The 284,199-nt window shown below is 44.8% G+C and overlaps 1 long non-coding RNA gene and 2 pseudogenes across 3 annotated transcripts; all 3 read left to right on the forward strand.

Annotated features, from left to right (window-relative positions):
- Positions 1–102,945: 102,945 nt before the first annotated feature.
- Positions 102,946–201,730, forward strand: LOC147985624 (uncharacterized; annotated as a pseudogene).
- Positions 201,731–231,754: 30,024 nt separating this feature from the next.
- On the forward strand, positions 231,755–234,822 carry LOC125541723 (uncharacterized). 3 transcript variants are annotated; one of them, XR_007297631.2, is made up of 4 exons: positions 231,755–232,348; positions 232,574–232,681; positions 233,295–233,634; positions 234,424–234,822. It is a non-coding gene; the product is annotated as an uncharacterized LOC125541723 (long non-coding RNA). The 3 variants fall into 3 exon arrangements; XR_007297630.2 differs by having other exon boundaries at positions 231,755–232,329; positions 232,577–232,681; XR_007297632.2 differs by having other exon boundaries at positions 231,755–232,329; positions 234,424–234,821.
- An 11,093-nt stretch (positions 234,823–245,915) lies between these two features.
- Positions 245,916–276,902, forward strand: LOC147985625 (uncharacterized; annotated as a pseudogene).
- The last annotated feature ends 7,297 nt before the right edge of the window (positions 276,903–284,199 follow it).

A 284,199-nucleotide genomic window follows, 5' to 3' on the forward strand; every position in this document is an offset into this window, starting at 1 on the left:
CAGAGCATATTTTTAGACCCAATGCGCCGCCCAGGCGGTAGCAGCAACTAGTGTAAGCAAGCTAGATCAGTGATGGATTGGCATGAATTGCGAGAGAGTAAGCAGGGTAAGTCAATAGCACATCAATTATCGGGATGGTGTCCGTACCTTGGTGACACTGCCTGTAGCTCAGCATCATCTGTCTCTAGCTAAGCCCAGCCCTACGGCTCCGCTCAGCATCTCTCCATTCCATAACTGGTCAAAGCGTTTGCTCAAAAGCAACCTTATTAGTTCATCCCTAGCTAGATTTTCCTAGACTGCTATTAGCTAATCGGTGCTTTGTTCCGAGATAACTTAGTTAATCAGCTCGCATATAGAGTACTATTTCTAGAAACAAGGTGAGTTTGTTATTTTGTGCGTCTAATGGCAATTACAGACAGGCAGGTAACGTTTTTGACATTATTAATATTTTGTATGCCGACCAATTGCGACACCGATTCAAGTGTCCAGTGTTTCCGGTGGCAGCATCGTTAAAGACGAGGACAGTTGGCATCTCGATTTCTAGGTTAGAACAATTGCTCCCTGTTTTTCTGCGAGCATGGTGGAAGCAACAAGACAACCGTCTCAGCCTTTCAGGTGCGCATGTACATACTCAGGTGCGCCTGTCATTCGTGGGCACCATCGTCCGTGTTCCGTTCTTCGGAACCGTGTCCATGTGTTTCATATTCCATGCAAAATGTGGAGATGACAGTCAGAAGGTGAAAGTAGATAGTTCAAATTAATTTAGCAAGTGTTGGAAATGCAATGTTTGGTGTAAATGTTAATGTTAGGGCATCATCAATGCGGACCATCAAACCTCCCTCATCCTTCCGTGGACCCGTTCGGACTTCCGTTTTCTCGCAAACCGGAACAAAACAAGGGGGCTTTGTGTAAGTCCAAGTGCCAGCCATGTAGGACTCCGACACACCCACCCCACCCAAAACTGAGGCGGAACCCATGCATTTGGAGCTGGTCGCACTGTTTTCATCGGAAAATCATTATTTCTCAAGCGTCTCCTCTTCCATTCGCCGCTCCCCACCCCAATGCCCGCCCTTTTTCGCCGCCACAACCGCCGCATGGAGGACCCTTACGAAAAGTTGCCGGAGTCAGTGGTGGAGGATCCAGCGAAGGCGGTCGCCCGCAAGATCAGCTCAACGACATGGCAAGATCGTTGGCTTAGACAGAAGGCAGGCAGAGCAATTCGAGAAGCAGAAGGGCAGCGGAGGTGTTGGTCGTCCAGGGGCGGTCATATGGCACCGACGGCGGTTGGGGTGCAGGGCGGGGCCAGGGACTCGGGGCGCCGCCGCCATGGCCGTCCGTGAAGACACCGCCCTGGCCAGAGCAATATAAGGCTCGCTCCTTCTACACCGCCTAGCAGCACATGCCTTTCTGCATCGACGTCAACGCGACACAGCTTTTCTTGGAGTCTACATCGCCGTAGCTTGTCCGAACGTGGACGTCAGGCGTGGAGCAACTCGGTGCTCGCACGCTGTTCGCCGGTATGACTCAAGTGGGCGAGCCGGCGTACGACAATGTAGACACGCAATTGTTTGAGATGATCCATGACAGAGACATAGGCATAGGCTGCTATGAGGATGGGCAAGTGGATGACTCGGAGTCCCCGCAACCAGGCATGTACAGCCAGTCCGACACGTACACCTAGCCGGACACGTACACCCAGGGCGCACAACCGAACACATACACCCAACAGGGCACGCAACCGGGCGCACAACCGGGCACGCATCAGGATTGAGCCACTGGTCAATAAGACCAGGAGGTGGACGACGACGACCAACCTGATCCGGATGAATTTACAACCGATCCAATGAAAAGGGGCAGAGGATAAAGCTTGAACATTGTCGGCGTTCTGGGAACGGGGGTCCCCAGACTTGCCTGCCTGCGGCCTGCGGCGTGGCTCAAGTGGGGGTCTAGCATGGCCCATCTTCATCAGCTCAAGCTCAAGACCCTCGCGAGGGGCCAAGCCTCGCGGGGCGGACAACATAAAGCTTCCTCTGAGGCAGCCTCATCAGGCAGGCTCGCGAGGAGGCGGAGAGATCAAGGCGGGGATACCTCGCGAGGAGCCCGTGACGCAAGCCATGACGATCGAGACCAGGCGGGCGCCGGCCTGCGCAGTGTCCTTGTTTCCCCTTTGGTGCAAAGGGGGCAAGCGCAGGCCAAGGCATCGGGCAAAGGTTGCCATTCCGGTGCAACGAGACCAAGACCAGCAGAGCGGCAGGACGGAGGTCACCGTGGAGCCCAAGACGGCGTCATCACCAGTACTTTTGGCAGTTGAAGACCACCTTTGGTCAGGATAACTTGTACTAGATGTTCCCCTTTAAAATGGCCAATTGTTGGCGCCCTTCCCGCTCATTATTTGGGGAGAGGCCCAGGGCCTCTATAAGTAGAACTAGCCACACAGAGTAGAGAGACATCTAGAAATCTAGTAGAGCCCTAGCAGAGAGAGAGAGATGCGACTGAACTCACCCTAGCAGTTCATCGCACCAGCTCAAGAACACCTCTCGCGAGGCTGTTCTTCCTTTGTACTGTTCATCATCAGCCCCCGAGGCAATCCACCACACCACACACTGGAGTAGGGTATTACACCACAACGGTGGCCCGAACCAGTATAAACCTTGTGTCCCTTGTGTTGTTCGTTGTTTCCAGCCTAGATCACGCGAGGAGATTGGACGCATATCGGTAGGGGAGAGATCTCCGTGCGCACCCCAGTGTTCGAACCTCAAGGGTCTGCGGGAACCCAAAATCCGACAAACATGAGGGAGGACGAGTTGTTGTGCGACGTGTGGTTAGCTACTAGCATCAATCCGATCCATGGCATGAAGCAAAATGGCTAAACATTTTGGGCCAACATTCACACTTGGTTCCATGAGCACAAGCATTTCAAGCCCGACACCGATGAACTCATCCGCAATCGTTCGGTGAAGTCTCTCAACCATCGATGGTACATCATTCAAGAGTTTGTGTCCAAGTATTGCGGCCACTTGAAGCAACTCATCACATGGTGGCCAAGTGGTGCCCAAATATCCAAGCAAGTAAGTGTGTTGGTCATTGGGCCTGAGATGCAACTTAATGGCCGGATATGCTCTATGTTTTAGTAATTTGGCCGGATTGGATCTGCAAATTTTTGACAATGTTTTATATTTTGTAGCATCCCCGTGCGTGTAATTTGTTCTTGAAGTTGGACAAGAAGAACATCGTCCTCATGAATTGTTGGTTGAAGTTGAATGGACAACACAAGTGGAGTGTATTGATTGCCAACTCTGCCAAGATCGCTGACTTTGGCACTAAGGAAGAAATGAGAGATCCAATCGACCCAACAAAAGAACCGGTGGAGAGGGTTGGGATAGGGTTCCAGGAAATAAGTGGGAGGAGGAGAAGGCGAGGCGAGCAGGTTGGCCAAGATGAAGGAGAGGTTCGAGGACATCTTGGCGAAGAAGGATGAGGCATATGTCAAGTACTCCAACATGAAGGAGGCACGTAAGGCCGAGTGGTTCAACATGTTAATGGCGGTGACCAAGAAGAAGCTCAAGCTTGAAGAGAAGAAGGACATGCTCGAAGAGAAGAAGGTTCGTATCCCAGCCACTTTGGTGGAGGCAAAGATGTTGACCTTGCAGGTGGTTGAGTTGGATGACGATGCAAGGATGGTCGTGCAAGCCATTAATTTCGGGATGTCGAAGCGGCAGAACCATCATCTGGATGCGGAGGTGGAGAAGGAGGCGGCTGAGGCACCGACAATGGCAGAGTTAGCAATCAAGGCTTGTACGACAGGGCAAATTTTTGCATGGACTACTAGACTGATATTCTTTTGAGATCGGGAATGTTAAACTATGAATAATTGCCTCTTTTTGGGTTGTGACCGGGTGCTATGTGATAGGGCACACGAGTTTGGCTGGTGCATTTGAATGAAAAATTTACCAAACTTGGGCGGACATTTAGGGAGAGCTTTGGATGGCCGGCTCCCATATCAGTGTCCACATGTAAGTGCATCTAGTGCTACCCCTTGTTGGTTTTGGAGTATTGACGACAAACCTGGTTAAGGGACTAATGTGTGTATGAGGTTCACAGGTAAACATAGATAGAAGTCCCTGGAGATTGGGTTTACCATCAAAGATGAGCCCTAAAAATGTATGAAGACATTGAAGACAATGGTGGTACGTGAAGACTTTCGCTTGAAGACAATGGAGTGTGAAGACATGCTCTTTTCGTAGTTGATTTTCCTTTTTCTTGAGTCATAGGAACTACCACACTGTTAAATGGGGTCGAGGTAAACAAAGTCAGAAACTGATGTGATGCTCAACCTAACATCCTATGTATTCTAGTGAAGACAATGAGAGAAAACCTCTTCGAGAGTTAGTTGAGTCAGCTTTCCTTGTAGGTCAAGCGAAGCTTCCACGTGTGTCTCAAGTCCAACCGTTAGGACACATGTCGGATGGCCACTGACCCAGGGTCAGTTCGGTGATATCATGTCAGGTTGCCTCCTGGCTATAAATAGCCACCTGATACGTCTCCATCGTATCTACTTTTCCAAACACATTTGACCTTGTTTTGGACTCTAACTTGCATGATTTGAATGGAACTAACCCGGACTGACGTTGTTTTTAGCAGAATTGCCATGGTGTTATTTTTGTGCAGAAATAAAAGTTCTCAGAATGACCTGAAATTTCACGGAGAATATTTTTGGAATTTATAAAAATACTGGCAAAAGAATCAACACCGGGGGCCCCACACCATGTCCATGAGGGTGGGGGGCGCGCCCCCTGTCTCGTGGGCCCCTTGAGGCTCCACCGACCTCAACTCCAACTCTATATATTCACGTTCGGGGAGAAAAAAAATCAGAGAGAAGGATTCATCGCGTTTTACAATACAGAGCCGCCGCCAAGCCCTAATCTCTCTCGGGAGGGCTGATCTGTAGTCCGTTCGGGGCTCCGGGGAATCCGTCGCCATGGTCATCATCAACCTTCCTCCATCACCAATTTCATGATGCACACCGCCGTGCGTGAGTAATTCCATCGTAGGATTGCTGGACGGTGATGGGTTGGATGAGATTTATCATGTAATCGAGTTAGTTTTGTTAGGGTTTGATCCCTAGTATCCATTATGTTCTAAGATTGATGTTGCTATGACTTTGCTATGCTTAATGCTTGTCACCAGGGACTGAGTGCCATGATTTTAGATCTCAACCTATTATCTTTTCATGAATATATGTGAGTTCTTGATCCTATCTTGCAAGTCAATAGTCACCTACTATGTGTTATGATCCGGTAACCCCGAAGTGACAATAATCGGGACCACTCCTGGTGATGACTATAGTTTGAGGAGTTCAAGTATTCACTAAGTGTTAATGCTTTGTTCCGGTACTCTATTAAAAGGAGGCCTTAATATCCCTTAGTTTTCAATAGGACCATGTGATACGTTTCCGTCGTATCTACTTTTCCAAACACTTTTGCCCTTATTTTGGACACTAACTTGCATGATTTGAATGGAACTAACCCAGACTGACGCTGTTTTCAGCAGAATTGCCATGGTGTTATTTTTGTGCAGAAATAAAAGTTCTCGGAATGACGTGAAAATCAACGGAGAATTATTTTGGAATATATAAAAAATATTGGAAGAAAGATCCACGTTAGGGGGGCCACCACCTGTCCACAAGGGTGGGGGGTGCGCCCTACCCCCCTGGGCGCGCGCCCCTGCCTCGTGGGGCCCCTGACGCTCCACCGACCTCAACCCTGACTCCATATATTCACTTTCAGGGAGAAAAAAATCAAAGAGAAGGATTCATCGCGTTTTATGATACGGAACCGCCGCCAAGCCCTAAACTCTCTCGGGAGGGCTGATCTGGAGTCCGTTTAGGGCTCCGGAGAGTGGAATCCGTCGCCATCGTCATCATCAACCTTCCTCCATCACCAATTTCATGATGCTCACCACCGTGCGTGAGTAATTCCATCGTAGGCTTGCTGGACGGTGATGGGTTGGATGAGATTTATCATGTAATCGAGTTAGTTTTGTTAGGGTTTGATCCCTAGTGTCCACTATGTTCTGAGATTAATGTTGCTATGACTTTGCTATGCTTAATGCTTGTCACTAGGGCCCGAGTGCCATGGTTTCAGATCTGAACCTATTATGTTTTCATCAATATATGAGAGTTCTTGATCCTATCTTGCAAATCTATAGTCACCTACTATGTGTTATGATCCGGCAACCCCGAAGTGACAATAATCGGGACCACTCCCGGTGATGACCGTAGTTTGAGGAGTTCATGTATTCACTATGTGTTAATGCTTTGGTCCGGTACTCTATTAAAAGGAGGCCTTAATATCCCTTAGTTTCCAATAGGACCCCGCTGCCACGGGAGGGCAGGACAAAAGATGTCATGCAAGTTCTTTTCCATAAGCACGTATGACTATATTCAGAATACATGCCTACATTACATTGATGAACTGGAGCTTGTTCCATGTCATCCTAGGTTATGACTGTTACATGATGGATCGTATCCGGCATAACTCTCCATCACCGATCCAATGCCTACGAGCTTTCCATATATGCTTATTTACTTTTCCTTGCTATTGTTACAATCACCATAAAACACCAAAAATATTACTTTTGCTACCGTTACCTTTTGCCACCGTTACCACTACTATCATATTACTTTGCTACTAAACACTTTGCTGCAGATATTAAGTTTCCAGGTGTGGTTGATTTGACAACTCAGCTGCTAATACTTGAGAATATTCTTTGGCTCCCCTTGTGTAGAATCAATAAATTTGGGTTGAATACTCTACCCTCGAAAATTGTTGCGATCCCCTATACTTGTGGGTTATCAAGAACATTTTATGGCGCCGTTGCCGGGGAGCATAGCTCTATTCTTTGAGTCACTTGGGATTTATATCTGCTTATCATTATGAAGAATTTGAAAGATCAAAGAACCAAGATTTTTCCTCAACTACGAGGTGAGGTAAGGATCTGCCATCTAGCTCTGCACTTGATTCACCTTCTATTTTGAGTAAGCTTGCGACACCTAAACCTGCTTCTGCTATTAATTTTGATATGTCGCATGTTATTGATGATGCCACTTCTACTTTGCATGATACTTATGATGAAACTACTTTTATGCTTGATACTACTGTGCCACTTGGTGAATTTCTTGATGAACAACTTGCTAGGGCTAGAGAGAATGAAATTATTGAAACTGATAATATTGATGAAAGTGATGATGAAGATTCTCCCCCTAGATATGAATTACCTGTTGTTCCTGAGGGTTATGTTATGGATGAAGAAACTGCTAGAGATTTTCTTGCTTGAAATGATAGGAGTGATCTTAAGAAACTTTTAGCTAAGCTGAAACAAAAAACTTTGAATGCTAAAATAAAATATGATCCTGCTTATGCTACTTCACATATCTTTGTTACTAATAAGGATTATGATTTCTCTGTCGATCTTGAGTTAATTACTTTGGTTGAATCCGATCCTTTCTATGGCTATGAATCTGAAACTGTTGTGGCACATGTTACTAAATTAAATGATATGGCCACCCTGTTCACTAATGATGAGAAAACTCGCTACTATTATATCCTTAAATTATTTCGGTTCTCATTAAAGGGGGATGCTAAGATATAGTTTAATTCTCTTGATCCTGGTTGTGTGCGTAGTCCCCAGGATATGATTTACTACTTCTCTGCTAAATATTTCCCTGCTCATAAGAAGCAAGCTGCTTTAAGGGAAATATATAATTTTGTGCAAATTGAAGAAGAGAGTCTCCCACAAGCTTGGGGGAGGCTTCTCCGATTACTTAATGCTTTGCCCGATCATCCTCTCAAGAAGAATGAAATACTTGATATCTTTTATAATGGACTAACTGATGCTTCCAGAGATTACCTAAATAGTTGTGCTGGTTGTGTTTTCAGGAAAAGAACTGTTGATCAAGTTGAAATTCTATTGAATAATAAGTTGACCAATGAAAATAATTGGACACTTCCTGAACCAACTCCTAAGCCAACTCCAAAGAAAAGGGGTATTCTATTTCTCAGTCCTGAAGATATGCAAGAGGCAAAGAAATCTATGAAAGAAAAGGTATTAAAGTTGAAGATGTTAAGAATTTACCCCCTATTGAAGAAATACATGGTCTTAATTTGCCGCCTGAAGAAACACATGGTCTCGATAACCCGACACATGTAGTAAAGGTAAATTCTCTCTATAGATATGATAAAGTTGAAATCCCTCCTACTAAGTTTGCTAGCCAATGTTTGGATGAATTTGACAACTTTATGGTTAAGCAAGAAGATTTTAATGCTTATGTTGGTAGAAAATTGAAACATAATGCTTACATGATTGAACACTTGAGTGATTATATGGCTAATGTTAAAGGTGAACTTAAAATTATTAGTAAACATGCTTCTATGGTTACCACTCAAGTAGAACAAGTACTTAAACGTCAGAATGATTTGCTTAATGAATTAAATAATAAGAATGATAATGCTGTTAGGGTTATGACTAGAGGTGGTAAAATGACTCAGGAACCTTTGTATCCCGAGGGCCACCCTAAGAGAATTGAGCAAGATTCTCAGAGAACTAATGTTGATGCACCTAGTTCTTCTAAGAAGAAGAAAAACAAGAATGATAGGACTTTGCATGCTTCTAGTGAACCTTTTGTTGACACACCTGAGAATCCCAATGATATTTCTATTTCTGATGCTGAAACACAATATGGTAATGAACATGAACCTAGTGATAATGTTAATGATGATGTTCATGTTGATGCTCAACTTAGCAATGACAATGATGTAGATATGGAACCTGATGTTGATCTTGATAACCCATAATCAAAGAATCAACATTGTGATAAGAGAGACTTTGTTGCTAGGAAGCACGGTAAAGAAAGAGAACCATGGGTTCAGAAACCCTTGCCTTTTCCTCCTAAACCATCCAAGAAAAAGGATGATGAGGATTTTGAGCGCTTTGCTGAAATGATTAGACCTACCTTTTTGCATATGCGTTTGACTGATCTGCTTAAAATGAATCCTTATGCTAAATATATGAAGGAAATAGTTACTAATAAAAGAAAGATACCGGAAGCTGAAATTTCCACCATGCTTGATAATTATACTTTTAAGGGTGGAATACCAAAGAAACTTGGAGATCCAGGAGTACCAACTATACCATGCTCCATTAAAAGAAACTATGTTAAAACTGTTTTATGTGATCTTGGAGCCGGTGTTAGTGTTATGCCTCTCTCTTTATATCGTAGACTTGATTTGAATAAGTTGACACCTACTGAAATATCTTTGCAAATGCCTGATAAATCAACTGCTATACCTGTCGGTATTTGTGAGGATATGCCTGTTGTGGTTGCAAACGCTACTATTTTAACGGACTTTGTTATTCTTGATATTCCCGAGGACGATGGTATGTCTATTATTCTTGGAAGACCCTTTTTGAATACCGCAGGGGTTGTTATTGATTGCACCAAAGGTAATGTCACTTTTCATGTTAATGGTAATGAGAATACAGTACACTTTCCGAGGAAACAACCTCAAGTCCACAATATCAATTCTATTGGACAAATTTCAACAATTACTATTGGAGGTTTTGAATTTCCTCTTCCTACTGTCAAAAAGAAATATGATATTCTTATTGTTGGGGATGTGCATATCCCCATTGAGGTAACCTAGTGTTATTTGAAAATTCTCTGGTTTCATGTTATTCGAAATGAGTTTGTTAACAAGACCTGATCAACCTTGTTAGCGGATTCCTTTTGATGAGCATGAGATGGATGAATTTAGAAAACACAAATCTCTGTACCCTCTTTTTACTTTCTGATATTTATATTAAATAAAGCAAAAATAGTAATTTCTGTCTGTTTTCTGAATTATCAATGCAATAAAAATACCCCGAAATAAAAGTTCTCCAAATGCCCTGAAATTTAAATATGATTTTTTTCTAGAATATTTGAGAATATCTGGCATTGAGAACACAACAGGGGGAGCAAGCACCTGGCCACGAGGGTGGAGGGCGCGCCCTACCCCCTGGGTGCGCCCCCTGCCTCGTGGGCCCACGGTGGCTCCCCTCCACTTATTCCAGCTACCACACACTCCTTCTTCCTCCCAAAAACATCACTAACCAGCTCAAACCCGAGTCCAAGCTCATCCTGTTGCCATTTTCGATCTCCTTGCTCAAAGTTCCATTCACAAAACTGCTTTGGGGGATTGTTCTTTGAAAAAGATGAAGAGATTTTTGAGGGTCTCATCGAGCCGAAGCTCGAAGGATAAACAAAGTGAAAAGAACAAGAAGCCCAAGTATAATCTCCCTCGCACCGCGGAGGTCCGACCGTGTGAATGGCCTTGTGATGATTTCTTCAGAGCAGCCGGGACTTATGATGATTTCTATGAATTGGCTGCGAATGCAGGCCTCACCGCCTTCCTCCACGACCAACGCGAACAGTATCTCTTACTCACCAATATCTTTGTGCAAAACTTTCATTTCCATGCTAGGAGCTCACCACCTACGGTGGAATTTTATTTATATGATGAGCATAAGGAGATGTCACTTCGTGATTTTTGTCGGGTTTGCTTGATCCCTTTTGAGGGCAGTGTAGAGGAACCACATCGTGATGATGTGGAAGGGTTTATTGATACAATTGCTGTAGGGGAAACGAGGAAAGTTTTCGATGCAAGAATTACTAGCATACATTTTCCTGTTTTACGTTACTTCGCAATATTTGCTAGTAGATGCTTAATTGGTCGCGGAAACTGTGGAAACCTTAGTGCCCCTGATATTGTTATTTTGTGCCATGCCTTGTTCCGTGATGACACATTTAGTATGGGCGCTATTGTTGGAAAGCGGTTAAATCTTAACCGTACTAAGGGCCCCATCTTGGGAGGTATCTTCGCCTCGCGCCTCGCTGCACATTTTAACATACCTATTAGACATTATGAGAAGGAAGAGAAGTTGCTACCTCCCATTTTTCTAGACTATAAGAGTATGGTAGAACATGATTTTATCGTTAAGAATAAGGAAAAGATGGTTAAGTACAAGCTGATATTTGATAAAAATCACCTTGAGACTATCACTTTGCCTGCTCCTTCTTTGTTTGACTTATCTGCAGGCAAGTACCTTGTTCCGCTGGAGGCCATTCACGCCTACTGAAACCCCACACCAGCTACAGAGCCAGAGCCGGAATCACAATTTGATCCTCACCGGCAGTCTGTTTATCAGTGGAATCCGGAAGAGATCGCCAACCAGTGGCACCAGGGGGATTCATCTCAGTACGATCCCAACTATTACTTTGGATATCCGCCAGGCCAGCCCTGGCCATGGACCAACTTAGGCCAAAAGCCTAAGCTTGGGGGAGTACGTATCTCTCACCGACATTACATTCATGTTCACACACTCATGCTAGTTGTCGGTGCTCATACTTTTTCATTGTAATATCCATGCTAGTTTATTTTCCTTTTTTATGCTTTCTTCTTGTGTGTTTGAAAAACCTTAAGAAAAAACAAAAAAATAGTTGTAGCTTTTAGCTAGTTTACTTTCCATGCCTGTAGTAGTAATAATTAAAAACAAAACCCAAAAAGATTTCTCGTTCTTCTTTTGCTTGTTGGGAGCTTTCCCGTGTAAATAGTTTTATTTCTTTTATTTTTCTTTGGGGGTCGAGAGGAGAAGACCATGATTAAAATGTTAAGTGGCTCTCATATGCATTGTTGTTGATCTAACAAAGAGCCCATATTACCTTGTCTTCTCTCTTGAATTGAATGCTTGCAGATTCCAGCTTAGTCCAATGCACGTGCACTATTATTATTATCCACACTATTCGGTCGTGCAAGTGAAAGGCAATAATGATGGTTATATGATATACTTATTGAGATGAGAAAAGCTGGTATGAACTTGACCTCTCTTGTTTTTGTAAATATGATTAGTTCATCATTCCTGATTCAACCTATTATGAATAAACATGTTTGCAATGACAATTAGAGATTATAGTTGCTTATGCCATGCTTAATTAGCTAGGAGCTTATAATGGTTTACCTTGCGTGCCAACATGCTATTAAAATGGTTGTGATGTGGTATGATAGGGTGGTATCCTCTTTTGAACGATTCGAGTGGCTTGACTTGGCACATGTTCATGCATGTAGTTGAAACAAAATCAACATAGCCTCTACGATATTTATGTTCATGGTGCATTATATCCTACTCATGCTTGCATTCGGTGTTGATTAATTTTAATGCATGTTCATGACTGTTGTCGCTCTCTAGCTGGTCGCTTCCCAGTCTTTTTCTAGCCTTCACCTGTACTAAGCGGGAATACTGCTTGTGCATCCAATTCCATAAACCCCAAAGTTATTCCATATGAGTCCACCATACCTACCTATATACGGTATCTACCTGCCGTTCCAAGTAAATTTGTATGTGCCAAACTCTAAACCTTCAAATAAACATTCTGTTTTGTATGCTCGAATAGCTCATGTATCAACTAGGGTTGTCTGTATCTTCCATGCTAGGTGGGTTATTCTCAAGAGGAGTGGACTCCGCTCCTCACTCACAGAAAGTGGCTGGTCACCGGGATGCCCAGTCCCATGCTTTATGCAAATCAAATCAAAATAACTGCAAACAAAACTCCCCCGGGACTCTTGTTAGTTGGAGGCACTCATTGTTTCGAGCAAGCCATGGATTGATGCTTGTTGGTGGAGGGGGAGTATAAACTTTACCATTCTATTTGGGAACCACCTATAATGTGTGTAGCATGGAAGATATCGAGATCTCTCGGTTGTTATGTTGACAATGAAAGTATACCGCTCAAAATATTATTCATATCTATTTCAAAACTGAGCTCTGGCACCTCTACAAATCCCTGCTTCCCTCTGTGAAGGGCCTATCCATTTACTTTTATGTTGAGTCATCATCCTCTTATTAAAAAGCACCAGTTGGAGAGCACTGCTGTCATTTGCATTCATTACTATTAGTTTACATTGAGTATGACTTGATTGGATCTCTTTTACCATGAATTACAATGTCTAGTCAGTCCTTGATCTTTAAAGGTGCTCTGCATTTATGTTTTGCGGTCTCAGAAAGGGCTAGCGAGATACCATCTTGTCATATCATATCATTGATATGAGTAAACATGAGACCTAAATGTTATTGTGAATATGGTTAGTTCATAATCTTTGCTGAAAACTTGAATGTTAGCTTTACATATTTACAACAACAAGAGCAAACAGAGTTTGTAAAAGGTTTTCTTTATCACTTTCAGTTTATCAACTGAATTGCTTGAGGACAAGCAAAGATTTAAGCTTGGAGGAGTTGATACGTCTCCGTCGTATCTACTTTTCCAAACACTTTTGCCCTTGTTTTGGAATCTAACTTGCATGATTTGAATGGAACTAACCCGTACTGACGCTGTTTTCAGCAGAATTGCCATGGTGTTATTTTTGTGCAGAAATAAAAGTTCTCGGAATGACCTGAAAATCAACGGAGAATTATTTTGGAATATATAAAAAATACTGGAAGAAAGATCCACGTCGTGGGGCCCACCACTTGTCCACGAGGGTGGGGGCGCGCCCCCCTGCCTCATGGGCCCCCTGACGCTCCACCGACCTCAACTCCAACTCTATATATTCACGTTCGGGGAGAAAAAAATTAGAGAGAAGGATTCATTGCGTTTTACGATACAGAGCCACCGCCAAGCCCTAATCTCTCTCGGGAGGGCTGATCTGGAGTCCGTTCGGGGCTCCGGAGAGGGGAATCCGTCGCCATCGTCATCATCAACCTTCCTCCATCACCAATTTCATGATGCTCACTATCGGTGTCAAAACCGGCGGATCTCGGGTAGGGGGTCCCGAACTGTGCGTCAAGGCCGGATGGTAATAGGAGACAAGGGACACGATGTTTTTACCCAGGTTCAGGCCCTCTCGATGGAGGTAAAATCCTACGTCCTGCTTGATTAATATTGATGATATGGGTATTACAAGAGTAGATCTACCACGAGATCAAGGAGGCTAAACCCTAGAAGCTAGCCTATGGTATGATTGTTGTATATGGAGTTGATGTCCTACGGACTACAACCCTCCGGTTTATATAGACACCGGATACGGTTAGGGTTACACAGAGTTGGTTACAATGGTAGGAGATCTTGAATATCCGCATCGCCAAGCTTGCCTTCCACGCCAAGGAAAGTCCCATCCGGACACGGGACGAAGTCTTCAATCTTGTATCTTCATAGTCCTGGAGTCCGGCTGAAGGTATAGTCCGGCTACCCGAACACCCCCTAATCCAGGACTCCCTCAGTAGCCCCTGAACCAGGCTTCAATGACGACGAGTCCGGCGCGCAGATTGTCTTCGGCATTGCAAGGCGGGTTCCTCCTCCAAGTCCTTCATAGAAGATTGTAAACACCAAGAGTAGTGTCCGGCTCTGCAAAATAAGTTTCCACATATTGCCATAGAGAGAATAATATTAAAACAAATCAAATCTGCCGACGTATTCCACAGTGCGTCATCACACTACGGCCAAGTCCTTTACTCGAATCGTTTTTACTTTTCCACCTCAGCACGTTTTGCGAGGCGGTTTCCTTGGCACGTCTTGTCAAAGCAGAGATCATGTACCCCTTTTACGGGATTCTCATCAATACGGACGTGGGTAACCCAACCGCGCCCGTTAGCACGTTTCCTCGATTAAAGACAAGTCCCGAACGGTTACGGGGAGGGCTCTTGGTATTCAACCTCTTATAAAGAGATCAAGGCCTTAGTCCTTTTTTCAATCTCAAGCGAGTTCGCCCGTCGCCTCGAGTTCCAACACCCTAGGCTCCAGATTCCAGGTGCTTCGGACCTTCAACAATGTCCGGTTCTGACCTTCAAGGCCGATGGACGCCCTCCTCCGTCACGGAGGAGGACGTACTAAAGTTGAGGGAGGCTAAGTTCCCGACCGGCGAAATTTCGCATAGGTTGCCTGCTCAAGGGCAGGTCATTCCCAGTCCCCAGCCCGGTGAGAGCATGGTGTTCATGTCTCACTTCCTTCGGGGGTTGGGCTTCCCAATGGATCCCTTTGTGAGGGGACTGCTGTTTTATTACGGGCTGGAATTCCACGACTTAGCTCCGGAGTCCATCCTCCATATCTCCTCGTTTATTGTCGTGTGTGAAGCGTTCCTCCGTGTTACCCCTCACTTCGGATTATGGCTCAAGACCTTCAAAGTGGAGCCGAAGATGATCAAGGGACAACACGCAGAGTGCGGAGGCGCTGCTATAAGCAAAGATGCTGATGCTCCATGGCCCGAGGGCTCTTTTCAAGAGGAGCTAGGCTTGTGGCAATGAGAGTGGTTTTATATCACCTCTCCCTGGAGCACCAAGTGGGTGGCGCCTCCTGCCTTTCGCTCGGGTCCCCCACCACGGCTAGCGTCATGGGTCAACAGAGGGTTAGATTGGGGTTTGCCCAAAGACGTGCCCTTGTTACAGGGCTGCATTAAGGATCTCTTGGAGGGAGACCTCAGCCTGGTCAAGGTGACGCGGGTCATGCTGATTCGCCGAATATTGCCCGGCAAACGTCGCCCCCTTCGCCTGTGGGAGTTCAATCCAGAGGGACCGCGAGCTCTCCAGAATTTCATGGGCGCAACGCCCGCGGAGATGTATAAACTGTTCTTCGGATCACAAGAGATGTGTCCGGATTTAACCGAGGACGCAGGCCTAAGCTGCAATCGCCCGGATACTCAAGTAAGCAACCTTGTGCCCGGACCTTCTATCGGTATAATTGTCATAAACTTGCCCCTAAAAGAGACGTCCTTTTAAACAGGAGTGGATAGCGAAGGCAAAGCTGATCAGGTGTCCGGCTCCCCTTCCCGAAACCAGGCCGGATCCCGTGCTGGTCAGTATGCTGGAGATAATGCCTTTGGAGGGAAGCAAGGGGGAGGACAAGGAAACTATGGCCTCCTCGAAGGAGGCTGCTCCGAAGGGGGGAACCGACAATTCCTCTCCTAAGGGGAAGAAGAGAGCCGCCTCTGACGACCCGGAAACCATGGCCTCGAAGCGGGGGGAAAATCCTCGTCAGAGGGTCTGACGCCGGGGAGTTCCTCGGCCGGACTACGCCCTCAAGGGGATCAGCCCTCCAGCGAGCCGTAAGTAGAGAAAGATTTTCCTTTTGAGGGATGAGGGAAATCCTTGATTTATATCTGAGAAGATTAACCGAATTTTTACCTTGTAGCTCGGACCTTAGCCCTTCTAAGCAGAGCTCGTCTTCGGGGGATCTTCTTCCGGAGATGATGGAGAGCGGGACGCCTCCCCCTGCCGTGCCGCCTAGCGAGGCGGGCGACCTTGAGGTGTCGTCGCAGAGGGTTTCTCCGAATCCGGCAGGGGCGGAAGATAGCTATGTGGCCCCCCGAGGTTCTTCGCGTCCGGCCTTCGAAAGAGGTCATGGGACAAGTCCAGCACTGTCTGGTGCTCGGCCGGAGGAGCTAAAGATTCTGCTGGGGCGAGCTTCTATCTCGGAGGAGCACCGTGCGTTGATGGGCACGGTGATTGAAAGGATCTCATCCGCAGAGAGCGGATTGCATGAGGCCGTCAAAAGTTTACTGATGGGTTTTGAGGTACATTAGATAATGTACACTTTTGTCAATTGCGCATGAATAAGATGCGCCCTGTGTAGATAGTAGCCCCAGAGACTCTGCGCATCGTCAAGAAATGACGGCACGCGGAGGATCATAATCCTAGGTCTAAGATGTCGCCTTTGAATGTAGGCGGCAGGGTGTCCGAAATCGAGCCGAACTGATGATTTTGCCGAACTAAAGCGGCAACTGGACATGGCAGATGCCGACATCGCGCTTGTCAACAAGCGGCTTGATGAGGCTCAAGGTATGTAATTCCTCGGGCGGCATCAGGTAAGAAGAGTTTTATGCCAGTGTCTTACGATGTGTGTGCTTGACGCAGATGGTGCGGCCGCCATGGAGAGTCTTAGGGCAGAACTTGCCCGAGCTAAAGAACAAGCCAGAAAAAGTGATGCGGCTACCAAGAAAGCCCTTGAAGAGCTGAGAGCCGAACAGGCTGCTCATTGCCGAAGCAAGGAAGAGATGGCCGAAAAGTTAAAGAGCGCTGCAGACCGTTGCAGACTTCTTGAGAAAGAAGACCAGGCGAAACAGACGGACTTAGAGAAGGCCGTTGCCAATGCCAAGGACGCGCGCTCTGCGATGAGAGCTGCGAAGGAGGAGCTGCGTCAGGCCGAACAGATTGCGGCTGGAAAGCCCTTTATGCTGCGAAGGAAATTTTGTGATTCGAAGTTTGCTCCGTTGGACCGGATGTGGAGTGTGGAGGATACCTATCTGGATTTGGCAGCGAGTGCTACTGATGCGACCGAACACTTTCGAGATCAGAAAGATCGCGAAGTGGAAAAGCTTTTCTGGTCGCAGTTTCACAATCCAGAGCGTCCACTGGCAGTGGACGATCGTTTGGCTCAATGGGCCGAACTGAATAGGTTATCCGGACTCGCCATGAAGTACGTCATGGGTCATCTATGGCCGGGGAGATCGGAGCCGAAGAGTTATTTCAGCTTGGTGCAGCAATTCCTTGACGCGGTGCCGCGTATTAATGCAATGAAGAGGTCAGCATGCATAGAGGGCGCAAGGATGGCTCTTGCCCGTGTCAAGACATACTGGGCAGAGATGGAGACCACCGTTGTTGCGTCCCGAGATTCGGACAAAAGCCGAGTACCCTCCGAGCACTATTTTCAGGAAGTCCTTGAAGGCGCTCGTGTAATAGAGACGCAGTGCTCGAAAGATGCTATGTTATGATAGCATATGTAATTGTAAAGTAATATTTTGATAAACTATAGTGGCCTTTTTATACTTGTGCCTTCAAGTATTGGGAACACCTCCTGTGCGGCCGTTTTAAGATATATATATATATATATATATACAAAATCTGAAAGATGGCAGTCGTTGGCTTCAGCCCCCACGCACATAGTGCGGGGGTGCTCGCAGAAGACGCATTTTCACACTTAACCCAACGTCTTGGTCCTACAAAGGAGGTGATAGCGCAGCGGGCCAGGCAACCGGACTATAATGCTTTAACACTTTCACTTAGCCATAGGAGCTTGACAGTGAGACTATTTAGGTAGCCCCTTGGTGGGGACTGCGCTCGCCCGAGTTCGGGGCGCGTATGTGCCTGACCGGGAAGCGGCCCTTCGTTAAAGCGGAGGAATCCGATAGATTCTGATAGGTCATCGAGTGGCTGACCAGTCTCACGCTACATCATGACAGTCAGTTTTCGGCTTTCTCTACTAAGGTGCTCGCCTGGCCGAACCGGGGCACAATCGCAGTAGTTCTCCTGGTGCTACCTTAGCCGATAGAGCGGAACGTAAGGTAGCCGAACTCAGGAGCTGGGCAACCCAACATTTGACCAAAGACATGATTCGGAGCTGATGCATATAATGCCAAAACTCGCGACGCTGAACACTCCCTAAGGTGTTCGGTCTTTATGAGTGCGGGCGAAACAACACTCTTTATTAAAAAAGCCCCTAGTGTCCAGGTACGCGCAAAAATTCTGACGTGGCCACATGCCAAGACGCCAGCCTCCTCCTTGGTTATATCAGAAAAAACCAGGGGATGTGTAGCAACAAGAGACAGTAAAAAAGGTTTACGCAGGGTCTTAATCTAAAAAGAATCCTTTAGGACGGGTCCTTACTGCACGTCTGCGCCTGTGTCTCCGTTGTGCCGTATCCTGGACGGGCGCCGCACGACGTTCGTCTGTAAAAGAGAGGAACTGAGTTGAAAACGGGTCGTGCGGAACAAAAGTTTAAAATAAACAAAGTATAAAGTAAAAAATATATAAAATTGAGCTTTATTGTCTCTTATTGTATATGCATGGTGCCCCTAGTGCGGGGGTATATGGCCACTAAGCCTGCATTAATGATGATTTTGTACCGAACTCGTCTATCCGCGTTCGTGGTCTTTAATGACCTATTTTGAAGTTTTTTGGCTGGTGAGGCCATTTTACTGTGGGGCTGTCAAAGCGGCCGCACAGTCCTCCGCTTGGGGAGGCGCACTTTAGTGCTTCCCCTTCAAAGAGATGATGCCTCGTGGACCGGGCATCTTAAGCATGAGAGATGCATAATGCGATATTGCATTAAAGCGAGCGAAAGCTTCGCGTCCCAGTAGTGCTTGATAGCGACTTGAGAACGGGATGATATGGAAGGTCAGCTTTTCGCGGTGGAAGTTATCGGCAGAGCCAAATATAACTTCGAGCCGGCGAAAACCCATACAATGGGTGTCCGGACCAGGTGTTACCCCTTGAAAGGAGGTTTTGCTACGGCGGATTCTTGCTGGATTTATCCCCATGTGATGGATTGTATCCTGATATATCAGGTTTAGTCCACTACCGCTGTCCATAAGGACATTTGAAAACTGGAGTCCGCCAATTATTGGATCGAGTATCAAGGCAGTCCAGCCTGCATTCTTGATACTTCTAGAATAATCTAGCTGATCGAAGATGATTGGTTTTGACAACCAGTGGCGGGACCCTTTGGGGATAGGTCGTGTGGTGCGTACCTTTATGGGCGCCGCACATTTTGTTATGTGAAGTAAGTTCACTGTTTTTACTTCTTGTGGGAAGTTCTTTTGTTTCCTGGTGCTCTGCTTTTGGGGTTCGTCCTCGTCTTCGCTTGGTGTGTCGAGCCCCTTGTGTTCGGCATTGAGTCTGCCGGATTGTTTGAAAACCCAACAATCTCTGTGGGTATGGTTAGCAGGCTTCCCGGGAGTACTGTGTATCTGACATATCCTGTCCAGGATTTTATTTAAGTTGGATGGATCGTCCCTGTTATCCTGGAGGGGCGGTTTTGTCTGATTTTGTCGTGAGCCTTTGAATCCGGCATTGACTGCCGTGCTCTTCGGACTTTTTTCCTTAGTCCGGCGACGGTCCTTGTTGCGTCGCGGTTTTCCGTTTCCATCCCTAGTTTCGGATGTACTTGGGTCGCTGGGGCTGCACCTTGCCAACCAGCTGTCCTCTCCTGCACAAAAGCGGGTCATGAGGCTTGTTAGTGCGGCCATTGTTCTTGGCTTTTCTTGGCCGAGGTGTCTGGCGAGCCATTCATCTCGGACGTTATGACTGAAAGCTACTAAGGCTTCGGCGTCCGGACAGTCGACTATCTGATTCTTTTTAGTGAGGAATCTATTCCAGAACTGCCGAGCTGATTCTTCGGGCTGTTGAGTTATGTGACTAAGATCGTCTGCATCCGGAGGGCGGACATAGGTCCCTTGAAAATTTGCTCGGAAAGCATCCTCGAGCTCTTCCCAACTTCCAATTGTGTTTTCAGGAAGGCTTTTAAGCCAATGCCGGGCTGGCCCTTTAAGCTTAAGGGGTAAATATTTTATGGCGTGGAGATCATCTCCTCTAGCCATGTGTATGTGGAGGATATAATCCTCGATCCAGACTCCAGGGTCTGTTGTTCCATCATATGCCTCTATGTTTATGGGTTTGAATCCCTCTGGAAATTCATAGTCCAGGACCTCATCGGTGAAACATAGGGGGTGTGCGGCGCCCCTGTATTTGGGTGTGCCGGCTTCTGATGATGGCTTTATTGCATTGCTTACGAGAGCTTGCTTTCTTGGCCCATAAATGGACCTAACTGGGCCATGATGCGAATCCTTAGGTGGGTCGCATGCCGATTTAAGTGCGGCGCCACTTGCCGCTTTATGGGGTCGTCTATCCGACCGTGTGGCTTTCTTATTTTTTGAGTGCGAGGGCTCTAGGGCCTCTTCGTCGAATTCAGGCAGTAGCTTTCTTTTCGGATAGCTTTTAGTGCGGCGACCGTCGCCGTATTTATCTGCGGTATTGATTACTTTACTCCATCTAATCCGGAGTGCATCTTCCGCTGTTTTTGCCTTCCGCTTCTGCTTTTTCAGGCTGCGTGCAGTTGCAACGAGCCTCTCGTGGAGATTCTTCTGCTCCATGGGTTTATCCGGCATGAGGTCGTCCGGAATGCCGTTTTCACCGGAGGAGGGATGTTCGGTTTCTCTATCCGTGTTGCCCTGTTCGGACGGTTTCTCTAAGGCCTGCTCGTCATCTACCGGCTCGTCCTACTCTATGGCTGGGTTTTTATCAAGGCGGGGCTTGGGTCGGCGTTTACGCCGACGCTTTGATTGCTTTTAGGGGGGTCGATCTCCCGTTCCATTCCCTTTTTCCTCGTTGTCGCTTCCTTTAGGGGTATCCACCATGTACATATCATGAGATGAGGTGGCTGTCCAATGCCCTATGGGCGTTGGTTCATCGGTATCTCCTGCATCGTCATCCATGCTGTCGATGTCTCCGGAGTCGAAGTTGAGCACGTCGTTTAAATTGTCGACAGTGGCTACCAAGTGGGTGGTGGGTGGGCTTTGAATTTCTTCATCGTCCATATCCCATCCTCGCTGACCGCAGTTCGGCCAAGGCTCTCCTGATAAAGAGAGAGACTTGAGAGAATTCAGGATATTGCCAAAAGGCGAGTGCTGAAAGATGTCTGCGGCGGTGAACTCCATTATTGGCGCCCAATCGGATTCGATCGGCAGGGGCGCGGGGGGTTCGGAGTCCGGAGAGGAGTCCGGATCCTCGGAGTCATGAGTCTCGTGGAGTGTGGGGCCGGCGTTCGGCTCGATCTCCTTTGAGATCGCAGCCCCCGAGGTGACGTGCCTCGATTGACAAAACTGGCTCCGAATTAAGGGTCAGAGCTGGTGCGTTTGCAGCCTCCGGGATACTGTTCGGTGACAGAGCTAGATCATGCCCCGCGAGACAGTGCGGCGCGCTTGGTGGTGGATCGAATCCGTCGAAGATCAAATCTCCGCGGATGTCAGCCGTATAGTTTAAGCTTCCAAACCTGACTTGATGGCCAGGGGCGTAGCTTTCGATCTGCTCCAGATGGCCAAGCGAATTGGCCCGCAGTGCAAAGCCGCCGAAGACGAAGATCTGTCCGGGGAGAAAAGTCTCACCCTGGACCTCATCGTTGTTGATGATCAAGGGAGCCATCGGGCCTAAAGACGACGACACAGAGGAACTCTCAATGAAAGCACCAATGTCGGTGTCAAAAACGGCGGATCTCGGGTAGGGGGTCCCGAACTGTGCTTCAAGGCCGGATGGTAACAGGAGACAAGGGACACGATGTTTTTACCCAGGTTCAGGCCCTCTCGATGGAGGTAAAACCCTACGTCCTACTTGATTAATATTGATGATATGGGTATTACAAGAGTAGATCTACCACGAGATCAAGGAGGCTAAACCCTAGAAGCTAGCCTATGGTATGATTGTCGTATATGGAGATGATGTCCTATGGACTACAACCCTCCGGTTTATATAGACACCGGATAGGGTTAGGGTTACACAGAGTTGGTTACAATGGTAGGAGATCTTGAATATCCGCATCGCCAAGCTTGCCTTCCACGCCAAGGAAAGTCCCATCCGGACACGGGACGAAGTCTTCAATCTTGTATCTTCATAGTCCTGGAGTCCGGCTGAAGGTATAGTCCGGCTACCCGAACACCCCCTAATCCAGGACTCCCTCACTCACCACCGTCCGTGAGTAATTCCATCATAGGCTTGCTGGACGGTGATAGGTTGGATGAGATTTATCATGTAATCGAGTTAGTTTTGTTAGGGTTTGATCCCTAGTATCCGTTATGTTCTGAGATTGATGTTGCTATGACTTTGCTATGCTTAATGCTTGTCACTAGGGACTGAGTGCCATGATTTCAGATCTCAACCTATTATGTTTTCATGAATATATGTGAGTTCTTGATCCTATCTTGCAAGTCAATAGTCACCTACTATGTGTTATGATCCGGTAACCCCGAAGTGATAATAATCGGGACCACTCCCAGTGATGACTATAGTTTGAGGAGTTCATGTATTCACTAAGTGTTAATGCTTTGTTCCGGTACTCTATTTAAAGGAGGCCTTAATATCCCTTAATTTCCAATAGGACCCCGCTGCCACGGGAGGGTAGGACAAAAGATGTCATGCAAGTTCTTTTCCATAAGCACGTATGACTATATTCGGAATACATGCCTACATTACATTGATGAACTGGAGCTAGTTCTGTGTCACCCTAGGTTATGACTGTTACATGATCGATCGCATCCGGCATAATTCTCCATCACCGATCCAATGCCTACGAGCTTTCCATATATTGTTCTTCGCTTATTTATTTTTCCGTTGCTACTGTTACAATCACCATAAAACACCAAAAATATTACTTTTGCTACCGTTACCTTTTACCACCGTTACCACTACTATCATATTACTTTGCTACTAAACACTTTGCTGCAGATATTAAGTTTCCATGGGTGGTTGAATTGACAACTCAGCTGCTAATACTTGAGAATATTCTTTGGATCCCCTTGTGTCGAATCAATAAATTTGGGTTGAATACTCTACCCTTGAAAACTGTTGCGATCCCCTATACTTGTGGGTTATCACCCTGCTGCCACGGGAGGGTAGGGCAAAAGATGTCATGCAAGTTCTTTTCCATAAGCACATATGACTATATTCGGAATACATGCCTACATTACATTGATGAACTGGAGCTAGTTCTGTGTCACCCTATGTTATTACTGTTGCATGCGGAATCGCATCCGATATAATTATCCATCACTGATCCATTGCCTACGAGCTTTTCACATACTGATCTTTGCTTAGTTACTTTTCTTTTGCCACTGTTACAATCACTACAAAACTGCTACTGTTACTTTTCCCACCATTACCGTTACTTCCATATTACTTTGCTACTAAATACTTTGCTGCAGATATTAAGTCTTTCAGGTGCGGTTGAATTGACAACTCAACTGTTAATACTTGAGAATATTCTTTGGCTCCCCTTGTGTCGAATCAATAAATTTGGTTTGAATACTCTACCCTCGAAAATTGCTGCGATCCCCTATACTTGTGGGTTATCAAGACTATTTTCTGGCGCCGTTGCCGGGGAGCATAGCTCTACTCTTTGAGTCACTTGGGATTTATATCTGTTCTCACTATGAGGAACTTGAAAGATGAAAGAACCAAGATTTTTCCCTCAGGCCTCCTTTGGTTTGGAGGAATCTTGTAGGATTTCTAGAGGATAAGATTTTTGTAAGAAAAATTCCTATGGAGCCCTTTGGTTTGTAGTAATGGATTCCTATTCCTATATAGGATAGGAATCAATCCATCACATTTCAAAGGGAAAAACATTATCCTAGACTCAATGGGAAAAATCCCATCCTATGAATCAAGTGACATCTCTTTTCCTATAGGAAGTGAGATGCATGCCACCTCACTTCCTATGAATTTCCTATTCCTATGATATACCTACCCTATGAACCAAAGGAGGCCTCAACTACGAGGGGAGGTAAGGAACTGTCATCTAGCTCTGCACTTGATTCACCTTATGTTTTGAGTAAACTTGCGACACCTACACCTACTGTTTATTCTGATATGTCACATGTTATTGATGATGCCACTTCTGCTATGCATGATGCTTATGATGAAACTACTTCTATGCTTGATAATACTATGCCATTAGGTGAATTTCTTAATGAACAACTTGCTAGGGTTAGAGAGAATGAAATTATTGAAACTGATAATATTGATGAAAGTGATGATGAAGATTCTCCCCCTAGATATGAATTGCTTGTTGTGTCTGAGGGTTATGTTATGGATGAAGAAACTGCTAGAGACTTGTTAGCTTGCAATGATATATATGATCTTAAGAAACTGTTAGCTAATCTGAAAGAAAAGTCTTTAAATGCTAGAATGAAAGATGACCCTCTTTTGCTACTTCACCTATCTGTATCTCTGATAAGGATTATGATTTCTCTGTCGACCCTGAGTTAATTACTTTGGTTGAATCTGATTTTATGGCTATGAATATGAAACTGTTGTGGCAGATCTTACTAAATTGAATGATATGGCCATCCTATTCACTAATGAGGAGAAAATTTGTTACTACTATATCCCCAAGTTATTTCCGTTCTCATTAAAGGGTGATGCTAAAACATGGTTTAATTCTCTTGATCCTGGTTATGTGCGTAGTCCCCAGGATATGATTTATTACTTCTCTACTAAATATTTCCTCGCTCATCAAAAACAAGCTGCCTTAAGGGAAATATATAATTTTGTGCAAATTGAAGAAGAGAGTCTCCCACAAGCTTGGGGGAGGCTTCTCCGATTACTTAATGCTTTGCATGATCATCCTCTCAAGAAAAATGAAATACTTGATATCTTTTATAATGGACTAACCGATGCTTCCAGAGACCACCTAGATAGTTGTGCTGGTTGTGTTTTCAGGGAAAGAATTGTTGATCAAGCTGCATTGCTATTGAATAATATGTTGAGTAATGAAAATGATTGGACACTTCCTGAACTAACTCCTAAGCCAACTCCAAAGAAAAGGGGTATTCTATTTCTCAGTCTCGAAGATATGCAAGAGGCAAAGAAATCTATGAAAGAAAAAGGTATTAAAGCTGAAAATGTTAAGAATTTACCACCTATCGAAGAAATACATGGTTTTGATAACCCTACATAGGTAGTAAAGGTAAATTCTCTCTATAGATTTGATAAGGGTGAAATCCCATCTACTAAATTTGCGAGCCAATGCTTGGATGAGTTTGATAATTTTATGGTTAAACAAGAAAACTTCAATGCCTATGTTGGTAGACAATTGAAACGTAATGCTTATATGATTGAACACTTGAGTGATTATATGTCTAGAGTTAAAGGTGAACTTAAACTTATTTGTAAACATGCTTCTATGGTTACCACTCAAGTAGAACAAGTACTTAAAGCTTAGAATGATTTGCTCAATGAATTAAATAACAAGAAAATGATAATGTTGTTAGAGTTGTGACTAGAGGGGGTAAAATGACTCAAGAACCTTTGTATCCTGAGGGCCACCCTAAGAGAATTGAGCAAGATTCTCAGAGAACTAATGTTGATGCACCTAGTTCTTCTAAGAAGAAGAAAAACAAGAATGATAGGACTTTGCATGCTTCTAGTGAACCTTTTGTTGACACACCTGAGAATCCCAATGATATTTCTATTTCTGATGCTGAAACACAATATGGTAATGAACATGAACCTAGTGATAATGTTAATGATGATGTTCATGTTGATGCTCAACTTAGCAATGACAATGATGTAGATATGGAACCTGATGTTGATCTTGATAACCCATAATCAAAGAATCAACATTGTGATAAGAGAGACTTTGTTGCTAGGAAGCACAGTAAAGAAAGAGAACCATGGGTTCAGAAACCCATGCCTTTTCCTCCTAAACCATCCAAGAAAAAGGATGATGAGGATTTTGAGCGCCTTGCTGAAATGATTAGACCTATCTTTTTGCGTATGCGTTTGACTGATATGCTTAAAATGAATCCTTATGCTAAGTATATGAAAGATATTGTCACAAATAAAAGAAAGATACCGGAAGCTGAAATTTCCACCATCCTTGATAATTGTACTTTTAAGGGTGGAATACCAAAGAAACTAGGAGATCCCGGAGTACCAACTATACCATGCTCCATTAAAAGAAACTATGTTAAAACTGCTTTATGTGATCTTGGAGCCGGTGTTAGTGTTATGCCTCTCTCTTTATGTCATAGACTTGATTTGAATAAGTTGACACCTACTGAAATATCTTTGCAAATGGCTAATAAATCAACTGCTATACCTGTCGGTATTTGTGAGGATGTGCCTGTTGTGGTTGCAAACATTACTATTTTAACGGACTTTGTTATTCTTGATATTCCTGAGGACGATAGTATGTCTATTATTCTTGCTGGACCCTTTTTGAATACTGTAGGGGCTGTTATTGAATGCAACAAAAGCAATGTCACTTTTCATGTTAATGGTAATGAGCATATGATACACTTTCCGAGGAAACAACCTCAAGTCCACAGTATTAATTCTATTGGAAAAATTCCAACGATTACTATTGGAGGTTTTGAATTCCCTCTTCCTACTGTCAAGAAGAAATATGATATTCTTATTGTTGGGGATGTTCATATTCCCGTTGAGGTAACTTAGTGTTATTCGAAAATTCTCCGGTTTCATGCACCTCGGAAAGAGTTTGTTAACAAGACTTGATCAACCTTGTTGGTGGATTCCTTTTGAGGAGCATGAGATGGATGAAGTTAGAAAGCACAACTCTATATACCTTCTTTTTACTTTATGTTATTTAGATTAAATAAAGCAAAATAGTATTTTCTGTCTGTTTTCTGAATTATCCTTGCAATAAATAATACCCCAAAAATAAAAGTTCTCCAAATATCTTGAAAATTTTAGATGATTTTTTGTAGAATATGTAAGAATTATTGGCACTCAGAATACACCTCGGGGCCACACCACCTGGCCACGAGGATCCAGGGCGCACCCCCTACCTCATGGACCCCACGTGGCCCCCTCCACTTATTCTTGCACCCACACACTTCGTCTTCCTCCAGAAAAAATCATCCACTAGCTCAAACCCGAGTTCTAGCTCATCTTGCTGCCATTTTCGATCTCCTAGATCAAAACTCCATTCACAAAACTGCGGGGGGATTATTCTTCGGTATGTGACTCCTCCAATGGTCCAATTAGTTTTTGTTCTAGTGCTTTATTTATTGCAAACTTTTGCTGCTTAGGTGACCCTGTTCTTGAGCTTGCATGTCAAATTTATGTGGTCAAAAGTAGTTTTAATGCATGATATGGTCTCTAGGCACTTGTGGGAGTAGTTGCTATCAATCTTGTTGAGTTTGATTCACTTTTATTTTGAGTCACTAAAAGTTTCAGAAATTTTCCAGAGAAAGAAAATGATGAAAAGATTGTTGAGGGGCTCTTTGAGCCGAAGCTCGAAGGATAAGCAAAGTGAAGAGAATAAGAAGCCCAAATATAATCTCTCTCGCACTGCAGAGGTTCGGCCGTGCGAATGGCCTTGTGATGAGTTCTTGAGAGCAGCCGGTATTTATGATGACTTTTATTATTTGGCTGAGAATGCAGGCCTCATCGACTTCCTCCGCAACCAGCGCGAACATTATCTCCTCCTCGCTAATATTTTCGTGCAATTTTTTTACTTTCATGCTAAGAAATCACCACCTTCAATGGAATTTCACTTATATGATGAGGTTAAGGAGATGTCACTATATGATTTTTGTCGGGTCTGTAAGATCCCCTTTGCGGGCAGCATAAAGGAACCACATCGTAATGATGTGGAGGGGTTTATTAATACAATTGCTGTAGGGAAAACGAGGAAAGTTTCCGATGCAAGAATTACTAGCATACATTTTCCTGTTCTATGTTACTTTGCCATATTTGCTAGTAGATGCTTAATTGGTCGTGGGAATAGTGGAAATCTTAGTGCCTCTGATATTGTTATTTTGTGCCATGCTTTGTTTCGTGATACCACTTTCAGTTTAGGCGCTATTGTTGCTAAATGGTTAAATCTGAACCGAACAAAGGGCCCCATCTTTGGAGGCATCTTTGCTTCACGCCTTGCTGCACACTTTAGGATACCTATTAGGCATTATGAGAAAGAGGAAAAGTTGTTGCCCCCTATTTTTCTAGATTATATGAGTATGGTAGCACATGATTTTATTGTTAAAGATAAGAAGAAGATGCTTAAGTATCAATTGATATTTGATAAAAACTACTATGAGATTATTACCTTTCCTGCACCCTCTTTGTTTAACATATTTTCAGGCACGTACCTCGTTTTGCCAGAGACCGTTCATGCATACTGGAGCTGGACACCAGCTCCAGAGCCTGAGCCGGAGCCACCTCTTGACCCTTATCGACAGTCTATTTATCAGTGGGATCCGGAGGAGATCGCCAACCAGTGGCACCCAGAGGACACCCCTCCATACACCGGAGAGGGCAGCTTTGAGCCATGGCCCTAGGCCAACTTAGGCCAAAAGCATAAGCTTGGGGGAGTATGTATTTCTCACCGACATGACATTCATGTTCACACACTCATTCAAGTTGTCAGTGCTCATACTTTTTCATTGTACTATCCATGCTAGTTTATTTTCTTTTCCAGCATTCTTCTTGTGTGTTTGAGAAACCTTAATAAAAACCAAAAAAATATTAATTGTAGCTTTTAGCTAGTTTACTTTCCATGCCTGTAGTAGTAGTAATTAAAAGAAAACCCAAAAAGATTTCTCGTTCTTCTTTTGCTTGTTGGGAGCTTTCCCGTGTAAATAGTTTTGTTTCTTTTCTTTTCTTTGGGGGTCGAGAGGAGAAGGCCATGATGAAAATGTTGAGTGGCTCTCATATGCATTATTATCGATCTAACAAAGAGCCCATATAACCTTGTCTTCTCCCTTGTATTGAATGCTTACAGATTCCAGCTTAGTCCAATGCACATGCACTATTATTATTGTCCACACCGTTCGGTCGTGCAAGTGAAAGGCAATAATGACGATATATGATGAACTGATTGAGATGAGAAAAGCGGGTATGAACTCGACCTATCTTGTTTTTGTAAATATGATTAGTTCATCATTCCTGATTCAGCCTATTATGAATGAAACATGTTTGCAATGACAATTAGAGATTATAGTTGCTCATGCCATGCTTAATTAGCTAGAAGTTTATAATGGTTTACCTTGCGTGCCAACATGCTATTAAAATGGTTGTGATGTGGTATGATAGGGTGGTATCCTCCTTTGAACAATTCGAGTGGCTTGACTTGGCACATGTTCACGCATGTAGTTGAAACAAAATCAACATAGCCTCCACGATATTTATGTTCATGGTGAATTATATCCTACTCATACTTGCATTTAGTGTTGATTAATTTTAATGCATGTTCATGACTGTTATCGCTCTCTAGCTGGTCACTTCCCAGTCTCTTTCTAGCCTTCACTTGTACTAAGCGGGAATACTGCTTGTGCATCCACTTCCATAAACCCCAAAAGTTATTCCATATGAGTCCACCATACCTTCCTATATGCGGTATCTACCTGCCGTTCCAAGTAAATTTGTATGTGCCAAACTCTAAACCTTCAAATGAAATTCTGTTTTGTATGCTCGAATAGCTCATGTATCTAGGGCTGTCCATATATTCCATGCTAGGTGGGTTATTCTCACGAGGAGTGGACTCCGCTCCTCATCCACGAGAAAATGGTTGGTAACCGGGATGCCTAGTCCCATGCTTAAATTAAAATAATTGTGAACCCCCAAGATTGTTTTTAGTTGGAGGCACCCGTTGTTTCGGACAAGCCATTGATTGATGTTTGTTGGTGGTGGGGGAGTATAAAATTTACCATTCTGTTTGGGAACCGCCTATAAAGTGTGTAGCATGGAAGATATTGAGATCTCTCGGTTGTTATGTTGACAATGAAAGTATGCCACTCAAAGTATTATTTATCTCTATTTCAAAAATTGAGCTCTGGCAGCTCTACAAATCCCCGCTTCCCTCTGAGAAGGGCCTATCTATTTACTTTTATGTTGAGTCATCATCCACTTATTAAAAAGCACCGGTTGGAGAGTACCGCTGTCATTTGCATGTATTACTATTAGTTTACATTGAGTATGAATGTGACTGGATCTCTTTTACCATGAATTGTAATGTTTAGTCAGTCCTTGAACTTCAAAGGTGCTCTGCATTTATGTTTTGCGGTCTCAGAAAGGGCTAGCGAGATACCATCTTGTTATATCATATTATGATTGTTTTGAGAAAGTGTTGTCATTCGAGATTTACTATTATCACTCGCTAGTTGATTATGCCATTGATATGAGTAAACATGAGACCCAAATGTCATTGTGAATATGGTTAGTTCATAATCTTTGCTGAAAACTTGAATGCTGGCTTTACATATTTACAACAACAAGATCAAACAGAGTTTGTAAATGTTTTTTCTTTATCACTTTCAGTTTGTCAACTGAATTTCTTGAGAAGAAGCAAATGTTTAAGCTTGGGGGAGTTGATACGCCTCCATCGTATCTACTTTTCCAAACACTTTTGACCTTGTTTTGGACTCTAACTTGCATGATTTGAATGGAACTAACCCGGACTAATGCTGTTTTCAGCAGAATTGCCATGGTGTTATTTTTGTGCACAAATAAAAGTTCTCGGAATGACCTGGAACTTCACAGAGAATATTTTTGGAATTTATAAAAAATACTGGCAAAAGAATCAACACCAGGGGGGCCACACCCTGTCCATGAGGGTGGGGGCGCTCCCCCTATCTCGTGGCCCCCCTAAGGCTCCACCGACCTCAACTCCAACTCTATATATTCACGTTCGGGGAGAAAAAAAACAGAGAGAAGGATTCGTCGCGTTTTATGATACAGAGCCGCCGCCAAGCCCTAATCTCTCTCGGGAGGGCTGATCTGGAGTCCGTTCAGGGCTCCGGAGAGGGGAATCCGTCGCCATCGTCATCATCAACCTTCCTCCATCACCAATTTCATGATGCTCACCACCGTGCATGAGTAATTCCATCGTAGGCTTGCTGGACGGTGATGGGTTGGATGAGATTTATCATGTAATCGAGTTAGTTTTGTTAGGGTTTGATCCCTAGTATCCATTATGTTTTGAGATTGATGTTGCTATGACTTTGCTATGCTTAATGCTTGTCACTAGGGACTAAGTGCCATGATTTTAGATCTGAACCTATTTTGTTTTCATGAATATATGTGAGTTCTTGATCCTATCTTGCAAGTCAATAGTCACCTACTATGTGTTATGATCCGGTAACCCCGAAGTGATAATAATTAGGACCACTCCCGGTGATGACTATAGTTTGAGGAGTTCATGTATTCACTAAGTGTTAATGCTTTGTTCCAGCACTCTATTAAAAGTAGGCCTTAATATCCCTTAGTTTCCAATAGGATCCCGCTGCCACGGGAGGGTAGGACAAAAGATGTCATGCAAGTTCTTTTCCATAAGCATGTATGACTATATTCGGAATACATGCCTACATTACATTGATGAACTGGAGCTAGTTCTGTGTCACCATATGTTATAACTGTTGCATGCGGAATCGCATCCGATATAATTATCCATCACTGATCCATTGTCTACAAGCTTTTCACATATTGATCTTTGCTTAGTTACTTTTCCGTTTCCACTGTTACAATCACTACAAAACTGTACTGTTACTTTTCCCACCATTACCGTTACTTCCATATTACTTTGCTACTAAATACTTTGCTGCAGATATTAAGTCGTTCAGGTGCGGTTGAATTGATAACTCAATTGTTAATACTTGAGAATATTCTTTGGCTCCCCTTGTGTCGAATCAATAAATTTGGGTTGAATACTCTACCCTCGAAAACTGTTGCGATCCCCTATACTTGTGGGTTATCACCACCTCCCCCACCATAAGTTGACGGTTATCCTAGTTATTGCATGGCTTTTATCGTTTGAGAGCAACCCACCTCCGAAGCCTTTGAGAGAATTTTCCTGCGAGGAAAAACCCAAACACCCACAACCCAAAATGATTGAGCATCACTGAAGACATTCTGTTCTAAGTGAGCCGAAGACTTGTTACACATGAAGACTTTGAACTTCTAGCCTGTTAGGCGTTGCGTTCCAAGCACCCAAGAGTTTATGGATTGTCGGTGAACGGAGTCTATGAAGGTTTGGAAGTCTACCTTAAAGACTTACCTGAGTGATTGGGTGAGGTCTATAGTGACCTTAGCTCAAGGGGAATAAAGTGAAGACTAGGTCTTATGAGTTCAATCTCAGCCTCCCTAACCAGACATATAGCTGTAACAACAGCTGGAACTGGGCAAACAAATCACTTGTCTTCTCTAAGCAACGGGTTCTATCGTCATTTCACCCCTTTAGTTATAGTTTTTTTGTCATGAAGTCATGGTGTCCTGGACTAGGGGGTACCAACCTAGCTGTCCCACCGTTCTCATAAGGAAGGACTCCGGCAGCCACGCACTTCGGTGTGATCAAGATGGACTATGCCGAAGACTTGGCGTGTACTCCAAGGACATCATTGCCCGCCGACATGTTTATCCCTAGATTGGCGACAGACCATGTGTAACCCTAGATAACCCCCATCGTCTATATAAGATGAGGGGTTTAGTCCATGGGGGGCGGTCACAAGTATAACCATCTAGCCCTGTGGTTAGAATACAACTTACGATCTCGAGGTAGATCAAGCCTGTACTCGATACACAATCATCAATGCGATCAAAGCAGGATGTAGGGTATTACCTCTCCGAGAGGGCCCGGACCTGGGTAAATATTGTCTCCTTCGTCCCCTATTACCCACAGACCCGAGATCCATAGCTCGAGACCCCTACCCTCAGGTCTGCCAATTTTAGTATAGACATTGGTGCTTTCATTGGGAGTACCGCTTGTGCGATCGACAAAGGATTAATGGTTCATCTGCAGAGCAACTGCAACACCTGCTACAGTGACATCTTCATCCCCGGCCAACTGTTTGCATTCGGCGGCATTGTTATGTGAATTTCGCTCCGGGCCGGGTTGTTACATTTGGGAGTTTGGAATACACCGCAGATTCATGCGGCGATCTCGTCATCTTTGGTTGGATGCCGGGCCGGATCGATAGCCCACCGGCCCTCGGGCTTGACCCCTGAGCCAACCTCCGACCCAAACTACAGATCGGATCCCAAAGTGAGTCCAACCTCGGGCACAGAGTCGTTTGTCATCACGCCAGGCTCAGACTCGGGTGTGGACCTTGTCCCCCCCTCAGGCCTTGACCTCAGAGCAAGCCAGAGCTTGGCTCCGGCACTAACCTCAGATCTAACCCCCCTTGTTGGCCATGAGTCAGCCATGGACAAACAACACGTTGAGGTTGCGTCAAGCGACCCACAACTTACACTTCAGATCAGCCCGGCCTACGGCCAGGCCATGGACCTCGAGGAACTGTCTCACCTTAATGAGATGCTGGATCGTATTTAGAAACTATCAATCTCAAATGACCAAACATTGGTCTAACACAAGATCGGGCTTAGAGCCAATGACAAGGAAATTTATGTCCCACCCACCACCCACCTAGTTGGCATCAATATTATGAATATGTGTATCACTATGATCGAGATGCAATAAACCATTCACCTTGGGTGTATGACCGCGGAAGGTTTTATTCATGTAAATAGAACAACAATTTTTCTCTAACTTAAATGAATAACCATATTGCAATAAACATGATCTAATCATATTCATGCTTAACGCAAACACCAGATAACATTTATTTTAGGTTCTACACTAAACCCGAAGGTAGAGGGAGTGTGTGATGGTGATCGTATCAACCTTGGAATCAGTTCCAACAGACATCGTCACTTCGCTCTTAATTAGTCTCTGTTCATTTTGCAACTCCTGTTTCGAGTTACTAATCTTAGCAACTGAACCGGTATCAAATACTGCAACCTCCTGAGCACTGCGTTAGATTTCCCCGAAGAGGAGAGGATGATGCAGCAAAGTAGCGTAAGTATTTCCCTCAGTTTTTGAGAACCAAGGTATCAATCCAGTAGGAGGCTATGCGCGTGTCCCTCGTACCTACACAAAAACAATAGCTCAATGCAACCAACACGCTTAGGGGTTGTCAATCCCTTCACGGTCACTTACGAAAGTGAGATCTGATAGAGATGATAAATAATATTTTTGGTATTTTTGGCATAGAGATGCAAAGTAAAAAAGTAGAAGCAAAGTAAAAAGCAAAGCAATAATAAAGTGATGGAGATTAATATGATGAGAAAGAGACCCGGGGGCCATAGGTTTCACTAGTGGCTTCTCTCAAGAGCATAAGTATTCTACGGTGGGTGAACAAATTACTGTTGAGCAATTGACAGAATTGAGCATGGTTATGAGAATATCTAGGTATGATCATGTATATAGGCATCACATCCGAGACAAGTAGACCGACTCCTGCCTGCATCTACTACTATTACTCCACTCATCGACCGCTATCCAGCATGCATCTAGAGTATTAAGTTAAAAACAGAGTAACGCCTTAAGCAAGATGACATGATGTAGAGTGATAGTTTCATGCAATATGATAAAAACCCCATCTTGTTATCCTCGATGGCAACGATACAATACGTGCCTTGCTGCCCCTTCTGTCACTGGGAAAGGACACCGCAAGATCGAACCCAAAGCTAAGCACTTCTCCCATGGCAAGAACAACCAATCTAGTAGGCCAAACCAAACTGATAATTCGAAGAGACTTGCAAAGATAAACAATCATACATAAAAGAATTCAGAGAAGATTCAAATATTATTCATAGATAGACTTGATCATAAACTCACAATTCATCGGTCTCAACAAACACACCGCAAAAAGAAGATTACATCGAATAGATCTCCATGACAGAGGGGGAGAACATTGTATTGAGATCCAAAAAGAGAGAAGAAGCCATCTAGATACTAACTATGGACCCATAGGTCTGAACTAAACTACTCACACTTCATCAGAGGGGCTTGGATGATGATGTAGAACCCCTCCGTGACCGATGCCCCCTCCGGCGGAGCTCCGGAACAGGCCCCAAGATGGGATCTCGTGGATACAGAAAGTTGCGGCGGTGGAATTAGGGTTTTGGCTCCTTATCTGATCGTTTGGGGGTACGTGGATATATATAGGAGGAAGAAGTACGTCGGTGGAGCTTCGAGGGGCCCACGAGGCAGGGGGCGCGCCCTGGGGGGGGGGCGCCCTCCACCCTCGTGACCGCCTCGTGGCTTTCTTGACGGAGGGTCCAAGTCTCCTGGATCTTATCTGATGAGAAAATCACGTTTCCGAAGGTTTCATTCCGTTTGGACTCCGTTTGATATTCGTTTTCTTCGAAACCCTAAAACAGGCAAAAACACAACAATTCTGGGCTGGGCCTCTGGTTAATAGGTTAGTCCCAAAAATAATATAAAAGTGTATAATAAAGCCCAATAATGTCCAAAAAAGTAGATAATATAGCATGGAGCAATCAAAAATTATAGATACATTGGAGACGTATCAAGCATCCCCAAGCTTAATTCCTGCTCGTCCTCGAGTAGGTAAATGATAAAAACAGAATTTTTGATGCGGAGTGCTACTTGGCATAATTTCAATGTAAATCTTCTTAATTGTGGTATGAATATTCAGATTCAAAAGATTCAAGACAAAAGTTCATGTTGACATAAAAATAATAATACTTCAAGCATACTAACAAAGCAATTATGTCTTCTCAAAATAACATGGCCAAAGAAAGCTATCCCTACAAAATCATATAGTCTGACTATGCTCTATCTTCACCACACAAAGTATTTAAATCATGCACAACCCCGATGACAAGCCAAGCAATTGTTTCATACTTTTGACATTTTCAAAACTTTTTCGATCTTCACGCAATACATGAGCGTGAGCCATGGATATAGTACTATATGTGGAATAGAATGGTGGTTGTGGAGAAGACAAAAAGGGAGAAGATAGTCTCACATCATCTAGGCGTATCAATGGGCTATGGAGATGCCCATCAATAGATATCAATTTGAGTGAGTAGGGATTGCCATGCAACGGATGCACCAGAGCTATAAGTATATGAAAGCTCAATAAAAAAAAACTAAGTGGGTGTGCATCCAACTCGCTTGCTCACGAAGACCTAGGGCATTTTGAGGAAGCCCATCATTGGAATATACAAGCCAAGTTCTATAATGAAAAATTCCCACTAGTATATGAAAGTGACAGAATGAGAGACTCTCTATCATGAAGATCATGGTGCTACTTTGAAGCACAAGTGTGGTAAAAGGATAGTAACATTGTCCCTTCTCTCTTTTTCTCTCAATTTTTTGGGCCTTCTCTTTTTTATGGCCTCTTTTTTTTCGTCCGGAGTCTCATCCCGACTTGTGGGGGAATCATAGTCTCCATCATCCTTTCCTCACTTGGGACAATGCTCTAAAAATGATGATCATCACACTTTTTATTTTTCTTACAACTCAACAATTACAACTCAATACTTAGAACAAAATATGACTCTATATGAATGCCTCCGGCAGTGTACCGGGATATGCAATGAATCAAGAGTGACATGTATGAAAGAATTATGAACGGTGGCTTTGCCACAAATACGATGTCAACTACATGATCATGCTAGCAATATGACAATGATGGAGCGTGTCATAATGAACGGAACGGTGGAAAGTTGCATGGCAATATATCTCGGAATGGCTATGGAAATGACATGATAGGTAGGTATGGTGGCTGTTTTGAGGAAGGTATTTGGTGGGAGTATGATACCGACTAAAAGTGCGCGATATGGGAGAGGCTAGCAATGGTGGAAGGAAGGAAAGTGCGTATAATCAATGGACTCAACATTAGTCATAAAGAACTCATATACTTATTGCAAAAATCTACAAGTTATCAAAGCAAAGTATTACGCGCATGCTCCTAGGGGGATATATTGGTAGGAAAAGACCATCGCTCGTCCCCGACCGCCACTCATAAGGAAGACAATCAATAAATAAATCATGCTCCGACTTCATCACATAACGGTTCACCATACGTGCATGCTACGAGAATCACAAACTTTAACACAAGCATTTCTCAAATTCACAACTACTCAACTAGCATGACTCTAATATCACCATCCTCATATCTCAAAACAATTATCAAGCATCAATTTTTTCTTAGTATTCACCGCACTCAAAAGAAAGTTTTACAAATCTTGAATACCAAGCATATTATTATTAAGCAAATTACCATGCTATTAAGACTCTCAAAATAATCTAAGTGAACCATGAGAGATCAATAGTTTCTATAAAACAAATCCACCACCATGCTCTAAAAGATATAAGTGAAGCACAAGAGCAAAATTATATAGCTCAAAAGATATAAGTGAAGCATATAGAGTATTCTATCAAATTACAAATTATGTATGGCTCTCTCAAAAGGTGTGTACAGCAAGGATGATTGTGGTAAACTAATAAGCAAAGACTCAAATCATAAAAGACGCTCCAAGCAAAACACATATCATGTGGTGAATAAAAATATAGCTCCAAGTAAAGTTACTGATAGAAGTAGACGAAAGAGGGGATGCCTTCCGGGGCATCCCCAAGCTTTGGCTTTTGGGTGTCCTTAGATTATCTTGGGGGTTCCATGGGCATCCCCAAGCTTAGGCTCTTGCCACTCCTTGTTCCATAATCCATCAAATCTTTTACCCAAAACTTGAAAACTTCACAACACAAAACTTAAAGTAGAAAATCTCGTGAGCTCCGTTAGCGAAAGAAAACAAAAGACCACTTCAAGGTACTGTAATGAACTCATTATTTATTTATATTGGTTTTAAACCTACTGTATTCCAACTTCTCTATGGATTATAAACTATTTTACTATCCATATATTCATCAAAATAAGCAAACAACACACGAAAAACAGAATCTGTTAAAAACAGAACAATCTGTAGTAATGTGTAGATAGCGCAAGATCTGGAACCCCAAAAATTCTAAAATAAATAGCTGGACGTGAGGAATTTATCTATTAATCATCTGCAAAAAGAATTAACTAAATATCACTCTCCAAATAAAAATGACAGCAGTTCTCATGAGCGCTAAAGTTTCTGTTTTTTACAGCAAGTTCAACAAGACTTTCCCCAAGTCTTCCCAATGGTTCTACTTGGCACAAACAATAATTAAACACAAAAAACACAACCAAAACAGAGGATAAATAATTTATTTATTACTAAACAGGATAAAAAAGCAAGGAATAAAAATAAAATTGGGTTGCCTCCCAACAAGCGCTATCGTTTAACGCCCCTAGCTAGGCATAACAAGCAAGAATAGATCTAGGTATTGCCATCTTTGGTAGGCAATCCATAAGTGGCTCTCATCATAGATTCATATGGTAATTTTATTTTCTTTCTAGGGAAGTGTTCCATGCCCTTTTTTAATGGAAATTGGAATCTAATATTTCCTTCCTTCATATCAATAATTGCACCAACCGTTCTAAGGAAAGGTCTATCGAGAATAATAGGGCAAGAAGAATTGCAATCTATATCAAGAACGATAAAATCTACGGGAACATAATTCCTATTTGCAACAATAAGAAAATCATTAATTCTTACCATAGGTTTCTTAATAGTGGAATCTGCAAGATGCAAGTTTAGAGAGCAATCATCAAAATTACGGAAATCTAGCAAATCACACAAAGTTTTGGGAATAGTAGAGACACTAGCCCCCAAATCACACAAAGCATAAAACTCATGCTCTTTAATTTTAATTTTAATAGTAGGTTCCCACTCATCATAAAGTTTTCTAGGGATAGAAACTTCCAATTTAAGTTTTTCTTCATAAGATTGCATCAAGGCATCAATGATATGTTTAGTAAACGCTTTATTTTGACTATAAGAGTGAGGAGAATTTAGCACGGATTGCAACAAGGAAATACAATCAATCAAAGAGCAATTTTCATAGTTAAATTCCTTGAAATCCATAATAGTGAGTTTAGCAACATCTAGGGTTTTAATATCTACAATCCCACTTTTATCAAATTTAGCATCAAGATCAACAAATTCTGAATTCTTAGAATGCCTTCTAGGTAAAGGTGGATCATATTAAGTCCCATCATTATCAAGATTCATATTGCAAAACAAAGATTTAATAGGGGACACATCAATAACTTTTAGATCTTCATCATTATTTTCATAGGAACTAGAAGAACACGCTTTTATAAAGGCATCTTTCTTAGCACGCATCCTAGCGGTTCTTTCTTTGCACTCATCAATGGAAATTCTCATGACTTTGAGAGACTCATTGATATCATGCTTAGGTGGAATAGAGCTAAGTTTCAAAGAATCAACATCAAGAGCAATTCTATCAACGTTCCAAGCCAAATCATCAATCTTAAGCAATTTTTCTTCAATCATGGCATTAAAATTCTTTTGCGAAGAAATAAATTCTTTAATATTACTTTCAAAATCAGAGGGCATCTTATTATAATTTCCATAAGAATTCTTGTAGGAATTACCATAATTAATAGAGGGATAACTAGGATAAGGCCTAGGATTGAAATTTCCTCTATACGCGTTGTTACCAAAATTGTCCCTACCAACAAAATTCACACCCATAGATTCATTATTATTCTCAATCAAAGTAGATAAGGGCACATCATTAGGATCAGAAGAAACACTCTTATTAGCAAATAATTTCATAATTTCATCCATCTTTCCACTCAAAACATTAATTTCTTCTATGGCATGCACCTTTTTATTAATAGATCTTTCAGTATGCCATTGAGAATAATTAACCATAATATTATCTAGGAGTTTAGTAGCATCTCCTAAAGTGATTTCCATAAAAGTGCCTCCCGCGGCCGAATCTAAAAGATTTCTAGAAGAAAAATTCAATCCGGCATAAAAAATTTGTATAATCATCCACAAATTCAAACCATGAGTAGGGCAATTACATATCATTAATTTCATTCTCTCCCAAGCTTGTGCAACATGTTCATGATCAAGTTGCTTAAAATTCATAATATTGTTTCTAAGAGAGATGATCTTAGCGGGAGGAAAATACTTAGAGATAAAAGCATTTTTGCACTTGTTCCATGAATCAATACTATTTTTAGGCAAAGATGAAAACCAAGCTTTAGCACGATCTCTAAGAGAAAGAGGAAATATCTTCAATTTAACAATAGCATTATCCACATCTTTCTTCTTTTGCATGTCACACAAATCAACGAAGCTATTACGATGGGTAGCGGTATCTTCACTAGGAAGGCCGGAGAACGGATCTTTCATGACAAGATTCAGCAAAGCAGTATTAATTTCACAAGATTCAGCATTGGTAAGAGGAGCAATCGGGGTGCTAAGGAAATCATTGTTGTTGGTATTGGTGAAGTCACACAATTTAGTATTATCTTGAGCCATCGTGACGAACAAGCAAATTAACACACAAGCGAACAAAAGGCAAACGGGCAAAAAGAGGCAAATAGAGAGGGAGAGGGAGGATAGAGAGAGAGGGCGAATAAAACGGTAAGGGTGAATTGGGGGGAGAGAAAAACGAGAGGCAAATGGCAGATAATGTAATGCGGGAGATAGGGATTGTGATGGGTACTTGGTATGTTGACTTTTGCGCAGACTCCCCGGCAACGGCGCCAGAAATGGCTCATTGTCGGGAGTCAAATCTTGACTTGCGCGAACCTCCCCGGCAACGGCGCCATAAATTCTTCTTGCTACCTCTTGAGCACTGCGTTGGATTTCCCCGAAGAGGAGAGGATGATCCAGCAAAGTTGCGTAAGTATTTCCCTCAGTTTTTGAGAACCAAGGTATCAATCCAGTAGGAGGCTACGCGCGAGTCCCTCATACCTACACAAAAACAATAGCTCAACGCAACCAACACGCTTAGGGGTTGTCAATCCCTTCACGGTCACTTACGAAAGTGAGATCTGATAGAGATGATAAATAATATTTTTGGTATTTTTGGTATAGAGATGCAAAGTAAAAAGTAAAAGCAAAGTAAAAAAACAAAGCAATAATGAAGTGATGGAGATTAATATGATGAGAAAGAGACCCGGGGGCCATAGGTTTCACTAGTGGCTTCTTTCAAGAGCATAAGTATTCTACGGTGGGTGAACAAATTACTGTTGAGCAATTGACAGAATTGAGCATAGTTATGAGAATATGTAGGTATGATCATGTATATAGGCATCACGTCCGAGACAAGTAGACCGACTCCTGCCCGCATCTACTACTATTACTCCACTCATCGACCGCTATCCAGCATGCATCTAGAGTATTAAGTTAAAAACAGAGTAAGGCCTTAAGCAAGATGACATGATGTTGAGGGATACTTTCATGCAATATGATAAAAAAACCCATCTTGTTATCCTCGATGGCAACGATACAATACGTGCCTTGCTGCCCCTTCTGTCACTGGGAAAGGACACCGCAAGATCGAACCCAAAGCTAAGCACTTCTCCCATGGCAAGAACAACCAATCTAGTAGGCCAAACCAAACTGATAATTCGAAGAGACTTGCAAAGATAACCAATCATACATATAAGAATTCAGAGAAGATTCAAATATTATTCATAGATAGACTTGATCATAAACCCACAATTCATCATCTCAACAAGCACACCGCAAAAAGAAGATTACATCGAATAGATCTCCACGAGAGAGGGGGAGAACATTGTATTGAGATCCAAAAAGAGAGAAGAAGCCATCTAGATACTAACTATGGACCCGTAGGTCTGAATTAAACTACTCACACTTCATCGAAGGGGCTTGGATGATGATGTAGAAGCCCTCCGTGATCGATGCCCCCTCCGGCGGAGCTCCGGAACAGGCCCCAAGATGGGATCTCGTGGATACAGAAAGTTGCAGTGGTGAAATTAGGTTTTTGGCTCCGTATATGATCGTTTGGGGGTACATGGATATATATAGGAGGAAGAAGTACGTCGGTGGAGCTTCGAGGGGCCCACGAGGCTGGGGGGCGCGCCCTGGGGGGGCGCCCTCCACCCTCGTGACCGCCTCGTGGCTTTCTTGATGGAGGGTCCAAGTCTCCTGGATCTTATCTGATGAGAAAATCACGTTTCCGAAGGTTTCATTCCGTTTGGACTCGGTTTGATATTCCTTTTCTTCGAAACCCTAAAACAGACAAAAAACATCAATTCTGGGCTGGGCCTCCAGTTAATAGGTTAGTCCCAAAAATAATATAGAAGTGGATAATAAAGCCCAATAATGTCCAAAACAGTAGATAATATAGCATGGAGCAATCAAAAATTATAGATACGTTGGAGACGTATCAAATACCCTAAGGTTACTATGAACACTAGTAAAGTACACATCAATAACATGTATATCAAATATACCTTTGTTCACTCTGCCATCGTTCTTATCCGCCAAGTATTTGGGGTAGTTCCGCTTCCACTGACCATTCCCTTTGAAGTAGAAGCACTTAGTTTCAGGCTTAGGTCTATCTTTGGGCTTCTTCATGGGAGTGGCAACTTGCTTGTCATTCTTCTTGAAGTTCCCTTTTCTTTTCCTTTGCCCTTTTTCTTGAAACTAGTGGTCTTGTTAGCAATCAACACTTGATGATCTTTCTTGATTTCTACCTTCGCCGATTTCAGCATCGCGAAGAGCTCAGGAATCTTTTCCATTATCCCTTACACATTATAGTTCATCACGAAGTTCTAGTAGCTTGGTGATAGTGACTAGAGAATTCTGTCAATCACTATCTTATATGGAAGATTAACTCCCACTTGATTCAAGCAATTTGTAGTGCCCAGACATTCTGAGCACATGCTCACTAGCTGAGCTATTCTCCTCCATCTTATAGGCAAAGTACTTGTCAGCGGTCTCATACCTCTCGACACGGGCATGAGTCTGAAATAGCAATTTCAGCTCTTGGAACATCTCATATGCTCTATGGAATTCAAAACATTTTCGAAGTCCTGTTTCTAAGCCTTAAAGCATGGCGCACTAAAGTATTAAGTAGTCATCATATCTAGCTTGCCAAACGTTCATAACGTCTGCATCTACTCCTGCAATAGGTCTGTCACCCAGCGGTGCATCAAGGACATAATTCTTTTGTGCATCAATGAGGATAATCCTCATATCACATACCCAGTCCGCATCGTTGCTACTATCTTCTTTCAACTTTGTTTTCTCTAGGAACATATCAAAAACATAAGGGAGCTACAACGCGAGCTATTGATCTACAATATAATTTGTAAATACTATTAGGACTAAGTTCATGATAAATTAAAGTTCAATTAATCAAATTACTAATGAACTCCCAGTTAAAACAACATCCCTCTAGTTGTCTAAGTGATACATGATCCAAATCAACTAACCCATGTCCGATCATCACGTGAGATGGGGTAATCATCAATGGTGAACATCTCCATATTGATCATATCTACTATATGACTCATGTTCGACCTTTCGGTCTCCAGTGTTCTGAGGCCATGTCTGTACATGCCAGGCTCATCATGTTTAACCCAAGTATTCCGCATGTGCAAAACTGTTTTACACCCGTTGTATGTGAACGTAGAGTCTATCACACCCGATCATCATGAGGTGTCTCGAAATGAAGAACTGTAGCAACGGTGCATACTCACGGAGAACACTTTTGTTGGGGAACACAGTATTTCAAAAAAATCCTACGATCATGCAAGATCTATCTAGGAGATGCATTGCAACAAGAGGGGAGAATGTGTCTACGTACCCTCGTAGACCGAAAGCGGAAGAGTTTACTAACGCGGTTGATGTAGTCGAACGTCTTCACGATCCAACCAATCAAGTACCTAACGCACGACACCTCCGTGATCTACACACATTCAGCTCGATGACGTCCCTCGTACTCTTGATCCAGCTAAGGCCGAGGGTGAGTTCCATCAGCACGACGGCGTGTTGATGGTGATGATGAAGTTACCGGTGCAGGGCTTCGCCTCAGCACTACGACAATATGACCGAGGTGTAAAACTGTGGAGGGGGGCACCGCACATGGCTAAAGATCAACTTGTGTGTCTATGGGCCCCCTCCCCTGTATATAAAGGAGGAGAGGAGGAGGCTGGCCGGCCACAAGGGGCGCCCAAGGGGGGGAATCCTACTCCTAGTAGGAATAGGTTCCCCCTTTCCTAGTCCAAGTAGGAGAAGAATGAAGGAGAGGGAGAAGAGAAGGAAAGGGGGCGCCCCCTAGCCCTAGTCCAATTCAGTTTGGGCACGGGGCGCACGCCACACCTTGGCCTGCCTCCTCTCTTCCACCACTAGGCACATGAGGCCCAATAACCTCCGGGGGGGGGGGTTCGGTAACCCTCCGGCACTCCGGTTTTATCTGAAACTACCCAGAACACTTCCGGTGTCCGAATAACATGGTCCATTATATCAATCTTTATGTCTCAACCATTTCAAAACTCCTCGTCATGTCCGTTGTCACATCCGGGGCCCCTAAAAACTTTCGGTACATCAAAACACATAACTCATAATACAAATCGTCATCGAACGTTAAGCGTGCGGACCCTACGGGTTCAAGAACTATGTAGACATGACCGAGATACATCTCCGATCAATAACAAATAGCGGAACCGGGATGCTCATATTGGCTCCTACATATTCTACGAAGATCTTTATTGGTCAAACTACATAACAACATACGTTGTTCCCTTTGTCATCGGTATGTTACTTGCCCGAGATTTGATTGTCGGTATCATCATACCTAGTTCAATCTCATTACCGGCAAGTCTCTTTACTCGTTCCGTAATGCATCATCCTACAACTAACTCGTTAGTCACATTGCTTGCAAGGCTTATAGTGATGTGCATTACCGAGAGGGCCCAGAGATACCTCTCCCACAATCGGAGTGACAAATCCTAATCTCGATCTATGCCAACTCAACAGACACCATCAGAGACACCTGTAGAGCATCTTTATAATCACCTAGTTCTGTTGTGACGTTTGATAGCACACTAAGTGTTCCTCCGGTATTCAGAAGTTGCATAATCGCATAGTTATTGGAACATGTATAAGTCATGAAGAAAGCAATAGAAATAAACTAAACGATCATAGTGCTAAGCTAGCGGATGGGTCTTATCCATCACATCATTCTCTAATGATGTGATCTCGTTCATCAAATGACAACACATGTCTATGGCTAGGAAACTTAACCATCTTTGATTAACGAGCTAGTCTAGTAGAGGCATACTAGGGACACTCTGTTTGTCTATGTATTCACACATGTATCAAGTTTTCGGTTAATACAATTCTAGCATGAATAATAAACATTTATCATGATATAAGGAAATATAAATAAAAACTTTATTATTGCCTCTAGGGCATATTTCCTTCAGTCTCCCACTTGCACTAGAGTCAATAATCTAGATTACACAGTAATGATTCTAACACCCATGGAGTCTTGGTGCTGATCATGTTTTGCTCGTGAGAGAGGCTTAGTCAACGGGTCTGCAACATTCAGATCCATATGTATCCTGCAAATCTCTATATCTCCCTCCTTGACTTGATTGCGGATGGAATTGAAGCATCTCTTGATGGGCTTGGTTCTCTTGTGAAATCTGGATTCCTTTGCCAAGGCAATTGCAGCAGTATTGTTACAAAATATTTTCATTGGACCCGATGCACTAGGTATTACACCTAGATCAGATATGAACACCTTCACCCAGACTCCTTCATTTGTTGCTTCCGAAGCAGATATGTATTCCGCTTCACACGTAGATCCCGCCACGACACTCTGCTTAGAACTGCACCAACTGACAGCTCCACCATTCAATAAAAATTCATATCAGGTTTTTGACTTAGAGTCATTCGGATCAGTGTCAAAGCTTGCATCGACGTAACCGTTTACGACAAGCTCTTTGTAACCTCCATAAATGAGAAACATATCCTTAGTCCTTTTTAGGTATTTCAGGATGTTCTTGACCACTGTCTAGTGATCCACTCCTGGATTACTTTGGTACCTCCCTGCTAAACTAATAGAAAGGCACACATCAGGTCTGGTACACAACATTGCATACATGATAGAACCTATGGCTGAGGCATAGGGAATGACTTTCATTTTCTCTCTATCTTCTGTAGTGGTCGGGCATTGAGTCTGACTCAACTTCACACCTTGTAACAGAAGCAAGAACCCTTTCTTTGCTTGATCCATTTTGAACCTTTTCAAAACTTTATCAAGGCACGTGCTTTGTGAAAGTCCAATTAAGCGTCTTGATCTATCTCTATAGATCTTGATGCCCAATATGTTGGGGAGCGTAGTATTTCAAAAAATTTACCTACGATCACGCAAGATCTATCTAGGAGATGCATAGCAATGAGAGGGGAGAGTGTGTCTACGTACCCTCGTAGACCGAAAGCGGAAGCGTTTAGTAACGCGGTTGATGTAGTCGAACGTCTTCACGATCCAACCGATCCAAGTATCGAACGCACGGCACCTCTGCGATCTGCACACCTTCAGCTCAGCGACGTCCCTCGAACTCTTGATCCAGTTGAGGTTGAGGGAGAGTTTTTTCAGCACGACGACATGGTGACGGTGATGATGAAGTTACCGACGCAGGGCTTCGCCTAAGCACTACGATGATATGACCGAGGTGTGTAACTGTGGAGGGGGGCACCGCACACGACTAAGACAAATCTTGGAGTGCCTTTGGTGTGCCCCCTGCCCACGTATATAAAGGAGGGAGGAGGAGGAGGCTGGCCTAGGAGGGGCGCGCCTATTGGGGGAGTCCAACTAGGATTCCCAATCCCTGTTGGAGTCCCCTTCCTTTTCCAAGAGGGGAGAGAGGGAAGGAGTAGGAGAGGGAGAAGGAAAGAGAGGGGGGCGCCACTCCCTCCATAGTCCAATTCGGACTTGCCATGGGGGTGCGCGCGGCCAACCCTTGAGGCCCTTCTCTCCTTTCCCGTATGGCCCATTAAGGCCCACTACTTCCCCCGACGAATTCCCGTAACTCTCCGGTACTCCGAATACCCGAATCACTCGGAATCTTTCCGATGTCCGAATATAGCCTTACAATATATTGATCTTTATGTCTCGACCACTTAGAGACTCCTCGTCATGTCCGTGATCTCATCCGGGAATCCGAACAACTTTCTGTACATTAAATCACATAACTCATAATATAAATCGTCATCGAACGTTAAGCGTGCGGACCCTACGGGTTCGAGAACTATGTAGACATGACCGAGACACATCTTCGGTCAATAACCAATAGCGGAACCTGGATGCTCATATTGGCTCCTACATATTCTATGAAGTTCTTTATCGGTCAAACCGCATAACAACATACGTTGTTCCCTTTGTCATTGGTATGTTACTTGTCGGAGATTCGATCATCGGTATCATCATACCTAGTTCAATCTCATTACCTGCAAGTGTCTTTACTTGTTCCGTAATGCAACATCCTGCAACTAACTCATTAGTCACATTACTTGCAAGGCTTATAGTGATGTGCATTACCGAGAGGGCCCAGAGATGCCTCTCCGACAATCGGAGTGACAAATCCTAATCTCGATCTACGCCAACTGAACAAACACCATTGGAGACACCTGTAGAGCATCTTTATAATCATCCAGTTACGTTGTGATGTTTGATAGCACACAAGGTATTCCTCCAGTATTCGAGAGTTGCATAATCTCATAGTCAGAGGAACATGTATATGTCATGATGAAAGCAATAGAAATAAAACTATACGATCATTTATGCTAAGCTGACGTATGGGTCTTGTCCATCACATCATTCTGTAATGATGTGATCCCATTCATCAAATGACAAAACATGTCTATGGTCAGGAAACTTAACCATCTTTGATTAACGAGCTAGTCAAGTAGAGGCATACTAGGGACACTTCGTTTTGTCTATGTATTCACACATGTACTAAGTTTCCGGTTAATACAATTCTAGCATGAATAATAAACATTTATCATGATATAAGGAAATATAAACAACAACTTTATTATTGCCTCTAGGGCACATTTCCTTCACAATATATAAGCAGCTTCACCGAGGTCTTTCATTGAAAAATTCTTATTCAAGTATCCTTTTATGCTATTCAGAAATTCATTATCATTTCCGATCAACAATATTTCATCCACATATAATATCAGAAATGCTACAGAGCTCCCACCCACTTTCTTGTAAATACAGGCTTCTCTAAAAGTCTGTACAAAACCATATGCTTTGCTCACACTATCAAAGCATATATTGCAACTCCGAGATGCTTGCACCAGTCCATAAATGGATCTCTGGAGCTTGCACACTTTGTTAGCACCTTTTGGATCGACAAAACCTTCCGGTTGCATCATATACAACTCTTCTTTAAGATATCCATTAAGGAATGCAGTTTTGACATCCATTTGCCAAATTTCATAATCATAAAATGCGGCAATTGCTTACATGATTCGGACGGACTTAAGCATCGCTACGGGTGAGAATGTCTCATCGTAGTCAACTCCTTGAACTTGTCGAAAACCTTTCGCAACAAGTCGAGATTTGTAGACAGTAACATTACCGTCACTGCCAGTCTTCTTCTTGAAGATTCATTTATTCTCTATGGCTTGCCGATCATCGGGCAAGTCAACCAAAGTCCATACTTTGTTCTCATACATGGATCCCATCTCAGATTTCATGGCCTCAAGCCATTTTGTGGAATCTGGGCTCATCATCGCTTCCTCATAGTTCGTAGGTTCGTCATGGTCAAGTAACATGACCTCCGGAACAGGATTACCGTACCATTCTGGTGTGGATCTTACTCTGGTTGACCTGCGAGGTTCGGTAGTAACTTGATCAGAAGTTTCATGATCATCATCATTAGCTTCCTCACTAATTGGTGTAGGAATCACTGGAACTGATTTCTGTGATGAACTACTTTCCAATAAGGGAGCAGGTACAGTTACCTCATCAAGTTCTACTTTCCTCCCACTCACTTCTTTCGAGAGAAACTCATTCTCTAGAAAGGATCCATTCTTAGCAACGAATATCTTGCCTTCGGATCTGTGATAGAAGGTGTACCCAAAAGTTTCCTTTGGGTATCCTATGAAGACACATTTGTCCGATTTGGGTTCGAGCTTATCAGGTTGAAGCTTTTTCACATAAGCATCGCAGCCCCAAACTTTAAGAAACGACAACTTGGGTTTCTTGCCAAACCATAATTCATATGGTGTCTTCTCAACGGATTTAGATGGTGCCCTATTTAATGTGAATGCAGCTGTCTCTAAAGCATAACCCCAAAACGATAGCGGTAAATTAATAAGAGACATCATAGATCGCACCATATCTAATAAAGTACGGTTACGATGTTCTGACACACCATTATGCTGTAGTGTTCCGGGTGGCGTGAGTTGCGGAACTATTCCACATTGTTTCAAATGGAGACCAAACTCGTAACTCAAATATTCACCTCCACGATCAGATCGTAGAAACTTTATTTTCTTGTTACGATGATTCTCCACTTCACTCTGAAATTCTTTGAACTTTTCAAATGTTTCAGACTTATGTTTCATCAGGTAGATACACCCATATCTGCTCAAATCATCTATGAAGGTCAGAAAATAATGATACCCTCCGCGAGCATCAACACTCATCGGACCACCTACATCAGTATGTATTATTTCCAATAAGTCTGTTGCTCGCTCCATTGTTCCGGAGAACAAAGTTTTAGTCATCTTGCCCATGAGGCATGGTTCGCAAGCATCAAGTGATTCATAATCAAGTGATTCCATAAGCCCATCAGCATGGAGTTTCTTCATGCGCTTTACACCAATATGACCTAAATAGCAGTGCCACAAATAAGTTGCACTATCATTATTAAACTTATATCTTTTGGCTTCAATAAAATGAATATGCGTATCACTACTATCGAGATTCAATAAAAATAGACAACTCATCAAGGGTGCATGACCATAAAAGATATTACTCATATAAATAGAACAACCATTATTCTCCGATTTAAATGAATAACCGTCTCACATCAAACAAGATCTAGATATAATGTTCATGCTTAACGCTGGCAACAAATAACAATTATTCAGGTCTAAAACTAATCCCGAAGGTAGATGTAGAGGTAGTGTGCCGACGGCGATCACATCGACTTTGGAACCATTTCCCACGCGCATCGTCACCTCGTCCTTAGTCAATCTTCGCTTAATCTGCAACCCCTATTTCGAGTTGCAAATATGAGCAACAAAACCAGTATCAAATACCCAGGAGCTAGTACGAGCATTAGTAAGGTACACATCAATAACATATATATCAAATATACCTTTCACTTTGCCATCCTTCTTATCCGCCAAATACTTGGGGCAGTTCCGCTTCCAGTGACTAGTCCCTTTGCAGTAAAAGCACATAGTCTCAGGCTTAGGTCCAGACTTGGGCTTCTTCACTTGAGCAGCAACTTATTTGCCGTTCTTCTTGAAGTTCCCCTGCTTCCCTTTGCCCTTCTTCTTGAAACTAGTGGTCTTGTTGACCATCAACACTTGATGCTTGATAACCCACAAGTATAGGGGATCAATTGTAGCCTCTTTCGATAAGTTAGAGTGTCGAACCCAACGAGGAGCTAAAGGTAGAACAAATATTCCCTCAAGTTCTATCGACCACCGATACAACTCTACGCACGCTTAACGTTCGCTTTACCTAGAACAAGTATTAAACTAGAAGTATTTTGTAGGTGTTGTTGGATAGGTTTGCAACATAATAAAGAGCGCGTAAATAAAAAGTAGGGGTTGTTTAGATGAAGACATAACTAAGTTAGTTTTAGTAAAGAGCTTGTTGTCACACAAGAAAGTTATTTGACCCTGGGCAATCGATAACTAGTCCGGTAAACATTATTGCAATTTTATTTGAGGGAGAGGCATAAGCTAACATACTTTCTCTTCTTGGATCATATGCACTTATGATTGGAACTCTGGCAAGCATCCACAACTACTAAAGATCATTAAGGTAAAACCCAACCATAGCATTATAAGGCATCAAGTCCTCTTTATTCCCATACGCAAACAACTTACTTACTCGGGTATGTGTTTCTATCACTCACACCACCCACCATAAGCAAATCATGACCATATTGCAAACCCTACAACGGGGAACCCTCATGCTTGCATGGCACGGAGAGCACCATAGGACAACACCAATAATAAAACATGCAACTCAAACCAATCACGATCATCAATTAGCCCATAGGACAAAACGGATCTACTCAAACATCATAGGATAGCCATACATCATTGGGAAATAATATATAGCGTTGAGCACCATGTTTAAGTAGAGATTATAGCGGGTAAAAGAGGGGTTACACCTCTGCATAGAGGGGGAAGAGTTGGTGATGATGGCAGTGAAGTTGTTGGTCTAGATTGCGGTGATGATGATGGCCCCGGCGGCGTTCCGGCGCCACCGGAAGAGAGGGGGAGAGAGCCCCCCTTCTTATTCTTCTTACTTGACCTTCTCCATAGATAGAAGAAGGGTTTCCTCTCTGGTACATGGCCTCCATGGCATGGGAGGGGCGAGAGCCCTCCGATATTGAATCTGTCTCTCTGTCTCTCTCTGTTTCTCCGTTCCTGATTCTGCCCTTTCACCGTTTCATAAATTCCCAGAGATCCGTAACTCCGATTGGGCTGAATTTTGGACACGATTTTTATCCAAATATTAGCTTTCTTACAGAGAAAGAAGGGCACCAACCGCATTACGGGATGGCCACGAGGGCCCAGGGCGCGCCTGACCCCCTGGGGCGCCCCCCTGCCTCATGGCCCCCTCGGGCATCGTCTCGCATTGATTCTTCTTCCCAAAAATCACATATATTCCAAACAAATCTCCGTCAGTTTTTATCCCGTTTGGACTCCGTTTGATATGGATTTTCTGCGAAAAAAACATGCAACAAACGGGAACTGGCACTGGGCACTGGATCAATATGTTAGTCCCAAAAATAGTATAAAAAGTTGCCAAAAGTATATGAAAGTTGTAGAATATTAGCATGGAACAATCAAAAATTATAGATATGATGGAGACGTATCAATGCTCCTTCTTGATTTCTACCTCCGCAGCTTTTAGCATTGCGAAGAGCTTGGGAATTGTCTTATCCATCCCCTGCATATTATAGTTCATCACGAAGCTTTTGTAGCTTGGTGGCAGTGATTGAAGAACTCTGTCAATGACACTAGCATCGGGTAGATTAACTCCCAGTTGAGTCAAGTGGTTGTGGTACCCAGACATTCTGAGTATATGTTCACTGACAGAACTATTCTCCTCCAGCTTGCAGCTATAGAACTTATTGGAGACTTCATATCTCTCAATTCGGGCATTTGCTTGAAATATTAACTTCAACTCCTGGAACATCTCATATGCTCCATGACGTTCAAAACATCGTTGAAGTCCCGATTCTAAGCCGTAAAGCAAGGCACGCTGAACTATCGAGTAGTCATCAACTTTGCTCTGCCAGACGTTCATAACATCTGGTGTTGCTCCTGCAGCGGGCTTTGCACCTAGCGGTGCTTCCAAGACGTAATTCTTCTGTGCAGCAATGAGGATAATCCTCAAGTTACGGACCTAGTCCGTGTAGTTGCTATCATCATCTTTCAACTTGGCTTTCTATAGGAACGCATTAAACTTCAAAGGAACAGTAGGAATAGGTTCCCCCCTTTCCTAGTCTAAGTAGGAGAAGAAGGAAGGAGAGGGAGAAGATAAGGAAAGGGTGCCCAACCCCCTAGCCCTAGTCCAATTCGGTTTGGGCTAGGGGGCGCGCGCCATACCTTGGCCTGCCTCCTCTCTTCCACCACTAGGCCCATGAGGCCCAATAACTTCCCGGGGGGGGGGGGGCGGTAACCCTCCACCACTCCGTTTTCTCTGAAACTTTTCGGAACACTTCTGGTGTTCGAATAACATGGTCCAATATATCGATCTTTATGTCTCAACCATTTTGAGACTCCTCGTCATGTCCGTGATCATATCCGGGACTCCGAACAACTTTCGGTACATCAAAACACATAACTCACAATACAAATCGTCATCGAACGTTAAGCGTGCGGACCCTAGGGGTTTGAGAACTATGTAGACATGACCGAGACACATCTCCGGTCAATAACCAATATCGGAACCTGGATGCTCATATTGGCTCCTACATATTCTACGAAGATCTTTATCGATCAAACCACATAACAACATACGTTGTTCCCTTTGTCATCGGTATGTTACTTGCCCGATATTCGATCATCGGTATCATCATACCTAGTTCAATCTCGTTACCGACAAGTCTCTTTACTCGTTCCTAGTGCATCATCATGCAACTAACTCATTAGTCACATTGCTTGCAAGTCTTATAGTGATGTGCATTATCGAGAGGGCCCAGAGATACCTCTCCGACAATCGGAGTGACAAATCCTAATCTCGATCTATGCCAATGTAACATCCCAAAATTTCAATTTGGAATGTTATACATAGATCATTCCTGCATATCATATTTTTGCTGCATTTCGTTTTGCGATCCTCGAAATCCTAAGCAACTCAAGGACCCTCGGAGAGAGTTGGGGATTTCCCTGTTTTCATATTTGAGTTTTATCAAATATTGAAACGAGGATTTTTGGTTTTAATTATTTTTCTCGCCGAAAATATTTCATATTAAAATATATGAGGGGAGATAATATGACTTCTCCAAAATAAATGAAATATTGGAGGAAAAATATTAAAATCAAATATTTGATTTTATTCGGAGTTTATTGCTATTTTATTTGAATTAGAAAAATTGCACATTTTTCAAAATTGCATTTTAGGGCCAAGAAAATGTTCGTCTTGTTCTAAATATTTTATTGAGACGGTGAATTTTTTTGGCATTTTTAAATTTTTATTTTATTTTCTAGGATTTATTTAAGTTTCGGCAAAATTACTTAAAAAAATCTCCAGCGCCCGACTCGGCCGGAGCGCAGCCGAGCCGGCCCACCTCCCCGCACCTCGTCTCCCTCCAGGAGACCGGGAGGCCGCCGCCGCCTGAAGCCGAGTCCGTCCGGGACTCTCCCGCGCCGCCTTGCCCCTCCCCCAAGCAAGCCCCCTCCTTTAAATAGCGCCGCCCCGCACCCCCACCCCGCCACCACCCGCCAACCCCGCCGCCGCACGCCGCAAGCCGCACCGCTCCCGCGCCTCGCCCACCGCGCCACACCTCCCCGCCGCCGCGCCGCACCGCCCGCCGCCCCGTCAAGGTAGTCGCCTCGCCGTCGCCGGTTTTGAGAGAAAAACCGATCCGGTTTTTTTAGAAAACCCTAGGTTCATTTTTTAGATCGGTTCGCCGGTTTTTCTCGGTTTAGTTTATTTAGCGGACGTTCATCCATACATTCGTTTTAACGAACGGTGTTCACTCGTTAGCCGCAGACAACGAACGTTCGTTCGTTAGCCTGTTCGTCAGTTTTTCTTTTTCTCGAATTTTCCGCGATTATTTTCGATCGCGATTTTTGATCCGATTTTCGTTTTAGTTTATCTTTTTGCTCGTTTATCGGAATCAGGCAATTCAAGCGCCTAGATCTCCGTCTCGAAACCCTCTTTCTGTTTAATCAACTTTAACAAGATTTTGGTACTGTAAAATTTGACTTAGGTTCATATTAGTAAATGAATCTTGTTTCCCTCGCAGTTTGAGTTTCGTTGCTCCGTTTGATTTGATTCTTTTTGCAAACCGGAGTTCTTAAGTTGAACTTTCTGGTTAGATCTTCTTATTTGATTTTTACCCGTGCTTCTTTGCTTGATTGCTTATGCATGCTATTGTTTGTTTGCGATAGAACACCCGGAGTGTGAGGCGTGCTACTACGAGTCTCTAGGTTTTGCGGATCATCAGCAAGGCAAGTAACACTTTGATCATACTCCTTTCATACCCAGTTTTTATGCATTAGCTCCAATCCTCAAATATTGCATGATTAGGATTTGTTTAACATGTGGGATGGGAAGTAGTTGATGAGGTAGAACCTATTGCCCTGTTATTATCAAACCCTTGGGAGTTACTTCTACGTAGTCCTTATATTGCTATGCTATACTCGTAGACGTGGTTTGGGCGAGTGAATCCATGACAGATGTGAGATTATTAATTAATGGTTCAACTTAAGGTGGCAACTTAAATACACATCTGGGTGGATTGTTTGTTGGGCACCTGGAGAATCCAGTGTTGTCCTAGGATATCCCGGAGTACCCGTGTGATAATCCTAAGGTCCGCCACCCAGGCTCAAAGCGAACTGAGATATTTCATGCTAGAAACTTCCGTGTGCAGCCACATGCTATTATGGGCTCTAGCACAATTGAGTAAGTTGCGTGAAGCTCTTGAAGAGATAGACTAGCAGGTAGTGGGTTGTAGGTGGTATAGTCTATCCGGAGTAGAGAGTTAATGCTTCTGAAAGATTGTGTCTCGGTCATCCGTTTCTCAAACATCATGTAGTGCGAAAATCCAACGGAGGAGATCGAGTCTTGTGGGAAAAGTGCGCAAACCTCTGCAGAGTGTATAAACTAATCATGGTTAGCCGTGTCCCCAGTTATGGACAAATCTTGAGTATCTAGTACTTGGATTATCATATATATCTCATCACTCTAAATTAATATTGTTGGGTTGATAATTACTTTTAATTGGGATTGAGTTGGAGAAACCTTCTCAATGATGTTTCAACTACCATGATAGTTAAATAAAATATATTCCTTTGTTGTAGGGAAAAATTGGCTTTTCGCAAAACTATAACCATAGAGCTTTCCACCAGCCAAATATGCATGTAGTGATAGCATTATTCTGTTCTTGCTCTACTGTGTTACATTGCCAGCATATTCCATGTGCTGACCCGTTTTCGGGCTGCAACGTATTATGTTGCAGACTTTTCAGACGAGGAGTAAGGTTCGTTAGGTCGTTGCCGTGCAGCTCAGCTATGCCATTGGAGTTGATGGACTCACTTTATCTTCCAAGCCTTCCGCTGTTATCGTATTAGATGGCCTTAAGCCATATTTATTGTAATAAGTTCTCTTTTCAGACATTCGATGTAATAAGTGTGTGATTGCCACTCTGTTATAAATCCTCGAGTACTGTGTGTGTCAGCATTACCGATCTAGGGATGACATTGAAGCATAGAGACTTGACCGTTTGAGGTCGGGTCGCTACAAGATGGTATCAGAGCACACGCTGAGTGTAGGACACGACCACTAAGCTAAAAGCCATAGATCACTATTCTCTTCTCATTTCTGACTCCTCTCCATTTTCTATTCTTTAGGATGGCGAGCGCAAGGAACAAGTTTGCACAACCGGATGAAGGCACACCCTTTGGACGACACTTGAAGGAAGTCACTAGGTACCTAAACATTGGAATACCAAGCTTCACCGGGACTTACAACGCCACTTTACTAGAAGAGGAGCGATGGATGATTCAAGTTCAAGTTCCAGGAAGGACATTCGCGCCAGTCACTAAGTCCATAGAGTTTTCCTTCGATGCAACAACCTAGAGTCTAGGAAAGAGTATGGCAGCTCACATCACCATGGGACGCATTGGAGAAGTTTACCATAAGGAGCTTAAGGATACTATCTACCAGATTTGTGGGCGCCGAGACGAGCAATGGGAGATGATCAGCACCAGGAAGGATAGATCAATTGCAGCTTTCATCCAGGAGTTAACCTAGCACATTCATCACCAGGAGAACCAGATGTGCGCATGAATGATAGATCTGAAGAAGGCGATGACTAGGATCACGGAACTGGAGGAAGAACTCAAGGCTACACTGAAGATTATGAGGAGGAAATCGTTGTACCAGTGGAGAAGAATGACGATCTGGAAAGGAAGCTAGGAGTATTCATGGGAGACCCCGCACCAGGAGGAGAAGACAAAGAATCCAAGGAGATTCGTACGGAGGACTACATCATCATCGACGACACCGACTCGGACCCCGACGATAGCGATGATGACTATGAAGATGAAGCTGGAGCAGACAGCATGGAGTCTTCGGTAGATCAATATTTTTAGTAGACCACCACATCAGTAGTAGTATTCCACCATGTATATAGTATAGTCCGAGCACTTTTGTAATGATATTTAGATCAATTGTATGCCCTTGCTTGATTGATTGAGTGAAATGATTGTGTTTGTCTCATGTGCATATGGGTAGTGTTTTTCTCATCAGACCTCATTCTATTCTATTCTCTTCCCTCTAAACCCATCATATGCCTCTAAGACGTGACCCCGGATTTACTTTCCCACCGGAGCTCACTCAGTTGATCCAGTAGCAGAATACCCTGATGCAGTTGTTAGTTTAGAACCAAGGCAACAACAACAACAACCCACTGCCACTACCACCAGTGGACAACTTAGCCCGCTTCCTGAGGTTGCAGCCGCCACTGTTTTCCAGTAGCACCGAGCCGATAGTGGCATATGATTGGCTCTGCGGGATTGGAAGGGAGTTAACCACTGCAGGATGTACAAATGCTGAGAGGTGTGTTTTGCCGCACATCAGTTGGATGGACTAGCAGCCTCATGATGGGAGAATTACACTGTCACCTGCCCTATAACCACTGTTACATGGGACCAGTTTCAGCAAGCTTTCCATACAGCCCATGTCTCAACTGGAGCTATGAGTATGAAGAAGCGTGAGTTTCGCAACTTACGCCAGGGGAACCATACTGTGGCTCAGTACGCGGATGAGTTTAACAAGTTATCTCGCTATGCCCCTAATGATGTGGCCATAGATGCCGCAAAGCAGGAGAAGTTTATGGAAGGGTTGAATGATGAGATGAGCATGCAGTTGATGGTGGCAACATTCAACAACTACCAGGAGTTGGTAGATAAGGCTCTTATGATTGAAGGGAGGCAGCAGCAGATTGAGAGCCGCAAGAGGAAGTATGGACAAGGAAGGTATAATTTAGGAGCTCAGCAGAAGCCTCGCCTAACCCCGAACTCGGGAGGACTTGTTCATAACCATGGAGGCCACACCCACAATGGAGGAAGTACACATAATCATACTGGCCCAAGGAATGGGAATGGGAATGGAGCAAGCAACAATCAGAACCGTTCCAATCCAGCCACACCCACCAAGAGAGACCTAAGCCATGTTACTTGTTTCAAGTGTGGGAAGACTGGACACTATGCCATGGAGTGCCCTGAAGCGAAGAATGGAAACGGTAATGGGAGCGCTGGAAAGAAGCCCAATCCATTCAACAAAGGACAAGTGAACCACGTTAACGCAGAGGAGGTTGAAGAGCAGCCAGACGCGGTTATTGGTAAGTTTTTGGTTAAGTCTTTTACCGCCCTTGTTCTTTTTGATACTGGTGCATCGCATTCATACATATCAAGGGGATTCGTGGATAAGTTTAAACTGCCAACCCAAACCCTTAGGACCCCTCTGTTAGTAAGTTCACCTGGAGCAGAGTATATGGCTAGTCGATGGTGCGACCAGATACCCTTAACCATTGGTAGCCATGTTTTCCCATCCGACCTAATAATGTTGGAGTCACAAGGATTGGATGTGATATTAGGCATGGACTGGATGTCAAAGTATGGAGGAAGCATTGACTGTGTTAGTAAGTAAATTTGTCTCACTACCCCTGAGGGAAAAAGGATTAAGTATGTATCTAGGCTTGCGCCTAGGTGTAGCCAAGTGAATACCCTCATGGGAATTGTTCTGGGGGAAGTGCCTATAGTGAAAGATTACCCGGATGTTTTTCCAGAAGAGTTACCAGGCATGCCACCGGATCGAGACATCGAGTTTCTGATAGAACTGTTGCCAGGCACCGGGCCTATATCAAAGAGACCCTACCGGATGCCCGCGAATGATCTGGAGGAGATCAAAAAGCAGATGAAGGAGTTATTGGAGAAAGGTTACATTCGACGGAGTTCATCACCATGGGGAGCCCCAGTGCTTTTGGTTGAGAAGAAGGATAAGTCCCTAAGAATGGTTGTTGATTATCGCGCGTTAAATGAGGTTACGATCAAGAACAAATACCCACTACCGATGATCAATGATTTGTTTGACCAGCTGCAAGGAGCTAAGGTGTTTTCAAAGATCGATCTGTGATTTGGATATCACCAGCTAAAGATTCGAGAGAAGGATATACCAAAGACAACATTTACCACAAGGTACGGGTTGTATGAGTATACGGTCATGTCATTTGGACTGACTAACGCCCCTGCCTATTTCATGAGAATGATGAACAAGGTGTTCATGGAATATTTGGATAAGTTTTTTGTGGTGTTCATTGATGATATAATGGTATACTCAAAGAATGAGGAGGAGCACGAAGAGCATTTGCATTTAGTTCTCGAGAAACTCAGGGAACACCAGTTGTATGCCAAGTTTAGCAAATGTGAGTTTTGGTTGAAGGAAGTCAGATTCCTTGGACACGTTATATCAGGAGAAGGTGTAGCAGTAGATCCCACCAAGGTTCAGTCAGTCACTGAATGGTTGGCACCCACTTCGGTTAGCGAGATCCGCAATTTTCTTGGACTCGCAGGATACCATCGGAGATTCATTGAGAATTTTTCCAAGATTGCAAAACCAATGATGGAGTTATTAAAGAAGGATACCAAATTTAAATGGACGGAAGAATGTGAGGCGAGTTTTCAGGAGTTAAAGAAACGTTTAACTATAGCCCCAGTGTTGATTCTACCGGACATACGCAAGGAGTTTCAAGTGTATTGCGATGCCTCCCGCCTAGGACTTGGAAGTGTGCTTATGTAGGACGGGAGAGTTGTTTCGTATGCCTCACGAAAACTAAAACCGCACGAATTGAATTATGCCACACATGATTTGGAGTTAGCATCAGTAGTACATGCGTTGAAGACTTGGAGACATTACCTTATTGGAAACCGTTGTGATGTGTACACGGATCATAAGAGTTTGAAGTACATTTTCACACAGAAGGAGTTGAACCTTAGGCAGAGGAGATGGTTGGAGCTCATAAAGGATTATGACATGAAGCTTCACTATCATCCAGGCAAGGCCAATGTCATAGCAGACGCTTTGAGCCGGAAGAGTTATGCTAATACCCTAGTGCTACCTCTTGAGCTTGCGTTGGTTTTCCCCGAAGAGGAGAGGTTGATGCAGCAGAGTAGCGTAAGTATTTCCCTCAGTTTTTGAGAACCAAGGTATCAATCCAGTGGGAGGCCACGCTCAAGTCCCTCGTACCTGCACAAAACAATAGCTACTCGCAACCAACGCGATTAGGGGTTGTCAATCCCTTCACGGTCACTTACGAGAGTGAGATCTGATAGATAGTATTTTTGGTATTTTTGGTATAGAGATGCAAAGTGAAAAGTAAAAGGCAAAGTAAAAAAGCAAAGCAAGATTAAAGTGATGGAGATTGATATGATGAGAATAGACCCGGGGGCCATAGGTTTCACTAGTGGATTCTCTCAAGAGCATAAGTATTCTACGTTGGGTGAACAAATTACTATTGAGCAATTGACAGAATTGAGCATAGTTATGAGAATATCTGGGCATGATCATGTATATAGGCATCACATCTGTGACAAGTAGACCGAAATGATTCTGCATCTACTACTATTACTCCACTCATCGACCGCTATCCAGCATGCATCTAGAGTATTAAGTTAAAAACAGAGTAACGCTTTAAGCAAGATGACATGATGTAGAGAGATAAATTCATGCAATATGAAATAAACCCCATCTTGTTATCCTCGATGGCAACGATACAATACGTGCCTTGCTTCCCCTTCTGTCACTGGGAAAGGACACCGCAAGATCGAACCCAAAGCTAAGCACTTCTCCCATGGCAAGAAAAACCAATCTAGTAGGCCAAACCAAACTGATAATTCGAAAAGACTTGCAAAGATAACCAATCATACATAAAAGAATTCAGAGAAGATTCAAATATTATTCAAAGATAGACTTGATCATAAACCCACAATTCATCGGTCTGAACAAACACACCGCAAAAAAGAAGAAGATTACATCGAATAGATCTCCACGAGAGAGGGGGAGAACTTTGTATTGAGATCCAAAAAGAGAGAAGAAGCCATCTAGCTACTAACTATGGACCCGAAGGTCTGAGGTAAACTACTCACACTTCATCGGAGAGGCTATGATGATGTGGAAGCCCTCCGTGATGACGACCCTCTCCGGCGGAGCTCCAGAACAGGCCCCAAGATGGGATCTCGTGGATATAGAAAGTTGCGGCGGTGGAATTAGGTTTTTGGCTCCGTCTCTGTTCGTTTGGGGGTACGTAGGTATATATAGGAGGAAGAAGTACGTCGGTGGAGCTTCGGTGGGCCCACGAGGGTGGGGGGCGCGCCCCCTACCTCGTGCCCACCTCGAAGCTTCCTTGGCGTAGGGTCCAAGTCTCCTGGGTCATATTCGGTGAGAAAATCACGTTCCCGAAGGTTTCATTCCGTTTGGACTCCGTTTGATATTCCGTTTCTTCGAAACCCTAAAACAGGCAAAAAACAGCAATTCTGGGCTGGGCCTCCGGTTAATAGGTTAGTCCCAAAAATAATATAAAAGTGGAAAATAAAGCCCAATATAGTCCAAAACAGTAGATAATATAGCATGGAGCAATCAAAAATTATAGATACGTTGGAGACGTATCAGGCATCCCCAAGCTTAATTCCTGCTCGTCCTCGAGTAGGTAAATGATAAAAAGAGAATTTTTGATGCAGAGTGCTACTTGGCTTAATTTCAATGCAAATCTTCTTAATTGTGGTATGAATATTCAGATTAGAAAGATTCAAGACAAAAGTGCATATTGACATATAGAATAATAATACTTCAAGCAAACCAACAAGGCAATTATGTTTTCTCAAAGTAACATGCCAAAGAAAGTTCATCCCTACAAAATCATATAGTTTAGTCATGCTCCATTTTCGTCACACAAGAATGCTCTCATCATGCACAACCCCGATGACAAGCCAAGCAATTGTTTCATACCTTAATAATTTCAAACTCATAAACTTTCACGCAATACATGAGCGTGAGCCATGGATATAGCACTATGGGTGGAATAGAATATAATGATGGGGTTATGTGGAGAAGACAAAAAGGAGAAAGTCTCACATCAACGAGGCTAATCAATGGGCTATGGATATGCCCATCGATTGATGTTAATGCAAGGAGTAGGGATTGCCATGCTACAGATGCACTAGAGCTATAAATGTATGAAAGCTCAACAAAAGAAACTAAGTGGGTGTGCATCCAACTTGCTTGCTCACGAAGACCTAGGGCACTTGAGGAGGCCCATTGTTGGAATATACAAGCCAAGTTCTATAATGAAAAATTCCCACTAGTATATGAAAGTGACAAAACACGAGACTCTCTATCATGAAGATTCTGAAGCACAAGTGTGGAAAAAAGGATAGTAGCGTTGCCCCTTTTTATTTATTTTCTTTTTTCGGGGCCTTCTTTTTTTCTTTGGCCTTTCTCTTTTTTTGGGGGGACAATGCTCTATTGAATGATGATCATCACACTTCTATTTATTTACAACTCAATGATTACAACTCGATACTAGAACAAAGTATGACTCTATATGGATGCCTCCGGCGGTGTACTGGGATATGCAATGAATCAAGAGTGACAAGTATGAAAGAATTATGAACGGTGGCTTTGCCACAAATACTATGTCAACTACATGATCATGCTAGCAATATGGCAATGATGAATGTGTCATGCTAAACTGGATGGTGGAAAGTTGCATGGCAATATATCTCGGAATGGCTATGGAAATGCCATAATACGTAGGTATGGTGGCTGTTTTGAGGAAGATATAAGGAGGTTTATGTGTGAAAGAGCGTATCATATCACGGGGTTTGGATGCACCGGCGAAGTTTGCACCAACTCTCGATGTGAGAAAGGGCAATGCACGGTACCGTAGAGGCTAGCAATGATGGAAGGGTGAGAATGCGTATAATCCATGGACTCAACATTAGTCATAAAGAACTCATATACTTATTGCAAAAATCTACAAGCCATCAAAAACCAAAGCATTACGCGCATGCTCCTAGGGGGATAGATTGGTAGGAAAAGACCACCGCTCGTCCCCGACCGCCACTCATAAGGAGGACAATCAAATAACACCTCATGTTTCAAATTTGTTGCATAACGTTTACCATACGTGCATGCTACGGGACTTGCAAACTTTAACTCAAGCACTTCTCAAATTCACAATTACTCTACTAGCATGACTTTGATATTACTACCTCCATATCTCAGAACAATTATCAAGCATCCAACTTTTCTTAGTATTCAACACACTCAAAAGAAAGTTTAACAAATCTTGAATACCAAGCATGTTATTATTAAGCAAATTACCATGCTATTAAGACTCTCAAAATAATTTAAGTGAAGCATGAGAGATCAATAGTTTCTTTAAAACAAATCCACCACCGTGCTCTAAAAGATCTAAGTGAAGCACATAGAGCAAAATTATAACGCTCAAAAGATATAAGTGAAGCACATAGAGCAAAACTACATAGCTCAAAAGATATAAGTGAAGCACATAGAGTATTCTATCAAATTCTAATTCATGTATGGCTCTCTCAAAAGGTGTGCACAACAAGGATGATTGTTGCACACTAGCAAACAAAGGCACAACTAATACAAGACGCTCCAAGCAAAACACATATCATGTTGGTGAATAAAAATATAGCTCCAAGCAAGTTTGGAAAAAGCGGTAGGCGTAAGCGAGGCGGTTGGCCTTCGCCTAGTGCCTAGGCGGTGCCTAAGCACCCTAGGCGTGGCCTAGGCAGTAATATTGGTTTTACTCGTAGTGTATTTGTGATTATTATATGGGTGTTGATATTATTTTAGGGCATATAAATAAGTTAATTACCGTCTACTGCATTGGAATATAACACGTTTGACATATCAGTGCAATATGATGCATGATTTCTTGCTTGGGTAGGCAATTCCTTGCTTGCCCTGCCTAGACCTCCATTTATGCCCTAGGCGAGGCGTTTGGCCATTGCCTAGCGCCTAAGCGTGCCTAAGCGCCTCCTAGGCACTGCCTTTTCCAACAGAGGCTCCAAGTAAATTACCGATGGAAGTAGACGAAAGAGGGGATGCCTTCCGGGGCATCCCCAAGCTTTGAATTTTTGGTGTCCTTGGATTATCTTGGGAGTGCCATGGGCATCCCCAAGCTTAGGCTCTTGCCACTCCTTGTTCCATAATCCATCAAAATAATTCACCCAAAACTTGAAAACTTCACAACACAAAACTCAATAGAAATCTCGTGAGCTCCATTAGAGAAAGAAAACAAAAGACCACTTCAAGGTACTGTAATGAACTCATTCTTTATTTATATTGGTGTTAAACCTACTGTATTCCAACTTCTCTATGGATTATAAACTATTTTACTAGCCATAGATTCATCAAAATAAGCAAACAACACACGAAAAACAGAATCTGTCAAAAACAGAACAGTCTGTAGTAATCTGTAACTAACGCAAACTTCTGGAACTCCAAAAAATCTACCAAAATTGGACAACCTAGACAATTTGTTTATTGATCAGCAGAAATTTGAATCAGTATTTTATGCCATTCTGATGATTTTTAATAATTCGGGCACTGAACACAAAGTTTCTGAAATTACAGCAAGATCAAATAACTATCATCCAAGAAGATCCAATAGGTCTAACTTGGCACAAACACTAATTAAAACACAAAACCACATCCAAACATAAGGTAGATGTGTTATTTATTCCCTAACATAAGAAAAACATAAAAAAAACTAAAAATAAAATTGGGTTGCCTCCCAACAAGCGCTATCGTTTAACGCCCCTAGCTAGGCATAAAAGCGAGGATAGATCTAGGTATTGCCATCTTTGGTAGGCAATCCATAAGTGGCTCTCATGATAGTTTCATATGGAAATTTTATTTTCTTTCTAGGAAAGTGTTGCATGCCCTTTTTTAATGGAAATTGAAATCTAATATTCCCTTCCTTCATATCAATAATCACACCAACCGTTCTAAGGAAAGGTCTATCAAGAATAATAGGGCAAGAAGGATTGCAATCTATATAAAGAACAATGAAATCTACGGGCACATAATTTATATTTGCAACAATAAGAACATCATTAATTCTTCCCATAGGTTTCTTAATAGTGGAATCCGCAAGATGCAAGTTTAGAGAGCAATCATCAAAATCGCGGAAATCTAGCAAATCACACAAAGTTTTGGGGATAGTGGAAACACCAGCACCCAAATCACACAAAGCATAAAACTCATGATTTTTAATTTTAATTTTAATAGTTGGTTCCCACTCATCATAGAGTTTTCTAGGGATAGAAAATTTTAACTCAAGCTTTTCTTCATAAAATTGCATCAAGGCATCAACAATATGTTCGGTAAAGGCTTTCTTTTGGCTATAAGCATGTGGAGAATTTAGCACGGATTGCAACAAGGAAATACAATCAATTAAAGAGAAACTTTCATAATTAAATTCCTTGAAATCCGATATAGTGGGTTTAGCAACATCTAGATTTTTATTTCTTTCAATCCCTCTTTCATCAATTTCATCATAAAGATCAAAATACTCCGAATTTTTAGAACGCCTTCTAGGTAAAGGAAGATCATATTCAGTTTCATCAAGATTCATATTGCAAAACAAAGATTTGATAGGGGACACATCAATAACTTTTAGATCTTCATCTTGATTTTCATAGGAATTGGAAGAACACGCTTTAATAAAGGCATCTTTGGATGCACGCATCCTAGCGGTTCTTTGTTTGCACTCGTCAATGGAAATTCTCATGGCTTTGAGAGACTCATTGATATCATGCTTGGGAGGAATAGATCTAAGCTTTAAAGAATCAATCTCAAGAGAAATTCTATCAACGTTCCTAGCCAAATCATCAACTTTAAGTAATTTCTCTTCAAGCAAAGCATTAAAATTCTTTTGTGAATTCAAAAACTCTTTAACACTATTCTCAAATTCAGAGGGCATCTTATTATAATTTCCATAAGAGTTGCTGTAGGAATTTCCATAATTATTAGAAGGGTTACTAGGATAAGGCCTAGGATTAAAATTCCCTCTATACGCGTTGTTACCAAAATTATTCCTACCAACAAAATTCACATATGTAGATTCATTGTTATTCTCAATCAAAGTAGACAAAGGAATATCATTAGGATCAGAAGAAACACTCTTAGTAGCAAATAATTTCATAAGATCATCCATCTTTCCACTCAAAACATTGATTTCTTCTATCGCATGCACTTTTTTATTAGAAGATCTTTTAGTATGTCATTGAGAATAATTAACCATAATATTATCTAGGAGTTTAGTAGCATCTCCTAAAGTGATTTCCATGAAAGTGCCTCCCGCGGCCGAATCTAAAAGATTTCTAGAAGCAAAATTCAATCCGACATAAAAAATTTGTACAATCATCCACAAATTTAAACCATGAGTAGGGCAATTACGTATCATTAATTTCATTCTCTCCCAAGCTTGTGCAACATGTTCATGATCAAGTTGCTTAAAATTCATAATATCGTTTCTAAGAGAGATGATCTTAGCGGGAGGAAAATACTTAGAGATAAAAGCATCTTTGCACTTGTTCCAAGAATCAATACTATTTTTAGGGAAAGACGAAAACCAAGATTTAGCACAATCTCTGAGCGAAAAAGGAAATAGCTTCAATTTAATGACATCATTATCGACATCTTTTTTCTTTTGCATATCACATAAATCAATGAAGCTATTCAGATGAGTAGCAGCATCTTCACTAGGAAGGCCGGCAAATTGATCTTTCATAACAAGATTCAACAAGGCAGTATTGATTTCACAAGATTCAGTATTGGCAAGAGGAGCAATCGTAGTGCTAAGAAAATCATTATTATTGGTATTGGTGAAGTCACACAATTTGGTAGTATCTTGAGCCATCATGACAAACAAGCAATCCAACACATGAGCAAACAAAAGGCAAGCGAGGAAAAGGCAAACAGAGAAAGGAGGAGGACAAGGAGAAGGAGAAAGAGAGGGCGAATAAAACGGCAAGGGTGAAGTGGGGGAGAGGAAAACGAGAGGCAAATGGCAACTAATATAATGCGAGAGATAGGGATTGTGATGGGTACTTGGTATGTTGACTTTTTGCGTAGACTCCCCGACAACGGCGCCAGAAATTCTTCTTGCTACCTCTTGAGCTTGCGTTGGTTTTCCCCGAAGAGGAGAGGATGATGCAGGAGAGTAGCGTAAGTATTTCCCCCAGATTTTGAGAACCAAGGTATCAATCCCGTAGGAGGCCACGCTCAAGTCCCTCGTACCTGCACAAAACGATAGCTACTCGCAACCAACGCGATTAGGGGTTGTCAATCCCTTCACGGTCACTTACGAGAGTGAGATCTGATAGATAGTATTTTTGGTATTTTTGGTATAGAGATGCAAAGTGAAAAGTAAAAGGCAAAGTAAAAAAGCAAGGCAAGATTAAAGTGATGGAGATTGATATGATGAGAATAGACCCGGGGGCCATAGGTTTCACTAGTGGATTCTCTCAAGAGCATAAGTATTCTACGGTGGGTGAACAAATTACTGTTGAGCAATTGACATAATTGAGCATAGTTATGAGAATATCTAGGCATGATCATGTATATAGGCATCACGTCTGTGACAAGTACACCGAAACGATTCTGCATCTACTACTATTACTCCACTCATCGACCGCTATCCAGCATGCATCTAGAGTATAGTTAGAAATAGAGTAACACTTTAAGCAAGATGACATGACGTAGAGAGATAAATTCATGCAATATGAAATAAACCCCATCTTGTTATCCTAGATGGCAACGATACAATATGTGCCTTGCTGCCCCTTCTGTCACTGGGAAAGGACACCGCAAGATCGAACCCAAAGCTAAGAACTTCTCCCATGGCAAGAAAAACCAATCTAGTAGGCCAAACCAAACTGATAATTCGAAGAGACTTGCAAAGATAACCGATCATACATAAAAGAATTCAGAGAAGATTCAAATATTATTCATAGATAGACTTGATCATAAACCCACAATTCATCGGTCTCAACAAACACACCGCAAAAAAGAAGAAGATTACATCGAATAGATCTCCACGAGAGAGGGGAAGAACTTTGTATTGAGATCCAAAAAGAGAGAAGAAGCCATCTAGCTACTAACTATGGACCCGAAGGTCTGAGGTAAACTACTCACACTTCATCGGAGAGGCTATGATGATGTAGAAGCCCTCCGTGATGACGGCCCTCTCCGGCGGAGCTCCGGAACAGGCCCCAAGATGGGATCTCGTGGATACAGAAAGTTGCAGCGGTGGAATTAGGTTTTTGGATCCGTCTCTGTTCGTTTGGGGGTACGTAGGTATATATAGGAGGAAGAAGTACGTCGGTGGAACTTCGGTGGGCCCACAAGGGTGGGGGCGCGCCTGGGTGTATAGGGCGCGCCCCCCTACCTCGTGCCCACCTCGAAGCTTCCTTGGCGTAGGGTCCAAGTCTCCTGGGTCATATTCGGTGAGAAAATCACGTTCCCGAAGGTTTCATTCCGTTTGGACTCCGTTTGATATTCCGTTTCTTCGAAACATCGAAATAGGCAAAAAAACAGCAATTCTGGGCTGGGCCTCCGGTTAATAGGTTAGTCCCAAAAATAATATAAAAGTGGAAAATAAAGCCCAATATAGTCCAAAACAGTAGATAATATAGCATGGAGCAATCAAAAATTATAGATACGTTGGAGACGTATCACCTAGTGAGCACGGGATTGCCAAAGGAGTTAGCAGATGATCTCAGGGAAGTTCGATTGGAGATTGTTCCTAGAGGTTTTATTGCAACAATGGAAGTTCAGTCGACATTGTTAGGAAAGATTCGAGAAGCTCAGAAGGATGACAAAGAGATTGTTGAGATAAAGGAGAGAATGGGCAAAGGAAAGGCCAAAGGTTTTCGTGAGGATGAGCACGACACCTTATGGTTTGAGGACCGTATTTATGTGCCCAATAACACAGAGATCAGGAAATTAATACTTCAGGAGGCTCATGACTCACCATACTCGATACACCCGGAAACACCAAGATGTATTTGGATTTGAAGCAACGTTTCTGGTGGACTGGTATGAAGAAGGATATTGCCGAGTATGTAGCCGTATGTGATGTATGTCAGAGAGTGAAGCCTGAGCATTAAAAGCCAGCAGGATTGTTACAGCCTATGCCGATATCCGAATGGAAGTGGGATAAACTTGGCATGGATTTTATCACCGGATTACCCAGGACCAAATCAGGATATGATTCTATATGGGTAGTAGTTGATCGCTTGGCCAAAGTGGCTCACTTTATCCAAGTGAAAACCATCTATACAAGTGCGAAGTTGGCCAAGATATACATGACCAGGATCGTATGCCTGCATGGAGTTCTGAGGACAATTGTATCAGATAGAGGAACACAGTTTACCTCAAAGTTTTGGCATCAACTACACCAGACTTTGGGAACAAGATTGGAGTTCAGTACAGCATTCCACCTGTAGACGGATGGACAGACCGTGAGAGTCTACCAGATTCTGGAGGATATGTTGAGAGCCTGTGCGCTAGATTTTGGATCTAGTTGGGATGACAATTTGCCCTATGCGGAGTTCTCATACAACAATAGCTATCAAGCCAGTTTGAAGATGGCACCGTTCGAAGCCCTGTATGGACGGAGGTGTAGAACACCGTTGATGTGGGATGAAGTTGGAGGCCGGCAGTTGTTTGGACCATATTTGATCAAGGTGTCGGAAGAAAAGGTTAAGTTGATCCGAGATAGATTGAAGGTAGCTCAGTCCAGACAGAAGAGTTATGCAGATTCGAAACGCAAGGAAATAACCTATGAAATTGGAGATAGAGCATATCTGCGAGTGTCACCCCTGCGAGGATTGAAACGTTTTGGAGTTAAGGGAAAGTTAGCCCCGAGATTTGTAGGACCAATCGAATTTTGGAGCGTATGGGAGAAGTTGCCTACAAGTTGGATTTACCAGAAGGACTGTCAGGAGTTCACGATGTGTTTCATGTTTCACAGCTGAAGAAGTGTCATGCTGAGATGGCCGTTATACCGCTAAGAGATACAGTGCCCTTGGAGGCGATTCAGTTGGACAGTGATCTGACCTATGAGGAGAAGCCAGTCAGGATTCTTGAATTTGCCAGCCGAGTCACCCGCAGCAAGGTTATCAAGTTTTGCAAAGTTCAGTGGAGCCATCATACCGAGGATGAAGCCACCTGGGAACGAGAGGATGATCTTCGCAAAGACCACCCACACCTATTTTCTAGCCAACCCAAATCTCGGGGGCGAGATTCATCTTAAGGGGGGTAGGTTTGTGACATCCCAAATTTTCAATTTGGAATGTTATACATAGATCATTCCCGCATATCATATTTTTGCTGCATTTCGTTTCACGATCCTCGAAATCCTAAGCAACTCAAGGACCCTCGGAGAGAGTTGGGGATTTCCCTGTTTTCATATTTGAGTTTTATCAAATATTGAAATGAGGATTTTTGGTTTTAATTATTTTTCTCTCCGAAAATATTTCATATTAAAATATATGAGAGGAGATAATATGACTTCTCCAAAATAAATGAAATATTGGAGGAAAAATATTAAAATCAAATATTATATTTTATTCGGAGTTTATTGCTATTTTATTTGAATTAGAAAAATTGCACGTTTTTCAAAATTGCATTTTAGGGACAAGAAAATGTTCACCTTGTTCTAAATATTTTATTTAGTTGGTGAAAATTTGTTTTGACATTTTTAGATTTTTATTTTATTTTCTAGGATTTATTTAAGTTTCGGCTAAATTATTTTAAAAAAATCTCTAGCGCCCGATTGGGCCGGAGCCCAGCCGAGCCGGCCCACCTCCCCGCGCCTCGTCTCCCTCCAGGAGATCGGGAGGCCACAGCCGCCCGAAGCCGAGTCCGGCCGGGACTCTCCCGCGCCACCTTGCCCCTCCCCCAAGCAAGCCCCCTCCTTTAAATAGCGCTGCCCCGCACCCCCACCCCGCCACCACCCGTCAACCCCGCCGCCTGCCGCGCCCCGCCGCCGCCAACCCCATCGTGCAGGGCTTTCGCCTAAGCACCGTGAGAATATGACCAGGGGTGTAAACTGTGGAGGGTGGCGTCGCACACGGCTAACAATTGATGTTCGTCGTGCTAGGTGCCCCCGTCCTCATATACATAGGTGGGAGGGAGAGGGAAGAGGCCAAGGGGCACCCCAAGTGGGACCGAATCCCACTTGGGCTCCTGCCCTGGTTCGGCCCCCCTTCCTTGTATAGGAGCCAGGGGAAGGAAGGGGCAGGTGGCGCCCCCTTCCTTTCTCCCTTGAGGAGGGGAAGGAAGGAGGGACTTGCCCTTCCCCCTTTCCTTTCCCTAGGGCTGGCCAACCTGGTGGAGGGGCACACCAGCCCCTTGTGGGCTGGTCAGTCCCTCCCCTGGCCCATTAAGCCCATATCTTTACCGGGGGTGCTCGGAACCCCTTCTGGTGACCCTATATGTACCCGGTACCGTCCAAAACACTTCCGGTGTCCGAATACGATCGTCCTATATATCAACCTTTACCTCTCGGCCATTTCGAGACTCCTTGTCATGTCCGTGATCTCATCTGGGACTCCAAACAACATTCGCTCACCAAATCACATAACTCATATAATACTATATCGTCATCGAACGTTAAGCGTGCGGACCCTACGGGTTCGAGAACTATGTAGACATGACCGAGACACCTCTCCGGTCAGTAACCAATAGTGGAACCTGGATGCTCATATTGGCTCCTACATATTCTACTAAGATATTTATCGGTCGAATCGTTATGACAACATACACAATTCCCTTTGTCCATCGGTATGTTACTTGCCCGAGATTCGATCATCGGTATCTTCATACCTAGTTCAATATCGTTACTGGCAATTCTGTTTACTCATTCCGTAATACATCATCGTGCAAGTCACTCATTAGTCAATTTGCTTGCAAGGCTTCTTATGATGTGCATTACCGAGAGGGCCCAGAGATACCTCTCCGATACTCGGAGTGACAAATCCTATTCTCGATCTATGCCAACCCAACAAACATCTTCAGAGATACCTGTAGAGAATCTTTATAATCACCGAGTTACATTGTGATGTTTGATAGCACATAAGGTATTCCTCCGGTATCCGTGAGTTGCATAACCTCATAGTCAAAGGAATATGTATTTGACATGAAGAAAGCAATAGCAATAAAACTGAACGATCAATATGCTAACACTACAAAAAAATACACTTCTGTGATGATACATGTTTGTCACAGTAGGTCACATTATCTGTCATGCATGTACATCCATGACGATTTTATGACATAATCAAGATAGTCATACCTGTGCTGTCGTAGAACCATTCCATGACATTATCAAAATTATCATCATAGAAGTGTCCACTTCCATGACGATAAATCACGCGTCATAGAAGTGCTTTCGTCAAGGGTTACCGACACGTGGCATCCACCATAACAGGTCGCTGTTAAGCTATCGGGTTCTGGTTTGGATCCGATAACCCGTTAATAGCCCGGACCAATGGGGATTTTCCATGTGTAAAATTCTCATTCGCCGGCAGATGCACGTGTCGGCTCAGCGTTCCGACAGATGTCAACCGTCCATTTGACAAGAATCGCCAATGAAACATCGACACGTGGCACAACCCATATAGGTCTAAAAGCCGACCCAAGAACATGCCCACAAGATTTCGTTAGATCTAATGGGTCGGCCCAATAACAGCCTAACATTTTCTTGAGCAAATTATAGACCACATCAGATATGGGCCGGTAAATGACTGTAACATTCTGGGCCAGTTTACGGCCATATCAGATCCGGCCTGTTAACAGTCTGCAATAGTTTGGGCCAAATTACGGTCCAAACATGATCCGGCCCGTTAACTGACTTTCATTTCTTGGGACAAATTACGGCCCATAACACATACGACCCTTTTAACAGCTACTGTGACATTGGGCCCATTGGTGGCCAGATTTGCTGGCCTCTTAATGGCCCGTTTAACAGTTTCGCCCGATATTAGTTTCGGCCTGTCAGCGGCCCTATCTACATATGGGCCTCTTTCGTCCCGGTTTCACTTTCGGCCATTTAAAGGCCCAAGTTGCACCTAGGCCTAATTATGGTTTGTAGTTACTTTCGACCTCTTAACGGCCCATAGTCTTCGTGGATACATTCTAGCCCAAATTGCCTATCGGCCCGTTAAAGGCCCTTGAGAGTGTTGGGCCTAATTTAGGCCCTTTATACATCTGGCCTGTTTCCTGCCCGTCATGTAATTGGGTCAGCCAAGGCCCAAAAACATTTCACCTTGTTAATGGCCCATCACCCGAATGGGCCAATAATGGGTTGTTTTATATTACGGCTCGCCGTCGGCCCATGATTTGTTCACCATAATTAAGGCTGAATCTAGTTTTCGATCTGTTAAAAGCCTATTTAATTTTCGGGCCCAATTAAGGCAAGCAGTTTACTCGGCCTTTTAATGGCCCAAAACTAATAGTGGGCTAGATTAAGACTAGACCTAACTAATGGCCCAAGATGATTGTAGACCCACGGTTCAGCCCGTACTAGCGATTGGCGACCGACCAGTTTTAATATAGAAATTATTATTTTATAAACCTAACCTATTGGCTCATTGTGCACCAATCGAAGATTACAACCTTTTCTCAGAGCGACGATAGCAGAAACAACAAATAAATTACAAAATCATGATGAAGAATAAACCTAGACTATACAACAAACAAATTACAACATATTACATCCCCTGGGCATTAAAGTTCACCGCAAGTGATAATAAAGGGCAACCAGACAGCAGATTACATAAACTGGGCAGGTCGCCACCAGCGGAAGTTAACAGGCCGACAAAATAATAGACATAACCGACAATACTTCAAGACAGTTCAAGAAAGGTTTGCCTGGCACAGGAGCTGCAGCTCAAGCAGCTTAGCAACCTGATGAGACTGTGCTTCTTTGGTGCTTATATCCACCAACTTAAGTTGCATAGTGATGACCCACAAGTATAGGGGATCTATCGTAGTCCTTTCGATAAGTAAGAGTTTCAAACCCAACGAGGAGCAGAAGGAAATGATAAGCAGTTTTCAGCAAGGTATTCTCTACAAGTACTGAAATAAGTGGTCACAGATAGTTTTGTGATAAGATAAATTGTAACGGGCAACAAGTAACAAAAGTAAATAAAGTGCAGCGAGGTGGCCCAATCCTTTTTGTAGCAAAGGACAAGCTGGAACAAACTCTTATAATAGGAAAAGCGCTCCCGAGGACACATGGGAATATCGTCAAGCTAGTTTTCATCACGTTCATAAGATTCGCGTTTGATACTTTGATAATTTGATATGTGGGTGGACCGGTGCTTGGGTGCTATTCTTACTTGGACAAGCATCCCACTTATGATTAACCTCTATTGCAAGCATTTGCAACTACAACAAAATTATTAAGGTAAACCTAACCATAGCATGAAAGATATGGATCCAAATCAGCCCCTTACGAAGCAACGCATAAAGTAGGGTTTAAGCTTCTGTCACTCTAGCAACCCATCATCTACTTATTACTTCCCAATGCCTTCCTCTAGGCCCAAATAATGGTGAAGTGTTATCTAGTCGACGTTCACATAACACCACTAGAGGCTAGACAACATACATCTTATGAAAATATCTAACGAATACCAAATTCACATGACTACTAATAGCAAGACTTCTCCCTTGTCCTCAGGAACAAACGTAATTACTCACAAAGCATATTCATGTTCATAATCAGAGGGGTAATAATATGCATATAGGATCTGAACATATGATCTTCCACCAAATAAACCAATTAGCATCAACTACAAGGAGTAATCAACACTACTAGCAACCTACTAGCACCAATCCCAGACTTTGAGACAAGAATTGGATACAAGAGATGAACTAGGGGTTGGAGATGAGATGGTGCTGGTGAAGATGTTGATGGAGATTGCCCTCTCCCGATGAGAGGAGTGTTGGTGATGACGATGGTGATGATTTCCCCCTCCCGGAGGGAAGTATCCCCGGTAGAACAGCTCTATCGGAGCTCTAGATTGGTTCCGCCAAGGTTCCGCCTCGTGGCGGCGGAGTCTCGTCTCGAAAGGTTCCTTCTGGTTTTTTCTCATCGAAAGACTTCATATAGGAGAAGATGGACGTCGGAGAGCCACCATGGGGGCCCACGAGGTAGGGGCGCGCCTTAGGGGGGCACCCCCCACCCTCGTGAGCAGGGTGTGGGCCCCCTGGCCTTCATCTTTGGCGAGGATTTTTCTTTATTTATTTTAAGATGTTCTATGGAGTTTCAGGACTTTTGGAGTTGGGCAGAATAGGTCTCAAATATTTGCTCCTTTTCCAGCCCAGAATTCCAGCTGCCGGCATTCTCCTTCCTTATGTACACCTTGTAAAATAAGAGAGAGTAGCCATAAGTATTGTGACATAAAGTGAAATAACAATCCATAATGCAATAAATATCGATATAAAAGCATGATGCGGAATGGACGTATCAACTCCCCCAAGCTTAGACCTCGCTTGTCCTCAAGCGAAAAGCCGATAACAATAAATATGTCCTCATGTTTAGAGGTAGAGGCGTCGATAAAAATAAAATACGGACATGAAGGCATCATGATTATTCTCATAACAGCAACATATATAGATTTTGTCATATGATTACTTATGTTCAAGTGATGATCTATTCACAATGCAAAAGTATAAATCATAAACCTTATTGGGCTCCAACAAACTATAATCTCAGTCATTGAAGCAATTGCAATTTATCATAACATCGGAAAGAGTCTATGTCAGAGCTAAAAAGCAAGTCCACATACTCAATTATCATTTAGTCCTCCATAATTGCTAACACTCACGCAATACTTGTGGTTATGAAGTTTTAATCGGACATAGAGAAAGATAGGGGCTTATAGTTTTGCCCCACAACCTTTTACCTCAAGGCAATGTCAACAATAATGGTTCATGCTCCCCTACATCCAATTAGATATACATATATCATGTTCTTTCCAACATGCTGAGCTTGCCAAAGGATAAAATGAAAAAGAAAAGGTGAAGATCACCATGACTCTTGCATAAGGTAGAAGATAATAATAAAGGATAGGCCCTTCACAGAGGGAAGCAGAGGTTGCCATGCGCTTTTATGGTTGGATGCATAAATCTCAATGCGAAAGAACGTCACTTCATATTGCCCCTTGTGATATGAACCTTTATTATGCAGTCCGTCGCTTTTATTACTTCCACATCACAAGCTCGTATAAAGCTTATTTCTCCCACACCAATCAATCATACATATTTAGCGCAATTTTATTGCTTTGCACCGATGACAACTTACTTGAAGGATCTTACTCAATCCATAGGTAGATATGGTGGACTCTCATGGCAAAACTGGTTTAAGGGTATTTGGAAGCACAAGTAGTATTTCTACTTGGTGCTGAGAATTTGGCTAGCATGAGGGGGAAAGGCAAGCTCAACAAGTTAGTGGATCCATGACAATATACTTTATCTCAGATATAAGAAAGACATAACTCATTACGTTGTCTTCCTTGTCCAACATCAACCCTTTAGCATGTCATATTTTAATGAGTGCTCCCAATCATAAAAGATGTCAATGATAATATATCTATATGTGAAAACCTCTCTTTCCTTATTACTTCCTATTAATTGTAACAATGACCAAAGCTATGTCTGCTAACTCCCAACAACTTTTAATCATCATACTCTTCTATGTGAAGTCATTACTCTCAATAAGATCAATATGAACTTTTTGTTTCTTTTTATTCTTTTCTCTTTTCTTTTACTCACCCAAGATCATGGAAAAATAATCAAGCCCTTGACTCAACACTAATCTTTATTATATATAGCTCATAGACTCGATTACAAAGAGAGATCATAAAGCAAACTCAAAACTAGATCATGCCATAAACTTTATTCTACTAGATCAAGATTCTACTAATAAGATCGAACTAAGAAAAATGGTAAAGATAGGAGTTGTGATTATGATACGATACCGGGGCACCTCCCCCAAGCTTGGCAGTTGCCAAGGGGAGTGCCCATACCCATGTGATTATATCTCCTTTGTCGGTGAGGAAGGTGGAGGTGTTGTAGATGATGCGGGCCTTGCGTCCATCTTCCAAGTCATAGGTTCTCCATCATAGAAACATGATTGAGTCTCCGGGATCCTCAAATGTGCAGCCAAACTCATCCTTTTGAATCTATATTCATACTCACAGTTTTGGTTTTGCAGGTCATAGATTTGGGCTTGGAGGTGCTCGATCTTCTCATGAAGCTTGAAGATAGTCTCCCCGATGTTGTCAGCATCCAACTTCTGTTTGCTAGTAAACTCCGCGATCATCATGTGGTTAGAGTTGAGTCCATGTTCCACCATCCCTTGGCACTTGAAAACTTGTTGCTCCACTGCTTCGAGCCTCGTCTCCATGCTTCCGGTCCCCTTTGGTCCCTCTTCATCGCGGATGTGCAGCAATCCATCATGCAACTCAATGGTTTGAGGGTGTCGTAGCACCTCCGCGAGGTAAGGGTTGATGACCTTCTCGAAGAACTTGTCCTTGGAGGTGCTTGGGGCCGTCATGATAACCTAGATCTGTCAGAAAAACGGCTCGAAACAAGAACATAGGAGGTTTGCATGATACGGGAGTCAAAACCTTCGGGAGGTTATATAATGAATTTTTACCGACCAAAATATGTATCGTGCAAGAAAACGGAGTCCGGAAGGCACACTAGGTGCTCACGAGGTAGGGGGCGCGCCTAGAGGGGTAGGGCGCGCCCACCACCCTCGTGGGGCCCTCGTGTCCTTCCCGGACTGCTACTTATTTTTCTATTTTTCTAAAAATTCCAAAACAGAGAAATATTGCCTTAAAAATTGTTTTGGAGTCGGTTTACTTACCGTACCACATACCTATTCCTTTTCGGAGTCTGAAACGTTCCAAAAAGTGTCCCTTATGTATTCCTCTGGGGTTATGGTTTCAATAATATTGGTTTCAACATTTATGGGATTACTTGAGATATAATGTTTGATTCTTTGACCGTTTACCACCTTCGGATTTGTGCCCTCGAAGTTGTTGATTTTTATGGCATCGGAATGATAGACCCCTTCGATAACATAGGGGCCTTCCCATTTAGAGAGAAGTTTCCCTGCAAAAAATCTTAAACGAGAGTTGTATAGCAATACATAATCACCTACATTAAACTCACGCTTTTGTATCCTTTTGTCATGCCATCTTTTAACTTTTTCTTTAAACAACTTGGCATTTTCATAAGCTTGGGTTCTCCATTCATCGAGTGAGCTAATATCAAATAACGTATTTTCACCGGCAAGTTTGAAATCATAGTTGAGCTCTTTAATATCCCAATATGCCTTATGTTCTAGTTTGAGAGGTAAGTGACATGCTTTTCCATAAACCATTTTCTACGGAGACATACCCATAGGATTTTTGTATGCAGTTCTATAAGCCCATAATGCATCATCAAGTTTCTTGGACCAATTCTTTCTAGACCTATTAACAGTCTTTTGCAAAACTAATTTGAGCTCTCTATTTCTCAACTCTACTTGACCACTAGACTGAGGGTGATAAGGAGATGCAATTCTATGATTAACATCATATTTAGCAAGCATTTTAGAGAAAGCACCATGAATAAAGTGTGAACCACCATCAGTCATTAAATATCTAGGGACTCCAAACCTCGGGAAAATAACTTCCTTAAGCATTTTAATAGAAGTGTTATGATCAGCACTACTAGTTGGAATAGCTTCTACCCAGTTAGTAACGTAATCAACAACAACTAAAATATGTGTGTATCCATTAGAGGCAGGAAAAGGTCCCATATAATCAAAGCCCCAAACATCAAACGGTTCAATAACAAGAGAATAATTCATAGGCATTTCTTGACGTCTACTAATATTACCAATTCTTTGGCATTCATCACAAGACAAGACAAACTTACGGGCATCCTTGAAGAGAGTAGGCCAATAAAAACCAGATTGCAATACCTTATGTGCAGTTCTATCTCCAGCGTGGTGTCCTCCATAAGCCTCGGAATGACACTTGCGTAGGATCTGTTCCTGTTCATGCTCAGGTACACAACGTCTAATAACACCATCTACTCCTTTATAAAGATGTGGGTCATCCCAAAAGTAATGTCTCAAGTCATAGCAAAACTTTTTCTTTTGCTGGTATGTGAAGCTAGGTGGTATAAACTTAGCAACAATATAATTAGCATAATCAGCATACCATGGAGTACTACGAGAAGTACTTATAACATTTAATTGTTCATCAGGAAAGCTATCATTAATAGGTAGTGGGTCATCAAGAATATTCTCTAACCTAGACAAGTTGTCTGCAACGGGGTTCTCAGCTCCCTTTCTATCAACAATATGCAAATCAAATTGTTGTAGCAAGAGAACCCATCTAATAAGTCTAGGTTTAGCATCTTTCTTTTCCATAAGGTATTTAATACCAGCATGATCAGTGTGAATAGTTACTTTAGAATCAACAATATAAGGTCTGAACTTATCACAAGCAAATACAACTGCTAAAAGCTCTTTTTCAGTAGTAGCATAATTTCTTTGAGCGTTGTCTAGAGTCTTACTAGCATAATGAATAACATTTAATTTCTTATCAACTCTTTGCCCTAGAACAACACCTACAGCATAATCACTAGCATCACACATAATTTCAAAGGGTAAATTCCAATCAGGTGGCTGAACAACAGGTGCAGAGACTAATGCTTTCTTAAGTGTTTCAAAGGCTTCTACACAATCATCATCAAAGACAAATGGTATATCTTTTTGCAATAAATTAGTCAGGGGCCGAGAAATTTTTGAGAAGTCCGTAATGAACCTCCTATAAAATTCGGCATGACCAAGGAAACTTCTTATACCTTTATTAACCATAAAGTGGCACTTTTCCCAATTCAAGACAAGATTAGTTTCTTCACATCTCTGCAAAACTCGATCAAGATTGCTCAAGCAATCATCAAAAGAGGAACCATAGACGGAAAAATCGTCCATGAAAACCTCACAAATCTTTTCACAAAAGTTAGAGAATATAGCCATCATGCATGTTTGAAAGGTAGCAGGTGCATTACATAGACCAAAAGGCATACGTCTATAAGCAAAAGTACCAAAAGGGCATGTAAAAGTAGTCTTTGATTGATCTCTAGCCAACACAGGTATTTGAGAGAAACCAGAATAACCATCTAGAAAGCAATAGTGTGTATGTTTGCATAGTCTTTCTAGCATTTGATCAATAAAAGGTAAGGGGTAATGATCTTTCTTAGTAACTTTATTTAATTTGCGGAAATCAATTACCATCCTATAACCTGTGATAATTCTTTGTGGAATCAATTCATCTTTATCATTAGGAACAACAGTAATACCTCCCTTCTTAGGGACACAATAGACAGGACTTACCCACTGACTATCAGCAACAGGATAGATTATACCTGCCTCCAGAAGCTTGAGTATTTCTTTTCTTACCACTTCTTTCATTTTAGGATCCAAACGTCGTTGAGGATCACGAACTGGTTTGGCATCTGCTTCCAAATTTATTTTATGTTGACATAGAGTGGGACTAATGCCCTTAAGATCATCAAGAGTATATCCAATAGCAGCACGGTGCTTCTTCAGAGTTTTCAATAATCTTTCTTCTTCATGCTCTGAAAGGTTAGCACTAATAATAACATGATATATCTTCTTTTCATCAAGATAAGCATATTTAAGATTATCAGGCAAAGGTTTAAGCTCAAACACGGGATCACCCTTGGGTGGAGGAGGATCTCCTAAAATTTCAACAGGCAAATTGTGTTGCAGAATAGGTTCCTGTTTAAAGAATACTTCATCTATTTCCCTTCTTTCATTCATGAACATATCATTTTCATGGTCTAGAAAATAGTGTTCTAAAGGATCACTAGGAGGTACGGCAATAGAAGCAAGACCAATAATTTCATCCTTACTAGGTAATTCTTCCTCACGATGTTGTTTACTAAATTTAGAGAAATTAAACTCATGAACCATATCATCAAAGCCAACAGTAACAACATTGTTTGTGCAATCTATGGTAGCATTAACAGTATTTAAGAAGGGTCTACCAAATATAATGGGACAAAAGCTATCTTGTGGGGAACCAAGAACAAGAAAATCAGCAGGATCTTTAGTTTTCCCACACAAGACTTCAACATCTCTAACAATTCCCATTGGTGAAATAGTATCTCTATTAGCAAGTTTAATAGTAACATCAATTTCTTCTAACTCAACAGGTGCAATGTCATGCATAATTTCTTTGTATAAGTCAATAGGTATTGCACTAGCACTAGCACCCATATCACATAAGCCATGATAACAATGATCTCCTATTTTAACGGAAACAACAGGCATGCCTACCACAGGTCTATGTTTATCTTTATCACAAGGTTTAGCAATTCTAGCAGTTTCACCTTTGAACTGAATAACATGCCCATCAATATTATCAGACAAGAGATCTTTAACAATAGCAATATTAGCTTATACTTTAACTTGCTCAGGAGGTGTATAAGTTCTAATATTGCTTTTACGAACAAAAGTTGAAGCTTTAGCATGATCCCTTATTCTAACAGGGAAAGGTGGTTTCTCAACATAAGAAGTAGGAACAATAGGATCATTATAAGTCACAGTCTTTTCTTCAACTTTAATAGGTGCAGCTACTTTTACTTCTATGGGAGGATGATATTTAAACCACTTCTCCTTAGGGAGATCAACATAAGTAGCAAAAGATTCACAGAAAGAAGCTACTATCTCAGAGTTAAGTCCATATTTAGTGCTAAACTTACGGAAAATATCGGTATCCATAAAAGATTTAACACAATCAAACTTAGATGTCATACCTGACTCCTTACCTTCTCGAGGTCCCAATCTTCAGAGTTGCGTTTAATTCTATCCAATAAATTCCATCTGATTCCAATAGTCTTCATCATAAAAGAGCCAGCACAAGAAGTATCGAGCATGGTGCGATTGTTTTCAGAAAGCCGAGCACAAAAACTTTGCATAATTATTTATCTCGAGAGCTCATGATTGGGGCATGAATATAACTTTGATTTAAGCCTCCCCCAAGCTTGAGCGATGCTTTCTCCTTCGCAAGGCCAGAAATTCTATATATAATTGCGATCACGATGAACAAGATGCATAGGGTAATACTTTTGATGAAATTCCAATTTCAATCTTTTATAGTTCCATGATTTCATATCATCACATAGCCTATACCATATCAATGCGTCTCCCTTCAAAGATAAAGGGAAGACCTTCTTCTTAGCAACATCATCGGGTATACCTGCAAGCTTAAATAATCCACAAACATCATCCACATATATTAAGTGCTCATCAAGATGCTTCGTTCCATCCCCTCTAAAAGGGTTAGCTAGCAGTTTTTCCATCATACTCGAAGGAAATTAAAAAGGAGTTTCATTTTCAATAGGTTCAGTTGGTTGAGGAGCAACTCTTTGCTCTACTGGACAGGGTGAAGATACCCCGAACAAGCCCCTCAGAGAATTACTTTCCATAGTAACAAGTGACAGTAAATTTCAATACACTATATAAATTTTCCTTACCAAATTCCACCTACCAAAGGTGCTACACTCCCCGGCAACGGCGCCAGAAAAGAGTCTTGATGACCCACAAGTATAGGGGATCTATCGTAGTCCTTTCGATAAATAAGAGTGTCGAACCCAACGAGGAGCAGAAGGAAATGATAAGCGGTTTTCAGCAAGGTATTCTCTGCAAGTACTGAAATAAGTGGTAACAGATAGTTTTGTGATAAGATAAATTGTAACGGGCAACAGGTAACAAAAGTAAATAAAGTGCAGCAAGGTGGCCCAATCCTTTTTGTAGAAAAGGACAAGCCGGAACAAACTCTTATAATAGGAAAAGCGCTCCCGAGGACACATGGGAATATCGTCAAGCTAGTTTTCATCACGTTCATATGATTCGCGTTCGATACTTTGATAATTTGATATGTGGGTGGACCGGTGCTTGGGTGCTGTTCTTACTTGAACAAGCATCCCACTTATTATTAACCTCTATTGCAAGCATCCGCAACTACAACAAAAGTATTAAGGTAAACCTAACCATAGCATGAAACATATGGATCCAAATCAGCCCCTTACGAAGCAACACATAAAGTAGGGTTTAAGCTTCTGTCACTCTAGCAACCCATCATCTACTTATTACTTCCCAATGTCTTCCTCTAGGCCCAAATAATGGTGAAGTGTTATGTAGTCGACGTTCACATAACACCACTAGAGGCTAGACGACATACATCTTATCAAAATATCAAACGAATACCAAATTCACATGACTACTAATAGCAAGACTTCTCCCTTGTCCTCAGGAACAAAATTAATTACTCACAAAGCATATTCATGTTCATAATCAGAGGGGTAATAATATGCATATAGGATCTGAACATATGATCTTCCACCAAATAAACCAATTAGCATCAACTACAAGGAGTAATCAACACTACTAGCAACCTACTAGCACCAATCCCAGACTTTGAGACAAGAATTGGATACAAGAGATGAACTAGGGTTTGGAGATGAGATGGTGCTGGTGAAGATGTTGATGGAGATTGCCCTCTCCCGATGAGAGGAGCGTTGGTGATGACGATGGTGATGATTTCCCCCTCCCGGAGGGAAGTATCCCCGGCAGAACAGCTCTGCCGGAGCTCTAGATTGGTTCCGCCAAGGTTCCGCCTCGTGGCGGCGGAGTCTCGTCTCAAAAGGTTCCTTCTGGTTTTTTTCTCATCGAAAGACTTCATATAGGAGAAGATGGACGTCGGAGAGCCACCATGGGGCCCACGAGGTAGGGGGCGCGCCCTAGGGGGGGCGCCCCCCCACCCTCATGAGCAGGGTGTGGGTCCCCTGGCCTTCATCTTTGGCGAGGATTTTTCTTTATTTATTTTAAGATGTTCCGTGGAGTTTCAAGACTTTTGGAGTTGCGCATAATAGGTCTCTAATATTTGCTCATTTTCCAGCCCAGAATTCCAACTGCCGGCATTCTCCTTCCTTATGTAAACCTTGTAAAATAAGAGAGAATAGCCATAAGTATTGTGACATAAAGTGAAATAACAGTCCATAATGCAATAAATATCGATATAAAAGCATGATGCAGAATGGACGTATCACATAGCATCAATAAACATCATGTACTTATGTTTAATCTTGCATAGAGATTGGATTTCCAGTCAGATTTGAGCGTAAGCATGTCTTTCTGCTTTAATTTTAGACTGAAAAAGTCGAACAAATTCAGGCGGCGACTTCATCGAGCTTGTGTCACTGAGTAAGCTTGACACTACATCAAGATATGACTTCGTGGTTGTATCCCTACCCTCAAGATATGTTGCCTTCTTCTCTGGAATATGTGTTAGAGGGACAAACAATGGGTTCGTCTCACTATCGTTGTGGCAGTTCTTCCTAGCAGCAGTGTTGTCACCCAGTAAGAGAAACAAGTAGGTAGATAATAGGTTTTGCACGTATAAGCATCGGCGCTGTCAATTCATCTCATTTATTTATCATAAATAAAGAGATGCAGTTTAAAATAGCATTAACATAATAGGCATTGTTCATAGTTAAGACAACTGGAAATGGCATTGTGCAGGAGCGGCCAGCTTCACTAGACCACTGGGTTACAGATCAAGAACACAAGCGTACATGTAGTTCTATACAACGTATAAGCATGAATGGTGAGTCTACTGTCAATTTATACCATTTCAGATTGGAAATAAAGAGACACGATTTAAATAACATTAATATAATATGACATTGTTCATAGTTGAGACATAGCAGGATATGACATTGTGCTGTTGTTGGTAGTATCACCACACCACTGGATTACAGATCAAGAACACAAGCATGCACATAGTTTTAAAGAAGATAACTTGCTATGTTTAGTTTAATTTACATGGTATGAATAAGGAACTAGGTTGTACAACTAAAGACTGAAATTGAGAAGGACAAACTTACGTTTATGTACTTCTACTTTATAAACTTTGAACAAGCAATTTGATGCAGATGACAAAAATAAACAACATTTGCACTCATAGCTATCCAAATATACACAAAAAAGTTCGAAGGCTCGAGGAGGACAAACTTACATTAGTAGTGAAGACAGGCTCTATAAAGCCCTTGTCCATATTGATGGGGGGCAATTCAAGAAGTTTACCGCACACTCTTCTTCAAGAGCATTGGCTTTATTCTACATTTTGTTAAGAGTAAATAAAGATGTGAAAATATAGGAACAAATGGCGATTATTTAACTTAAGATGCAGAGTACAAATGTAAATACAACATACATGCAAAGGACACTGATAAGAGTAATGCGGAGCTAAACTTCTTCAGTAACATTGGTTTTATTTAATATTTTGGTAAGAGTAAATGTAGATCTAATGTTTAGAAAATGGAGGACAAGGGAAAATAAGATGCAAAGTGTACATGAAGAACTAGCTGACAAATATAAGTACAGTTATGAAGGACAACATATACTTACAAGAACAATGCAGAACTAAATTTCTTCATAAGCATTGGGTTTATTCTATATCAATTTAAGCATTAATATAGATCTGATAATTTGGAGTTAACAGTGGATAAGTGAGCTATAATGCACAATGATGTCACATAATCCACCAGGTATGAATGTAAGGACATCGATAGGAAAATAGGTACTCACAAGAGCAAAGCAGCGACCAGCGTAGTTGCGACATCCTAGGTTTTGCGGCGTTAGTTCTATCGCCAATATACGTCGGGTGTTATGTGATTTCTCCGGTAGCACCACCTTTTCAAGGATTTTGCTTGTACTCCTTCAGGTTCTGCAATCACCCTCTTCCTTTTGGTTGTCTGAAACACAAGAACAACATTTGAATAGAAAAACATGGTATGACAACAAATGGAATAGGTGTTGATAATGGATGAGCATGGCATCTTCACATATATCATGAGTAAACTAAGTAGATGGCGGTGCAACGAAGCAAAAGAAATGCAAGACACCTTATGCAAGATATGTGCAACCAATAAAACCTTGCCAAATTAGAAGAGGCACCTTATTAGGTGAATAGGATAGGCCATCGGCCTTTGACTCCTTGAGCTCAGAATAGTCATTAGGATCATATTCTGAATACGAATCTATAGGTCGGGAGCATGTGGGCTTCATTGCATCCACAATGGACCTCAATCCCTTGATGCCAAGTTTGTTACCCATTGAACTGTTCCGCAAGATTCTTCCGATGTGTGCATTCTTATATTCATTGTGATTACGTACAATATCTGTAAAGCATGAAAACACAAATAGTAGTGAGATTATCTTTGTAATGCAGAGGATATTGTAATATAATAGAGGCTCCCTGTAAACCCTTGTGTGCTATCACTGGATTCTGATGAGAGAGCCCATGTGTACTGTAATATGGTGAGTAGATTAATATAATATGGCACAACTACACACAAAATAGGCTCCCTGTTGGGGGTCCCAGATGTAAGGATAGTTGGCAGATGATAGGTTCATAATATATCATATAGAAAGTTTATTGCCAAACCATGATAACGAGGGCGCAGAGCCAGTAGGCAGATTGTAGTGTAGATAATAGGGGTACACCATAACCACCATAAATAAATAGGGAAAGCAAAACTGGCTGGAAAATATAGGGTTTTGCCGCTACTAATATGCAGCCTATCGATCACCTACAGGCTAGCTCTATTCATCTGAAGGCGTATAACTGTTACTATCAGTTTAGTCTATCAAAGACCGCATGGCTCCCACCATTTCCAGGATATTATGGCAGACCAACTCGAAGTGCGAAATCATGTAGCAGAACCGGCCCAATAGAGCTATCGACTGCAGATGTCCCTGCTCCCCTTCCTGACAAGGAACATACTGTACTTACTAAAGAAGAACATAAGAGGAACATGTTAAAGAATAGAATGGGAAGCATATTATTGAGATTCCCCTTCTTTCTATACAATGTTGGTTGCCCACCCATGATGAATCAGAGCGCCCAAAGAAATGCAATTCCATGATGTCTCTCTATATGTGGCCACATGCATTTGGAAACTCAAGTGGGAGCATTAGCTAACCAATTAAATGTGTGTCTGTTAGCTAATGTCAGTATCATATCACATTCGTATTTGAAGAACCTTAGGACGTATGATTGGTGTGTTATTTAGCTTTAAAGGGTGGACGGTTGCTAGTAGGACACAAAGCACCTACGCAGATCGTAGTGTAGATATAATGGGAAAACCCTAAGCATCAGGAGAAAAATCAGGAAAGTGGAACTTGCTGGAATATATGTGCCAATATTGCCGGTATGGCTAAAAGGCTTCGCATACCAGCTCTCTACAACTGAAGGCGCAATACTGTTACTACCAGTCTAACTCTCAAAGGCGACACATACGATTGAATACGAAGAGTTGAAAGCGTCCATGCCAATTGACATGAAGACCAACACAAAAAGTTGAAAGCGTCCATGACAAGCGGCTGAATAGACCTGTACACTTCAAATGTCCCGACTCCTCTTCACTACAAAGAACAAACTGTACAACTATTATACTCCCTTTGTTCCTAAATACAATTCTTTGTAGAGATTCCACTATGGATCACATACGGATGTATATAGATACATTTTCGAGTGTAGATTCCCTCATTTTGCTCTGTATATAGTCCATGGAGGAATCTCTACAAAGACTTATATTTAGGTACGGAGAGTGTACTTACAAAGGAAGAACAGAAGAGGAGCATGCTAAAGAAGAGAAAGCAGATTTTGGATAATAAAATGTTGGTTGGCCACACATGATCAACCAGAGCGCATAAAGAACGCAACTCCATGCTGTCCCTCGGTATGTGGCGCATGTGCTTTTTGGAAGTAAAGTAGAAACATTAACTGACCAATTAAACATTCTCTGTTTTAGTACATGTCACCATCATATCAGATTCATATTTGAGCAACTAAGTTTGGAATTATGAGTGGCATGTTGTTTAGGTTGATGGGTTGAGGAGCACTGCTTGCACGTATGTCTCGAGTTTTGCCTCTGGCGAGGCCCCTGTTGGGTAACGTAGCAGAAATTCAAAATTTTCCTACGTGTCACCAAGATCTATCTATGGAGAAACCAGCAACGAGGGGAAGGAGAGTGCATCTACATACCCTTGTAGATCGCTAAGCGGAAGCGTTCAAGAGAACGGGGTTGAAGGAGTCGTACCCGTCGTGATCCAAATCACCGGAGATCCTAGTGCCGAACGGACGGCACCTCCGCGTTCAACACACGTACAGCCCGGTGACGTCTCCCATGCCTTGATCCAGCAAGGAGAGAGGGAGAGGTTGAGGAAGACTCCATCCAGCAGCAGCACAACGGCGTGGTGGTGGAGGAGGAGCATGGTGATCCAGCAGGGCTTCGCCAAGCACCGCGAGATATGAGGAGAAAGAGAGGTAGAGCTGCGCCAGGGAGAGGTCAGAAACTCATGTGTTGGCAGCCCCAAAGACCTCAACTATATATAGGGGAGAGGAAGGGGGCTGCACCCCACCTAGGGTTCCACCCTAGGGGCGGCGGCCAGCCCAGATCCCATCTGGTGGGGCGGCCAGGGGAGGGGGAGAGGGAGGCGCACCAGGCATGGGCCCTAAGGCCCATCTGCCCTTAGGGTTTGCCCCCCCTCCTCCCCTTAGGCGCCTTGGGCCCTTGTGGGGGGGCGCACCAGCCCACCTGGGGCTGGTCCCCTCCCACACTTGGCCCATGCAGCCCTCCCGGGCTTGTGGCCCCACTTGGTGGACCCCCGGGACCCTCCCGGTGGTCCCGGTACGTTACCGATAAACCCTGAAACTTTTTCGGTGACCAAAACTGGACTTCCCATATATAAATCTTTACCTCCGGACCATTCCGGAACTCCTCGTGACGTCCGGGATCTCATCTGGGACTCCGAACAACATTCGGTAACCAAATACAAACTTCCTTTATAACCCTAGCGTCATCGAACCTTAAGTGTGTAGACCCTACGGGTTCAGGAACCATGCAGACATGACCGAGACGTTCTCCGGTCAATAACCAACAGCGGGATCTGGATACCCATGTTGGTTCCCACATGTTCCACGATGATCTCATCGGATGAACCACGATGTCGAGGATTCGATCAATCCCGTATACAATTCCCTTTGTCTAGCGGTAGGATACTTGCCCGAGATTCGATCGTCGGTATCCCGATACCTTGTTCAATCTCGTTACCGGCAAGTCTCTTTACTCGTTCCGTAACACATCATCCCGTGATCAACTCCTTGATCACATTGTGCACATTATGATGATGTCCTACCGAGTGGGCCCAGAGATACCTCTCCGTTTACACGGAGTGAAAAATCCCAGTCTCGATTCGTGCCAACCCAACAGACACTTTCGGAGATACCTGTAGTGTACCTTTATAGCCACCCAGTTACGTTGTGATGTTTGGCACACCCAAAGCACTCCTACGGTATCCGGGAGTTGCACAATCTCATGGTCTATGGAAATGATACTTGACATTAGAAAAGCTTTAGCATACAAACTACATGATCTTGTGCTAGGCTTAGGATTGGGTCTTGTCCATCACATCATTCTCCTAATGATGTGATCCCGTTATCAACGACATCCAATGTCCATGGTCAGGAAACCGTAACCATCTATTGATCAACGAGCTAGAGGCTTACTAGGGACATGGTGTTGTCTATGTATCCACACATGTATCTGAGTTTCCTATCAATACAATTCTAGCATGGATAATAAACGATTATCATGAACAAGGAAATATAATAATAACCAATTTATTATTGCCTCTAGGGCTTATTTCCAACAGCCCCACCATAGCCCAACGAAAGCCCCCCACAACCACTGTCCCCACCCGAAACCCTAAGATAGATAATGGGGCAGCCCTCCGGTGAGCCCCTTCCTTCCCACCAGCGAACTCCGGCGAGCTCTCAAAAATCGACTGACCCAATTTTGAAATTTAGTCTGCTGTCATTTAACTAGTGTGGTATATAAAAGGGGAAAACCATAAGCATTAGTGTTGAGCGTGCCATGGCGGATCTGAAGGTGAAAACCGGACAAAGGCAAATTCGCACTTTCAACTAACAAGTAAGTGATGGACAAGAAATCACAGTAAAGCAGTGGCGATCTATTTTTTTGTTGCGATAAATAATTTGAGCAGATACGAAAGAGTACCGCCTCTGGTGCGTCCCTGTGTATGCATCTGTGAGAATTTGAAAGTGTTGCGATAGTGATGGCTGTCGGCAGTGTGGATGCAGATCTAGGAGGGTAGATGGTGGCGGCGGGGGAAATGTCCTGGCGCGATGGACGAGACAGTCGTAGGAGCAGCGCCGACAAGGTGGACGACAACGGGGATGAAGTGAGAGGACGGGATGCAAGGATCCCGGTCTGAAGCCATGGATGAGAGAGTTCGATCTCTTGTAATGGACGACGGTGTCAGGGTATCAGCTCCAGCATGGTGGAGGAGGACAACGGTGGATGGGGTGGCGGACGGAGGAGGCTGGGGTGGAGAGGGTGTTTTGGCGCCCACGGAGTACGAATGGGGAAATGGAGGGAGAGAGGAAGAGGGAACCATGTCTTCAGGACGCGCTTGTCTCAAATGCGAGGAAATTTACAAACTTAGCCCCCGTTTAAAATTTCCTGCATCACAACAATATTAGTCAGTTGGGGATTGATGCGGCTTGAAGCTACGTCGTTATTTCCCCAAAGAGGAAGGGATGATGCAGCACAGCGGCGGTAGGTATTTCCCTCGGTGATGAACCCAAGGTTATCGAAGCAGTAGGAGAACCAAGCAACACTACATAAACAGCACCTGCACACAAATAACAAATACTTGCAACCCGGCGTGTAAAAGGGGTTGTCAATCCCTTTCAGGTAGCGGCGCCAGAAATTGGCAAACGAACGTGAGAGAGGAGTAAATATTGATAGATCGAGCGCCAAATAAAATAAAGTGCAGCAAGGTATTTTTGTATTTTTGGTTTAATAGATCTCAAAATAAAAGCAAAGGAAAATAGATCGCAAAGTCAAATAATATGAGAAAGAGACCCGGGGGCCGTAGATTTCACTAGTGGCTTCTCTTGAGAAAAACAGCAAACCTTTGGTAAACAAATTACTATTGAACAATTGATAGAACTTCAAATAATCATGACGATGTCCAGGAAATGATCATTATATAGGCATCACGTCCAAGATTAGTAGACCGACTCCTGCCTGCATTTACTACTATTACTCCACACATTGACCGCTATCCGGCTTGCATCTAGTGTATTAAGTTCATGGAGAAACGGAGTAATGCAATAAGAATGATGAAATGATGTAGACAAGATCTATTTATGTAGAAACAGACCCCATCGTTTTGTCCTTAGTAGCAACGATACATACGTCTCGGTTCCCGTTCTGCCACTGGCATCAAGCACTATAAGAGCGAACCCACTACAAAGCACCTCTTCCCATTGCAAGATAAATAGATCAAGTTGGCCAAACAAAACCCAAATATCGGAGAAGAAATACGAGGCTATAAGCAATCATGCATATAAGAGATCGAAGAAACTCAAATAACTTTCATGCATAAAAAGATAGATCTGATCATAAACTCAAAGTTCATCCGATCCCAACAAACACACCGCAAAAAGAGTTACATCACATGGATCTCCAAGAGACCATTGTATTGAGAATCAAATGAGAGGGAGGAAGCCATCTAGCTACTAACTACGGACCCTAAGGTCTACAAAGAACTACTCACACATCATCGGAGAGGCACCAATGGAAGTGGTGAACCCCTCCGTGATGGTGTCTAGATTGGATCTGGTGGTTCTGGACTCTGCGGCGGCTGGAATTGATTTTCGTCAACTCCCCTAGGGTTTCTAGAATATTGGGGTATTTATAGAGCAAAGAGGCAGCCGGGGGGCACCCGAGGTGGGCACAACCTACCAGGGCGCGACTGGGCCTCCAGGCGCACCCTGGTGGGTTGTGCTCCCCTCGGAGTAGCCCCCAAGTGCTTCTTCGGCCCACTGGATGTCTTCTGGTCCAAAAAAATCCTCAAAAAGGTTCGTTGCGTTTGGACTCCGTTTTGTATTGATTTCCTGCAATGTAAAAAACATGCAGAAAACAACAACCGACACTTGGCACTATGTCAATAGGTTAGTTCCAAAAAATGACATAAAATGATTATAAAACATCCAAGAATGATAATATAACAGCATGGAACAATAAAAAATTATAGATACATTGGACACGTATCAGGGATAGGACGGTAATCTCGCATACACCGAATATTTGCTGACGAAGATTTTGGCCGATGAGAGTTTGTTTTGGCACCCACCATGTTTGAATCGGGGAGGGAGGCGATTTCGACCGAGGAGCCCCACTGTGTTTTGGCGCCCACCGTGTATGAATCTAGGTGACAGGCGGTTATGTCACGTTTGAGTGAAATTACAAGCCTACCCCTATCGAAACCTATAGAAATCGAGTCAGTAAGCTTTGGGTGTCAGGGATAGGCAATAATTTGCATCTCACAAATTTTGGTTTCGGGCGGTTACTGCAACTTTCCTCGCTTCATTCAAATTTTTGCAGAGAAAGAGTGCGCGTTCACCATGCCAACTCAATTCGAATCTAGTGTGTATTCTATTTTTGTTCGGGTAGGATCCATTTTTGATTGGAATAAAATTCTATATACATCTTTTTTATATATACTTTCAAAAGCACAACACCCTTTATACATAAATATGGTTTACAAATGGCATGATCTCAGATTCATAAGGCTGTATCCACCCTAATTTGGATTTTCAAATATTTGAAACCACTTTTATGTTGAAATCCAATGTATGCATTCCTCGCTATCTGTCTCCAATTAATGTGTGTTTCATGCAGTTTTTTTACTTCTCAAATATGTATAATGTGTTTCACACATGGAACATATAGTGTAATCCCGTTTAGACATTAATTACATATAAACCATGCATTGTCTCTAATTAAAGAATCTATGGATCACTAATATTGATAAACTATATAGCATTACACGTGTCCCCAAATTCAAATGAATATGCATGTTTGATACACCAATTTTCGTTATGGTATTATCGATGTCGTGGTCTCTTTTGAATCCCCTTTAATCCAGATATTCGCCTCATATAGCTATCATTCATGCTTATATATCTCTCTAGACCTATAAGCCTTCATCATCTCTCGGGTATTTCGCGTGCTACATGTATGTCGACAATGATCTTTTATTTTTGTAACACACTGATGGTACTCTCTCCCTCAACCTTCACTCTATCTCTCTCTAAGTATATTTCGCTCCCTGCTATGTGTCTCTAACTCTGATTCTCCCTGTGAAATCTCTTTCTCTCACACGAACACAAACTTCGTCTCCCGGGGTCTCATTTCTCTCTACTATTCCTTTGTGTGCCACTCGCACACCCCCTCTCACACAGAGATGTCTTGGGCTCCTTAGGTATGAGAAGCTACAACTCTTCCTCTTAAATATCTCTTTCTCACACACAAACACAAACTCTGTCTCCCAGGGTCTCATATCTCTCCACCACTCTCTTGTATGTCTCTCCCACACACTCTCTCTCCCTAGAGATATCTCGCGTTCCCTAATATGTCTCTCTAGCTACCACTCTCGTTGTGAAATATATTTCTCTTTTATAAACACAAAACTCTGTCTCCCGGGATCTCATTTCTCTCTGATATTTGTTTGTATGTGACTCACATGCACCCTCTCTCTATCTCTCTCACACCCACACACATAACTCAGCCTTCTGGTCCACTCGACTCTTATCTCTAACACACACACACTAGCTAGCATCTTTATATTTCTATTTATCAGTTTCTCCATCAACCTTATTTCTCGCCCTCACTCTTGCTTCCTATCACATATACTATATATGATTCTCTCTACATGCAGTCATGCGCCCTCTTTTTATCTTTCTCTCTCTCACACACACACATAACTTCACCCTCTGAACCACTCGGCGGTCATCTTCAACACTCAAACTAGCCGATGTCCCTCTAGCTAGCATCTCTATCTCTCTATCTGTAGTTTCTCCATCAACATTTCTTTCTCGCACGCACTCTTGCTTCCTATCACGCACACTATACCTGTCTCTCCATACATGCATATATAGGTTGATCGCTTTTGCACAATCGTCGTGTCTCGCCCCCTCTGCTCGCCATAGATGCATGTGAAGGAAATATGCCCTAGAGGCAATAATAAAGTTGTTATTTATATTTTCTTATATCATGATAAATGTTTATTATTCATGCTAGAATTGTATTAACCAGAAACTTGATACATGTGTGAATACATAGACAAAACAGAGTGTTCCTAGTATTCCTTTACTTGACTAGCTCGTTAATCAAAGATGGTTAAGATTCCTGACCATAGACATTTGTTGTCATTTGATAAACGGGATCACATCATTAGGAGAATGATGTGATGGACAAGACCCATCCGTTAGCTTAGCATAATGACTGATAAGTTTTTACTTTCTTCATGACTTATACATATTCCTTTGACTATGACATTATGCAACTCCAGAATACCGGAGGAACACCTTGTGTGCTTTCAAACTTCACAACGTGACTTGGTGATTATAAAGATGCTCCACAGGTGTCTCCGAAGGTGTTTGTTGGGTTCACATAGATCGAGATTAGGATTTGTCACTCCGAGTATCGGAGAGGTATCTCTGGGCCCTTTCGGTAATGCACATCACAATAAGCCTTGCAAGCAATGTGACTAATGAGTTAGTTGCGGGATGATGCATTACGGAATGAGTAAAGATACTTGCCGGTAATGAGATTGAACTAGGTATGAAGATACTGGCGCTCAAATCTCGAGCAAGTAACATACCGATGACAAAGGGAATAACGTATGTTGTCACTGCGGTTTGACCGATAAAGATCTTCATAGAATATGTAGGAACCAATATGAGCATACAGGTTCCGCTGTTGGTTATTGATAGGAGATGTGTCTCGGTCATGTCTACATAGTTCTCGAACCCGTAGGATCCGCACGCTTAACGTTCGATGACGATTTGTATTATGAGTTATGTGTTTTGGTGACCGAAGTTTGTTCGAAGTTCGGAGGAGATCATGGACATGATGAGGAGTCTCGAAATGGTTGAGAGGTAAAGATTGATATATTGGACGATGGTATTTGGACACCGGAATGGTTCCAGATCGTTTCGGGTATTTTTCGGAGTACCGAGAGGTTACTCGAACCCTGCGGGGAAGTAATGGGCCTTCATGGGACATATGGGAGAGAGTGGGGAGCCCGCAAGGGGTGGAGCCCCCCTTTCCTTCCCCCTCTCCCTCTCCTTCCCTCTTTAATCATCCGAAAGAAGGAAGGGGGCGACTTGGACTAGGAGTCATAGTCGGTTTCCCCCTTATGGCGCGCCCCTTGGCCGGCCTCCCCCCTCTCCTCCTTTATATACGGGGGCAGGGGCACCCCAAAGCACAACAGCTGTTTCTTAGCTCTATGCGGTGCCCCCCTTCACATCACCATCACCGTCACCACACCGTCGTGCTGACGAAACTCTCCCTCGACACTTTGCTGGATCAAGAGTTCGAGGGACATCATCGAGCTGAATGTGTGCTAAACTCGTGCCGTATGTTTGGTACTTGATCGGTTGGATCGCAAAGACGTTCGACAACAACAACCGCGTTAACCTAACGCTTCCGCTTTTGATCTACGAGGGTACATGGACACACTATCCCCCTCTCGTTGCTATGCATCTCCTAGATATATCTTGCGTGATCGTAGGAAAATTCTTGAAATTGCATGCTACGTTCCCTAACGGTGGTATGAGAGCCAGGTCTATGCATAGATGATATGCACGAGTAGAATAGAAAGAGTTGTGGGCGATCATAGTCATACTGCTTACCACCAACGTCTTATTTTGATTCGGTGGTATTGTTGGATGAAGCGGCCCGGACCAACCTTACATGACCACGTTTATGAGACCGGTTCCTCCGACAGACATGCAACTAGTTTTGCATAAAGGTGTCTGGCGGATGTCTGTTTCTCCAACTTTAGTTGAATCGAATCTGACTACGGCCGGTCATTGTTGAAGGTTAAAACAACACACTTGACGAAAAATCGTTGTGGTTTTGATGCGTAGGTAAGAACGGTTCTTACTAGAAGCCTGTAGCCGCCACGTAAAACTTGCAACAACAAAGTAGAGGATGGCTAACTTGTTTTTGCAGGTCATGTTGTGATGTGATATGGTCAAGACATGATGTTATATACGTTATTGTATGAGATGATCATCTTTTGTAGAAGTTATCGGCAACTAGCAGGAGCCTTATGGTTGTCGCTTTATTGTATGAAATGCAATCGCCATGTAATTGCTTTACTTTATCACTATGCGTTAGCGATAGTCGTAGAAGCAATACTTGGCAATATGACAATGACGCTACGATGGAGATCAAGGTGTCAAGCCGGTCACAATGGAGATCATGATGGTGCTTTGGAGATGGAGATCAAAGGGACAAGATGATATGGCCATATCATGTCACATATTTTGATTGCATGTGATGTTTATCTTTTATGCATCTTATTTTGCTTAGTATGGTGGTAGCATTATAAGATGATCCCTTTACTAAAATTTGAAGGTATAAGTGTTCTCCCTGTGTATGCACCATTGCTACAGTTCGTCGTGCCGAGACACCACATGATGATCGGGTGTTATAAGCTCTACGTTCACATACAACGGGTGCAAGATAGTTTTGCACGTGCAGAATACTCGGGTTAAACTTGACGAGCCTAGCATGTACAAACATGGCCTCGGAACACTGAGACCGAAAGGTCGAACGTGAATCATATAGTAGATATGATCAAAATAGAGATGTTCACCATTGAAAACTACCCCCTCTCACGTGATGACCGGACATGATTTAGTTGATATGGATCACGTGATCATTTAGATGACTCGAGGGATGTCTATCTAAGTGGGAGTTCTTAAGTAGTATGATTAATTGAACTTACATTTATCATGAACTTAGTCCTGATAGTTTTTGCATATCTATGTTGTAGATCAATGGCCCGTGCTACCATTCCCTGAATTTTAATGCATTCCTAGAGAAAGCTAAGTTGAAAGATGATGGTAGCAACTACACAGATTATCCTCATTGCTGCATAGAAGAATTACGTCCTTGATGCACCGCTAGGTGCGAGGCCTGCTGCATGAGCAACCCTGGACGTTATGAACATCTGGCAAGCTAAATCTGATGACTACTCGGTAGTTCAGTGTGCCATGCTTTACGGCTTAGAATCGAGACTTCAAATACGTTTTGAACATCATGGAACATATGAGATGTTCCAGGAGTTGAAGTTAATATTTCAAGAAAATGCCCGAGTTGAGAGATATGAAGTCTCCAACAAATTCTATAGCTGCAAGATGGAGGAGAGCAGTTTTGTCAGTGAACACATACTCAGAATGTGTGGGTACCATAACCACTTGACTCAGTTGGGAGTTAATCTTCCGGATGATAGTGTCATTGACAGAGTTCTTCAATCACTGCCACCAAGCTATAAAGGCTTCGTGATGAACTATAATATGCAAGGGATGGAAAAGACTATTCCCGAGCTCTTCGCAATGCTCAAAGCTGCGGAGGTAGAAATCAAGAAGGAGCATCAAGTGTTGATGATTAACAAGACCACTAGTTTCATGAAAAAGGGCAAATGAAAGAAGGGGAACCTTAACAAGAATAGCAAGCAAGTTGCTGCTCCCGGGAAGAAGCCCAAGTCTGGACCTAAGCCTGAAACTGAGTGCTTCTACTGCAAAGGAACTGGTCACTGGAAGCGGAACTGCCCCAAGTATTTGGCGGATAAGAAGGATGGCAAAGTGAAAGGTATATTTGATATACATGTTATTGATGTGTACCTTACTAATGCTCGTAGTAGCACCTGGGTATTTGATATTGGTTCTGTTTGTCATATTTGCAACTCGAAACAGGGGCTACAGATTAAACGAAGATTGGCTAAGGACGAGGTGACGATGCACGTCGGAAATGGTTCCAAGGTCGTTGTGATTGCCGTCGGCATGCTACCTCTACATCTACCTTCGCTATTAGTTTTTGACCTGAATAATTGTTATTTGGTGCTAGTGTTGAGCATGAACATTATATCTGGGTCTTGTTTGATGCGAGACAGTTATTCATTTAAATTAGAGAATAATGGTTGTTCTATTTATATGAGTAATATCTTTTATGGTCATGCACCCTTGATGAGTGGTCTATTCTTGTTGAATCGCGATCGTGGTGATACACATATTCATAATATTGATGCCAAAAGATGCAAAGTTAATAATGATAGTGCAACTTATTTGTGGCACTGCCGTTTAGGTCATATTGGTGTAAAGCGCATGAAGAAACTCCATGCTGATGGACTTTTGGAATCACTTGATTATGAATCACTTGATGCTTGCAAACCATGCCTCATGGGCAAGATGACTAAGACTCCGTTCTCCGGAACAATGGAGATGAGTATTGAGGCTCGTGGCAGGTATCGTTATTTTCTGACCTTCACAGATGATTTGAGCAGATATGGGTACATCTACTTAATGAAACATAAGTCTGAAATATTTGAAAAGTTCAAAGAATTTCAGAGTGAAGCAGAAAATCATCGTAATAAGAAAATAAAGTTTCCACGATCTGATCGCGGAGGCGAATATTTGAGTTACGAGTTTGGTCTTCATTTAAAACAATGTGGAATAGTTTCACAACTCACGCCACCTAGAACACCACAGCGTAATGGTGTGTCGGAACGTCGTAACCGTTATTTATTACATATGGTGCGATCTATGATGTCTCTTACCAATTTACCACTATCATTTTGGGGTTATGCATTAGAGACAGCTGCATTCACATTAAATAGGGCACCATCTAAATCCGTTGAGACGACCGTCGATGTCAAAACCGGCCGATCTCGGGTAGGGGTCCCAAACTGTGCGTCTGAGGATCGAAGGTAACAGCAGACAAGGGAGACACGATGTTTACCCAGGTTCGGGCCCTCTTAATGGAGGTAAAACCCTATGTCCTGATTGATTGTATTTGATGAGTATAGGGGTTACAAGAGTTGATCTACCTCGGTTTATATAGACACCGGAGGGGCCTAGGGTTGTATAGGGTCGGTTTACAGAGAAAGGAAACTACACACCCGAACGTTAAGCTTGCCATGCACGCATAAGAGAGTCCTACCCGGACACGGGGGAAGGTCTTCTACCTTGTATCTTCATGGCCCATCAGTCCGGCCCATATCAGAAAGCCTGGAAACCCAAGGACCCCTTAGTCCAGGACTCCCTCAGTAGCCCCTGAACCAGTATTCAATGATGATGTGTTCGGCTTGTAGATTGTCTTAGGCATTGCAAGGCGGGTTTCTTGTCCGCATACAAAGCAGTCTTCTGAGCAAGAGAACAGTATCTTGCTCTGTATAATTGTTTCAACCCTCCACCACAAGGGTACAATACTTAATAAGATATGTCCACTGACAACCTTTTTGGCGAAACGTCGCGTCTGGCCTTTTTTAATATTTCAAACTGTTTTTCGGCCTCCCCCTTCATGTTTCGAAGTGCGGCCTCCATTGACACGTCTTGTCAAAGCAGAGATCATTTCCCCTTATTGTGGGATTTTCATCAATACGGGTTTGGGTAATCCAACCGTGCCATTCGCGCGACCCCTTGGGAGTAGACGAGTTTTAAGGCTGGTGGGGGAGTTTGATATTCACTGCCTATATAAGCGGATAAAGATCCATCCTTTTACCGCACGCCTTCTTCCTTCCTCAGCCTTCCCGTCCTCGAGCTCCAGCGCCCAAGCTTCAATCTTTCTCACCACCCAACCTTTCCAGCCGTGGCCGGATCCAGCTCGTAGTGCAAGTGGATGACTTCCTCCGTGACGGAGAGGAACGTCAAGGAACTCTGGGAAGTGGGGTACCTGGCCGTGAATATCGCGTACCGGCTCCCTGCCAAAAAACAGACTAGGGTTTATCCCCCACTTCCTCCACTTCCTCCACGGACTAGGGTTTCCTCTCCACCCTATCGTCCGAGGCCTCATGTTTTACTACGGGCTAGATTTCCATGATCTAGCCCTAAATTCCTTCCTCCACATTTCAGCGCTCATCGTCATGCGCGAGGCACTCCTCCGCATCCCCCCACTTCGGCCTATGGCTTAAGGTCTTCAACAGAAGCCGAAAGTGGTCGACGGGTAACATGCGGAATGCAGCGGCGCCATGGTGAGCAAGCTCCCCAACGTCACCTGGCCCAAAGGGGCCTTTGTGGAGACCGTGAAGGGGTGGCAACAGGAGTGGTTCTACTTCACCGAACCCCGCGGCGCCACATGGGCAGCCACTCCTGAGTTTAAATCCGGACCCCCAATGTGGCTCACGTCGTGGATTAACAAGAGCCTGGATTGGGCATCGTCTGATGAGGTGATGATGCTGCCAAAGCGCATAAAAAATATGATGGATAAGAAAACCAGTCTCGCTGATGAGATTCTGGTGATGCTTTTCCGCCGGATTCTCCCCTGCTAGTGTCGTCCTCTCCACATGTGGGAGTTCAATCCGGATGGTCAGCCGACCCTGCAATGATTCTTCGGCACGACACACGAAGAGATCTGGAAGCTGCTTTTCAAGGCCCAGAAGTCATGGCCGGAGACGACCGAAGACATCGACCTCGACTGCGCTCATCCGGCCACCCCAGTAAGTTTTCTAATTTTTGAACACAACTTCAGTTCGTAAATCAAAGGGTATGATGATCCTTCCATCCTTCCATCAGGGCTAGACGAAGAAGGTGGAGGGGATCTAGTGTCCGGCTCCGCTACCCGAAGACCCAACATTCCTCTGCTAACGAGGATGCTGGTCTCAGCGCCGTACTAGGCGCCAAAGAGGAATTCCATGAAGAAGGGCAAGGAGGCCAAAAATGGCCTTCGTCGTAAAGGTACTTCAGACGCTGCATCCGGAGATACTGAAGCTCCCTCCTCCCATGAGGGAGATGAAGACAAAGAGGAGGAGGAGGAGAGCAATTCTTCCGTTAGGGGGGGGGGGAGAAGAAAAGGGGGGCCTCCGTGGACCTAGAGGTGGAGGCATCCAAGAGGGGTGAAGATTTCCCTTTCGGACGACTCGGACTCGGATGCCGAAGCCATCCTCGAGTGGCACCCCGGGTCGAAGCCCCTGGCCGCATGATAAGTGCCCAAGGATACTGTGTATATATATATATGGTTTCATGATTGTGGTTTTAACACATTTAAATTGTGAGCTGTAGTCTAGCCCACGATCTCCCCCAACTATCACCATCTTCTGGGAACTCGCTGGGGCCGGAGATGGTGGAGAGAGAGATGCCTCCGCGAGCCTTCCCGCCAATTGCCATATATAACGCCGAAGTATTGTCCTGAAGAGCCTCTCCGAGCCATGGAGAGGTGCGGAAGGCCGCCCAGACGGCGGCAGAGGGTGACACCTCGGTTGCCGAGAACATGGGCGAACCAACCCCCATGGAGACTGGTAACAGGGGACATGACCAATCTGGCCCCCAGCCGATCATTATTCGGGAGACCCGTACGGCTCCGGAATCGAGCAAGCAACCTCCTTTGAAGGAGGGGGGAGCATTGACTCCACCGGCGACCTCTATCAATCCAGAGGCTCCAGACACTCTGGTGGAAGTGCTTCGACGTGCTTCCATTTTGGAGGAGCATCGTACCCTCATGGGTATGGTGGTTGAGAAGGTTAAGTCTGCCAAAAGCGGGCTGAACGAAGCCTTCACCAGCCTATTAACAGGCTTTGAGGTACGTGATGTAATATCCTTAGCTGCTTTGCATATGTAAAGAATATGCATGTGTATAGATAGTAACCCCTGAGACTTTGTTCGGCTTTTGAAAATAAGGGCTGAACTAAGGATCAAGTAATATTCACAGGAGATAACATACTTGTCTATTTTGATAAATAGGCTTCACTATTAGCGGCAACCGCCCATGCCGCTGAAGTATCCGACCTCAAGCAGAAGCTGGAGCGGCCCGATGAGGACCTCATCCGCATCAATAAGCGGTTTGATGAGGAGCGGGTGAACGAAGTGGAGCAGGAGCTCCAGGATGCCGCTAGAAAGTGCGAGGCCTTGGAGGAGAAGAATAAGGCCCAAGCGATCGATCTCACGAAGGCTCTTCAGGAGGCCAAGGAGGCGCGAACCGAGTCCCGGGCGGCTCGCGAGGAGAGCAATCAAGCCGAACAGATAGCGGCTAGTAAGCCCTTTCTTTTATAGAGTATATTTGGCGGTCGGAGATATGCCTTGCTTAATCGACTATGGAGTTCTCCGGACGCCTTTGCGGATCTCCCAAGGAATGCGGCTGACGCCGCGCAATTCTTCCGGTCTCAAGAGGGAAACACCATGGAGAAGCTCTTCTGGTCCCATTACCTGGCACCAGAAAGGCCAGTGCTGCTGAACAACTAGATGATGCAGTTGGCAGAGTTGCATAGGATGTCTGGTTTGGCCATGAAGGACATCATAGTCCGGCTATGGCCAGCCGAACCCATTTTGAGCAGCTACTCCGGCTTGGACAAGCGACTCAGCGACGCCCTGCCCTGAGTTGAAGCTGTGAAGCGCTCAGCGTGCATAGAGGGAGCGCAGATGGCCTTTGCCTGCATCAAGATGCATTGGGCAAAGATGAAGGCCGCCGCCGTGGTAGTTGAGGGTCCACCCGAGGGCAAGGACTACTGCAAGCCAGAGCAATACTTCGAGGATGTCCTGGAGGGTGCCCGTTTAATAGAGGGTCAATGCTTGAAGGATATTATGTTTGAATGAATGTGTCCGGGCTGCCCAGTCTTTGTGTTATGAAAAAGGCCTTTGAAATATACTTGTGCTTTTATTATTTTCCTCCTGTGCGGTGTATTTATTTTTGAAAGTTTGCCAGTCGTTGGTTCAGCACCCACGTAGATACTACGAGGGTGTTCGGAGTAGCACATGAGCACACTTGACCCAACGTCTTGGTCCGTAAAGGAGGTGTCAGTGCAGCGAACCAGGCAATCAGACTATGTGGCTTTATTACTTTCACTTGACCATAGGAATTTGACAATGGGACTATAGGCTAGCCCCTGGTGCTTGTTCGGCTATCCGAACATGGCTGCCTTAGGCGCGTGACTGGGTGGAGGCCAGTCCTTCATATAATACGGAAGAAATCGCAAAATATTTAGTAAGTCGCCGAACCGTTGACCAGCTCTCGCTATATCATGATAGTCGGTTTTCGGCTTTCTCTACTGAGGTGTTGGACCGGGCGAACCAGAAACACAATCGCAGTAGTTCTCCCTTTACTACCTTAGCCAAACAAGCGGAACGTAAGGTGGTAACCACAGGAGCCGGGCAACCCAACTATTGACCAAAGACATGATTCGGAGCCGATGCATATAATGCAGTATTTGTGACACCGAAGTATACTATAAAAGTGTTTGGACTTTTGTTTTTGAAAAATATATGTGGCTGAATAGAGCCCCTGGCAATTTATGCTGAGGTGTATATGTCAATCTGTCGTAAAGACGGAATACAGATTATGAAATAAGCAATACCGAATAAGGTTGGACAAAACTGTTTCGGCCATAGTTTGATTGATACGTCAAACGTGTTCTTACAGAGAATGCCATAATAATCAAGGCTATTTTACATGCCAAGGATTTGAGAACAAGGGAAATCTGTATAGATGTCCTAAAAAGGTGGTGTTGAAGATCCTTTGCACACCCTGCCGCACGTCTGCGCCGCTTTTCACCTTGGTGTAGGATCCTTTGAGAGGATCAATGATCGAGTATACAGAAGGGGCCTGGGAAAGGGCCCTTTGTACCACCGAAAATTGATTTGGGTTTTAGAGAACATGAAAAATAAAACAGAGAAAAAGAGAGAAAAAGGGAAGAATATGAAGGTCCGAATAGGGTCGAGCCGTATTGTGGACTTTGTCCTTAGTGTGCCTCCGTCCTTGCCAATGGTATTTTTAGTGCGTAGTTAGGTACACGTGGTACATATGCCGCGATTAGGTGGGGTTTTTGACGGAGGCCGAATTGCTAATCAAGTTCTGGATGAACCAAACTGTCGTTCTGCAGGGTAGAGCGGACTCGTTTGACAGCGTGTTGGGGCTTGATGGCCGATGAAGTATTCGTCTTGATAAGGCCACCCTGTACCTTCGATGCGAGGGCCACGGTATGCTCCTCAATATGGAGGGAGCGCTCCATGCTTCCATTGACTGTTATAACACCGCGTAGTCCGGGCATCTTAAGCTTTAGATAGGCATAGTGCGGGACTGCATTGAAACAGGCAAAAGCGGTTCGTTCGAGCAGTGCATGATAACCGCTGCGGAAGGGGATGATGTCGAAGATCAAATCTTCGCTTCGGAAGTTATACGGTGAGCTGAAGACTACCTCCAGCATTATTGATCCTGTGCAGCAGGCCTCTACGCCGGGTATTACTCCTTTAAAGGTGGTTTTAGTGGGCTTGATCCTTGATGGATCAATACCCATTTTACGGACAATGTCCTGATAAAGCAGGTTAAGACTCCTGCTGTCCTCCATGAGGACTCACGTGAGATGGAATTCGTCGATGATTGGATCGAGGACCAATGCTGTTGAACCTCCATGACGGATACTGGTCGGATGGTCCTTGCGGTCAAATGTGATCGGACAGGCCGACCATGGGTTGAATTTTGGGGGGACTGGCTCTATGGCGTAAATGTCCCTTACGGCGCGCTTGCGCTCCCTCTTAGGGATATGAGTGACGTAGATCATATTCATTGTTTTTACCTCAGTGGGGAATTTATTTTGCCCCCCTATGTTTTTTGGGCGAGGCTCATCGTCCTCCTCGCTAGGTGGCCCTTTCCCCTTATGTTCGGTGTTTAGCTTACTGGCCTGTTTAAAGACCCAACAATTCTGTTGGTATGAATGGCAGGCTTGTCAGGGGTGCCATTGATCTAGCAACGCCGATCGAGTATTCTGTCCAAACTGGATGGACCATCTTTGTTTGCTTTGAATGGCTTCTTCCGCTGACCGGGTTTAGAGCCACTGAATACGGTGTTAACCGCCGTGTCTTCGGTATCTTCATTGTTGCTTCGATGCTTGTGTTTGTTGCGTCATGGCCTACCGTTGCCATCTCTGGCTTCGGAGGTGCCAGGGTCGTTGGTGTTGTTGCTTCTACAAGCTAGCCAGCTATCTTCTCCCGTGCAAAAGCGGGTCATGAGTGCGGTAAGAGCTACCATGGACTTAGGTTTTTTCTTGGCTGAGCTGTCGGGCGAGCCATTCGTCACGGACACTATGTTTAAAGGCCGCCAGGGCTTCGGTGTTCGGACAATCGACAATTTGGTTCTTCTTAATTAAGAACCTGATCCAGAGTTTTCGGGCTGACTCTCCGAGCTGCTGGACTATATGACTGAGGTTCTCCATGGTCCAGAGTATTATTGTCTCCGGGTCTACTTGGCACAAACACTAATTAAAACATAAAACCTCAATCATAATAGAGGCTAGATAAATTATTTATTGCTAAACAGGAGCAAAAATCAAGGAATAAAAATAAAGTTGGGTTGTGTCGGTGTTAAAACCGGCGGATCTCGGGTAGGGGGTCCCGAACTGTGCGTCTAGGCCGGATGGTAACAGGAGGCAGGGGACACGATGTTTTACCCAGGTTCGGGCCCTCTTGATGGAGGTAAAACCCTACGTCCTGCTTGATTAATATTGATGATATGGGTAGTACAACAGTAGATCTACCACGAGATCAGAGAGGCTAAACCCTATAAGCTAGCCTATGGTACGATTGTATGTTATGGTTGTTGTCCTACAGACTAGAACCCTTCGGTTTATATAGACACCGGAGAGGGTTAGGGTTACACAAGGTCGGTTACAAAGGAGGAGATATCCATATCCGTATTGCCTATCTTGCCTTCCACGCCAAGTAGAGTCCCATCCGGACACGAGACAAAGTCTTCAATCTTGTATCTTCATAGTCTAACAGTCCGGCCAATGGAGATAGTCCGGCTGTCCAGAGACCCCCTAATCCAGGACTCCCTCAGTAGCCCCTGAACCAGGCTTCAATGACGATGAGTCCGGCGTGCAGTATTGTCTTCGGCATTGCAAGGCGGGTTCCTTCTCCGAATACATTACAGAGGAATTTGAATACGAGGATAGTGTACGGCCCTGCAAAATAAGTTCCACATTCCACCGTAGAGAGAATAATATTTTCACAGATCTAATTTGTTGGCTTGTTTTGGCAGCATGACGTTATGTCATGGTCCGGTGATTATTTGAACCGTTTCTTTTAACCAGCCCCGCGCATAATGCGAGGCAGTTTTTCGACACGTCTTGTTAAAGCAGAGATCGTGTCCCCTTATTACGGGATTCTCATTAATGCGGTCGTGGGTAACCCAACCGTGTCTAGGACTCCTAGATTATAGGCAAGTCCTAAACGGCTACGGAGAGGACGCTTGATATTCACCCTCTTTATAAAGGGACGAGGTTTTCGGTTTTTCTCTCTCGTGCTCAATCGAACTCTTCTCCCGCCTCGAGTTCTAACACCCAAAGCCCAGGTTAGGTGCTCTGGATCTTCAATCATGTCCGGATCCAGCCTTAAAGGCCGATGGATGCCCTCCTCCATTACGGAAGAGGACATTAAGACGTTGAGGGAGGCCAGATACCTGACGGCCGAGGTTTCGCATCGGCTGCCCGCTCGAGGGCAGATCGTCCCTACTCCTGAACCCAATGAGAACGTTGTGTTCGTCTCCCACTTCCTTCGAGGTCTAGGCCTCACTCTGGATCCTTTTGTCAGAGGTTTGATGTTCTATTACGGGCTAGATTTCCACGATCTAGCTCCGGACTCCTTTCTCCACGTCTCGACATTTATTGTCGTGTGTGAGGCCTTCCTTCGCGTTACCCCTCACTTCGGCCTGTGGCTCAAGACCTTTGAAGTAAAGCCGAAGATGATCGAGGGGCAGCATGCAGCGTGCGGAGGTGCATCAATAGGCAAGATGGCGGGAGCTCCATGGCCGAAAGGTTCCTTTCCAGAGGTGTCTGAATTATGGCAACAGGAGTGGTTTTATGTCACGGCTCCCAGAAGTGCCAAGTGGGCAGCTGCCCCCGCTTTCCGCTCGGGCCCCCCACTACAACTGATGTCATGGATTAGGAGAGGTCTGAGTTGGGTCCAGCCAAGGACGTGCCTATACTGCAAAGCCGCATCCGAGATCTCTTCAAGGGAGATTTTAATTTGGTTGTGTTAATAGAAGTTATGCTGGTTCGTCAAGTCCAGCCTTGCAGACGCCGCCCCCTTCGCTTGTGGGAGTTCAACCCAGAGGGACCGCGTGCCATTCAAAGTTTCCTCGGCCTGACGCACGAGGAGATGTACAAGTCATTCTTCGGACCTCAAGTAGAGTGTCCGGATATTACCGAGGACGTGGTCCTGAGCAGTAACCGCGCCGCCAAACAAGTAAGAAACCCTCTGGCCGAACACACTGTCTTTTATTCGTCACGAAGTTATTTCTGAGAGTTTGCTTTTTGACCAGGACTGGCTAACAAAGGCGAAGATGATTCGGTGTTTGGCCCCCCTCCCTGAGGGTTTGGAAAATCCGGTATTGGAAAAGATGCTCGAGGTCGCACCTTGCCCGGAGCCCTCGAAGGAAAGATACCGGGGGGGGGGGAAATATGGGCGGACGCGGGCCCCCATCACTGCCCATTCCAACCGAGGGAATGATCGTATCCACGAAGGAGGACAACCGGGGGAGGAAAAGGACCGCTTCCGAGGATCCGGAAGCCGAAGCCTCCAAACGGGAGAAGAAGTCTCCCATAGAGGGCCTACCTCGGGGGGTGCTTTTGCCGCACAAAGTCCATGGGGGGATCAGCCCTCCAATGAGTCATAAGTGATCCTAAATACTTCAATATTAAAGGTATGCTATCTTTTTTCTGAGAAAATAACCACCGCATATATCTTGCAGTTCAGGCCTTAGCCCCTCTCAGATGAGCTCGTCTTCGGGGGATCTTCTTCCAGAGATGATGGAGAGCAAAATGCCTCCTCCGGACTCCTCCGCTCAAGAAGCGGGTGACCCCGAAGTGTCGTCACGGAGGGCCTCTCCAGATCCGATGAGGCCAGAAGATAATCTCATAGATCCCCGAAGTCCCCAGCGTCCGGCTCCCGAAGAGAGCAGACAAAAGAGTCCGGCACCGTCTGGTGTGTGGTCGGACGTTCTGAGGGAGTTGGTGGGGCGAGCAGCCATCTCAGAAGAACACCGTATGATGATGGGTACGGTGATGGATAGAATCTCGTCTGCCGAAAGCGGATTACGTGAAGCCTTTATGAGTCTACTGACAGGCTTTGAGGTACGTGAGATAATATGTGATAGTACTGCACATGTTAGGTGTGCCCTGTGTAGATAGTAGCCCCTGAGACTCTGGTTGTCGTCGAGAATGGCGGCGAACAGAGGATCATATTCCCAGGCAATAACCAGACTGCCCTTATGTGCAGGTGGTGGAAGCTCCGGTGGCTAGCCGGACTAGTGAGTTTGCCAAATTAAAATGGCAACTGGATGCGGCAGACGCCGACCTCGAGCTTGTTAACAAGAGGCTTGACGAGGCACGGGGTAAGTGTTATTATATGGTGAACGTCACATAGTAAGAGCAGCATGATGCCAGTATCTTTAATATGTTGTGACTGCAGATGGAGCTGCCACCGTGGAAACCTTGCGGGCAGAACTTGCCCGAGCCAAGGAACAAGTAAGGATTAGTAATGCCGCTGCTTTGAAGGCGGCCGAAGAATTGAAAGCCGAGAAGGCCACACATTGCGAGAGCCAAGAGAAGATGGCCAAGATGGCCGTAGAATTAAAAGACACTGCCGACCATTGCCGGGTCCTTGAAAAAGAAAACCGAGCGAAGGCAACAGACCTTGAGAAGGCCACGGCGGCGGACAAAGACACCCGTTCTGCTATGAGACCGAAGAAGGAGGAGCTGTGGGAAGCCGGGGATATTGCGGCTGGGAAACCCTTCATGTTACGGAGGAAGTTCGGAGATCCACGGTATGCCCCTCTGGATCGGCTGTGGAGTTCGGCAGATGCGTATATGGATTTGGCGGCGAGCGCTGCCGATGCGGCCATGTACTTCCAGGGTCAAACAGATCGTGAAGTGGACAAGCTGTTCTGGTCGCAATTCCACGTTCCAGAGCGTCCGCTTTCATTAACTGACTAGCTTGTCGAATGGGCCGAACTGAATAGGTTGTCCGGACTTGCCATGAGGTATGTTGTGGATCAGCTATGGCCGGAAAAGCCAAAGCCGAACAGCTATTTCAGCTTAGTGCAGTAGTTCCTTGGTGCGGTGCCGCGCATTAATGCGATGAAGAGGTCGGCGTGCATAGAAGGCTCGCGGATGGCCCTTGCCCGTGTTAAAGCATACTGGGCGGAGATGGACGCTACCACTGTTGCGGCGCAGGGTTCGGCCATAGGTCGGGTGGCTGCCGAGCACTATTTCAAGGAGGTTCTCAAGGGTGCTCGTTTGATAGAGGCCAAGTGCTCGAAGAACATTATGTTTGAGTGATATGTATTCTCATTGTAAGCATAATGCTTTTATGAAGTTTTTATAAGGCTATGTTTATACTTTTGCCCGAAAGTAGTATGATGCCTCCTGTGCGGCCGTTTATGTGTACATGTGTATAACCTGAAAGATTGCAGCCGTCGGCTTCAACCCCCACGCATATAATGCGGAGGTGCTCGCAAAAAACGCGTGTTCACACTTAACCCAACATCTTGGTCCTATTAAGGAGGTGGTAGCGTAGCGAGCGAGGGAACCGGACTATAATGCTTTAACACTTTCACTTAGCCATAGGAGTTTGACAGTGGGGCTACTAGATAGCCCCTGGTGGTTCCGCACTCTCCCGATCGCGGGGTGCGTACATGGCTGGCCGGAAAATGGCCCTTCGTTAAGGCGGAGGAATTCTAACATTCCGATAGGTCATCGAGTGGTTGACCAGTCTCACGCTATATCATGACAGTCAGTTTTCAGCTTTCTCTACTGAGGTGCTCGTCCGGATGAACCAGGGCACAATCGCAGTAGTTCTCCTGGTGCTACCTTAGCCGGTAAAGCGGAACGTAAGGCACCAAAACACAGGAGCCGGGCAAACCCAACATTTGACCAAAGACAATGATTCGGAGTTGATGCATATAAGGCCAAACTCGCGACGCCGAACACTCCCTATGGTATTCGGTCTTTATGGTATAAACCGGGCCTAAATAGTGCCCTTCGTAAGAAGCCCCTTGTGTCCAGGTACGTGCATTGTTCTGACGTGGCCACATGCCAAGACGTCAGCATCCTTCTCAATTGTGCTGAGAATTCGGTGGATATGTATCAACAAGAGACAGTAAAAAAGGTTTACGCAGGGTCTTAATCTAAAAAGAATCCTTGGAGCGGGTCCCTGCTACACGTCTGCGCCTGTGTCTCCGTTGTGCCGTATCCTGGACGGGTGTAGCACGATGATCATCTGTAAAAGAGAGGAACTTAGGTGAAAAAGTTGTCGTGCGAAAAGATAGTTTTTAAAGAAACCATATATAATTGAAGATGAGTAAAAATTGCCACTTGTCTGCGCGCGTTGAGCCCCATGTATTTGTAATAGGGGTGTGACCATTGATCCGGTATAAATTATATATAGCGGCGCCGGACTCGACTAACTGTGTTCGAGGTCTTGACGACCTGTTAAATGCTTTAGTTGGTGAGGCCGTTTTTAGTGTGCGGCTGCCAAGGCAGCCGCACTCTCTTTGGCGCGCAAAGATCGCTTAATACTTCCGTTTACGGTATGATGTCGCGTGGACTGGGCATCTTGAGTGTGAGGGAAGCATAGTGCGGTATTGCATTAAAGCGAGCGAAAGCTTCGCGTCCGAGTAGTGCTTGATAGCCACTTTGGAACGGAGCGATGTGGAAGGTTAAATGTTCGCTACGGAAGTTATCGGGGAAGCCGAATATAACTTTTAGTAGCAGGGAGCCTGTGCAATGAGCCACTGGGCCTGGCGTTACTCCTTTAAAGGTAGTATTGCTATGGCAAATTTTTGTTGGGTCTATCCCCATTTCGCGGATTGTATCCTGATATATCAGGTTTAGACTGCTGCCACCGTCCATCAGGACTCGTGTGAAGTAGCATCCGTCAATTATTGGGTCTAATACCAGGGCAGCCCATCCTGCACGCCGGATGCTTGCTGAGTAATCACGATGGTCGAAAGTGATCGGTTGAGACGACCAGTGGCAGGACTCCGCGGTGATAGGCCCTTGGGCATACTTTTCTAGGACTGCCGTTTTGTTTCTTCCCTTGATCACGTGTAACACGTTTACTGTTTTGACTTCTGGGGGAAATTTCTTTTGTTCCCTAGTGTCTTTCTTGAGAGGCTCATCCTCATCTTCGCTTGGTGTACGGCGTTGAGCTTGCCGGACTGCTTGAAGACCCAACATTCTCTGTGGGTATGATTAGCAGGTTTACCAGGGGTGCTATGGATCAGACATATTTGGTCTAGAATTTTGTTTCGGTTGGACAGTTCGTCTCTGGCGCCTTTAGAGGGCGGCTTTTGCTGACCTGGCCGAGAGCTTTTGAATCCGGCGTTTACTGCCGTGCTCTTCGTGCTGTCTTCTTTATTCCGGCATTTGTTATTGCTGTTGCGCCGTGATTTCCCGTTTCCATCTCTAACTTCAGATGTACTGGGGTCGCTGGTGCTGCATCTGGCTAGCCAGCTGTCCTCACCCACACAAAAGCGGGTCATGAGGCTTGTTAATGCTGCCATTGTTCTCGGTTTTTCTTGGCTGAGGTGTCTGGCAAGCCATTCGTCACGGACGCTATGCTTAAAAGCTGCCAAGGCTTCGGCGTCCGGACAGTCGACAATTTGGTTCTTTTTAGTAAGGAACATGTTCCAAAGTTTTCCGGCTGACTCTCCGGGCTGTTGAATTATATGACTCAAATCGTCCGCGTCGGGAGGTCGGACATAAGTCCCTTGAAAATTTGCCCGAAAAGCATCTTCGAGCTCTTCCCAGCTTCCAATGGAGTTTTCGGGGAGGCCTTTAAGCCAGTGAAGAGCTGGCCCTTTGAGCTTGAGGGGTAAGTACTTGATGGCGTGGAGATCATCTCCTCGAGCTATATGGATATGGAGGATATAGTCCTCAATCCAGACCCCAGGGTCGGTTGTTCCGTCATATGCCTCTATGTTTACGGGTTTGAATCCCTCTGGAAATTCGTGGTCCAGCACCTCATCGGTGAAACATAGGGGGTGTGCGGCACCCCTGTATCTGGGTGTACCGCATTGTTCGGATGCTTGTTGTGTTACATTGTATGCCGGGGCGCGCTTGCGTGGTCCATAGATGGATCTGGTTGCGCCGTCCTTTTGGTGCAAGCCCTCGCGTGAATCGCGTATTGTCTTGTGAGTGGCATTGTTTGCCGCTCTATGATGGCCGTGAGGTTGTCAATCCGGCCAGGTGGCTGTTTTGATTTTTGGTTGTGGGGGTCTGAGGCCTCCTCATCGAATTCAGGTAGCAACTTCCGCTTTGGGTAGCTCTTGGTGGGGCGATTGTCGTCGTACTTCGCTGCTGTGTTGAGTACTTTACTCCATTTGATTTGGAGGGTGTCCTGCGCATCCTTGAGCCTTTGCTTCTACTTTTTCAGACTCCTCGTGGTGGCAACAAGCCTTTGACGGGCATTCTGCTGCTCCGGGTGCCTGTCCGGCGTTATGTCGTCCGTACTATTATCTTTGACAGAATTGGTTTGTTCGGTTTGATTCTTCGTATTGCCGTGGTCCGGCAGTGGTTTGCCCTGCTCCAACGCTGGGTCTGTATGATCGTTATTTCTGCCGAGGCGGGATTTGGGGTGGCGCTTACGCCGCCGCTTTGACTGCTTCTCGAGGGAACAAGCCTTCGGTGCGTCCTTTCGTTCCTCGTCCTCGTCTTCTATTGGTGTGTCCACCATGTATACTTCATATGATGAAGTGGACGTCCAGCGCCCTATGGGCAGTGGTTCCTATTCGCCTCCCGCATCGTCGTCCATAGCGTCGATGTCTTCGGAGTCGAAGTCGAGCATGTTGGTTGAGTCCTCGACAGTGGCTATTAAGTTGGTGGTGGGTGGGCGTCGAATTTCTTCGTCGTCCGCATCCCAATCCCGTTGGCCATAATTCGGCCAGGGCTCTCCTGACAAAGAGAGAGACCTTAGTGAATTCAGAATGTCGCCGAAGGGCGGTGAATTCCATGATCGACGCCCAATCGGATTCGATTGGCAGGGGCGCGGGCGGTTCGGAGTCAGAAAAAGAGTCCGGCACCTTGGAGTCACGGGCTTCGCAGAGGGTTAGGCTGGTGTTTGGCTCGATCGCCGTTGAGACTGCAGCCCCTGAGGCGGTGTCTAACCACCCGTCCTCGTTTGGCACAGTTGGCTCCGAGCTAAAAGTCGGAGCTGATGTGGGCGCGGCCTCTGAGGTACTGTTCGGCGGCAGAGCTAGGTCATACCGATCGCGACAGTGCGGCGCGCCCGGCTGTGGATCGAATCCGTCAAAGATCAAGTCTCCGCGGATGCCGGCCGTGTAGTTCAAAGTTCCAAATCTGACCTGACGGCCAGGGGCGTAGCTTTCAATCTGCTCCAGATGGCCAAGCGAGTTAGCCCGCAGTGCAAAGCCGCCGAATACGAAGATCTGTCCGGGGAGAGAAGTCTCACCCTGGACCGCATTGCTATCGATGATAGTAGGAGCCATCAAGCCTAACAGTGACGACACAGAGGAACTCTCAATGAAAGCACCAATGTCGGTGTCAAAACCGGCGGATCTCGGGTAGGGGGTCCCGAACTGTGCATCTAGGCCGAATGGTAGCAGGAGGCAGGGGACACGATGTTTTACCCAGGTTCAGGCCCTCTTGATGGAGATAAAACCCTATGTCCTGCTTGATTAATATTGATGATATGGGTAGTACAAGAGTAGATCTACCACGAGATCAGAGAGGCTAAACCCTATAAGCTAGCCTATGGTATGATTGTATGTTATGGTTGTTGTCCTATGGACTAGAACCCTTCGGATTATATAGACACCGGAGAGGGTTAGGGTTACACAAGGTCGGTTACAAAGGAAGAGATATCCATATCCGTATTGCCTAGCTTGCCTTCCACGCCAAGCAGAGTCCCATCCGGACGCGAGACGAAGTCTTCAATCTTGTATCTTCATAGTCTAACAGTTCAGCCAATGGAGATAGTCCGGCTGTCTGGAGACCCCCTAATCCAGGACTCCCTCAGGTTGCCTCCCAACAAGCGGTATCGTTTAACGCCCCTAGCTAGGCATGATGATTTCAATGATGCTCACATAAAAGAGAAGAATTGTAACACAAAAAGAGAATCATGAAGAATATGGCTAGCACATTTAGGTCTAACCCACTTCCTATGCAAAGAGATTTTGTGAGCAAACAACTTGTGGGAACAAGAATCAACTTGCATAGGAAGGTAAAACAAGGATAACTTCAAGATTTTCAATACATAGAGAGGAAACTCGATATTATTGCTACTTGCTACCTCTTGAGCACTGCGTTGGTTTGCCCCGAAGAGGAAGGGATGATGCAGAAAAGTAGCGTAAGTATTTCCCTCAGTTTTTGAGAACCAAGGTATCAATCCAATAGGAGGCTACGCGCGAGTCCCTCGTACCTGCACAAAACAAATAAATCCTCGCAACCAACGCAAATAGTGGTTGTCAATCCCTATAAGGCCACTTACGAGAGTGAGATCTGATAGATATGATAAGATAATATTTTTGGTATTTTTATGATAAAGATGCGAAGTAAAATAAAGGCAAAGTAAATAGCAAAGGAAATAACTAACTAGTAGGAGATTAATATGAAAAAGATAGACCCGGGGGGCATAGGTTTCACTAGTGGCTTCTCTCGAGAGCATAAGTATTCCATGGTGGGTGAACAAATTATTGTTGAGCAATTGACAAAATTGAGCATAGTTATGAGAATATCTAGGTATGATCATGTGTATAGGCATCACGTCCGAGACAAGTAGACCAACTCCTGCCTGCATCTACTACTATTACTCCACTCATCGACCGCTATCTAGCATGCATCTAGAGTATTAAGTTAAAAATAGAGTAATGCCTTACGCAAGATGACATGATGTAGAGGGATAGACTCATGCAATATGAAGAAAACCCATCTTGTTATACTCGATGGCAACAATACAATACGTGCCTTGCTGCCCCTACTTTCACTGGGAAAGGACACCACAAGATTGAACCCAAAGCTAAGCACTTCTCCCATTGCAAGAAAGATCAATCTAGTAGGCCAAACCAAACTGATAATTCGAAGAGACTTGCAAAGATAACCAATCATACATAAAAGAATTCAGAGAAGATTCAAATATTATTCATAGATAGACTTGATCATAAACCCACTATTCATCGGTCTCAACAAACACACCGCAAAAAGAAGATTACATCGAATAGTTTTCCACAAGAGGTGGGGAGAACATTGTATTGAGATCCAAAAAGAGAGAAGAAGCCATCTAGATACTAACTATGGACCCGTAGGTCTGAGGTAAACTACTCACACTTCATCGGAGGGGCTATGGTGTTGATGTAGAAGCCCTCCGTGATCGATGCCCCCTCCGGCGGAGCTCCGGAACAGGCCCCAAGATGGGATCTCGTAGATATAGAAAGTTACGACGATGGAATTAGGGTTTTGGCTCCGTTTTTGATCGTTTGGGGGTACGTGGACATATATAGGAGGAAGGAGTACGTCGGTGGAGCAACAGGGGGGCCACGTGGGTGGAGGGCGCGCCTGGGGGGGGGGGGGTAGGCGCGCCCCCTACCTTGTGGCCTCTGTTTCCTTTCTTGACGTAGGGTCCAAGTCTCTCTGGTCTTGTTCGTTGAGAAAATCACGTTCCCGAAGGTTTCATTCCGTTTGGACTCCGTTTAATATTCCTTTTCTTCGAAACCCTAAAACAGGCAAAAACAACAATTCTGGGCTGGGCCTCCGGTTAATACGTTAGTCCCAAAAATAATATAAAAGTGGATAATAAAGCCAAATAATGTCCCAAACAGTAGATAATATAGCATGGAGCAATCAAAAATTATAGATACGTTGGAGACGTATCAAGCATCCCCAAGCTTAATTCCTGCTCGTCCTCAAGTTGGTAAATGATAAAAACAGAATTATTGATGCAGAGTGCTACTTGGCATAATTTTAATGTAATTCTTCTTAATTGTGGTATGAATATTCAGATCCGAAAGATTCAAGAAAAAAGGTCATATTGACATAAAAATAATAATACTTCAAGCATACTAACAAAGCAATTATGTCTTTCTCAAAATAACATGGCTAAAGAAAGTTATCCCTACAAAATCATATAGTCTGGCTATGCTCTATCTTCACCACCTAAAATATTTAAATCATGTACAACCCCGATGACAAGCCAAGCAATTGTTTCATACTTTTGACATTCTCAAAACTTTTTCAATCTTCACGCAATACATGAGCGTGAGCCATGGATATAACACTATAGGTGGAATAGAGTGGTGGTTGTGGAGAAGACAAAAAGGGAGAAGATAGTCTCACATCAACTAGGCATATCAATGGGCTATGGAGATGCCCATCAATAGATATATGTGAGTGAGTAGGGATTGCCATGCAACGGATGCACTAGAGCTATAAGTATATTAAAGCTCAAAAAGAAACTAAGCGGGTGCGCATCCAACTTGCTTGCTCATGAAGACCTAGGGCAATTTGAGGAAGCCCATCATTGGAATATACAAGCCAAGTTCTATAATGAAATATTGCCACTAGTATATGAAAGTGATAACATGAGAGACTCTCTAGTATGAAGATCATGGTGCTACTTTGAAGCACAAGTGTGGTAAAAGGATAGTAACATTGTCCCTTCTCTCTTTTTCTCTCATTTTTTTATTTTTTTATTTGGGCCTTTTCTCTTTTTTATGGCCTCCTTTCTTTCTCTTTTTTTATTTGGGCTTCTTTGGCCTCTTTTTATTTTTCGTCCGGAGTCTCATCCCGACTTGTGGGGGAATCATAGTCTCCATCATCCTTTCCTCACTGGGACAATGCTCTAATAATGATGATCATCACACTTTTATTTTTCTTACAACTCAACAATTACAACTCGATACTTAGAACAAAATATGACTCTATATGAATGCCTCCGGCGGTGTACCGGGATATGCAATGACGCATGAGTGACACGTATGAAAGAATTATGAATGGCCACAAATACGATGTCGACTACATGGTTTTGCTAAGCAATATGACAATGATGGAGTCTGTCATAATAAACGGAACGGTGGAAAGTTGCATGGCAATATATCTCAGAAGGGCTATGGAAATGCCATAATAGGTAGGTATGGTGGCTGTTTTGAGGAAGGTGTATGGTGGGTGTATGATACCGGCGAAAGGTGCGCGGTATTAGAGAGGCTAGCAAAGGTGGAAGGGTGAGAGTGCGTATAATCCATGGACTCAACATTAGTCATAAATAACTCATATACTTATTGCAAAAATCTACAAGTCATCAAAGCAAAGTATTACCTGCATGATCCTAGGGGGGTAGATTGGTAGGAAAAGACCATCGCTCGTCCCCGACCGCCACTCATAAGGAAGGCAATCAAAAAATAAATCATGCTCCGACTTCATCACATAATGGTTCACCATAGATGCATGCTATGGGAATCACAAGCTTCAACACAAGTATTTCTCAAATTCACAACTACTCAACTAGCACAACTTTAATATCACCATCTTTATATCTCAAAACAATTATCAAGTATCAAACTTATCATAGTATTCAACACACTCATAGGAAAGTTTTATTATTAATCTTTTATACCAAGCATATTAGGATTTTAAGAAAATTACCATGTTATTAATATTCTCAAAATAATCTAAGTGAAGCATGAGAGATCAATAGTTCCTATAAAACAAATCCACCACCGTGCTCTAAAAGATATAAGTGAAGTGCTAGAGCAAAATTATATAACTCAAAAGATATAAGCGAAGCACATAGAGTATTCTTACAAATTCCAAATCATGTATGGATCTCTCGAAAGGTGTGTACAGCAAGGATTATGGTGGTAAACTAACAAGCAAAGACTCAAATAATACAAGACGCTCCAAGGAAAACACATATCATGTGGCGAATAAAAATATAGCTCCAAGTAAAGTTACCGATAGAAGTAGACGAAAGAGGGGATGCCTTCCGGGGCATCCCCAAGCTTTGGCTTTTAGGTGTCCTTAGATTATCTTGGGGGTGCCATGGCCATCCCCAAGCTTAGGCTCTTGCCACTCGTTGTTCCATAATCCATCAAATCTTTACCCAAAACTTGAAAACTTCACAACACAAAACTTAAAGTAGAAAATCTCGTGAGCTCCGTTAGCGAAAGAAAATAAAAGACCACTTCAAGGTACTGTAATGAACTCATTATTTATTTATATTTGTGTTATAGTTACTGTATTCCAACTTCTCTATGGTTTATAAACTATTTTACTAGCCATAGATTCATCAAAATAAGCAAACAACACACGAAAAACAGAATCTGTCAAAAACAGAACAGTCTGTAGTAATCTGTAGCTAGCGCAAGATCTGGAACCCCCAAAATTCTAAAATAAAATTCTGGACGTGGGGAATTTACCTATTAATCATCTGCAAAAAGAATTAATTAAATATCTCTCTCCAAATAAAAATGACAGCAGTTCTCGTGAGCGCTAAAGTTTCTGTTTTTTACAGCAAGTTCAACAAGACTTTCCCCAAGTCTTCCCAACGGTTCTACTTGGAACAAACACTAATTAAACACAAAAACACAACCAAAACAGAGGCTAGATAAATTATTTATTACTAAACAGGAGCAAAAAGAAAGGAATAAAAATAAAATTGGGTTGCCTCCCAACAAGCGCTATCGTTTAACGCCCCTAGCTAGGCATAACAAGCAAGAATAGATCTAGGTATTGCCATCTTTGGTAGGCAATCCATAAGTGGCTCTCATAATAGATTCATAAGGTAATTTAATTTTCTTTCTAGGAAAGTGTTCCATGCCTTTCCTTAATGGAAATTGGAATCTAATATTTCCTTCCTTCATATCAATAATTGCACCAATCGTTCTAAGGAAAGGTCTACCAAGAATAATAGGACATGAAGGATTGCAATCTATGTCAAGAACAATAATATATACGGGCACATAATTCATATTTGCAACAATAAGAACATCATTAATTCTTCCCATAGGTTTCTTAATAGTGGAATCCGCAAGGTGCAAGTTTAGAGAGCAATCATCAAAATCACGGAAACCTAACAAATCACACAAAGTCTTTGGAATCGTGGAAACACTAGCACCCAAATCACATAAAGCATAGCATTCATGATCTTTAATTTTAATTTTAATAGTTGGTTCCCACTCATCATAAATTTTTCTAGGGATAGAAACTTTCGATTCAAGTTTTTCTTCATAAGATTGTATCAAGGCATCAACGATATGTTTAGTAAACGCTTTATTTTGACTATAAGCGTGAGGAGAATTTAGCATGGATTGCAACAAGGAAATACAATCAATCAAAGAGAAATTTTCATAGTTAAATTCCTTGAAATCCATAATAATGGTTTAGCAACATCTAGGGTTTTAATTTCTTCAATCCCACTTTTATCAAATTTAGCATCAAGATCAACAAATTCCAAATTCTTGGAACGCCTTCTAGGTAAAGGTGGATCATATTCAGTCCCATCATTATCAAGATTCATATTGCAAAACAAAGATTTAATATGGTACACATCAATAACTTTTAGATCTTCATCTTTATTTTCATAGGAACTAGAAGAACACACTCTTATAAAGGCATCTTTCTTAGCACGCATCCTAGCGGTTCTTTCTTTGCACTCATCAATGGAAATTATCATGGCTTTGAGAGACTCATTGATATCATGCTTAGGTGGAATAGATTTAAGTTTCAAAGAATCAACATCAAGAGCAATTCTATCAACATTCCTAGCCAAATCATCAATCTTAAGCAATTTTTCTTCAATCATAGCATTAAAATTCTTTTGCGAAGTAATAAAATCTTTAATATTCGATTCAAAATCAGAGGGCATCGTATTATAATTTCCATAAGAATTGTTGTAGGAATTACCATAATCATTAGAGGGATTACTAGGATAAGGCCTAGGATTAAAATTTCCTCTATACGCGTTGTTACCAAAATTGTTCCTACCAACAAAATTCACATCCATAGATTCATTATTATTCTCAATTAAAGTAGACAAGGGCATATCATTAGGATCATAAGAAACACTCTTATTAGCAAATAATTTCATAAGTTCATCCATCTTTCCACTCAAAACATTAATTTCTTCTATCGCATTCACCTTTTTATTAGTAGATCTTTCAGTGTGCCATTGACAATAATTAACCATAATATTATCTAGGAGTTTAGTAGCTTCTCCTAAAGTGATCTCCATAAAAGTGCCTCCCGCGGCCGAATCTAAAAGATTTCTAGAAGCAAAATTCAATCTGGCATAAAAATTCTGAACAATCATCCACAAATTTAAACCATGAGTAGGGCAATTACGTATCATTAATTTCATTCTCTCCCAAGCTTGTGCAACATATTCATGATCAAGTTGCTTAAAATTCATAATATCGTTTCTAAGAGAGCTGATCTTAGCGGGAGGAAAATACTTAGAGATAAAAGCACCTTCGCACTTGTTCCATGAATCAATACTATTTTTAGGCAAAGACGAAAACCAAGCTTTAGCATGATTTCTAAGCGAAAAAGGAAATAGCTTCAATTTAACAATATCATTATCCACATCTTTCTTCTTTTGCATGTCACACAAATCAACGAAGCTATTTAGATGGGTAGCGCCATCTTCACTAGGAAGGCCGGAAAACGGATCTTTCATGACAAGATTCAGCAAAGCAGCATTAATTTCACAAGATTCAGCATCGTTAAGAGGAGAAATTGGAGTGCTAATAAAATCATTGTTGTTGGTATTGGTGAAGTCACACAATTTAATATTATCTTGAGCCATCGTGACAAGCAAGCAAACTAACACACAAGCAAACAAAAAGCAAGCAGGCAAAAGGAGGCAAATAGGGAAAGAGAGGGAGGATAGAGAGAGAGGGCGAATAAAATGGCAAGGGTGAAGTGGGGGAAAGGAAAATGAGAGGCAAATGACAAATAATGTAATGCGGGAGATAAGGGTTTGTGATGGGTACTTGGTATGTTGACTTTTGCGTAGACCTCCTCGGCAACGGCGCGAGAAATCCTTCTTGCTACCTCTTGAGCACTGCGTTGGTTTTCCCCGAAGAGGAAGGGATGATGCAGCAAAGTAGCGTAAGTATTTCCCTCAGTTTTTGAGAATCAAGGTATCAATCCAGTAGGAGGCTACCCGCGAGTTCCTCGTACCTGCACAAAACGAATAAATCCTCGCAACCAACGCAAATAGGGGTTGTCAATCCCTATAAGGCCACTTACGAGAGTGAGATCTGATAGATATGATAAGATAATATTTTTGGTATTTTTATGATAAAGATGCAAAGTAAAATAAAGGCATAGTAAATAGCAAAGGAAATAACAAAGTAGTAGGAGATTAATATGATAAAGATAGACCCGAGGGCCATAGGTTTCACTAGTGGCTTCTCTCGAGAACATAAGTATTCTACGGTGGGTGAACAAATTACTATTGAGCAATTGACAGAATTGAGCATAGTTATGAGAATATCTAGGTATGATCATGTATATAGGCATCACGTCCGAGACAAGTAGACCGACTCCTGCCTGCATCTACTACTATTACATAAAATTTTCTTCTAGATCAATATCGAGGAATTTCTCAAGGTTATATTCTGGAATATGCTTAGTTATACATTTCATTTCTTCATAATGCAAAAGCAAACTAAGTTCATTATGATGTGTAAGGGAAATCAAATCATCACAATTTTTGGACACGATACGATCATGGAACAATTTGCATCGGAGATTTAAATGACCATGTTCATTGCAAAGTTCACAAGTATGGTGAAGAAATTTTAAATTTCAGCACAAACATTTAGCCTCTCTTGCAACCATTTAGTTTCCAAATACTTATGCCTCTTGCAAAATCTATTTTCCCTAATTGGTGTGTACTTGCAGGCTCTTTATATTCCACAAAAGTTAACATGCTTATAAGAAACATTTTCATCATGACTAGTGCAATCATCATTAGTACTATGGATATTCAAGGAGTTCATACTAACAACATTGCAATCATGCTCATCATTCAAAGATTTAGTGCCAAACATTTTATAGACTTCTTCTTCTAGCATTTGAGCACAATTTTCCTTTCCATCATTCTCACGAAAGATATTAAAAAGATGAAGCGTATGAGGCAAACTCAATTCCATTTTTTTTGTAGTTTTCTTTTATAAACTAAACTAGTGCTAAACAAGAAACAAAAAGATTTGATTGCAAGATCTAAAGATATACCTTCAAGCGCTAACCTCCCCGGCAACGGCGCCAGAAAAGAGCTTGATGTCTACTACACAACCTTCTTGTAGACGTTGTTGGGCCTCCAAGTGCAGAGGTTTGTAGGACAGTAGAAAATTTCCTTCAAGTGGATGACCTAAGGTTTATAAATCCGTGAGAGGCATAGGATGAAAATGGTCTCTCTCAAACAACCCTGCAACCAAATAACAAAGAGTCTCTGTAACGCCCTCGATGCGGCTATATCTCCTACGTGTCGAAGCACGACTTAGAGGCATAACCGCATTGAAAGCAATGTCGCAAGTAAGGTAATCTTCACAACAACCCATATAAATAGATAAAAGGGGAAAAGGTACATAGTTGGCTTACACTCGCCACGTCACGCAAATACATGAATAACAATACAATCATCCAATACACTCATGGTCCGACTACGGTACCAAAATAAAGATCAACCCCCACATCCGACAAAGTCCCCGATCGCCCCAACTGGGCACCACTACTGATCATCTGGGAAAGACACATAGTAATGACGAGAGTCTTCATCGAACTCCCACTTGAGCTCAAGCGCATCGTCTGGAGCGGTATCATCGGTCCCTGCATCTGGTTTTGGAAGTAAACTATGAGTCACGGGGACTCAACAATCTCACACCCTCGCGATCAAGACTATTTAAGCTTATAGGTAAGGCAAGGTATGATGTGGAGCTGCAGCAAGCGACTAGCATATATGGTGGCTAACCTGCTCGCAAAAGAGAGCAAGAATAGAAGGCAAAAGCACGGTCGAACAACTATGATCAAGAAGTGATCCTAAAACAACCAACGTCAAGCATAACTCCAACATCGTGTTCACTTCCCGGACTCCGCCGAGAAGAGACCATCACGGTTACACACGCGGTTGATTCATTTTAATTAAGTTAAGTTTCATGTTATCTACAAGCGGACATTAACAAATTCCCATCTGCCCATAACCGCGGGCACGGCTTTCGAAAGTTCAAATCCCTGCAGGGGAGTCCCAACTTAGCCCATCACAAGCTCTCATGGTCAATGAAGGATATTCCTTCTCGCGAGACATTCCGATCAGACTCGGCATCCCGGTTACAAGACATCCTCGACAATGGTAAAACTAAACCAGCAACACCGCCCGAATGTGTAGACAAATCCCAATAGGAGCTGCACATATCTCGTTCTCAGGGCACACTCAGATGAGCCAGACGTCGGGTAGGCCAGCCCAGAGTTGCCCCTGGTAGCCCCGGACATCGCTCCGTTGGACCAACACTTAGAGAAGCACTGGCCCGCGGGGTTTAAAATAAAGATGACCCTTGAGTCCGCGAAACCCAAGGGAAAAAGGCTAGGTGGCGAATGGTAAAACCAATGTTGGGCATTGCTGGAAGAGTTTTATTCAAGGCGAACTGTCAAGGGGTTCCATTATGACCCAACCGCGTAAGGAACGCAAAAATCCGAGAACATAACACCGATATGACGGAAACTAGGGCGGCAAGAGTGGAACAAAACACTAGGCAAAAGGCCGAGCCTTCCACCCTTTACCAAGTATATAGGTGCATTAAGATAACGAGTTAATATAGTGATATCCCAACAATAAACAATGTTCCAACAAGGAACGATCTCCAATCTTCGCCTGCAACTAGCCACGCTATAAGAGGGGCTGAGCAAAGCGGTAACATAGCCAAACAACGGTTTGCTAAGACATGTTGGGTTAGAGGTTTGACATGGAAATTTGGGAGGCATGATAAGCAAGTGGTATGTATCGTAGCATAGGCATAGCAAAAGAGCGATCATCTAGCAAGCAAAGATAGAAGTGATTTCGAGGGTATGGTCATCTTGCCTGCAAAGTTCTCAGAGTTGACTTGATCCTCGTAAGCGAACTCAATGGGCTCCTCGTTCACGAAATCGTCTCCTGGCTCTACCCAAACAAGAACAACAAGCAAACGGAACACAATCAACCACGGGCAATGCTCAACCAATATGATGCAAACATGGTATGATATGCGGGATGCGATATGCGATGCATATGCAAGATTTGACAAGGTATGATTGAACCTGGCCTCAACTTGGAAATCCAAGAGTGCCACTAGAAAGGTGAGGTGATTTCGGTTGAAATCGATATAAAGATCACCGGAATCAGATGCACGGTTTGGAAATGGCAAGCAAAACAAATATGGCACCGGTCTGCGATAATCAGCTAGTGACCAACTAAATGCAACAATATAAATATGCTACAGCACTCAAACATGGCAACAAAATAAATGGCAGGGATCCGCTCATGATGCTTGAAAAAAGATGAACACTGAGCTACGGCTAAATCATCCATTACCAGGTTCAAACAAGCATGGCAAAAGTGCAAATGATAACAGGTTTCACACTTAGTGAAATTAACACAAGTCTGGAATTTATCAGCAGGAAGCAATCTTTAGAGCATGAAAACTACATGCTGCAGGAACTTAACATGGCAAAGCAAGGCATGGCATGAAGCTACTCAAAGCACTTAACAAAAGTCCCTTAGTGACCTTGAGCCAAAAGGGATCAGAAAATACAATTGCAAGCATGTGAACATGGCAAAAACATAAACAGATTCAGACTTAGTGAAAAACTGGAGCATGCAAAACAGTTAACAAGTAGGCATGTTTACGAGCTCGATGCACTCACTACAGAGCATGGCATGACAAACTAAGCATATACCCATCAAGAAGACATATCATAGAAGCTATACATGGCAAGAACATCATCATAGCACGCACGGATCAATAGCAATATCCTCGGCAAAATCGCTAAACATGTCAACAATCTGCCAGGATCATTTTATAGCAAAAGTAGAGCTCGATTGACTCAAGCTAGGGTGCTCCATAATTGCAAACAAAGACATGGCTGGATAGAGCACCACAATGTTAACAAAACACCCTTACTGATCATCCTCAAAAGAGGCACGGATCACTAGGAAACATCATGAACATATGGCATAACGACAAAAACAGAACAAGGACGTAGTGAAATTCTAAGTCCCTGAAATCAGCATTACCGATTACGCTACTTTGCAAGCTTGTGCTAGTCACCACAAATATAAAAAAATACATGGCATACACCAATGTAAAGATGGAATGGCATATAACAGAACACATGTAGAGCTCAGGATCATAACATGCACACATTAATCATGGCAAAAATGACAAAATGCCATTTGCTGAAACAGATCTGCCAAATTCACCACATAGCCCTCTTCTAACAGCATTTCGGGCATCAAGATGAGCTCAAATGAAAATGATGCAATGAGATGAAATGATGTACTCGTCGAGACGAACATTTTGATATGCTACATGTACAAATCAGATCTACGATGAGAGAGTTATGACATGCCAAAGTTTGCAAAAAATATGTGGGAGAGGGAGAAGAAGTCAACCGGATCTAGGGTTTGCACGCGTCCCGAGGTCAGATCCGAGCTCGCCGGATCCCTGTTCGCCGGAGAGAGCTGGCGTCACCGGAGTCGGAGGGAGAGGTGGCCGGGGTGCTCGCCGGCGACGAGGAGGACCCAGGCGGCGGAGGAGGACGGCGCCGGAGTGGACGGGGCGGCGCGGCGGTGAGGTAGGCGAGGGGTGGCGCACGACGGCCGGCCGGAGTTGCTGCGACGGCGAGGCGGGCGGCGGCCGGAGCGAGGCGGCGCGGGGCGGCGGGCGATGCGCCGGCGAGGAGGCGAACGGCGGCGGGCCCGTGGAGGCGGCGGCGGGCGACGCGCGGGCTTCGGGGGCTCTCCTCGGGCCGAGCGGGCCGGAGCGGGCGCGGGTGGCGGCGCACCACGTGGCGGGATGCCACTGGTGTGGGGCGGCGGCGCGGTGGTGTCCGGCCGGACCGGACGTGTCCGGCGCGGCGAGAGGGAGAGGATCTAGGTTTAGGGTAGGGAAGACCCGAAAATTTCGGGGGAGACCTAGTTTTATAGGTAGGAGGAGCTAGGAGGCTCCAAATTGAGCATGGTTTTCAGCCACGCGGTGGTGATCGAATGCTCTAGATGATGGAGAGGGTTTAGGTGGGTTTTGGGCCAAATTGGAAGGGTGTTGGGCTGCAACACACACGAGGCCTTATCGGTCCCTCGGTTAACCGTTGGAGTATCAAACGTAGTCCAAATGGCACGAAACTTGACAGGCGGCTACCGGCAGTAAACCAAGGCCGCATAGCAAGTCTCGGTCCAATCCAGAAATGTTTAACCCCCACACATGAAAAGAGGTATAAAGGGGCACCGGAGGAGATAGGAGCACCGGAATGCAAAACGGACAATGGGGAAAAAGCTCGGATGCATGAGACAAACACGTATGCAAATGCAATGCACATGATGACATGATATGAGATGCATGACAAAAGCAACAACACACGGAGACAAAAACCCGACACCGAGGAAATAAAATAACTTAGCGCCGGAAACGGCAAGAGTTGGAGTACAGATAAGGTAAATTACATCCGGGGTGTTACAACACTCCACCACTATGAAAGGATCTCGTCCCGAGATCTAGGACTGGAAAAATGTCGGGTACTCAGAACGGAGGTGATCCTCGCGTTCCCAGGTGGCTTCACGGTCGGAATGGTGTGACCACTTGACTTTGAGGAATTTGATTGACTTGTTGCGAGTCTTGCGCTCAGTTTCTTCGAGAATAGCAACTGGGTGCTCATGATAAGAAAGGTCTTCTTGGAGATCAATGTCTTCAAAGTTGACGGTGCGGTCAGGGGTCTTGAAGCACTTGCGGAGCTGAGAGACATGGAACACGCCGTGCACATTTGCAAAGTTGGAGGGAAGCTCGTGTTGATAGGCGAGATCGCCTCTCTTTCTGACGATCTTGAAAGGGCCCACATATCTAGGGGCAAGCTTCCCTTTGATACCGAAGCGACGAGTACCTTTCATTGGAGAGACGCGGAGGTAAACATGTTCTCTGATCTCGAAAGCCAAATCACGATGCTTACTATCATAGTAGCTCTTCTGGCGCGATTGCGCTGCTTTGAGGTTATCACGAATGACTTTGCACATCTCTTCTACCTCCGTGATCAAGTCATTTCCAAGAAGTTGACGTTCACCTGTCTGTGACCTGTTAAGAGGAGTACGGCACTTCCTGCCATAGAGAATTTCAAATGGGGCCTTGCCCGAACTCGCTTGGGAGCTGTTGTTGTAGGAGAACTCGGCATATGGAAGATAATCTTCCCACTTCATACCAAAAGAGATAACGCAAGCTCTGAGAATATCTTCAAGGATCTGATTGACACGCTCGACTTGGCCGCTAGTTTGAGGATGAAAAGCTGTGCTGAAACGAATGTTGGTGCCCATGGCCTTCTGAAAAGAATCCCAAAACTTCAAGGTGAAGATGCTGCCACGATCTGAAGAAATCAACTGTGGAATGCTGTGTAGAGAGACAATCCGAGAAGTATAAAGCTCTGCCAATTGAGCTGCTGTGGTAGACTCTTTGATAGGCAGAAAGTGAGCCACTTTAGTGACTTTGTCGATGACAACAAATACAGCATCATTGCCACGCTTGGACTTTGGAAACCCAGTCACGAAGTCCATCTCAATGTGGTCAAACTTCCATTCTGGAATGGCAAGAGGTTGGAGGAGACCAGCTGGTCGTTGGTGTTCTGCCTTCACTCTTCTGCAGACATCACATTCATTCACGAACTAAGCAATCTCGCGCTTCATACGAGTCCACCAATACGCCTGCTTGAGGTCCTGGTACATCTTTGTACTTCCAGGGTGGATAGAGAGGAGTGAATTGTGAGCCTTGTTCATAATGACTTTACGAAGGTCGCCTTTAGGCACAACAATGCGATCCTTGAAGAAGAGAGTATCCTTGTCATCAAGGCGATAGCATTTGTACTTGGATTGACTCTTGGCAATCCCAATCTTCACCTTCTTCACCATAGCATCAAGAAGTTGAGCCTCGAGAATCTGATCTTCCAAAGTAGGAGAGACTTGAAGGTTGGCGAGGAAACCTTGAGGAACAACTTGCAGATTGAGTTTGCGGAAAGCTTCACAAAACTCGGGTTGGTAAGGCTTGAGAATCAAACTGTTGCAGTAAGCCTTCCTGCTCAATGCGTCAGCAATTACATTGGCCTTGCCTGGAGTATATTCGATACTCGGATTATACTCTTGAATCATCTCGACCCAATGAGTCTGCCTGAGGTTGGGATTAGGCTGAGTGAAGATGTACTTGAGACTCTTGTGGTCAGTGAAGATGTCCACTTTTCTTCCCAGTAAGAGATGTCTCCAAGTCAAAAGAGCATGCACAACTGCCGCCAACTCGAGGTCATGAGTGGGGAAGTTCTTTTCATTGGGCTTCAACTGGCGAGAAGTATAGGCCACAACTTTCTTCTCTTGCATCAACACTGCACCAAGACCTTGAAGAGAGGCATCACAGAAGACCTCGAACGGTTTGGATTCATCAGGAGGAGTCAGAACTGGAGCAGTGACTAATTTCTCTTTCAGGGTGTTGAAAGCGATGTCACATTCAGGAGACCAAACGTACTTCACGTGCTTCTGGAGAAGGTTTGAAAGAGGCTTTGCGATCTTTGAAAAGTTCTCAACGAACCTTCGACAATAGCTTGCGAGACCAAGGAAGCTACGGAGTTGCTTCACGTTCTGAGGTGGTTCCCAGATCGCAATTGCAGACACCTTCTTAGGATTCACCGCTATGCCCTTGGCAGAGATGATATGCCCAAGATAGAGAACCTCATCGAGCCAAAACTCGCACTTTGAAAACTTGGCGTAGAACTGATGTTCTCTGAGCTTATCGAGCACCAAACGCAAGTGCTTGGCATGATATTCCTTGTTCTTGGAAAAGACCAAAATGTCATCGAGGTAGAACAAGACGAAGTCATTTGTGTAGTGGTTGAAGATGAAGTTCATCATGCGAGAGAAAGTCGGCGGAGCGTTGATGAGGCCAAAAGACATGACAGTGTATTTATATGAACCATAGCTTGTTCTGAAAGTCGTCTTGGGGATATCTTGCTCACGAATTCGAATCTGGTGATAGCCCATACGGAGATCAAGCTTGGAGAATACTTGAGCACCTTTGAGTTGTTCAAATAGCTCATTGATGTTGGGAAGTGGGTACTTGTTCTTTATAGTCTTCTTGTTCAATGGACCGTAGTCAACACAAAGTCGGTACGTTCCATCCTTCTTCTTCAAAAAAGAACTCCACAACCCCACGGAGAAGAACTAGGTCGGATGAGACCCATTCGCTCTTGTTCATCGATTTGTTTCTTCAGCTCCTTCAACTCTTTAGGTCCCAGCTTGTAAGGACGTTTGCAAACAGGTTCCGTACCAGGCTCAAGATCGATGAAAAATTCAACTTGCCGGTGCGGAGGCATTCCTGGAAGCTCTTCTGGAAAGACGTCTTGATATTCACAAACGACTGGAATTTGCGAGATGGCCTCCATCTCATCCTTCTCATTGAGAGAAAACAGACGAATGATATCATCCCTTGCGGCAAAGACAATTACATCCTCAGACGAATGAGTCAATTGAATCTGCCTGGCAGCACAATCAAGCTGAGCTTTGTGCTTAGAAAGCCAATCCATACCAAGAATAAGATCAATATCCTAGTTACCAAGGACCATTTGAGAGGATAGAAACTTGTAGTCGCCCAACGTGATAGTAACATCCGGGGCTATAGCGCTTGTGTTCATGAATTTACCCGGAGAAACAACTAATAACTGCCTAGGTAAATCTTGTAAAGGCAACTCATGCTTAGGAACAAATGGTCCCGAGATGAAACAATGCGATGCACCAGTGTCAAAAAGAACTTTTACAAGAATATCGTTAACAGGAAGGTTACCCATGATGACATCTGATGAGTCCTCTGCCTGAGCTGCATTCGTCAAGTTGACCTTTGCAGACTTGGGGTTATGCTTGACCACAGTTGTACTTGTCGATCTCACAGGAGGAGGAGGAGGGAGACGCCTCTGATTGAAGCATTTGTTGGCATAGTGACCCTTCTGTTGGCACTTGTTGCACGTGACCTCCCAGAGCGGACGGTGATACGGAGCACTTGATCTTGGAGCTTGAGACGAAGTCTTGTTCTGAAAGCTAGGGTTGGGTGGGTGGGAAGATCCACTGCCACCTTTGCTCTTCTGCTGATAAGGCTGACGGAACGGAGGAGGAGAAAGCCAATACTTTTGCTGCTTAGCCACTTGAGTTGAGGAAGAAGGAGTTGCATCTCTGACTCGCTTCTTGGAAGCATCGCACTTCAGTTGAGCAGTCTCTTGCTTCATTGCCATATTGTAGAACTCATCGTACCTCTTGGTCTCAAAGAGGACGAGAGCTAGCTGGATTCTTCTCTGAGACCACCCCTGAACTGGTAAATCATGCTCTTCTCGTCAGGGACGTCTTGCTTAGCAAAACGGGCGAGCTTCTAAAACATTTTGTTGTACTGGTAAACAGACATGTGCCTTGCTTCAGGTTGCGGAATTCCTCACGCTTGCTTTCAACCACACTCTGAGGAATATGATGAGCTTTGAAGTCTTGACGGAATTCATCCCAGGTAATCACATGGCCTCCTCTGGAATCTTTGTACTACTGAAACCATTCTGCAGCTTGGTCTTTGAGTTGGAACGAAGCGAACTTGACAAAGTCCTCATGCCTGACGTTACTGCACTCAAAATGCTTGCATATGTCCACGAGCCAATCATCAGCGTCTGTTGCCTCAACACAATTGCTGAAGGTCTTTGGCTGATTAGCGAGGAACTGGTTGAGTGTAGCAAACTGATTCTGATTGTTGCCCTGGCCCTGGTTCCCTTGGTTGCGCTCTTGAAGAAGTTGCATGATCAGCTACGTGTTTGCATTGGTAGCGGCCATCACAGCTTGCCATGCCTCCGGAGGTGGAGGTGGTGGTGGCGGATCAGGATTCGGAGTCGTGCGGGTTGGAGGAGCTATCCTGGAGAGGTTGACATCCATTAGCACATTGACAGACAAATATTGAAGCTGAATCAAATGGGTTGAAATTGCAACATAAAGTCTTCACATCCGAACCAAATGAACGAATGCATTCCAATCGAAATGGTCACATATCCATAAATTGAGAAGCCACTTAGAATTGAGGTAGAAGAAAAACAAAAAGATACGGAACAAGAACGAATACTTGGTGAGGATTACCCAATCCCAACCAAATATCCACGGAAGAAGAACTAGAGCTACAAGAATTCCCACCTATGAAACTCCCGAACCTTTCCGGTTATGCAATCAGGTGTTGGGGATACAGGGGAAGCATAATATCTCACCCAAATCTAGCAAATCCTACATCTGGCTGTATCCATCCTTCAACACATAACCGAGAAACCTTCGGCAATCATTTACCTCAACCTTCGAAAAGCATTCGTTATACGAGTTATGGCAATACTCCCGAACTCCCGCCCCAGTACTGGGTGGCGTCGAGGTTATCTCACCAACAACTGCATAAAAGAGATTTTCGATGTCGGCGAAACTCAGGTATTCCAGAATCTCAACGATAAAATTGTGATGACAACACCTCGGAGCTCAACTCCCCGGGACACTGCCACAACCCCTAAATGACAGGAGGCACCAAGAACAATGTTCTCGTCACAAATCGATCGGAACGATTCCAAGATACCCGCGTGATCCTAAATTTTTTTTAGTGAAATTTGAGAAGAGAAGAGTCAAAACTCTATGTCAGGATGCCTTAACAGAGCGATGAAGGGACTGGGGAGTAAAAAGAATTCCTAACTCTCCGATATATAATTCCTAAATGACTCAAAACATTTTTCTAGACTCAACAACGCCAACAATTCGGTCAAGCAGGGGGCTCCTAAGGTCGAGGAAGGCTCTGATACCAACTTTTAACGCCCTCGATGCGGCTATATCTCCTACGTGTCGAAGCACGACTTAGAGGCATAACCGCATTGAAAGCAATGTCGCAAGTAAGGTAATCTTCACAACAACCCATATAAATAGATAAAAGGGGAAAAGGTACATAGTTGGCTTACACTCGCCACGTCACACAAATACATGAATAACAATACAATCATCCAATACACTCATGGTACGACTACGGTACCAAAATAAAGATCAACCCCCACATCCGACAAAGTCCCCGATCGCCCCAACTGGGCACCACTACTGATCATCTGGGAAAGACACATAGTAACGACGAGAGTCTTCATCGAACTCCCACTTGAGCTCAAGCGCATCGTCTGGAGCGGTATCATCGGTCCCTGCATCTGGTTTTGGAAGTAAACTGTGAGTCACGGGGATGAGCAATCTCACACCCTCGCGATCAAGACTATTTAAGCTTATAGGTAAGGCAAGGTATGATGTGGAGCTGCAGCAAGCGACTAGCACATATGGTGGCTAACCTGTTCGCAAAAGAGAGCGAGAAGAGAAGGCAAAAGCACGGTCGAACAACTATGATCAAGAAGTGATCCTAAAACAACCTACGTCAAGCATAACTCCAACACCGTGTTCACTTCCCGGACTCGGCCGAGAAGAGACCATCACGGTTACACACGTGGTTGATTCATTTTAATTAAGTTAAGTTTCATGTTATCTACAACCGGACATTGACAAATTCCCATCCGCCCATAACCGCGGGCACGGCTTTCAAAAGTTCAAATCCCTGCAGGGGAGTCCCAACTTAGCCCATCACAAGCTCTCACGGTCAATGAAGGATATTCCTTCTCCCGAGACATTCCGATCAGACTCGGCATCCCGGTTACAAGACATCCTCGACAATGGTAAAACTAAACCAGCAACACCGCCCGAATGTGCCGACAAATCCCGATAGGAGCTGCACATATCTCATTCTCAGGGCACAGTCAGATGAGCCAGACGTCGGGTAGGCCAGCCCAGAGTTTCCCCTGGTAGCCCCGGACATCGCTCCGTTGGACCAACACTTAGAGAAGCACTGGCCCGGGGGTTTAAAATAAAGATGACCCTTGAGTCCGCGAAACCCAAGGGAAAAAGGCTAGGTGGCGAATGGTAAAACCAATGTTGGGCATTGCTGGAAGAGTGTTATTCAAGGCGAACTGTCAAGGGGTTCCATTATGACCCAACCGCGTAAGGAACGCAAAAATCCGAGAACATAACACCGATTTGACGGAAACTAGGGCGGCAAGAGTGGAACAAAACACTAGGCAAAAGGCCGAGCCTTCCACCCTTTACCAAGTATATGGGTGCATTAAGATAACGAGTTAATATAGTGATATCCCAACAATAAACAATGTTCCAACAAGGAACGATCTCCAATCTTCGCCTGCAACTAGCAACGCTATAAGAGTGTTGAGCAAAGAGGTAACATAGCCAAACAACGGTTTGCTAAGACATGTTGGGTTAGAGGTTTGACATGGAAATTTGGGAGGCATGATAAGCAAGTGGTAGGTATCATAGCATATGCATAGCAAAAGAGCGAGCATCTAGCAAGCAAAGATAGAAGTGATTTCGAGGGTATGGTCATCTTGCCTGCAAAGTTCTCAGAGTTGACTTGATCCTCGTAAGCGAACTCAACGGGCTCCTCGTTCACGAAATCGTCTCCCGGCTCTACCCAAACAAGAACAACAAGCAAATGGAACACAATCAACCACGTGCAATGCTCAAGCAATATGATGCAAACATGGTATGATATGCGGGATGCGATGCGATGCATATGCAAGATTTGACAAGGTATGATTGAACCTGGACTCAACTTGGAAATCCAAGAGTGCCACTGGAAAGGTGAGGTGATTTCGGTTGAAATCGATATAAAGATCACCGGAATCGGATGCACGGTTTGGAAATGGCAAGCAAAACAAATATGGCACCGGTCTGTGATAATCAGCTAGTGACCAACTAAATGCAACAATATAAATATGCTACAGCACTCAAACATGGCAAAAAAATACATGGCAGGGATCCACTCATGATGCTTGACAAAAGATGAACACTGAGCTATAGATAAATCATCCATTACAAGGTTCAAACAAGCATGGCAAAAGTGCAAATGATAACAGGTTTCAGACTTAGTGAAATTAACACAAGTCTGGAATTTATTAGCAGGAAGCAATCTTTAGAGCATGAAAACTACATGCTGCAGGAACTTAAAATGGAAAAGCAAGGCATGGCATGAAGCTACTCAAATCACTTAACAAAAGTCCCTTAGTGACCTTGAGCCAAAAGGGATCAGAAAATACAATTGCAAGCATGTGAACATGGCAAAAACATAAACAGATTCAGACTTAGTGAAAAACTGGAGCATGCAAAACAGTTAACAAGTAGGCATGTTTATGAGCTCGATGCACTCACTACAGAGCATGGCATGACAAACTAAACATATACCCATCAAGAAGACATATCATAGAAGCTATACATGGCAAGAACATCATCATAGCACGCACGGATCAATAGCAACATCCTCGGCAAAATCGCTAAACATGTCAACAATCTGCCAGGATCATTTTATAGCAAAAGTAAAGCTCGATTGACTCAAGCTAGGTTGATCCATAATTGCAAACAAAGACATGATGGATAGAGCACCACAATGTTAACAAAACACCCTTACTGATCATCCTCAAAAGAGGAACGGATCACTAGGAAACATCATGAACATATGGCATAACGACAAAAACAGAACAAGCTTGTGCTAGTCACCACAAATATCAAAAAATACATGGCATACATCACTGTAAAGATGGAATGGCATATAACAAAACACATGTAGAGCTCAGGATCATAACATGCACACATTAATCATGGCAAAAATGACAAAATGCCATTTGCTGAAACAGATCTGCCAAATTCACCACATAGCCCTCTTCCAACAGCATTTCGGGCATCAAGATGAGCTCAAATGAAAATGATGCAATGAGATGAAATGATGTACTTCTCGAGACGAACATTTTGATATGCTACATGTACAAATCAGATCTACGATGAGTGAGTTATGACATGCCAAAGTTTGCAAAAAATATGTGGGAGAGGGAGAAGAAGTCAACCAGATCTAGGGTTTGCACGGGCCCCGAGGTCAGATCCGAGCTCGCCGGATCCCTGTTCACCGGAGAGAGCTGGCGTCGCCGTAGTCAGAGGGAGAGGTGGCCGGGGTGCTCGCCGGTGACGAGGAGGCCCCGGGCGGCGGCGGAGGACGTCGCCGGAGTGGACGGGGTGGCGCGGCGGCGAGGTAGGCGAGGGGCGGCACGCGACGGCCGGCCGGAGTTGCTGCGGCGGCGAGGCGGGCAGCGGCCGGAGCGAGGCAGCGCGGGGCGGCGGGCGATGCGCCGGCGAGGAGGCGGACGGCGGCGGGCGACGCGCGGGCTTCGAGGGCTCTCCCCAGGCCGAGCGGGCCGGAGCGGGCGCGGGTGGTGGCGCGCCACGTGGCAGGATGCCACTGGTGCGGGGCGGCGGCGCGGTGGTGTCCGGCAGGACCGGACGTGTCCGGCGCGGCGAGAGGGAGAAGATATAGGTTTAGGGTAGGGAAGACCCGAAAATTTCGGGGGAGACCTAGTTTTATAGGTAGGAGGAGCTAGGAGGCTCCAAATTGAGCACGGTTTTCAGCCACGCGATCGTGATCGAATGCTCTAGATGATGGAGAGGGTTTTGGTGGGTTTTGGGCCAAATTGGAAGGGAGTTGGGCTGCAACACACACGAGGCCTTATCGGTCCCTCGGTTAACCGTTGGAGTATCAAACGAAGTCTAAATGGCACAAACTTGACAGGCGGTCTACCGGCAGTAAACCAAGGCCACATGGCAAGTCTCGGTCCAATTCGGAAATGTTTAACCCCCACACATGAAAAGAGGTATAAAGGGGCACCGGGGGAGATAGGAGCGCTGGAATGCAAAACGGACAACGGGGAAAAAGCTCGGATGCATGAGACGAACACGTATGCAAATGCAATGCTCATGATGACATGATATGTGATGCATGACAAAAGCAACAACACACGGAGACAAAAACCCGACACCGAGGAAATAAAATAACTTAGCGCCGGAAACGGCAAGAGTTGGAGTACAGATAAGGTAAATTACATCCGGGGTGTTACAGTCTCTTGTGTCCCCAACACAGCCAATACAATGGTAAATTGTATAGGTGCACTAGTTCGGCGAAGAGATAGTGATACAAGTGCAATATGGATAGTAGATAATGGTTTTTGTAATCTGAAAATATAAAAACAGCAAGGTAACTAATGATAAAAGTGAGCACAAACAATGTGTTGAAACAAGGCCTAGGGTTCATACTTTCACTAGTGGAAGTTCCCTCAACAATAATAACATAATTGGATCATATAACTATCCCTCAACATGCAACAAAGAGTCACTCCAAAGTCACTAATAGCGGAGGACAAACGAAGAGATTATGGTAGGGTATGAAACCACCTCAAAGTTATCCTTTCTGATCGATCTATTCAAGAGTCTGTAATAAAATAACACGAAGCTAGTCTTTCCGTTCGATCTATCATAGAGTTCGTACTAGAATAACACCTTAAGACACAAATCAACCAAAACCCTAATGTCACCTAGATACTTGCTACGTCTTGAGCTTGTGTTGGTTTTCCCCGAAGAGGAAGGGATGATGCAGCAGAGTGGCGTAAGTATTTCCCTCAGTTTTTGAGAACCAAGGTATCAATCTAGTAGGAGCCCACGCTCAAGTCCCTCATACCTGCACAAAGCGATAGCTACTCGCAACCAACGCGATTAGGGGTTGTCAAGCCCTTCACGGTCACTTACGAGAGTGAGATCTGATAGATATAATATTTTTTGGTATTTTTGGTATAAAGATGAAAAGTAAAAAGTAAAGGCAAAGTAAAAAAGCAAAGAAAGATTAAAGTAATGGAGATTGATATGATGAGAATAGACCCGGGGGCCATAGGTTTCACTAGTGGCTTCTCTCAAGAGCATAAGTATTCTACGGTGGGTGAACAAATTACAGTTGAGCAATTGGCAGAATTGAGCATAGTTATGAGAATATCTAGGCATGATCATGTATATAGGCATCACGTCCGTGACAAGTAGACCGACTCCTGCCCGCATCTACTACTATTACTCCACTCATCGACCGCTATCCAGCATGCATCTAGAGTATTAAGTTAAAAACAGAGTAATGCCTTAAGCAAGATGACATGATGTAGAGAGATAAATTCATGCAATATGAAATAAACCCATCTTGTTATCCTCGATGGCAACGATATAATATGTGCCTTGCTGCCCCTTCTGTCACTGGGTAAGGACACCGCAAGATTGAACCCAAAGCTAAGCACTTCTCCCATGGCAAGAACTACCAATCTAGTTGGCCAAACCAAACGGATAATTCGAAGAGACTTGCAAAGATAACCAATCATACATAAAAGAACTCAAAGAAGATTCAAATATTATTCATAGATAGACTTGATCATAAACCCACAATTCATCGGTCTCAACAAACACACCGCAGAAAGAAGATTACATCAAATAGATCTCCACAAGAGATGGGGAGAACTTTGTATTGAGATTCAAAGAGAGAGAAGAAGCCATCTAGCTACTAACTATGGACCCGAAGGTCTGAGGTAAACTACTCACACTTCATCGGAGAGGCTATGATGATGTAGAAGCCCTCCGTGATGACGGTCCTCTTCCGGCGGAGCTCCGGAACAGGCCCCGAGATGGGATCTCGTGGATATAGAAAGTTGCGGCGGTGGAATTAGGTTTTTGGCACCTGTTCTGATCGTTTGGGGGTACGTGTGTATATATAGGAGGAAGAAGTACGCCGGAGGAGCAACGAGGGGCCCACGAGGCAGGGGGCGCGCCCCCACCCTCATGACCGCCTCTTTTATTCCTTGGAGCAGGGTCCAAGTCTCCTGGATCACGTTCGGTGAGAAAATCACATTCCCGAAGATTTTATTCCGTTTGGACTCCTTTTGATATTCCGTTTATCTGAAACACTAAAATAGGCAAAAAAAAACAGCAATTTTGGGTTGGGCCTCCGGTTAATAGGTTAGTCCCAAAAATAATATAAAAGTGGAAAATAAAGCCCAATATAGTCCAAAACAGTAGATAATATAGGATGGAGCAATCAAAAATTATAGATACGTTGGAGACGTATCAGGCATCCCCAAGCTTAATTCCTGCTGGTCTTCGAGTAAGTAAATGATAAAAAGAGAATTTTTGATGCGGAGTGCTACTTGGCATAATTTCAATGCAAATCTTCTTAATTGTGGTATGAATATTCAGATTAGAAAGATTCAAGACAAAAGTTTATATTGACATAAAAAATAATAATACTTCAAGCATACTAATAAAGCAATTATGTCTTCTCAAAATAACATGGCCAAAGAAAGTTATCCCTACAAAATCATATAGTCTGGCTATGCTCCATCTTCACCACACAAAGTATTTAAATCATGCACAACCCCGATGACAAGCCAAGCAATTGTTTCATACTCTAAATTTTTCAAAACTTTTTCAATCTTCACGCAATACATGAGCATGAGCTATGGATATAGCACTATAGGTGGAATATAATGGTGGTTGTGGATAAGACAAAAAGGAGAAGATGGTCTCACATCAACTAGGCATATCAACGGGCTATGGAGATGCCCATCAATTGATATCAATGTGAGTGAGTAGGGATTGCCATGCAATGGATGCACTAGAGCTATAAGTATATGAAAGCTCAAAAAGAAACTAAGTGGGTGTGCATCCAACTTGCTTGCTCATGAAGACCTAGGGAAATTTTTGAGGAAGCCCATCATTGGAATATACAAGCCAAGTTCTTATAATGAAAGATTCCCACTAGTATATGAAAGTGATAACATGAGAGACTCTCTACTATGAAGATCATGGTGCTACTTTGAAGCACAAGTGTGGTAAAAGGATAGTAACATTGTCCCTTATCTCTTTTTCTCTCATTATTTTTTTGGGCCTTTTCTCTTATTTTATGGCCTCTTTTCATTTGGGCTTCTTTGGCCTCTCTTTTTTATTTATTTTTCGTTCGGAGTCTCATCCCAACTTATGGGGGAATCATAGTCTCCATCATTCTTTCCTCACTGGGACAATGCTCTAATAATGATGATCATCACACTTTTATTTTTCTTATAACTCAACAATTACAACTCGATACTTAGAACAAAATATGACTCTATGTGAATGCATCCGGCGGTGTACCGGGATATGAAATATGACAATGATGGAGTGTGTCATGAACGGAATGGTGGAAAGTTGCATGGCAATATATCTCAGAATGGCTATGGAAATGCCATAATAGGTAGGTATGGTGGTTGTTTCGAGGAAGGTATATGGTAGGTGTATGATACCGGCGAAAGGTGCGCGGTATTAGAGAGGCTAGCAAAGGTGGAAGGGTGAGAGTGCGTATAATCCATGGACTCAACATTAGTTAGAAAGAACTCATATACTTATTGCAAAAATCTAGAAGTTATCAAAGCAAAGTATTACCCGCAAGCTCCTAGGGGGATAGATTGGTAGGAAAAGACCATTGCTCGTCCCCGACCGCCACTCATAAGGAAGACAATCAATAAATAAATCATGCTCCGAATTCATCACATAACGGTTCACCATACGTGCATGTTACGGGAATCACAAACTTTAACACAAGTATTCTTTAAATTCACAACTACTCAACTAGCATAACTTTAATATTATCACCTCCATATCTCAAAACAATTATCATGCTTCAATCTTTTCTTAGTATTCAACACGCTCAAAAGAAAGTTTCACAAATCTTGAATACCAAGCATATTATTATTAAGCAAATTACCATGCTGTTAAGAGACTCTCAAAATAATTTAAGTGAAGCATGAGAGATCAATAGTTTCTTTAAAACAAATCCACCACCGTGCTCTAAAAGATCTAAGTGAAGCACATAGAGCAAACTTATAATGCTCAAGATATAAGTGAAGCACACAGAGCAAAACTACTTAGCTCAAAAGATATAAGTGAAGCACATAGAGTATTCTATCAAATTTTAATTCATGTATGGCTCTCTCAAAAGGTGTGTACAGCAAGGATGATTGTGGCATACTAAGACACAAAGACACAAATAATACAAGACGCTCCAAGCAAAACACATATCATGTTGGTGAATAAAAATATAGCTCCAAGTAAATTACCGATGGAAGTGGACGAAAGAGGGGATGCCTTCCGGGGCATCCCCAAGCTTTGACTTCTTGGTGTCCTTGGATTATCTTGGGGGTGCCATGGGAATCCCCAATCTTAGGCTCTTGCCACTCCTTGTTCCATGATCCATCAAAAGAATTCACCCAAAAATTGAAAACTTCACAACACAAAACTCAAAATAGAAAACTCGTGAGCTCCATTAGCGAAAGAAAACAAAAGACCACTTCAAGGTACTGTAATGAACTCATTATTTATTTGTATTGGTGTTATACCTACTGTATTCCAACTTCTCTATGGATTATAAACTATTTTACTAGCCATAGATTCATCAAAATAAGCAAACAACACACGAAAAAACAGAATCTGTCAAAAACAGAACAGTCTGTAGTAATCTGTAGCTAGCACAAGATCTGGAACCCCAAAAAATTCTAAAATAAATTTCTGGACGTGAGGAATTTATCTATTAATCATCTTCAAAAATAATTAACTAAATAGAACTCTTCAAATAAAAATGACAGCAGTTCTCGTGAGCGCTAAAGTTTCTGTTTTTTACAGCAAGTTCAACAAGACTTTCCCCAAGTCTTCCCAACGGTTCTACTTGGCACAAACACTAATTAAACACAAAAAACACAACCAAAACAGAGTCTAAATAATTTATTTATTACTAAACAGGAGCAAAAGGCAAGGAATAAAAAATAAAATTGGGTTGCCTCCCAACAAGCGCTATCGTTTAACGCCCATAGCTAGGCATAAAAGCAAGGATAGATCTAGGTATTGCCATCTTTGGTAGGCAATTCTTAAATTAGGCATCTACCATCTTTAGGAATTTCTTTCTTTTTATTAAATATCAAACTTTTAGGGACAAGATCGAAAAATTCATTTGTAATAAATGGTTCCTTAATGATAGCAAAAAGATTGGGATGAACACTTATAGATTTAAGATCCGCAGTTTCCTTACTAGATGATTCACCCTTATTTTTAGGAATGTACATAAGCTTGGAAATTTTAGTAGGAGGACTTGGAGTACTCTTTACAGAAGAAAAAGCGGTTCCCAAATTTGTAATGATACCCTCAAGTTTATCAATTCTCGTAGAAAGTTCATTCTCTCATTAACTATGGGTTCTTTTTCCTTAATATTTTTCAAAGTCATTCCTACCTTAGATCCATATTGAGTAATTTGATTGTGGATCTTTTTATCTAGATTTTCAATTGATTCAACAGTAGCAACTTTATTTTCGATAATTTCAAGTCTTTGCATAACATGCTCCAAAGTTAACGTGGTTCCATTAACGAAAAGAGGTGGTGAGCCAAATAAATTTAGCATAGCATTATAAGAATCAAAAGTATGGCTACCCAAGAAATTCCCTCCGGCAATGGTATCGAGGATATATCTATACCAAGGATTAACACCTACATAAAAATTGCGGAGAAGAACTAAGGAAGATTGCTTCCTTGTAGATCTATTTTGAGCATTGCAAATTCTATACCAAGCATCTTTTAGATTTTCTCCCTCCCTTTGTTTAAAATTTAGAACTTCACTCTCGGGAGACAACGGAGAAGATATGAGACTAGTCATGACGACAAGCAAACAAACTAGCACATAAGCAAACAAGAGCAAACGGGCGAAAAGAGGCAAATAGAGAGGGAGGATAGGGAGAGAGCGGGCAAATAAAACGACAAGGGTGAATTGGGGGGAGAGGAAAACGAGAGGCAAATGGAAAATAATGTAATGCGAGAGATAGGGATTGTGATGGGTACTTGGTACGTTGACTTTTTGTGTAGACTCCCCGGCAGCGGCGCCAGAAATCCTTCTTGCTACGTCTTTAGCTTGCGTTGGTTTTCCCCGAAGAGGAAGGGATGATGCAGTAGAGTAGCGTAAGTATTTCCCTCAGTTTTTGAGAACCAAGGTATGAATCCAGTAGGAGCCCACACTCAAGTCCCTCGTACCTGCACAAAGCGATAGCTACTCGCAACCAGCGCGATTAGGGGTTGTCAAGCCCTTCACGATCACTTACGAGAGTGAGATCTGATGGATATAATATTTTTGGTATTTTTGGTATAAAGATGCAAAGTAAAAAGTAAAGGCAAAGTAAAAAAAGCAAAGCAAGATTAAAGTAATGGAGATTGATATGATGAGAATAGACCCGGGGGCCATAGGTTTCACTAGTAGCTTATCTCAAGAGCATAAGTATTCTACGGTGGGTGAACAAATTACTGTTGAGCAATTGACAGAATTGAGCATAGTTATGAGAATATCTAGGCATGATCATGTATATAGGCATCACGTCCGTGACAAGTAGATCGAAACGATTCTGCATCTACTACTATTACTCCACTCATCGACCGCTATCCAGCATGCATCTGGAGTATTAAGTTAAAAACAGAGTAACACCTTAAGCAAGATGACATGATGTAGAGAGATAAATTCATGCAATATGAAATAAACCCCATCTTGTTATCCTCGATGGCAATGATACAATACGTGCCTTGCTACCCCTTCTGTCACTGGGTAAGGACACCGCAAGATCGAACCCAAAGCTAAGCACTTCTCCCATGGCAAGAACTACCAATCTAGTTGGCCAAACCAAACGGATAATTCGAAGAGACTTGCAAAGATAACCAACCATACATAAAAGAATTTAGAGAAGATTCGAATATTATTCATAGATAGACTTGATCATAAACCCACAATTCATCGGTCTCAACAAACACACCGCAAAAAGAAGATTACATCGAATAGATCTCCACAAGAGAGGGCGAGAACTTTGTATTGAGATTCAAAGAGAGAGAAGAAACCATCTAGCTACTAACTATGGACCCGAAGGTCTGAGGTAAACTACTCACACTTCATCGGAGAGGCTATGATGATGTAGAAGCCCTCCGTGATGACGGCCCTCTTCCGGCGGAGCTCCGAAACAGGCCCCGAGATGGGATCTCGTGGATACAGAAAGTTGCGGCGGTGGAATTAGGTTTTTGGCTCCTGTTCTGATCGTTTGGGGGTACGTGTGTATATATAGGAGGAAGAAGTACGCCGGAGGAGCAACAAGGGGCCCGCAAGGCAGGGGGCGCGCCTTAGGGGGGCGCCCACCACCCTCGTGACCGCCTCTTTTGTTCCTTGGAGCACGGTCCAAGTCTCCCGGATCACGTTCGGTGAGAAAATCATGTTCCCAAAGATTTTATTCCGTTTGATATTCCGTTTATCCGAAACACTGAAATAGGCAAAAAAAACAGCAATTCTGGGCTGGGCCTCCAGTTAATAGGTTAGTCCCAAAAATAATATAAAAGTGGAAAATAAAGCCCAATATAGTCCAAAACAGTAGATAATATAGCATGGAGCAATCAAAAATTATAGATACATTGGAGACGTATCAATACTCCAATGTCACCTCAAGTATCTGTGGGTATGATTATACGATATGCATCACACAATCTCAGATTCATCTATTCAACCAACACAAAGAACTTCAAAGAGTGCCCCAAAGTTTCTACCGGAGAGTCAAGACGAAAACGTGTGCCAACCCCTATGCATAAGTTCACGAGCGGAACCCGCAAGTTGATCACCAAAACATACATCAAGTAGATCATGTGATATCCCATTGTCACCACAGATAAGCACATGCAAGACATACATCAAGTGTTCTCAAATCCTTAAAGACTCAATCCGATAAGACAACTTGAAAGGGAAAACTCACTTCATCACAAGAGAGTAGAGGGGGAGAAACATCATAAGATCCAACTATAATAGCAAAGCTCGCGATACATCAAGATCGTGCCGACTCAAGAACACGAGAGAAAGATCAATCCCATAGCTACTGGTACATACCCTCAGCCCCGAGGGTGAACTTCTGCCTCCTCGTCATGGAGAGCGCCGGGATGATGAAGATGACCACCAGAGAGGGATTCCCCCCTCCAGCAGGGTGCCAGAACGGGTCTAGATTGGTTTTCAGTGGCTATGGAGGCTTCTGGCAGCGGCACTCGGCATTTTAGGGTATATTGACATATATAGGCAAAAGAAGTTGGTCAGGGGAGCCACGAGGTGCCCACGAGGGTGGGGGCGCTCCCAGGGGGTAGGGCGCGCCTCCCTGCCTCGTGGCTTCCTCGAAGCTTCCCTGATGTCTACTCCAAGTCTCCTGGATTGCTTTCATTCCAAAAATAACTCTCTCGAAGGTTCATTCTGTTTGGACTCCGTTTGATATTCCTTTTCTTCGAAACACTGAAACAAGGAAAAAACAGAAACTGGCACTGGGCCTCCGGTTAATAGGTTAGTCCCAAAAATAATATATAAGTGTATAATAAAGCCCATAAACATCCAAAACAGATAATATAATAGCATGGAACAATAAAAAATTATAGATACGTTGGAGACGTAATAGCATCCCCAAGCTTAATTCCTGCTCGTCCTCGAGTAGGTAAATGATAAAAACAGAATTTTTGATGTGGAAGGCTACCTAACATATTCATCAATGAAATCTTCTCTTTTGTGGCAAGAATATTCAGATCCATAAGATTCAAGATAAAAGTTTAATATTGACATAAAAATAATAATACTTCAAGCATACTAACAAAGTAATCATGTCTTCTCAAAATAACATGGCCAAAGAAAGCTATCCCTACAAAATCATATAGTCTGGCTATGCTCTATCTTCATCACACAAAATATTTAAATCATGCACAACCCTGATGACAAGCCAAGCAATTGTTTCATACTTTTGATGTTCTCAAACTTTTTCAAGCTTCATGCAATACATGAGAGTGAGCCATGGACATAGCACTATAGGTGGAATAGAATGGTGGTTGTGGAGAAGACAAAAAGGAGAAGATAGTCTCACATCAACTAGGCGTATCAACGGGCTATGGAGATGCCCATCAATAGATATCAATGTGAGTGAGTAGGGATTGCCATGCAACGGATGCACTAGAGCTATAAGTGTATGAAACCTCAAAAGGAAACTAAGTGGGTGTGCATCCAACTCACTTGCTCACGAAGACCTAGGGCATTTGAGGAAGCCCATCATTGGAATATACAAGCCAAGTTCTATAATGAAAGATTCCCACTAGTATATGAAAGTGACAACATAGGAGACTCTCTATAATGAAGATCATGGTGCTACTTTGAAGCACAAGTGTGGTAAAAGGATAGTAGCATTGCCCCTTCTCTCTTTTTCTCTCATTTTTTTTGTTTTTTTGGGCCTACTCTTTTTTTATGGCCTCTTTTTTCTTTTCTTTTTATTTTTCGTCTGGAGTCTCATCCCGACTTGTGGGGGAATCATAGTCTCCATCATCCTTTCCTCACTGGGACAATGCTCTAATAATGATGATCATCGCACTTTTATTTACTTACAACTCAAGAATTACAACTCGATACTTAGAACAAATATGACTCTATATGAATGCCTCCGGCGGTGTACCGGGATCTGCAATGACTCATGAGTGACATGTATGAAAGAATTATGAAAGGTGGCTTTGCCACAAGTACGATGTCAACTACATGATTATGCAAAGCAATATGACAATGATGGAGCGTGTCATAATAAATGGAACGGTGGAAAGTTGCATGGCAATATATCTCGGAATGGCTATGGAAATGCCATAATAGGTATGTATGGTGGCTATTTTGAGGAAGGTAAATGGTGGGTTTATAGTACTGGCGAAAGTTGTGCGGTACTAGAGAGGCTAGCAATGGCGGAAGGGTGAGAGTGCATATAATCCATGGACTCAACATTAGTCATAAAGAACTCACATACTTATTGCAAAAATCTATTAGTTATTGAAACGAAGTACTACACGCATGCTCCTAGGGGGATATATTGGTAGGAAAAGACCATCGCTCGTCCCCGACCGCCACTCATAAGGAAGACAATCAATAAATAAATCATGCTCCGACTTCATCACATAACGGTTCACCATACGTGCATGCTACGGGAATCACAAACTTTAACACAAGTATCTCTAAAATTCACAACTACTAAACTAGCATGAATCTAATATCACCATCTTCATATCTCAAAACAATCAACAAATATCAAACTTCTCATAGTATTCAATGCACTTTATATGAAAGTTTTTATTATACCCATCTTGGATGCCCATCATATTAGGACAGGTTTCATAACCAAAGCAAATTACCATGCTGTTCTAAAGACTCTCAAAATAATATAAGTGAAGCATGAGAGTTCATCTATTTCCATAAAATAAAACCACCACCGTGCTCTAGAAAGATATAAGTGAAGCTCTAGATCAAATGACAAACTACTCCAAAAGATATAAGTGAACATCAATGAGTAGTCGAATAATTATGCAACTATGTGAAGACTCTCTAACATTTAAGAATTTCAGATCTTGGTATTTTATTCAAACAGCAAGTAAATCAAAATAAAATAAAATGACGCTCCAAGCAAAACACATATCATGTGGTGAATAAAAATATAGCTCCAAGTAAAGTTACCGATGAACGAAGACGAAAGAGGGGATGCCATCTGGGGCATCCCCAACTTAGGCTCTTGGTTGTCCTTGAATATTACCTTGGGGTTACTTGGTCATCCTCAAGCTTAGGCTCTTGCCACTCCTTATTCCATAGTCCATCGAAGCTTTACCCAAAACTTGAAAACTTCACAACACAAAATTTAACAGAAAACTCATAAGCTCCGTTAGCAAAAGAAAACAAAACACCAATTCAAGGCACTGTAGTGAACTCATTATTTATTTATATTGGTTTTAAACCTACTGTATTCCAACTTCTCTATGGTTTATAAACTCTTTTACTAGCCATAGATTCATCAAAATAAGCAAACAACACATGAAAAACAGAATCTGTCAAAAACAGAACAGTCTGTAGTAATCTGTTACTAACGCAAACTTCTGGAACCCCAAAAATTCTAAAATAAATTTATGGACGTGAGGAATTTATCTATTAATCATATTAAAAAATAATTAACCAAATATCACTCTCCAATAAAAATGGCATCAATTCTCGTGAGCTCTAAAGTTTCTGTTTTTTACAGCAAGATCAACAAGACTTTCCCCAAGTCTTCCCAACGGTTCTACTTGGCACAAACACTAATTAAAACATAAAAACTCAATCATAACAGAGGCTAGATAAATTATTTATTTCTAAACAGGAGCAAAAAGCAAGGAACAAAAATAAAGTTGGGTTGCCTCCCAACAAGCGCTATCATTTAACGCCCCTAGCTAGGCATGATGATTTCAATGATGCTCACATAAAAGATAAGAATTGTAACATAAAGAGAGCATCATGAAGAATATGTCTAGCACATTTAGGCATAACCCACTTCCTATGCATAGGGATTTTGTGATCTAACAACTTGTGGGAACAAGAATCAACTTGCATAGGAAGGTAAAACAAGGATAACTTCAAGATTTTCAACACATAGAGAGGAAACTCGATATTATTGCAACTCCTACAAGCATATATTCCTCCCTCATAATAATTTTTTCAGTAGAATCATGAATTAATTCAACAATATAACCATCACATAAATCATTCTTTTCATGATCTACAAGCATAGAATTTTTATTACTCTCCACATAAGCAAATTTCTTCTAATTTGGAATAGTGGGAGTATCATAAGAAACTCTAATACTATAAATTGTTTCCACATTAAAAGAGTACTGTTCAGAAAAAGAGTAATCATAATCATGACAAGTTTTATAAATATAATCATCACTACTTTTTATAGAATAAGTGTCATCACAATAATCATCATAGGTAGCAACTTTGTTCTCATCATAATCAATTGAAACCTCTTCCAAGATAGTGGAATCATTACTAAATAAAGTCATGACCTCTCCAAATCCACTTTCATAATTATCACAATAAGATTCAACATCCTCCAAAATAGTGGGATCATTACTTCCTAAAGTTGACACTCTTCCAAACCCACTTTCATCTCTCCCTAATAATAAAGCACAGATTGAGTCTCCGGGTTCACCGTCACGGAGTTTTTACGAAAAAGTCCCTAAAATTTATAACGATCAACCCGCACTCCACCCCTGACGTTCGCTCGATCGTGCCACCCTCGTGTTTGATCGATCGTGCCTTATGTCGCACGCTGATTGGGCCTATTGGCACCTGGGCCTTAGCCTATATTGTTTCTTCTTTAAGCTTTTGCCAATAGCTGGCACAGGAACATTGTCTCAAAAAAACTGGCACACGAACAGGAAAACCACTAGGGCATGAAAAGGAACTCCCATGAAACGATCTAGAATTCAAACCGTCGAGCCAAGCCGATCGCCATAGGAGTCTTCTTTCCCTACATACTATAATTTCCAAGTTGTTTTCCCTGTTTGTTCTCTCCCATCTCACGTGGACAGGATCTTGAATAGCGAGACCCCGACGGCCATGGCAAACAGATCTTGATGGAAACGAGGAGCACGCCGAATAATGCGGCGATGAACGCCAGCAAATCAGCTTGTCTACCTTCCACAGCTTGGCAGCGCCACAGACGTCGATTAGCCTGGCCATGGCGGTGAAGTTGATGCCGGAGAGGATCACGTTGGGGATGTTGTGTAAGAGTGGCTTAAGAAAAAGGAGCGTAACCAGCACCGTTGCCGCCACGTCGAGGAGAGACGCCAAGCTGCCATGGTGATGACGCGGCGACGCAGAGAAAGCTTTCGTCTCTTGATTGCTTTCGTCTCCTCAACTTGGCGAATCCGAGTGCAATATTTTTTCTTCCTATGCAGATACACGCGACAATCAGATGGGTTGGCGTACGTCCAATATTCTCCATTCAATTCATCGTGAACTTTTGGTGAGACTGTATGATTTGCCAACCGCAGGGACACCACCGGCTAGGAGTAGTGGCTGGCCCAATCCGGCTCATCCACTTTTCTCAGCTCGTCGAGCGAGATGCCAAGAAGGCTTAGAAGAACATGGCTGATGACATTGCGCAACAGGCCTACCCTAGCGAGGCCTTTACAAGAGGTTGCGGGAGGCGCAAGATGAGGTGAGCCGCGCGAAGCACCAGCGAAGGATGCCGGCAGCAGAGGGTAGCCAGGTAGAGGTCGATGGGGTCGATGAGATAGCGGATGATGGGAACAGGAGCAGGAAGCCAAGACGTACATGCACACTTGGCTCGGATGGTTGATGCTTGAGGTGGTTCTTACATATGGTGTTGTTCTGATGAAGTGGACATGGAGGTAGGAAGGAACTAGCTAAAATTTTCAATGTGAGTACATATGGTGCAAATGTTGTTGTCCTTTAGCCATTGCATTCAGGAAATCCAGAAGCCCTACCTCCCATTGCTCTACCCCTTGCATTAGTCCATCATGAAAACTGTGATGTGATATTCTTTCAAAATTTGGTGAAGCTGCATCTGAACATGGTATTCTTCTAGGAGTGTGTCCCATTTTTCTTGTGTGAATATACTATTGGTTGAGCAAAGCAAGACAGAAGATGATGAACTTGAAGATGTGCATAAAAGGAATTCCGGTATTTTTATTGCTATAGAAGTACAAAAAAGAGAGGGCTAGACTGTATATTTCTGGCATCAAGTAGGATGAGTATGGTATTGTCATGTACTGCATGTCCGAGTAGCTAGGAGATGGCACACACGGCTATTGTCGTGTAGTGCACGCCAATATACCTAAGGAGGCGACGCGATCTAGCAACGTAGAGGTGTTCCAATGGCGTTCCGGCGTCGGCTCACCTTGATATGGGCTGGTAGATGGAGTGGCCGAGGAGCCCAGATGTTGGGACATCCAAGAACGACGATGCCAAGGACGAACATCTTGGTGTGCATTACTGTGCTATCATACCCATATCCAGTTGCATCACGTTGTCAACTAGGAGAAGCGGTAGAAAACTCGCGCAGCAATTACTATGACTAATCTCTATTTTTTTAATCCTTTGCAACACACATATTATTTTGCTAATGGCCATTTTGCATGATTTGAGCATGGCACAAACACAAGCATTTCACATACACAACATGCATGCTCTTTCTATCTCAAATTTCTTCTTACGCCGTTGTCTCTCTTTGCCTCTCTCTGAGTAAACCCTGATGTCGACCGACATTCCCGACTGACGCCGTTTGTCCTCCACAAAGCTCTCCACTGGTGTAAATCCATCATTTTATTATACGGAGAATCCTCTTGCCTTCGCTGTATGCGGCCTTGTGACTTACTCTATCCGCTCAGGTTTTCAGGAGTTGTGTTCCCCTAGATGCTGGCACGGTGTCTCTGGCTGGGCTACCTTGACGCCCTCTACACGGTTTAGACCATGCTTATTGTGGTACGATGTATCTTTTTTCTCTTCCAAACCCACTTTCATCAATATAATCATCATAAGTAGGAGGCATGCTATCATCATAATAAATTTGCATATCAAAACTTGGGAGACTACAAATATCATCTTCATTAAACAGAGCATCCCCAAGCTTGGGACTAACATTAATTGCAGCAAATACATTCTCAAACATGTGATTCTCATCAAACATAGCATCCCCAAGCTTGGGCCTTTTCATATCATAAGCATAATCACTCTCATCATTAATAGTATAGCAATTATCATCATCACAATGAGTAATAGGGGCAACACCATTTGGGAGGGATACCTTTTCACCTTTACTTCTCCGTCTTTTCTTCTTCTTCACATTATGTGTGCGTTCAATCCTCTTTTCGGAGCTCCTTATTAATGAGATTGGTTGAATAGGAGGCTCCTCCTCGTTACCTGATTCATCATAACAAATAATAGGAGGATATTGCGAAGCCTCTTCCCTTTCATTAGTATTCTCTTCATCCTCTATTTGTTATCTTTTCTTTATGTAATTGGCAATATAAGTATTTTCAATGCAATTCACCGCTCAATACATAAAAATTTCTTCTAGATCAGTATCGAGGAATTTCTCAAGGTTATATTCTGGATTATGCTTCGTTATACGTTTCATTTCTTCATAACCCAAAAGCAAACTAAGTTCATTATGATGTGCATGGGAAATCAAATCATCACAATTTTTGGACACGATACGATCACGAAACAATTTGCATTGGAGATTTAAATGACCATGTTCATTGCAAAGTTCACAAGTATGGTGAAGAAATTTTAAATTTTCAGCACAAACATTTAGCCTCTCTTGCAACCATTTAGTTTCCAAATACTTATGCCTCTTGCAAAATCTATTTTCCCTAATTGGTGTGTACTTTCATGCTCTATATATTCCACAAAAGTTGACATGCTTATAAGAGACATTTTCATCATGACTAGTGCAATCACCATTAGTACTATGGATATTCAAGGAGTTCATACTAACAACATTGCAATCATGCTCATCATCAAAGATTTAGTGCCAAACATTTTATAGACTTCTTCTAGCATTTGAGCACAATTTTCCTTTCCATCATTCTCACGAAAGATATTAAAAAGATGAAGCGTATGAGGAAAACTCAATTCCATTTTTTGTAGTTTCATTTATAAACTAAACTAGTGCTAAAACAAGAAACAAAAAGATTCGATTGCAAGATCTAAAGATATACCTTCAAGCACTAACCTCCCCGGCAACGGTGCCAGAAAAGAGCGTGATGTCTACTACACAACCATCTTCTTGTTGACGTTGTTGGGCCTCCAAGTGCAGAGGTTTGTAGGACAGTAGCAAATTTTCCTTAAGTGGATGACCTAAGGTTTATCAATCCGTGGGAGGCATAGTCAGAAGATGGTCTCTCTCAAACAACCCTGCAACCAAATAACAAAGAGTCTCTTGTGTCCCCAACACACCCAATACAATGGTAAATTGTATAGGTGCACTAGTTCGGCGAAGAGATAGTGATATAAGTGCAATATGGATAGTAGATAATGGTTTTTGTAATCTGAAAAATATAAAAACAGCAAGGTAACTAATGATAAAAGTGAGCACAAACGGTACTGCAATGTGTTGAAACAAGTCCTAGGGTTCATACTTTCACTAGTGCAATTTACCTCAACAATAATAGGATCATATAACTATCCCTCAACATGCAACAAAGAGTCACTCCAAAGTCACTAATAGTGGAGAACAGACGAAGAGATTATGGTAGGGTACAAAACCACCTCAAAGTTATCCTTTCTGATCGATCTATTCAAGAGTCCGTAATAAAATAACACGAAGCTATTCTTTCCGTTCGACCTATCATACAGTTCGTACTAGAATAACACCGTAAGACACAAATCAACCAAAACCCTAATGTCACCTAGATACTCCAATGTCACCTCAAGTATCCGTGGGTATGATTATACGATATGCATCACACAATCTCAGATTCATCTATTCAACCAACACAAAGAACTTCAAAGAGTGCCCCAAAGTTTCTACCGGAGAGTCAAGACGAAATCGTGTGCCAACCCCTGTGCATAAGTTCACGAGTGGAACCCGCAAGTTGATTACCAAAACATACATCAAGTAGATCATGTGATATCCCATTGTCACCACAGATAAGCACATGCAAGACATACATCAAGTGTTCTCAAATCCTTAAAGACTCAATCCGATAAGACAACTTTAAAGGGAAAACTCAATTCATCACAAGAGAGTAGAGGGGGAGAAACATCATAAGATCCAACTATAATAGCAAAGCTCGTGATACATCAAGATCGTGCCGACTCAAGAACACGAGAGAGAGAGAGAGAGAGATCAAACACATAGCTACTGGTACATACCCTCAGCCCCGAGGGTGAACTACTCCCTCCTCGTCATGGAGAGTGTCGGGATGATGAAGATGGCCACCGGAGAGGGATTCCCCCCTCCGGCAGGGTGCCGGAACGGGTCTAGATTGGTTTTCAGTGGTTACGGAGGCTTCTGGCAGCGGAACTCCCGATCTATTCTTCTCCCCGCTGTTTTTAGGGTATATGGACATATATAGGCGAAAGAAGTCGGTCAGGGGAGCCACGAGGGGCCCACGAGGGTGGAGGCGCGCCTCCCTGCCTCGTGGCTTCCTCGAAGCTTCCTTGACGTCTACTCCAAGTCTCCTGGATTGCTTCCGTTCCAAAAATAACTCTCCTGAAGGTTCCATTCCGTTTGGACTCCGTTTGATATTCCTTTTCTTCAAAACACTGAAACAAGGAAAAAACAGAAACTGGCACTGGGCCTTCGGTTAATAGGTTAGTCCCGAAACTAATATAAAAGTGTATAATAAAGCCCATAAACATCCAAAACAGATAATATAATAGCATGGAACAATAAAAAATTATTGATACGTTGGAGACGTATCAGGAAGCGATGATGAGCCCAGATTCTGCGAAATGGCTTGAGGCCATGAAATCTGAGATGAGATCCATGTATGAGAACAAAGTATGGACTTTGGTTGACTTTCCCATTGATCGGCTAGCCATAGAGAATAAATGGATCTTCAAGAAGAAGACTGGCATTGATGGTAATGTTACTGTCTATAAAGCTCGACTTGTTGTGAAAGTTTTTCGGCAAGTTCAAGGAGTTGACTGCGATGAGACCTTCTCACCTGTAGCAATGCTTAAGTCTGTCCAAATCATGTTAGCAATTGCCGCATTTTATGATTATGAAATTTGGCAAATGGACGTCAAAACTGCATTCCTTAATGGATTTCTTAAAGAAGAGTTGTATATGATGCAACCGGAAGGTTTTGTCGATCCTGAAGTTGCTAACAAAGTGTGCAAGCTATAGTGATCCATTTATGGACAGGTGCAAGCCTCTAGGAGTTGAAATATACGTTTTGATAGTGTGATCAAAGCATATGGTTTTATACAGACTTTTGGAGAAACCTGTATTTACAAGAAAGTGAGTGGAAGCTCTGTAGCATTTCTAATATTATATGTGGATGACATATTGTTGATTGGAAATAATATAGAATTTCCGGATAGTATAAAAGGATACTTGAATAAGAATTCTTCAATGAAAGACCTCGGTGAAGCTGCTTATATATTGGGCATCAAGATCTACACGGATAGATCAAGACGCTTAATTGGACTTTCACAAAGCACATGCCTTGATAAAGTTTTGAAGAATTTTAAAATGGATCAGTCAAAGAAAGGGTTCTTTCCTGTGTTACAAGGTGTGAAGTTGAGTCAGACTCAATGCCCGACCACTGCAGAAGATAGAGAGAAAATGAAAGTCATTCCCTAGGCCTCAGCCATAGGTTCTATCACGTATGCAACGCTATGTACTAGACCTGATGTGTGCCTTGCTATAAGTTTAGCAGGGATGTACCAAAGTAATCCAGGAGTGGATCACTGGACATCGGTCAACAACATCCTGAAATACCTGAAAAGGACTAAGGATATGTTTCTCCTTTATGGAGGTGACAAAGAGCTTGTCATAAATGCTTACGTCGATGCTAGCTTTGACACTGATTCGGATGACTCTAAGTCACAAATCGGATACATATTTATATTGAATGGTGGAGCTGTCAGTTGGTGCAGTTCCAAGTAGAGCGTCGTGGCGGGATCTACATGTGAAGCGGAGTATATAGCTGCTTCAGAAGCAACAAATGAAGGAGTCTGGATGAAGGAGTTCATATCCGATTTAGGTGTAATCCCTAGTGCATCGGGTACAATGAAAATCTTTTGTGACAATACTCGAGCAATTGCCTTGGCAAAGGAATCCAGATTTCACAAGAGAACCAAACACATCAAGAGACGCTTCAACTCCATCCGCGATCAAGTGAAGGAGGGAGACATAGAGATTTGCAAAATACATATGGATCTGAATGTTGCAGACCCGCTGACTAAGCCTCTTCCACGAGCAAAACATGATCAGCACCAAGACTCCATGGATGTTAGAATCATTACAATGTAATCTACATTATTGACTCTGGTGCAAGTGGGAGACTGAAGGAAATATGCCCTAGAGGCAATAATAAAGTTGTTATTTATATTTCCTTATATCATGATAATTGTTCATTATTCATGCTAGAATTGTATTAACCAGAAACTTGATACATGTGTGAATACATAGACAAAACAAAGTGTCCCTAGTATGCCTCTACTTGAATAGCTCGTTAATCAAAGATGGTTAAGTTTCCTAACCATAGACATGTGTTGTCATTTGATAAACGGGGTCACATCATTAGGAGAATGATGTGATGGACAAGACCCATTCGTTAGCTTATCATAATGATCGATAAGTTTTATTGCTATTGCTTTCTTCATGACTTATACATATTCCTTTAACTATGAGATTATGCAACTCTCGGATACCGGAGGAACACCTTGTGTGCTATCAAATGTCACAACGTGACTAGGTGATTATGAAGATGCTCTACAGGTGTCTCTGAAGGTGTTTGTTGGGTTGGTATAGATCAAGATTAGGATTTGTCACTCCGAGTATTGGAGAGGTATATCTAGGCCCTCTCGGTAATGCACATAACAATAGGCCTTGCAAGCAATGTGACTAATGAGTTAGTTGCGGGATGATGCATTACGGAACGAGTAAAGAGACTTGCTGGTAACTAAATTGAACTAGGTATGAAGATACCGACGATTGAATCTCGGGCAAGTAACATACCAATGACAAAGGGAATAACGTATGTTGTCATGGCGGTTTGACCGACAAAGATCTTCATAGAATATGTAGGAACCAATATGAGCATCCAGGTTCCGATGTTGGTTATTGACATGAGACGTGTCTCGGTCATGTCTACATAGTTCTCGAACCCGTAGGGTCCACACGCTTGATGTTCGATGACGATTTGTATTATGAGTTATGTGTTTTGGTGACCGAATTTTGTCCGGAGTCCCGGATGAGATCACAAATGACGAGGAGTCTCGAAATGGTCGAGAGGTAAATATTGATATATTGTACGATGGTATTCGGACACCGGAATGGTTCCAAATCATTTCGGGTATATTTTGGAGTACCGGGAGGTTACCGAAACCCCCCGGGGAAGTAATGGGCCTTCATGGGCCATAGGTGAGAGAGAGGGGAGCCCGCAAGGGGTGCCCCCCATGGGTTGTCCGAATTGGACAAGGGGAAGGGGGCACGGTCCCCCTTTCCCCCTCCGAAAGAAGGAAGGGGGCGACTTGGACTAGGAGTCCTAGTCGGTCCCCCCCCTATGGCGCGCCCCTCTGCCGGCCTCCTCCCTCCCCTCCTTTATATACGGGGGTAGGGGTGCACCCCAAAGCACAACAGTTGTTTGTTAGTCGTGTGCGGTGCCCCCCTCCATAGTTTATTCCTCCGGTCATATTGTCGTAGTGCTTAGGCGAAGCCCTGCGCGGATCAGATCACCATCACCGTCACCATGCCGTCGTGCTGACGAAACTCTCCATCGACAATTTTCTGGATCAAGAGTTCGAGGGACGTCATCGAACTGAACGTGTGCTGAACTCGGAGATGCCGTACATTTGGTACTTGATCGGTTGGATCACGAAGACGTTCGACTAAATCAATCGCGTTAACCTAACGCTTCCGCTTTCAGTCTACGAGGGTAAGTGGACACACTCCCCCCCTCTCGTTGATATGCATCTCCTAGATAGATCTTGCGTGATCGTAGGATTTTTTTTGAATTTGCATGCTACGTTCCCCAACAGCATGCTCCAGCCCACGCCACTATCTATTAAAGACAAACACTCATGCTCAATTATCGGGCCTTCTTCCCTCCACTCTCACATGCATGCATATTGTCATACTGATCCATCTCTCCCATGTCGTTGATCTTATGACTTATGTCTTCTTTCTTTTATCTCAATCATGCGCGCGCGCACACACACATCCCACGTATACATGTATACCTCTCGCACATGCACATTCAAGGTCTCCTATGTCTCCATACGTAGTTAATTACCCTCAGCCCTAACCACACATCGAATCGTTCTCTTCTTGTGTGCACATAACTTCCGCCTGGATGGGTAAAACGCCCACTCACACTTAACAATCTCCTTCTAGCTACCCCCCTCTCTCACTCTTCCCTTATATCCCCGAAACCAATAAGACCATTCTTTCGTTTAATTCCCACCTACATGCACCATCGATATATAATAGTCTTCCTCGGTGTCTCTCGAACAAACACTTTCAATGTCAACTCCTCTCACGCGCATACACCTTCTCTTCCCTCTCTACGGGCCTCTTCTATCTCGCACCCCCTCGTTGGTCACCTCTGCCATACACATCACATCTCTACGATGAAGCCACACACACTTAAATTACTTTGGCCACCGAAGACTCCGCTTCACACACACACACACACACACATGCACCCACCCAAACACACACGCACACACAAACACTAAGACTCCATCTCACACACACATGCTAAACAATCACCTTAATTTGTTCCTATGACCCTTTGTCCAACCTTACCCGTATGATAAACAATCACCTTAATTTATTTGTATAACATGGACAAATTCCACTTTACTTTAGTAGTTAGCAAACTTATCATAATTATATAACGCAGAACACGAGCAGGAAGTGACATTTTTTTACACAACCACGTTAACATGGCCACGTAAATCACTAGCTAAAGTGTAATACAATTATACATATCCTGATGCAAAAGGTTGAGTACATGTCCAAAGAGTAGAGTCACACACACGCACTCTGTCTCTCAGAATCTCACACACATACCAGTTACGTGACGCCCCCTTAAGCAGACCCGTATGTTACAAGTTGTGCACCCGCAGGTACACGCAATGGTGCACATTTATTTAAGCCGGACAACGAACCCAAATAGTAGCTGCATTCATTCCCTTCCCACCGCCTCTTCTCTGGTCGCCGTCGCCCGATAGCCATGGCCCGGTCGAAGGTAACGACATACGCCATACTCCCGCCGGAGCGGCGCTTTAATCTGGAGGCGGCGGGCAGCCCGGATCGCAGCCGCCATGCCTCCGGATTCTGGACTAGCCGGAGCTGGATGAGGAGGCATTGGAGGCGGAGCAGCACGTGGAGCCGGAGGAGGAGAATGATGACGCGGAGCCGGAATAGGAGGATGACGACGTGGGCGAAGCAGAGCCGGAGGAGAACGATGATTTCCATTATACTCGGACTTAAAGGGCTTTGAGTTTCAGCCCACATTTATTTCATAGAGATAAGAGAAAGGAAATTTTAGTGGTCATGCATGCATCTTTTTGTGCTAGAACTCCTATATAAGGGTTGACCGGTCGCTTCCCGCGGACGTGCGCGGACGGTGGAAGAGGAAGGAGAAGGGAAGTGGGCTGTGGAGTATGCCAGTTGTAGCACGAGCTCCAAGGAACGTTCGTGCCAAACAATGCAGAGTTGTAGAGTATAGTCCAGCGGAGTATGAATTGGCCTTTAGGTTCCATGTGGATGACATGGCTGCAATATGCAGGTTGCAGTTGGACAACCTACCGCTCCGCTTCGCACGGTTTGGTCATGCAAGATTTTGATGCACGCATGTCACGCACGTACTTGTCAAATGCATGCTCGGAAAAGGGCGACCAGGTACGCTAGTCCGAGTTGGTCCATGTGCCCGGAAAAGAACTAATCCTAGTCGCTCTAAATGTCGTGCGTGCTTTAATTCTGGGCTAGTGGATGGACGCGAACGTGTCGCACAACGAACCGCCTCCCAGCTCCCTAATCTCTGTCTCTACTATAATAATAATAATAATCTATCTATCTCTATCTCTCTTCTACTACTCTACTATCTACTACTCTTATAAAAACAGAGTTGGTGATGATGGTGTGCCTGCCATCCTGCAATATAGGTCGTCCGCTTTATATCTGACAGATAGGAAGAAAACTATGGCAATTTTGCAAAAAGATACCCACACCCCTCTCCACATTTGCAAATAAGGCCTTCCCTCATTCATCCTTTTCTCTCACAAGATAAACTACTCATACAAATGCATCTTGATGTGACGTGCAACGCACGCGGATGTTTCCTTGGGGGTCTCTCCAGCGCGGTGTGGCCGTAGTTGCAAGTTGACGCCCCTTGAGATGCCGACGTTGATGGGCACTTGGATTTTGTCTGATGAGCAGGTAAGTGATGAGTTTGATCACGTAGTAAATGCATTCTAAAGACTACTCATTGTTTCACAGGTTAGGCTTGGTTCTAGTGGAGATTGGCTTGCATATGTACGGGAGGGTACCAACATCAATTTGCACAACATTTACAACGGTGACACCGTTCTCGTAGAACCTTTGTCCAACATTGGGATCAGCCATGCAACGGGCCATCGCCTGAATTGGTATGATTGCTTTCACAAACCCCCATCAACGGGTCGTCCGCCAACCAAAATTACACTCTCATCATGGTGTTTGACATCATGATTGCTTTCACAAACCCTGTACATGGCGGTCGAAGGTGGACCATGCTGTCTGTGGGCGATTTGTTGTCGTACAAGTACGAAGACGTTGTGCTCCTTTCTAACTGCATCTTCGCGGTGACAAACCAGGGGACTTGTTTCGTATGGGACACATCCTACAGTATACTCCCTCTCTTCCAGTTTATTTGTTTTGAATTTTTCGTTTTATAAGTTTAAAATTCAAATTTAGAGCTCCCCATCACATGTTGAGACTACAATGTTCATTAAATCATTGCGTGCATGTACTAGTTTTTTCTTGGTCATTTATATTGGTCACGCATGCATGCATTGCAAGTAACGTGTTTACCACAATTTCTTAGGAAACTGAGTGCCATAATTGAGTAGTTTTGCAAACTAGCGGTACTACACCTGAAACGGTTCAAAATCAATACCACCACTACGCCCGCGTCTGACCACTTTGGCCGACCCATACCCCCTCCCTTGCCGGCGCGCTTCCCGCATGTAATGGCCAGCGTCGCCCCGGAGCGTCAATGCCGCATTAATACCCGGCCAGAGCGGAGGCGACCTCTCACTGGCGTCGGCTTTGAAGCGGCACGACAACCGAGAGAGCGCCGCTTCCCAATGCACATGACTGCTCCGTGTCGAGGCTAGCCATAGTTTGGATGAGTCTCCATCGTAGGGAGCCACACTAAGAAGCTGCGATGATATGGACTCCTGTTGCCCATCGTTATGGATTGTTCCATCTATGAAGAACACGTGGGACTAGAACTACGAGATGGACATGTACCCAGGAGAGGACGTACGAACCTGAGTAATGTAGCGCAGTAAGTGAAGTAGAAAGGCACAAATAGTATGAACATGTGTGGCATATAGGCATTTGTCTCTTACTACCACTAAATTTTGTACGTGCAATGCACGGTGATGTTATGATGTATGTGCCTAAGTACTCTACTACTATATTAATTGGAGTCACATATTAGGTTTTATATTTGTTTACGTCTATGGCCCGAGACCTTCGAACTAGACGTGTCCTTCTCTCCGGGTCGCACTTTGTATCATTCCTACCACTAGTACTACTACGTGTGGTCTCCGACCTAGAAGTGGAGACGCTCTACCACGGTGTTCATGTCCCACTCCTTTCGCTGACGTGTGGGACATCCAGCACGTGTCATGTTTGGCACTCCTTCGTCGTAAGAGTTGAAACGCTAGATTTCATAAAAATAAAAAATAAATATAAATCAGCAGTGATACTATACCACGCGGTTTTCTTGCTCCTCGATATCGGAAAGAATACTTGTGTTCACCGACATGTGGGATGTCGACCATCCTGGTCCACTTGTCATGCACGCAGAACTCCAACGGAGAGTCACCACGGTCATTGCGCTGTAGTAATAATGACTAATGAGCCGTAAAATCATAGGCCCAACCTTTCCCACTGTGAAGTTGCTCGGACGAAGGAACCATCATGACTTCCTTGAATTCCGCTTCTTGAAGAAAACTAGTGTACCAGCAGTACTGCTAGCTACAGTAGTACTGTACTCCAGCAAAGGCCTCCTTTGGTTCATAGGATAGGAATTTTATAGGTACTAGCAATGTGTATGTGCGTTTGCAATGGATCCAAAGTAGAATAATACATGTTCTCAAACTTGAAATAAAAATACTCTATTTTTGGTGTATATATATCACTAAAAATATGTTATGTTTCACTCAAAATATATTTTTCGGGCTATTTTGATGAGGTGAGGAAGGGATATGGTTGGTTTCAAGATAAGGGGTTTTCTGCAAATTGGAGCAGAGAAGTAGGGTATTGTTGCAAAAATGCCACAACTGACCTCACAACCGTTAGATGGAAATCTGATGGTTAGAAGTGACGAATGGCAGACACACCATCATCACCAACTGAGTCTTTTATAGGAGTAAATACGAAAATCATAGGAAGTGAGAAGACATGCATCTCAATTCCTACAGAGAAAGAGATGCCATTTGATGCATAGGATAGGAATTTTTCCATTGAGTCTAGGCTAATGTACTGGTAATTTGCTCGAAAAACTATAGTAGTAACTAGTACTGGACATGCTCGTAATTAATTAAACAAAGTACGGGAGACACACACACACACACTAACTACTAGTAGTACTACTACTTCTCACATGCTGTCCAGACGCCGTCGTTCTCCTTCCCGGCTTTGTCGGCGACACCCCACCGTGCTTGGACCTCCGCCAAGCTCTCCGCGGCAGCGCGGCTCCTCTTCTTTCTTGCTGTGGCGAGCCTCTCTTTTCTTGAGTGCTTTCTGCCTTTTCTGCTCCCTTTGTGCGGCTTTGGCCGCCTCTTGCTCTACCGCCCATTCGGCCTTGGCAGCTTCAAACTCCGCCCATGTAGGTATGAGGTCGCGAGTGGCAATGAACTCGGCACGGCAGGATGCCATTGCTTCCCTGCCATGTTGTGTGCGGCTGTGGGCGGCGAGGAACTCGGCGCGGCGGGATGCCGTCGCTTCCTTACCGGTTAGTGTGCGGCGCAGTGGCATGAACGACGCTTGGTGAGAGCTCTGTGGTGGAGTGGCCGGACATGCGTATAGTGCATTGGTTTGTCAAGAGCTCAAACACAGAAGATGAAGGAAATTTGGATTCCCCTTCAATCCTGGTCATTTATTACCAAGTAAAATGCATTGGCGGTCATCGTACTTGTCTTGATAGCTCACTTTGATCATTGTATACGAGATATGGTGATTATGTGGTCACTGGCTCAGCGTATAACTCCATATTTGTCTGGCTGACCAGTCAAACAGTCTGCATGTGCCACATTAGCTCGTGTTCTGTATTTACTATCTATCTATGCGGGCCTACCTGTCAGTGGAGAAAAAAATAAAAACCAAAAATATTTGTATGTGAGGAATCAAACTACGGACTCGTCACTGCAACACACACTCGTCGGCTAAATGAAAATGAAATACTTTGTGTTAAATGCACAAACCGATTTTTTATATTATACATGATGCACACCATCCATAGACGCAAGTAGCATGTACACGTGAACACACTCACGCTCATGCTGTCAAACCATGCTAATGCATGCACATCGCCCTCTCAATCAAAGTTCTACTCATGGCGCAACGCAAACGTCGAGCCCGTTACCTACGCACCCCGGCGATGCCTGACATTACTGTTTAGACGTTTGCTGGCGGCCTCCGCAAACACCGAGCATGTATTCACCTGGATTAACACCAACGTCATACTCGTGCTTGGGTGCCGAGCTGCTCCACATTAGCCATGGCTCTGCATACGACGTGACCCGTCGCCTTGCTCATGTATATCATTCATCACAATGACAATCTATAAAACAGCCTAGCTAGAGAGGGTACTATATATGGTACCTATATATGTATCATGAGCGACCGATCATAGTGCCACTGCACACGAGTGTGTGTTTGATCGAGTCGTCCATTATTTGTAAGTTATGCATGGTTGTGTGGTGTCTAATGGTGGTCGTCGAAGGCTAGATGGCGACAAGAGCGGTTGCATGGACGCCTGGTTTCCTATACGTGCTGCATATGCTACAAAAGCTCGTCATCCATGAGTTCACATATTACCACCACGACAGCGTCTGACCGCCCTAGCCTACCAAAACCCCTTCCATCGCTAGCACGCGCTTCCCTCCTGAAATGGTCACCGTCTCTCCAGCACGTCAATGCCGCATGCACGGGACTGAGCTTCAGTGACTTAACTACAGGTGCAGTTGGGTCACTGACATGTGGGCCGGATGCCTGTTGGTCCCACATGTCAGTGACCCACATGCACCTGCAGTTAAATCACTGAAGCATCGTCCACATTCACGCCCAACGCAACCTCTCACTAGCGCCGACATTGCAGCAGCGCGGCGGCTGAGAGAGCGCCACCTGCGCGGCATCCCGGTGCAAGCGGCTGCTCCGCGTTAATGACACCACTGCCATCCGTCCGTCCGCTGCCCACATTAATGACACGTGGCTACCTACGAACGTATTCCGGCGCCAGCCGTCCATCCGTCTGCCACGGCTCATTGCCATTCGCCCGCTATATTAACTTCAGCCACAGCTCCCAGCCATAGCCAAAGACCCACGGTCATTCTCCTGTGATCCCTTCCTTCTGTCGGCACCACTCCAACCATGGCCTCCGGGCGCGCTCCAAAGCTCTCTTGGACGTACTATCGAAGGAGCAGACGAAGGACATCGGCGGCTCAACTCCGGGCGCGCTCCAAAGCTCTCTTAGACGTACTATCGCAGGAGCAGACGAAGGAGATCGCCGGCTCCCGCGGCCGCCCTCCGCCGCCACGACCACGAAGCCGGCGCGCATGCGCGGGCGCAGCCGGCAGTGAAGAAGTGTAGTACATGGTAGGTCGCCGCCGCTCTGGTCCCAGGAAGGCCACCGCTCCTCCACTCAGTCGATGCCAAGCTTGGTGGGGTAAACATCGGCGGCCGATTAGCCGCTTGACGGCAACGTGGAGGCGGAAATCTTCAGAACCTTGTGCTCCGGAGGAGAACGTTATCGAGGCAGAACTGGACAAAGCCGAGGTGGATGAGGAGGAGGCAAAGGCAATAGCCGGAGCGTCAGTTCTCGGGGCTCATGGCCAGACATGGTGGTCGTGCACCGGCGATCATAGATTAGGTTTACAGTAGGTTTTACTATGGTTTTGCAAAATTTGTAATGAATTTCATCCAGTTTATAGGAAAAGTTTTTGAAATGTAATGAATTTCATCCTGTTAATTTGAAATTTGCTTTGTTTGCACGAATTTCGTCCAGTTAGTTCATATAGTTGTTGAAAGGTATGCGGGCAGCATTGGATGTCATCCTCTGGCATCAGTGTCCTCGGACAGATGCTGGTGTAAATTTGTGGGTCAGCGCTGGAGATGCCCTAACTATCATGCTATAATCGCTAACAGTGCTCCATTATTTCGCAGCGAATAGTTATCCCTCGATCAAAATCAGATCCGTCGTGTTTCGCACTCCTCCCATGTAAGAGTGTAGACGCTTGCTTACATAAAAATGGAGCAAGTGGATGGCACTGTAGCACGTCATATCACTCAAACTAGCCCGCCTAATGTGCAGGAAAGCCCCGCCCTCGTCATTTTGTTCTAGATTTCTATCGATCGATTGCATGAAAAATGTTATGCTTTGCAAGTTCAAAAGGAAAAGGAGGCACACTTAAAGCACGCCTGTCACGTTCGCGTCGCACCCCCGACAGTCCGGCTCGCATGTCGCTCACCAGATGGGACACGCGTTGTCTTGCATTTTCACTGACATGTGGGACTGCAATTGAATAGACCGTCGATAGTCGAAATCTAATCGCTCGGCGGGCGTCAGCTAAGAAGAGAGAGACGGGGGAGGGAGAAGAGATCGCTCGCCCATCGGGCACGGACTCCAAGAAATATGGTGATAATGTGAGCTGGGCCATGCGAGAGTCCAGACCGCTTCCAAGCCCAATTCTGACCGCCCTGACTCACTACAAAACCCCTCCCCCTCCCCCGCGCGCTCCCCCCTCAGACGCCAGATACCCGCATTCATAGCAAGTAGTACTAATACAATACTGGGCTATAAGCCCGCTTATGTGGAGGAGAGGTAGGCATTGACAAAGTCAAGGAGTGGGCTCTACAAGAGCCTGTCTCTACACGTGCTCCTAGGTATAAAAAACTAATTATAAAAAAAGAGGTAAAAAAACAATTGTGTCTAAAAAAGAAAGGTAAAAAACATTTGAGAGGAAATAGATGGAGAGAAAGTGAGAAAAAGTTGTAACCTTATAGCCAACATTATAGTCAACACTATGGTATAGTACATGTGGAAGGAGGGAGTTGTGCACATGCCAAGTTCACCGGGTTGTCGTGTTTCACAATCCTTCATCGTAATAGTGGAGACAATAGCTTTCAACAAAAATAAACAATGAATACTCATTGCTCGTCCTTGATATCGGAAAGAATACTTTCATTCGCCGACATGTGGGACGTCGACCATCCTGGTCGACCTGCCATGCACAAAATTATCCTGGTCCACCCCGGTCATAGCGCAGGCCCAACCTTTCCCACTGTAAGTTGGTCGGACGAAGGAAACATCATGACTTCATTGAATTCCGCTTCTTCAAGAGAACTTATTGTACCCGCAATACTGCTACCACACGGGAAGACTACACCAAACTATAGCACGTCATATCACTGAAACCCACAAGGCCAAACTAGACCGTCTAGGATATGTACCCCCTCTGTTTCAAAGTTAGTACAAAGGCCTTGTCTAGATACTCTAACTTAGCTAGAAGTTAGAGTTAATGTCTAGCTCATGACTAACCCTGAACTAACTCTAGCCAAAGAGGTGTTTGGATGACATGGTTATATTGACAATAAATGCACTAGGAGAACTAGCTCCAATTAACAACTCTTGGATGAGATAGTTTTTTTTGGTGGGTTAGATGCAACTAGCTCAAACTAGCCCTCATGTTTGGATACTTTCGGGCTATTTGAGCCCAAACTAGCTCAAACTAGGTCTAACCCATGGATCCAAACAGGGCAAAAGTTGAGTCATCTATTTTGGAACGGAGGGAGTACGTCTCTGTACTGCTATGATTTTGTGTTCTCAAAAACTATCCTTTGTAAATCTAACGATTAGGAGTAGAAAGAGGGTCTTTCTCTCTCTCTAGATCTCTCTCCATCCCTCAACCCCTCTAGCATACGTGCACACTCTCTGTAGCCACTCCGAAAGTATGACGTCACTACACATTCACGCTTCCAACAAAAATATTACACATTCACGCATGTTACAAGTATGTGCCAATTTTGCTGGCTATTAATGTGAGACCCCCTTTGGTTTAGAGGAATCTTGTAGGAATTTCATAGGATAGTGTAGGATCGAAAGTATGTCTAGAGGGGGGTGATTAGACTACTTGACCAAATAAAATACTAGCCTTTTCCCAAATTTAAGTCTTGGCAGATTTTAACAACTTAGCACAAGTCAAGCAATCAACCTACATATGCAAGTCTAAGAGTATAGCAGTAGAATGTAAAACATTGCACATGAAGGTAAAGGGAGGAGTTTGGAGGGAGCAAACGCAATGTAGACACTGAGATTTTTGGCATGGGTCCGATAGGTGGTGCTATCGTACATCCACGTTGGTGGAGACTTCAACCCACGAAGGGTAACGGTTGCACGAGTCCACGGAGGGCTCCACCCACGAAGGGTCCACGAAGAAGCAAACTTGTCTATCCCACCATAGCCATCGCCAACGAAGGACTTGCCTCACTAGGGTAGATCTTCACGAAGTAGGCGATCTCCTTGCCCATACAAACTCCTTGGTTCAACTCCACAATCTTGACGGAGGCTCCCAAGTGACACCTAACCAATCTAGGAGACACCACTCTCCAAAAGGTAATAGACGGTGTGTTGATGATGAACTCCTTGCTCTTGTGCTTCAAATGATAGTCTACCCAACACTCAACTCTCTCCCGCTGATTTGGATTTGGTGGAAAGAATATTTTAGTGGAAAGCAACTTGGAGAAGGCTAGAGATCAAGATTCATATGGTTGGATTGGAATATCTTGGTCTCAACACATGAGTAGGTGGTTCTCTCTCAGAAAATGAATGTTGGAAGTGTAGGCATGTTCTGATGGCTCTCTCCATGAATGAAGAGTGGGTTGAGGGGTATATATAGCCTCCACACAAAATCTAACCGTTACACACAAATCACCAAACTCGATGGGACCGAATAATGAAACTCGGTCAGACCGATTTAGTTCAAAATGTGAACGTCAGGATTTTTGGTGGGACCGACATGTCAACTCGGTGGAACCGATTTCATTAGGGTTAGGACATAACGTAATCTCGATGAGATTTATTACACAAACTCGGTGGGACCAATTTTGGTAATAAGCTAACCAGCAAGTTGGTCAGGCAAACTCGGTGGGACCGATTCGGTCATCTCGGTGAGACCGAAACGTTAAGAAGGGGAAACAGAGAGTTTGCATTGTGAACTCGGTGGGACCTATCGGCGTTCTGGGAACGGGGGTCCCAGACTTGCCTGCCTGCGGCCTGCGGCGTGGCTCAAAGGGGGGCCCAGCACGGCCCATCTTCATCAACACAGACCCAAGACCCTCGCGAGGGGCCAAGCCTCGCGGGGCGGACGACACGGAGCTTCCTCAGGCGCGGCCTCGTCAGGCTGGCTCACGAGGAGGCGGAGAGATCAAGGCGGGGTACCTCATGAGGTGCCTGTGACGCAAGCCATGACGACCAAGGGTGCAAGGCGGGCGCCAGCCCGCGCAGTGTCGACCTTTCCTCTTTGGTGCAAAGGGAGCAAGCGCAGGCGAGATCATCAAGCAAAGGCACCCGTTTCGGTGCAACGAGACCAAGACCAGTCCAACGGCAGGGAGGAAGTCATTGTGGAGCCCAAGCCAGCGTCACCACCAGAGCCTTTGGCAGGCGAGGACCAACTTTAGTCAGGATAAGTGTACCAGATGTTCCCCTTCAAAATGGCCAATTGTTGGCGCCCTTCCCGCTCAATATTTGGGAAGAGGCCCAGGGCCTTTGCCTATAAATAGGACTAGCCACCCCCAGGGTAGGAGGATCGGAATCAAGAAGGGAGAATCTAGAAGCCAAGAGAGAAACTAGCTAGGATCAAAATCGGAGAGAGAGAGAGAGAGAGAGAGAGAAGGGTGACTGAACTCCTCCTAGCAGTTCATCCCCTCAGCCAAGAACAGACCCTCGCGAGGTTGTTCTTCCTTGTATTGCTCATCATCATCAGCCCAAGAGGCAATCCACCGCACCACACACTGGAGTAGGGTATTACACCACAGCGGTGGCCCGGACCAGTATAAACCCTGTGTCTCTTGTGTTGTTCTTTTCATAGCTTAGATCTTAGCGAGGCGGAGGGGCGCAGGTAGGTAGAAGGTGAAATCTCCGCGCGCACTCCAGTGTTCGAACCTCAAGGGTCTGCCGGAACCCGAAATCCGACATTTGGCGCGCCAGGTAGGGGTGCGCCGGAATTCGTCTTCCACCACCCCGTTCTCCTCCGACCATCGCGTCCATGTCTGACGCTCGTCGGGCCCGTGCCGAGCACCGGGCCGCTCTCGCTTCCCGCGTCGCCCAGACAGCTCCTGTCGGCGGGCGTCCTCGCCGTTCCCCGTCACCTGCCGTCAACGCCGCCACCGGCCCAGCGGGGGACGAGCAGCAAGCGTCGTCTCAGCATCCGTCCGTGCGGCGAGACGGCCGCACCGCTACTCCCTCGCTCACCCCTGCTGGTTCTTCGTCCCGCGCGCTCCGCGCACCCATGGAGGCTCGAGCTACGCTCATCGCGGCAAACGAGCTCCTGCGCTACCGTCCCGTCGACAACGTCTATGAAGAATGGCTCGACCGCGTCGCCGAGCTCGTCCACGCCACAGGGGACTCTCCTGCACCGTCCGTTCCGCTGCACTGCACCCTGCCCCGCGCGGGCGACGAAGCTCCGGGGGCGCCCCAGCCACCTCCTCCTCAAGAAGGTGCCGTGGCTCTAAGGCGCGTGGCCCCTGGGCGGAACCCGCTCCGTCAGGTGCCAGCGCGGCAAGAGCAGAGCTGCTAAGAAGTCCCTCGCCCGCAAGAAGCTGCCCGGGCGCTCCCTGCTCCAGCACGTCGCGACCATGCTCCTGCTCCCGCACGTCAAGACCCCGCGCTGCTCCCAGCTGCAGCGCGTGGGGACATGCAAGACCAAGCTCTCCGTCACGCAAGGCCTCCCGTGGCGACAACAGGCTGCCGTGCCTTCACCACCGAGCTACGCAGCGTCGCGTGGCCCGGCAAGTTCAAGCCAGACCTGCCTCCTCGTTACGACGGCACAGCCGACCCTGCGGAGTTTCTCCAGCTCTATGAGCTGGGCATCGAAGCTGCCAACGGAGATGAGCAGGTCATGGCAAACTGGTTTCCTGTGGCGCTCAAGGACGGGGCCCGCACCTGGCTCCTGAACCTGGCTCCAAGCATGATCTCCTCCTGGGACGAGATGCGCACCCGCTTCATCGCCAACTTCCAACGTAGTCGCGACCGGCCACCCGGCATGAGCGACATGCGCCGCATCAAGGAACAACCCGGAGAGACCCTGCAGAAGTACATCCAGCGCTTCAACAACGCATGCCTCAAGATTCCCAAGGTGACCGAGGAGGCCATCATCTCAGCCTTCTCCGACGGCGTGCGCGATGTCAAGATGAAGGAGGAGCTGGCGATGCATGAAGACATGTGCACTTCCTTGGAGTTATTCAACTTGGCAACCAAGTGCGCCAGGGCTGAGGAAGGGCGTCTCTCCCTCCTCGAGCTGTCTGCCGCAGACCCAGAAGAGAAGAAGCCCAAGGCCAAGGATGTGAAGCGCAAGGGGGCTGCCGTGCTCGCGGCAGAACCAGACACCAAGCGGGGCAGAGATCAGCCCGAATCTTCCAAGGGCAGTCGGTACTGTGTGTACCACGACCTCCACACCCACAACACCAACGAATGTCAAGAGCTCCGAGCCGTGCGAGAAGGAAGGATCGGCCGTCGCCCCGACCACGGTGATCGGGGCTACGGTCAAGGAGGAGGAAGGAACGCAGGGCGCTGGGAAGACCGCTGCCCGCGCCAAGGGTGGCGCGATCGACCTCGCGAGGATCGCTGGCAAGTCCCGCCTCGCGAGGGAGACTGGAGGGATCAGCCTCGCGAGGATCGCCCGCAAGGCAATGCAGGCCTCCCTCCGCTGCCGCCGCAGCCAAGGAGAAACGAGGACCGCCATCAGGACGAGGGGGCTGGGGGCTTCTAGGAGCCGCGCACGATCGTCTGCATCCTGGGCGGGGCTCAAGCCCCAGCCTCTCAAAGCATCTTCAAGTAGTTCGCCCGCGAAGTGAATGCAGTCCTCCCCAAGCTCGAAGCCACGCGCCCTCTCAGGTGGTTGGCGTGCGCCATCACGTTCAGCTCAGCAGATCAGCTCAAGTATGCGGCTACAGCAGGAGTCCTCCTGATGCTTTGTTCCCCAATCATCAGCAACATGGTGGTCACCAGGACCCTCATCGATGGCGGGGCAGGGCTCAATGTCCTGTCCGTGGAAACATTCAACAATCTCCAAGTGCCCTACAACCAGCTTCAGCCAACCAAGCCTTTCTCCAAAGTCACCGACGGCTCCACGGTCCCGATTGGGCAGGTCCGCCTCCCTGTCACCTTCGGGGCATGCGACAACTACCGCACCGAGCTCATCGACTTCGACGTCGCTCACATTCGCCTGCCATACAACGCCATCCTTGGGTACCCAGCGCTGGCCAAGTTCATGGCCGTAACTCACCACGGCTACAACGTCCTCAAGATGCCAGGAAGTGGCGGAGTCATCACGGTGCCCTGTGAAGAGAAGGACACGGTGTGTTCCTTGGAACGAGCCTTTCAGGACGCGTCACTGGAAGACTCGGATCGCGGAAGCAGGAGGCTTCCCGAGACCACCCCCAAGAAGAAGAAGACATCGTCTGGCCCGACCCCTCAGGAGGCAGGCCCATCAGGGCCTGCGCCTACCCAGGGGGAACCTCCTTCCATCACATAGGAAAGCGCGCCTGGCGCCCTCCTCAGGCAGGGCTCGGGGGCTCTCCCCTGGAGGGCCACCGACCTGGCTAAGGTCACGAGGGAGGCGCTTGGGCACCACATGGAGGCGTGTTTCGAAGCACGTTTCCCTCAAGAAGGAGTAAGGCAAGGAGAGTCAGACCCTCAGGAGTTCATCAGCAAGGCCATTCAGGAGCTACAGGAGTCAAGAGTCATGAAAGGCGGCCGCCGCCTACCAGCTGTGGCTCCCCATCTAGGCGAGGATGGTGGGCTGCGCGTCTGCATCGACATACCAGGGCTCAATCGAGTCGCCTCTCTGGAGCACCTCTGGCCCTCGCGAGTGGGGCGCTGCGAAGGTCCACCCCACAGCTACGTTCGCATGCCTTACGGCTTGCCGAACGCGGCTGCCACGTACCAGCGCCTCATGAGGGGTATCATGGAGGCTCAAGAGGCTAGGCGTTCCGCAGCCCTGGCGAAGATGGAGATGGTCCGCGAGGAGCCACCAGCGCCTCCGGAGCCTCCCGAGGCCCCTGGGCCTGGGGGCTCATAAGGATCGGCTTCCGCAGCCCACCGAGTCTTCTACACCAACACTCCTTCATCCTCAACATCATCAGGTGACATCTTTCAAGTTTCATTTCTAGCTGGGAGCACCCCCCAGGGCTGCATTATTCCCAGGCCGCGTGGGTCTATCCCTGCGGCATGTATCCCTTTTGTTTCATGTTGTTAGCTTGCTTTGTTGGGGGCGCCCCACGGGCTGCATCATCCCCAAGTCGCTCGGGCCAGACCCAGCGGCATGTATCCCTTTGTCGTTTATTTCCGGCTATGCGTTCGACCCACCATGCTTGATTATTTGATGCATGTCCACGGCACCTCTTCTTCTCCATGCCGACCACTTGCACATTAAAGGGGGGTACCTGAGCATCGCGACTCAGGGCTCTTACTAGCTCTCCAGCCCTCACCCTCTGGCCTTGTCCATGGCATCGCGACCTGGCATACCAGCGACAGCTGAGACCAGCTCGAGGGCCGGGACCCGAGGACGTAGAGTGCCGGCATCTAACCAAATTTGCAGGGACACATCACAAGATAAGGCCCAATGCCAGGCGCAACCCGCCTAGAGGTAGGGCCCCGTGAGTCCCGCGCTGGCTCACGGGTGCCTAGATACACCTCGCCAGGCCCTACTGTGCCAGCCACGTGTCAGGGTGGGGCTGTACACGCCCCGGGGGCTCCTCCCGGAGGGGAGCCCCCTCCCACGTACCAGTGGAAGCACCATGCTCCGCGCTGGCTGACGACACTGCCGAGGAGCGGCTATGCCCGTACACATACGGAAGCGCTATGCTTCGCGCTGGTGCTAAACAACTGAGGGTGGCCCCCGGGCCGCATCAACCTCAGGGAGCCCAGAGCTCAGTGTCTAGCCTCATCGTAACGCCTCCCCTCGGGAGTGCTGCGCGAGGGGGCTGGGCACGGGGGCTGCGCCTGGGTCACGCCCAGACGCACGCCACCCAGCCAGGCCCCCCCGGGCCTGGTTCGTCGCGCGTCTCTCCCCGAGCGGAGCCAAGGTACGAAGGCCATTTGAGCGTCAAGGGGGACTCCTGAGCATCGCGACTCAGGAGCCTAACTGGTCACGTAGCCCCTCACTCCTTAGTTCCGAAAGGCTAACGGCGGTTGAGGTATGCGCGCGGCCGGGTTCTACAGACGTAGAACGGTAGATCCACCCACATCACACCTCCCTACTTGTTGTTCGTGCGCCAAGGGGGACTCCTGAGCATCGCGACTCAGGAGCCTAACTTGTCACGTAGCCCCTCACTCCTTAGTTCCGAAAGGCTAACGGCGGTTGAGGTATGCGCGCGGCCGGGCTCTGCAGACGTAGAACGGTAGATCCACCCACATCACACCTCCCTACTTGTTGTTCGTGCGCCAAGGGGGACTCCTGAGCATCGCGACTCAGGAGCCTAACTTGTCACGTAGCCCCTCACTCCTTGGTCCCGTCCTGGCTTCCAGTCAGGGCTAACGACGGCTGAGGTATGCGCGGGGCCGGGCCCTGCCGGCGTAGAACATAAGCAAGTAGGAAGGAAAAGCGTAAATTTCAAGGAATTCAAAAGCAAATATTACAGTCCACACTATTATCTCAATGCCAAACGCAAGTTTAAACGCCTCCCCGAGGCATCATACATGTGCAGGAATTAAAGGCAGGACAGGAGCCACAACGGAGTCACTTGTCGGTGGTGGAGCAACGCGGAGTGGGTTCGCCTCATGGAGCAGCGGGGTCGGCAGCGCCTTGCTTTGGCTTGGTGCTGAAGGCCCGGAACTTCCCCAGCAGAGCCTCCGCGCGACCCTTCACGGCCTCGGCAGCAGCAGCGGCACGCTCGCCGCTTACTGGCTCCCGCAGGCTGTCGAGGTCGATGCCGGGATCGCGAAGGTAGATGTGGGTGAGGACCCGCATCAGCGCTGCAGAAGACAGGACACATGCCTCGGCCTCGGCCGTGGGGCCAAGGCCAAGGGCGACATCTTCAAGAGCGCGAACCAGGAAGGGAAGCAGCTTGGCGGGGCCGTCCTCGGCGCCAGCCAGCGGGCTCTCCAGGCCACTGTCATAAAGCATCCTCAGCGAGGAGCGAGCCTTCGCCTCCATCTCCGCGAAGGCCACGCGGTCCTCAGCAAGAACCTGGGCCTTGTCGTCCAGCTCGACCTTCCTCGCCCCCAACTCCTGCTCCAGCGCGCCTAGGCGGTCACGGCGCCTCCTGAGCTTGACCTCCCTCTCCTTGACGGCCGCCTCGCGAGCCTTCACGCCTTCTTCCTGCTCTTGGCAAAGGCGGGCCTCTTTCGCGAGCTGGTCCCGCAGGCCTTGCAGCTCGTCCTCCAGCGCCTTGCAGTGACCACGGACGTCGACCACCTCCCCTAGGGCTGCGTCATGAGCAGCCTTCGCCTCAAGGACGGCCTGCCTCTCCACATCGCAAGTCGTCGAGGCCTGGACCAGCGCCGCCCGAATCGAAGCGTCGGAGCGAATCCATCCTGAAGCCAGCTCCAAGCGCCCGGCCACCAAGCGAGGGTCGGCGCCAAGAAGATCCAGCCGCAGCCGGTCCAGCTCAGTAGCAGCACGATCCAGAACGGCAGGAGGAGTCGGAGAGACAGCAGTCAGCGGAGTAGGAGGAGAAGGCGGCAGCGCGACCACAGCATCCTCAGGCGGAGCCTGCTGCGCCCCAACGGCTGTAGTGGCGGCAGCAGGCAAAGGCACCTCGGGAGTCACTTGGGCCATGGGGGCTGAGCTCGCCCCAGCCGGTTCAGCCAGGCCTCGCGAGGACGACCGGGCAGGAGAAGCCCGTGCGTCGCGGTCACCTTCCTTCACGGGCAGAGGCGCTGCCACGGATGGAATCTCAGGAGCTCCCTTCAGCTTCTTTGCTGCGGGCGCCAGCCTGTCCAAGAGATGTGGACATCACGCCTCAGCAGCAGAACAAGAAATAAAGACAAGAATCAAGCGCTTACGGGTCGTCGCCAGTGAGCTCAGGCAGCCTCCGGCCAAATTTGAAGCCTGAAAGCCGGCTGGAAGGGTCAACCTTGGGAAGCTCAGGGGCGGAAGGCGCGTCTGCGGTCCGCCTCGGGGCCGGGGCAGACCCGCGGGAGATCAGCCCGGTCCTGTCCTTCTTCGGGATCGGGGGCAAGCTCCCGCCGCCCTGCTCGTCATCATCCTCGTCATCGTCGCTCGGAAAGAGGCGGAGAGCGCGGGACCTGCGCCAGGGGAGGGAAGCCCTCGACTCTCCGTCAGTCGCCTCGGAGTCAGGCCCTTTTTCCCGCTCCCCTCCTTCCTCCTCTTCCCTGGAGTCGTCGGAGGACACGTCCACCGATTCCCCGGGAGTTTCCATGGGCACGGGCCCGTCCCCGTTGAAGACGGGCATGGACTCCACTACCTGCTCCCAGTCATCGTGGAGGAACAAGGGCGTAGGAGCACCCTCCAACCTCGCCACATCGCCCCCGACCAGAGATTGGAGGACCGCAGCCAGATCTTCGTCGGCTAAGGCCGCGGGGCTCGGATGGGGCCTCCACATCAGAAGTGAGTACTGCCGAAGCGGAGCCAGCTGGTGCTCCAGGAATTCCCTCAACAGCGATGCATCGATCAGCTTCGCCGCCGCCATGTTGGCCGGGCTCAGATCCGCGTCCATCTTCTCTAACACCAGCTTCGCGCGGGGGTCCGCGAGCTCCGCTCGACCCCAGTCGCTAGAGCTCGTGGGTTGCTCCGTGGGCAAGATCAGCCGAGGGTGGATGCGCCCAGCATCTGCCAAGACCCACTTGCTCCTGAAGCCCTCAATCCTTTTCCCGGGGTTCGAAATGGCAATGGCGCCACCGTACGCGATGAAGCTCGCGCACGCGGAAGCAGGACCGCGAGAGGTCCGGAGGTAGAAGTAGTGGCGCAGCAAGGCCACTAAGGGCTGCACCCCTACGTGAGCCTTGCAGTAATAGGCGAAGATTGCCAGGAGAAGGACGGAGTTGGGGTGGAGATGCAGAGCCTGTAGCTTATAATGGCGGAGGACAGAGAAGAAGAACTCGGAGAAGGGAGGCACCAGGCCAGCAGCAATGGCGCTTACAAAGAATGGATAGAAGGTGCTCCCTTGGCCCTCAGGGGTGGCGGAGCCGGCCTTGAACACCTTCGCCCCGTCGATGCCCTGCGCCGCCGCCATCCGGCGCAACCGGGCGAGGCTCGCCTCCGACACGTTCGGTGAGTCCAGGGCATACGAGTACCAAGCTCCGGCTGGGGACTGATGAGGCGCCATGGCTTCCTAGGTCACGCGGTCGGAGTAGATCTGGGAATTTTGGAGGAAGGAAGGAGAGGCGCAAGAAAGGGGATCTGAGCAGCGACCAGAGAAAGAAAAAAAAAGCAAAGCCTAGGCAGATGTCGCTCCTTTATCAACTCGCGCGGTTGCTGAGGCGCCCACGTCCAGTCAACCGCCACGCGGCACCCAAGGCCGCAGGCTATTAGGGCCTGCGGCGCTTCGCCCTTGCCCTTTCGCCTCCCTGCACGGCCAAGTCCGGGCGCGCCTTGGGCCCGGGGGCAACTGTCGGCGTTCTGGGAACGGGGGTCCCCAGACTTGCCTGCCTGCGGCCTGCGGCGTGGCTCAAAGGGGGGCCCAGTACGGCCCATCTTCATCAACACAGATCCAAGACCCTCGCGAGGGGCCAAGCCTCGCGGGGCGGACGACACGGAGCTTCCTCAGGCACGGCCTCGTCAGGCTGGCTCGCGAGGAGGCGGAGAGATCAAGGCGGGGTACCTCACGAGGTGCCCGTGATGCAAGCCATGACGACCAAAGGTGCCAGGCGGGCGCCAGCCCGTGCAGTGTCCTCCTTTCCTCTTTGGTGCAAAGGGAGCAAGCGCAGGCGAGAGCATCAAGCAAAGGCACCCGTTTCGGTGCAACGAGACCAAGACTAGTCCAACGGCAGGGAGGAAGTCATTGTGGAGCCCAAGCCAGCGTCACCACCAGAGCCCTTGGCAGGCGAGGACCAAACTTAGTTAGGATAAGCGTACCAGATGTTCCCCTTTAAAATGGCCAATTGTTGGCGCCCTTCCCGCTCAATATTTGGGAAGAGGCCCAGGGCCTTTGCCTATAAATAGGACTAGCCACCCCCAGGGTAGGAGGATCAGAATCAAGAAGGGAGAATCTAGAAGCCAAGAGAGAAACTAGCTAGGATCGAAATCGGAGAGAGAGAGAGAGAGAGAAGGGTGACTGAACTCCTCCTAGCAGTTCATCCCCTCAGCCAAGAACAGACCCTCGTGAGGCTGTTCTTCCTTGTATTGCTCATCATCATTAGCCCAAGAGGCAATCCACCGCACCACACACTGGAGTAGGGTATTACACCACAACGGTGGCCCGAACCAGTATAAACCCTGTGTCTCTTGTGTTGTTCTTTCCATAGCTTAGATCTTAGCGAGGCGGAGGGGCGCAGGTAGGTAGAAGGCGAAATCTCTGTGTGCACCCCAGTGTTCGAACCTCAAGGGTCTGCTGGAACCCGGAATCCGACAGGACCGATCGCTCATCTTGGTTGGACCGAAACGTTATGAAGGGTAACAGAGAGTTTGCAATCCCATCTCGGTGAGACCGAGATCCCTATCCGTGAGATCGAAGTGACTAGGGTTTGTGGCACTGGCTATGCCAATGAACTTGGTGGCGCCGGATAGAAAGTTTCGGTGGGGCCGAGTTTGACTTTTGGTTTGGGACATATGTGGATATGAGAATGTAGTTGCAGGTTTTTGGAGCATATCACTAAGCACTTTGAGCAAGCAACCCATTAAGCAACACCTCATCCCCTTTTAATAGTATTGGCTTTTCCTATGGACTCAATATGATCTTGGATCACTAAAAGTAAAATGTAGAGTCTTGAGCTTTAGAGCTTGAGCCAATCTTTTGTCCTTAGAATTTTGAGGGGTCCACATTTCTAATCCATGCCATGCCAATTATTGAGCTTTCCTGAAATATTTATCTTGAGATATCATTAGCTCAATGAGCTATATGTTGTTAAGAATTACCAAAACCACCCAGGGATAGTTGCACTTTCAGATTTCTATAGGAAAATTTTCTGTAGAACCCTTTGCTTTATAGGAATGGAATCATGTTCCTATGGAGGAATTCTTCCTATCTTCGACATTTCATAGAAAAATAAACATTAACCTAGACTCAATGTAAAAAAATCCTCTAATATGAATCAAAGGGCACCTCCTTTCCTATTCCTACTCATAGGATTTAAGATACATGTCATCTCATTTCCTATGACTTTCCTATTGCTATGATTTTCCTACCCTATGAACCAAATGAGGCCTGAATGTATCCATGAACCAACTCTTTGAGTTTGATGTGAATTAATGTGTAATTGTGGACTATTGTCTTATCGATTGATAAGTCTAGAATTTTAGGAGCTTGTGTTGTTGGCCGATTGATCACAGATCAGACCTATATGCGTACCACGAGCTCATCAGCCCCAACATTTCTCTTCGGTGAGTGTTTGGCAAGTACTATAGCTCGCAGAGTAGCTAGCCTACTAACACCAAGAATCATCAAACAAGCCCTGCTGATATGATAAATAGTTCAAACTTACATCTAATCATGCCATATATTACATCAAAAGCTGGTGAGGATATGTCTCTTTCCATAACTTGGAGAGGGTTCGCATGATTCACTATCAAACAAAAGTAGAAAGTACCGCCCACACAAGACAGTGCAGTAGCCCTAAGATGGTTTGATAACACGCATCATTCTGGTAATTAAACACAATGAAAACTACCTTGAAGGATTAGCGTGACCAACTATTTCTTGTCATCGATCTCTCGAGCAATGACCACAGCACGGACAACGGCATGGGAATCGATCTCTGGGGCGATGTCCACAGGACAGACCGCGACATCAGAATCGACCTCTGGGGCATTGTCCACAGGACAGACAGCGGCATCGAAATCGATCTCTCGGGCAATCTACACACGACGGACCGCGACATCGAAAACAATCTCTAGGGCATTGTCTAGAGGACGGACCACGACATCGGAATCATCAAGGACGTCCATCGGCACCTGCACAACCCTAATATATTAACAAGCACATTGCAAATAAACAAAAACCATAACTATGGTAAGCCATTATTTTTTACCTTATGCAGCTCATCGAGGGATCCCATCCCTCCAGGGGCCATCGCCTTGCCAGGGAAATATTGTTTCTCAATGGTGACTATCTGCTCAAACTCAGCCTTGAGCCTCTCATAGATGGCCATTAGACTTTCTGGGGTAGGCACGGTGGGGCCCTTGTTGTTCTTCCAGCTTTCTTTGAGGAGTTTGTCCGTCAATGTCGTCAACTCTTTGGCCAGTGCTTGTTTCTTGGAGTTCTTCGTCTCCATGGGTTGGCCCACGAACATGGCCAACTCGTTGGTCGGTGCTCGCTTCCTGGAGATCTCTATCTCGAGTGGGTTATCCGCCGGAAACTCTTTGCCTAGTGCTCCAGCATCCATCAATAAACTGCCAAACAAAAAGCAATCGAAAGGAAACCACAATCGCAATGAAAACGGCAAAAGAATAGGCTGTGAGAATCGATCGGTGCTTCAGAAAAAGAAATTTCTTGGAATGAAAATATAGTAGCATCACTGATTCGCCCACCTTTCCTTTGTCAGTACAGAAGAAAAATGGCAGAAGTGAGTAGCCTGGAGTGAGGTTTTCTTCAAGAAACGGGAGAAAGGGCTTGAACGAGCGTTCTAGTGAAATGATGGTTGCTTTGTCCAGTCCAACTTCGAGGCCACTTTACCACTACTAGTTAAGGTGTGGGTTTTGTGATATGATGGGTCATGACGGCCACACCGGGGTGACCGGTGAGTCTCGACTGTAGCACGTCGCTGTGATTTGGTGGATGGCACGCGGGCCCGGATGCATTGATGTCTCGATAGTAGTAGTTTGGACGACAGACGAGGAGCTCCGTCCTGGTTTATTGGTCCCTATGATAATCTGTGCCAAATTTTGACTATAAATTTAACTAACCAAATGTTCATGCATGTGACAAAAAATTACATCATTCAAAACTATGCTCAAATACGAATCAAAGGATATAATTTTTTCCTAACATGCACTAACATTTTGTCAGTTAAGTCTTTGGTGAAAATATAGCACAACTTACAAAGGGGTCGAATAAATATTGTACTCTCAAATTTTGTTTTGAGGATACTCCCACATAGAAAATATAAATAATAATGCATGTTGGGGCAGCCCACGTTTCTGATAATTTTAGCCGTGGGCTTATTCAGAAATTTCACGAGGTGGTGGTTGTTCATTTAATGGAGGGTCTAGTACCAGACTTGAATGATACAAAGTGCGACCTGGCACACCGTAACACCACTTGGAATAAGCGGGTAGCTATTTAAAAAAACAATCAACTACTCAAAAAAGGTAACCTGGCACGTACACAATTTTAAACGATTGTTTCGATGGAGTGAAAAAATAAAACTACCCCACTATACATATATATATATAGGCCGGAGCCTCCGCGCTTGCTTTCTAGGGTTGGTCTAGTCACACACTCTCATCCTCTCCAGATCTAAACGAGATAGCAGTGGTAACACTGTCTTTCTATCCTCACTGCTACTTACAGATCCGGACGTATCCCCCTCCATCGGTGAACGGGGGAGGGGCAGCATTCAGGCCGTCGTCGACAGCGAGGGAGGAGACCCACTGCCGGCCGCACCGTTATCTCTGGCCGAGCACCGCCGGGGGAGGTCCTCCGATCCCATAGTCGTTGCCCTAGTGTGGGCGGATCAGGCCTCCCGCCGCCTGATACGTCTCCAACGTATCTATAATTTTTGATTGTGCCATGCTATTATATTATCTGTTTTGGATGTTTAATGGGCTTTAATATACCTTTTTATATTATTTTTGGGACTAACCTACTAACCAAAGGCCCAGTGCAAATTGCTGTTTTTTTGCCTATTTCAGTGTTTTGCAGAAAAGGAATATCAAACGGAATCCAAACGGAATGAAACCTTCGGGAGAGTTATTTTTGGAACAAACATGATCCCGGAGACTTGGAGTGGACGTAAGAAAGAAGCGAGGAGGCCACGAGGCAGGAGGGCGCCCCCCACCCTCGTGGGCCCCTCGCAGCTCCACCGACATACTTCTTCCTCCTATATATACACATATCCCCTGAAAACATCCAGGAGCACCACGAAACCCTATTTCCACCGCCGCAACCTTCTATACCCGTGAGATCCCATCTTGGGGCCTTTTCAGGCGCTCCACCGGAGGGGGAATCGATCACGGATGGCTTCTACATCAACACCATAGCCTCTCCGATGATGTGTGAGTAATAGTGGTAGATGCAGAATCGTTTCGATCTACTTGTCGCGGACATGATGCCTATATACATGATCATGCCTAGATATTCTCATAACTATGCACTTTTGTATCAATTGCTCGACAGTAATTTGTACACCCACCGTAGAGTTTGCTATCTTGAAAGAAGCCACTAGTGAAACCGATGGCCCCCGGGTCTATCTTCCATCATATTATTTTCCTATCTACTTGCTATTTCTATCATTGTTTATTTTGCAATCTTTATTTTCCAATCTATACAAGAAAAATACCAAAAATATTTATCTTATTATCTCTATCAGATCTCACTTTCATAAGTGACCGTGAAGGGATTGACAACCCCTTTATCGCGTTGGTTGCGAGGTTCTTGTTTGTTTGCGCAGGTATGAGGGACTTGCATGTAATCTCCTACTGGATTGATACCTTGGTTCTCAAAAACTGAGGGAAATACTTATGCTACTTTGCTGCATCACCCTTTCCTCTTCAAGGGAAAACCCACGCATGCTCAAGAGGTAGCATCGCCCACCGATCCACATCCCGACGACCTTCAGGTATATCTTCCTTCAAAACCGGCCTAGCTCTACTTCCCCAACTCGCTACGTCACTGCATGTGCATCATTTTCTACCTCTTGGGCCCTCTCGATCGGATGATCCAACGTCACCTATTTTTTTCTATTGTTAGAGGTAAAGCTACTTCATGGAGTCGAATCTTGTACTTGGTTCAAACAAGAAATAAAGGGGGGGGGGAATTTAGTATGTACATCGGACTTGGTACAAACAGGAAGGAAAGGGGGTGAAAGTAGTACAGACTGGTCATCCAACCGGTCTCTTGGTTGAAAAGGGAAATATAGGGGAAATGATGTACACAGTAGTATGACCAGGACTAGATTCGTTATCCACACATAGGAGTAGGTGGCTAGAGTGAACAAAAATGGGACCAACCGAGATATGTTTCTTGGATGTCTGTTTCTCGGGGCAACAAACTTTGAATCGCCACTTTATGCCCCAGTTTAGGTACATGGTGTTGGACGGCTGGTGCACCCACTGTCCCATGCCCTTACACCAAATATTTAGCTATTCTTAATCTAATGTCCCTGGTAAAATGAAGTCATGCCACTGTTATAAACCATGACAAGTTTAGCCAATTGTTTTTGCTAGTAATTGTTTGAGACTCTGACTATTTCCTCTGTATCTTTTTGTGCAAATAGGGATATCCATTTCACCTCATTGCTATTGTGACCTTTTGGTGCACTTCACAAAACACTTCTTAAAAGAAGTGACTTTTGTGATGTTTAACTGGAATGTCAGAATGGAACCGTTGGTTCATTTCGGTGGAACTGCACAAAGGGAGATATGTGTTCTAATCTTCATCATCCATATTGGCAACCTTCATTTAGGTAAGAATGATATTTAATGCATGTGTTCATCTCTATTTTGCGACTGCCATGAGAAAATAATGCTATTGTTTACTAGTACACTTGTACTCCCTCACTGACAAAACCAATTCTGAAATAGAAGGCCAATCATGTACTTGGTTTCACCAACTGGTGAGGAGAAAGAGAAACAGAGCATGAAGAGGAAGAAGAAGAATAAGGAGGAGGAAATGAAGAAGATCACACGATAGTATCGTCCTATGTTATCCTGGCATCTTGCTAGTGGTATTGTATTGTTGTGTTTCTACTAGTCTTAATTTACTTGGAAGACCATTCAAGGGCTCTGGCAACGTCTACCTTACATGTGAGACGATCCTCCGGGGAGCCCTTCCACTTCTCTTGTCTCTCCTGCAAGGTCACTTAATTAATTAGGAGTACTTACGTAGCACTAATTTATTGCTGCCTAATTTTCCTGTCGGAGTTAAACAAATCTTTAGTAGCACCCTATGCTGAATCTTGTACGTGTGTATGTGTGTATGTGGAGGTGAATCATGTGGTGGAGCAGGGTGGGAATCTTGGTAGTGTCATGACATAATAGTGCTATTGTTTTGCATGTCAATTTATTGTCATTGGTTCAATGAGGCAATGCTTTGCGTATTTTCCACCATGAATTTGATGCTACTGTTAATGTAATATGCTAATGTCTTTCTATCCTTTCTCACTAAGCTAATGAAGGTTTCACCTTGTTCCTACTTGTGCAAACAGGGATCATGTTGTGCCAATCGTACATTTTAGTGGAACTACACAAGACAATACAATGAACTGTATCGCAGCCAATGCTTTAACTCTGCTGGAAGTTCTTCATAATATTTCGATATAATCTCACCACTGGTAAACAAGAGTGATTTCAACCGTACATTTGAAGTGCATAAAAATATATGCTATTGAGTGATTCCAGTGAGTGCTTTATCATCTCTTCTGGGACTACATGAATAATTTTTTTTGCTCAAGTTGGTACCGGCCTAAGGCCTTCATCCATATTAGTTTGCTGCCACCTCCATTTGTATCGTGCTACTGTGTTGTTACTATCATGAGAAACTCCTTTATCTTTGCACGTTACAGTTTTGCAACCTATGATACATGGCAATGCTTTGAGTGTTGAGCTAATTGGCACCGATTAAATAAACTAATACCTCTCTCTTTAAGCAAGACTACTATGTTGCTAACTTTACCCATTAAGATAATGAGGGTGCTTCTATTTGTTAGTGTATGTTTCATGAACTAGTCCCACTATTACAGTAATCTCACTCTCTCAATATATGTGCAAACAGGGATGCCTGATTTTGGTGGAACTGCACAAAAACTTTGGGTGCTTCATTGCCACGACTACTTCCTTCCTTTCCTTCCAGTCGCTTATCTTGGCTTGCGTCCTTCCTTTCTTGTTAGTTTCTTCGCTTATCTCAGCTTCCAGTCAAAGGAAATAGTAATTGATATGCTACCTCACACAGGTTGGTACCGATCTTTATCCTGATTATTGTGCTTGTCATATGTACTGGTAATTTGGTATTGTGCTATTGTTTGCCGATTTCATAAAGAAGTAACTTGGAGCCTGAACTCGCAGGAAAATCATTACATTGGGTGATTTCAGTAGAAGTGCACAAAAAGATCAGATGGACAGATACTTATGCTACTGCTATGTACTCCAAAGTTCACTCAGACAAGCATCAATGTTGACAAGAAGAAGTGCCTATATTCATTCGAGTATCAACTGGCGTCAACCAGTTCTCAAACTCCTAGTATTAGGAGAGTGAACGCCAAAAAATATTGCTTATCGCATAGCCTAGAAAAATGTAGTCCAGTCTTTGGTCCCAACTTGTGCCTTTTGGTTATCGACACATATGGTAGCGAACTATATGGCATGGAGTCTAAAGATTCCAAACAAGTTGGTTGATGCGTATATTCATCTGGCACTTAATTAGTCTGCACGCTAGGGATGCTCCATTTCAGTTGAACTGCACAAAAAATTTGGGTGGTTCATTTTATCAACCGCCTCCTTTCTTGTCTACAATGTAGAATTTTGGCGAGCTACAGGACCAAGATGAGCTACTAAACTAGTTGGATGGAAGTAGTGATCAAGTTGCTCAATTCTCCCTCGGCATCGAGGCCACTATCTTGAGGATAAACTTACAAGCAAAGTTCAGATTGTCTGTGCTGCCTCTTATGTACTCGAAAGTTTACTCATACAAGCATTAATTTTAGCAAGAAGTACCTCCGACTGAACACAATTTACCAGTGTGAACCCTAGGTAATTAAACTTTGTCCATGGATGATATTGGCTGTGATCTCAATCATTTGGATGCATAAACATACTGAACATGTGTATATCTGAATCTTTTTGTGAATTATCTATGAATATTGTCTTGTGATCTGTCAATGATGCATAGACATGTTGAACTTGTGCATATATGAATCTTTTGAGTTGTTCATTGTGAATGTTGGCAATGAATATGAACGTGTCCTGTGAACCTGAGTTTGATATGAATGTTTACCTTTTCTATTATACTTATGTGTGAACTTGTTAGTTTTTCTACTATGGGATTTGTGACGTGTGGGTGTCAATGGCACACCTTCTTCCCGAGAAGAATTGCACCTGCTTGTTAGGGTAGCAATGGCGCATCAGCTCTTTTTAATGTTTTTGCTCTGTCTTCCCCCTCCCCCGCTTAACCCCCGCCGTAATGTTTTCATCCTCAAAACAAACATAGTACTGCGTTGTTTTGGGGGCTTGATGAAAAATCGAGTGTTGCTTTCTGTAGGTTGGCCCGCCCAGCAAATGGGTTGCTGGTCCACCACGGACTAGGAGGCTAAAAATACAAGTTGTATGGTGCAGAGGCAAGTAAAAAACGCCATCGAGAGCCATCCACTGGAAAAAATCGCCTCTGATGTGCTTCTTCAGTCGAGCCGCCGGCCCCCTTTTTATTCCAGTTCGCTCCATTCCCCAATCGGCAACGCGGGACGGAAGTTTATTTCCCCCTCGCGCCTGCCGGGGGATTGAAGAAGCGCTGCATCGAATCCAACACTGGTGATGGCTGCTTGTCCAAGTGATTTTCAAATAAGAAACTGTATGTTTCAGAGGCAGAGCATTGAAATCAACAGGTACTTTTCAAACATAGATAACAGAATGCTGGAAATTTTATTCATGGTAAAAATGGAACTAACAACAAGTTAACATCATGCTGATCAACATTCATGCATAGTGCATCTTCATATGATGCAAAGTCAAAAAGATATGATATTTTCAAAATGGCAAGACAATGTTGAGTGTGCGAGAAATGGGGTAAACTAGGGACGAAATTTTGGCAAGTGTTAAATATTTTTCAACTGCACCAGTTGGAATCGAACCCGGGTAGTGACGACCCACAAGTATAGGGGATCTATCATAGTCCTTTCAATAAGTAAGAGTGTCGAGCCCAATGAGGAGCAGAAGGAAATGATAAACGGTTTTCAGCAAGGTATTCTCTGCAAGTACTGAAATAAGTGGTAACAGATAGTTTTGTGATGAGATAATTTGTAACGAGCAACAAGTAACAAAAGTAAATAAAGTGCAGAAAGGTGGCCCAATCCTTTTTGTAGCAAAGGACAAGCCTAGACAAACTCTTATATAAGGAAAAGCGCTCCCGAGGACACATGGGAATATCGTCAAGCTAGTTTTCATCACGCTCAAATGATTCGCGTTCGGTACTTTGATAATTTGATATGTGGGTGGACCGGTGCTTGGGTGCTGTTCTTACTTGAACAAGCATCCCACTTATGATTAACCTCTATTGCAAGCATCCGCAACTACAAAAAAGTATTAAGGTAAACCTAACCATGGCATGAAACATATGGATCCAAATCAGCCCCTTACGAAGCAATGCATAAACTAGGGTTTAAGCTTCTGTCACTCTAGCAACCCATCATCTACTTATTACTTCCCAATGCCTTCCTCTAGGCCCAAATAATGGTGAAGTGTTATGTAGTCGACGTTCACATAACACCACTAGAGGCTAGACAATATACATCTCATCAAAATATCAAACGAATACCAAATTCACATGACTACTAATAGTAAGACTTCTCCCTTGTCCTCGGGAACAAACGTAGCTACTCACAAAGCATAAACATGTTCATAATCAGAGGGGTATTAATATGCATATAGGATCTGAACATATGATCTTCCACCAATTAAACCAACTAGCATCAACTACAAGGAGTAATTAACACTACTAGCAACCTATTAGCACCAATCCCGGACTTGGAGACAAGAATTGGATACAAGAGATGAACTAGGGTTTTGAGATGAGATGGTGCTGATGAAGATGTTGATGGAGATTGCCCTCTCCCGGTGAGAGGAGCATTGGTGATGACGATGGCGATGATTTCCCCCTCTGGGAGGGAAGTTTCCCCGGCAGAACAGCTCTGCCGGAGCTCTAGATTGGATCTGCCAAGGTTCCGCCTCGTGGCGGCGGAGTTTCGTCCCGGAAGGTTGCTTCTTATTTTTTTCTCGACGAAAGACTTCATATAGGAGAAGATGGTCATCGGAGAGCCACCAGGGGGCCCACGAGGTAGGGGGCGCGCCCTAGGGGGAGCGCGCCCCCCACCCTCATGAGAAGGGTGTGAGCCCCCTGGTCTTCATCTTTGGCGAGGATTTTTCATTATTTATTATAAGGTATTCCGTGGAATTTCAGGACTTTTGGAGTTGTGCAGAATAGGTCTCTAATATTTGCTCCTTTTCCAGCCCAGAATTCCAGCTGCCGGCATTCTCCCTCCTTATGTAAACCTTGTAAAATAAGAGAAAATAGCCATAAGTATTGTGACATAATGTGAAATACCATCCCATAATGCAATAAATATCGATATAAAAGCATGATGCAAAATGGATGTATCAACTCCCCCAAGCTTAGACCTCGCTTGTTCTCAAGCGAAAGCCGATAACAATAAATATGTCCCCATGTTTTTCTTGGACTCGTAGGATACTACCGGAGATTCATTGAGAATTTTTCCAAGATTGCAAAACCAATGACTGAACTGTTGAAGAAGGATACCAAGTTTAAATGGACAGAAGATTGTGAAGCAAGTTTCCAGGAGTTGAAGAAACGTTTGACTACAGCCCCAGTGCTAGTACTGCCAGATATACATAAGGAGTTCCAAGTGTATTGCGACGCCTCTCACTTAGGACTTGGATGTGTGCTTATGCAGGACGGAAGAGTTGTTTCGTATGCCTCACGACAACTAAAACCTCATGAGTTGAATTATGCCATGCATGATTTGGAGCTAGCATCCGTAGTGCATGCGTTGAAGACTTGGAGACATTACCTTATTGGAAACCGTTGTGATGTGTACACGGATCACAAGAGTTTGAAGTACATCTTCACCCAGAAGGAGCTGAACCTTAGGCAGAGGAGATGGTTGGAGCTTATAAAGGATTATGACATGAAGCTACACTATCATCCAGGAAAGGCCAATGTCGTAGCAGACGCTTTGAGCCGGAAGAGTTACGCTAATATCCTTGAAAGCAAGGGACTGCCGAAGGAATTAGCAGAGGACATCATGGAACTTCGATTGGAGATGGTTCCTAGAGGATTTATTGCAACAATGGAGGTCCAGTCGACATTGCTGGACAAAATTCGGGAAGCTCAGAAGGATGACAAAGAGATTGCCGAGATAAAGGAGAAGATGGGCAAAGGAAAGGCCAAAGGTTTTCGTGAGGATGAGCACGATACCCTATGGTTTGAGGACCGAGTTTATGTGCCCAACAACCAAGAGATCAGGAAGTTAATACTTCAAGAGGCCCATGACTCACCATACTCGATACACCCCGGAAACACCAAGATGTATTTGGATTTGAAGGAACATTTCTGGTGGACTGGTATGAAGAAGGATACTGCCGAGTATGTAGCCGTATGTGATGTATGTCAGAGAGTTAAGGCAGAACATCAGAAGCCAGCAGGACTGTTACAGCCTATGCCGATACCCGAATGGAAGTGGGATAAACTGGGCATGGAATTTATCACCGGGTTGCCCAGGACTAAAGCAGGATATGATTCCATATGGGTAGTAGTTGATCGCTTGACCAAAGTAGCTCACTTCATCCCAGTGAAAACCACCTATACAAGTGCAAAGTTGGCCAAGATCTATATGTCCAGGATCGTATGTCTGCATGGAGTTCCGAGGACCATCGTATCGGATCGAGGAACACAGTTTACTTCAAAGTTTTGGCATCAGTTACACCAGACTTTGGGAATGAGATTGGAGTTCAGTACAGCGTTTCACCCGCAGACAGATGGACAGACTGAGAGAGTCAATCAAATTTTGGAGGACATGTTGAGAGCCTGTGCGCTAGATTATGGATCTAGTTGGGATGACAATTTGCCGTATGCAGAGTTCTCATACAACAATAGCTACCAAGCCAGTTTGAAGATGGCACCGTTTGAAGCCCTGTATGGACGCAGGTGCAGAACACCGTTTATGTGGGATGAGGTAGGAGACCGACAGTTGTTTGGACCAGACTTGATTAAAGAATCTGAGGAGAAGGTAAAACTAATCCGAGACCGACTGAAGATTGCGCAGTCCAGGCAGAAGAGTTACGCAGACTCAAAATGCAAGGAGGTAACCTACGAAATTGGAGATAGAGCATATCTGCGAGTATCGCCCTTGCGAGGAGTGAAACGTTTTAGAGTTAAAGGAAAGTTAGCCCCGAGATTTGTAGGACCGTATCGCATTTTGGAACGGATGGGAGAAGTCGCCTACAAGTTGGAGTTACCTGAAGGATTGTCAGGAGTCCACGATGTGTTCCATGTTTCACAACTGAAGAAGTGTCATGCGGAGATGGCGGAAATACCATTAAGAGGTACAGTACCCTTGGAGGCGATTCAGTTGGACAGTGATTTGACTTACGAGGAGAAGCCAGTTAAGATTATTGAGTTTTCCAGCAGAGTCACCCGCAGTAAGGTTATCAAGTTTTGTAAAGTTCAGTGGAGCCACCATACCGAGGATGAAGCTACCTGGGAACGAGAGGATGATCTCCGCAAGGACCACCCATACCTATTTTCTAGCCAACCTGAATCTCGAGGGCGAGATTCATCTTAAGGGGGGTAGGTTTGTAACATCCCAAATTTTCAATTTGGAATGTTATACATAGATCATCCATGCATATCATGTTTTATTGCTTTTCCCTTCCGTAATCCTCGAAATCCTAAGCAGCTCAAGGACCCTCAGAGAGAGTTGGGGATTTCCCGGTCTTCATATTTGATTCTTTTATCAAATAATGAAAAGAGGATTTGATTTTAATTATTTCTCTCCGAAAAATATTTCACATTAAAAATTAAAGAGAGGAGATAATATGACTTCTCCAAAATAAATGAAATATTGGAGGAAAATATTAAAATCATTAAATTGATTTTTATTGGATTTTATTCGGATTTTATTTGCATTAGAAAAATTGCATGTTTTTCAAAATTGCATTTTAGGGCCAAGAAAATGTTCATCTTGTTCTAAATATTTTATTTAGACGGTGAAAAATTGTTTTGGCATTTTTAGGTTTTATTTTCTAGGATTTTATTTTGGTTGGCGAAGTTTTTTTAAAAAAAAGAGGTTCCGCGCCGACTGGGCCGGCCCAGCCGCGCCAGGCCGCCGCCTCCTGCGCGCGCGCTGCCGCCGCCGCCGCCACTCGGACCGGAGTCCGAGTTGGACTCCGCCTCCGCCGCGCCTTGCCCTCTCCTCCAAGTCGCTGCCCCCGCCCCTTTATATACGCCGCCACCCCCGCCCCAACACCACCAACCCTGCCGCCCGCAGCCGCCGCCGCCCGCGCTCGCCGCCGCCGCCAAGCCCCCCCCCCCCCCCGCTGCCGCCAAGTCCCCCGCCCTTGCGAGCCGCTGCCCCGCCTCGCCGGAGCCCTCTCGCCGGAGGTAGCCACCGCGCCCCGCCACCGGTTTTTTTATAAAAACCGTTCGGTTTTTTTGAAAACCCTAGATCCTTCTTTTTCGGATTCGCCAGTTTTTCTCGGTTCTTCCAGTTAGCGGACGTTTGTCCGTACGTTCATTTTAATGAACGGTTTTCGCCCGTTAGTTACAGCTAACGAACGCTCGTTCGTTAGTCTGTTCGTGAGTTTTCTTTTATCGGATTTATTCCACGATTTTTCTGATCGTGATTTCTAATCGGACTTAGTTTATGTTTATCTTTTCTCTCGTTTAACAGAATCAGGCGATTCAAGCGCCTGGAGTTTCATCTCGAAACCCTCTTTCCGTTTAACCAACTCAAACAAGTTTTGCTACTGTAAAATTTGACCTAGTATCAGATTAGTAAACGAAGCTTCTTTCTTTCGCCATTTGAGTTTCGTTGCTTCGTTTGTTTTGATTCTTTTTGCGAACCGGAGTTCTTAATTTGAACTTTTTGGTCAACCTCTCTTATTTGAGTTTTGCTTGTGCATCATTGCTTCTTACTTATGTATGATATTGTTTGCTTGCGATATCATTCCCGGAGTGCGAAGCGTGTTACTACGAGTCTCTAGGATTCGCGGATCGTCAGCAAGGCAAGTAACACTTTGATCATATCCCATTATTACCCAGTTTTTATGCATTAGTTCCAATCCTCAAACATTGCATGATTAGGATGTCATTAACTTGTGGGTTGGGAAGTAGTTGCTGAGGTAGAACCTATTGCCCTGTTACATTCAAACCCTTGGGAGTTACTTCTACGTATTGCTTATTGCTATGCTATGCTCGTAGACGTGGTTTGGGTTTGAGTGAAATTCATGTCAGATGTGATATTCTTAATTAATGGTTCAACTTAAGGTGGCAACTTAATCAAACAACTGGGTGGATTGAGGCACCTGGGGAACCCAGTGTTGTCTGTTTTTTTTGGAAATCCCGGGGTACCCGTGTGATCTTCCTATGGACCGCCACCCAGGCTCAAAGGGAACTGAGATGATTCATGCTAGAAACTTCCGTGTGCAGCCACAAGCTATTATGGGCTCTAGCGTAGTTGAGTAAGTTACGTGAAGCTCTTGAAGAGGTAGATCAGCAGGTAGTGGGTTTTGTAGGTTTGGTATGGTCTACCCGGAGTAGAGAGTTAACGTTTCTGAAAGACTGTGTCTCGGTCATCCGTTTCTCAAACACCATGTAGTGCGAGAAATCCAACGGAGGCGATCGAGTCTTGTGGGGAAAAGTGGGCAAACCTCTGTAGAGTGTACAATCTAATCATGGTTAGCCGTGTCTTGGTTATGGACAATTCTTGAGTATCTAGTACTTGGGTTATCACATGTATCTCACCATGCTTAATTAATACTGTTGGGATGTTAATCACTTTAATTGGGATTGAGTTGGGGTTACCTTCTCAATGATGTTTCAACCACCATGATAGTAAAATTAAAATCTATTCCATTGTTGTAGGGAAAAATTGGCTTTTCGCAAAACTACAACCATAAAGCTTTCCACCAGCCATATATGCATGTAGTGATAGCATTATTATGTTTCTGCTCTACTGTGTTATATTGCCAGCATATTCCATGTGCTGACCCGTTTTCGGGCTGCAGCGTATTATGTTGCAGACTTTTCAGACGAGGAGTAAGGTTCGTTAGGTCGTTGCCGTGCAGCTCAGCTATGCCGATGGAGTTGATGGATTCACCTTATCTTCCAAGCCTTCCGCTGTTATCGCATTAGATGGCCTTAAGCCATATTATTGTAATAAGTTCTCTTTGGAGACATTCGATGTAATAGTGTGTGATTGCTACTCTGTTATAAACCCTTCGAGTACTGTGTGTGTCAGCATTACCGATCCAGGGATGACACTGAAGCACAGATACTTGACCATCTGAGGTCGGGTCACTACATGATCTTTCTTAGTAGCCTTATTTAATTTGCGGAAATCAATTACCATCCTATAACCTGTAATAATACTTTGTGGAATCAATTCATCTTTATCATTAGGAACAACAGTAATACCTCCCTTCTTAGGGACACAATGAACAGGACTTACCCACTGACTATCAGCAACGAGATAAATTATACCTGCCTCCAGAAGCTTTAGTATTTCTTTTCTTACCACTTCTTTCATTTTAGGATTCAGACGTCGTTGAGGATCACCAACTGGTTTGGCATATGCTTCCAAATTTATTTTATGTTGACATAGAGTGGGACTAATGCCCTTAAGATCATCAAGAGTATATCCAATAGCAGCACGGTGCTTCTTCAGAGTTTCCAATAATCTTTCTTCTTCATGCTCTGAAAGGTTAGCACTAATAATAATAGGATATATCTTCTTTTCATCAAGATAAGCATATTTAAGATTATCAGGCAACGGTTTAAGATCAAACACGGGATCACCCTTAGGTGGAGGGGGATCCCCTAGGATTTCAACAGGCAAATTGTGTTTCAGCATAGGTTCTTGTTTAAAGAATACTTCATTTATTTCCCTTCTTTCATTCATAAACATATCATTCTCATGGTCTAGCAAATATTGTTCTAAAGGATCATTAGGAGGTACAGCAATAGAAGCAAGACCAATAATTTCATCCTTACTAGGCAATTCTTCTTCACGGTGTTATTTACTAAATTTAGAGAAATTAAACTCATGAGTCATATCATCTAGGCCAATAGTAACAACATTCTTTTCGCAGTCTATCTTAGCATTAATAGTATTTAAGAAGGGTCTACCAAATATAATGGGACAAAAGCTATCTTGTGGGGAACCAAGAACAAGAAAATCAGCAGGATATTTAGTTTTCCCACACAAGACTTCAACATCTCTAACAATTCCCATTGGTGAAATAGTATCTCTATTAGCAAGTTTAATAGTAACATCAATTTCTTCTAACTCAACAGGTGCGATGTCATGCATAATTTCGTTGTATAAGTCAATAGGTATTGCACTAGCACTAGCACCCATATCACATAAGCCATGATAACAATGATCTCCTATTTTAACAGAAATAACAGGCATGCCTATCACAGGTCTAGGTTTATCTGTATCACGGGGTTTAGCAATTCTAGTAGTTTCATCACAGAAATAAATAACATGCCCATCTATATTATCAGACAAGAGATCTTTAACAATAGCAATATTAGGTTCAACTTTAACTTGCTCAGGAGGTGTATATGCTTTAATATTGCTTTTACGAACCACAGTTGAAGCTTTAGCATGATCCTTTATCCTAACAGGGAAAGGTGGTTTCTCAACATAACAAGTAGGAACAATAGGATCATTATAAGTGACAGTCTTTTCTTCAACTTTAATAGGTGCAGCTACTTTAACTTCTATGGGAGGATGATATTTAAACCACTTCTCCTTAGGGAGATCAACATAAGTAGCAAAAAATTCACAGAAAGAAGCTACTATCTCAGAATCAAGTCCATATTTAGTGGTAAACTTACGGAAAATATCGGTATCCATAAAAGATTTAACACAATCAAACTTAGGTGTCATACCTGACTCCTTACCATTGTCAAGGTCCCAATCTTCAGAGTTGAGTTTAATTCTATCCAATAAATCCCATCTAAATCCAATAGTCTTGATCATAAAAGAGCCAGCACAAGAAGTATCGAGCATGGTGCGATTATTTTTAGAAAGCCGAGCATAAATTTTTTGAAGAATTGTTTCTCTTGGAAGCTCATGATTGGGGCATGAATATAACATTGATTTAAGCCTCCCCCAAGCTTGAGCGGTGCTTTCTCCTTCACGAGGCCAAAAATTATATATATAATTGCGGTCACGATGAACAAGATGCATAGGGTAATACTTTTGATGAAATTCCAATTTCAATCTTCTATAGTTCCATGATCCCATATCATCACATAGCCTATACCATGTCAATGCGTCTCCCTTCAAAGATAAAGGGAAGACCTTCTTCTTAGCAACATCATTGGGTATACCTGCAAGCTTAAATAATCCACAAACTTCATCCACATATATTAGGTGTTCATCAGGATGCTTTGTTCCATCTCCTGTAAAAGGATTAGCTAGCAGTTTTTCTATCATACTCGAAGGATACTCATAAGGAATTTCATTTTAAATAGGTTCAGTAGGTTGAGGAGCAACTCTTTGCTCTACTGGTCGGGGTGAAGATACCCCGAACAAGCCCCTCAGAGGGTTACTTTCCATAGTAACAAGTGACAGTAAATTTCAGCACACTATATAAATTTTTCCTTACCATAGTTTTGTGATGAGATAATTTTGTGATGAGATAATTTGTAACGAGCAACAAGTAACAAAAGTAAATAAAGTGCAGCAAGGTGGCCCAATCCTTTTTGTAGCAAAGGACAAGCCTAGACAAACTCTTATATAAGGAAAGGCGCTCCCGAGGACACATGGGAATATCGTCAAGCTAGTTTTCATCACGCTCATATGATTCACGTTCGGTACTTTGATTATTTGATATGTGGGTGGAACGGTGCTTGGGTGCTGTTCTTAATTGAACAAGCATACCACTTATGATTAACCTCTATTGCAAGCATCCGCAACTACAACAAAAGTATTAAGGTAAACCTAACCATAGCATGAAACATATGGATCCAAATCAGCCCCTTACGAAGCAACGCATAAACTGGGGTTTAAGCTTTTGTCACTCTGGCAACCCATCATCTACTTATTACTTCCCAATGCCTTCCTCTAGGCCCAAATAATGGTGAAGTGTTATGTAGTCGACGTTCACATAACACCACTAGAGGCTAGACAATATACATCTCATCAAAATATCGAACGAATACCAAATTCACATGACTACTAATAGCAAGACTTCTCCCTTGTCCTCAGGAACAAACGTAACTACTCACAAAGCATAAACATGTTCATAATTAGAGGGGTATTAATATGCATATAGGATCTGAACATATGATCTTCCACCAATTAAACCAACTAGCATCAACTACAAGGAGTAATTAACACTACTAGCAACCTACTAGCACCAATCCCGGACTTAGAGACAAGAATTGGATACAAGAGATGAACTAGGGTTTTGAGATGAGATGGTGCTGATGAAGATGTTGATGGAGATTGCCCTCTCCCGGTGAGAGGAGCGTTGGTGATGACGATGGCGATGATTTCCCCCTCTGGGTGGGAAGTTTCCCCGGTAGAACAGCTTTGCCGGAGCTCTAGATTGGATCCGCCAAGGTTCCGCCTCGTGCCTGCAGAGTTTCGTCCCGAAAGGTTGCTTCTTATTGTTTTTTCTCGACGAAAGACTTCATATAGGAGAAGATGGTCATCGGAGAGCCACCAGGGAGCCCATGAGGTAGGGGCCGCGCCCTAGGGGGGGCGCCCCCCACCCTTGTGAGAAGGGTGTGGGCCCCCTGGTCTTCATCTTTGGCGAGGATTTTTCATTATTTATTATAAGGTATTCCATGGAGTTTCTGGACTTTTGGAGTTGTGCAGAATAGGTCTCTAATATTTGCTCCTTTTCCAGCCCAGAATTCCAGCTGCCAGCATTCTCCCTCCTTATGTAAACCATGTAAAATAAGAGAGAATAGCCATAAGTATTGTGACATAATGTGAAATAACAGCCCATAATGCAATAAATATCGATATAAAAGCATGATGCAAAATGGACGTATCAGGTAGTAAAAGTTTTGGGTGAGAGGGCTGCGACCACCGGGCTAGTGCAGTATGTTCGAAAGAATGAAGGCGTCTTCCCCGACTCCGGTTCTTTCCCGTCCGTGTGCGTTCGCCGTGCCGCCGCCGTATGCCGTTGTCAACATGCTCAACAAACGAGAGGAATCCGGAGAGGACTGTACACCGAGAGACTGACAGTGGGGACCCACCAGGTCCAAGCCGTACGCAAGCAAGTGCCCCATTGGAAAAAAAGCTTCCTCTAAATTGTATACTGACGTTGGGACCCACGGGTTTGTCAACCTTATTCAATAAACGAAATAAATTTCCAACGATGACTGTCATCGGGGAGCTTTTTTTCAGGGGTATCAGGGATCTTTTTTTGTTGTTCTTGTTGCGGGAAAGGGGTATCGGGGATCTAGTTGGCATCATTTTTTTCCAGAGGGCGAACAAGTATCAGCTAGGCCTAGGTTTTGTTTTTTAACATGCGTAGCCCATGACATACTGAGACAGTGGTTTCAACTTATTTTTTAAGGTCCATCATGTACGTACCGGCCTATGGGCCTCCCAGCGTAGGTTTTACTTTTTCTTAAAGATCGACAGCCCAATGTATTTTTTTAATAAAGCGCAGATCTATGTTCTATTTATCTACATATAAGAATAATGATGTGTCCTATTTATGTTTTCCCTTCTAACCACATTATATATGTTTATATTATAACTATTCTCGTATATTTAATAGAGACTTATATATACATTATAAAAACATCCCGCGTCTTATTAACTTACAAAACTAAATGTTTAACAGAAGTTGGCAAGAAAAATCCTGGTTGTTTTTAACTCATAGGTAAGGAAAATCCTGGTGATTGCGTACAAAAGCTTGCGAAGATTTGAAGGACCAATGTAATAATAATGTGCTCATTTTTGTTTTGAGCAATAACTCCCTAATTTGTTAATTTTATATATAAGAAATGTGTCGCTTCGGTTTATTTTTGATATTAATTGCTCCTTCTAACCTAACATTATATATAGAACAAACCCAGCTAATTTGTGTATTTCAAGAAAGTGCAAATGGGCTGGGATTTTTTAGAAAACATTAAATGGGCCGAATTGACGCGAAATTATTTGTTCACCTAGCCCAGCAAATGGACTGTAAATTCTAAAAAACATGGTTAAATATATGCCACATTTTTGCAGGCTGACATGTGGGCCAATAGGTCGAAGCCTATGCAAGGCATTGTCAACTTGGTCAACAAATGATTATGACATCCACAACCATTGGATTTATATCCACCGGCCGGCATGCACCTTCAATCTCTCGTCTTCTTCCTCCAGTGTTGCCGAGATGGCCTGCTCCGGCCTCCGGCGGCTAGCGGCTCTACTTAGCACGCATCGCTGTGAAGCGCTACCCAACCGCCGTCCAGGCTATCCCTCCAACCCCCCCCCCCACACACACACACCTCCTGTTATTCTCCACCGACTGCAGTCCCACGCCGCACCAGAACCGGTTATAGCCCTTGTGCTCCTCTCAATTTGTGACTCCACTCCCGCGTCTTCCCATCTCCGGGTCGTTCCCGTCCGGGGCCTCGCCGTCGTCCACCACCTCACTGCGCTCGGCGCGGCGTGGTCAACAAACGAGAGTCATCGGAAGAGGACTGTACGTGGAAAGCCTGGCGGCTGGGAACCATGAAGTCCATGGTCGCACGCAAGGAAAGTTTCTCCTTATTAACCTAGAAAAAAATGTTTCCTCCCCCTAACAGCTGGGACCCACCGACTGTATCTTCGCACGGAAGGAAGTGCCTCCTTGTTTGGTGAGAAACTATTCCTCCCGATGATAGCTGGGACCCGACAAATTTGGTGGCTGACTTGTGGGCCTACTAAGCTGACGTGTATGCAGTGCTTTGTCAACTTAATCAACAAATGATTCTAGCCGCTGGACCATTGGATGTTAACCTAACAGCCGTGCTGCTTCTTCAACCTCTATTCTTGCTCCCGTCTCCCGTGGGCGGCAGTGCTACCGCGCACCTGAACCAGTCAAGTTTCCCACTCCTCTCCATATGCGACTCCACTACTAAGTCTTCCCCATCTCTAGGTCATTCCAGTTTGGGGCCTCGCCATCGTTCACCGGCCTTGGTGCGCTCGGCATGGTGTGGTCAACGTGGTCAACAAGCGAGAGTCATCGGAAGATGATTGTACGAGAGAGGCTGACAGTGGGACGCACTATGCCCATGGATGCATGCATGCAACTACATCCTTTTTACCCTGAAAAATAATGTTTTCTCCCCCTGACAGTTGGGACCCACCAGCTACATCTTCGCACGCAAGGAAGTGTGTCCTTATTACGGGCAATAAAAATGATTCCCCCCTAACAACTGGGACCTAGCAGCTATATCTTCGCACGCAAAGAAGTGTGTCCTTATCCTCCTTGACAGCTGGGACCCACCAAGTCGAAGCGTATGTACTGTTGTCTGTCTTCTCGCGAACGTGTATGTACATACTGGTCGATCAGTTGCTCTGCAATGACGAATCGTGGCTGAGTAAGTAGCAGCACATGTCATAGTAGAGCCCCCCACTTAGCAGTTCAGGTTGTCCCGTCTAAACCGTGTACACGTACATACAGCCACACGCCAAAAAATATGGCCACGTACATACATATGAGCGGGGTCTCGGAACACGTACTCGCACATACGGACGGCCAGGGTTGTTCATCTTCAGCTAACCGGCTGGGTCGGAACATAGGAAACAACATCGTGTTCACCGGGATCCAAGTGACTAGGTCAGAATGTGTCATGTTCATCGGGAGGCAATAGACTAGGTCGGAATGGGTCGTGTTCAATTGGAGCCAACTGGCTTGGACGGAATAGCCGGAACAGGGTCTGGCATACCGCAAAACAGAGGAAAACGACCTTCTGTTCGACCGCGTACGGTCGAAACGGGGTCTTGTTCATCGGCAAGGGTCTAGTGTACCAAAAAATGGAGTAAACGGACTTGTGTTCGAGCTCCTACAGCCGAAACAGGGTGTTGTTGATTGGGAGGGTGTGGCGTACCGCAAAACGGAGGAAACGGACTTGTGTTGGAGCGCCTACGATCGAAACGGTGGTCCTATTCATCGAGAGGGGTGTGGCGTATCGCAAAACGGGACTCCACGGGCTATTGTTCATTCACCGTCGACCCCCTATAGCCTCCACCTATGACTCTTCATCCACGACGTCTCCCTCCTGCCTCCACCAATTACTATTCATCCACAAGCTCCTGTTCATCCAACCTCCACCGCTCCTCCACCGGCTACTGTTCAACTAGCCCTCTCCACGGGTTCCTATTCAACCACCCGTCCATGGGCAACTGTTCATCCAGCCCTCCACCGGCTATTGTTCAACCAGCCCTCCACGGGGTCTTGTTCAACTAGCCCTCTCCACGGGGGCCTGTTCAACCAGCCCTCCACAGGGTCCTATTCATCCAGCGACAACGGCCTCTACTATCACGGGGTCCTGTTCATCCAACACCCCAACAACGCTCATTGTTCATCAAGAGGCAGCAGGTTCGATCAGCTTCAGTTAGCAGTAGTAGTAAAGGAATCGCTCGATCAGGTTCAGTTAATAGCCAGGGATCGATCGATCGCTCGGGTTTAGTAACGCGTAGCCTGCAGTGCAATCGCTCGGGTTCAGTAGGCGAACGTCTCGCTCGGGTTCAGTTAGAGCCCAATGCCTCGGACCCACGCGCGTATGTGTACGAGAGAAACGCGCATCGCTCGGCCCCGACCACCCACCGTAACCGGGAACTCCCTGATATTTTCCTCGCCCTCGCTTCTACCATGATTTTTTCCGTCATGGACGGCCCAAAGAATGTCATGCAGCCGCGTCTCCGGCCCGCCCAGGACGAAATGCCCATTTTCTATCATGATTTTTTGTCATAGAAGTAGGAGCCCACCACATCTATGATGATACCGGGTTTTGTCACAATTATTGTCATAGAAGTGTCATAAGCATGACAGAAAAGTTTTCGTTCGGCCCAAAATGTCACCGATGTGTCTTTTTTTGTAGTGTAAGCTAACGGATGGGTCTTGTCCATCAAATCATTCTCCTAATGATGTGATCCCGTTATCAAATGACAGCCCATGTCCATGTTAGGAAACTTTAACCATCTTTGATCATCGAGCTAGTCAAGTAGAGACTCACTAGGGACACGGTGTTTGTTTATATATTCACACATGTATTTAGGTTCCCGACCAATACAGTTCTAGCATGAATAATAAACCTTTATCATGAATAAGGAAATATAAAATAACAACTTTATTATTGCCTCTAAGGCATATTTCCCTCAATAACTTCTTGAAATGGTACAGACCCCAAGCCACTACCCAATACTTTGGCAGTGCCAATGCGGGTTTAGGTTTCTTACACATTGAGTCTGAAGACAAGGATGCTACTAAATGGCTGAACCTGACCAATGTGTGTGCTGTCGTGATTGAGGAAGGTTCCATCACCACTCAAGAGCTGAAAAACAACTTCTCTGAGATCTGGAAGACTAATTGGCCATGGCAGGTGAGACAATTGAATGAAAAACGTTTCTTAGTCACATTCCACCTCATAAGAAAGTAAAGGATTTAGTGGAGCTCTCTTCCATCAATCTCAAGAAAAAATGGGTGACTTTTCTTTTGACAAATGGGATGGGGAAGAGTTAGCCTATGCTGAACTACGGGAGGTTTAGGTGACTATGATGGGGATTCCTATCAATAAGCTCACCTGGAAAGTCATCTCACAGATTTCTTGTATCTTAGGCATCCTAGTGAATGTGTAGTAGCTTGAAATCTTTAGAAGCTTTTATGAAAAGGTTAAAGTCAAGATTGTTGTGAGAGATATCTCGAAGATACCATCTGAAAGGCTAGTGGAGATTGACAATGAGTTATTCCTTATATCTTTCCTGGTTGACACAAAACCAATCTTGGAAGCTGCTAGTCCCAGTACTAATGATACAGAAAAAACTGATGATGATCTGCTGGAAGGTGATCCTGAAAAAGATCTGCATATGCAGGGGCCAAAAGATATGTGGACACACAAAGAAAAGAACAAAAAAATCTACTAGGGTCCCACTCAGAACTCTCAAAAAGCTCCTTCACACTCCAAAACTCCTATGGATTTAATGAACTCACTGGAAAATAAGGTGCAAAGTGTTATCTTGGGTATGAAGAGTGATGGGAGGATTAAAAAGAGCATACAGAGAAAACTTCCTAAGGAGAATATTGGTGTCCGGTTACTTGAGCAATTTGATGAGGAATGTGAGGGTGAAGGCATATCTATAGAAGATCCAACCCAATAGAATTTGCAACAGGGACAAGCAAAGAATTGGGGCCCCATTGTGGTGCCCAGGATGAGTACTAGAATCAGAAGAGATGGGAGGACTGCAATACAGAAGGCTGAAGACCTTAAAAAGCTCAAATACCTGAAGGTAATAGAAACACTAACTCCTTTTCTGCATTCAATGATGATGTATTGTTATTGAAAGCTAGGAAGGTTGGGTTAAATTGAGGAGATGATGATGATAATGTTTCTCATAACATCCAGACCATTAGGCTAGTGGAGAATGGTAGATTTATCTGCTTTTAAAGAATCTCATCATGAATGTTTCCTCCCTACTGACTGAGATATCAGTTTTGAGGAATATAATAATGATGCCTCAAAAAATGTAGGTCCAGTGTGTGGTCACGGTAGTGATCCCACTATTGTTATCCCTACATGGGCTGAGGTAGTATCTGGTAAAATAAGTAGTTGTAGAAAACTAGATTTTATTAATGCTAATAGGCCTAATATGGAATGTTAAAGGGCTTAATAAGCCTGAGAAACTCAGTGAAGTGGGAAAACTCATTAGAGATACCCATGCTGACTTGGTAGGTTTTTCTGAGTCTAAGAAAGAGTCCTTTACTAATACTCAAATTAATTCTACTGAACCACAAAATGATTTCACCTGGAAATGGCTACCATCTATTGGTACAACATGTGGTATCTTAGTAGGGATCAAGCATGATGGTTTTGATATTGTTTTTGTAGATACCTTACAATTCTCTTCTCTGTTGCTTGCTTAATCAAGGATAAGAGAGATAGTAAAATTTGGAGATTCATTACTATCTATGGGTCAGCATATGATAATCTCAAACTGGATTTTATAAATGAACTTCACAACACCATGGATGCATGGCTGGGCCCTACCATTATTGGAGGTGACTTCAATCTGGTTAGAAGTAGTGAAGAGAAAAATATGGGCACTGTTAACTTACATTGGGTAGCTCTTTCAATGATTGGGTGAACAAATATGGCTTGGTTGAATTGAAAAATTATACTAGGAAATATACTTGGGCCAACAACCAGGATAATCTGGTGATGGCTAATATTGATAAGGTGTTTATTTCCACCTGTTGGGAAAGCTTATTCCCAACTGTTCAACTCAAAGCCCTTCCTAGGGTGGGTAGTGACCATACCCCCCTAGTATTTGATACTGGAGCTATCCAGCCTCCTAGAGATAAGCAGTTTAGATTTCAGAAATGGTCGCTGCAGGTGGAGGTCTTTGAGGATATGGTTAAGAAAACTTGGAATAATCCATGTTCCATTATGGAACCTATAGATAGATGGCAATTCAAGATTGGATTGCATAGGATGGTATGTAAAGGGTGGAATGCCAATTATGAGGCCTCCCGGAATAGGAACAAATAGGAGTTGGTTGCTGGGTATGATTTACTAGACATTGAGTCTAAAACAAAGGTGCTCTCCCCACCTTCTAAAGCTCAGATGGATAAGATAGCTCTAGATCTCCAAAATATGTGGAGGCTGGAAGAGATTAAGTCTAGGCAAAGATCCAGGGAGAGAAAGATACCATAAGGAGGGAGGAATACTGCTTATTTCCATGCTTTGGCTAATCAAAGGAGAAAGAAGCAGATTAACATGTTAATTGGGCCAGAGGGCCCTATTGAGGATACTAAAGGGATTATCAAAATTGTTGTAGATTACTACACTCAATTGTTTGGCAGGGAAGAAACCCTAGATATTGCTTTGGATGATAATTTCTGGGACCCTTCTAAAAAGGTTTCCAATGATCATAATATGAAACTAGAGGCTAATATTACTGAAGAAGATGTTAGGAAAGCAGTGTTTGGGACTTATGCAGAAGGGGCCCCTGGCCCTGATGGCTTTCCCTTTCTCTTTTATCAAAAATTCTGCGACACTATTAAGAGTGACCTAGTGTTGATGGTGGATGCTTGGAACAATGATTCTTTAGATTTGTATATATTGAAGTTTTCTCTATTAACTTTAATACCAAAAGAGCCTAATGCTAATACTATGCACAAAGAGGTTTTGGAAGTTTAAGTCTATGACGAACCGGGGACTCCGGGTGCTCCTCACGGAGAGTTGTTTGAATCTGACTTGATCAAACTTTGTGATGTAGAATGAATAGAGTTTGAGACGAGAAAAGTATAGATAGCTAGAGGAGGTTCTTAGGCATTCTTGTCCATCCACTTGGCAAAAGAGAAGATGACAAACAATCAAAACAACAAGTGGATGTCCTTGAATGAGTAAAATATGCAATCAACATGATCACACAATAAAATGGCAAATGAAATATGTGACAAAGCATGCACAAACACTCTAGCATCTATCAAGCAATTGGCGATGACTAGGTCATCTATATATGAGTATATTGACTTAGGAGTCAAATGAGAACATTTGATCGTAGGTCATACTCATCGTTTAAGCACAAGTGGGGTTACCACTTTTACATAAAGCATTGTTGTGTTCACACCATAAGAGTTGCTTTAGCTCAACTGATTAGAGTAAAGCTCCCCCTAGATGTGATATTCCCCCTAAGAGGGATGAACTAACCTTGGGTTTTGTCGAGCATGACTTCATGTAGGTGTTGAAGATGTAGATGCTCAATGTTGATGTAGATCATTCGGAGCAATCCTTTGGAGTGAGTTGCACTTTTAATACCTACACGGGTTAGTCCCACAAGGAACAAACAAGGATATCCATAGACATAGAGTGATGTTCACATAAGATGATGTCCATGAAAGCATTGGGTTACCTTGTCCCTTGTCTTACCAACAAGAGGGTTTGTGACTCCTAGAACTAGTGCAAGATGTGGAAGTTGTTTGCACGTGTCCTTGCCAAAAGATATGAGTGAAGTTTGTTGGCGGAGTCACCCTCAAGAACTCTCTAGTTCTTCTTATTCGGGATCCACATCATCTTGATGGGAATCCTTGGAGTTGTAGTCGTACTTGATGTAGTAGAACTTGATGTAGTCTTGGGAACCCACTTGACCAAGGCCTTGGGAGCTTCTTAAAATGCATCAATCTCCTCTTGAAGCTTTTCCTTCCCTTTTAGCTTGTGGTCTTGTGGTGGAAGATCATCTTGAGCTTGTGTCCCTTGGAAAGAATTAGGATCATACTTCTCTTGTTGAGGAACAAACTTCGTCTTGGCATATTTATCTTCTTCCCACTCAACTCCATTGGTATTGAACTTTAGTTCAAAACCAATTCCTTGATTCTTCCGGTGTCTTCCTTGCTTGTGTACAATTTCCTCAAATTGCTTACTCCCGGCAAGGCTCTTGTAAACATCTTTCTCTATAATTCCCTTCAATACTATTTTCTTGATCAAGTGTAACTTGGCTAAGAGAGTCATTAGTGGAATCAAGAGAACTACTAGAAGCAACAATATTGGATTTAACATGATTATTGTTACTACTAGAAGAAGAATCTTTCTTACTCTTGTTGCTAGATTTAACTTGTGGCATGTAAGTAGACAAGAGTAAACGCTTGGCAATGTAAGAAGGACCTTTCTTGTGAAGATCATCATTGATTGCCTTTAAGAACCCGTGCTCTTGCTCAAGGTTGAGCTTTTCAAAGCGTAACTTTTCATGACTCTTTAAAAGCTCTCGATGATCTTCCAAGGTAGTTTCATGAGCTAACTTAAGAGTGTTTAGTTCTTTAGTCAGACGCTCAATCTCCTTCTTATCATCGTCATTCGTTTTTTCTTGATTAGCATGATTAATAGCAAGTTGATCATAGTTTTCATAACAAGAGTTGTCAACAAGTAAATCATCATCTCCTAGCAAATCATCTTCATCACTATTGAAATCAACATACTCAGGGTGTGATACCTTTGGGCCTTTAGCCATGAAGCATCTTCCAATTCCTTCATTTGGTGAGTCAAATATGTCGTAGGAGTTGGTTGACACAAGTGCTAGACCGGCAACACCTTCATCTTGAAAATATTCGGAGTCGGAGTGATAACTTCTCTCGGAGTGATTGTCGAAGTCAGAGCCGGATACCCATTCACCAACATGAGCTTGATGTCTTCATTTTGTGTAGCTCCTTGATGATTTATATTTCCTTTCTGAATCCTTGCTTCTCCGTGATGTTCTTCGATCATAACGGTCATCTCTACTCCTTCTCTCTCTAGGTGGTGATCCTTCTCTTCTACTTCTCCTTTTGGGTGAATCTTCTCTTCTTTTGTAGGGAGCCGTACACTCATTGGAGTAGTGTACGGGTCTTCCACAATTATAGCAATTTTTTTCACGACTCGAAGATCTTTTGTCATTGTAGGACCTTGACTTGGAACTTCTTTCCTTACTTCTACTCTTGTAGAACTTGTTGAAGTTCTTCACCATTAGGCTCAATTCTTCATTGAAGGCTTGTTTCTCACTTGATGATGTAGGAGCATCACATGAGGCTTTCTAAGCACCACTTGACTTGTTCTGAAGCTCTTCCTTATCCTTGAGTGACATCTCATGAGCAACAATTCTTCCAATGACTTCCGTTGGCTTGAGATCTTTGTAATTGGGCATCATTTGAATCAATGTACACACGGAATCATATTTTCCATCCAAGGCTCTTAGGATCTTCTTGATGATGAATCTATCGGTCATCTCTTCACTTTCTAAGCCGGCAATCTCATTTGTGATGGGAGCAAGCCTAGAGTACATTTCAGCGACACCTTCACCATCCTTCATTTTGAACTTGTCAAGTTAACTTTGAAGCACATCCAATTTGGATTCCTTGACGGAGTCAGTACCTTCGTGCATATCAATCAAAGTATCCCAAATTTCCTTTGCATTCTCAAGACGGCTGATTTTGTTGAATTTTTTTGGGCACAATCCGTTGAAGAGGATATTGTAAGCTTGAGCATTGTATTGCAGCATCTTCACTCTTCCGCGGTAGCTTCACGGTTTGGTTCTCTACCATCAAAGAATTCACCTTGCAAGCCAATACACACAATAGCCCAAACGGTGGGGTTATGTCCAAGAATATGCATTTTTATATTATGCTTCCAACTAGCAAAATTAGTATCATCAAAGTAAGGACCTCTACAGTGGTAATTTTACTCACTAGACGACATACTCTCCAAGGTGGTGAAACCAAGGCTATGATCACCGAAAGGTATGGAAATCAAGACAATTGGAGACCAAAGCTCTGATACCACTTGTGGGATCGAAAGTATGTCTAGAGAGGGGGTGATTAGACTACTTGACCAAATAAAAATCTAGCCTTTTCCCAATTTTAAGTCCTAACAAATGCTACCTCTTGAGTATGCGTTGGTTTTCCCTTGAAGAGGAAAGGGTGATGCAGCAAAGTCTCGTAAGTATTTCCCTCAGTTTTTGAGAACCAAGGTATCAATCCAGTAGGAGATTACACGCAAATAGCCTAGTACCTGCACAAACAAATAAGAACCTTGCAACCAACGCGATAAAGGGGTTGTCAATCCCTTCACGGCCACTTGCAAAAGTGAGATCTGATAAAGATAATAAGATAAATATTTTTGGTATTTTTGTGGTATAGATTGGAAAATAAAGACTGCAAAATAAATAGTAAACTAGAATTTTAGATTGGAAACTTATATGATGTAAAGTAGACCCGGGGGCCATAGGTTTCACTAGTGGCTTCTCTCAAGATAGCATGTATTACGGTGGGTGAACAAATTACTGTCGAGCAATTGATAGAAAAGCGCATAATTATGATGATATCTAAGGCAATGATCATGAATATAGGCATCATGTCCGTGACAAGTAGACCGAAACAATTTTGCATCTACTACTATTACTCCACACATCGACCGCTATCCAGCATGCATCTAGAGTATAAGTTCATAAGAACAGAGTAACGCATTAGGCAAGATGACATGATGTAGAGGGATAAACTCAAGCAATATGATATAAACCCCATCTTTTTATCCTCGATGGCAACAATACAATACGTGCCTTGCTGCCCCTGCTGTCACTGGGAAAGGACACCGCAAGATTGAACCCAAAGCTAAGCACTTCTCCCATTGCAAGAAAGATCAATCTAGTAGGCCAAACTAAACCGATAATTCGAAGAGACTCGCAATGATATCAAATCATGCATATAAGAATTCAGAGAAGAATCAAATAATATTCATGGATAATCAAGTTCATAAACCCACAATTCATCGGATCTCGGCAAACACACCGCAAAAAGAGTTACATCAAATAGATCTCCAAGAAGATCGAGGAGAACTTTGTATTGAGATCCAAAGAGAGAGAGAAGAAGTCATCTAGCTAATAACTGTGGACCCGAAGGTCTGTGGTAAACTACTCACACATCATCAGAGAGGTTATGGTGTTGATGTAGAAGCCCTCTGTGATCGAATCCCCCTCCGGCAGATCGCCGGAAAAGGCCCCAAGATGGGATCTCACGGGTACAGAAGGTTGCGGCGGTGGAAAAGGTGTTTTTGGCTCTCCTTGAAGGTTTTAGGGTATGAGAGTATATATAGGCGAAAGAAGTAAGTCGGTGGAGCTGCAAGGGGCCCACGAGGGTGGGAGGCGCGCCCACCCCCCTGGGGCGCGCCCTCCTACCTCGTGGCTTCCTTGCTGCTTCCTTGATGACCACTCGAAGTCTCTTGGATTGTGTTTGTTCCAAAAACGATCCTTGCGAAGGTTTCATTCCGTTTGGAATCCGTTTGATATTCCTTTTCTGCGAAACACTGAAATAGGCAAAAAAAATAGCAATTTGCACTGGGCTTTCGGTTAATAGGTTAGTCCCAAAAATAATATAAAAAGGTATATTAAAGCCCATTAAACATCCAAAACAGATAATATAATAGCATGGAACAATCAAAAATTATAGATACATTGGAGACGTATCAAGCATCCCCAAGCTTAATTCCTGCTCGTCCTCGAGTAGGTAAATGATAAAAATAGAAGTTTTGATGTGGAATGCTCCCTAACATAATTTTCAATGTAATTCTCTTTATTGTGGCATGAATGTTCAGATCCAAAAGAATCAAGATAAAAGTCAATATTGACATAAAAATAGTAATACTTCAAGCATGCTAACCAAGCAATTATGTCTTATCAAAATAACATAGCCAAAGAAAGTGTATCCCTACAAAATCATAGAGTTTGGCCATGCTTCATTTTCATCACACAAAATGCTCCCATCTTGCATAGCCCCGATGACAAGCCAAGCAATTGGTTCATACTTTTTAACGTGCTTCAGCCTTTTCAACCCTTACGCAATACATGAGTGCAAGCCATGGATATAGCACTATAGGTGGAATAGCGTATGATGATGGGGGTTATGTGAGAAGACAAAAAGGAGAAAGTCTCACATTGACGCGGCTAATCAACGGGCTATGGAGATGCCCATCAATTGATGTCAGTGCGAGGAGTAGGGATTGCCATGCAATGGATGCACTAGAGCTATAAGTGTATGAAAGCTCATCAAAAGAAACTAAGTGGGTGTGCATCCAACTTGCTTGCTCACGAAGTCCTAGGGCATTTTGAGGAAGCCCATCATTGGAATATACAATGCAAGTTCTATAATGAAAAATTCCCACTAGTATATGAAAGTGACAAAATAAGAAACTCTCTATCATGAAGAACATGGTGCTATTTTGAAGCACAAGTGTGGAAAAAGGATAGTAACATTGTCCCTTCTCTCTTTTTCTCTCATTTTTTATTTGGGATTCTTTGGCCTCTCTTTTTTTATTTGGGCTTCGTTGGCCTATTTTTTTATAGTCTCCATCCTTCTTTCCTCACATGGGACAATGCTCTAATAATGATGATTATCACACTTTTATTTACTCATAACTCAATGTTACAACTCGATAGTAGAACAAAAATATGACTCTATGTGAATGCCTCCGGCGGTGTACCAGGATATGCGATGAATCAAGAGCGACATGTATGAAAGAATTATGAAAGTGGCTTTGCCACAAATACGATGTCAACTACATCATCATGCAAAACAATATGACAATGATGGAGCGTGTCATAATAAGCGGAACGGTGGAAAGTTGCATGGCAATATATCTCAGAATGGCTATGGAAATGCCATAATAGGTAGGTATGGTGCCTGTTTTGAGGAAGATATAAGGAGGCTTATGTGTGATAGAGCGTATCGTATCACGGGGTTTGGATGAACCGGTGAAGTTTGCACCAACTCTCAAGGTGAGAAAGGGCAATGCACGGTACCGTACAGGCTAGCAAATTGCGAAAAGGTAAGAGTGTGTATGATCCATGGACTCACATTAGTCATAAAGAACTCATATACTCATTGCAAAAGTTTATTAGCCCTCGAAGCAAAGTACTACTACGCATGCCCCTAGAGGGATAGATTGGTAGGAAAATACCTTCGCTCGTCCCCGACCGCCACTCATAAGGAAAGCACTCAAAGAACACCCCATGCCTCAAAATTGTCACACAACGTTTACCATACGTGCATGCTACGGGACTTGCCAACTTTAACACAAGTATTTCTCAATTTCACAATTACCCAACTAGCATGACTCTAACATTACCACCTTTATATCTCAAAACATCTATCAAGTATCATAGTATTCAATGCACTCTATATGAAAGTTTTTATCATACCCATCTTGAATGCCTATAATATTAGGACTAATTTTATAGCCAAAGAAAATTACATGCTGTTCTAAAAGACTCTCAAAATAATATAAGTGAAGCATGGGAGATCAATAATTTCTACAAAATAAAACCACCACCGTGCTCTAAAAAAATATAAGTGAAGCACTAGAGCAAAATTATCCAGCTCAAAAGATATAAGTGAAGCACATAGAGTATTCTAATAAATTCCGATTCATGTGTGTCTCTGCCAAACAGTGTGTACAGCAAGGATGATTGTGGTAAACTAAAAATCAAAGACTCAAATCATACAAGACGCTCCAAGCAAAACACATATCATGTGGTGAATAAAAATATAGCCTCAAGTAAAGTTATCGATAGACGAAGACAAAAGAGGGGATGCCTTCCGAGGCATCCCCAAGCTTAGGATTTTGGTTATCCTTGAATTTTACCTTGGGGTGCCTTGAGAATCCCCAAGCTTAGGCTCTTTCCACTCCTTGTTCCATAGTCCATCAAATCTTTACCCAAAAACTTGAAAACTTCACAACACAAAACTCAACAGAAAATCTCATGAGTTTCGTTAGTATAAGAAAACAAACCACCACATTAAGGTACTGTAATGAACTCATTATTTATTTATATTGGTGTTAAACCTACTGTATTCCAACTTCTCTATGGTTCATACCCCCCGATACTAGCCATAGATTCATCAAAATAAGCAAACAACACACGAAAAACAGAATCTGTCAAAAACAGAACAGTCTGTAGTAATCTGTAGGTTTCGAATACTTATGTAACTCAAACAATCCTGAGAAATTAGGGAGTCCTAAATAATTTGTATATTGATCTACTGCAGTTGGAATTGGTATTTTAACGCTCTCTGGTAAAAAACGAAAATTATTCTCGTGAGCGCATACTTTCTGTTTTTTTCAACAAGATCAAATAACAATCATCCAAGAAGATCCTAAAGGCTTTACTTGGCACAAACACTAAATAAAACATAAAAAAACACAATAATAACAGAGAATAGATGATTTATTTATTACTAAACAGGAATAAAAAGCAAGGAAAAAATAAAATTGGGTTGCCTCCCAACAAGCGCTATCGTTTAACGCCCCTAGCTAGGCATCTATAATTTTAATGATGCTCACATGAAAGATAGCAATTGAAACACGAAGGGAGCATCATGAAACACATGACAAACACATCTAAGTCTAGCATACTTCATATGCATTGGCATCTTGTAGGCAAACAAATTATCATAGCAAGCAAAAACTAGTATATGCAAGGAAGTGGAAAGAAACAATAGCAATCTCAACATAACGAGAGGCAATTTTGTAACATGAAAATTTCTATAACCATATTTTCCTCTATCATAATAATTACATGTAGGATCATAAGCAAATTCAACAATATAGCTATCACAAAACATATTCTTAACACGATCCACATGTATGCAAAGTTGACACTCTTCCAAAATAGTGGGATTAACACTAACTAAAGTCATGACCTCTCCAAACCCACTTTCAATATTATTGCAAACATTATTATCAATCTCATATTCATCACGGGGCTTAAATAAAGTTTCAAGATCATAAGAAGAATCACCCCAATCATGATCATTGCAACAAATAGTAGTCATAGCAAAACTAGCATCCCCAAGCTTAGGGTTTTGCATATTATTAGCACAATTTACATCAATTGAATTTATAATAAAATAATTGCAATCATGCTTTTTATTCAAAGATATATCGTGAATCGCTTCACAAAGTAATTCACCACACTTTTCAGATTAACGAACTTGAAGCAAAACCTCATAAAGATAATCTAGTGCACTCAACTCACTAGCAATAGGTTCATCATAATTGGATCTCTTAAAGAGATTAGCAAGTGGATGAGGATCCATAAACTTTTAGCAAGCGAAGATGTAAGCAAAAAAGAAGGTACATGGTAACACAAGATCGAATGGAAGAAGGGCGAAAGAAAAGGGCAAGGGTGAAGTGGGGAGAGGAAAACAAGAGGCGGATGGCAAATAATGTAATGCGAGGGATAAGAGTTTGTGATGGGTACTTGGTATGTCTTGACTTGAGCGTAGATCTCCCCGGCAACGGCTCCAGAAATCCTTCTTGCTACCTCTTGAGCATGCGTTGGTTTTCCCTTGAAGAGGAAAGCGTGATGCAGCAAAGTAGCGTAAGTATTTCCCTCAGTTTTTGAGAACCAAGGTATCAATCCAGTAGGAGACTACACGCAAATCGCCTAGTACCTGCACAAACAAATAAGAACCTTGCAACCAACGCGATAAAGGGGTTGTCAATCCCTTCATGGCCACTTGCAAAAGTGAGATCTGATAAAGATAATAAGATAAATATTTTTGGTATTTTTGTGTAATAGATTGGAAAATAAAGATTGCAAAATAAATAGTAAACTAGAATTGTAGATTGGAAACTTATATGATGTAAGGTAGACCCGGGGGCCATAGGTTTCACTAGTGGCTTCTCTCAAGATAGCATGTATTACGGTGGGTGAACAAATTACTGCCGAGCAATTGATAGAAAAGTGCATAACTATGATGATATCCAGGCAATGATCATGAATATAAGCATCACGTCCGTGACAAGTAGACCGAAACGATTCTGCATCTACTACTATTACTCCACACATCGACCGCTATCCAGCATGCATCTAGAGTATTAAGTTCATAAGAACGGAGTAATGCATTAGGCAAGATGACATAATGTAGAGGGATAAACTCAAGCAATATGATATAAACCCCATCTTTTTATCCTCGATGGCAACTATACAATACATGCCTTGCTGCCCCTGCTATCACTGGGAAAGGACATCGCAAGATTGAACCCAAAGCTAAGCACTTCTTCCATTACAAGAAAGATCAATCTAGTAGGCCAAACTAAACCGATAATTTGAAGAGACTTGCAAAGATATCAAATCATGCATATAAGAATTCAGAGAAGAATCAAATAATATTCATAGATAATCAAGTTCATAAACCCACAATTCATCGGATCTCGGCAAACACACCGCAAAAAGAGTTACATCGAATAGATCTCCAAGAAGATCAAGGAGAACTTTGTATTGAGATTCAAAGAGAGAGACGAAGCCATCTAGCTAATAACTATGGACCCGAAGGTCTGTGGTAAACTACTCACACATCATCGCAGAGGCTATGGTGTTGATGTAGAAGCCCTCCATGATCGAATCCCCCTCCGGTAGATCATTGGAAAAGGACCCAAGATGGGATCTCACGGGTATAGAAGGTTGCGGTGGTGGAAAAGGTGTTTCGTGGCTCTCCCCGAAGGTTTCAGGGTATGAGAGTATATATAGGTGAAAGAAGTAGGTCGGTGGAGCTGCGAGGGGCCCACGAGGGTGGGGGCACGCCCTCCTGCCTCGTGGCTTCCTCGCTACTTCCTTGACGTCCACTCCAAGTTTCCTGGATTGAGTTTGTTCCAAAAACGATCCTCGCCAAGGTTTCATTCCGTTTGGATTCCGTTTGATATTCCTTTTCTGCGAAACACTAAAATAGGCAAAAAGAACAATTTGCACTGGGATTTCGGTTAATAGGTTAGTCTAAAAAATAATATAAAAAGGTATATTAAAGCCCATTAAACATCCAAAAAAGATAATATAATAGCATGGAACAATCAAAAATTATAGATACGTTGGAGACGTATCAGCAGATTTTAACAACTTAGCACAAGTCAAGCAATCAACCTACACATGCAAGTCTATGAGTATAGCAGCGGAATGTAGAACATTGCACATGAAGGTAAAGGGAGGAGTTTGGAGGGAGCAAACTCAATGTAGACACGGAGATTTTTGGCGTGGTTCCGATAGGTGGTGCTATCGTACATCCATGTTGGTGGAGACTTCAACCCACGAAGGGTAACGGTTGCGCGAGTTCATGGAGGGCTCCACCCATGAAGGGTCCACGAAGAAGCAACCTTGTCTATCCCGCCATGGCCATCGCACACGAAGTACTTGCCTCACTAGGGTAGATCTTCACGAAGTAGGCGATCTACTTGCTCGTACAAACTCCTTGGTTCAACTCCACAATCTCGACGGAGGCTCCCAAGTGACACCTAAACAATCTAGGAGACACCACTCTCCAAAAGGTAATAGACGGTGTGTTGATGATGAACTCCTTGCTCTTGTGCTTCAAATGATAGTCTCCCCAACACTCAACTCTCTCTCACTGATTTGGATTTGGGGTAAAGAAGATTTGAGTGGAAAGCAACTTGGAGAAGGCTAGAGATCAAGATTCATATGGTTGGAATGGAATATCTTGGTCTCAACACATGAGTAGGTGGTTCTCTCTCAGAAAATGAATGTTGGAAGTGTAGGCATGTTCTGATGGCTCTCTCCATGAATGAAGAGTGGGTTGAGGGGTATATATAGCCTCCACACAAAATCTAACCGTTACACACAAATCACCAAACTCGGTGGGACCGAATAATGAAACTCGGTCAGACCGATTTTGTTCAAAATGTGAACGTTAGGATTTTCGGTGGGACTGACATGTCAACTCGGTGGGACCGATTTCATTAGGGTTAGGGCATAACGTAATCTCGGTGAGACTGATTACACAAACTTCGGTGGGACCAATTTTGGTAATAAGCTAACGAGAGAGTTGGTCAGGCAAACTCGGTGGGACTGATTCGCTCATCTCGGTGAGACCGAAACGTTACGAAGGGGAAATAGAGAGTTTGCATTGCGAACTCGGTGGGACCAATCACTCATCTCCGTTGGAGCGAAACGTTATGAAGGGAAATAGAGAGTTTGCAATCCCATCTCGGTGAGACCGAGATCCCTATCGGTGAGACCGAAGTGACTAGGGTTTGTGGCAGTGGCTATGCCAAATGAACTCAGTGGCGCCTAGAAAGTTTCGGTGGGGCCGAGTTTGACTTTTGGTTTGGGACATATGTGGATATGATAAAGTAGTTGAGAGTTTTTGGAGCATATCACTAAGCATTTTGAGCAAGCAACCCATTAAGCAACATCTCATCCCCTTTTAATAGTATTGGCTTTTCCTATGGACTCAATGTGATCTTGGATCACTAAAAGTAAAATGTAGAGTCTTGACCTTTAGAGCTTGAGCCAATCTTTTGTCCTTAGCATTTTGAGGGGTCCACATTTCTAATCCATGCCATGCCAATCATTGAGCTTTCCTGAAATATTTATCTTGAGATATCATTAGCTCAATGCGCTATATGTTGTTAAGAATTACCAAAACCACCCAGGGATAGTTGCACTTTCAAATTTCTATAGGAAAATTTTCTGTAGAGCCCTATGCTTTATAGGAATGGAATCATATTCCTATGGAGGAATTCTTCCTATCTTCCACATTTCATAGAAAAATAAACATTAGCCTAGACTCAATGTAAAAAAATCCTCTAATGTGAATCAAAGGGCATCTCCTTTCCTGTTCCTACTCATAGGATTTAAGATACATGTCATCTCATTTCCTATGACTTTCCTATTGCTACGATTTTCCTACCCTATGAACCAAATGAGTCCTGAATGTATCTGTGAACCAACTCTTTGAGTTTCATGCGAATTAATGTGTAATTGTGGACTATTGTCTGATCGATCGCTAAGCCTGCAATTTTAGGAGCTTGTGCTATTGGCCGGTCGACGCGGATCAGACCCAACGTTTCTCTTCGGTGAGTGTTTTGCAAGTACTATATCTCGCAGAGTAGCTAGCCTGCTAACACCAAGAATCATCAAACAAGCCTTGTTGATATGATAAATAGTTCAAACTTACATCTAAGCATGCCATATATTACATCAAAAGCTGGTGATGATACATCTCTTTCCATAACTCGGAGAGGGTTCGCATGATTCACTATCAAACAAAAGTAGCAAGTACCGCCCACACAAGGCAGTGCACTAGCCCTAAGATGGTTTGATAACACGCATCGTTCTGGTAATTAAACACAATGAAAACTACCTTGAAGAATTGCGCGACCAACTATTTCTTGTCATCGATCTCTCGGGCAATGACCACAGCACGGACAGCGGCATGGGAATCGATCTCTGGGGCGATGTCCACAGGACAGACCGCGACATCAGAATCAATCTCTGGGGCAATGTACACAGGACGGACAGCGGCATCGGAATCGATCTCCGGGGCAATCTCCATAGGACGGACCGCGACATCGAAAACGATCTCTGGGGCGTTGTCCAAAGGATGGACCGCGACATCGGAATAATCAAGGACGTCCACCGGCACCTGCACAACCCTAACATATTAACAAGCACATTGCAAATAAACAAAAACCATAACTATGGTAAGCCCTTGTTTTTTACCTTGTGCAGCTCACCGGGGGATCCCTTACCTCCGGGGGCCATCGCATTGCCAGGGAAATAATATTTCTCAATGGCGATTATCTCCTCAAATTCGGCATTGAGCCTCTCATAGGTGGCCATTAGAGTTTCTGGGGTAGGTACGGTGGGGCCCTTGTTGTTCTTCCAGCTTTCTTTGAGGAGTTTGTCCGCCAACATCGTCAACTCTTTGGCTAGTGCTTGTTTCTTGGAGTTCTTCGTCTCCATGGGTTGGCCTGCCAACATGGCCAACTCGTTGGTCGGTGCTCGCTTCCTGGAGATCTCTGTCTCGAGTGGCTTATCCGCCGGCAACTCTTTGCCTAGTGCTCCAGGATCCATCAATAAACTGCCAAACAAAAACCAATCGAAAGGAAACCACAATCGCAATGAAAACGGGAAAAGAATAGGCTGTGAGAAACGGTCGGTGCTTCGCAAAAAGAAATTTCTTGGAATGAAAATATAGTAGCATCACTGATTCGCCCGCCTTTCCTTTGTCAGTACAGAAGAAAAATGGCAGAAGTGAGTAGCTTGGAGTGAGGTTTTCTTCAAGAAAGGGGAGAAAGGGCTTGAACGAGCGTTCCAGTGAAATGATGGTTGCTTTGTCCAGTCCAACTTCGAGGCCACTTTACCACTACTAGTAAATGTGTGGGTTTTGTGATATGATGGGTCATGACGGACACACCGGGGTGCCCGGTGAGTCTCGACTGTAGCACCTCGCTGTGATTTGGTGGATGGCACGCGGGCCCGGATGCTTTGATGTCTCGATAGTAGTAGTTTGGACGACAGACAAGGAGCTCCGTCCTGGTCTATTGGTCCCTATGATAATCTGTGCCAAATTTTTACTATAAATTTAACTAACCAAATGTTCATGCATGTCACAAAAAATTACATCATTCAAAACTATGTTCAAATACGAATCAAAGGATATAATTTTTGCTAACATGCACTAACATTTTGTCAGTTAAATCTTTGGTCAAAATTTAGCACAACTTATAAAGGGGCCGAATAAATATTGTACTCTCACATTTTGTTTTGAGGGTACTCCCACATAGAAAATATAAATAATAACGCATGTTGGGGTAGCCCACGTTTCTGATAATTTTAGCCGTGGGCTTGTTCACAAATTCTACGAGGCGGTGGTTGTTTAATTAATGGAGGGTCTAGTACCTGACTTGAACGATAAAAAGTGCGACCTAGCACACCATAACACCACTTGGAATAAGCGGGAAGCTATCTAAAAAAATCAACAGCTCAAAAAAATGGCGACCTGGCACGTACACAATTTTAAATGATTGTTTTGATGGAGTGAAAAAAGAAAACTACCCCACTATACATATATATATAGGCCGGAGCCTCTGCGCTTGCTTGCTAGGGTTGGTCTATTCACACACTCTCATCCTCTCCACATCTTAACAAGATAGCGGTGGTAACACTGTCTTTCTATCCTCACCGCTAGTTACAGATCCGTACGTATCCCCCTCCGCCGGTGAAGGGGAGGAGGGGCAGCGTTCAGTCCATCGTCGACAGCAAGGGAGGAGACCCACTGCCGGCCGCACCGTTATCTCTGGCCGAGCGCCGGCACGGGAGGTCCTCCGATCCCTTAGTCGTTGCCCTAGTGTGGGCGGATCCGGCCTCCCGCCAACTGATACGTCTCCAACGTATCTATAATTTCTGATTGTTCCATGCTATTATATTATCTGTTTTGGATGTTTAATGGGCTTTAATATACCTTTTTATATTATTTTTGGGACTAACCTACTAACCAAAGGCCTAGTGCAAATTGTTGTTTTTTTGCCTATTTCAGTGTTTCATAGAAAAGGAATATCAAACGGAATGAAACCTTCGGGAGAGTTATTTTTGGAATAAATGTGATCCAGGAGACTTGGAGTGGACGCAAGAAAGAAGCGAGGAGGCCACAAGGCAGGACGGCGTGCCGCCCACCCTCGTGGGCCCCTCGCAACTCCACCGACATACTTCTTCCTCCTATATATACACATATACTCTGGAAACATCCAGGAGCACCACGAAACCTTATTTCCACCGCAGTAACCTTATGTACCCGTGAGATCCCATCTTGGGGCCTTTTCCGGCGCTCCGCCGGAGGGGGAATCGATCACGGAGGGCTTCTACATCAACACCATAGCCTCCGCGATGATGTGTGAGTAGTTTACCACATACCTTCGAGTCCATAGTTATTAGCTAGATGGCTTCTTCTCTCTCTTTGGATCTCAATACAAAGTTCTCCTCGGTTCTCCTGGAGATCTATTCGATGTAATTCTTTTTGCGGTGTGTTTGTCGAGATCCGATGAATTGTGGGTTTATGATCAAGATTATCTATGAACAATATTTGATTCTTCTCTGAATTCTTTTATGTATGATTTAATATCTTTGCAAGTCTCTTCGAATTATCAGTTTGGTTTTGGCCTACTAGATTGATCTTTCTTACAATGGGAGAAGTGCTTAGGTTTGGGTTCAATCTTGCGGTGTCCTTTCCCAGTAACAGCAGGGGCAGCAAGGCACATATTGTATTGTTGCCATCGAGGATAAAAAGATGGGGTTTATATCATATTGCTTGAGTTTATCACTCTACATCATGTCATCTTGCCTAATGCGTTACTCTGTTCTTATGAACTTAATACTCTATATGCATGTTGGATAGCGGTCGATGTGTGGAGTAATAGTAGTAGATGCAGAATCATTTCGGTCTACTTGTCGCGAACGTGATGCCTATATACATGATCATGCCTAGATATTCTCATAACTATGCGCTTTTCTATCAATTGCTCGACAGTAATTTGTTCACCCACCGTAGAATTTGCTATCTTGAGAGAAGCCACTAGTGAAACCTATGGCCCCCGGGTCTATCTTCCATCATATTATTTTCCTATCTACTTGCTATTTCTATCCTTGTTTATTTTCCAATCTTTATTTTCCAATCTATACAACAAAAATATCAAAAATATTTATCTTACTATCTCTATCAGATCTCACTTTCGTAAGTGACCGTGAAGGGATTGACAACCCCTTTATCGCGTTGGTTGCGAGGTTCTTGTTTGTTTGTGCAGGTACGAGGGACTTGCGTGTAATCTCCTACTGGATTGATACCTTGGTTCTCAAAAACTGAGGGAAATACTTACGCTACTTTGCTGCATCACCCTTTCCTCTTCAAGGGAAAACCAACACATGCTCAAGAGGTAGCAAGAAGGATTTCTGGCGCCGTTGCCGGGGAGGTTGCACCAAGTCAAGTCAAGATTCGATCTCCCGCTAACATGCGATTTCTGGTGCCGTTGCCGGGGAGATCTATGCACAAGTCAAGATATACCAAGTACCCATCACAAACTCTTCTCCCTCGCATTACATTATTTGCCATTTGCCTCTCGTTTTCCTCTCCCCCACTTCACCCTTGTCGTTTTATTTGCCCTCTTTTTCGTTCGCCCTTTTTCTTGCTTCTCGTGTCTCAGTGTGTTAGATCATTGGTTTTGCTATCATGGCTAGTCCTTCTATCATTGTTTGTACTCCCGATCATGAAGTTCTCAATTTTAAACAAAGGGAGGGAGAAAATTTAAAAGATGCTTGGTATAGAATTTGCAATGCTCAGAATAGATCCACTAGGAAGCAATCCACTTCCGTTCTTCTTCGCAATTTTTATGTAGGCATCACCCCTTGGAAAAAGATATATTCTTGATACCATTACCGGAGGGAATTTTTTGGGTAGCCATACTTTTGATTCTTATAATGCTATGATAGATTTGTTTGGGCCACCACCCCTCTTGGTTAATGGAACTATTTTATGATGTAGGGTGGAACCCTATGTGGCCGATCTTTCACGAAAGGAGCGGATCCCGCGATGAACACGAAGAACACGAGGGGGAAAACGAGGGGAAATACGAGAGAAACACTAAAACCAACAAGAATGATCACACATGTGCTAGATCCTTGAAACACGAGAGGAGATACAATATCCAAAGTCAACAAGGGACGATACAAATGGTAACCGGTCTTCTCCATGAGGAGGTCTTGAATCTACGAGGGGATCTTCCCGTAAAGGGGTCTTGAATCCAAGGTGGATCTTCTCCGAAGAGGGTCCGCTGTCTCTCTCAAGGAGTAGATCTGATATGGATGAGCGAAGCTCTATCGCACAAATGTGCTAGCACAATGCTAACCCTCAAATGGTGGAGGTGGAGGAGTATATATAGTCTAGGGCCACGAAGGGGTAAGTGAGGGCGAAGGGATACATGGGCTCGGCCCGATACACTGTGCACAGACAGGCGTCGGACATCCGACGGGTACCGGACGTCTGGCATTTTGGCTCGGGAAAGCCATCGTCGGATTTCCAGACATTGTCGGTCGTCCCGTGGCTGATGGTCGTCGGACCTCCGGCCTTGGTCGGTCATCCGGCCGCTGTAGCTTTCGTCGGCTGGTCCATCTGGCTGGTGGAGACTCCAGGCGTCGGACGTTCGGTGACTGTCGGACGCCCGGGAACTGATGCTTCCTGGCAACTCTCCCTCTTGTTTCGTGTGCTTGGTTTCCTCACCGTCTTTTCCATGGTCTTCCTCTTTGTTCTTGGTCATGCATAGCACATATATTTGAGGTAGTAGCCATGTCTCATATGTGGAAAGTGATGGTTCGAAGAGGAGCGAGTTCACCTTGTGTCCAATGGTGTATAGTCACGGTCTCATCGTATGTATCCTTGGGGCTTGGAGAGTAGTCAGAGTGTACATGGGGATGAATGTGGGATGCTCCGCATCATCTCCCCCCCCCCCCTGGGAAAGATCCGACCTCGGGTCGTGATCCTCATCACCATGGAAACGGTTGTCGTGGACGGAGTTGAAGGCATGGTGCAATCCAAGTACTCCAAGGTGTCTCCGGTATGTGGTACATGCAAAATGAGCAAACACGAAGTACACTTGGAAATAGAATGGTTAGCGCACACAAAGTGTCCATCAAGTAAGCATGTGTCCGTGCGACAATATTGATCATGACAAGGTGCATGAAGCTTATCCAAAAGATATGGAAATGTATGCACAACATTCATGGGAGCGAAAGCAAGAATATGATCAATGCAACCACGGTGCAAAGTGATGTCATAGTGAGACGGTTTATCAATAGCATGAATATGGTAATGGATGCTAAATGTGATGTGATCATGCAATTGATGGTAGGCAATAAGATCATGATGTATGAATGTGCCATCAAGAAAGATCACAACAAATTTGCTAAGGAAATTGATAACCCACAAGTATAGGGGATCAATTGTAGCCTCTTTCGATAAGTAAGAGTGTCGAACCCAATGAGGAGCTAAAGGTAGAACAAATATTCCCTCAAGTTCTATCGACCACCGATACAACTCTACGCACACTTGACGTTCGCTTTACCTAGAACAAGCATGAAACTAGAAGTACTTTGTAGGTGTTGTTGGATAGGTTTGCAAGATAATAAAGAGCATGTAAATAAAAAGTAGGGGTTGTTTAGATGAAGGAATAACTAAGTTAGTTTTATTAAAGTGGTTTTTGTTACGAGAAAGTTATTTGTCCCTAGGCAATCGATAACTAGACCGGTAATCACTATTGCAATTTTATTTGAGGGAGAGGCATAAGCTAAGATACTTTATCTACTTGCATCATATGCACTTATGATTGGAACTCTAGCAAGCATCCGCAACTACTAAAGATCACTAAGGTAAAACCCAACCATAGCATTAAAGCATCAAGTCCTCTTTATCCCATACGCAACAACCCCCTTACTCAGGTTTGTGTTTCAGTCACTCACACAACCCACTATAAGCGAATCATGAACGTTTTGCAACACCCTACAGCAACAATCTCTCACGCTTGCGCGACACGGAGAGCACCATAGGACAGCACCAATAATAAAACATGCAACTCAAACCAATCTTGATCATCAAATAGCCCATCAGACAAAACGGATCTACTCAAACATCATAGGATAGCCATACATCATTGGGAAATAATATATAGCGTTGAGCACCATATTTAATTAGATATTACAGCGGGTAAGAGAGAGGTTACACCGCTGCATAGAGGGGGAAGAGTTGGTGATGATGGCGGTGAAGTTGTTGGTGAAGATTGCGGTGATGATGGTGGCCCCCGGTGGCACTCCGGTGCCACCGGAAGCGAGGGGGAGAGAGCCCCCCTCCTTCTTATTCTTCCTTGACCTCCTCCCTAGATGGGACAAGGGTTTCCCCTCAGGTCCATGGCCTCCATGGCGTGGGAGAGGCGAGATCCCCTCCGAGATTGGATATGTCTCTCTGTCTCTCTCTATTTCTGCGTTCTCGGATTCTACCCTTTCACCGTTTCTTATATTCCCGAAGATCCGTAACTCCGATTGGGCTGAAATTTTGACACGATCTCTATCCAGAAATTAGATTTCTTGAGGCGAAAGAAGGGCTGCAACCGCCTTACAGGGTGGCCACGAGGGTCAGGGGCGCGCCTGCCCCCTGGGGCGCCCCCCCACCTCGTGGGCCCCTCGAGCATCGTCTCGCGTTGATTTCGCTTCCCAAAAATCACATATATTCCAAAAAAAATATCCATCCGTTTTTATCCCGTTTGGACTCCGTTTGATATGGATTTTCTGCGAAACAAAAAACATGCAACAAATAGGAACTGACACTGGGCACTAGATTAATATGTTAGTCCCAAAAATAGTATAAAAAGTTGCCAAAAGTATATGAAAGTTGTAGAATATTGGCATGGAACAATCAAAAATTATAGATACGACGGAGACGTATCAGCATCCCCAAGCTTAGTTCCTGCTCGCCCTCGAGTAGGTAAATGATAAAAAGATAATTTTTGATGTGGAATGCTACCTAGCATAATCTTGATCACATATCTAATCATGACATGAATATTGAGATACGAGTGATTCAAAGCAATAGTCTATCATTTGACATAAAAACAATAATACTTCAAGCCTACTAATAAAGCAATCATGCCTTTTCCAAATAACATGGCTAAAGAAAGTTATCCCTACAAAATCATATAGTCTGGCTATGCTCCATCTTCTTCACACAAAATATTCACATCATGCACAACCCCGATGACAAGCCAAGCAATTGTTTCGTACTTTTGACGTTCTCAAACATTTTCAACTTTCACTCAATACATGAGCGTGAGCCATGGACATAGCACTATAGGTGGAATAGAATATGATGGTGGAGGTTGTGTGGGGAAGACAAAAAAGGAGAAAGTCTCACATCGACGCGGCTAATCAACGGGCTATGGAGATGCCCATACATTGATGTCAATGTGAGGAGTAGGGATTGCCATGCAACGGATGCACTAGAGCTATAAGTATATGAAAGCTCAAACTGAAACTAAGTGGGTGTGCATCCAACTTGCTTGCTCATGAAGACCTAGGGCATTTGAGGAAGCCCATCGTTGGAATATACAAGCCAAGTTCTATAATGAAAATTCCCACTAGTATATGAAAGTGATAACTCAAGAGACTCTCTATATGAAGAACATGGTGCTACTCTGAAGCACAAGTGTGGAAAAATAATAGTAACATTGCCCCTTCTCTCTTTTTCTCTCATTTTTTTCTTTTCTTTTCTTTTCTTTTCTTTTTTTGGGCCTTCCCTCTTTTTGGCCTTTCTCTTTTTTTAGTTTTTTATTTTTTTTGTTTTTTCGTCCGGAGTCTCATCCCGACTTCTGGGGGAATAATGGTCTCCATCATCCTTTCCTCACTGGGGAAATTCTCTAATAATGATGATCATCACACTTTTATTTACTTACAACTCAATATTACAACTCGATATCTAGAACAAATATATGACTCTATATGAATGCCTCCGGCGGTGTACCGGGATGTGCAATGATCTAGCGTAGCAATGACATCAAAAAACGGACAAGCCATGAAAACATCATGCTAGCTATCTTATGATCATGCAAAGCAATATGACAATGAATGCTCAAGTCATGTATATGATGATGATGGAAGTTGCATGGCAATATATCTCGGAATGGCTATGGAAATGCTATGATAGGTAGGTATGGTGGCTGCTTTGAGGAAGATATAAGGATGGTTATGTGTGATAGAGCGTATCGTATCACGGGGTTTGGATGCACCGGCAAAGTTTGCACCAACTCTCGAGGTGAGAAAGGGCAATGCACGGTACCGAAGAGGCTAGCAATGATGGAAGGGTGAGAGTGCGTATAATCCATGGACTCAACATTAGTCATAAAGAACTCACATACTTATTGCAAAAATCTATTAGTCATCGAAACAAAGTACTACGCGCATACTCCTAGGGGGGTAGATTGGTAGGAAAAGACCATCGCTCGTCCCCGACCGCCACTCATAAGGAAGACAATCAATAAATACCTCATGCTCCAACTTCGTTACATAACGGTTCACCATGCGTGCATGCTACGGGAATCACAAACCTCAACACAAGTATTTATACTAATCCACAACTACCCACTAGCATGACTCTAATACCACCATCTTTATATCGCAAAAGTATTGCAAGGAATCAAACACATCATATTCAGTGATCTACAAGTTTTATGTAGGGTTTTATGACTAACCATGTGAATGACCAATTCCTGTCATCTCTCTAAATAGATATAAGTGAAGCAAGAGAGTTTAATTCCCACACTCTAACAAATATAAGTGAAGCAAAAGAGCATTCTACAAATGGTGGTTTTCTATGTAAAGAGAAACAGGCAATCCAAACTTCAAATGATATAAGTGAAGCACATGAAGCATTCTATAAAGCCATGCTCAAAAGATATAAGTGAAGTGCATAGAGAATTCTATAAATCAACCAATGACTACCTCATACCAGCATGGTGCATAAAAAAAATTAAAACTAAATGCAAAAGACGCTCCAAGATTGCACATATCGCATGAACGAAACGAATCCGAAAACATACCGGTACTTGTTGAAGAAAGAGGGGATGCCTTCCGGGGCATCCCCAAGCTTAGACGCTTGAGTCTCCTTGAATATTTACTTGGGGTGCCTCGGGCATCCCCAAGCTTGAGCTCTTGGCCTCTCTTCCTTCTTCTCACATCGAGACCTTCTCGATCATCGAACACTTCATCCACACAAAACTTCAACAGAAAACTCGGTAAGATCCGTTAGTATAATAAAGCAAATCACTACTCTAAGTACTGTTGCAAACCAATTCATATTTTGTTTTTGCATTGTGTCTACTGTAATATAACTTTTCCATGGCTTAATCCACTGATATAAATCATTAGTTTCATCAAAACAAGCAAACTATACATCAAAAACAGAATCTGTCTAAAGAAAAACAGTCTGTAATAATCTGAACATTCACCATACTTATGATACTTGAAAAATTCTGCCAAAATTAGGAAAAATAAACAATTTGTATAGAAATACAGTGCAAGAAGAATCAGAACCATTTGACGTCCCAGCTAAAAATGTAAACTCGCGCACTACAGCCAAAGTTTCGGTCCTGCACCGTACAAACCATCAAGCAAATGTAAACATCCTAAAGGCAAACATTGGCACATTATTTTTATAAAAAAATGGAATTGTACAAGGGGGTTATTATTTTTGTTGAAAAGTTTCTGTAATCAAGATTCACAAAGTTGCCGTGAGCATGAACAAAGTTCAAGGAGCTCTCCCACTTCAACAATGCTTGTCTTTCTCACTTTCACTTTCCTTTTTGAAAAAAATTTGGGTTCCCCTCTTTATTTTTGTTGTTTTTAAACTATATGAAAGCACTCAACAGAAATAAATGACTCTCTAAAACTTCTGGGTTGTCTCCCTGGCAGCGCTTTCTTTAAAGCCATTAAACTAGGCATATAGTGCTCAAGTAGTGAATCCACCCGGATCCCAAGGTATATCAAAGCCAATTTTAATTAGCAATGATTTGGCATTTATTAGTGAGCACAAAGTAACATAAATCAAGCAATGACAAAGTCTAACTCTCTTCCTATGCATCGGCATGTCATAAAAGAACAATTCATGCATACACAGTAAAGGGCAATGCATAGTATAAACAATTTCTTGCAATTTTACCATGTTGGAAACATAGAGAGGTGGAGATATAGTTCCTCTCTCATAATAATTGCAAGTAGGAGCAGCAAGCACATGCATATTATATTCATCAAAATCATCATGTGCAACGGTAAAGGGCAACCCATCAATATAATCCTTAATAAGGGCAAACTTCCCTGATATAGTGTAGTCGGGAGAATTCAAAAAGATAATAGGACTATCATGTGTGGGTGCAATAGCAACAATTTCATGTTTAACATAAGGAACTATAGCAAGTTCATCTTCATAAGCATAATTCATATTGGCATCTTGGCCACAAGCATAGCAAGCATCATCAAAAAGGGATATTTCAAGAGAATCAATGGGATCATAACAATCATCATAGCAATCATCCTTCTGTAAGCACGAAGGGAAATTAAATAATGTATGAGTTGAAGAGTTACTCTCATTAGAAGGTGGGCATGGGTAGCTAATCCGCTCTTTCTCCTTTTGTTCTTCGCTCTCCTCCTTATATTTTTCATCCAATGAGCTCACAGTTTCATCAATTTCTTCTTCCATAGACTCCTGCAAAATATTAGTCTCTTCTTGGACAGCAGGGTAGTCCTCAATATATGGTTCAACATAGGCATTAGAAGCATAATTATCATAGCAATATTTAAGTATGTCAAAATTTTCAGATTTGTAAAGATTAGCATCATACATTTCAATCAAAGAAGCAATTTCACAAGCACCCTTAAAAGCAACAAATTCTTCAATTTGTTGAACATCATAGTAACTATAAACACCCTTAGCATACGAAGATACGATTTCATTATCACTAAACTCACATTGATAGGGAAGGTGTTTCTTAGGGTTTTCAGAACAACAAGTAATATCATATATTTCGCATAAATTCCAAGCATAGCATTGCAAACGATGAATTTGACCCAGTAAAATTTTCCCTTTTTCAGATATTCGGTGTCGCACATAACAAGCATGCTCATCTAAAGATTTGCCCTCAACTAAGCTAGTTGGGGTTTCAGCACGAGCACATAGGGATTGAAGATAATCCAAGTAATAAGCTTCAGCAGTGTGATAGATTTTTGAGTGGTTCTTCAACCATTGATTTAGTAGGTACAACTATTTTTTGGTATTTTGCGTTTCCTACCCATAACTAAAGATAGAAAACAACTAAGAACAACAAATAAAAATTACTTAGTGATAAAGCAAACAAGCACACACGAGAATATTCACCCCACGCTATTGCTCCCCGGCAACGGCGCCAGAAAAAGATCTTGATAACCCACAAGTATAGGGGATCAATTGTAGCCTCTTTTGATAAGTAAGAGTGTCGAACCCAATGAGGAGTTAAAGGTAGAACAAATATTCCCTCAAGTTCTATCGACCACCGATACAACTCTACGCACACTTGACGTTCGCTTTACCTAGAACAAGTATGAAACTAGAAGTACTTTGTAGGTGTTGTTGGATACGTTTGCAAAATAATAAAGAGCGCGTAAATAAAAAGTAGGGGTTGTTTAGATGAAGGAATAACTAAGTTAGTTTTAGTAAAGTGGTTTTTGTTACGAGAAAGTTATTTGTCCCTAGGCAATCGATAACTAGACCGGTAATCACTATTGCAATTTAATTTGAGGGAGAGGCATAAGCTAACATACTTTCTCTACTTGGATCATATGCACTTATGATTGGAACTCTAGCAAGCATCCGCAACTACTAAAGATCATTAAGGTAAAACCCAACCATAGCATTAAAGCATCAAGTCCTCTTTCTCCCATATGCAACAACCCCCTTACTCGGGTTTGTGTTTCAGTCACTCACGCAACCCACTCTAAGCGAATCATGAACGTATTGCAACACCCTACAGCGGGGATCCCTCACGCTTGCGCGACGCGGAGAGCACCATAGGACAGCACCAATAATAAAACATGCAACTCAAACCAATCTTGATCATCAAATAGCCCATCGGACAAAAGGATCTACTGAAACATCATAGGATAGCCATACATCATTGGGAAATAATATATAGCGTTGAGCACCATGTTTAAGTAGAGATTACTGTGGGTAAGAGAGGGGTTACACCGCTGCATAGAGGGGGAAGAGTTGGTGATGATGGCGGTGAAGTTGTTGGTGAAGATTGCGATGATGATGGTGGCCCCCGGTGGCACTCCGGTGCCACCGAAAGCGAGGGGGAGAGAGCCCCCCTCCTTCTTCTTCTTCCTTGACCTCCTCCCTAGATGGGAGAAGGGTTTCCCCTCAGGTCCATGGCCTCCATGGCGTGGGAAGGGCGAGAGACCCTCCAAGATTGGATTTGTCTCTCTGTCTCTCTCTGTTTCTGCGTTCTCAGATTCTACCCTTTCACCATTTTTTATATTCCCGGAGATCCGTAACTCTGATTGGGCTGAAATTTTGACACGATCTCTATCCAGAAATTAGCTTTCTTGGGCGAAAGAAGGGCTGCAACCGCCTTACGGGGTGGCCACGAGGGTCAGGGGCGCGCCTGCCCCCCTGGGGCGCGCCCCCCGCCTCGTGGGGCCCTCGAGCATCGTCTCGCGTTGATTTTACTTCCCAAAAATCACATATATTCCAAAAAAAATATCCATGCGTTCTTATCCCGTTTGGACTCCATTTGATATGGATTTTCTGCGAAACAAAAAACATGCAACAAACAGGAACTGGCACTGGGCACTGGATCAATATGTTTGTCCCAAAAATAGTATAAAAAGTTGCCAAAAGTATATGAAAGTTGTAGAATATTGGCATGGAACAATAAAAAATTATAGATACGACGGAGACGTATCAGAAATGCACAAGCTCATATATCATGGATGACATAGGAATACAAGATGCAACAAGGCAATCATAATGTGAGTCAATCCATGCATAAGATTCAAATTTTTCATGTGTATGATATGTCCATCGAGCATGACATGTGTGAGCACTATCAACAAATATGGAGGTGTTGGTGTACCAATGCTCGATGTCGTGGCATGAGTGGCGGTTCGAAGGTACATCCAATAAGTCCGAGCGCTCCTCAATGTGAAGGTCCATAGAGCCAATCCCCCATGTCGCTCCTTCGTTCGCGAGATGTATCATGTAGACAACAAGAAGGAGACAATAATGAAAGAGTGACCCATCCAATATGCATATTTGAGGATGGCTCAAAGGGAAAGAGTTCACCTTTAGGAGATTGTCGCAAATGTTGGTGTTGCACATCTTGTATGCCTTCACATGACCAAATTGTGTCATGGCGGTATCGCCTTGTGAATCCTTCAGCATGAAAGAACATGACAAACACTCGGAAACATAAATGAGGTTAGCGGAGATGCAAAACCTATCATTCGTGTGGTAAAATACACAACAAGTGTATGCATCATGCTCATCATAAAAAAGGACAAGGGAGCATTTCATAGTATGGCGGCATATGATGCGAGAACAAGCAAATACAATAGGCTCAAGTAAACAAGCATGCATCACAAGTAATATGTCCAAGTCTCCGAGATCAATAAGCATAGATGCAACAATTGAAGGCAAGCGACAATGAACAAGATGTATCATGTGAGAGGCATGAACATATATGTCATCAACCCAAGAAAGCAAGTAAGAGTGTAACATGGGTGATGCGACAAAGCAAGCAATCATATGAATCAAGGCAAGCAAGCTAGTAGTGCAAAGATGCAACGTACTAGAAGAAATCATGTCAAGTATGTCATGTGTGTAAATAGTGGTCATGAATAATGCACAAGACATATCACAAGCATGAAAGGAGGATATGAGCAAAATAGCATCAATAGCATGAGGCACATGATAAACATGGCAATAGCAACAAGGATCTCCACCAAGCATGCAAATACACGTAGGAGTAGTAAAATGGTGAATCATGGGTATATGCAAGCTAGGGTCACAATTGCATGGCGAAGGCATAGAAACAAGCATAGCATGCAAAGTGAACACGGTAAAATGAGCATGAAGCGACAAGCGGTATATAGCCCATAGCCGTGTGAGAGCCAAGTGAAAGAGATGCGCGTAGTCGTTGCGTGAAGAGAGCGGTGGGAAGGATAGTTCACGGGATCCCAAGTTAGCTTTGCTCTCAAGAGCTTGTTTCGTCAACTCATGGGATTGTGAGGTTGACGAGTGTTCATAAATACCTACACAAAACAAAGACAAAGGAAAAATTGTGTGTGCGTGGTATATGTACACATCATCCATCATGATGCACACGTGCTTGTGTTGGTTAGCACAAAATATCCAATGCTTAAATAAATGAGATGCATGATATAAAAACATGTCATCCATCATGATAGGTTTGTTGTTATGTATAGCATAATGGAGACTCAAATTGTGTAATGCATCACACAAAATATGTAAAGCATTGTTATTCATGGAATGCATATGGTGCAAGCAATTATGAGAACCATGCAAAGTATGGAATGCATCAAAATCTCTGAATATGTATGAGGAAACTATGGGGGTCTTCTCATGAGAATTAATGAAAACATCACATGAAGAATATTGACAACATCCAAAACAATGCATAGTTGGAACATGGTGATCATGGCATGGCATAGTAGATGAATTGCGAAAATCATGTAAAGGAAGCATGGCAATATCATCACATGAAAAACAAAAGCCAATGACCATCATCTCGTCATCTATGCCATAAGTGCAAATCGGATTTATGTGAATGGGGCATGCATAGTCACTATGTTGAGATTGAAATGATGCGATATGGGATATCTCACTCATAGCATATGACAAGGTTAATGGATTGTCAAACATGATGTGACCAAAAGAATTTTCACATGATATCCTATGGAGCATAGCATCACAACTAGGCAAATCAACATGCTCATCATCATATGCATCATAAATAGGTAAGTCATGACATGAAGAAGTGGCACTAGCATGAATCATGGGAATAGGTGTGCCAACATCATGCAAGCAATCATTCGCAAAATAGTCCACTAGTGGGACAAGAGAAGCACCATCACCTATGTTACCTTTGGAGCATCGCTCATGTGTTGTAGGTGACACTACTAGGAAAATGCTTATACATAGAAGTTTACCAGTAGCGTTTGTTTGTGTCCCCACGCGTACAAAGCGCGCTACTGGTATGGCATAGCAGCATCGTTGGTTTCTTGTGGGCACGCTACTGCTAAGTGTGGCACACCACACCACCAGATCAAAAAATATTAATAGCGCGGGTAGTAAATTCTATGCTACTACCAAGTGAATAGCTATAGTGCAGGCGATACACCCACGCTACTACTCAGCGTGTCCACTGCCTCCACATGCCAAGCGACAAGATCAAAAAAAAACTCTTCTCACACAAATCTCACCCCCACCGTACCCCTGGCTCTCGGTCGACCTCCTCTCCCCCACGATCTCGTCGCCGCCGCCACCACCCACGCCGGCCGGTTCCGGCAATCTCCAGCTGCATGCAACATGCCCCCAAGTTCCGCCCCGCCCTCCCCTTCGTCCAGATCCATGCCTCAGGGTCTGCACCCTTGCCCGCGGCTAGGGATTCGGGCGCCCCCCTGTTCTTGCCGCCGAGTGCCCGGGTCGGCCCGCTGGCCAATGAGCAGCACCCCGCACCTGCGCGTGCCCAGGCAGACGAGCAGCACGGGGATTGGCCGCGGATGGAGACGAGTGCTGGCGCGGCAGCAGGAGAAGCTGTGGCGGCGGCGGATCTGGTGACTGCCGGGTCGGCTCGTCGTTCGTGGCCGGCCGGAGTCGCGGTGAGGCGCTGTCTTCCATAGATTCCGGTGGCTGGCTGACGGCCAATTGCTCTTGGACGCCGCTGGAGCTGCTCGTTTTTGAATTTTCAGTAATGCGGCTAGCTATGCCAGGTGCATTTTCTTAATTTTCGTAAGTGCAACAGCCAAGTTCAGTTTTAGTTAAGTGTAGTACTAGTGTAGGCTTTGGGATATCAGTTATAGTTCAGTAGTACTAGTGTATGACAAACAAATTAGATGTTAGTAGATAGATGCACAATTAGTTCAGTAATGTCAAGTTCAGTTTTCGTTCATTGTAGTGCTGCTCAACTTGAGTGTAGTTCGGATATAAAATTTTCTATTCACGCCTATGTTGCAGCAGTCCGCGCGATTGTGATTCTCGTGTCGCTGATAGCTTGGAGCAGTTGGTTCTGGTCCATCTACTACTCGTGACTGGGAAGGAAGGATCATGTCGTTGATAGTTCAGGTATAAAATTGTATCTTCTCATATAGCATTATTTCTAACGGCAAGTGTATTTTGGTCTACAATATATCAATCCACATAAAGGATGTTATGCGATTCAGGTTCCTAGTAAGGCCTTACCTCAAACAAAAAAAATACCAACTACAATGCTGCAGTCCTACAGTTTTATCCATCAAACTTAGTTTCTATGGTTACTATTTTTATTATTTCAACAACTGGTAGTGAAGTTAAGGCGAGCATTGGAACATTTTGATAGCTTAGTCTTTTTGGATGGTCCTCTATCTGTATAGCATTACAAGCAACAACCACTGAGCCATGAGAGTCTTTCTAGATGGTACTCTATCTACATACTCTTACAAGAAACAACCAACAAGTTATGGTATATATTTCCATTCTCAAAATAACTATCTTTGCTGCTTCTGAATATTTAGCATTCAAAATGACTTTACCGAATATGTAAGATTATCCAGGAATTCTGCTGTCAGGACATTGGATTTTGTATGTGATTGAGCTGATGCATTTTCTCCAAAATCTGAAATAGTTAATGATAGACATCCTTGCCAGATGTCATCTAGTCTGTCTTACCATCATATAACACAAGTCCCCTCTTCTGCAGCTAAAAAGAAAAGCCACGCGCGAAGAAAATAATGCGGCTGAGTCGAGTGACTGTATGATTGTCACCACTGGATTTACTGGCAATCCGCTACTCACCCCAGTGTCCGGAAAAGTTGTTAAGAATTATAAATCAAAGACTAAGAACAATAAAGCTAGGCCTCAGACACCTACGCCAAATGTTGATAAGTGAAAACTTCTTGAGTGCCATTTTCTCTGAAGTCCAAACTCTTTTTTGCCTATTTATTCAGGCTGCAAAAGATTAAACATGCACATCCTTTCATGTACAGGCTCACCACTCAATCCAACAACTCCTGGTACTTGCCGCTATGACAGTTCGTTAGGTGATGACAATACTCTCCATCTATATGATTTTGTTTTAGGATGAGATGTTACAATTCAGCATTCTGGAAGAACTCGAATTTCTAGTTACTCTAGGCAGCTATGGTAAAGTAAATACTCTGCATTGGCTTGCTTTTGTTATTGGGATTAAGTCCCTTCTTATAGGAGAACTAACTTTCCCATCAAGGCAAAATTGCCTATAATTTTACTTTTTCACTCTTAATTTTTGCAACAGTATGATACTCTATGTAGTTCCTCAAGATATTGTTCTTTATTAGGAGGAATTAAGGATTAAATTTACTGGAATAGTAATAAATGGGAAGTTGTCATGTCGACTATAATGGCCAGTGATATTTATAATGACCAAGTGTTGTTACTGCTGATGATTACTAGTAATACAACAAGAATACATCTGCAACCAAGGGTACAATGTTGGTAATAATCTACTATTGTTGATGCCTTCTTGCTTGCTTGCTTGCGAATGACCTGGGAATTACTCCTACTTGGTGCACAACCTTTGCTTGTTGCAATTTGCCTCAAAAGCTTGGATTTAGAATCTATAATAAGATTTGGTCATGCCTAGCATTGTATCATTCTTAAGTTGGGTTTTCCCCAATTTCTAGGATTGGTCTGTTAGGTACTGCTTATAATTCACATATACTATGCTGCTGCTATATGCTTTTGTTTCTGCTATTGTTACTTAGTGCTCTATAGGTTACTGTTATATTGTATTAATGCTCCAGGTTCTTTTGAGTTCTTAGTAGTGGTCTTGGTTTGTTGTTTAATTCCAGGATTTGTGAGTTCCTAGAAGGGAACACATAGACATGAAGCTACGGCGGCGACGAAGACGATATCAACATGGGGCTGCGGCGACGATGATGAAGATGACATCGACATCGACACAGGGCTACGGCGGCGACAAAGACGATGACATAGTCATGGTGCTGCGGCGACGACGACGACGACATCAACACGGCCTTGTGGAGGCGCTGACGCCGACGACGTAGACGCGTGGCATATATTGTGTGTGCGCGCGCGCGTGCATGCGTGTGCACGTGTGCGTGTGTTAATTATCTACATCAAATATGTATGATTGATGATTGACTGTATGCATAACATGTCCGTATTGTGAAATGCATGTCTAAATTGAAATAGGTAGACTTTTATTTTTTTTAAATCCTAATTTGTTACTACTAGCGTGGGTGTATCATAGAAGCGCTACTGCTATTCCTTTACTAGTAGCGTGGGTGTGAAATACTAGTAGCGTGGGGCACCAGCGCTACTGGTATGTCTATTTAGTAGTAGCGTGGAGTAAAACACACGCTACTACTAAAAAATAGCTGTAACGTCATAGCAGGTAGTCCAAAAACCCATGCTATTGGTAAGGTTTTTCCTAGTAGTGTGAGGTGTCGAAGGCTGAGTTGTGGTCATCTTCATCTTGATGGAACCATGTGGGGGGTGCATCATCGTCCACCATGGCCATCGTTGTCTCCATTGGAAGCATGGACTCGTTGAGGATAGGCGTGTCGTCATGTAGGAGACCTAGCACCAAAGAAGAAAACATATTCGGAGTAGAGGTTAAGTCGTTAGAAATCATAGTGGCCTCACGTGTCGTGTCAACTACCTTACTCACTAAGTGTTGTGGCTCACTCACTCCCTCTCGGATGCTCTCACTCATATGGTTGGTGGAGTCACTCAAATGGCTCTCAACCTCACATAGGATGTGTGGCATGCTCTCAAGTGTGGGGCTAGTGGTGGTCACACTCATCCTCTCATAGGAAATGCTCTCAACGTCACGTATGGTGGAGTCACTCATATCACTCGCGGGGTGGTGGCTCTCCTCACATGGCAATTGGGGCATCTCGTCACATGTCGGTGTCGGAGAGATGTTGGTGCAAATGTCTCCATGCTCAATCATGTTGTAGTTGTAGCCGTGGATGAAGGCCGAAGATGACACATCATCACTCTCCTCTAAGACCAAAGATAAGGTCTCATGTGCGGTCTCGTAGCTTGACTCGGAGTATGAGTCCAATATGGGTGCCGTCTTCAAGTGGTTGAAGAGGTTCATGCTCGTTGCCGTGGTCGAAGGGGATTGTCGGAGTAATGGGCCACGGGTAGGCTAACCCAGGCCCAGAACCTTTCAAGACATGGAGGCAGACTGCGCCCCTCGAGACCCCAGGACGAAGAGCCGCCTTCTGAGAGTCGGCGGCGAGGCGGCCGGCTGCCCACTTGCGGCCGAGTCCTAGGAACGACTTCAGGATGAGCCGACTCCTGACTGGCGACTTCCAGCGAAGCCGGCCTTGGGGAGTCGGCCCGCGATGCCAACAACCCCCATGCCCCCATAAAGAGGGACGGGATGGGGAGTGGCCACAGTAAGGTCCACTCTCACCCCTTTTTTCAAGGGCATGCGTGGCTACAGTACGCCGTACCCGCGGAGATCTCCGCGCGGCGCGACACTGTTGCCATGCCGGCCCTGACATCAGCCCCAGGGGGCGGAGCCCTGTGCCCACGACGGCCTGCTGGTACGACCCAGGGATGATGGGTCCCACCAGTCGGCGGGCGTAAGAAAGACGGCGAAAGCACCACCAGTCGGCCCGGATGGGAGTCGGCCACCAGAAGTCGGCCGGCCCCTCCCACGGGCCCCACGCGCCATTAATCAGACACGACAAGTAGTGGCCACAGTGATCGCCCGCCAGACAGCGGGGCTGTCGCCACGACCTCATGACCGAGCCTGCGTCATTAGAGGCACGGCTATAGTAATCTGCAGCTGGCAAGACCCGCCCGCGGCGGACGCGGCCTGTCGGCTCGACACCAAGCCAGTCGGCGGGGCCCACCAGTCGGCAGGCCCCAGGAGTCGGCGGATAAGACGGCGGCCAGAGAGACTGATGGCTGGGCCCGCGCCTAGCCGGATTACCATTGTACCCCTGGGGGTAGGCCTATATAAACCCCCCAGGGCATCCATGCAAAGGGTTGGAATCCATTAGCACTAGACCAGATCATATAGGAAGGAGAGAGCCAGCCTTGCCTTCTCCTACCTCCAAGAAACAGCTCAAGGACAACCGTGTAAACACTTTGCCATAGTGATCATGTGGAGACCCCGTAGAGCAGCAGTAGGGGTATTATCTCCCTGGAGAGCCCTGAAGCTGGGTAAGATTTGCCGGCGTGCATGTCTTCGCCTTATCCGTTTCCAGCCACCGGCGACGTTCTACTCGCCCCCACCATGATAAGCCATCCTTTGGCATATGTCGCACCCAACCCCCGACATTTGGCGCCCACCGTGGGGCATGGTGCACCGTCGTCCAGAGACCTGCTCTGGACAGGAACCCTTTTTCTCCCTGGAGAGCGCAGCCAGCCCGGCACGCCAGACGGAGTTTGTGCTGACGCGCTGCACGGCATTGAGATAGCCTATGCAGCCAGCTGCCTTGCCGATCTTGTCGGCGAGGTTCGCCTCTCCGACGAACCTGCATCCAACACAGGCACGGGCGGCCCCGAGAGCCTCCTCGCGGGCCTCCTCGACCAACTCCACGTCGCCGGCGAGCCTGCCGTGGACTTGGAGTCTATAGGCTCCACCGACCCGATGCTGATCGACTCCGACACCGCGTCGCTCAACGCGTTCCCCACTAACGTGTTGGTCTACGACGAGCCTCTCCCTCGCGCGGAGAGCGACAGAAGCACCGTCACCGAGGTGCTCGTCATCGGTCATGACGAGCCTCCTGGCGGAGGAGCGCATGACCCACTTGGCGCAGCACTACAAGAACTGATTACGCCCATTCCGGAAGATGCTGACGCGGAGACGTTGGAGGCGCGCTGCCTTCAGCTCGTCGAAGGCGCGAAGAAGCTGGCTAGCATGAGACGCTTGTCAGAAGCCTACCAGCGTGAGATGGATCGCGCTGTGGGTGGCTCGCCAGCCCCAGCTGGGCCCAGCCGCCTTGGCGCGGTCCATCTGCGCGGCGTGGCCATCGCCAACCTGTTCGGGTCAAGTCGCCCTGTGTACGCCACGCCTGCGGAGAACATTCGAGCCGCCCAGGTGGCGGCGGACGAGCTGGACAACTTCGAGGGCGAAGAGCGCCGCCTGATGATGGAGCGAGTCCAGCGGCTCCTCGACGCGGCTGTCGCGCAGAACGAGGCCGGCTGCCGCACGGAGGTGCCGCAACGGCAAAACGACGACCTTCACCGAGATCAAGGCGCAACGTCTCGGACGCTGACTGGCGGCGCCCGAGGAAGGAAAGACAAGGATCCGGCTGTCAGCCACAGTCGGACTCACATTACCATAGAGCGCGACCAAGACGGCCGCCCGAGAGCAGTGGAACGACGGGACGACTGTCCGCCTCCTCCTCCTCGCAAGGAAAGGCGAGTCTCCCCGCCGCCTATTGACCATCTGACTCTCGGCGACCGCCTTGGCCGCCGAGAGGGAGTCGGAGAAAACGACGCCCGCCACCGGATCGACCGACTTCACCGATCACTGGCGCTGGAAGAAGAAGACGAGTTGGGTCCGCCTTGTTTCGGGCCCCGCATTCGAGACGAGCCCTTTTCCAAAGGGTTCACGCTCCCAAGAGACACGCCCAAGTACACCGGCTCCGTGAAGCCGGAGGACTGGCTGGTTGACTACTCCACGGCTGTCAACATAGCGAATGGCAACAAGCGTGTCGCCGTAAAACACGTTCCGCTCATGCTCCAGGGCACAGCCCGGACATGGCTGAACAGCCTGAAGCCCCGCAGCATCAACAGCTGGGTCGACTTCACCGAAGCATTCGTCCGCAACTTCACAAGCACGAACAAGCGTCCTCCCAAGCCTCGTCAGCTTTCCTTGTGCATGCAAGACCCCAACGAGTCGACTCGCGACTACCTCACGCGTTGGGCCGAGCTTCGGAACTCCTGCGAGAGTGTGCACGAGGTGCAGGCTATCGAGTACTTCACCGCCGGGTGCAGAGAAGGCACCCTCCTCAAGCACAAGCTCCTATGTGATGAGCCAGAAACCCTCGACGAGCTGCTGATCATAGCAGACAAGTATGCCACGGCCGACTCCTCCATGAAGGCGGAGATTCAAGTTAGCGCGACTGGCAAAGTGGCCCCTCAGGCTCCTAGAACTCCAGCGGGAGACGCCAGTCGGCGGCAACAGCAGAACAACAAGCGCAAGGCCCCGCAGCCGGCTTCCAGCAGCCGGCAGGTCGCGATAGTTGAAGACCAGCAGCCGGATGGGCAGCCTCCACCCAAGCGACAGAAAGGTGGCAAGCCCAACTGGTTGCCGGCTTTCTCATACGAGCAGACTCTGGATGGCCCTTGCAAGTTTCATAGCGGCGCGAAGCCGTCGAACCACACCACCCGGAAGTGCCACTGGCTCACCAGGATTGCTAAAGGAGATGGCCTCCTACCTCCCCCGCCTGCTAGGCAGCAGCCTCCGCCTCCGCCCCAGCAGCCGGCTGTCAGGCCAGTCGGCGCAGTACAAGACGAGTACCCCGAAGAGCACGGAGCCTACGTGATATTTACCAGCGTGGCTGATGATCGACGCAGCAGGCGGCTGCAGCGACAAGAGGTGAATGCAGTAGCATCAGAGACGCCATAGTTCATTCACTGGTCCGAGAAGCCTATCAGCTGGAGCAGGGCTGATCACCCAGAGGTGATGCCGAGTCCGGGCTCTTATGCCTTGGTCTTGGATGCCACCTTTGCCACGGATAGACGAGTTGCTCGTTTCTCGCGAGTTCTGATAGACGGAGGCAGCAACATCAACATCTTGTACAAGGACACCATGGAGAAGTTAGGAATCAAGTAAAGACAGCTTCAGAACAGCCGGACTGTGTTCCACGGCATTGTTCCTGGTCTTTCCTGCTCACCAATCGGCAAGATCCTGATGGACGTCCTCTTTGGAGACAAAGATCACTTCCGCCGAGAGTCAGTTTGGTTTGAGGTGGTGGACCTCGAGAGGCCATACCATGCATTACTTGGCCGACCTGCCCTGGCCAAGTTCATGGCAGTCCACCACTACGCCTACCTCAAAATGAAGATGCCCAGTTCCAGGGGGATTCTGACCGTAGCCGGCAACTACCGGAAGTCGTCTGCCTGCGCGCCTGAGAGTAGTCGGCTGGCCGAGTCCCTGGTGATCGCGGCCGAGAAGCGGCTCCTTGACCGGGTTGTGGCGACGACCGGCAAGCAGCTAGAGGTATCGCCTAATCCAAAGGAGTCGGAGGCTGAGGGTTCGTTCAAGCTGGCCAAACAGACAAAGAAGATACCCTTGGATCCAGAGCACCCAGAGAGGTATGCTCTCGTAGGCGCAAACCTCGACAACAAATAGGAAGGCGAGCTCGTCGATTTCCTCCATGAGAATCGGGACATCTTCGCATGGTCCCCCAAAGACATGCCAGGTGTACCGACGGAATTCGTCGAGCACAAGTTACATGTCCGATCTGATGCAAAGCAGGTCAGGCAGCCCTTGCGCCGCCTATCAGAAGAAAAGAGAAGAGTTGTCGGAGAAGAGATAGCCCGACTCCTAGCAGCCGGCTTCATTATGGAAGTATTCTTTCTAGAGTGGCTAGCCAACCCGGTCCTGGTACTGAAGAAGAACAAGCAGTGGCGAATGTGTATTGACTACACAAGCCTCAACAAGGCTTGCCCCAAGGACCCGTTTGCTCTCCCAAGAATTGATCAGGTGATAGACTCCACAGCCGGATGCGAGCTGTTGAGCTTTTTGGATGCATATTTAGGATATCACCAGATCAAGCTGAACCTGGCAGACAGACTGAAGACCGCCTTCATCACGCTGTTTGGAGCCTTCTGCTACCTCACCATGATGTTCGGCCTGAGGAATGCCGGCGCCACCTTTCAGCGTTGCATGCAGAAGTGCCTCCTCAAGCAACTCGGCAGAAACGCCCACGTCTACATGGACGATGTGGTGGTGAAGACGGAAAAGCGTGGAACACTGCTGGAAGACCTCAAGGAGACCTTCGAGAACCTGCGCCGATTCCATATCAAGCTCAACCCTGAGAAGTGCATCTTTGGAGTACCAGCCGGCCAACTCCTTGGCTTCCTGGTCTCTGAATGCGGCATAGAGTGCAACCTTGTAAAGATCAAGGCCATTGAGAGGATGGAGGTACCCAGCCGACTGCTGGACGTGCAAAAGTTCACCGACTGCTTGGCATCCATCAGCCGATTCATCAGTCGACTGGGCGAGAAAGCTCTCCCCTTATACCAGCTCATGAAGAAGACCACTTTTTTCGAGTGGAACCACAAGGCGGACGAAGCTTTTCTCCAGTTGAAGAAGATGCTGACTACTCCACCCGTTCTGGCGGCTCCGACTCCTAAGGAACCTATGCTCCTGTACATCGCCGCCACCAGCCGGGTAGTCAGCACAGTCATTGTACTGGAACGCAAGGAGGAAGGCAAGGCACTACCTGTCCAGAGACCGGTATATTACCTGAGCGAAGTACTGTCGGCCTCCAAGAAGAACTATCCCACTACCAGAAGATGTGCTACGGCGTGCACTTTGCCGCCAAGAAATTGAAGCCTTACTTTCAAGAGCATCCAATCACTGTGGTCTGCACGACCCCATTTGCCGAGATCATCGGAAGCCGAGATGCTTCTGGCCGAGTGGCCAAATGGGCCATAGAACTGGCTCCCTACACCATCCACTACCAGCCCCGCACCGCCATCAAGTCACAAGCACTGGCCGACTTTCTCGTCGACTGGGCCGAGACCCAGTACCTACCTCCAGCGTCCGACTCCACCCATTGGCGGATGCATTTCGACGGCTCCAAGATGCACACCGGCTTGGGAGCCGGCGTTGTCCTCACTTCTCCTAAAGGCGACAAGCTCAAATACGCACTACAAATCCACTTTGCCGCCTCCAACAACGTCGCCGAGTATGAGGCGCTCATTCATGGGCTCCGGCTTGCCAAAGAACTTGGCATTCGCCGGATCCTGTGTTATGGCGACTCGGACTTAGTGGTCCAGCATTCGTCTGGCGACTGGGACGCCAAAGATGCAAACATGGCGAGTTACTGTTTCCTCGTGCAGCAACTCAGTGGGTATTTCAAGGGGTGCGAGTTCCTCCATGTGCCAAGAAATGACAACGACCAAGCAGATGCCTTGGCACGAATCGGCTCTACCCGCCAAGCAATACCATCCGGTGTCGCCCTTCAACGCCTCCTCAAGCCGTCTGTCAAGCCTTCACCAGAATCAGACTCCATCTTCGTGCCGGCTCCTCCCGAAGAAGTCAGATCCGACTCCAGAGCCCCGGCGGACGGTACGGAGATTTTGGCAGATGGCTCCAAAACCGCCACAGTCGAGGCCGGCCTAGGGACTGCAGAACCCGGCCCGGGGACTGCAGCGGCCGGCCCGAAGACTCCAGGACTCGGCCCAAGAGCTGCGCCAGTCGGCCCGGGGACTTCATTAATCCAGCAAGCGGTTGTTGACTCCAGCCCGCCGCCTCCCAGCCCAGCCGTCCTCGTCCAAGTCGCAGTTCTGGCAGTCGAAGAAATAGCAGCACCCTCATGGGCCCAGCCCATCCTCAAATTTCTGGTGAGCAAAGAGCTGCCGACTAATGAGACCTTAGCTCGGCAAGTACAACGCCGAGCGGCAGTCTACACCATAGTCAACAGAGAGCTGGTCAGGCGCAACGTCACTGGTGTCTACCACTGCTGCGTAGAGCTAGAGCAAGGCCAAGCAATTCTCAAAGACATCCATCAAGGCGAGTGCGGCCACCATGCGGCTTCAAGAGCACTCGTCGCCAAAGCTTTCCAACACGGTTTCTTTTGGCCAACGGCCTTAGAAGAGGCCAAGGAATTGGTCCAAAAATGCAAAGGGTGCCAGAAGTTCCGCTCCAAGCCGCATCAGTCGGCTTCTGCACTCAAGACCATCCCCATTGCCTGGCCTTTCGCAGTTTGGGGTCTAGACATGGTGGGACCATTCAAGACGGCACGAGGTGGCTTAACTCACTTGTCGCGGTGGACAAGTTCACCAAGTGGATAGAAGCAAAGCCAATCAAGAAACTGAACGGTCAGACTGCCGTGACTTTCATCTCTGACATCACAATTCGGTACGGCATACAACACAGTATCATCACCGACAACGGCACGAATTTTGCCAAAGGCGCCTTGGCCCGTTTCTGTGCGACACAGGGCATCCGAATGGACCTAGCATCCGTCGCCCATCCACAGTCAAGCAGCCAGGTGGAGCGAGCAAACGGCCCCATCCTGTCCGGCATCAAGCCCCGACTGATCGAGCCTCTGGAGCGCTCGGCTGGCTGCTGGCTCGACGAGTTGCCAGCCGTCCTCTAGAGTCTGCGCACGACTCCAAACAAGTCAACCGGCTTCACGCCTTTCTTCCTTGTCTACGGTGCTGAAGTCGTCATCCCAATGGACATAGAACTCGATTCCCCGCGAGTTACCATGTACACCGAGGAAGAAGCAGAAGAAGCACGACAAGACGGCGTTGACCTGCTGGAAGAGGGCCGGCTGTTGGCACTCAGCCGGTCCAGCATCTACCAGCAGAGCCTGCGTAGATACGACAACGGGAAGGTCAGGCCGAGATCTTTCCAGGAGGGCGACCTCGTGCTCCGATTAATCCAGTGAACAGCCGGCCAGCACAAGCTGTCGGCACCTTGGGAAGGCCCCTTCATCAGCAGCAAAGTGCTGGGCAACGACTCCTACTACCTGATCGACGCTCAGAAGCCCCGAGCACGCAAGAGGGACGACTCCGGCAAAGAGACAGAGCGGCCATGGAATGCAAATCTCCTCCGAAAATTTTACAGTTAAACGCAGTATGTATCATGCTACCTTTTGTATTAAAAGTACCAAGACTTCGGGCCCCCCGAGAAGAGCTCGGGGACTACCCTCTTTTATCTATACGATAAGAAATATGCCTTCGAGTATATTACTCTTTGTTATGCCGTTTGGCACCGGGTTCGACTAGTCAGCCCGGGGACTTGCCGACATGTGCTATGAAATGCTTCCTGCAGCCGGACAAGTAGTGTGTGGCGTCTAAACCGTCTCCTGCTAGAAGCCGCAGCTCGCAGAGCGACTGTCTGGTGGGCAGGAGTAAGGAAGAATTGGCGTCCACGTGAAAAATGGCTAAGGACTCAAAGCACAAACATAGCTTAAGGCCGGCTTCCAGCCTTTTTTCGCAAACCGACTCTTGAATAGTCGGCTTTCCGCCTTCTATCCGATTTGTTAAACAACCCTAAAAACGGCTAAGTACTTGCCTTCCCAAAGTGACCAAGAATTTGATCCAGCAGCAGTCCGCGGAGCGGCTATCTGACTGACAAAGACGGCAACTAAGGGAAGACGGCAAAGGAAAAATTCAAAAGAACAATGAGCAAGAAAGATAGAAGTCGGATGAATATTTACATAACAAAGGCCCTTGGCCGAATCTTCGAGCAGAATTTCAAAATACACCCCGTGGGTGGAATTGTGCAGATTAACGAGTTCTTCAAAAACTATTATAACAAATAAAACAAAGACAAGGGGGCAGCCTAAGGGGCGGCAGACGGGTTTGGAGGATTAGAGGAGACGGCGGTGTTGGATGTTGGGGCGGCCGGCTGGGCGGTCTCGGCTTGATCACCTCCGGCAGCAGTCGGCTCGGGCGGGCACGGCTCGTTGCTGGAGGCACGGTCGAGCTGAGGCTGGCCGTCCGCTCCGTCTTCCGGTGCCTCCGTCTCGCTTCCGTCCTCCGCCTCATCTTCCTCCTCGACGCTGGAGCCGATCACCTCTGCCGAGTCCTCGCCGTAGTCAGGGTTCAGCCCAAACCACTCCGGCGGCACCTCCTCGCCGTCTTCAGACCGCTCGGGGACAAAGATGCTGGTGTCGGTGTACTCGGCGATCGCCGCCGCATGCTTGACAAGGGCATCTTCTGCGGCTGCCAGCTCCGGCTGGGCCTCTGACCGGAGCGTGGCCAGCCGGTCTAGGTCCAGCCCCGGATACCACACCTTGACAAATTCCAAGGCTCGGCGCGCCCCGGCCCGGGCCGAGGAACCCTTTCAGGCCTTAAGACGGCCAGCCGCGACCTCCAGCTAGTCGGCAGTCCGACTGGGGGTGCGCGGAGCCTGCACGTCTGGCCACAGGGCGGCGATCGCTTGGGTGCCGACACGTTGAAGCCGACGCAACATCTGGTGGGCCGGCCGCAGGCGAGCCCCAATGCTCAGAATGTGCTTGTCAAGAGTCCGAGGGGCATCAGCAGCGATCTCCGCGCCACCCGCCCTCCGCTCCTCGCGGTCGGCCTCGATAGCTTGAATGGCGGCCTGCGAGTGGCCGGGGAAGAAGTCTGCCAAGACGGAAAAAATGAAGAACAAGTCAAAAAAACCAGGAGTCGGCTTGACATATAGTCGGCGGCTCGAAGAAGGAAAGCAAAGAAGCTCACCGTCGACGAGGTCCTCGATCTCGTGGAAGCTGGAGACCAGCATTGCCTCCTTGTCGGTCCAGGAGGAGCGCTCACTCGCGAACTCGGCCAGGAGGGCGGCTTCCGCCTCTTCCGCCTCCTTCCGCGTCTTCGTAAGCAGCTCCCTCTGCTCTGCCAATTGTGCGGCCAGCAGATCGCGCTCTGCGGCGAGCTTGCTGCACTCCTCCCCCTTGGCGCGCAACGCGGAGTTGGCTTCGCTTAGCTGCTGTTGAAGAGCGGCACTGGCCTCTGAAGAGAAAGAAGAAAGAAGGCGTTAAGTCATCAACGAAGAAGGTCGCCGGGGAGATCCGGCCCGACTGCTCCGCAGTCGGCCCGAATCTCAGGGACTACAGCCCGCGGGTGCGCTAGCGCGCCCCCGCAAAGAAGAAAAAGGACTCACTCCGGCTCTCCGACAAGTCAGCAGTCTGCTTGCCCAGCTCTTCAATGTTACGGTTGAAGGCGGTGACACAGAGGTTGTGATAGTTCTGCAAGAAGTATTTCAGAACAAAGGTTAGTACCCGGAACTTACCAATTGGAGTTCCGGGCCGCCTGCTCAGCAGCCGGCCCAGAACTCGGGGACTACACCCAGTGGGTGCGCTGGCGTGCCCCCACAGAGAGAAACAAGAAAAAGGGACAAAGGAGAAAGCATACCCGGATGGCTGCCCGCGACGCCAGGTGTGCCTTGGTGCAGTTCTAGTTAGCGTCGCTCTCAGCTCGCAGCTTCGTCTGGACATCCAGAAGCGCCTGGTTCAGCGGGCCCGTGCCGCCTCCTCGTACACACCCAATGGGCGCGACGCTCGTCGCTTCGGCGTCTGGAATCGTCGAGCTGGCGGTGCCGGTCTCCAAGGGGCGTGGCACCGAAGTCGCCTTCTCAAGACGGCGGCGCGTTGGCGAGCCGACTTGAAGGAGTAGCCTTGCCATGGCCTCGTCTTCAGTCGGCGGCAAGGGCAGATCCGCCGGCTGTTTGCCCTGCGCGCTTCTAGATGGCGGCGGGGGCGGCTGTGGCGGCGCGACCACGTCCGACATGAGGGCGTCGCCGCCGCCTCTCTCCACGATCGGGAACTCGCCGCCGGCTTCCCCTAACTGCCCCATGAACTCCGGGGGCGGCGGCGCGGAGTTCAAAGGGGTGACGAACACCGCCGACCGCCGGGGCGCGACTTCCTTAGCCGGCTGCTTTGCCGCAGCGGCGGCCTCGGCCGCCTCCAGCTTCTTCAGGGCGGAGGCCTCCGCCTTCTCGGCCTCCGCTTTCTCCCGGCAGGCGGCCTCGTCCTCCTCACGCTTCTCCCGCGCGTTCCGCTCCGTCGTCTCCCGAAGGTCGGCGGCGGGGTCAATCCGCCGAGTGGTGGCAGACGTCTCCACCGACCCCATAACGGAGGCGGCGGCAACCCTCTCAAGAGTGAGGGGATCCCTGAGGCGAGAAAAGCATATGAAAAACTCAGACTAGATCAACAAAGAGAAAATAAAGATATGGGATGGAGGCGCTTACGCAGAGACCAGCGGCGGCTTCTTCACTTCCTTGCGGAAGCGGTTGGCTTTCGCGGCCGCCTCTTCCCGCTTGGTCGCGGCGACCGCTCCCTTGAACTTCTTCAACCGGCCACCAAGCGTACTCGGCCTAGCCCGGCGCTTCTTCGCACCGCCTTGAGCATCCAAGCCGGCGGAGGAACTCGCGCTTGGCTGTCCGGCTTTTGGCTGGCGACGCGGGGCGACTTCTCCCTCGGCCTCGTTGTCAGGCCAGTCGGCGAAAGTAGCTGAAGGCCTGGAGCCGCCTGCTTCTCCTCCTCCTCCCTTGTCGTCGGCTTCCATGGCTGCCGCCCCCAAGTCGGGATCGTCGACGTCGCTCTCCGCCCGATCGGGGACAAACTGACGAGCCGGCCCCGTGGTGCCGGCCGAAGGAGGGACGAGAGGATTCTGATTCAAAACAAAAACGGCCAGACTTGACAAGTCGGACTCGGCAGTAAAAGAAACAGAAGAAGAAGGAAGACGACTTACAATAGGCAGGGGGTTGGCACGCGAATACGGCTCCTTGCCGAACCGCCAGTCCACCGAGAGACCGCAGTTCGCGATGTAGTTCACCGTGTTCGCCACCTCCGCGTGAGGCATGTCCTTGGAGCACATCCGACTCGGGTCCCGATGACCGCTCATCTGGCAGATCAGGTGAGGTCGGCCTTGGAGTGGGAGGACTCGGCGCGCCACGAAGGCGGCCAGCAAGTCGGCCCCGGTCAGGCCCTCCGACTGCGTCAGCACTCGGAGTCGCGCGACGGCGGCGGCACCAGCGGGAGACAGCGTCCTGGCTTGATATGACTAGCTGGGGAGCCTTCCAGCCGGCGCGCCGGCTTCGTAAGCCGGCAGGTTGACCCAGTCGCCTTCTGGGGCGACGTTCTTCACATAAAAATATGACCGCTGCCACATCTTCACCAACTTAATTAGTGCGATGGTGGGAAACGGATTGTCGGCCACTGATCTCCGCATCGCGATGAATGCACCGCACTGGGCCGGCACGCCGGCGACGTGTGTGCCGAGCTTGGATTGGAAGAACTCACCCCAGAGCTCGATGGTGGGGAGAACGCCAGGGAAGCCTTCGCACAGGGTGGCGAAGGCAGCCAGCAGCACCACCGTGTTCGGAGTAAGGTGGTGCGGCTGGAGCCCGTGGAACTCCAAGAAGGAGCGGAAGAAGCCGCTCGCAGGCAGTCCCAGGCCGCGCATGAGGTGTGAGCAGAATATGACCCGCTCGCCCTCCTCCAGCGTCGGCGATATCTCTCCCTCCGGCGTGAGGCAGACCCGCACTAAGTCCCTGCCAAGCAGCCGCCGTGTCTGGCGGAGGATCTCGATGTCGTCGTCATCAACCTTGGAGCCATCCCACACTCCGGAGAGAACAACAGGAGGCGCGGCGGCGGAGGAGGAGCTCATCGCTGCGGGCACGGCGTGGTTCGGAGCAGCAGCGGCAAGAAGAAGAAGAAGCAAGAAGGAGCGAAAGGAAGTGGGGAGAATGGGCGCGCGTGCTTCGCCGGCCCCTCCCCGCCTACTTGTAGGCTCGTGGGCTGAGAAGTCAAGGGGCGGACGTGGGATTAACTGTGCCCGAGACCCCACGACCCCCACGATTTACCACACGAAGTTACCACGCGCAATAACCGCGCGGGAACCCCAACCGTCTGTGCGGCCGCAACGGATCCATTCGCATGCCGAGGCGCGGTAGTGGCGGGCCCCGCCTGTAGGCCTGTCCTGTCACGTGCGTGGGCGATCAGACTAGCTCCGCCACGTGGCGCCTCGCGATGGGTCAACCACGGGCGGAGACCCGGAAGCTTATCAGGCACGCCGCCTGAACTCCGCTGCAACATTCAAACCTTTTTAGGGGCAAGTCGGCCTTGAGCAAGTCCGACTCCAACTAGTCGGCTCGACAGAAGACGGCTAGCGAAGCCCATATCCAACCGCCGGAGAGAAGAAACTGTTGAGGCTCCACGACATGTCGCCCTCGGAGCCTCACCAGCTTCGGGGACTACTCTCGGAGTAATGGGCCACGGGTAGGCTAACCCAGGCCCAGAACCTTTCAAGACATGGAGGCAGACTGCGCCCCTCGAGACCCCAGGAGGAAGAGCCGCCTTCTGAGAGTCGGCGACGAGGCGGCCGGCTGCCCACTCGCGGCCGAGTCCTAGGAACGACTTCAGGATGAGCCGACTCCTGACTGGCGACTTCCAGAGAAGCCGGCCCGTGACGCCAACAACCCCCATGCCCCCATAAAGAGGGACGGGACGGGGAGTGGCCACAGTAAGGTCCACTCCCACCCTTTTTCCAAGGGCACGCGTGGCTACGCCGTACCCGCGGAGATCTCCGCGCGGCACGACACTGTTGCCATGTCGGCCCTGACATCAGCCCCAGGGGGCGGAGCCCTTTGCCCATGACGGCCTGCTGGTACGACCCAGGGATGATGGGTCCCACCAGTCGGCGGGCATATGAAAGACGGCGAAAGCACCACCAGTCGGCCCAGATGGGAGTCGGCCACCAGAAGTCAGCCGGCCCCTCCCACGGGCCCCACGCGCCATTAAGCAGACACGACAAGTAGTGGCCACAGTGATCGCCCGCCAGACAGCGGGGCTGTCGCCACGACCTCATGACCGAGCCTGCGTCATTAGAGGCACGGCTACAGTAATCTGCAGCCGGCAAGACCCGCCCGCGGCGGACGCGGCCTGTCGGCTCGACACCAAGCCAGTCGGCGGGCCCCAGGAGTCGGCGGATAAGACGGCGGCCAGAGAGACTGACGGCTGGGCCTGCGCCCAGCCGGATTACCATTGTACCCCTGGGGGTAGGCCTATATAAACCCCCAGGGCATCCATGCAAAGGGTTGGAATCCATTAGCACTAGACCAGATCATATAGGAAGGAGAGAGCCAGCCTTGCCTTCTCCTACCTCCAGGAAACAGCTCAAGGAGCAACCGTGTAAACACTTTTCCATAGTGATCACGTGGAGACCCCGTAGAGTAGCAGTAGGGGTATTATCTCCCCGGAGAGCCCTGAAGCGGGGTAAGATTCGTCGGCGTGCATGTCTTTGCCTTATCCCGTTTCCAGCCACCGGCGACGTTCTACTCGCCCCCACCATGATAAGCCATCCTTTGGCATATGTCGCACCCAACCCCCGACAGGGATGGCCCTTGCTCGACCTTCTTGTCGTCGTCGTTTTGTAGGAGGCCCATATGATGTGGCACCTCGTAGCTCGTCTCCATGACCGAAGGGAATTTCCCATGCTCGGCCATCTTCCTTGAGGGGCTTCCAAAGATGGAAGTGTCGCCCTCGCTTGTAGGTGGTCGCCATGTTATTGATGATGTCGATGTAGGCGAACTCACGGGAAGTAGGCAAAGATGCCGTACGTCCAAAGGCGAAGATGCCTTGATAGAACTTGGCGAAGATGCCAAAGTGGTGGTGGTAGTTGTAGCTCCGTCTTGGTGGTGCTCGTCTCGCGGTCTTCTCTTGTGCTCTTGAGGCTTGGCCTTGGCGTGAAGTAGAGCTTGTTGGGACTTGTACATTTGCGCTTGGCGAGCATCTTCATGATGATGGTGTCGTTGTCACACTTGAGCTCGTAGTAGATGTCATTTGTCGTCGTCATGCACATGTTGCTTGGAGGTGACTTGCCCTTCATGATGAGGTGGATCACGAACATGATGGTGGTCGCCATGGAGATGTGGACATGGACGACTTGCGCTTGCATCATTTTTGCGCTCTAAAGACTTGTGACTTGAACATCGCCGCCTTGAGGATGATGAAGGGGAAGAACAGTTGATCAACAAGTTCTGAATCTCCTCCATCCTTGCATCTTGCTCCTCCTTTTGTGCAGAAAGCTTGTTGTCGATGTAGTCCCTTTTCCTTGCTTCGGAGTGACGAATGTCGATGGAGAGGTTCTCGATGCGCTCTCGCAATCTTGATTGTGCGCCTTGCATTTGTCGTTGTAGATCGAAGATTGACGCTTTGGTGATGTAGTTGTTCACGCCGTCGTTGTTGTGGAAGACTGGAGATGAAATGCCTTGCCTATCCATCACTCCAAGAGAAAAATGTGAGTGGTAGAAAGAGAAGAACAAATACCAAATGTACCTTGACCGAAGTTGAAAGTGGATCAATGATCACTCCAATGTGGACAAGGAGATAGCACAATAGGTACCAATTCTTGTCGTTTTCTCACACCTACACAAATAAGGCTTATGGTGGAGCTCGGTGAGGATAGTGGCACAAAAAAATTGATGCAAAATGTTAGCAAGAGTCAATAATGTTGAAAGAGATTCACAAATTTGCAAGTGAAACAAGTAGACCAATAGCAATATGTGGCACATGGAAACACACACATGGATAGATAAATGGGGTCATGCAACCAAGGAATGAGCACAAAATGTGGAATCCACAGAAAACGCTCGTGTTGCACAACTCAAGAGAGACGCTAGCACGATTGCTCAATAGGTGGATACGACACTTGTGCACAACCTATAGGAGACAAAAATGCAATGACTTCTATCCCAAGTATGCTATGTATATGATGTTCCGGTGGTATGATCCAAGATGATCGGATATGACAATCATATGCAATGTGGTATGATGCTATGGCACTTGCTTACAATCTCTGTGTTAGCTCTTTTTCTTTGCCTAAAAGCTTATTATTTTTTTTGTATGTCCACTTTGCGAAATGCACAACCCAAGATAGTAATTGTGTATATGCGGGAACAAACTTGAGGCACAAGAGATGATATGATGATACCAATATGATATGGTATGTATGCAATGTATGGTGTAGATCACTAATGTGCACAAGTAACGTTGTCGGCAATACTAAAATGGCTAGTCTCAATAGGCAAGTAACGCAAAATGGGCTAGGGGTTATCAATGCAATGGCAAGGGAATACACAATGGAGGGATACCACGATACCAAGATGATATGGAGGTTAACGTCCTTGGCGATGATGAGTGGCGGTGATCTTGATGGAGATACCAAGATGATGGAGACTCATCCCTAAGTAGCCGAAACACCTTAGGAAACGGTAAAAACCGCAAACTCAAAATCTCAAATGTCAAATGTCAAATGGTGGTAGCGGGATGTGGTGGTGGTTTTGTGGAAGCTCAATGGGATTGCGTAAATGCAATGATGGGTTATGCGAGTATGCAATGTGGAAGTGGAGGGTAAGATGGTGGACTATACACGGTGTCGGAGTTGGAATCACGGTCCCTAAGTAGCCAAAACACCTTAGGAGACACAACTCACAACACAAACAAAATTGGGTTAAATCGGTGTGGTGGGAGTGTAAGGTGGGCAAAACTATGCAGAAGTTATGGTGGTGGTGGTTGATGAAGAAGCAACCATCCCTAAGTAGCCTAGACACCATAGGAGACTCGAATCACTCCTCAAGCAACCACTAATGCTACGGGGAACAAAATTGATTAGGTTGCGGAAGTCGGTGGAGGTGTAGCGGATGATGTGGTGGAAGCCCTAGGAAAAGATGCCAAAGTTTCATAGATTTGATGGAGTCAAATGATGTTGGTGGTATTTTTGTGGGAAGGGAATTTCAAGAGCTTCAAAACAAGCTAAAGAACGTCAAAATCGGAGTTCAGATGAATTAGTTATGGCCGAAACAAAATTTGAGTGAAATCAGTTTTTATAGGTTACGGACGTCCGGACAAGGTCGGATGTCCGGGGGCCGGACGTCCAGGCAGGCTCAGAAATCCATAAATTCGGCTCGGTTTAGGGGTTCCGGTCATCCGGAAAAGGTCAGACGTCCGGTCGTTCCAGGGGCTCCTGACGTCCGTAAAGTATCGGTCGTTCGGGGGTCAGGGTCAACGCGAGATGCGAGTTTTGGGACGCGATTTTGGGCGGAATTTGGGGATTTTGGTGTCAAAATTGATGAGATTTCGTGTATGGAAATTGGGGAAACTTGGGGATATGCTAGATCCACTTGAAACCAAGCAAATCCATGGATCAAATCCAACAAAACTTCGTCAAACCAACAAATCACAAAAACCAATTGGGGCTATTTTTAGTAGGATTTTCGAAATTGGGGAAGAACACAACAAAATTAGGCTAGAAAACAAGAGGCGAGGCTCCGAAATTGTGATCAACGTGGCTCTTGATACCAAGATGATGTAGGGTGGAACCCTATGTGGCCGATCTTTCACGAAAGGAGCGGATCCCGCGATGAACACGAGGGGGAAACGAGGGGAATCACGGGGGGAAATACGAGAGAAACACTAAAACCAACTAGAATGATCACACATGTGCTAGATCCTCGAAACACGAGAGGAGATACAAGATCCAAAGTCAACAAGGGACGATACAAATGGTAATAGGTCTTCTCCGTGAGGAGGTCTTGAATCCACGAGGGGATCTTCTCGTAAAGGGGTCTTGGATCCAAGGTGGATCTTCTCCAAAGAGGGGTCATGGTCTCTCTCAAGGAGTAGATCCGATATGGATGAGCGAAGCTCTATCTCACAAATGAGCTAACACAACGCTAACCCTCAAATGGTGGAGGTGGAGGGGTATATATAGTCTAGGGCCACGAAGGGGTAAGTGAGGGTGAAGGGACACATGGGCTCGGCCCGATACACTGTGCACAGACAGGCGTCGGACATCCGACGGGTACCGGATGTCCGGTGGCTCGCGAGGGTCCGGTCGTCCGGTACTTGTCGGACGTCTGGCGTTTTGTCTCGGGAAAGCCATCGTCGGATTTTCGGACATTGTCGGTCGTCCGGTGGCTGATGATCGTCGGACGTCCGGCCTTGGTCGGTCATCCGGCCGCTATAGCTTTCGTCGGCTGGTCCATCTGGCTGGTGGAGACTCCATGCGTCGGACGTCCGGTGACTGTCGGACGTCCGGGAGCTGATGCTTCCTGGAAGCTCTTCCTCTTGTTTCGTGTGCTTGGTGTCCTCACCGTCTTGTCCATGGTCTTCCTCTTTGTTCCTGGTCATGCATAGCACATATATTTGAGGTAGTAGCCATGTCTCATATGTGGAAAGTGGTGGTTCGAAGAGGAGCGAGTTCACCTTGTGTCCAATAGTGTATAGTCGAGGTCTCATCTTATGTATCCTTGGGGCTTGGAGAGTAGTCGGAGTGTACATGGGGATGAACGTGGGATGCTCCGCATCATTTTAACTTTGAAACATGTGATGCAAAGGCTTGAAATTATTGAAAATAAAGTTGCAACTGTAGAGTTGAGTGAGAATTTGGATAAAAAGATCCACGACCAGATTACCCAATATTGATCTAAGGTAGGAGTTACTCTGATTTTTTTAAAGAAAAAGAACCCATAGTTAACGAAAAGATAGATCAAGATTCCACAAGAATTGATAAACTTGAGGATATTATTACCAACTTAGGGTCTGACTTTTCTTCCGTGAAAAATACTCCAAATCCTCCTACTACTAGAGTTGCCAAGTTTATGTATGTGCCTAAAAATGAAAAGGGTGAATCTTCTAATAAGGAAAATGCGGATCTCAAATCAATAAGTGTTCACCCCAACTTTTTCGCCATCATTACGGAACCTTTTGCTACAAATGAATTTCTTGATTTCTTGCCTAGGAGTTTGATCATTAATAAAAAGAAGGAAACTCCTAAGGGTTATAAGTGTTCTATTGAAGAATTGCCTACCAAAGATGACAATACCTAGATCTATTCTTGTTTTTATGCCTAGCTAGGGGCGTTAAACGATAGCGCTTGTTGGGAGGCAACCCAATTTTATTTTTGTTTCTTATTTTTTGTTCCTGTTTAGTAATAAATAATTCATTTAGCTTCTGTATAAATGTGGTTTTATGTTTTTAATTAGTGTTTGTGCCAAGTAGAACCTTTGGGAAGACTTGGGGAAAGTCTTTGCGATCTTGCTGTAAAAAACGAAAACTTTAACGCTCACGAGATTTGCTGCCATTTTTTTACTGGAGAGTATGATTAGGTTGATTCTTTTTGCAGATGATTAATAGGCAAGTTCCTCAAGTCCAGCAATTTATTTCAGAATTTTTGTGGTTACAGAAGTATTCGAAACCTACAGATTACTACAGGCTGTTCTGTTTTTGACAGATTCTGTTTTTCGTGTGTTGTTTGCTTATTTTGATGCATCTATGGCTAGTATCGGGGGGGGGGGGTATGAACCATACAGAAGTTGTAATACAGTAGGTTTAACACCAATATAAATAAAGAATGAGTTCATTACAATTCCTTGAAGTGGTGGTTTGTTTTCTTATACTAACGGATCTCATGAGATTTTCTGTTGAGTTTTGTGTTGTGAAGTTTTCAAGTTTTGGGTAAAGATTTGATGGATTTTGGAATAATGAGTGGCAAGAGACTATGCTTGGGGATGCCAAAATCACCCCAAGGTAAAATTCAAGGACAACCAAATGCCTAAGCTTGGGGATGCCCCGGAAGGCATCCCCTCTTTCGTCTTCGTCCATCGGTAACTTTACTTGATGCTATATTTTTATTCACCACATGATATGTGTTTTGCTTTGAGCGTCTTGTTTGATTTGAGTCTTTGATTTTTAGTTTACCACAATCATCCTTGCTGTACACACCTTTTGGAGAGACAAACATGAATCGAAATTTATTAGAATACTCTATGTGCTTCACTTATATCTTTTGAGCTAGATAATTTTGCTCTAGTGCTTCACTTATATCTTTAAGAGCACGGTGGTGGTTTTATTTTATAGAAATTATTGATCTCTCATGCTTCACTTGTATTATTTTGAGAGTCTTTTAGAACAGCATGGTAATTTGCTTTGGCTATAAAACTAGTCCTAATATGATAGGCATCCAATATGGGTATAATAAAAACTTTCAAAAAAATTGCATTGAATACTATGAGAAGTTTGATACTTGATGAATGTTTTGAGATATGAAGATGGTGACATTAGAGTCATGCTAGTTGAGTAGTTGTGAATTTTAGAAATACTTGTTCTAAAGTTTGTGATTCCCGTAGCATGCACGTATGGTGAACCGTTATGTGATGAAGTCGGAGCATGATTTATTTATTGATTGTCTTCCTTATGAGTGGTGGTCGGGGACGAGCGATGGTATTTTCCTACCAATCTATCCCCCTAGGAGCATGCACGTAGTACTTTGTTTCGATAGCTAATAGATTTTTGCAATAAGTATGTGAGTTCTTTATGACTAATGTTGAGTCCATGGATTATACGCACTCTCACCCTTACACCATTGCTAGCCTCTCTAGTACCACGCAACTTTCGCCGGTACCATAAACCCACCATATACCTTCCTTAAAATAGCCACCATACCTACCTATTATGGCATTTCCATAGCCATTCCGAGATATATTGCCATGCAACTTACCACCGTTCCGTTTGTTATGACACGTTACATCATTGTCATATTGCTTTGCATGATCATGTAGTTGAGATTGTATTTGTGGCAAAGCCGCCTTTATAATTCTTTCATACATGTCACTCTTGATTCATTGCATATGTACACCGCCCGAGGCATTCACATAGAGTCATATTTTGTTCTAGTACCGAGTTGTAATTTTTGAGTTGTAAGTAAATAAAAGTGTGATGATCATCATTATTAGAGCATTGTCCCAAGTGAGGAAAGGATGATGGAGACTATGATTCCCCCACAAGTCGGGATGAGACTCCGGACGAAAAAAAAAGAAAAAAAAAGAGGCCATAAAAAAAGAGAAAAAGGCCCAAATAAAAAATGAGAGAAAAAGAGAGAAGGGACAATGTTACTATCCTTTTACCACACTTGTGCTTCAAAGTAGCACCATGATTTTCATGATAGAGAGTCTCCTATGTTGTCACTTTCATATACTAGTGGGAATTTTACATTATAGAACTTGGCTTGTATATTCCAATGATGGGATTCCTCAAAATGCCCTAGGTCTTCGTGAGCAAGCGAGTTGGTTGCACACCCACTTAGTTTCTTTAGTTGAGCTTTCATACACTTATAGCTCTAGTGCATCCGTTGCATGGCAATCCCTACTCACTCACATTGATATCTATTGATGGGCATCTCTGTAGCCCGTTGATACGCCTAGTTGATGTGAGACTATCTTCTCCTTTTTGTCTTCTCCACAACCACTATTCTATTCCACCTATAGTGCTATATCCATGGCTCACGCTCATATATTGCGTGAATATTGAAAAAGTTTGAGAACATCAAAAGTATGAAACAATTGCCTGGCTTGTCATTGGGGTTGTGCATGATTAAATACTTTGTGTGATGAAGATAGAGCATAACCAGACTATATGATTTTGTAGGGATGACTTTCTTTGGCCATGTTATTTTGAGAAGACATGATTGCTTTGTTAGTATGCTTGAAGTATTATTATTTTTATGTCAATATTAAACTTTTGTCTTGAATCTTTCGGATCTGAACATTCATGCCACAATAAATAAAATTACATTGAGAATTATGCTAGGTAGCATTCCACATCAAAAATTCTGTTTTATCATTTACCTACTCGAGGACGAGCAGGAATTAACCCTGGGGATGCTTGATACATCTCCAACGTAGTTTTTGGTTGTTACATGCTATTATATTATCTGTTTTGGATGTTTAATGGGCTTTAATATACCTTTTTATATTATTTTTGGGACTAACCTACTAACCAAAGGCCCAGTGCAAATTGCTGTTTTTTGCCTATTTCAGTGTTTCGCGGAAAGGGAATATCAAACGGAATCCAAAGGGAATGAAACTTTCGGGGGAGTTATTTTTGGAACAAATGTGATCCAGGAGACTTGGAGTGCACGTCAAGAAAGAAGCGAGGAGGCCACGAGGCAGGAGGGAGCGCCCCCCACCCTTGTGGGCCCCTCGTAGCTCCACCGACGTACTTCTTCCTCCTATATATACACATATACCCTGGAAACATCTAGGAGCACCACGAAACCCTATTTCCATTGCCGCAACCTTCTGTACCCGTGAGATCCCATCTTGGGGCCTTTTCCGGTACTCCGCCGGAGGGGGAATCGATAACGGAGGGCTTGTACATCAACACCATAGCCTCTCCGATGATGTGTGAGTAGTTTACCACAGACCTTTGGGTCCATAGTTATTAGCTAGATGGCTTCTTCTCTTTCTTTGGATCTCAATAGAAAGTTCTCCTCGATTCTCTTGGAGATATATTTGATGTAATTCTTTTTGCGGTGTGTTTGTCGAGATCCGATGAATTGTGGGTTTATGATCAAGATTATCTATGAACAATATTTGATTCTTCTCTGAATTCTTGTATGTATGATTTAATATCTTTGCAAGTCTCTTCGAATTATCAGTTTGGTTTGCTCTACTAGATTGATATTTCTTGCAATGGGAGAAGTTCTTAGCTTTGGGTTCAATCTTGTGGTGTCCTTTCCTAGTGACAGCAGGGACAGCAAGGCACGTATTGTATTGTTGCCATCGAGGATAAAAAGATGGGGTTTATATCATATTGCTTGAGTTTATCCCTCTACATCATGTCATCCTGCCTAATGCGTTACTCTGTTCTTATGAACTTAATACTCTAGATGCATGCTGGATAGCGGTCGATGTGTGGAGTAATAGTAGTAGATGCAGAACCGTTTCGGTCTACTTGTCGCGAACGTGATGCCTATATACATGATCATGCCTAGATATTCTCATAACTATGCGCTTTTCTATCAATTGTTGGAAAGTAATTTGTTCACCCACCGTATGATTTGCTATCTTGAGAGAAGCCACTAGTGAAACCTATGCCCCCTAGGTCTATCTTCCATCATATTATTTTCCTATCTACTTGCTATTTCTATCGTTGTTTATTTTGCGATCTTTTTTTTACAATCTATACAAGAAAAATACCAAAAATATTTATCTTATTATCTTTATCAGATCTCACTTTCGTAAGTGACCGTGAAGGGATTGACAACCCCTTTATCGCGTTGGTTGCGAGGTTCTTGTTTGTTTGTGCAGGTACGAGGGACTTGCGTGTAATCTCCTACTGGATTGATACCTTGGTTCTCAAAAACTGAGGGAAATACTTACGCTAATTTGCTGCATCACCCTTTCCTCTTCAAGGGAAAACCAATGCATGCTCAAGAGGTAGCACCGCCCACCTATCCACATCCCGATGACCTTCAGGTATATCTTCCTTCGAAACCGGCCTAGATCTACTTCCCTAACTCGCTACGTCACTGCATGTGCATCATTTTCTACCTCTCAGGCCCTCTTGATCAGATGGTCCAACGTGGCCTATTTTTTTCTATTGTTAGAGGTAAAGCTACTTCATGGAGTCGAATCTTGTACTTGGTTCAAACAAGAAATAAAGGGGGGAAATTCAGTATGTACACCGGACTTGGTACAAACAGGAAGGAAAGGGGGTGAAAGTAGTATAGACTGGTCATCCAACCGGTCTCTTGGTCGAAAAGGGAAATATAGGGGAAACGTTGTACACAGTGGTATGACCAGGACTAGATTCTCTATCCACACATAGGAGTAGGTGGCTAGAGTGAACAAAAATGGGACCAACCCAGATATGTTTCTTGGATGTTTGTTTCTCGGGGCAACAAACTTTGAATCACCACTTTATGCCCCGGTTTAGGTACATGGTGTTGGACGGCCGGTGCACCCACTGTCCCATGCCCTTACACCAAACATTTAGCTATTCTTAATCTAATGTCCCTGGTAAAATGAAGTCATGCCACTGTTATAAGCCACGACAAGTTTAGCCAATTGTTTTTGCTAGTAATTGTTTGAGACTCTGACTGTTTCCTCTGTAGCTTTTTGTGCAAATAGGGATATCCATTTCACCTCGTTGCTATTGCGACCTTTTGGTGCACTGCATAAAACACTTCTTAAAAGAAGTGACTTTTGTGATGTTTAACTGGAATGTCAGAATGGAACCGTTGGTAAATTTCGGTGGAACAGCACAAAGGGAGATATGTGTTCCAATCTTCATCATCCATATTGGCAACCTTCCTTTAGGTAAGAATGATATTTAATGGATGTGTTCATATCTATTTTGCGACTGCCATGAGAAAATAGTGCTATTGTTTACTAGTACACTTGTACTCCCTCACTAACAAAACCAATTCTGAAATAGAAGGCCAATCATGTACTTGGTTTCACCAACTAGTGAGGAGAAAGAGAAATAGAGCATGAAGAGGAAGAAGAAGAATAGGGAGGAGGAAATGAAGAAGATCACATGATAGTACCGTCCTATGTTATCCTGACATCTTGCTAGTGGTATTGTATTGTTGTGTTGCTACTAGTCTTAATTTACTTGGAAGACCATTCAAGGGCTCCGGCAACGTCTACCTTACATGTGAGACGATCCTCCAGCGAGCCCTTCCACTTCTCTTGTCTCTCCTACAAGGTCACTTAATTAATTAGGAGTACTTAAGTAGCACTAATTTATTGCTGCCTAATTTTCCTGCCGGAGTTAAACAAATCTTTAGTAGCACCCTATGCTGAATCATGTACGTGTGTATGTGTGTCTGTGGAGGTGAATCATGTGGTGGAGCAGGGTGGGAATCTTGGTAGTGTCATGACATAATAGTGCTATTGTTTTGCATGTCAATTTATTGTCATTGGTTCAATGAGGTAATGCTTTGCGTATTGTCCATCATGAATTTGATGCTACTGTTGAAGTAATATGCTAATGTCTTTCTATCCTTTCTCACTAAGCTAATGAAGGTTTCACCTTGTTCCTACTTGTGCAAACAGGGATCATGTTGTGCCAATCATACATTTTAGAGGAACTACACAAGACAATACAATGAACTGTGTCGCAGCCAATGCTTTAACTCTGCTGGAAGTTCTTGATAATCTTTCGATATAATCTCACCACTGGTAAACAAGAGTGATTTCAACCATACATTTGAAGTGCACAAAAATATATACTATCGAGTGATTCCAGTGAGTGCTTTATCATCTCTTCTGGGAATACATGAATAATTTTTTTTTCCTCAGGTTGGTACCGGCCTAAGGCCTTCATCCATATTATTTGCTGCCATCTCTATTTGTATCGTGCTACTGTGTTGTTACTGTCATGAGAAACTCCTTTATCTTTGCACGTTACAGTTTTGCAACCTATGATACATGGCAATGCTTTGAGTGTTGAGCTAATTGGCACTGATTAAATAAACTAATACCTCTCTTTAAGCAAGACTACTATGTTGCTAACTTTACCCATTAAGATAATGAGGGTGCTTCTATTCGTTAGTGTATGTTTCATCAACTAGTCCCACTATTACAGTAATCTCACTCTCTTAATATATGTGCAAACAGGGATTCTCGATTTTGGTGGAACTGCACAGAAACTTTGGGTGCTTCATTGCCTCGACTGCTTCCTTCCTTTCCTGTCAGTCGCTTATCTTGGCTTGCATCCTTCCTTTCCTGTTAGTCGCTTCGCTTATCTCAGCTTCCAGTCAAAGGAAATAGTAATTGATATGCTACCTCACACAGGTTGGTACCGGTCTTTATCCTAATTATTGTGTTTTTCATATGTATTGGTAATTTGGTATTGTGCTACTGTTTGCCGATTTCATAAAGAAGTAACTTGGAGCCTGAACTCGTAGGCAAATCAGTACATTGGGCGATTTCAGTAGAACTGCACAACAAGATCAGATGGACAGATCCTTATGCTACTGCTATGTACTCCAAAGTTCACTCGAACAAGCATCGATGTTGACAAGAAGAAGTGCCTATATTCATTCGAGTATCAACCGGCGTCAACCAGTTGTCAAACTCCAAGTATTAGGAGAGTAAACGCCAAAAATATTGCTTGGCGCATAGCCCAGAAAAATGTAGTCCAGTCTTTGGTCCCGACTTGTGCCTTTTGGTTATCAGCACATATGGTAGCGAACTATATGGCATGGAGTCTAAAGATTCTAGACAAGTTGGTTGACGCATATATTCATCTAGCACTTAATTAGTCTGCACGCCAGGGATGCTCCATTTCAGTTGAATTGCATGAAAAATTTGGGTGTTTAATTTTATCAACCGCCTCCTTTCTTGTCTCCAATGTAGAATTTTGGCGAGCTACAAGACAAAGATGAGCCAGCAAACTAGTTGGATGGAAGTAGTGGTCAAGTCGCTCAAACCTCCCTCGGCATCGAGGCCACTATCTTGAGGATAAACCTACAAGCAAAGTTTAGATTGTCTGTGTTGCCTCTTATGTACTCGAAAGTTTACTCGTACAAGCATTAATTTTAGCAAGAAGTACCTCCGACTGAACACAATTTACCTGTCTGAACCCTAGGTAATTAAAGTTTGTCCATGGATGATATTGGTTGTGATATCAATCATTTGGATGCATAAACATACTGAACATGTGTATACCTGAATCTTTTTGTGAACTATCTATGAATATTGTCTTGTGATCTGTCAATCATTTGGATGCATAGACATGTTGTACTTGTGCATATATGAATCTTTTGAGTTGTTGATTGTGAATGTTGGCTATGTATATGAACGTGTCCTGTGAACCTAAGTTTGATACGAATGTTTACCTTTTCTATTGTACTTGTGTGTGAACTTGTTAGTATGTCTACTGTGGCATTTGTGACGTGTGGGTGTCAACGGCACACCTTCTTCCCGAGAAGAATTGCACCTGCTTGTTAGGGTAGCAACGGCACATTAGCTCTTTTTAATCTTTTTGCTCTGTCTTCCCCCTCCCCCGCTCAATGCATGCCGTAATATTTTCGGCCTCAAAACAAACATAGTACTGTGTTGTTTTGGGGGCTTGATGAAAAATCGAGTGCTGCTTTCTGTAGGTTGGTCCTGTTGGAAATATGCCCTAGAGGCAATAATAAAAGCATTATTATTATATTTCCTTGTTCATGATAATTGTCTTTATTCATGCTATAATTGTGTTATCCGGAAATCGTAATACATGTGTGAATAACAGACGCCAACATGTCCCTAGTAAGCCTCTAGTTGACTAGCTCGTTGATCAACAGATAGTCATGGTTTCCTGACTATGGACATTGGATGTCATTGATAACGAGATCACATCATTAGGAGAATGATGTGATGGACAAGACCCAATCCTAAACATAGCACAAGATCGTATAGTTCGTTTGCTAGAGTTTTCCAATGTCAAAGTATCTTTTCCTTAGACCATGAGATCGTGTAACTCCCGGATACCGTAGGAGTGCTTTGGGTATACCAAACGTCACAACGTAACTGGGTGACTATAAAGGTAGACTACGGGTATCTCCGAAAGTATCTGTTGGGTTGACATGGATCAAGACTGGGATTTGTCACTCCATATGACGGAGAGGTATCGCTGGGCCCACTCGGTAATGCATCATCATAATGAGCTCAAAGTGACCAAGTGTCTGGTCACGGGATCATGCATTACGGTACGAGTAAAGTGACTTGCCGGTAACGAGATTGAACGAGGTATTGGGATACCGACGATCGAATCTCGGGCAAGTAACATATCGATAGACAAAGGGAATTGCGTACGGGGTTGATTGAATCCTCGACATCGTGGTTCATCCGATGAGATCATCGTGGAGCATGTGGGAGCCAACATGGGTGTCCAGATCCCGCTGTTGGTTATTGACTGGAGAGTCGTCTCGGTCATGTCTGCTTGTCTCCTGAACCCGTAGGGTCTACACACTTAAGGTTCGGTGACGCTAGGGTTGTGAAGATATGTATATGCAGTAACCCGAATGTTGTTCGGAGTCCCGGATGAGATCCCGGACGTCACGAGGAGTTCCGGAATGGTCCGGAGGTAAAGAATTATATATAGGAAGTGCTGTTTCGGCCATCGGGACAAGTTTCGGGGTTATCGGTATTGTACCGGGACCACCGGAGGGGTCCCATGGGCCCACCGGGTGGGGCCACCTATCCCGGGGGGCCACATGGGCTGTAGGGGGTGCGCCTTGGCCTACATGGGCCAAGGGCACCAGCCCTACTAGGCCCATGCGCCTAGGGTTTCCACCAAGGAGGAGTCCAAGTGGTGGAAGGCACCCCGAGGTGCCTTGGGGGGAGGGAAACCCTCCCCTGGCCGCCGCACCTAGGAGATCAGATCTCCTAGGCTGCGCACCAACCCCCCTGGCACCCCTATATATAGTGGGGGGAAGAGGAGGGATTACACACCAGCCCCTGGCGCCTCCATCCCCCCCCTTACGTCTCTCCCTCGTAGTCTTGGCGAAGCCCTGCTTCTGTGACGCCCTGCATCCACCACCACGCCGTCGTGCTGCTGGATCTTCATCAACCTCTCCTCCCCCCTTACTGGATCAAGAAGGAGGAGACGTCTCCCATCCCGTACGTGTGTTGAACACGGAGGTGCCGTCCGTTCGGCGCTGGTCATCGGTGATTTGGATCACGTCGAGTACGACTACATCATCACCGTTCTTTTGAACGCTTCCGTGCGCAATCTACAAAGGTATGTAGATGCATTAGATGACTCGTTGCTAGATGAACTCCTAGATGATCTTGGTGAAACGAGTAGGAAATTTTTTGTTTTCTGCAACGTTCCCCAACAGTGGCATCATGAGCTAGGTCTATGCGTAGTTCTTCTTGCGCGAGTAGAACACAATTTGTTGTGGGCGTAGATTTGTCAACTTTCTTGCCGCTACTAGTCTTTTCTTGCTTCAGCGGTATTGTGGGATGAAGCGGCCCGGACCAACCTTACACGTACGCTTACGTGAGACCGGTTCCACCGACTAACATGCACTAGTTGCATAAGGTGGCTGGCGGGTGTCTGTCTCTCCCACTTTAGTTGGAGCGGATTCGATGAATAGGGTCCTTATGAAGGGTAAATAGAAGTTGACAAATCACGTTGTGGCTTTAATGTAGGTAAGAAGACGTTCTTGCTAGAACCCTAATTCAGCCACGTAAAACTTGCAACAACAATTAGAGGACGTCTAACTTGTTTTTGCAGCAAGTGGTTTGTGATATGATATGGCCAAAGTTGTGATGAATGATGAATGATCTATATGTGATGTATGAGATGTTCATGCTATTGTAATAGGAATCACGACTTGCATGTCGATGAGTATGACAACCGGCAGGAGCCATAGGAGTTGTCTTTATTCTTTTATATGACCTGCGAGTCATTGAGAAACGCCATGTAAATTACTTTACTTTATTGCTAAACGCGTTAGCCATAGTAGTAGAAGTAATAGTTGGCGAGCAACTTCATGGAGACACGATGATGGAGATCATGATGATGGAGATCATGGTGTCAAGCCGGTGACAAGATGATCATGGAGCCCCAAGATGGAGATCAAAGGAGCTATGTGATATTGGCCATATCATGTCACGTTTATTATTTGATTGCATGTGATGTTTATCATGTTTTGCATCTTGTTTACTTAGAACGACGGTAGTAAATAAGATGATCCCTCATACTAATTTCAAGAAGTGTTCCCCCTAACTGTGCACCGTTGCGACAGTTCGCTGTTTCAAGACATCACGTGATGATCGGGTGTTTTATTCAGACGTTCACATACAACGGGTGTAAGACAGATTTACACATGCAAACACTTAGGTTGACTTGACGAGCCTAGCATGTACAGACATGGCCTCGGAACACAGAAGACCGAAAGGTCGAGCATGAGTCGTATAGAAGATACGATCAACATGAAGATGTTCACCGATGTTGACTAGTCCGTCTCACGTGATGATCGGACACGGCCTAGTCAACTCGGATCATGTAATACTTAGATGACTAGAGGGATGTCTAATCTAAGTGGGAGTTCATTAATAATTTGATTAGATGAACTTAATTATCATGAACTTAGTCTAAAATCTTTGCAATATGTCTTGTAGATCAAATGGCCAACGTAGTCCTCAACTTCAACGCGTTCCTAGAGAAAACCAAGCTGAAAGACGATGGAAGCAACTATACGGACTGGGTCCGGAACCTGAGGATCATCCTCATAGCTGCCAAGAAAGATTATGTCCTACAAGCACTGCTAGGTGATCCTCCCGTCCCACAGAACCAAGACGTTATGAACGCTTGGCAGACACGTGTTGACGACTACTCCCTTGTTCAGTGCGGCATGCTTTACAGCTTAGAGCCGGGGCTCCAAAAGCGTTTTGAGAGACATGGAGCATATGAGATGTTCGAAGAGCTGAAAATGGTTTTTCAAGCTCATGCCCGGATCGAGAGATATGAAGTCTCCGATAAGTTCTTCAGCTGTAAGATGGAGGAAAATAGTTCTGTCAGTGAACACATACTCACTATGTCTGGGTTGCATAACCGCTTGTCTCAGCTGGGAGTTAATCTCCCGGATGATGCGGTCATTGACAGAATCCTCCAGTCGCTTCCACCAAGCTACAAGAGCTTTGTGATGAACTTCAACATGCAGGGGATGCAAAAGACCATTCCTGAGTTGTTCTCAATGCTGAAATCAGCGGAGGTAGAAGTCAAGAAGGAGCATCAAGTGTTGATGGTCAATAAAACCACTAAGTTCAAGAAAGGCAAGGGTAAAAAGAACTTCAAGAAGGACGGCAAGGAGGTTGCCGCGCCTGGCAAGAAAGCTGCCGGGAAGAAGCCAAAGAATGGACCCAAGCCCGAGACTGAGTGCTTTTATTGCAAGGGAAGCGGTCACTGGAAGCGGAACTGCCCTAAGTACTTAGCGGATAAGAAGGCCGGCAAGACAAAAGGTATATGTGATATACATATAATTGATGTGTACCTTACTAGTGCCCATAGTAGCTCCTGGGTATCTGATACCGGTGCAGTTGCTCACATTTGTAACTCAAAGCAGGGGCTGCGGAATAAGCGGAAACTGGCAAACGACGAGATGACGATGCGCGTCGGGAATGGTTCCAAGGTCAATGTGATCGCCGTCGGCATGCTGCCTCTGCATCTCCCTTCGGGATTAGTTTTAAACCTTAATAATTGTTATTTAGTGCCAGCTTTGAGCATGAACATTGTATTGGGATCTCGTTTAATTCGATATGGCTACTCTTTTAAATCTGAGAATAATGGTTGTTCCATTTTTATGAGAGATATGTTTTATGGTCATGCTCCTATGGTGAATGGTTTATTCTTTATGAATCTCGAACGTGATGCTACACATGTTCATAATGTGAGTACCAAAAGAAGTAAGGTTGGTAATGATAGTCCCACATACTTGTGGCACTGCCGCCTTGGTCACATAGGTGTCAAACGCATGAAGAAGCTCCATGCAGATGGACTTTTAGAGTCTCTTGATTATGGATCATTTGACACATGCGAACCATGCCTTATGGGTAAAATGACCAAGACTCCGTTCTCAGGAACAATGGAGCGAGCAACCGACTTATTGGAAATCATACATACTGATGTGTGCGGTCCAATGAGTGTTGAGGCTCGCGGTGGCTATCGTTATGTTCTCACCCTCACTGATGATTTAAGTAGGTATGGGTATATCTACTTAATGAAACACAAGTCTGAAACCTTTGAAAAGTTCAAGGAATTTCAGAGTGAGGTTGAAAATCAACGTGACAGGAAAATCAAGTTTCTACGATCAGATCGTGGAGGAGAATACTTGAGTCATGAGTTTGGCACACACTTAAGAAAATGTGGAATAGTTTCGCAACTCACGCCGCCTGGAACACCTCAGCGTAACGGTGTGTCCGAACGTCGTAATCGCACTCTATTGGATATGGTGCGATCTATGATGTCTCTTACCGATTTACCGCTATCTTTTTGGGGCTATGCTTTAGAGACTGCCGCATTCACTTTAAATAGGGCTCCGTCGAAATCCGTTGAGACAACACCGTGTGAATTATGGTTTGGGAAGAAACCTAAGCTGTCGTTTCTAAAATTTTGGGGATGCGATGCTTATGTCAAGAAACTTCAACCTGAAAAGCTCGAACCCAAATCGGAAAAATGCGTCTTCATAGGATACCCAAAAGAAACTATTGGGTACACCTTCTACCTCAGATCCGAAGGCAAGATCTTTGTTGCCAAGAATGGGTCCTTTCTAGAGAAAGAGTTTCTCTCGAAAGAAGTAAGTGGGAGGAAAGTAGAGCTTGATGAAGTATTACCTCTTGAACCGGCAAATGGCGCAACTCAAGAAAATGTTCCTGAGGTGCCTGCACCGACTAGAGAGGAAGTTAATGATAATGATCAAGATACTTCTGATCAAGCTCCTACTGAGATTCGAAGGTCCACGAGGACACGTTCCGCACCAGAGTGGTACGGCAACCCTGTCTTGGAAATCATGTTGTTAGACAACGGTGAACCTTCGAACTATGAAGAAGCGATGGCGGACCCGGATTCCGACAAATGGCTAGAAGCCATGAAATCCGAGATAGGATCCATGTAGGAAAACGAAGTATGGACTTTGACTGACTTGCCCGTTGAACGGCGAGCCATAGAGAATAAATGGATCTTTAAGAAGAAGACAGACGCGGATGGTAATGTAACCATCTATAAAGCTCGACTTGTCGCTAAGGGTTATCGACAAGTTCAAGGGGTTGACTACGATGAGACTTTCTCACCGGTAGCGAAGCTGAAGTCCGTCTGAATCATGTTAGCAATTGCCGCATTCTACGATTATGAGATATGGCAAATGGATGTCAAAACGGCATTCCTTAATGGTTTCCTTAAGGAAGAATTGTATATGATGCAGCCGGAAGGTTTTGTCGATCCTAAGAATGCTGACAAGGTGTGCAAGCTCCAACGCTCGATTTACGGGCTGGTGCAAGCATCTCGGAGTTGGAACATTCGCTTTGATGAGATGATCAAAGCGTTTGGGTTCACGCAGACTTATGGAGAAGCCTGCGTTTACAAGAAAGTGAGTGGGAGCTCTGTAGCATTTCTCATATTATATGTAGATGACATACTATTGATGGGAAATGATATAGAACTCTTGGACAGCATCAAGGCCTACTTGAATAAAAGTTTTTCAATGAAGGACCTTGGAGAAGCTGCTTATATATTGGGCATCAAGATCTATAGAGATAGATCGAGACGCCTCATAGGCCTTTCACAAAGCACATACCTTGATAAGATATTGAAGAAGTTCAATATGGATCATTCTAAGAAGGGGTTCTTACCTGTGTTACAAGATGTGAAATTGAGCTCAGCTCAATGTCCGACCACGGCAGAAGATATAGAAGAGATGAGCATCATCCCCTATGCATCAGCCATAGGTTCTATTATGTATGCCATGCTGTGTACCAGACCTGATGTAAACCTTGCCGTAAGTTTGGTAGGAAGGTACCAAAGTAATCCCGGCAAGGAACACTGGACAGCGGTCAAGAACATCCTGAAGTACCTGAAAAGGACTAAGGAAATGTTTCTCGTTTATGGAGGTGACGAAGAGCTCGTCGTAATGGGTTACGTCGACGCTAGCTTCGACACAGATCTGGATGACTCTAAGTCACAGACCGGATACGTGTATATTTTGAATGGTGGGGCAGTAAGCTGGTGCAGTTGCAAGCAGAGCGTCGTGGCGGGATCTACATGTGAAGCGGAGTACATGGCAGCCTCGGAGGCAGCACATGAAGCAATATGGGTGAAGGAGTTCATCACCGACCTAGGAGTCATACCCAATGCGTCGGGGCCAATCAAACTCTTTTGTGACAACACTGGAGCTATTGCACTTGCCAAGGAGCCCAGGTTTCACAAGAAGACAAGGCACATCAAGCGTCGCTTCAACTCCATTCGTGAAAATGTTCAAGATGGAGACATAGAGATTTGTAAAGTGCACACGGACCTGAATGTGGCAGATCCGATGACTAAACCTCTCCCTAGGGCAAAACATGATCAACACCAGAATTCCATGGGTGTTCGATTCATCACGATGTAACTAGATTATTGACTCTAGTGCAAGTGGGAGACTGTTGGAAATATGCCCTAGAGGCAATAATAAAAGCATTATTATTATATTTCCTTGTTCATGATAATTGTCTTTATTCATGCTATAATTGTGTTATCCGGAAATCGTAATACATGTGTGAATAACAGACACCAACATGTCCCTAGTAAGCCTCTAGTTGACTAGCTCGTTGATCAACAGATAGTCATGGTTTCCTGACTATGGACATTGGATGTCATTGATAACGAGATCACATCATTAGGAGAATGATGTGATGGACAAGACCCAATCCTAAACATAGCATAAGATCGTATAGTTCGTTTGCTAGAGTTTTCCAATGTCAAAGTATCTTTTCCTTAGACCATGAGATCGTGTAACTCCCGGATACCGTAGGAGTGCTTTGGGTATACCAAACGTCACAACGTAACTGGGTGACTATAAAGGTAGACTACGAGTATCTCCGAAAGTATCTGTTGGGTTAACATGGATCAAGACTGGGATTTGTCACTCCGTATGACGGAGAGGTATCGCTGGGCCCACTCGGTAATGCATCATCATAATGAGCTCAAAGTGACCAAGTATCTGGTCACGGGATCATGCATTACGGTACGAGTAAAGTGACTTGCCGGTAACGAGATTGAACGAGGTATTGGGATACCGACGATCGAATCTCGGGCAAGTAACATATCGATAGACAAAGGGAATTGCGTACGGGGTTGATTGAATCCTCGACATCGTGGTTCATCCGATGAGATCATCGTGGAGCATGTGGGAGCCAACATGGGTATCCAGATCCCGCTGTTGGTTATTGACTGGAGAGTCGTCTCGGTCATGTCTGCTTGTCTCCCGAACCCGTAGGGTCTACACACTTAAGGTTCGGTGACGCTAGGGTTGTGAAGATATGTATATGCAGTAACCCGAATGTTGTTCGGAGTCCCGGATGAGATCCCGGACGTCACGAGGAGTTCCGGAATGGTCCGGAGGTAAAGAATTATATATAGGAAGTGATGTTTCGGCCATCGGGACAAGTTTCGGGGTTATCGGTATTGTACCGGGACCACTGGAGGGGTCCCATGGGCCCACCGGGTGGGGCCACCTGTCCCGGGGGGCCACATGGGCTGTAGGGGGTGCGCCTTGGCCTACATGGGCCAAGGGCACCAGCCCTACTAGGCCCATGCGCCTAGGGTTTCCACCAAGGAGGAGTCCAAGTGGTGGAAGGCACCCCGAGGTGCCTTGGGGGGGAGGGAAACCCTCCCCTGGCCGCCGCACCTAGGAGATCAGATCTCCTAGGCTGCGCACCAACCCCCCTGGCACCCCTATATATAGTGGGGGAAGAGGAGGGATTACACACCAGCCCCTGGCGCCTCCATCCCCCCGTTACGTCTCTCCCTCGTAGTCTTGGCGAAGCCCTGCTTCTGTGACGCCCTGCATCCACCACCATGCCGTCGTGCTGCTGGATCTTCATCAACCTCTCCTCCCCCCTTGCTGGATCAAGAAGGAGGAGACGTCTCCCGTCCCGTACGTGTGTTGAACGCGGAGGTGCCGTCCGTTCGGCGCTGGTCATCGGTGATTTGGATCACGTCGAGTACGACTACATCATCACCGTTCTTTTGAACGCTTCCGTGCGCAATCTACAAAGGTATGTAGATGCATTAGATGACTCGTTGCTAGATGAACTCCTAGATGATCTTGGTGAAACGAGTAGGAAAATTTTTGTTTCCTGCAACGTTCCCCAACAGGTCCACCCAGCAAATGGGTTGCTGGTCCACCACGGACTGGGAAGCTAAAAATACAAGTTGTATGGTGCAGAGGCAAGTAAAAAAATGCCATCAAGAGCCATCCACTGGAAAAAAAATCACGTCTGATGTGCTTTTTCATTCACGCCGCCGGCCCCCTCTTTAATCCAGTTCGCTCAATTCCCCAATCGGCAGCATGGGACGGAAGTTTATTTCCCCCTCACGCCTGCCGGGGGATTGAAGAAGCGTTACATCGAATCCAACACCGGTGATGGCTGCTTATCCAAGTGATTTTCAAATAAGAAACTGCATGTCCGAGAGGCAGAGCATTGAAATCAACAAGTACTTTTCAAACATGGATAACAGAATGCTAGAAATTTTATTCATGGTAAAAATGGAACTAACAACAAGTTAACATCATGTTGATCAACATTCATGTATAGCACATCTTCATATGATTCAAAGTCAAAAAGATATGATATTTTCAAAATGGCAAGACAATGTTGAGTGTGCGAAAAAGGGGGTAAACTAGGGACGAAATTTTGTTAAGTGTTAGATATTTTTCAACTGCACCAGTTGGAATCGAACCCGTGTAGTATAGCTTTTGGGTGAGAGGGCTGCAGCCACCGGGCTAGTGCGGTATGTTCGAAAGAATGAAGGCATCTTCCCCTGCTCCGGTTCTTCCCCGTCCGTGTGCGCTCACCGTGGCGCCGCCGTATGTCGTTGTCAACAAGCTCGACAAACGAGAGGAATCCAGAGAGGACTGTACACCGAGAGACTGACAGTGGGGACCCACCAGGTCCAAGCCGTACACAAGCAAGTGCCCCATTGGAAATAAAGATTCCTCTTAATTGTATACTAACGTTGGGGCCCACGGGTTTGTCAACCTTAGTCAATAAACGAAATAAATTTTCAATGTTGACTGTCATCGGGGAGCTTTTTTTCAGGGGTATCGGGGATCTTTTTTTGTTGTTGTTGTTGTTGCGGGAAAGGGGTATCGGGGATCTAGCTGGTATCATTTTTTCCAGAGCGCGAACAAGTATCAGCCAGGCCTAGGTTTTGTTGTTTAACATGCGTAGCCCACGACATACCGAGACAGTGGTTTCAACTTATTTTTTGAGGTCCATCATGTACGTACCGGCCTATGGGCCTCCCAGTGTGGGTTTTACTTTTTCTAAAGATCGGCAGCCCAATGTATTTTTTTAATAAAATGTAGATCTCTGTTCTATTTATCTATATATATAATAATAATGATGTGTCCTATTTATGTTTTCCCTTCTAACCACATTATATATGTTTATATTATTACTATTATCATATATTTAATAAAGACTTATATATACATTATAAAAACATCCCACGTCTTATTAACTTATAAAAGTAAATGTTTAACAGAAGTTGGCAAAGAAAATCCTGGTTGTTTTTGACTCATAGGCAAGGAAAATCCTGGTGATTACGTACAAAAACTTGCAAAGATTTTAAGGACCAATGTAATAATAACACGCTCATTCTTGTTTTGAGCAATAACTCACTAATTTGTTAATTTTATATATAAGAAATGTGCCGTTTCGGTTTATTTTTTATATTAATTGCTCCTTCTAACCTAATATTATATATAAAACAAACCCAGCTAATTCGTGTATTTCAAGAAAGTGCAAATGGGCTGGGATTTCTTAGAAAACATTAAATGGGCTGCATTGACGCGAAATTATTTGTTCAACCAGTCCAGCAAATGGACTGTAAATTCTAAAAACCATGGTTAAATATATGCCACATTTTTGCAGGCTGACATGTGGGCCAATAGGTCAAAGCCTACGCAAGGCGTTGTCAACTTGGTCAACAAATGATTATGACATCCATAGCCATTGGATTTATATCCACCGGCCGGCATGCACCTTCAATCTCTCGTCTTCTTCCTCCAGTGTCGTCGAGACCGCCTGCTCCGGCCTCCGGCAGCTAGCGGCTCTCCTTAGCACGCATCGATGTGAAGCGCTACCCTACCACCGTCCAGGCTATCCCTCCATCCCTCCACACCTCCTGTTATTCTCCACCGACTGCAGCCCCACGCCGCACCAGAACCAGTTATAACCCTTGTACTCCTCTCAATCTGTGACTCCACTCCCGCGTCTTCCCATCTCCGGGTCGTTCCCGTCCGGGGCCTCGCCGTCGTCCACCGCCTCGCTGCGCTCGGCGCGGCGTGGTCAACAAACGAGAGTCATCGAAAGAGGACTATACGTGGAGAGCCTGGCGGCTGGGAACCACGAGGTCCATGGTCGCACGCAAGGAAAGTTCCTCCTTATTAAGCTGGGAAAAATGTTTCCTCCCCCTGACAGCTGGGACCCACCGACTGTATCTTCGCACGGAAGGAAGTGCCTCCTTGTTATGCGAAAGAAACTATTCCTCCCAATGACAGATGGGACCCGACAGATTTGGTGGCTGACTTGTGGACCTACTAAACTGACGTGTACGCAGTGCTTTGTCAACTTAATCAACAAATGATTCTAGCTGTTGGACCATTGGATGTTAATCTAACAGTCGTGTTGCTTCTTCAACCTCTGTTCTTGCTCCCGTCTCCCGTGGGCGGCAGTGCTGTCGCGCACCCGAACCAATCAAGTTTCCCACTCCTCTCCATATGCGACTCCACTACCACGTCTTCCCCATCTCCGGGTCGTTCCAGTCTGGGGCCTCGCCGTCGTCCATCGGCCTTGGTGCGCTCGGCATGGTGTGGTCAACATGGTCAACAAATGAGAGTCATCGGAAGATAATTGTACGAGAGAGGCTGATAGTGGGGACGCACTACGCCCATGGATGCATGCATGCAACTACATCCTTTTTACCCTAAAAATAATGTTTTCTCCCCCTGATATCTGGGACCCACCAGCTACATCTTCGCATGCAAGGAAGTGCATCCTTATTACGGGCAAAAAAAATGATTCCCCTTGACAGCTGGGACCCAGCAGCTATATCTTCGCACGCAAAGAAGTGCGTCCTTATCCTCCTTGACAGCTGGGACCCACCAGGTCGAAGCGTATGTACCGTTGTTTGTCTTGTCACAAACATGTACGTACATACTGGTCGATCGGTCGCTCTACAATGATGAACCGTGGCCGAGTAAGTAGCGGCACATGTCATACTAGAGCCCCCCACGTAGCAGTTCAGGTTGTCCCGTCTAAACCGTGTACACGTACATACAGCCACACGCCAAAAAATACGGCCACATACATACATATGAGCAGGGTCTCGAAACGCGTACTCACACATACGGACGGCCAGGGTTGTTCATCTTCAGCTAACCGGCTGGGTCGGAACAGAGGAAACAACGTCGTGTTCACCAGGATCCAAGTGACTGGGTCGGAATGCGTCCTCTTCATCGGGAGGCAATAGACTAGGTCGGAATGGGTCGTGTTCAATGGAGCCAATTGGCTTGGACGGAACAGCCGGAATGGGGTCTGGCGTACCGCAAAACGGAGGAAAACGGCCTTGTGTTCGACCGCGTACGGTCAAAACAGGGTCCTGTTCATCGGCAAGGGTCTAACGTACGGCAAAACAGAGGAAACGGACTTGTGTTTGAGCTCCTATGGTCGAAATAGGGTGCTGTTGATTGGGAGGGGTGTGGGGTACTGCAAAACGGAGGAAACAGACTTGTGTTGGAGCGCCTATGGTCGAAGCGAGGGTCCTATTCATCGAGAGGGGTGTGGTGTACCGCAAAACGGGACTCCACGGGCCTCCTCTAGCCTCCACCGTCGACCTCCTCTAGCCTCCACCTGTGACTGTTCATCCACGGCATCTCCCTCCTGCCTCCACCAGCTACTGTTCATCCAACCTCCACTGCTCCTCCACCGGCTACTGTTCAATCAGCCCTCTTCACGGGGTCCTGTTCAACCACCCATCAACGGGCTACTATTCAACCAGCCCTCCACGGGGTCTTGTTCAACTAGCCCTCTCCACGGGGGCCTGTTCAACCAGCCCTCCACAGGGTCCTGTTCATCCAGCAGCAACGGCCTCTACTATCACGGGGTCCTGTTCATCCAACCTCCCAACAACGCTCATTGTTCATCAAGAGGCAATAGGTTCGATCGGCTTCAGTTAGCAACAGTAGCAAAGGAATCGCTCGATCAGGTTCAGTTAACAGCCAGGGATCGATCGATCGCTTGGGTTTAGTAGCGCGTAGCCTGCAGTGCAATCGCTCAGGTTCAGTAGGCGAATGCCTCGCTCGGGTTCAGTTAGAGCCCAACGCCTCACACCCACGCGCGTACGTGTACGAGAGAAACGCGCATCGCTCGGCCCCGACCACCCACCATAACCGGGAACTCCCTGATATTTTCCTCGCCCTTGCTTCTACCACGATTTTTTCCATCATGGATGGCCCAAAGAATGTCATGCAGCCGCGTCTCCGGCCCGCCCAGGATGAAAAGCCCATTTTCTATCATGATTTTTTGTCATGGAAGTAGGAGCCCACCACAACTATGATGATACCGGGTTTTGTCACAATTATCGTCATAGAAGTGTCATAAGCATGACAGAAAAAATTTCGTTTGGCCCAAAATGTCACGGATGTGTCTTTTTTTTGTAGTGTAAGCTAACGAATGGGTCTTGTCCATCACATCATTCTCCTAATGATGTGATCCCGTTATCAAATGACAGCTCATGTCCATGTTAGGAAACTTTAACCATCTTTGATCAACGAGCTAGTCAAGTAGAGACTCACTAGGGACACGGTGTTTGTTTATATATTCACACATGTATTTAGGTTCCCGGTCAATACAATTCTAGCATTAATAATAAACCTTTATCATGAATAAGGAAATATAAAATAACAACTTTATTATTGCCTCTAAGGCATATTTCCTTCAATAACTGCTTGAAATGGTACAGACCCCAAGCCACTACCCAATACTTTGGCAGTGCCAATGCGGGTTTAGGTTTCTTCCACATTGAGTCCGAAGACAAGGATGCTATTAAATGGCTGAACCTGACCAATGTGTGTGTTCCGTGATTGAGGAAGGTTCCATCACCACTCAAGAGTTGAAAAACAACTTCTCTGAGATCTGGAAGACTAATTGGCCATGGCAGGTGAGACAATTGAATGAAAAACGTTTCTTAGTCAGGTTCCACCTCATAACAAAGCAAAAGGATTTAGTGGAGCTCTCTCCATCAATCTCAGGAAAAAATGGGTGACTGTTTCTTTTGACAAATGGGATGGGGAAGAGTTAGCCTATGCTGAACTACAGGAGGTTTAGGTGAGTATGATGGGGATTCCTATCAATAAGCTCACCTGGAAAGTCATCTCACAGACTTCTTGTATCTTAGGCATCCTAGTGAATGTGGAGTGGCTTGAAATCTTTAGAAGCTTTTATGAAAAGGTTAAAGTCAAGATTGTTGTGAGAGATATCTCGAAGATACCATCTGAAAGGCTAGTGGAGATTGACAAGGAGTTATTCCTTATATCTTTCCTGGTTGACACAAAACCAATCTTGGAAGCTGCTAATCCCAGTACTAATGATACAGAAATAACTAATGATGATCTGCTAGAAGGTGAACCTGAAAAAGATCTGCATATGCAGGGGCCAAAAGATATGTGGACACACAAAGAAAAGAACAAAAACAAATCTACTAGGGTCCTACTCAGAACTCTCAAAAAGCTCCTTCACACTCCAAAACTCCTATGGATTTAATGAACTCACTGGAAAAGAAGGTGCAAAGTGTTATCTTGGGTATGAAGAGTGATGGGAGCATTAAAGAGAGCATACAGAGAAAACTGCCTGAGGAGAATATTGGTGTCCAGTTACTTGAGCAATTTGATGAGGAATCTGAGGGTGAAGGCATATCTATAGAATATCCAACCCAACAGAATTTGCAACACGGACAAGCTAAGAATTGGGGCCCCGTTGTGGCGCCCACGATGATTACTAGAATCAGAAGAGATGGGAGGACTGCAATACAGAAGGCTGAAGACCTTAAAAAGCTCAAATACCTGAAGGTAACAGAAACACGAACTCCTTTTCTGCATTCAATGATGATGTATTGTTATTGAAAGCTAGGAAAGTTGGGTTATATTGAGGAGATGATGATGTTAATGTTTCTCATAACATCCAGACCATTAGGCTGGTGGAGAATGGTAGATTTATCTGCTTTTAAAGAATCTCATCATGAATGTTTCCTCCTGACTGAATTAGATATCAGTTTTGAGGAATATAATAATGATGCCTCAAAAAATGTAGGTCCAGTGTGTGGTCATAGTAGTGATCACACTATTGTTATCCCTACATGGGCTGAGGTAGTATCTGGTAAAAAAAGTAGTTGTAGAAAATTGGATTTTATTAATGGTAATAGGCCTAATATGGAACGTTAGAGGGCTTAATAAGCCTGAGAAACTTAGTGAAGTGGGAAAACTCATTAGAGATACCCATGCTGACTTGGTAGGTTTTTCTGAGTCTAAGAAATAGTCCTTTACTAATACTCAAATTAATTCTATTGAACCACAAAATTATTTCACTTGGAAATGGCTACCAGCTATTGGTACAACATGTGGTATCTTAGTAGGGATCAAGCATGATGGTTTTGATACTGTTTTTGTAGACACCTTACAAATCTATGTTGCTTGCTTAATCAAGGATAAGAGAGATAGTAAAATTTGGAGATTCATTACTATCTATGGGTCAGCATATGATAATCTCAAACTGGATTTTATAAATGAACTTCACAACACCATGGATGCATGGCTGGGCCCTACCATTATTGAAGGTGACTTCAATCTGGTTAGGAGTAGTGAAGAGAAAAATACTGGCACTGTTAACTTACATTGGGTAGCTCTTTTCAATGATTGGGTGAACAAATATGGCCTGGTTGAATTGAAAAATTATACTAGGAAATATACTTGGGCCAACAACCAAGATAATATGGTGATGGCTAATATTGATAAGGTGTTTATTTCCACCTGTTGGGAAAGCTTATTCCCAACTGTTCAACTCAAAGCTCTTCCTAGGGTGGGCAGTGACCATACCCCCTAGTATATGATACTGGAGCTATCCAGCCTCCTAGAGATAAGTAGTTTAGATTTGAGAAATGGTGGCTGCAGGTGGAGGGCTTTGAGAATATAGTTAAGAAAACTTGGAATAATCCATGTTCCATTATGGAACCTATAGATAGATGGAAATTCAAGATTAGATTGCATAGGATGGTATGTAAAGAGTGGAATGCCAATTATGAGGCCTCCCAGAATAGGAACAAATAGGAGTTGGTTGCTAAGTATGATTTACTAGACATTGAGTCTAAAACAAAGGTGCTCTCCCCACCTTCTAAAGCTCAGATGGATAAGATAGCTCTAGATCTCCAAAATATGTGGAGGCTAGAAGAGATTAAGTCTAGGCAAAGATCTAGGGAGAGAAAGATACCAGAAGGAGGGAGGAATACTGCTTATTTCCATGCTTTGGCTAATCAAAGAAGGAGAAAGAAGCATATTAACATGTTAATTGGGCTAGAGGGCCCTATAGAGGATACTAAAGGGATTATCAAAATTGCTGTAGATTACTACACTCAATTGTTTGGCAGGGAAGAAACCCTAGATATTGCTTTAGATGATAATTTCTTGGACCCTTCTAAAAAGGTTTCCAATGATCATAATATGAAACTAGAGGCCAATATTACTAAGATGTTAGGAAAGCAGTGTTTGGGTCTTATGCAGAAGGGGCCCCTAGCCCTGATGGCTTTCCCTTTCTCTTCTATCAACATTTCTGGGACACTATTAAGAGTGACCTAGTGTTGATGGTGGATGCTTGGAACAATGATTCTTTAGATTTGTATATATTGAGGTTTTCTCTATTAACTTCAATACCAAAAGAGCCTAATGTTGATATATTTAGAAATTTAGGCCTACTGCCTTATCCAATTGTAGTTTTAAGATTTTTGCTAAATGTCTAGCTAATCAGTTAGGAGATATTGGGGATGAGATATTTCCCAAAATCAAACTGCTTTTATCAAAGGTAGGTTTATAGTAGAGAGTGTGGTAACAGCTCATGAAATTATTCATGATGCCATGATCAATAACAAAGAGGGTTTTGTCTTTAAGCTAGACTATGAGAAAGCCTATGATAGAATTAGTAAAGAATTCCTGTTGGAAGTTATGTACCAAAGGCGTTCTAGCCCAAAATGGATGAAGAAAGTTAAATCCATTTTATATAAAGGGTCTGTAGGTGTCAGGATTAATGATTATGATGGTGATTTTTTCGAGAATTTTAAATGGGTTAGACAAGGTGATCCTGCATCCCCACTGCTTTTTAACTTGGTAGCAGATGTGTTCAGAAGAATGCTCAATAAAGTGCTAAGAACAAAATGCTGACTGGGTTAATGTCTAATATTTTCCCTCAAGGGATAATCAGTCTACAATATGCAGATGACACTCTCCTATTTTTAGAAAATAACCTTGAGTCTGCAAAAAACTTAAAATGGCTACTGCCCTGTTTTGAGCAAATGTCTGGTTTAATGATTAATTTCCGTAAATGTGATCTAGTCCCTATTAATATCAAAGAGGATGAGGCCCAATGTGTAGCTCAAGCTTTATCTTGTACCGTGGGTTCTTCCCCCCTGAGATATCTTGGTTTCTCTCTTCACCACTCCAAGCTCAGAAGAGAAGACTTGCAGCATGTGGTTGACAAAGTCCTGAAAAGGGCTGCTGGGTGGAGAGGGAGACTGCTAGGTTATGAGAAGAAGCTAATTTTAGTTCAGTCTTGTTTAGCTAGTATCCCCACATACCTAATGAGTATGATAAAGTACACCAAATGGGCTATTAATTTGATCAATTCTCGGATGGCCCGTTGTTTCTGGGATAACTATGAGGGGCACCATAAGTATCACTTAGCTAGCTGGGGACTGCTAGCCAAAAAAGCAATATGGAGGTATGGGGATACCTAATATTGCTAATATGAATCTAAGCCTTCTAGCTGCTTGGATTGATAAATACCAGAAAGGAGATCAGAAGTTGGGGAAGAAAATTATTGATGCTAAGTATAGAACCAACAATCCCAACATTTTCTCCTGCCCTGATACCAACTCCCCCCCCCTTCTGGAAAGGTGTTCTCTGGGCTGCTAAAGCAACCAAAATGGGATACCAATGGAAGGTGGGGAATGGTAGTCTAAGTTCTAGGAGGATCATTAGTTTGGTTCTTGCAGCTTAGCTATTCAGTTTGGGGATTTATATAGTATTGCTAATGAACATAATCTCCCTATTGCCGATCTTTGGGATGGGGTTAACCTTAAGATCACATTTAGAAGATGTGTAGACAGTAGATTGTTACATCTCTGGTTTCATTTACTTAGCATTGTACAATCAATCAACTTGAATGAGGAGGAGGATGCTATTATTTGGAAGCTCGAATCTAATGGTAATCATTGGGTTAGATATATGTATGTTGTGGTTAATTTTAAAGGAATTAGCCCTGTTCATGTTCCAAATATCTGGCAGTTATATGTTCCCCCTAACATTCATTTTTTTCTGTGGCTGGTTGCTCATGGTAAGCTGTTAGTTAGGGGAAACTTGATTAAGAGACAACATTTGAATGATCTTACTTGTATATTTTGCTGTGAATATGAGACAACTACCCACCTCTTCTTTGAATGTGATATTGTTGCTGAGGTGTGGAGAAACATTCATATCATAGCTGGGTGTATGCCACAGCCTACTTTTAATAATGTGGTTGATAAGTGGGGGAAACACAAATCTCTGCAGGCTGAGAATATGATTAGCTCAGCTACCCTCTGGGTTATCTGGAGGTGTAGAAATGATATGTGTTTTAACAATGCCACCTAGATGGGAGTGTAGGTGATTCAGAGGAGAATTGCATGCTTCTGCAATCTATGGAAGATCCTATGCAAAGGAGCTGCAAGAGAGCACGTGGAGAGGCTCATATCATCTCTGACCTCCGTTGCTGCTCTAGCCAGAGCCAGACTGGGGAAGAGGGAGTTGTGGATGCAATATTCTCTGAAGAAGGATGTGAAAGAATGGATGGGTGTGGACAGTAGGGTGCTCCTGGAAGGATGATAAGAAAGATATGTCCAATACTCTGTTGTAGGATGAAAACTATATGTTTCCTCTCTGTATCCATGTTTGAGTGAGCTGTAAGCTTTAGTTTCTACTTTCTGGATCATGCCGGAGGGGATGATTCAATCCTCTCCCACGGGCTGTAATAAGTGTTACTATTGTGGTTTCGTTTTCCAATGGAAATAGAACCGGGGCAAGAGCTCTTTTATTCTAAAAAGGTTGTAAATTAAAAGCTAACCTAATGCCAGGTGTCGAAAGTAAAATGGAAATAAAAGGAGTATATACAGTAAAAAAATCACTGTTGGGGCGCCTGTGACCTCGCCAATGAGGCCATGGCCACCTTCCATTTCGTATGATATCGGTCATCGAGAAATGCATTGATACAGGCTTTCACATGGCTCTACTATGCAACGTTTTACAGGGCAATGTACGTGCATGCATAGAGCACATGCTCCATCGATGCTACGTTCATGCACACACTGAGGGCGTGTTTGGTTGCCGTTTGCTACAGTTCCGGCATCGCATACACTTCTCAACCCAGCGTGGTTGAGCAAAAACAGGCCCTAATACGTCATCTGCAAGTTGTTTGGTTGCCTGCATCTAGTGTCTCTGCATTAGGTAATACGCAAGTGCACTTTGTTTGGTTGCCTACATTGGCCCAAGCGGCACATAAACACGGTGTTTGGTTGCATACGGCGTACATGTTGTGCTTACCTTGTATCCTAGTTGATGAGCTTACACACACCTAGCATACCAACGCCACAGCACAGCAATGCCGATGAACTGGACGAAGATGATGAAGTTCTTCAGCTTCAGCCCAAACTGACGGTCCACCTTGACACCTCCAACCTTGCCACTGTCAACACTGCCGCCTTTGTGCTTTCGCAGCCAGTCGGAGTAAGCTTGTTCTGCTGCCTGCCTAGTTTTGAACCCTCTATGGTTGTTGTTGCTATACGATGCCACTTGTACACTGGCTTCTTCCCATGAACTATAAACCCCTGGAACCTTACCGATAAACACGACATACCACTTGCCCTAGCAATGCACAAGGGCAAGAGTTGAAGCAGCAAACCAATGAAGCACACAAGTAGCAAGCAAAGTAGCACACAAACAACAATGGAGTAGAAAAGAAGAAGCAAATCATGCATGATCATACGACATAGCAAGTTCTACCTAGCACTACCTTGGTGTTAACCTACCACCACATTGAAAAGAGGGTGTCGTCCTACCACCGCAAGTTCACCATCAGCGTGAGGGGTTAGTATATACCACCTCACCAAAATATACATACCATCAAATAGTTTTTGAGCCCTAGCTATACAAAATGTACATCGTCGTCGTCGTCGCCGCCGCCATCGCCGTCGAGAATCATGCACGCTCGCAGGCAGCACTACTCTAGCAGTAGTGCTTGTCCAGCCATCTCCTGAGCCACAACACCCTGTGAGTGTCGGCCATGGCAACAAACCCAACACCTGGGCCTTGTTGTCAAGCAGGTGGCTGAGAGCTGTCATGAGAGCCTCGTCGTTGAAGCCACCCTGGGTCATGACAGCGCCATACAGGTCAGGGTGGACGTCGAGGGGCTTGCACTCCTTGATGGTTGTTTCCACCTCCTTCACCGCCTCAATCATGTTGCAGAAGACATTGATCTCCTCCTCCATCAGGCCTCCTCTCTTCCTCTTCCTATGATGGACGGGGTCAGATGGCTTGTCGAAGGGCTTCACGAAGGACTTGTCAGGACCATCAAGGACCTCAACGTCCGGGGTCCCAGGGAAGTCTGGCATGGGAGAACCAAGAGGCTCCCCCGAGCCCATGGCATGCTTCACAGTCACCATACCAAAGGAGAAGATGTGCTGCATCTGGCTGTAGTTCTGTATGGGTGTGTTGAGGAACTCAACGTCCTTTGAGTGGTCCTAAGAATGAAACACAAGTGTTGTTAGTAGCGATTATGAGTAGGCAATGGTGGATAGTATGAAAAGGAAGGGGCTGTGAGCTAACCGCGACATGGTCGGCGTAGTGCTCTACCTCCAGAACTATGGAGCAAGTGTTCTCATCCCATGACGCGCCGCCAAGGTCTCTCATCTTGGATACTTGGATCCATCGACTTCTCTACTTCCTTAGGTGGTTGTACACCTGGGTGGCAGACACCTCCTGCCCACAGAACTCGAACACCTGCTTCGCAACGGTGTTCAAGTGCACCTTCTTGAAGCCCTTGTCAGTCATAACTCCACTAGAGATGAGCTCACACATCTTGTTCAGCACGAACGTGGACATGAACGGCTACCACTTCATGTTGTTCGACCTACCATCCTTCTTTACCTTTGCTGCTGCTACCTTGAGTGCAGCAGCAGCAGCAGGAGTTGGCTCAACGAGCACTACTAGCACATAGAGGGAATCAGACGCGAACACCTTTGAATCATGTGTCATCTCGGGCATAGGCTGCGAGTCCTCGACAAACGATGGAGAAAACTGGCTGTCGGACATGACAAGGGCCTGACTAAGATCTTGCGTCTGCGTGGTCATGTCCTACAATCGTAGCACACATTGACAGTAAGCATAGCACACAACATACCGGACAACCCATGAAAGCAGGAGCATACATGTACATGGTTCATCACTATCATAGCAAGCACATGCTTCATCGCTATCATACTAAGCATACCGGACAATCTATGAGTAGGAACATACATCTACAACAAACAACATGCTACAAATGGACCACCAATAGCTACAAATCACAAATCTAAGCACGAATCAACACAAGCACAAGGTTGAACTTCAAACTCTACTACTAATCTAGCCTACCATATGCTTGAACATATAGCCCTACCACAAATTGCAACCACAACATAGCAATCAACCATATCAGCTCACAGATCAGACCACTAATCAACCATGCATCTAGATCAAACCCTAGTTGCAGCTCAGATCTAGGTAGAAGAAACAGAGAGAAAGGGGGATTGAACTCACAGAGGCCATGGCTGCAGCTCGAGGACGAGGGGGGACAGTCGTGAAAGATCAACGTCGGCCGATGAAGGAGCGCCGACGCCGTGGACCGCCGGCCGATGAAGATGCGCCGCTTACCTGCTCGTCGGTGACGATGCGCGTCCACGAAAAAGCTCTAACAGAGGAAGAATGGTGGCGGGAGTTGGGCGGTGAGGGAGGACCTAAATAGGGGTGGACTTGGCCGGAGGTGAGCCAAAATCCTTCCGCCGATTTTTCGGCGATGCGGGCGAGCTCGC

The sequence above is a fragment of the Triticum urartu genome, chromosome 2A (genome assembly GCF_056163025.1).
Source record: "Triticum urartu cultivar PI428250 chromosome 2A, HENAU_Tu73, whole genome shotgun sequence".
NCBI classification, from domain to species: Eukaryota; Viridiplantae; Streptophyta; class Magnoliopsida; order Poales; family Poaceae; genus Triticum; species Triticum urartu.